Source organism: Ahaetulla prasina, chromosome 4 (genome assembly GCF_028640845.1).
Source record: "Ahaetulla prasina isolate Xishuangbanna chromosome 4, ASM2864084v1, whole genome shotgun sequence".
NCBI lineage: Eukaryota > Metazoa > Chordata > Lepidosauria > Squamata > Colubridae > Ahaetulla > Ahaetulla prasina.
The window spans coordinates 116,550,707-116,839,064 of record NC_080542.1 but is presented as its reverse complement, the minus strand read 5'-3'; the positions used below and the strand labels follow the sequence as shown (position 1 = coordinate 116,839,064).

Below are 288,358 nucleotides of genomic sequence, written 5' to 3'. Positions count from 1 at the left end.
AACCCTTGATTTAATGTCCCTTGGGACAACTTGTGAGTCTCTGGAAACAGCCTTAGGTTTGGCAATGTGTGTGTGTGTGTATGACAACAAATCCCTGACAATACATCAGTGACTACAATATGATGGGATGCATTCACTGGTTCCTCTATAGAAAGCGGTAAGGACAGGGGAAGGAAGATGTGCTCTTCTCATATGACTCAGAAAATACAGGCGCTGTTGTGCCCACTTCACCAGTGTCTCATGGTTGAGTGATCAGACTAACCTGCTTGTTAGGTGCACACCCAAACATTTAATACTACTAACGACCTCTGTAGTTGAATCATTAATACAATGGTCTATGGCTGTGCCTGTCTTTTCTGAAACCAACAATGATCTATATTTTTCCTACATTTAAAACCAGGCTGTTTTTATTATACCAGTTCACCAAACCCTCTATCTCCTCACAGCAGGAGCTCTCATTATCATCCCGTTGTATCATGGCCATACTTCACAAATATGGTTGGTAGGAAACTTGTACAACAGTCATGGGTGAACAACAGCGGACTTCGAACACTGTCCTGAGGAGAACCTGTGTTCAAGAAAATGGTGTTAGAAATATTAGTCCCAATTCACATATCAGTGAGAAAATCAAGTATCCAGTTGCATAAAGGAATATTGAAGCCTAAAAAGTCCAGTTTGTCCACTAAGGAATGCTCAAAAAGCATTCACACATTTCTTTCCCCTAAGTGTGCCAAGCTTAAAGGAAATGGCATACTTTGTGGAGCAATCTGGATGGTAAGCAAACTGAAGTGAGTCAAATGCTGGAGGGAAACTGAATACAATAAAGTCCTTTAACAGACTTTCAAACATTTCATAATGATGGACATAAGTGCAACTGGACGATAATCATTAGGACCTGTGATTGAAGACTTGACAAAATAATGGAAGTCTTAAAACTGCCTACTACAATGAAAGATTGAAAATATCTGTAAGAACACAAGCCAACTCATCTGCACACTAAGAACACACATGGATATATTATGTGGGCCTGCTACTTTCTGAATGTCAACTTTCCACAATGCAAGTGGAAGGGCTGTTCTGCAAGTTTGGGGGTTTTGCAGATCTGTCAACAGGACTGGAGGGAGGGGGAGTCACAGCAGGAGTAGAAGCCGCCAGGGCCACTGGGAGAAAGGGAGACAGGCAAGAGTGTGTTGCAGGGACCAAGGATGGAGGGACGCCTTAAGGGGACGCAACAGGTGAATGGATGTGACACGTGGCTTGGGGGGCACCCAAACTCTTGTTAGGCGTTAGGCCAGAGTGGCAGTGTTGGGGTTCTCCCAAGCCACACGGCACCTCTCTTTGCCTGCCATGCCTCCCCAGCCCCCCCCCACTATAATCACAGAAGCTGTGCCAGCCTTGCCATTCACCTGCCATGCTCCCCCAGCTGCTTCCCATAATGCCAGAAGCTGCACCAGCTTTGCTTTTCCTCCCCTCTTTCGTTGGAACTGACTGAGTTGTGAGCCAAGTTGTCTTTCTGAAGTCCCCTTGAGATGCCACTCTCTCCCTTCCTGGTCCCCCCCCCAACATACTCTCGCCTGTCTTCCCCCCGTGGACCCAACGGCTGCTATTCCCACCACTTCCCCTCCCTCTGGTCTTGATGATAGATCTGCAAGGCCCCAAACCTGTGGAACAGCTGCAGTACTTAAAAAAATATCTTGCATTGCACACTGCCCCCCCCACAGCCTCTCCAATCACCCATCGCCAATCACACACTGCTCCCACAGACCATTGGTTCTGCCTGCCATCCAATTGTCCAGGGCTGTCTTAACGCATGGTCCTGATGGGTACTTGCCCATGGGCCCCACATGTATATGGGCCCCATACTAAACTGTGTATGTTAACCCTTCAATACACCTTGTATCATATAAATACAGCAACTGTATGGCTTACTGAGTATTATGTTTTTCAAGCCTCATGTATTGTTCAAATGTTTATTATGTTGATTAGTTGTTGCTGCACAGCATGTTTTTAACATTTCAACACCGATTTTGTTGGAAGCACCAATAAAATAAATATGTTTAATTTTATTGACTATTTACATTTTTATTCCTGTGAGTGGTTGTCAGGGCCAGAGGCCAATTGGCCATGGAGAATGGCTGGGGGAAAGCCAGCAGAGAAGGAAACCTGGCTGTAAATGGGCTGAGGCGGGTGGCTGGGGATAAAGAAGGTGTGGCCAAGGGTCTGTGCCTAAACATCCTTAAACCCTCCAGTACTGCTGTTGAAACCTGAGGAACTTTATTGTTTAATTCGTCAAAAGGCTCCTTTCTATAAAATAAAGTCTGGAGTTTCACTTTATTACATTCTCCACAGGAGAATGCTAGGGTGCTCGTTCCTAATAGGATGCTACACAAGATCCTTTAGGGCTTCAATTTTTAATTCTTGCACAGCATACTTTTGTTGCCATTCCTCTTCCCTTCCTTCAATTGAGCCAATATCTCCCTTAGTTTCACCATTTGGCTCTTTTGCAGCCGGTAATCAGCCTGCAAAACATTTTTTTGGTTATTTTTCAGTTGCTCCCAAGTCTTCTTTTAAAGAGTTCTCCAATTGCAACTGCTTGAGGAGTTGACCCCTTTGGGTCAGCTCGACTCCCAATGCTATTGCAGGTACATTTTTCTATTTTATTCCTCTTCTTAATTTGTACAGCTTCTCAAATTCTATCTTAACATTTCTCCCTGAATACACTGACTTCATTTTCTCCTGCAAATCCCCAATAGGCAATCCCAATTTCTTTCTCTGTCACTTCATAATATATCAAACCCATTTCCTCCTCAAGTTCTCCAGTGGAGCTGTTGCCTGGAAGGCAGGCAATGCAAAGCACCCTTTTGCTGCACATCCCCAAATCTCCAGAAAGGCATTACTGATCACTCAGATGCATTCAAAGGTCTAATTAATCATTGGAACAACTTGCCTCCAGAAGTTGTTAATGCTCCAACACTGGAAGTTTTTTAAAGGAGAGATTGAACAGCCATTTGTCTGAAATGATATAGAGTTTCTTGCCTGAGTAGGAGGTACCTTGGAGGTACTAGAAGACCTCCAAGGTCCCTTTCAACTCTGTATTCTGTTCTGTTCTGTTCTGCTCTATTATTCTATTCTATTCTATTCTATTCTGTTCTGTTCTGTTCTGTTCTGTTCTGTTCTATTCTATTTATTCTATTTCAGACACCATTAAAAATGTGGTCTCAGGTTTGGCTTATGTTCACTCACAGCCCTGGAAAAGAGCCACATTGAAATAACTTTCAACTGAACTCTGAGGTACAAATGGTTCTTTAGAATACATGGAGACCAGGTGAATTTAAAATAACAGTAAACTTTACTGATTACAATGTATAAATTTGTTCTTTCACACATGCACACATGCATTCATACACTCCTACATTCTCAAATAGGCTGGCAAGAACTACTCAAAGGAAAAGAAACCTCCAAGTGTGGGTCCAAAGACGAATCAACTGGGTGGGTTTCAGGACCCTCTATCCCCTTGCTTTGTCCTGATAGCTGTTGATGAGATTTGGGAAGGAGTTTCCCATGTGTTCAAACCCAATTTCTTTTGTCCGATTCTGGTGAAATTTTTCCTTTGTTTCCTTAATGATTTAGTTCCTTCTTAACTACTTTCTCTGAGGGCCTCTTCCTGGCTTTTGTCCCCCTGCTTTGCAAGCCAACATTTTTGGGTATAGCAGCTTCAGACTAGTCTTGCACAAGAATTACCTGTACTTTTCTTTGGCCTCTGGAAGAACCAGATTGGTGTTGGCATGTTCTTGATGGTAGCTCATATTAGTGCACAATTAAGAAGCTCGTCACAAGATTTAGTGGCATTTGTTGATAAGGAACTAATCTATATAAACAAACTTGGTTTGTTTAGGTTGACTCAGCCTTCCATCCTTTATAAGGTAGGTAAAATGAGGACCCAGATTGTTGGGGGGGGCAATAAGTTGACTTTGTATATAAATATACAAATAGAATGAGACTATTGCCTTACACAATGTAAGCCGCTCTGAGTCTTCGGAGAAGGGCGGGATATAAATGTAAATTTTAAAAAAAACTGTTATACATATATTTATTAAAGTTATACAGGGCATGGGAAGTTGCTCATAAGCTCCACTGAGGTTTTTTGAGGTATCAAAATGTAGCTCTAAGATTTTTATATAGTGTGGGAGAAATGGTATGAACAGCTAGAGGAGAGAGATAAAAGGCAAGGAAAGATCAAATAAGGAAGATATAGGAGTGGAAATATAACAAGAAGTAGGAAGAGGAAGCAGAAAAAAATTATTTTGTAGAAGTGAAATTGGATACACTGTTATTTATATGTAAATTAATGTTAGACTTGTATGTATAAAGGATACATTGAAATAATGGAGAAAAAATGGACAAGTAAGAAATGATTAACTGTTGTGAAATTGTTGGAAAAAAACTACAGTCATGGCCGAAAGTGTTGGCACCCCAGAAATTTTTCCAGAAAATCAAGTATTTCTCACAGAAATGTATTGCAGTAACACATGTTTTGCTATACACATATTCATTCCCTTTGTGTTTTATTGGAACAAAACGAAAAAAGGCAGGAAAAAAAGCAAATTGGACATAATGTCACACAAAATTCCAAAAATGGGCTGGACAAAATTATTGGCACCCTTTCAAAATTATGGATAAATAAGATTGTTTCAAGCATGTGATGCTCCTTTAAACTCACCTGGGGCAAGTAACAGGTGTGGGCAATATAAAAATCACACCTGAAAGCAGATAAAAAGGAGAGAAGTTCACTTAGTCTTTGCATTGTGTCTGTGTGTGCCACACTAAGCATGGACAACAGAAAGAGAAGAGAACTGAGGACTTGAGAACCAAAATTGTGGAAAAATATCAACAATCTCAAGGTTACAAGTCCATCTCCAGAGATCTAGATTTGCCTTTGTCCACAGTGTGCAACATTATCAAGAAGTTTGCAACCCATGGCACTGTAGTTAATCTCCCTGGGTGTGGACAGAAGAGAAAAATTGATGAAAGGTTGCAACACAGGATAGTCCAGATGGTGGATAAGCAGCCCCAAACAAGTTCCAAAGAAATTCAAGCTGTCCTGCAGGCTCAGGGAGCATCAGTGTGAGCGCGAACTATCTGTCGATATTTAAATGAAATGAAATGCTATGGCAGGAGACCCAGGAGGACCCCACTGTTGACACCGAGACATAAAAAAGCAAGACTACAGTTTGCCAAAATGTACTTAAGTAAGCCAAAATCCTTCTGGGAAAACATTTTGTGGACAGATGAGACCAAGATAGAGCTTTTTGGTAAAGCACATCATTCTACTATTTACCAAAACTGGAATGAGGCCTACAAAGAAAAGAACACAGTACCTACAGTGAAATATGGTGGAGGTTCAATGATGTTTTGGGGTTGTTTCGCTGCCTCTGGCACTCGGTGCCTTGACTGTGTGCAAGGCATCATGAAATCTGAGGATTACCAAAGGCTTTTGGGTCGCATTGTAGAGCCCAGTGTCAGAAAGCTGGGTTTGCATCTGAGATCTTGGGTCTTCCAGCAGGACAACGACCCCAAACATACGTCAAAAAGCACCCAGAAATGGATGGCAACAAAGTGCTGGAGAGTTCTGAAGTGGCCAGCAATGAGTCCAGATCTAAATTCTATTGAACACCTGTGGAGAGATCTTAAAATAGCTGTTGGGAAAAGGCGCCCTTCCAATAAGAGAGACCTGGAACAGTTTGCAAAGGAAGAGTGGTCCAAAATTCCGGGTGAGAGGTGTAAGAAGCTTATTGATGGTTATTGGAAGCGACTGATTTCAGTAATTTTTTCCAAAGGATGTGCAACCAAATATTATGTTAAGGGTGCCAATAATTTTGTCCAGCCCATTTTTGGAGTTTTGTGTGACATTATGTTCAATTTGCTTTTTTTCCTGCCTTTTTTCGTTTTGTTCCAATACACACAAAGGGAATAAACGTGTATAGCAAAACATGTATTATTGCAATACTTTTCTGTGAGAAATACTTGTTTTTCTGGAAAAAATTCTGGGGTGCCAACATTTTTGGCCATGACTGTATTGTTTAAAGATTCTTTTTTGTTTTTTGAAAAATGTTTAATATATTTTTTTTAAAATGTAGCTCTTAGGATCTACAATGCCACTCCAGTTGTTATTCTATCCTTTATTTCTGAATTTGGTATAATCCTCAGGACACTCACAACAGGATTTGCATTGCATTTGCAAGGAGGCTTTGACAACCTTTATGGACAACAAGGAAGCATTTTATTTGAATGGGTCTTTACTGCAGAATGTCCAAGAGCTGGTAGCAGGTGGTTCTATTTGACTCCACCATGCCAATTATTTGGCAACAGGCCCACATTTATTATTGGTTCACTAAATAGAATTAATCTGCCATTCCCATCTTCTTAGTTACTTTTTTGACTTTCTGGTATAGCGTACAACTTTATAAATGTCTTAGTATTCTCCCATCTAACTTGGTCAGATACTGTTTAGCATTTCCAAAATTAGCTGAGGTTGATTAAATGGTCAAAAACTTCTAAAATCTGCTCCTTAACATTGTAGATATGACAAGTCAAAGTATACTTTTTACCAAAGGTGAAATTCTCTCTGAAGGTTCTCCACTGGAGATCTATTTGGAGCCAAGGACATTGTTGCAAGTATGATTAATATTATGGATTTGCAGCATACTACTTTGATTTATTAAAGACATTTTTTTAAAAGATGGAGCTAGGATATTGGTTGACACCAAAGGAGACACCAGGAAGCCCCTCCCTCCCATCATCTTCAGGAATAATGTCGTTTACTGAGATTCACAAGGATTTTTACACTTCTGAGAACATGCATTTCCACACAAAAATTGTCTCCATCATCACCATAAAAGAAAGTTTATTATTTCTTTCAAATGATTGGCTATTAGAAAGCCATAAAAACAATTGCAAATCATACAAAAAATCTATTAGTAACTCAAAGACACTTGCATTTCCTTTCAGTGCTAGGATACATCAATTGAGAATAACTTTTTGATGGAGGCTCAGGAATACAAAGAGGTTTACTACATTAGGCTTCATTGTCTTTCAGGTAGGCATCCTGGGAATATATCTGAGCACAGAAAACTAAAAGAAATCACTATAATTATTTAGTGGAAAGCCATCACAAATTTGTAGTCTGTTGTCACCTAGAGACAGCAAGAAATCTCTGCTTTTGATCCACTAAAAGGCACCACTTCTGAATCTAAACATGACTAGATAATGGCAAGGTCTTTGTTACCAGCCAATACCCACCCTCCTTCTGAAGAAACTATCCTCAACATACCTTTGTTGGTAAGTATTTTCAAGCACTCTTTAATATGAAAACAATCTGTCTTATGATATTTTTTTCCTTACAGATAATCCTCGAGGTACATCATTTACTGATCGTTCAAAGTTGCAATAGACCTCCCAAAAGCCATGGATCATCATGATTCAAAGATAAGAATTTTACAAAAGTTATCCGGTCATTCACACATATAACTTTGCAGAGATGCTGAAGTATGCTCACCTATCTCTCCCCCAACTCCATCCTTGCCCTGCTAATTCCCTGGGAGATTGGGCCTGCTTTGCCCCCTGTCCACCCCTCACAATGCCTTGTTTACCTTCTGGAGATCTGCAGAACTCAGTATTGTGGGCTGTTCTTACTGGGCCACATGGAGCAGCTGTTTGCAAACTGATCTCGGCAAAGCAGCATTTCCCCTGCTTCTTCCTTTCTTTATGGTCTCTTTAACTCAAAACAAGATAATGAGGCACAGTTTGTGCTTTGCAGTTTCTATATTTCCCTGATAAAAAAAAGTTTTAAAAAGAAAGGGGAGAAACAAGAGCAATGAAACAGAAAACAAACAATGAAGGATTAAGTGTTAAAAGGACGATGTGACCACTTCATGCATGCCATGAGAAAATATTTTGAGGACCCCCTAGTGGACCAGTATACTATCACTCAAATTAAAGTCATCAGTAAGGAAAGTGATCCATGGTGGAGTAGATTCAAAAATTCTGAAGCCTAGCTGATCGACTGGGGGACTGGCCACAGCCAATTCTCGATTACTTCCGAGAAGGACTGAGCTAAGGACTACCCCTACCTGTCCCAGGGAGCGCCTAGAAACCTTCAGGAGTGATATGTCCTGGCCAGTGAGGTTGAGATCAATCGGACCATGTTCCACAAATACACCATGCATGAAGTGAACCTCTACACCCCAGAGAAAAGGAAAACCTCAAAAGTGGGAAAGAGCGCCAAGTCCCTAACAGCATCCCAGCCCCCAATGAAGCTCCACCGAATGCTACCATTGCAACAAAGAGGTCTACTAGGCTGCTGAGTGGCTTGCTCCTTGACCAGCAGCAGCCTCTATACAAAACATCAAGAGAAAAGAGAAAGCCCCCCTCCTAAAAAAAAAGGAGGGGGGAAAGGCATGGAGGTCATAGAGGTCACCCCATCCCCAAGTGATGGCAAGGATACTCCAACCAAGAGAACTGAGACCATCCTCAAGAGCGATAGCAGGGGAGAAGATGACCCATGCTAAGTGAGACAATTATCCCAATGACCGTCAGGATGAAAATAACAGTGGCTTTTTGGGACGCAAGGGTTTCCTGCCCGCCTTGTTGGACTCTGGGTGCACCAGATGCTTGGTCAGACCTGGCGTGGTGGAGAAACTGGGGGCGAGGCTTAGGGAACTAAAGATATGCATAGCATTCTCCCAGCTAGATGGAATTTTGGTGGGGGGAAGCCCGGCCATATTAATGAAGCCCATGGAGTTAAAGATAGGGACCCATCAGCTTCATGAGACCAGTGAATACCTCACTTGACTGACGGCAAAACCATCTAAAACTATGCAAAACTCCCTCAGGAGAAAAAGCCGCAAAGGAAGTAAAGCCAAGCTGCCATATGCCACCTATTAAGAAAGTGAAAGTGTAAATTAAGATCAGCTAAACAGAACTTCTTTGAAAATCCAAATAAGCCAGGTAGATAGTTGGTGTAGAAAATGAAAAAAGAAAAGAAGAAATTAATAAACCACTTACAAGATGAAAAAGAAATGTATGTTATAGAAGTGAAGAAAAGAAGAAAATAATTCAAAATTATTATGAGAGACTATATAACCAACAGAAGATATCTGATGAGAAGATAAAACAATGTTTAGAAAAATCTGACCTACCTAAAATACCTGAACAATATAAGGAAGCGTTAGAAGAAAGAATAACGATGATAGAGTTAACAGAAGCGATTAAAAAGCAGAAAAATGGAAAAACACCAGGACCGGATGGATTACCAGAAGAATGGGCATTGGTCCTACCTGAACACCGATTCTCTGGGATGCTGTGGCATCGGCCAGACATGGGTGCTACAGTCAGATCTGCCTAGAGACTGAGTCATAGTTTTTTGGCCACACCCCCTCAGGCCCAGTTTTGAAGAAAACAGGGCAGAAAAATATTCTCCATCTGGAAGAAAAACTCCATCAACGTTAGAGACAAGTCAGCACCAGGCCTTGAGCAGAAGGCAGGGGCTGGCTGATGCCACAGCGTCCCAAAGAATCGGTGTTCAGATAGGACCAACACCCATTCTCCAGTGAGGCTGTGGCATCCTCCAGACATGGGACGTACCAAAGCTTGGCAGTCCTAAGGGCAGGATGCCAACCCTGGCTCAATGCACCTGTTGTAAAACTCTCCTTCTGAAGGATGCTTCCACTGAAGCCAAGACATCCAGTTTATAATGACGGATGAAAGGCAAAGAAGTAGACCAGGTGGCCACCTAGCAGACCTCCTCAAGGGAGGCCTGCGTGACCCAGGCCTCAGAGGTAGCCGCACTCTTAGTGGGCATCTGGGAACAGGAAGTGCCTGGACCTATTTGGTTGGGGTGATGCAAGCCCTGATCCAGCGACCAATGTCGAGACCTTAGAGCCCAGTGAATTTGGTAGGAAGGAGACAAATAAGGCCTTTGATCATCTGGATGGGGCTGTCCTTTTTATATAGATCCGGAGGCCCTCCCGACATCTAGTGTGCGCCACCTTCGTTCTAAAACATGAAATGGTCTAGGACAGAAATTAGGGAGTACTACTTCCTGGGCCCTGTGGAACCAAAAATTAATTTTTGGAATAAATGAAGGATCCAGCCTCAAGACTACTTTTTTGGGATAGAACACACAGAGGTCTTTCCTGATAGAAAGTACTGCCAGCTCGGAGATATGCCAAATGGACATTATCGTGATCAGGAAGGCCACCTTCATTGTGAGATACCTGAGGCTGGTAGTCCGAAGGGGCTCAGAGGGGGCCTCAGTGAAGGCATTGAAGACATTAGTCAGATCCCAGGTGGGATACCAATGAACAGTTGGGAGCCGTAAGTTACCTTCACCCTGTAAAAATTGTTGAATGACTTGGATGGCGTGTTACATGACAATATCATAGAGATGGCCACCACGTGCTGTCAGATGGTACTGTGAACAAAGCCGCAATTCAGGCCGTCCCGTAGAAACTCAAGCACCTGCGGAACAGAAGCTGAGAGAGGATTAACCTGGTGTGTGGTACACCACCTGAAGAAGGATAGCTAGATAGCGTTGTAAATTCGGACTGTGGACCATTGCCTGGCTGCTTGGATAGTACGGATGATCCTGTCAGAATAATTACCTCACCTCAGGAGGATTCCTTCGGGTGCCAGGTGGTCAGTTGGAGCCACTGAGGCTCCGGATGAAGCAGGACCTCCTGGCGGAGGGATATCCTTTCTGAGGGTATTCTCCATGGCTGCGAACCAGGGGCGACAGGCCAATGAAGAACCACTAAGATGATCTCTGCCTTGTCTGAGATGACATTCTGAATTACTGCTGGTATCAGGAGCAATGGGGGGAAGACATAGAGGGGGCCGGAGGGTTATATGCAAGTGTGTTGGACCCCTCCACCCTAGGAGTCGGGAACTTCGAAAAGTAGCGAGGAAGTTGGTTGTTCAGGCTCGACGTGAACAGGTCGATGGACAGAGTTCCAAACCTGTCTCATATTTCAAGGAAAATGTCTGGGTGGAGCTGCCGCAATAGCTTGAATCCTGCTGAGATAGTCCACTTGGATGTTTAAAGTCCCTGCGATGTGCTCTGCTGGAAGGAGAGATGTTCTTCTTGGCCCACCTGCCCAGATGAAAGGACTCCTTCATGAGTTGCCTGGAACAGGTCCCCCCTTGGCGATTGATATTTGCCTTTGTGACAACGTTGTCTGTCAAGACAAGCACGTGATGATTCTTCAGGGACGGCTGAAAATGATTGAGGGCCAGATGAATCTCCTTCAACTCCAATCAGTTGATCAGGTTGGCGAGGTTCTTGGATGACCAGCAACCCTGCATCACTTGGGAGTTGAGGTGGGGCCCCCAGCCGAAGAGGCTGGCGTCCATCGTAAGTGTGAGCCTCTAGGGTTCTCTGAAGAAATACCCTTTGTCCAGGGCTGCCCACCAATGCAGAGACCTCCTGACTTGGAGGGGGATCCTGACGGTAGTCAAGGTGTGAGAGATTTATGCTCGCTGAAAGGAAAGAAGGAACCACTGGAGGTGTCGAGCATGGAGACGTGCCCAGGGAATAATCTGCATGCATGAGACCATCTTGCCCAGTAATTTGGACAAGGTGGCTAAGGGAACTGTATGATTCTTATGAATCTGAGTTATCAGTTTCTGTATGTCAGTCCTCCATTCCAGTGAGAGGAACATTACTCCCTGCATGGTGTTGATGATGGCGCCCAGATGGACAATCCTGGTGACCGGAATCAGATGGCTTTTCTTGTAATTGACCAGAAACCTGTTGTTGAGCAAGGTCCGAATTGTTAGATCAAGGTCTTCCTGTGCTCTGTTGAAAGACAGTGCCTACACCAAGATGTTGTTCAGGTATGCCTGTAGCCTTACCGGTTTGTACCTCAGGTGCGCCACTATGGCGGCCAAGATATTTGTAAAGCACCATGGGGCCGAGGCCAGCCCAAAAGGCAGGTGCCTGCCCACATAGCAGAAATGAGGTATTTTCGATGGGCCGGCAGGATAGGAATATGGACGTATGTCTTCATAAGATCTATTGAGACCAGAAAATTATTGGGACGAATTCCCTATAATATGGAGGTTAGGGAACTCATTTTGAATCTGTGGTAGACAATGTGGGTATTGAGAGAATTTAAGTCTAGAATTGCTGTCCGCTCCCCCGAACGCTTTGGCACAACAAACAGAGTGGAATAGTAGCCCTGCTGCCACTGGCTTTTTGGAACTTCCTCTATGGCCCAAATCTGGAGGAGGTGCTGAATAGCCTGTTCCATAAGCGTTTGTCTGGTCTTGTTTTAAGAGACCGGGCACTGTATGAAGCAATTCGGGGGTTGGGAGAGGAACTCTAGGGTAAGTCTGAATTTGACTGCAGTAAGGGCCCAATTGTCTGATGTTGTGAGTTCCCACCTGTTTGCGAAAAGAGCCAAATGCCCCCCTATGAATGGATCAGGCAGTGAGACATTTATGGTTGCGGCTGTAGCCTGAGCTGTGAAAGGGGCACTTAAACTGGGTGATCTCTCTGGGTCTGTCCCGAAAGAGCTGACAATCAGATTGGCGGGCTGGTCCTAGAGAATAGAACTGTTGGGAAGAACCTTCCTGTGTGTAGGCACGAAAGGACTGCTTCTTGTAAAGACCTCCTATCAGCCCGCCTAGTTGATGAAGATAGAATTTTATGTTTGTCCCTGGTTTCTATGAGGAGTGGATCCAAAGACTTTCCAAAGAGTTTTCCCCTGGTATAAGGAGCTGCAGCCAGGAGCTGCAGCCAGCCATTTGGCCTTCAGGTCTGCTGGCCACTGTTGGAGCTATAGTAATCTCCAGGCAGACACTGCAGATGCCAGGGTCCTCGACGTGTATTTGGCAGCATTTAAAGTTGCATCAACAGAAAACTGGGTAGCAGCGATAATTTTGTTGAGGTCTTGATGAAGACATGCCTCGTTAGGGGCTACCCTGGTTTGCAGTTGCTGAAGCCACAGAATAGTGGTGCAGTTGAAGAAAAAGGCTGAGGAAGCTGCCTGAATAGTCCAAGCTGCGGCCAGGTGATTTTTCTGAACAAGAGATCGAATTTCTTGTCCTTAGGACAGAGACCCTCTGATGTATCCCCAGCCAGATAAGATGAAGAAGAGGATAGAGCTGCAACATGTCCACAGGGGGAACCTGCAACAACTGGGCGAACCTAGGAGCTACAGTGTAATACTTCCTATTAGACCCATTCGCTGTAGGGATGGCTGCAGGGTTTGACCATTGCTTTTGTACTACATCGAAGAATAATTATGGGGTCGGGATAAAGAGCTGCTCTGGCGCAGGCTCAGAGAAAAGCCCATGAGGTTGGTCCAACTGGGCATCCTGAGCTTCCTTAGGGATATCGTCTTCCTTTATGGATGGTTTGCGCCTTGTGTAACAAGGACCTGAACTGGTTTGGGGGAAACAGCCCCATGAAGGCTGGGGTGTCTAGAAATATCCTGTCATCATCTGAAAAATCAGAGAGATGTTCCTCTCCTAAGGCAAAATCCTCATTGCCTCTGGAAGCATCAGGTGATTGTGGGCCGGTCAAGCTTGCTGAAGGGGAGACTCAATCGTGTGAAAATGGTTCCAAAACAACTGACCCTGAGTGATGCCCCTGGAATGCAGTCACCATGCGTGAGGCAATGGCCTAGTCAATAAGGAGTTGCAGACCTTCAGGCAGGTCCCTGAAAGGGTCAGTGGAAGGTCTGAGCAAAACATTGAAGAGCTTGTGGGACCTGCCAAGACTGTTGTGCTCCCAAGGTCTGCTGGTACAGCTGGAGCTAACAGACAATCAAAAGGATTGTGAATGGGACCTTGTTCCCCACTGTTCAGCAGAGCTGGACCCATGGAAGCCTCTCCTGCCCCTTCAGGGGACCAGGCCTATGGCAAGGGAGATGAGGCATGACCCTGAGTTTGATGGGAAGGAGATGGATTGCTGCCATGGAATTGAATTTTCCTTGAAGCCAATTGTAGTGCAGCTTTGAAGCCTTGCTTTTCTAACGACCTGTGTTTCTGTCCGAGATGTTTGATCTCTGCCTTAGAAATATACTTGTGTTTGCAGGAGATCTTCCTGCCAATGGAGGTCCCAGGCACCTCCCTATCTGAAAAGCAATCCACCATTTGGGAATGTTGTACTCACTGCGTCCAAGATGGTGTCTGGAGATTAGGTAGGCCTCAAGTACCCCAAGGCAAGTAAAACGGTGTCAACTGTGCTGGTGAAAACCGGGCTAACTAGCACACTCATAAGCAGAACACCCTGCTCGAGGGGCGGCTTGTCTAGGTCAGACCTAGATCATGCCAGTTCCCAGTGCCAAGGCTGTGTGGTTGTAGCAAGACTAGACCAGCAGGCCACTTGCGGAGGCTCCAGGTGACATGCACTTCGTGTACCAAGCCGCTACTACGATTGTTGTGGTGGGTGGGTGGGCGGGCGGGCGGGCTTTACAACCCTCTCGTTGGTGGCAGAGTGGTGAAAAAGCATTTCAAAGCACTTCAAAGGGCCATCCTACAGCTGATGCATGGTAAAATTGCTGTGGGTGATGGCGGCCGCCGGGAGGCGCAACTCTGGAGCTGCTGCTGGAATCTAGCTGCCCAAATCAGTTGGTGGTACAGGTTTGGGAGCTGCCGCTGCCTCATTGGTGGCACAGAGGGCCCAGAGGTGCCTGCCAGAGGTGAGACGGCCACGGCGAAGCCGTTTGAAAATGGTAGCCATGGTAAGAGCAATGTCGCTGGTATACTGGTGTGCTCTGAAGAGCTGGAATTGTTGTTTAAGCAAAACCCTGGTAGACCAGTGGGCCTTGAAAACTCTTTTAGGAAAAATAGCCGAAAAACTAATGGTGACTCTTAAGATGAGATCAGACAAAAATGGGCTGAAAGCCAGATCTGCTAGAGATGTTTCTCTTAGGCTAACTGAGTGAAACTGGGCCTGAGAGGAAGGAACAGGGAGTATGACTGAAAAACTATGACTCAGTCTCTAGGCAGATCCGACTGTAACAACACATGTCTGGACGATGCCACAGCCTCACTGGAGAATTATACAAGACATTATAAGATGTGTTAAGCAATGTTATGCTGGAATTATTTAATGAACTTTTAGTGAAAGCAAAGATTCCAAATTCATGGATGGAAGTGTATATTACACTTATACCTAAGGAAGATACAGACTTGCAACAAGTTAAAAAACTATAGACTGATTTTGTTATTGAATGTAGATTATAAGGTTTTTGCTTCAATAATGACGAATAGATTAAAGAGATTACTGAATGAAATGATTCATATGGATCAAAATGGCTTTTTACCCAAAAGACAAATTAGAGACAATATGAGAATACTTTTGAATACCTTGGAATATTATTCCAAGTACACTAAAAAAAACAACAACAAATGGCGATGATATTTCAAGATGCACAGAAAGCATTTGACAATGTGAATTGGCAGTTTTTGATAAAACAACTATAGAGAATGGACTTTGGGGAGAGATTTACAAATATGATAAAAACAATTTATGATAAACAATCAGCTAAAATAATGATGAATGGAGAGATGACAGAAAAAGTTAAAATAATGAAAGGAACAAGACAAGGATGTCCGTTACTTCCATTGTTATTTGAGTTGACCTTAGAAGTATTAAATAGAAATATAAGACAAAATGAAGAAATAAAGGGAATAAAAATCAAAAAAGAATATAAGCTACAAGGCTTTGCAGATGATTTGGTGTTTATTTTGGAGGAACCTCAAATAACATGTCCCAAATTATTAGAAGAAATAGAAGAATATAGAGAGATGGCAGGTTTAAAAATAAAGAAAGAAAAAAATATTGGTGAAAAACGTTACAGAAAAACAAAAAAGAGACTTAAAGGAGAAATTAGATATACAAATTGTGAAGAAAGTAAAATATTTGGGAATACAATTAATGTCAAGATGTGTAAGGATAAAAGAAGACAATTATTATAATTTTAAAAGACACATTGAGAAAGATCTGGAGAAATGGAAAAAATTGCAGTTATTATTAATGGGAAAGATAGCAACAATCAATATGAATATATTATCAAGGCTATTGTTTCGATTTCAGAAAATACAAATAAAAGTGGAAAAGACTTATTTTGAACACCTTAATAGAATAATAAGGAAATTTATATGGCAAGGAATGAAAGCGAGAATCAACATAAAAATGCTACGGGATGCGAGATTGTGTGGAGGATTTGGACTGTTGAATTAGGAATTATATTGACGGATGAGAGAATGGATTGAACTAAGAAATACAAGGATATTAACTTCGGAAGGACACAATTTACAATTGGGATGGCATGCATTCTTATCGTATGGCAGTAGCAAGATGCATACGTACTTTCAGAGACACTATATAAGAAATGCATTGTTATGGTGTGGGAGAAGGTTAGAGATAAATATTATTTGAAAATACCAATATGGTTATCAACAATGGAAGTGCTGATACACCCAAATATTATTAATTTTAGAAATAATCTTAGATATAAGGATATATTAACAGATAAGGAGGAATTGAAAAGGAAACAAGAAATAGAAGAACAAAGGATTGAGATGGATTGGTATATATATATGCAAATACAAACAAGATATGAAAGAGATGTCAAATTATATGGTTTTTATTTACAAATAGATCTGACAGATCTGGATAGGCTACTCAAAGGAACAGATGATAAAGTAATTTAAAAATATATAATTACTTACTTAGTATTGAATTGGAAGAACAACAGGTAAAATAAACAATGATAGCTTGGGCAAAAAAATTTGGATACTCAATTGAGCTATGAGAAAGGTATTACAAATTAACAATGTCCACAGCATATAAAAAGAACCAATGTAAAATGTTTTATAGGTGGCATAAACCACCTGAAAAAGTGGCCAAGATGTTTAAAGATAAATCAGGTAAATGTTGGAAATGCCATCAGATACCAGGATCATATTATCATATGTGGTGGACTTGTCCAGAAGCGAGAAATTATTGGACTAGAATTAAAACATGGTTAGAAGAAATGCTACAACAATACACAGAATTAAAATAGAGCTGTTCCTTTTGGGTATCCTATCAGAGAAAATTAGTAAAGAAAATATATATTTGATTATACATATAATAACTGCAACAAGAATAATATTTGCGCAAAGATGGAAAGCAGAAATCCCTTCAGAAGGGGAAGTAATTAAAAAAAATTAGATTGTGCAGAAATCTAATTTGAAAATTTGATAATTAAAGAAGGAAGAATCAGAATATTTTAAGATATGGGGACAATTTTATATATAGGGTAGTTAAATGTATTAATAATAAACAAGAAATATGGGGAGAATATTATAATAAATGAATAATGTGGAAGAATGTTATAGCAAATGAATGGAAAATATTAAGAAATGATGAAGATTGGAGGAGTAAGAAGAAAGATGTACCTAGATGATACCCTGAATGATTATGTATTGTATGTTTGTTTGTTTATAAAATAAAAAAGTGAACTTTTTGAAAGTGAACACTTAAAAAAAAAAGAAAGTGAAAGAAGATGACATGGCAACAACTGAAGAGCAGGAGAGGCTGGTTTCACTGATTCAAAAAGAATACTGGGGGGTGGAAGAAGTGTTTATTGAGGAGTCTGATGTCTTCTCCTCTCATTGCCCTCCAGTCTGTGCCATTGAAATAATACTGTTTCCCCAAAAATACAACGTACCCCGAAAATAAACCCTTGTCTGATTTTTCATGCCACTCACAATATAAGCCCTACCCCCCTAAAAAAAATAAACCCTAGTTAAGGACATCATCAGCTGGGGGAGCATGGCCTGCTGATGTTACCCACATTGGGGGCGCCTGTGGGAAAAGGAAGATATCTTCACCCCCTTTTACCTTCTTTTCTCCCTTAGCAATTGCCACTTGGCTCTTTCAGTGAACGCAGAAGGGGCTGAAAGGGAAGAAGCCATCCATCCTTCCGCAGATCTGAAGCTGTTGCCAGCCCCAAGGCCCGTCCCGTCTGCTGGGCCTGCTGCACCTGCTGCTGCCGGGGGCTGGGGTCACCCTGGTCGGGCTGCTCTTCACCCAGGCTAACAGGCAGAGGCAGGAACAACTCCACACTGTCCATGCTGCTGCTGCGCAACTTGCCACTGGCCTTCCCCACATAGGAAAACAGCTGCAAAGCTTCCTGGGGTTCACATTTTTTTACAGGCAGTTCAAATTGCTCTACCCATCAAATCTCTTAAAAACAAAAGGGGAAGCCAAACCCCAGCCGAAGCCAGCCATTGAAATGGAGAATGGAATACTAGGCAACCTTTGCCAAATCCATGCTCAAGCACCCTGACCAGCCATCTGTCCTCCAGGTAGACACCAGCGATGAAAATAACAACAGGGAGCATTACAGCCCTGTGTCTACATCTCCCAAAAACTCTCCGATGCAGAGCACCATTGGGTGGTATGGGAGAAGGAGGTGTACACTGTGCAATGGACATCCCTTACTTGGAGGCAATATTTAGAGGGCAGCAAGAGTAAGAGGTTTGAGGTTTGGATTGATTACAAAAATTTGGATGCACTTAAGATTCTCCCAGAAATTACCCCCAAACAAGTGAGGTGGGCACAATATTTTAACCAATTTCAATTCCTCTACTATTTCCCTGGGGAAAAGAATTTCCTAGCCAATGCTTTATCCAGAATGCCCTAATACAGGGGTGTCCAAACTTGGTCCCTTTAAGACTTTTGGACTTCAACTCCCAGAGTTCCTCAGCCAGCTTTGCTGGCTGAGGGACTCTGGGAGTTGAAGTCCAAAAGTCTTAAAGGGACCAAGTTTGGACACCCCTGCCCTAATACAATAGCACCAGAGAAGAAGTAATAAATTCCACCATCCCATCTGACTAGATAGTAGCTCCTACCCTCACAAGAGTGCAGAAAAGACTCCAGGGTGAAATGTCTGATGAATTAACCCAAACACTAAAGAGAGCTCTAGCAAGTGACAAATGTTTCAACCTCCACAAAGAAAAGCTCTCATTGAAAGATAACTTGGCATAGATGGGGACCAGATTTTATATGCCCTCTAGTCAACGGACCTTGGTCCTACAACAGAACTATGATTCAAAAACAGCTGAGCATTTTGGGTTCATAAAGACCCTTCACCTTGTGAGAGCTATCAGCCATTCCGAAGTCACATTATGGAATGCAGAACCATCCAGCCCACAAAGACAGGGGCTGTTACCCAAACAATTTGTTAGCACCAAATTGGACAGTCAAAGATAACCAGGGAGAAAAGTGGAAACAAGGGAAAAGTTAACCATATGCTTTCAGCACAAAAATCCCACATCCAGCTTTGCTGCTTCTTTCTTTTTCCAAATCCAGCTTTGGCTTTAGTTTAGGCTTTAGCTAACAAATTTGAAAGTCTTCTTTTTCTAACTGTCTAAGTTGGGATGGTTGACAGTAGTCAACACATAATGCAACCGGTTGGCATGGCCTTTATAAAAAAGCTTTTCCCCCATGGAGCCAATGATCTGATATTTGACAAAGGAAACACAAAACAAAACACAAACTGAGGAAAATTCATTTACATGTACTAGATTTCTTTACAGTAGATTATTGAAATAATAGTTTGTTCCAAAGCATTCAGAATAGATTAATTATGAGGAAAATTCCAAGAACCTAAAACAGATTCTTGAAGAGAGATTCAAACAAATATGTTTGAAACTAAATAACAAAGATAGTTTTTTGAAAAAACAGCCAGCCTCTGGACAGATGATTGGTAGAGTTGCTCAAGGACATATAAGAGAAGAAGTGAAAAGAAGGAATGGAAGGTTTTGAAAACCATGATAAGGAATTACCATTAAATATTTGATAAGGATTTCAAAATGGAGGAATCTTTGTGGAAGATGTTTTTCTAGAATGCATGTGATTCATTTCTGGCTATTCATTTGATAATTAAAAAAACCTACAAGCTAAATATTGAATGTAAAATACCAATTATTTTCTATATCAGATTTAAATTCTTTTAATCTAATACCTTGAAGTTCAAACCTTTATCTTAAATGAACACTTCATTCACACCTGTTTCTGTCCAATTTATGATTCAAAAAGATCACACATGTAACATGCTCATATTTGCAAAACTGTGGCTCAGTGACACTGAGCTTGTCAATCAGAAGTTCAGTTCAGCGGTTCAAATCCCTAGCACCGTGTAAAGAAGTGAGCTCCCGTTACTTGTCCCAGCTTCTGCCAACCTAGCAGTTTGAAAGCACATAAAAAATGCAAGTAGAAAACTAGGGACCACTTGGTGGGAAGGTAACAGCGTTCCGTGCGCCTTTGGCATTTAGTCATGCCGGCCACATGACCAGGAGACATCTTCAGACAGCACCGGCACTTCGGCTTTGAAACGGAGATGAGCATCGTCCCAGGGCCAGAAATGACTAGCACGCATGTGCGGGGAGACCTTTAACTTTACATTACCACCAATCCTCCTGTATAAATATTGTTTTTCCTTGATGTCTAAAGCTACCTGAAGCTACTGCATATAGAGACAGCAACACAGATTTAGCATAATAATGGCAAGATACATTGGAGATCAGGTTGCTTTGCATACATTCTAGTGCAAACTCAAGATTTCCTATAACAGCAAATGCCGTATTTATGTATGGATTATCACATTTTGACAAATTTTGTAACTCTTGTATACGAAACAAATTTAAATTCAACATTTCTAAAGGGAACACTGTGGCTTTTAATTTTAATTTTAAATTTTGTTTTTATTTTAATCCAGTATCCTTTCCTAACCAGCCTGATGGTATCTGCACAATTCAAAAGGATGTTCACTATTCTGAACATATTACTTGAGTCATTGTAGAAACTGTCCTGAGCAAACTATAACACTGCATTTCAAAACATTTTGGTGCCGCTGTGTGGACAACAACTTTATCATCATCAAAAGAAATGCACTGAAAGGCTTCCATATGCTACTGAACTCCATCTTATACAATTCACAATGGAGGAAGAAATGGCCAAATAATTACCATTTTTAGATGTGCTTGACAACAGGCAGAAAAATGGAAGCACAGAAATATAGTTTATCATAAAGCCACCAACACTCCACGCATTCTCAGTTTCAACTATAACCATCCACTGTCATATAAAAAGAGCTGCATCAGAACCCTGTATGGCAGAATGAGAACCCACTGTAGTATCGAGCAAGCTAAACCACTGGAGAGAAGGTACTTACATGAACAACAACATAATGGGTACCCACATTTATTACAAAATTGCAAAGGAAAGAAGAGAAAACAGAAAAGAAGGTAAAAGACCAACTATACCCTGCCCTACATTTTGGAAGCAGCTTCCAAGATCTGTCAGTGGGCGTCACACACTGCCCAGAATACAAGGAAAATTATACATTGTGAAGATCACTTGGAGTAATCTATTGGATTCCCTGCATGGACTGCAACTACGGGACAAGTGGGGGGAAAGCTAACCACCAGATTGTAAAAACAGACACGAGCCGTCAGATGAGGAAACCCAAGGTCATTGGTATCCTCACACTGCAATGAACAAGTACACACATTTAATTTTGCAGCTATTAAGATCATTGGCCATACAAGTATAAAGATAGCCAGGGAAATTATTAAAACCTGGGAAATTGTCCCCTTGTCAGTTGACAGGAGTGCTGCTTTACCACCAGCTTAACAAGAATTTAGGTGCTGAGGGCTTGGCAACACAAGAAAACAACAGTCAATAGTCAACCATCAACACACCCATCAGCCAATAGAAAGGCACCACATAAACACAACTCACAGAATTGCCCAAAGCATATATTTCAGTAAAGAGAGGCTCCCTGAAGAGGAGCTCCAGCATGAGTCTGAAAGCTAGGAAGAGTAAATCTTTGATCCCGGTGATCAACTCAGATTCAACCTTGCATCATTATCCTGGGCTACATATATTTGCCTTCATTTGTAAAGGTATTACCCTTTAAAAAATGCATTATCCTATTCCAGTGATGGCGAACCTTTTTGGTACCGTGCCCAAACTGGAATGTGCATGCATGTGCACGTGTGTGCGCCAGAGCTCCGGAAATTCGAAGACTAGCTGGCCGGTGTGCATGCGTTGCCAGCTACCTTGTCTTCTGGTTTCTGGCACATACATGTGCACCAGCCAGCTGATCTTCATGCATGCTAGCGCTCCAGAAAGCCAAAGACAAGTGGTCTTCGGGTTTCTGGGGCTTCGGCACAAGCAAAGACCAAGTGGCCAGTGCGCATGCATCTGCCAGAAACAAGAGCAGCTGGCCCACAGAGAGGGCCCTGTGTGCCACCTCTGGCACGCGTGCCATAGGTTCACCATCATGTCCCTATTCTTTCAAGACTTTGTATGCACTACTTGGCTCATTTTGCTTGGATGCTGAAAAATTCATCACAATCTAGTTTTTCCTTCCTTCTTAGGCATGCATAGATATTGGAAGAAGTACCTTTCATCAACCTTGTACACTCTTGATATAATATCTGTTGCTATAATTTGAATAAGTGTTGACACAAGCTTTTCAAGCAATAACAATAAAAATCATTCCACCAATCTATGATTTTCCCCATCCTTTTCTCCTTAAACATTTACTTAGAAAGAGGCTGAAAAAGCAAATATTACCCAGTAATTTTAATGCCTCTTTACATAAAATGGTAAATGTGTATATTCACTGTGAATGTCACAGTTTCTTTATGGTCTCACATGTAGAGGTATTTATTAAGTACACACTTTATTGCTAAAGAAGCTAAAATAATACACATATAATCCAGACCAAAGGAACTTTTAAAACATTGTCTTTACAAAATGTCTGGCAGTTTGTGTATATCAAGACATAATTGTAAAATAAATCTACCACTGAACTTATATAGACTAAAAACAGTTTCAATATGAAGCTGTCTGATAACACCGTCCAGCTTTTTACATGCTAAATATTTTAAGCAGCTGTACATTAATATAAGGATGATGTGATGTTGCATGTGAAACATAGTCAATAATTTAAAATTATTATTTCTGATAGTTAATTAAAAATACTGATTATAATTATATTCCTTAATTAGTTGAAACAATGGTACAAAATCATGCAGAATAATTCTAAGTATGTTAAGAACAAGAGTTTAAAAAAATAACAAAAAACTATACTTAAAATCAATGTCACTAGATAATGGTAATGCATACTATCTCAGGCCCAGTATTGTTTTAATTCAGTGGTAATAAAATCCTTACAAAGAGTAATCAGCTGTGCCATATTAGATTAGATTCCAATAGCATATATAAAAGCGGAAAAAAACTTAACATGGGAATATTAAGATTTTTTTTCCTTTGTTACCCATGTATAAATTACAATATCTTATATCTGAAGTTAAAATAAGGCTAACTGAATCGTCAGTCTCCATTTTTACTTGTTCCTATACTATAGACACTTTTCTCTGTTCCTAATACCAACATTAGAAGTGAACATGCCCAAAGGAAAAAGAATGTCCACTTTTCATTTTTAAAATATCAGCCCAGAATATATTTCATCATTAGAATTACATCATCCTGGATGAAAGATGAAAGTTTATTACACATAAAGTAAACAATAGCAGCCTATCATAATCAGCTCAGTTATAACTATTGGACTAGATAGTCTTCCACATTTGTATTAACTTTAATGGGGCATGCTCAGAAAATTTATAGTGGATTTTCCCTTAAATTCTTAAAGAAAAGACAGTTTATATCATGGAGAGTACTGAAAGTTAGCAAAACTGTATTCATTTGTCAAATAAAACTATGGGCTCTAATTAGCAACTTCAACCCAAAAGCACAAGAATAAAATTATATTACACATATCTAAAAAAGGAACATTTGTATATATTAATGCTACGTTCCTATTTAAAAATTCCTATTCCTTTGTTCCTATTTTTTATCAGTAAAAATGAAATGTCATAGGAGTTGCTAAATGACATTCAATTCTGTAGAGGAATTTTGCAAATGTCTTTGTAATAGAAAATTAAGTTTCATTACTAGTCTGTTAAAATAAAACACCCAAATTCAACTTTGGTTTATAGATACAGGCCTCCTGATGCATCTTTGTCCACAGGGAGTTGCCTCATTCATTACAACAATGAAGCTGATTGACATTTGCATATCAGATCGCATGCACATATCCCTGAATAAAGTAGGCAAAACCTTTTGGCATCCATCCAGTTTTACTCTACTGTTCAATCATGTAAACCATGGGAAGGTTTCCAAAATGTCCTATTAGTTACTGGAGTCTTAGAGAGGGGTACTATATGTATATTAAGCATCAGGCAACAACAATGGCTATTTCCAGCCCAATGGTACTGGGCAAGCTGAATGTCTAGATTTGTTAACACATAGGAGAGCTCATGCAGTTGGCAGATTTTATCATAATTTTCACAATTTGCAATTCTCTATAGTCTCTATAGTCTCATTGCACTTTTGATGAAAGAAAAACTTGACTTAAGTATTTTGGATGAGAGCTTGAGCTTGCTGTTTTCTTTTTCTTCTTTTTGCTGTGTTTCTTGTGTTTCTTTCGTTTTTTTGTTTTATTCTTTAAAAAGGGAAATACGAAAAGACAATTGTTATATACTGAAACTACCTGTAATTCCATTACACATTTTTTCCTTCTAAACGCATTTTCAAGGAAAGAATTAATTAAAGCCACTGAATATCATAATAAATCCAACTAAATTAACAAATACCACTCTAGTAGAAATTTTCCACAAGGCCTTATCCACAGATTTATCTCTAGAGTTGTTTTTCTTCACATATAAAATTCTGACTTTAATTCCTCATACCACATTTCATTAATCAGAAAAAAAAATCCAAGAAACCTAATTCATATTTTGTTTCCAAATGTATTAGCAAGACTATATTAAATAATCTAATTTGTTAATTCCTTCTATCTCTTATTACTTGCTTAGGACTACTGTATTCTAGAAAAAAATACCTTTTTTTAATCTATAGAATCAATCATTTAAATTTAATACTGTAGTGTTCATTATTTATTTATTAGATTTCTATGCCACATTTCCGTCAAGCATTCCAGGCTTGTAGTACCTGCAGTACTCCTATTTTCTGATTAGCATATTTACTCTAAGGAGGATTAAGTATCTATATATTGTGCACATTATGTAATAGTTGAAAATCAGTCAATTATTGCTACCAACCTGCCTGCCATTGAGGATCTGTATACTACACAAATCAAAAAGAGGGCTGTGAAAATATTTACAGACCCCTCACATCCTGGACATAAACTGTTTCAACTCCTACCCTCAAAACAACGCTATAGAGCACTGCACACCAGAACAACTAGACACAAAAACAGTTTCTTCCCGAACGCCATCACTCTGCTAAACAATTTCCTCAACACTGCCAAACTATTTACTAAATGTGCACTACTATTAATCTTCTCATCGTTCCCATCACCCATCTCCTTCCACTTATGACTGTATGACTGTAACTTTGTTGCTTGTATCCTTATGATTTATATTGATATTGTTTCCTGATTGCTTAATTGTAGCCTATGACTATCATTAAATGCTGTAAGTGTTGTACCTTGATAAAGGTATCTTTTCTTTTATGTACACTGAGAGCATATACACCAAGACAAATTCCTTGTGTGTCCAATCACACTTGGCCAATAAAAATTCTATTCTATTCTATTCTATTCTATTCTATTCTATTCTATTCTATTCTATTTTCTATTCTATTCTATATAGTAAAGTCACGAGAAACTAAAGCAATTGAAATAGGGAGGTCTGCCCCAGCATATATACCGTACAAGCTGATATAACAATAGGAGTTTAAAGTTCTTAGACAGATAAAATAAGCTTACATTTTTCTCTTTTTCTTCATTGTTTTTCTTCTTTTTTGCTTGTACCTAAGTGTGAAGAAGCAGAATGACAGAATACACATTTTACAAAAAAGCTGAAAAACTGAAATAGCAACCATGATAGAAATGTTGCTTAATAATAATTTAGAAAATAGGATGACTTCTCCAATAGTTATTTTGTACTATCTGGCAATTTCCTGTTTTCTAATTCTGCTGCCAGGGCTAAAATTTTCAGGAACATCACAGCCGACATTTTGAAGTTCTACAGTGTAGAAAGAACTATGTAAGAAAGAACTTTGATGAGTTTCTTAATTTATAGTCATCTGAAGCAGCACATGGGAAAAATGGACAAATATTTTTGCATATGCATATGAATGGAGACCTTGGTGAACATTTTTAAATTGTGTAAGTGCTTTGCTTTATATTTAGACACACCTCCTCTGTTTCAGTCGATTCCAACGAAGAGTCTGATGGCAATAATTCTTCCGTATGATCTGCTTTTATTCTTTTCCTAACAAAACTTTTGGAATCCTAGGTAAGATAAAATATGTTGTTATGATCACCTTTGAAATCTCACATTTCCTCTGATAAAGAATAGGACTAGCCCCTCTTTCTTCAACTTTCTTGTTCTTCGCCATTGCAGGTCTTGTTAACTGCTCTTTTTTTTAATGTACTGACTATATAATACTTTGAAGACTTTGAAGACTAGAAGACTAGAAAAGAGACACAGCAAGTATTACAACCCCCATCTCAACCCCCATCTCAGACACACCATCCATCCAACCCCCATCTCAGACACACCAACAACAGCCAAGCCTCCTACAACTGACCCCATTTCATTGGGTTCACAACCCCTAGTGATCACAGAAAAGGAAGTGCAGGACCTATTTCACAGACAAAAGCCAGGAAAAGCTCCAGGCCCAGACAAGATAACTCCTTCTTGCTTAAAAGTCTGTGCTGACCAATTGGCCCCCATCTTCACCCATATTTTCAATAAATCATTAGAGATGTGTTATGTTCCTTCTTGCTTCAAACACTCTACCATCATCCCAGTGCCGAAGAAGCCCACCATCAAGGAACTGAATGACTACAGACCAGTTGCTTTAACATCTGTAGTCATGAAAACCTTTGAAAGGCTAGTGCTTTCCTACCTGAAAACCATCACGGATCCGCTGTTAGGCCCCTTGCAATTTGCATACCGAGCAAATAGATCAACAGATGATGCTGTTAATATGGCTCTGCACTACATCCTACAACATCTTGAGTCTCCAAAGACCTATGCAAGGGTCCTTTTTGTAGACTTTAGTTCAGCATTCAATACCATCATTCCAGACATTCTCCTAACTAAGCTAAACCAGCTACAGATACCGGAACAGGCTTGTAAGTGGATCACAAGCTTCCTAACAAACAGGAAGCAGCAGGTGAAGCTAAGCAAGATCACATCAAATACCTGTACAATTAGCACAGGGGCCCCCCAAGGCTGTGTGCTCTCCCCACTTCTCTTCTCTCTGTATACCAATGACTGCATCTCCAATGATCCATCTGTTAAGCTACTGAAGTTCGCAGATGACACAACAGTGATTGGTCTCATTCGAGACAATGACGAATCCGCATATAGACGAGAGGTCGAACGATTAGCCTTGTGGTGCAACCAAAACAATCTGGAACTGAACACACTCAAAACCGTAGAAATGGTGGTAGACTTTAGGAAAAACCCTTCCATACTTCCACCTCTCACAATACTTGACAACACAGTATCAACAGTAGAAACCTTCAAATTTCTGGGTTCTATCATATCGCAAGATCTCAAATGGACAGCTAACATCAAAAGCATCATTAAAAAGGACAACAAAGAATGTTCTTTCTGCGCCAACTCAGTAAGCTCAAACTGCCCAAGGAGCTGCTGATCCAATTCTACAGAGGAATTATTGAGTCTGTCATTTGCACCTCTATAACTGTCTGGTTCGGTTCTGCAACCCAACAAGAAAAACACAGACTTCAGAGGATAATTAGAACTGCAGAAAAAATAATTGCTACCAACTTGCCTTCCATTGAGGACCTGTATACTGCACGAATCAAGAAGAGGGCCGTGAAAATATTTGCAGATCCCTCGCATCCTGGACATAAACTGTTTCAACTCCTACCCTCAAAACGACGCTATAGAGCACTGCACACCAGAACAACTAGACACAAGAACAGTTTTTTCCCGAAGGCCATCACTCTGCTAAACAAATAATTCCCTCAACACTGTCAGACTATTTACTGAATCTGCACTACTATTAATCGTTTCATAGTTCCCATCACCAATCTCTTTCCACTTATGACTGTATGACTATAACTTGTTGCTGGCAATCCTTATGATTTATATTGATATATTGATCATCAATTGTGTTGTAAATGTTGTACCTTGATGAACGTATCTTTTCTTTTATGTACACTTAGAGCATATGCACCAAGACAAATTCCTTGTGTGTCCAATCACACTTGGCCAATAAAAATTCTATTCTATTCTATTCTATTACATGGCCAGTACACACACACACGTGCACATACACATACAGAGAGAGAGAGAGAGAGAGTGAGAGTGTGTGTGTGTGTGTGTGTGTGTGTGTGTGAGAGAGAGAGAGAGAGAGAGAGAGCGAGAGAGAGAGAGGGAGAGAGAAACACAGAAAGCAGGCAAAGTAAATAACAACAAACCCTGGTAATAGCTAAGAGCAGGAAAATTGAAGAGATGGAATGATTCTGGATAGTAACAGACAGCAAAATGCTACCTCTGCAAAGAAGCTGAAAAAACAATAACCACCTAGTTTGGAATAGCTTACAGCAGTGGTGAAATCCTCCATTGACTGCCACTGGTTTGCTGCCTGCGCATGCACAGTGCGCGCCAAAGACATGCTATGTGCACGCACATGCACAGTGTACACCAAAAGCACGCTGAACTCACATGTGCAATGCGCCCCAAACGCACGCTTCGTGCAGAAAAAGGAGGCTTAACAAAGTAAGTAGAACAGCGAAAGGGGGGGGGGGGGAAACAGCTGTGCTGCACGATTTAGATTTGCTAGAAAGCAGGATTTCCTGCTTTTTAGTGAATATAAATCATGCGGCACAGCTGATTATTGGAAATACCGATTCAGATGAACTGCTAGCTTTTTTTAAACTACCGGTTTGCCCGAACGGGATTACATCCTGCAACAATACCCTTAATACTGTCAAATAACCACAACTACCTATCCCAGATCTGTGGGAAAGACTTGGTAAGTTGATAAAAATGCCAAATGCAATCTAAACATCTGGCTGACTATGCAATTAACATAATAATAATGATTTCAAAATATAAACAAATTTTTGGCATATAACTCACCAGATTTAACTATGGTTGAAAAGAAAAAAGTATGGGTAATTGATGTGACAATACCAGGGGACAGTAAAACAGAAGACAAAGAATTGGAGGAGATTACAAAGTATCAAGATTCAAAAAATCAAAACTGGAAGATTATGAAATAACAAGCAATGGTGGTCCCAGTAGTTACAGGGATATTGGGTGCCATACCAAAAAGCCTTGGATGACACTTAGAAAATCTGCACATTGACAAAATTTTCATCTGCTAATTATATAAGACCACATTGCTTGGATCTGGATGTACATTATGACAACCTAGGTTCTTGGAAGAACTTGATTCAAATGAAGGCCAACACCAACTAAAGAACTGACAGCTATGATTTCATCTTGTTATTTATTTAAGAACAAAATCAAGTCTAATTGCTGATTGTGTCATCAACTAGAATAATAAAAATATACTTTACATTAAATTAATAAATACTTAGAGGTCAATATATAATGGATATGAAGATCAGATTTTGGAATTAATTTTCCAAACAACTATCAATTTTAATACTAAAATTGATAGTTGTTTGGAAAATTAATTCCAAAATCTGATTAGTTTTAGAGATTTTTTACAATTAGGCAATTGGGAACTTTCATTCAGTTATTCTATAATTAGACATTTATTCTCAAGGAATTTTAAAAGTACTATGAAACTGTTTTACCTTAGCTCTTTCATAATCTTTATTTTATTTTATTTTTTTATTTTATTTTATTTATTTTGTCACAACATCATACAAAAAGATTATATAATATATACACATATAAACATATATAGGAAGGAGAAAAGAAAAACAATAGGACAGGAACGGTAGGCACGTTTGTGCGCTTATGCACGCCCCTTATGGTCCTCTTAGGAATGGGGTGAGGTCAATAGTAGAAAGTTTTTGGTTAAAGCTTTTAGGATTATGGGACGAGTATTAGGATTATGGGACTTCCTTCATCCGTTTAATTCTTAAACTATCCTAAATAATAAGAAATTAGTTATGATTAAAAAACAGTATTAATGACAGTGTACACTTAAATTTGCTTCTGTTTAAGCAAATAGATCAGAAGTAATGGTAACTGGTATTCTGGAAATGGAATAATCCAAACAGCTTCAGTGAAAAATAAAACATATATGTATCATTGTTGCAATATAGTAGAGCAAACATTGTACCAGTTTAGCACAGAGAGAGGTCCAAATTTTATTCATATTCCACATAAGCATTTCTGCCACTTATGCATTCTAATTAGTATAAAAGTTTCATTCATAAATTAGATAAGGATACTATTTTTTTTACTTTACCTTGCTATCTGAATCAGAGTCTGAACTAGAGCTTTCAGATGACTTCTGTAAGGAGTGATATTTTTTTTTCTTTCTCTTTTTTCCTTGTTTCTTATCCTAATCATGAATATAAGAAAATTATTAGATTTTATTCAGATTGAATCATTTCAGATATAAAGCATAAACATATTTTCTTAAGCCACAGGAATAACTGGATTTTATGTTGTCTTTCCCATTTCTATATATTCAGGATAATGATAACATTTCTGTTTAATGTCTTTGTTTAATAATTCTTCACCAAATATCATTTTAATATTCTGATTTCATTGACTGAATTCAAAGATCAAAAAGCTATGAATTATTTTTCAGAGAAAAACAAATAAATCTCAAAAATATTCCTAAAACAAAAAAATTAAAAATGAAATGGATGCAGGGTTTAAAGTTAATAATAATTCAGTGTTTATTCAAAAGCTCAGTATAAATTATGCTTATAACTCAGTATAAATTATGATGAACTAAGCAGGCTATATATTCCAATTGTAAAAAGAGCAAAATTCAATTTAGATTATTTTAATCAATTATTGTATTACTTCAATGAAAAATAAAAGGAAAATATTCTGAATATAATTTTTCATACTTTGAAACCATGATTTCAATCAGCACCAGAAAAACAACTAAATTTGAAAAAAAATCAAAAGTCCTGATTCATGAACAAATCTTGCCTAGTTAATAGTTAATAGTTATCAGCCTCAGAGAAGTCATGCTGATTTGATGATTTTGACCAATTTGAACTAGAGCACCTAAGTTTTTTACTCCTCATATACAGCCTTTATGTCAAATAGTTATATGATAGTTATTTTAGTAAAGATCAAACAGGAATTTTCTTTATACTTCACAATTCTATGTTGTGAAATGTCAGAAGGGATTGGAACTAACATGATTACCTTCTGCTTTATAATCTCAATTGTTACTTCTTCTCTGCCAGGGAATATCAGAAGGAAGGCAGAGAATTGATAAGGAAAAAGGATGCTTATCTTTCTGACTAACCAAATGTTTCCATCAAGATTCCTCCAAAAAATTTTCTTCCAAGGGATCTATACTGGGTCCTACCACAAATGCATGCTAGAATCATGACTAGGAAACCAATACAATCTACAGTTCTTCTCTAAAAATAATCCCTTCTGCTATTAATTCATAATGGTTTGTAATATAATAAATAATTCTAGTCTAAGAGTTTATTGGCTCAGGGCATCTTGTCATTCTGCTAAAAAGTCTCATAAGGATGCTTAAACATTTATTTAATAGGAGGGTCCTCAACAATGATGCATGGTGTTTTAGAAATTCAGTTGCCTGTTTAATACATGTATTAAAAAAGGTAAAGGTTTCCCTCGCACATATGTGCTAGTCGTTGCCGACTCTAGGGGGGCGGTGCTCATCTCCGTTTCAAAGCCGAAGAGCCAGCGCTGTCCAAAGACGTCTCCGTGGTCATGTGGCCAGCATGACTCAACACCAAAGGCGCACGGAACGCTGTTCCGTGAATACATGTATTAGGAGAGCTTCACTTCAACACTTTCCTTTTTTTCTACAAAATTGTTCATTTTTGCTGGTATTCGCTTAAATTGTTTTAATCTCTACTGAGAAATAGTACAAGTTGTTTCTGGTCTAAAAAATGTGTAAAAAATTTCTACAAAACTCATTTCAGCAGTTCCAAGATATATAAACACAATACTTTTCCCTTTCATTTCCACTGATGTGTGGATGTGTGTAACTTCCTATGTTATCCATTTACAGAAGATACAGGAAAGCTTGGATTTTAGCACAGTCAACAAAATCTCTCTTTCTCTCTCCCTCTCTCTCATACTCTTTCTTAAACTTCAGGGATTGTTCCTTGCTTTTTCACAAGCAATTATGGGAGGTTAAAACACGATGAAGGGGGGAAACAAGGTACGGTTTCATCTTCCTCTAATTCTCCTCTAATTCTCTGGAGCAGATTTTTCAGAGAATAGTGGTGACAGCCAGTAGAAGAATACAATGACTCTGGTACTAGCCAACAAACTTAGGGATGCCCTGTCCTTCAGATGGCTTTAAAAACCAGTTCCTTAAAAGATTTCTGACATTTCAATAAAATTACACTGCTTCTCCTCCATTTAGACACCCATTTTGAATACAAAATTACAGAAAGTTACAATTCAGTCCTACCTCATCTTCAACATCAGATGAACTGCTGGAAGAATCAGAGCTTGATGAGGAAGAGGAAGATGGAGACAACTTGACCAAAGACAACAAAACGTAAATTTGTGAGATGCAGAATTTGTCAACAGAATAAATTAACCCCACCCCTCAAATGTATAGATATTTTCCAAAGCTACATCACCTGCATTTAAAAACCAACATTTAACATTCAAAATAAAAATCCAAAGATCACCCTTTAAACAAGCTATATACAACTATCTTAGGTCTTAGGTGGTGAAAAATAAATGAAATCTTTGCTCACCCTACTGGATTTCTTCTTCTCTTTTTTCTTCTTCTAAAAAAAGGATTTTTTTCATTAATATGTTTGAATGAAGTTAACATTTTGGAAGTGTATTCTATTATATTATACATGGAGAAGACGCCTAGAGAGTGCTTGGAGATCCAGCCGTTCGGAGGCTGACCGGACACTAGTTAGGTCCTATAGTAGGACCTACCTAGTGGCATTGAGGGATGCGAAGCGTTCTTACGTTTCCTCCCTCATTGCGTCGGTGGATAACCGTCCGGCCGCCGTTTCGGGTGACCCGCTCTCTCCTTCAACAGGAGGGACGGGAGGACCCATAACAAGAGCGTGCTGAGGAGTTTAACTGTTATCTATACGATAAAATCGTTCAGTTTCGGGATGGTTTGGATCAAAATTGGGTAGATCCAGACGAGGGGTTCAAGACACGTCTTGTTGAGATGATTTGGGATGGTTTGACCCTGTGACTCCCGAGGACATGGAGAGGTTGCTGGGGAGGGTGAATGCCACCACATGTTTGCTGGACCCGTGCCCCTCCTGGTTGGTGCTGGCCATGCAGGAGGTGACACGAGGCTGGCTCCGGGGGATTACAAATGCTTCCTTGCGGGAGGGTGTCTTTCCTGCTGCCTTGAAAGAGGCGGTGGTGAGACCCCTCCTCAAGAAGCCTTCCCTGGACCCAGCTGTTTTAGGAAATTATCGTCCAGTCTCCAACCTTCGCTTTACGGCGAAGGTTGTAGAGAGTGTGGTGGCATGTCAACTACCCCAGTACCTGGATGAAACTGTCTATCTAGACCCGTTCCAGTCCGGCTTCCGGCCCGGTTACAGTACGGAGACGGCTTTGGTCGCGTTGGTGGATGATCTCTGGAGGGCCAGGGACAAGGGTTATTCATCTGCCCTGGTCCTATTAGACCTCTTAGCGGCTTTTGATACCATCGACCATGGTATCCTGCTGCGCCGACTGGGGAGTTTGGGAGTTGGAGGCACCGTTTATCGGTAGTTCTCCTCCTATCTCTCTGACCGGACGCAGACGGTGTTGGCAGGGGGGCAGAGATCGACCCCGAGGCGCCTCGTGTGTGGGGTGCCGCAGGGGTCGATTCTCTCGCCCCTCCTGTTCAACATCTATATGAAGCCGCTGGGTGAGATCATCAGTGGCTTTGGGGTGAGGTACCAACTGTACGCTGATGATACGCAGCTATACTTTTCCACCCCAGGCCACCCCAACGAAGCCGTCAAAGTGCTGTCCCGGTGTCTTGAAGCCGTACTGGTCTGGATGGGGAGGAACAGGCTCAAGCTTAATCCCTCCAAGACGGAGTGGCTGTGGATGCTGGCACCCCGGTACAGTCAGCTGCAGCCGCGGCTGACTGTTGGGGACGAGTCATTGGCCCCAATAGAAAGGGTGCGCAACTTGGGCGTTCTCCTGGATGGGCGGCTGTCTTTCGAAGATCATTTGACGGCCATCTCCAGGAGAGCTTTTTATCAGGTTCGTCTGATTTGCCAGTTGCGCCCCTTTCTGGACCGGGATGCCTTATGCACGGTCACTCATGCTCTTGTTATCTCTCGCTTGGACTACTGCAATGCTCTCTACATGGGGCTCCCCTTGAAGAGCACCCGGAGGCTCCAGTTGGTCCAGAATGCAGCTACGCAGGTGATAGAGGGAGCGGTGTGGAGCTCCCATGTAACACCCATCCTGCGCAGACTGCACTGGCTGCCTGTTTTCTTCCGGGTGCACTTCAAGGTATTGGTGACCACCTTTAAAGCGCTCCATGGCTTAGCACCCGGTTACTTACAGGACCGCCTGCTGCCATCTTCTATCTCCCAGCGACCTGTGCGTTCTCACAGAGAGGGACTCCTTAGGGTGCTGTCAGCCAAGCAATGTCGGCTGGCGGCTCCCAGGGGAAGGGCCTTCTCTGTGGGGGCCCCCACCCTGTGGAACGAACTTCCCCCTGGACTTCAAAAACTACCTGACCTTCGGATCTTTCGCCGCGAACTTAAGACTTATTTATTCCGTCTTACTGGACTGGCTTGATTTTTAAAATCTTTAGATGATTTTATGGGTTTGTAATTTTTATTAATTTTAAAGGGTTGATTGCATTTTAATATTCGGCCAAATTGAATAAGTTTTTTAATGTTTGTTTTTAATATTGTATGTGTTGTTGTTATATTTTATTCCGGCTGTAAACCACCCTGAGTCCTTCGGGAGAAGGGCGGTATACAAATTAAATTATTATTATTATTATTATTATTATTATTATTATTATTATTATTATTATTATTATTATTATTATTATTATTATTATTATTATTATTATTATTATTATTATTATTACAGCCACAATAATGCACTTAAAGCAAAGACTATTGTAACAAGAAAATTTCAAATCCCTAGTTCTGCATGGAGTGCATATACAATGGCATTTACCTCTTTCTTTCTTGAAGTGCTCTCATTTCCACTTAACAATTTCTCTCTATGTTTTTCTAGTTCTTTTTTCCAGTTCTGAAAAACAATTGAAACAATTATGAGTATTTCTCAAGTACCCTTTGGATTACCTTTATGGTCACTAACGCATAAGAGCCATATCTAAGATGGGAAATTTGTTTGAAATAATTAGATTGGAATTATATATCCATTCTCCTGGAAAATCCCATTGAATTCATTCATTCATTCAATCAATTATACGATTTATATTCTGTCAGATTCCTGTTCCCTTTTTAATTGGATTAAACTAGACTTCATTATACAGGTAGTGGGTACTGCAACCTAGTCCCTTATAATTTGCTGGGTGCCACAGAAAGAATTAGGAGAAAATGTGCATTATTGTTTCTATATCTTACATAGAGCAGCAATGTGGCTTTTCTCATTGTGCTAAAACTATCTTTCTTAATCTGATGGATTAATACCATATGCTTTATAGCCAACATTAAGTACTTGAGGTGCCTAATGTTCAATCACTATTAACAGATGAATATCCAATCACATGTTTATTGATCATTAAATATTAATAAACAATATTAATTAATATTAACATTAACATTATTAATCTAGGGTGTGCTGGATTCAATTTGCAATTATTGAAAGCTAACATGGTAGAATATTGGTTTTTATTGCTAATCACGTTTGCGTTTGATCAGTATCTTTTGATGCATCTACATGATAAGCAATTAACACTAAACTGTATCTATTAGCATAAAACTGAAATTTCATTAGCATTATGTTAATACTACTACAAATAATACAGGTATAAAATCTAGGCTTGTTTCTACATTAATCAAATAACAAACCTCATTCATTCTTTCTTCAAATTCTGCTAAGGCCTTCGAACCTTTTTTCTTCTTTTCTAGTTGTTCTTTTACTTCTTCCCTTTAATGAAAAAATAGATAAACTGTAACTGATACCGGTACATAAGTTTAGATCTGAAAATATTAACTTAGAAGTTCTTGATGCTCTCTGAACTTGGTGGAGTTCTTCTAGAACTTTCATTACCAAACCATGTAACATCATCAGTGCAGATATTGATTTAAAGAAACTGAAATAAAACTTGCTCTCTTTCTCTGTTTGTGCACCTCAAGTGAAATTGTGGTTTCATTCATGAAGAATGCAACTTCTATCAAATGGAAATCTGCAAAAAGCTTTGTGAAACACATTTAGATCTACAGTCCAAAATTGGGCAGGAACAGTCATTTTAAGGGGTGGAATCATAAATTTAAGTGATGAAATTTTATTTATTGAATTTATATGGCTAACCATCTCACGTACACAACTCTGAGCAACTAATTATAAATTATGCAGTTGAATTTCCCACATTTGGAGAAACTGCAGGGGATAGTTCATCTGGAATGAAATTGGTGAGCCTCACCCTTTAAAACTTCACCATCGAGGATTTTGTCCTGCTGGTAAGAGCCTTAATGCATTTGTAAGTCTTAAAAGAGTTTTATTTTGCCCCAAAAGACAAAACATAAAACATGACCCAAATTTGGGGCTTATCCACATTTAGATGAGTCCCAGAAACAGGAAATGGGGCGGTAACAGGGGTGAAATGCTACAGGTTTATACCAGTTTGGCCGAAATAGTAGTAATAAAAGCTACCGGTTCAGACGATCTGGTAGTTAAAAAAACTACTGGTTCAGGCAAACCAGTCATTTAAAAAGCTACAGATTCGTCCGAACCAATATTTCTGACTATCAGCTGTGCCGCATGATTTATATTCGCTAGAAAACAGGAAATCCTGCTTTCTAGCGATCTAAATCATGCGGCACAGCTGTTCCCCCCCTTCGCTGTTCTACTTACCTTTAGGTTCCTTTTTCCGCGTGCAGCATGCACTGTGCACGTGGTGTGCATTTGGCGCACACTGTGCATGCGTGTGCACAGCGTGCATTTGGAGTGCATTGTGCATGCATGTGCAGTGTGCATTTGGCACGCAGCATGCATGCGCGCACCATGCAGTGTGCATTTGGCATGCACTGTGCATGTGCGGGCAGTAAACCAGTGGCAAATCACAGAGGATTTCACCACTTGGTGGTAGCCCACATATGGTAGCCCACATCAAACTCCATTTTCCATTTCCTGATTTAATATCATATGTCAACCAGTCCATTTATTTGGGGCACAGATTATTAAGGCAAATTTTACAACTTCTCTTTCTTGACAAAGTAATCTTAAAAAAGGAACAAGTGATCATTTGTAGCATACCATGTTGGTCTTGGTCTGTTCAAGTAATCTTGTATCGTAGGTCCTGAAGATGGAGCAGGACCTCGTGATCTAGCCATTGCTATGGGATTCATATATGCCTTAAATATGACAAAGAAAGAGTGAAAAAATCTTAAATTATTCCAATCTGAAACCCTAAAATAGCTTTTTTCTTTTAATTTTCAAAAATGATATATTGTCATTTAGCCCATCAACATAAATTACCAACTTGATAGAATTTTTAATGTGTTGGAAAGTGATATTATTGAGACAATATATTTTGATAGCTTCACTTTTTGGTGATATATCCTCCTTCTTTTCCAACTGTTATAAAAAGTATTTAAATATATATATTTACTGTTAAATTTTTATATATAAATAAAATGTAATATATTTATATAAGTAAAAAAAACTCTCAATGATTAATGAAATACACTATGTCTCGTATGGTTACAGCACTTGGGGTTGGGGAGGCAGTATGCTGGGATATTTCTTACTCTTAATGTGACTCAGCAAAAGTTGTGTACAATTGGACTCTGGGAAATCATTCTGCTAAAAAAATTGCATGGAACTAACACAGAGGATCATCTAATGCTGTAATATTTAACGTCTTATGAGAGAAATTGCAACAAAATAAATAAATAAATAACAACAACAACAACAACAACAACAGAATTGAAAGGGACCTTGGAGGTCTTCTAGTCCAACTCCCTGCCCAGGCTGGAAACCCTACACCATTTCAGACAAATGATTATCCAACATTTTCTTAAAAATTTCCAGTGTTGGAGCATTCACAACTTCTGCAGGCACGTTGTTCCACTGATTAATAGTTCTAATTGTCAGGAAATTTCTCCTTAGTTCTAAGTTGCTTCTCTCCTTGATTAGTTTCCACCCATTGCTTCTTGTTCTACCCTCAGTGCTTTGGAGAATAGCTTGACTCCGTCTTCTTTAGTGAAAGGAAACATTAGGACAGGAATGGTAGGCACTTTTGTGCTCTTATGCACGCCCCTTATAGTCCTTTTAGGAATGGGATGAGGTCAATGGTAGACAGTTTTTGGTTAAAGCTTTTTTGTGGCAACCCTGAGATATTGGAACACTGCTATCATGTCTCCCCTAGTCCTTCTTTTCATTAAACTAAACATACCGAGTTCCTGCAACCATTCTTCATATGTTTTAGCCTCCAGTCCCCTAATCATCTTTGTTGCTCTTTTCTGCACTCTTTCTAGAGTCTCAACATCTTTTTTACATCGTGGCGACCAAAACTGAATGCAATATTCCAAGTGTGGCCTTACCAAGGCATTATAAAGTGGTATTAACACTTCACATGTTCTTGATTATATCCCTGTGTTTATGCAGCCCAGAACTGTGTTGACTTTTTTGGCAGCTGCAGCACACTGCTGGCTCATATCTAAATGGTTGTCCACTAGGACTCCAAGATCCCTCTCACAGTTACTTCTATTGAGCAAGGTACCACATATATGGTACCTGTACATTTTGGTTTTTTGTTTTTTTTTGCCTAAATGCAGTACTTTTTCACTGTTGAATTTCATTTTGTTAAATAGCGCCCAATGTTCAAGTCTGAATCTTGAGCCTATCGTTATGGTACCATTAAGACTAATAAATTGATCACTAAGCTTGTTAAGAGAATGAGAGAATGAATGTTGTGCCTAAATTTCCTTTCACTATATTACTACATCAATTTCTGATGACCTTTTAAAAACTACTGCAGTTACACACTTAAAACCTAATAAATATAGTATCTTATATATGAAATGAAAGCTGGGGTGGAGATGACTAATTTCTTATAGCATAAAATGAGAGGGGTGTAGACAACCACTCCTGTATCATTACTTCCTTTTCAAATCTCTGACATATTTCCTACCTTCCTATGCAATCCCAAACATGTATTTTCATTGTTCGAAACCTTCAGCAAAGAACAGTTTGTAGTAAAATAAAATAACAGAAAATATAAAATACTTCCATTTCTTAATCTATTTTTTTAATTAAAAAGACAATATAAGAACTATTAGCATATTATTTTTTAATGAAGCTAAGGAAAAGGTAAAGGTTCCCCTCGCACATACGTGCTAGTCATTCCCGACTCTAGGGGGCAGGGCTCATCTCCGTTTCAAAGCCAAAGAGCCAGCGCTGTCCGAAGACGTCTCTGTGGTTATGTGGCCGGCATGACTCAACACCAAAGGTGCATGGAACACTGTTACCTTCCCACAAAAGGTGGTCCCTATTTTTTTCTACTTGCATTTTTTATGTGCTTTCGAACTGCTAGGTTGGCAGAAGCTGGGACAAGTAACGGGAGCTCACCCCATTACAGCACTAGGGATTCGAACCGCTGAACTGCTGACCTTTAGATCGACAAGCTCAGCATCTTAGCCCCTGAGCCACCGCATCCCTATTAATGAAGCTATTGTATGCTAATACAATATTGGAAACATACGTTTATATTCAGGCATGCATATCCAGGGCATACTATTAGCTACAGATTTAAAAGCAGGTTATCATGACACCTATGAGAAATTACCTTTTTTTCTATCAATGCTACCACTTTACCTATAAGGCATTCATTATTTAATATAGACATTATTGTTTCCTATGTATTCAACATTCAGCATGTTTGACCTAATAGTCATTTAACATGAGTAGTTTTTGGATTATACATAACTGGATTGTGTTATGGGCCTTGGTAAGCAATCAAGGAATTGAAACATCAAGCTCAGACACAACTCTCTTTGGGAAGTTTCTTTGCTTTCTATTTTTTTAATTTTTTTCATCTTTTTTCTGGCTTAAATAAGACAGCCTCAAAGTGACCCTTGAAAGCTAATGTATAAACAAACAATTGAAGTTTTATTTTAGGCAGAATTATATTTATACAAAATGAGTCATCAGGCTGCCTATAAAACATCTCATTTATAATATTAGCATACAAATCTTTGTTTTAAAGTGGCCTGTATTTATAATGGATTTATTACTGCCTGTATTTATTCAAAAAACAAAGGTTATTCACAGAGAGAAATAAGAAACCTCCCCCAGTTTTAACATTTCACTGACAGTGTACTAAGTTTGACAAGTGTCTTTCTGGTCCTAAGAACCAGAAAATTATCATCCAATGCGATGCAGTTTTTACTTAGGCAAATATAATTAGTCATTTCTACGTCTTAAGTGTATTCTTAGGAATTTAACAAAAGCAGGTAGCATAGTCTCTTCAAACTGGCAAATTTTTTTTCCTAAAAAGCACAGCTCAATAGACAGATGCCTTTCACAGTTTTAGCATTGCACTACCCTTACTGCTCTCTATATAAGTGTGTCTCTCAAGTCTACCTAAATAATCTATACATTTCGATGTGGTTATTAATTCATCTTAAAGCACAGAACAAAACAAAAGCCAATAAGACTAAAAACACGAAAAACAAGTTTTGAAATAAAAAAAACTGGGACTCAGATTAATTTATAATTAAGGACCTAATGCTGAGAAACATACACGCACACTCCATATAAGATCAGACAATGTCCTTGTTAAAAAATAACACCAGGTTACTTTTCAATCTCAACACATAACTGAGATGGAAAAACTCACCACATGTACAGAGGGGCCCAACTTACTACTTTGCTTTCATGACAAAGTAATGTTTTGACGGGACATGACGGGAGAAATGTTTCGTGTGTGCATGTAAAAGCCCACCAAAAAAGCCTCCCACAGCCACCCCACTACCAAGCCCATGACAATCGGAACTATTTTTAGTGGTTCACCCCTTTTGTCAATGCAACGGGGAAAGGTCTGCAGGATGTCTGTGACAGACACTGGCTGTTCCCCACCTATACTCCGCCTTCACCCCACCCACCCTCCAACTTCAAAGGCATAACGACCGCCTCCCTCTTGAGTCCTTCACCCCCACCCAGGCCAGTAGAAAGGCACCCCTTCTTCGAAACCTTTGCCGTTTCCAACGCGCTTCTAAGGAGAGAGACTTAGCTTACGCACCACCCGGTTATCCCTCTTCCCCATGTCGGGCAGGAATCCTGGAACCCCAGCGACGAAAACCAAACCGGCCTAGCTGGAGCCCCTTTCTCTGCTACCCGTCAAGTTTTTAACATCAGATACTACGGAGCATGCTCAGTGACACCGAGCATGCTCAGTGGCAGCCATTGAAGCCACTTGCCCTTCCTTGTGTACCCTCACGAGGAGAACGGAAGGGATGTTAAGAAAGAAACCTGGCGTTTAATTGTGTGCTGCTGTAGTATAATTTTTCTCCCCCCCCCTCTTTAAATACTTACTTCGAAGCTAATCTTTATATAGTTAAAATATTGTATGGGGGTAAACATAGGAGAGTGAACGCGACCGCAATAAGGCGAAAGAGCCCCTCGGTTGCCGAAATTGTAGGGGTAGCAGGCAATGTTCATTTGTTCTCGTTTTCTTTTCTTTTGTTTTTATTCGCGGGAGATTCAAAAGAGAGCTCAGGTCTGTAAAGAGAGCATCTACACTTCCTATGACGCTGGATGTAAAATAATAAAAATGTTTACGTAAAAAGCACGGGCCGTATCACATCATGCATCTTTTGTAACGAGGACATAGGTAAAAATAATTCAGTGAGAATAAGGATCTGGGAATAAGTAAACAACTTGAGTTGTGAGCAAAACTTATAGCAGTGCTTCTCAATTTAAAACCTTTTAAGAGGTGGAGAGTTCGTTTCCCAGAATTGCCCAGTCAGTTTATTCACTGGAGAATTCTTGGAGTTGAAGTTCACACATCTTAAAAGATCTGAAATTGACAAACACTCGCTTAAAAGGATGCTTTCTAACACCCACCGAAGCAAGATGGACAGGCTTCAGCTTCTTTCTGCAGTTTTTTTTATTTCTTTTTGTTACAACAGTATACACAAACAATTGTCATAGATAAAACAACATATTTTGAAGAAAATATATACATATATGTAAAAAAATATATGCATCAACTATATCAATTTGATATGATGAAGGAAACAATAGGACAGGAACGGTAGGCACTTTTGTGCTCTTATGCACGCATAGGCAGTAGGATTAAAAACAAGATATTTTCCACATTTCAATATATTTTTGATTTATAGACTTTAACTTGCCTGTTAGCTACCAAATGCAAATATTTATAAGGAAAAATTGAGGGCAGTGGGTAAGATTAGCCTGGAGAAAACTGCAAGGAAACATGATAGCACTTTTCAAAGATCTGATTCCGAAGTGCTATAATTTAGAAGCTAAGTGAAGAATTGTTCTAGTTGTTTCATAAGAAAATAAATACTGTAACACATTTGAAGTACAAGGAAGTTGATTTCCATTAGAAATTGATATATTTTTAAAATAAAATTTTTTGAAACCGATTGCTTTGGCAGGGGATGGATTATCCATTCTTGAAAGGTGTTTAAACAGAAACTGGTATAATAATGGATTGGTGTACTAGTGGGTGTCGGGTTTGGACTAGATCATTGCAAAAGTGTGGTTCTATGTTCTATGATTTTTATAAATTCTGACGGAGATGTTAAAGGCATTTAATGGTTTGATTTCTGAAGCTCTTGGCAATTCCTTTTCAGAGGCTTCTGAATAAAAATGGCAGTCACAAACTATATGGAAACATTCAGTCATAAATCAACAATTATAGAATGTAAACAGTACTGTAGCTAGTGCAAAACAATTCTCTCAACAAAGGGATGTAGTTGGGTTTGTAGTCCAAGTTTTGTTTTGTTCTTTAATGTTAATAAGTATTGATCAGTGAAATGGCTGGAACAACTGATGAGGAAAAATTAAAAGTGATTTAAACAAAGAATCAGGGAATACCATATTGGTAAACAATGAGAAACAGTTTGCTGTAGGCAAGTTGGGAGTTATATTGCTAGAATAAAAAAAATCTTACTTTTAAAATGTTTTGTTAGATAATTACTACTAATCAGCAACGATTGACCAGGAAAGTGATAGGTGTTTTGTATGTTGAACCACTATTCAAGTAAAAGAGGAACTCCATAGTGGATTTTATTGTTTTATTTACCATTTCTGTTTTACTTTGCTTTTATGATTGGTCTTGGACAATACATACATACCTTTTAAAACTTATACATCATCTAATTGAGTGAACAGTTGATTAACAACTCAGTCAGTTACATCAGTGTAATTGTGACCTCCTCTTCCAGGAGCAAGAAAATCAAATTCATCAAAGAAAAGTATGCATGGTTTGACTGCCTGAGCTCTGCAATATAAATATACTTCAGACTAGAGAAACAAAATATCATTTACCAAAAGTGAAAACGTGAAATTAGCAAATCCTGATACAGGTAATCCTTGATTTATGACCGCGATAGAGCCCAAAATTTCCAATGCTAAATGAGATAATTGTTCAGTGAGTTTTGCCCCTTTGACAACCTTTCTTGCCACAGTTGTTAAATGAATCACTAACTTAAAATTAGTAACACGGTTGTAAAGTGAATCTGGCTTCTCAATTGATTTTGCTTGTCAGAAGGTCTCAAAAGGTGATTACATGATCCTGGGACACTGCAACCATCATTCAAAATCCCAAAATCTTCAACCAAAAACTGTCTACTATTGGCCTCACCCCATTCCTAAGAGAACTATAAGGGGCGTGCATAAGAGCACAAAAGTGCCTACCGTTCCTGTCCTATTGTTCCCTTCATTATATCAAATTAACATAGCTGTTGCATACTTTTACATATATATATATATATATATATATATATATATATATATATATATATATATATATATATATATATATATATATATCTTTCATAATGTGTTGTTTTTATTTATGACGATGTTTGTGTATACTGTTGTGACAAAATAAAGATTAAAAAAAATGAGCCAATTGCCAAGCATCTGAATTTTGATCATGACCATGGGATGCTGAAATTGTTAAGTGTGAAAAAGAATCATAAGTCATTTTTTTCCAGAGATATAACTTAGAGAATCACTCAACAAATGGTTGTAAGTTGAGACTAAGAGATCTTGCCCTGTCTTTCTCACATCACCCCTTAGCAAATTCAATTCTTGCAATAATCATAAAAGCAGACTCAGGAATCATGGTTCTGGACCCAATCTGTTAAATATATTGCAAACTGCCTGTTCACTTGCTCCAATGTATTTGCTGAGCAATTCTGGCTCCTGCAAAAAACAAAATGGTAAATGTCCAAAAAACCAAGTTATATAGGCTCCAGCTCAACCCGACCAAGACAGAGTGGCTGTGGGTTCCGGCGTCCCGGTACAGCCAGCTTTCGCCATCGCTGACTGTTGGGGGTGAAGTATTGGCCCCCAGGGGAAGGGTGCGCAACTTGGGCATTCTCCTGGACAATCGGCTGTCTTTAGAAGAACATTTGACGGCCGTCACCAGGGGAGCATTTTATCAGGTTCGCCTGATTCGCCAGTTGCGCCCCTTCTTTGACCGGGACTCCTTACGCTCAGTCACTCACACCCTCATTACCTCTCGCCTGGACTATTGCAATGCTCTCTATATGGGGCTCCCCTTGAAGAGCACCAGGAGGCTCCAGTTAGTCCAGAATGCGGCTGCGCAGGTAATAGAGGGAGCACCATGTTGCTCCCATATAACCTATCCTGCGTGGCTTGCACTGGCTGCCGGTAGCCTTCCAGGTGCAATTCACGGTGTTAGTGACCACCTTCAAAGCGCTCCATGGCTTAGGACCGGGGTATCTAGGAGACCGCCTTCTGCCACCGATAGCCTCCCAACAACCTGTGCGCTCCCACAGAGTGGGCCTGCTCAGGGTGCCGTCGACCAAACAATGTCGGTTGGCGGCCCACAGAGGGAGAGCCTTCTCTGTGGCAGCACCGGCTCTTTGGAACGAGTTACCTCCGGGGTTACGCCAACTCCCCAACCTCCGAACCTTCAAGCGGGAATTAAAAACTCTATTATTTAATCATGCGGGACTAGCCTAAATGTATTTTAAATGTATTTTAATTATAGCTTTTAAATTTTAAGGGGTTTTATGTCGGCTTTGACCGTTTTAGCAATCTGGCCAATTAATATATTTGTTTTAAATGTTTTTTAAATTTGTTATTTATATTATGTGTATTTTTGTATTTTTAATATGGCTGTAAACCGCCCTGAGTCCTTCGGGAGAAGGGTGGTATAGAAATTGGATAAATAAATAAATAAATAAATAAATAAATAAATAAATAAATAAATAAATAAGTAAGTAAGTAAGTAAGTAAGTAAGTAAGTAAGTAAGTAAGTCAAAAGCATTTGCCCTAGCAAGTGATTTTAAATATATTGTGATTTTAAATATTTCTATCATACTTTTAAATGTATATTGTTTTAAAATATTTCTATCTTACTTTTCTACTACAACATTTAAACCGTCAAGGATCCATACTTCTCAAAAAGGATGCAAGAGGAATACACAAGAATAAGGATTCTTTTGAATCATAGATATAACAATAATACAATACATTTACATTTTGAACTACTGGGATAAAAATTACTGAGAAAACAAACACAGAAAAGGTAAAATATATAGAAAAAATTTATACAAGACAATAACTCTATATTAAATTTGATACTACTCTCTCAATAGTCTGCTGAGTTTCCTAGCATGATTACAGAAAATTGCCTGTACAATTTCCTTGCACTTATTGACTGATTATTATATGACATTGTGTCACTGTCAACTCTTAGCAACCACATAGATAGATAGTGTACATGACAATATGTCTCTAATCTGTTTTTTCAGATATTTAAATGATGTACCAATTGGCACATAATTGGGTCCATCCACTTTGCTCCTGGTCATCCTCTTCTCTTCCCTTTTGCAGCACTAGAGCCTCTTTCAGAAAGTTAGGTCTTCCCATATTTTTTTAAGGGAAGATAATATGAATCTAGTTATTTGTGCCTTTGGTGAGAACTCTGGATTCCTTGACTCATTGGTTTGTTTTCTTGGCTGTCCACTGTTTTCTTTGAAATCTTCTCATAGAACTTCTACCTTCATAGAAGTTTTATTTATAATTATGTGGACTGTGTACATAGGATTATTTCTATTCTGTCATGTCATCATGTGCTAAAAAAATAATGAGTTGCTTTAGCAACTGCTAGTCTACAACTAGTTTTTTGATGCTTTGTCCTTTATTGTTGATAGTTGGTTCTAAAAGATAGTAGCTATCCACCATGTCTTCTGATTGGTTGGTTTTACCTGTTGTCCTTAGTTTGATCTTCTTTATACTTAATTTTAGTTTCATTTTTTTCACTGTACATCTTCATATTACAGATCATTGTATAATTAGTCCTCAACAGTTGGGACTGTTGGGACTGCAGTTGGGACTGGAATTTTCATGAAGCATGAATTCATTTCTTAGTGACAGTCTCAGCTGCTGTTGTGAACTGAATTCCTCAACCGTTAGGTAAAGCAACTTATTGCCAGCTTCCTACTAGTCAGTGGGAAGCCAGAAGTTGCAAAAGCATGGCATGAGCACAGAAGCTGGACGAGTGTGCCCAGGGAAGGGAGACTTATCCCAGTAATTTGTGATCTTCTCTGCCTTTCCCTTCCCGTTGACTTTTTGAGGAAATGGCAATTTTTTTTATTTTTTATTTTGTTTGCATTTATATCCCGCCCTGCTCCGAAGACTCAGGGCGGCTTATACTATGTCAAGCAATAGTCTTCATCCATTTGTATATTATATACAAAGTCAACTTATTGCCCACAACAATCTGGGTCCTCATTAATTAAGAGACCAGTTGCTTGGCAACCTGTCATAAGTGCAAACAGGATACCAAGCACCCACATTGCAATAATGTAACCACGAGATTGCTAGAACAATCACAACTCTGAAGACCAGTTATAACCATCTGAAGTTGTAACCAAGAGGTAGCAACTGCCTCTTTCTCTTTTGGCAGGAGCAGGCTTTCTTCGGAGATCCCATCTTCTGCCATATTATCCTGAGTTCCTCTCCACCCACCCCAAGTATGAGAGAGCAGGTGAGGAGTCCGGGATTCAGGAATCCCGGTCATTTTTAATTAGTTTTGGTTCATAAAGTATGAGTAATTAAGGAGAATGTATATAGTTTTGTCGCATTCCTTTGTCAACCTGAAACCAGTCTATTTCACCATGGTCTATCTTATCTGTATTGGGGCTTCCTGTCCTGTATAAGAAGTCTCTCACAAGGAGAATAGAAGTTTTGAGATGCCCGTTTTTCTTTGCTATTCCACATTTTAATTCCAAATTAAAACTAAATTAAATTAAAATAATGCATCCTGCGACAATATCTGCAACACCATCAAACATCCACATTTGCTTATCTCAGGTCCTTCTTGAAAGTGCTGAGGTGTATTGAATGGTTTCCAAATAAAATACAGATACTATTTGTCAGGAAACTAAAGCCTTTTAAAAATTTGTGTGATGCAATTCTGAACGTATTTTGCAACCATTTGTGTATATAACTAAGTACATTAATACAGTGATTATAGAAAGGCTTTTGATTGCAATCATATCAAGCCAGAAACATAGAAAACGGATGCCAGTGGTCCATTATATCCCCCCTTTTAGAGTTTATTTTTTGCTTTTGTTTTCTTTTTAATTTATTATTTTAATTAATTATGTTCTGTTGCACAGTCAGCCAGACTAGATTTGGCGTTTTTGTCTAACAATCTTCCCATTCAATACACTTCAGCATTTTCAAGAATTACATTAAAATTCCATTTACTACCTTGATACTGATAAAATTCATTCCACTATCTTGGACAAATACACTTGCTAATAAAGGTTTTCCTGTTCTTGGAGCCCCATATAGCAATAGACTTTTATACCGCTTCACAGTGCTTTTCAGCCTCTCTAAGCTGAATGAGCATATTGCCCCAACTGTCTTGGTACGACATACAGTAATTTTCCTTTTTTTTTGCCATATGGGCAGATTGGCAAATAATTCTCGATTCTGGAAGTAGAACATATTAAAAATATTGACTGCTTTTTAAAAAATAAAACTCTGCCTAACATTCATTTTAAGGGGACACGTGGCTTAGTCGGTAAGACGCTGAGCTTGTCAATCAAAAGGTCGGCAGTTCAGCAGTTCAAATCTCTAGTCCTGCGTAACAGGGTGAGCTTCCGTTACTTGTCCCAGCTTCTGCCAACCTAGCAGTTTGAAAGCACGTAAAAAATGCAAATAGAAAAATAGGGATCACCTTTGGTGGGAAGGCAACAGCGTTCTGTGTGCCTTTGGTGCTGAATCATGCTGGCCACAGGACCACGGAGACATCTTTGGACAGCGCTGGCTCTTCGGCTTTGAAACAGAGATGAGCACCGCTCCCTAGAGTCGGGAACGACTAGCACGTATATGTGAGGGGAACCTTTACCTTTCATTTGATTTTTGTTGCCATGTTTCTGTGTGTTGCTAAAGTATGTCCTAATTATCAGTAGAATTAGCATAACAATCTTCACAATAACAATTCTGGAAAAAATGAAACAACTAGGACTCATGTTAAAATTATATTTCTTTTAAATATAACCAAAACATGTTTTTGTTTTGGTTTCCTGTGATAATTGTTTTTTTGCATTTATTTTAATGTGACCCAAAGTTGCTTTTTCAGGAGGCAACTGGACTTGTTTTTTCTTTGAAGACATTTCACTTCTCATCCAAGCAGCTTCTTCAGCTCTGGCAGGATAGTATGGAATGGAAGGATTTATATTCCTTGCAGACAGCTAGTCATTTGCATCCTTTTAGAGGGTCCTTGAAGTACTTGGAGGTTGTAGTGCTCACCTGAGTAGTATTCCTGGTTCCTATAGACTGCAGTTTTTCTCTGGAAATCCATTCCTACTCCCAAATTGTACATAGCAAGTTGTATAGCTAAAAGTCTATAGAGATTCTCAGTCATTTGGGTTAGTTTCCATCTAACTTAACAATACAGGTTAATTCTCCTAAGAAGCTTTCACAACTTGATTCTATGAATTTCAGAGAAAACAAATTTATATTAAACAAACAGGATATTTCATGTAAGTGAACAAATATGTACATATAGATCAGGTCCAAGCAGAGTGGGATTTTTGTAAATTTAGGATGTTCAGGTCTGATAAATTCATTATTTCCAGATATAGAGAAAGCCGTTTAGGTATCGATCTGAGGGCTCCAATCAAATTGGTTTAACATCAAATTTCTTTTTCCATAAGTGTTTAAATTTGACCTGTCTCCGAGTTCGTAATTTTTCCAATTGTTCTTCCTCAATCCCACATCATCTAGTATAATAACATCAATAAACCAGACTTTTTTCTTTCAGTAACTGTTATATCAGGCATCTATTAAGATAACTAATTTGGATCTTAAAGTTCCATAAGATCTTAACCACTTATTATTAGTAGTATTTTATCCCAGCTTTTTAGCATATAACTCAAATGTATCTAACACTCCTTCCTCCTCCTATTTTCCTTGCAACAGCAAGTGTGACTGACCTGGAGCCATCATGCAATCAATTGAGCCCTCTATTTATAAAATAGGATTTAAATTTTACATTTTTTCCTGCTTTTATGGGCTCATGATGCTCATTTTTCAGCCTTGGATAAAGAGGATACCTGCACATTTTTCAATCTTGGAAGTAGAAATAGCTACATTTATTTTTTATTTATTTATTTATTATTTAAATTTGTATACCGCCCTTCTCCCGAAGGACTCAGGGCGGTTCACAGCCAAGTAAAAATACAATACAATAAATACAAATTAAAATACAGTTAAAAAACTTATTAAAATTGGCCACAATTAAAATTTAGAACTAAAACCCATTAAAACCCATTAAAACACTAACCCAGTCCAGCGCAGATGAATAAGTAGGTTTTAAGCTCGCGGCGAAAGGTTCGGAGGTCCGGAAGTTGACGAAGTCCTGGGGGGAGTTCGTTCCAGAGGGCGGGAGCCCCCACAGAGAAGGCCCTTCCCCTGGGTGTCGCCAGACGACACTGTCGCGCCGATGGCACCCTGAGGAGCCCCTCTCTGTGAGAGCGCACGGGTCGGTGAGAGGTATTCGGTAGCAGCAGGCGGTCCCGTAAGTAACCCGGCCCTATGCCATGGAGCGCTTTAAAGACATTCACCAACACCTTGAAGCGCACCCGGAAGGCCACAGGTAGCCAGTGCAGCCTGCGCAGGATAGGTGTCACTCGGGAGCCACGAGGGCTCCTCAATCACCTGCAGCTGCATTCTGACTAACTGTAGCCTCGGATGCCCCCCAGGGGGAGCGCCATGTAGAGAGCATTGCAGTAGTCCAGACGAGACGTCACAAGGGCGTGAGTGACTGTGCACAAGGCATCCCGGTCTAGAAAGGGGCGCAACTGGCGCACCAGGTGGACCTGGTGGAAAGCTCTCCTGGAGACGGCCGTCAAATGGTCTTCAAAAGACAGCCGTTCATCCAGGAGAACGCCCAAGTTGCGCACCCTCTCCATCGGGCCAATGACTCGCTCCCGACAGTCAGCCGCGACTCAGCTGACTGTACCGGGATGCCGGCATCCACAGCCACTCCGTCTTGGAGGATTGAGCTTGAGCCTGTTCCTCCCCATCCAGACCCGACGGCTTCCAAACACCGGGACAGCACTTCGATAGCTTCATTGGGGTGGCCCGTGTGAAAAGTACAGCTGGGTGTCATCAGCGACAGCTGGTACCTCACACGAAGCCACTGATGATCTCACCCAGCGGCTTCATATAGATGTTGAACAGAAGGCGAGAGAATCGACCCTGCGGCACCCCACAAGTGAGGCGCCGCGGGTCGACCTCTGCCCCCGTCAACACCGTCTGCGACCGGTCGGAGAGATAGGAGGAGAACCACCGATAAACGGTGCCTCCCACTCCCAATCCCCCAACCGGCGCAGCAGGATACCATGGTCGATGGTATCAAAGCCGCTGAGAGGTCTAATAGGACCAGGGCAGAGGAATAACCCCTATCCCTGGCCCTCCAGAGATCATCCACCAACGCGACCAAAGCCATCTCAGTGCTGTAACCGGCCGGAAGCCGGACTGAACGGGTCCAGATAGACAGTTTCCTCCAGGTGCAGGGGAACTGATATGCCACCATATTTCTACAACCTTCGCCGCGGGCGGGTTGGAGACCGGACGATAATTACCTAAAACAGCCGGGTCCAGGAAGGCTTCTTGAGGAGGGGTTTCACCACCGCCTCTTTCAAGGCGGCCGGAAAGACTCCTCCAACAAGGAAGCACTCGTAATCCCCTGAGCCAGCCTCGTGTCACCTCCTGAGTGGCCAGCACCAGCCAGGAGGGGCACGGGTCCAGTAAACACGTGGTGGCATTCAATCTACCCAGCAACCTGTCCATGTCCTCGGAGTCACAGGGTCAAACTCATCCCAAACAACATCACCAAGACCGCCTCAGGCGTCCCGTCCGAATCGCCACAATTTTGGTCCAGACCATCCTTCAGCTGAGCGATTTTATCGTATAGATAACCGTTAAACTCCTCAGCACGCCCCTGCAGCGGGTCATCCCGCTCCCCTGGTGAAGGAGGGCGGGTCACCAAACAGGGCAGCTGGGCGGTTATCTGCCGGCGCAATGAGGGAGGAGGCGAGCAACGCCGCTTCCCTCAGTGCCACTAGGTAGGTCTAGTATAGGATCTAACTAGTGTCCGATCAACCTCTGAGCGGCTGGACCTCCAGGAACTCTCTAGGCGTCTTCTCCGGCGTTTCATCCCCTCAGCTCCTCGGAGAACCAAGGGCGGTTGGGACCTACGCCGGGTCAGAGGCCGCAAAGGCACGACACGGTCTAAAGCCCCAGCCGCAGCCCGTTCCCAGGCTGCAGCTAGTTCCTCTGCCGTGCCGTGAGCCAGACCCTCAGGAAATGGCCCAAGCTCCGTCCGGAACCTCTCTGGGTCCATCAGGCGCCTGGGACGGTACCAACGTAATGGTTCCGTCTCCCTGCGGTGTTGGGTAGCGGTCAGAAAGTCCAGGCGAAGGAGAGAGTGATCTGACCATGACAAAGGTTCAATGACTATTTCCTTTAAGTCCAGATCTCTCAGCCACTGACCAGAGACAAAAATCAGGTCCAGTGTGCCACCCCCGATGTGAGTGGGGCCATCCACTACTTGAGTCAGGTCCAAGGCCGTCATGGAAGCCAAGAACTCCCGAGCTACCGTCGATGACGAGCCGGCAGATGGCAGGTTAAAGTCCCCCATGACTAAGAGTCTGGGGGTCTCCACCGCCACCCCGGCAAGCACCATATAGTAATAGTTCTGTCTGGCTTCAGGTTTAATTTTGCCAGCTTCAGTCTTTACAAGACCAGCTCCAGTCCTTTCAGTGATCTGAAAAGCAGCAGCCTTTTGGAAGTTCCACACTGAACTAATGCAGTGGGAACGAGGATCAGTAGTTTGATGGTCTTGAGTTTGTTAATTTCAGCTTTAGCTCTTTGTTTTAAGAAAATTTGTAAAGTTAATGCAGAACACAGCCTAACCATGATAATTATTACACTGCACTGAGATGCCATCTCATGGACATTACAAGGTATTTTTCCAAAAGATATAAAAGTTGCTACAATAAGAAAAAAAATCAGTAGGCATTATGGGGGTGGGGAGATAAAAAATATGCTACATCAGATTTAAAACTGTTTCTTTAATAGCTGTAGAAAGTTGAAATTAATTTCAGATTATTCTCAGTACTGCAATGCTTGAAAAATATAACAATGAAATACCACCTTACCCTTCATGACCTTTGATGTCATATGCAAGTAATCCCCAGTGGGCATTTAGCAGCAGCTACTATTGGCAGATTTTGAAAACAAAATGCTCAGAAAGATCAGGTGAGTCATTAGATGGGAGTGCACCAAGACATCCTATGTCAGATGATATTGAAGATCCTCAGAAAAAGGCAAAAACATATCATTTCTGCCATATGTCAAGAAACCTCCATAAGCACAGCTGCAAATCTCCTTTTGGGCTCCAGCGATTAAACTGCTTTTATTTAGCGTAGCTAATGAAGAGGTTAAGGGTCATCCTGCTTGAGTAATGGGTTGGAAGAGAAAGACTTCCAAGGTCCTTTCCAGCTCTGTTATTCTGATAAATTCGGTTTTTTATACTATCTGGAGCTAGGCAAGAGTCCCGTTCCGTGGCTCTAAGGTGCTAACAGTCCAATATTTGAACATAGAGAGACGCTACCAAGAACAGCATGCTATCAATGCGAATAGACACTTGAACCTCAGTAATCATGAAACGTAGATCGAACACTGGGCGCCATGAAAAAGACCACGATCCCGGAATGGAGATCGGTATCCACCTTCCTGAATTCCTCTACCTGCTGCAGTCGAAAGTAGGAAACCAGCCCGCGTGGCAAATGTAGAAAGCAGTTCTGGACTCTCCTGAAAGAGACGCTCGCCGCGGATATTTGAATTTTCCCGCCCTCCCCCACCAACACAATCGTCGAATCATCCACGGCCATGTACCAGAATCAGCCACCTTAAGAAACAAAAAGTCGCGACTTTTGACTGTCATCAGACTGGCGGAACAGACTTCCGCCTCCCTACCGGGCCCTTTTTTTTTTGGGAGGGGGAACCTAATATCATTGGACGCCCTGGCGTTTTCCCCTGCTGTGATTGGACAAAGTGCCACGGCTTTGCTTCGTTCCTTTGCCGGGTTCTTCATCGATTTGCCCCCGCCTTTCCTTTGAGTGGCCATCGGTGCTTGCGGGGGGGGGGGGAGGGACTTGGATGACGGTTTGAAGAGGCGACAGAAGCTATGGAAGTGAAGATGGCGACGGTTGATGGTAGTGAAGGCGATCGCGGGGACGAGGTTGGCGGCGTCTGTCGGCATCACGCACAGCAACAATACGTGCATCGCGCGCTAAGTATCATGAAGGCCACGAGCCGTGAAGGTAAAGGAAAAAGAGATATTTAGAATAGGGTAATTTTATTGTCACTTTGAATGTACACTAATCGGCATACATTAAAATGATATTTCGTTGCACACAGCTCTCAAAGGGTCACCACCTCCCATATACACTTTTTTTTATTTCTTTTTGTCACAACAGTATACATAAACAATTGTCATAAACATGACACAATGCATAATTTGGCATACACCCACGTATATTCTATGACACAGAGAAACAACACAGTCTAGTCCGGATGTGTACATGTACATGGCGAGAGGAACGAATCTTGTAAGTTTACCAGTTGAATGGCATAGGGAACAAAGGTGTCTGGTAGTCCTGCTAGAAATACTTAGAAATCTTCTCCCAGAAGGGAGCAACAGAAACAGATCATAAAGTGGGTGTGTGGAGTCTGTAACAATGCTTTGAGCTCCAAGCACATAGTATTTATAATTAGCACCCTGAATGATAGGAAGCGAGCTTCCTATAATCTCCTCAGCTGTCCTTATCACTTTTAGAATAGAATAGAATAGAATTTTTTTTATTGGCCAAGTGTGATTGGACACACAAGGAATTTGTTTTGGTGCATATGCTCTCAGTGTACATAAAAGAAAAAAAATACCTTCATCAAAGGTACAACATTTACAACACCTTGTGACATGATTTTTTTGCCCACAACACAAATGATGGTCATAGGTTGCAATTTAACCCTTAATGATAGCAACAAAAAGTTAGTCATACAGTCATAAGTGGCAAGAGATTGGTGATGGAAACGATGAGAAGATTAATAGTAGTGAGGATTTAGTGAATAGTTTGACAGTGTTGAGGGAATTATTTGTTTAGCAGAGTGATGGCCTTCAGGAAAAAAACTGTTCTTGTGTCTAGTTGTTCTGGTGTTCAATGTTCTATAGCGTCGTTTTGATGGTAGGAGTTGAAACAGTTTATGTCCAGGATGTGAGGAGTCTGTAAATATTTTCACCGCCCTCTTCTTGATTCGTGCAGTATACAGGTCCTCAATGGAAGGCAGGTTGGTAGCAATTATTTTTTCTGCAGTTCTAATTATCCTCTGAAGTCTGTGTCTTTCTTGTTGGGTTGCAGAACCGAACCAGACAGTTATAGAGGTACAAATGACAGACTCAATAATTCCTCTGTAGAACTGGATCAGTAGCTCCTTGGGCAGTTTGAGCTTTCTGAGTTGGCGCAGAAAGAACATTCTTTGCTGTCCTTTTTTGATGATGTTTTTGATGTTAACTGTCCATTTTAGATCTCGTGATGTGATAGAACCTACAAATTTGAAGGTTTCTACTGTTGATACTGTGTTGTCAAGTATTGTGAAAGGTGGAAGTATGGAAGGGTTTCTCCTAAAGTCTACCACCATTTCTACAGTTTTAAGTGTATTCAGTTCAGATTGTTATGGTCACACCACATATGTATGTATGGACTTTCTATCTGAGGCACTGCTGTCATCAAACCAAACAGTGATGCTGTTTGTTGAAACGCTCTCAATTGTGCCTCTGTAAAAAGTACCCAGAATAGAAGGAGAAAGATGTGCTCTCCTCATCCGATGCAGGAAATGCAGACGCTGGTTTGCACACTTCACTAATGAGGACATATGGAGAGACCAATTCAGATTGTTAGTTATCTGCACCCCCAGATACTTAGTAGTGTTCACTACCTCTATTGTTGCATCCTTGATACTAAGTGGAGCATGCCTATGCTGGCTCTTTCTAAAATCTACAATGATCTCCTTTGTTTTATTAACATTTAGAACCAGGTTACTTTTATTGCACCAGTCACCAGAGCCTTCACCTCTTCCCTATAAGCATCTTCATGATTGTTCCGGATAAGACCCACCACTGCTGTGTCATCCGCAGACTTCACAATATGATTCATAGCATGTTGTCTGTAGATATTTCCTCAACTTTCCAAATCCAATCTCAGATTCGCTTTATGATGAAAATACTTTGTTGGGATCTCCATAGGAAGCCTTACAAGCTAAAAACAAATCTGTGCTTCCCTCCCTCCCCTTTTTCTTTATACACTTGCAGCACCTATACAGGAGTTAGAATAGAATGAATAGAAAAGAATAGTAGAGTTAGAAGGGACCTTGGAGGACTTCTAGTTCAACCTTCTGCTCAAGGAAGAGACCCTGTACAATTTTACACAATCTGAAATGGCCAAAACCAAACAAATCATACATGTGGTCCTCAACTAATTTGTGTAGCAACCATTCAAACTTACAAAATTCTGAAAAATGTTCCTTATTGGTCTCACAATTATGACCTTCGCAGCATTCCCACACACAGGATCAAAATTTGGATGTTTGATAACTGGAATGTATTTATGATGTTTGCAGCATTCCAGGGTCATATGATTGCCATTTGGGATCACAGCTAGCTTCTGTCAAGAAAGTCAGCAGGGGAAGCCAGATTTGTATTAATGACCACGTGATTCATTTAACAACTTCAGTGTTAACAACTATAGCAAAAAAGGTAATAAATTCAGGTGCAATTAACTTAGAAACTGCCTTACTGAGGAATGGAAATTCTGTTCCCAATTGTGTTTATAGGTAAAAGACTATCTTGGATGAACTTGATTATTAATGCTAAAATACCAAACTTCTGACACATTCCTTTAAAATTGTTATATTGTTTTACTGTAAACAATTTCAGAATGGCTTCTCTACATATATTAAAGTGTTATGAAAGTGATTTTGTTTTTTAGCTTTATACTGACAGTTTAGACTCTTAATATTTGATAATCCAAGGTGTTCTTGCATTGGGAGTTATGAAGGAACTAATTGAACTTTTTGCATTAAATGGTACCTTCAAGGAATATAATCAACTAGATAGCTATCCATTAGAAGAATTTATTGAAGTATACCTCATCAAGTTTTTAAAAATAGAGTGCAAAGTAGTAAATATTGTTTTTATTGTGCATACAATCCCTATTTATTTAATATTGAAACTTCTTTCATAAGTCAATTTTATGTAGACCACAACAATTATTTTTAAAATGTCAAAACTGAACTTACTAGATTTAAAGAGAATTTAACTTCAACAAGATTAAGTTGTCTTTAACATTGAGTATCACATCTTCTCTCTTTTAAGGCAGCCAAAAGAAAACTAGATGAGCAGAATTTCATTGGCAGTTTGCTACATTGATGATATGCTTCAGAATTTGAAAGTGTACAAGAGACCCGAGACAAACTAAGAGACAGGCAAAATACATAGCAAAAGCAACCAATTGCAAAGGTTTGTGGCTTTTATTATTTTTAATCAATAAATGGCAAGAGCAAACAACTTTTGTAATTTCCCCAAAAAACCAATATTAATTTGCCAAGAGTGTTATCAGAAGCAAAACTCAGCTCAATTAAAACTTTACATTAACTGTTTGAAAAGTTATATTATTTGCTTTTATACTCTCATTAAGAATCCCTTTTGCTTATTATACAATCTGGAATAAATGGTATGAATAGCTTGAGTTTAGAAATAAAGGAGAAAAATAAAGGGGAGAAATTAGAAGGTACAGAATGTTTTAGGAATGTATTCTATGTAAATAATAAATATGTAAGAATCTAGAAAAGTAAAGCTATTAATATTAGATAATTTATTGTAAATAAAGAAAAGGGGATAAGAAAGAAAACAAAATAACAAATGTGATATGGAGGGAAAGGTATAAAGCCGAGAGAAGACCACTAAGAAACACTGTTTAAAAATAGAAAATATTTATATGTTATAAGTTGTGTGTCTGTCAGATTGTGCAAAATAATAAATAAATAAATAAATAAATAAAAAGAATCCCTTTTGCATTACGCTCTAAATAGCTTGGCATAGAGAAAAAGGTTGGGAGCAAACAAAAAACATTGAGTGTCTGTGGCAGGGTGTCAAACTTGATTATATTGAGGGCCGCATAAGTGTTGTGTTTGACCTCGGGGGGCTAGGGTGGGTATGGCTGCACGTGCGGTCTTGCTGAGCTCGGTTTTTGCTGGCAGAAGCACCGCAGGCAGGTCCTTCACTATTTCCTGTGGTTCAGATCTAAGCACCCCATGGGCTGGATTCGACCCCCAGGCCTTGAGTTTGACACCCCTGGTCTACAGGATTTAGTTTGAGTTAGATACAATTAATTTTCCTTTTTTTCTTAGTTTATGCATTTAATTTCTTTTGCTTATTATTCCATTGTACAATTTTTGCACAACTCCAAACAAACAAAACAAACCCAGAATGGTGAACAGTTATGTACAGTAGCAGCCAAAATTATGGAAACCATTTGGGAAAAGTGTATTTTTGAGGTTTGATGGCTAATAACACCACTTTTTTGTTGAATTTTAACATAATCTTACTCCACTGCTCGAATGGCCAGGGAATAGCTCAGACCTTAACACAATTGAAAATCTATGGAGCCAATTAAAGAAACTTGTGACCCAGCAATAAAACCCAATTAATAGAAACAATCATTCAATCTTTGTTTCACATTAAAATAGCTGCTGAACTAAAAGACTTGGTTCACTCCATGGGAATATGTTGTAAGGCCGTAATTTGTGCTAACGGTTACTCAACTAAGTATTAACTGACGTAATAATTTTTGTATATCTTGTTTTTTCTATGGTGATAATTTTTGGATATCTCATTTTTTCAATGTGTTCCACTTTTCTTCTTTATACTGTAACTGCTATTCTAATAGCAAATCCTTCATAAAAGTTACTGCATTACATTCTTGATTAAATTATCTTTCCATTGATACATAATTTTATGGTATTACTCCAAAAAAAGGTGGTGTTATTAGCTAGTTTTAGAAAATACACTTTTCCAAAAAGGTTTCCACAATTTTAGCCACTACTGTAATTTGTTAGAATAATTAAATTCTTTGAAATTTTTTATAGAATTATTATACTTATAGCAAACTAGAACAAAGATGGTTTGGAAGTAATTTTTCTGTAACTATCATTGAAACAAGTTTTCTTGCTGCTCATCAAATAAATCCTGCTTTCTGTTTTCTACCAGGAAAAATTATGAACAAAATTAAAGTTCACTTCAATAATGCCTTTGTTTACTATGCACAACCATAATTCATTGTTTTTTTTGTATTTTAAGAGCATTGGAGACAAAACAGGATTGTGGTATATGTTCTTCAAAGATCGTGCAGTTGGATCGTGGACCTAAGACAGCCATTAGCAAATGGAATCCAGCAATATATACTCAGGACCCCATCTATTTTCCTATTGCATATTATTACTGAAACACATTACATCTCCTTCAGAACAGCATTGCCAGAGTCTCTTAGTAGCACCCCACTATTTCATCATTGTGCTACAAAATCATCATGCTTTAGCCAAAAGATAAGAATGGATAAGAAACAACAGCAGAAGGTACTTAACACATTGGCTTGCTGGAACCTCGAAAGAAAGATTCTGTGTGATGAAGATCTTGGAAGATTCATGCCCCGAATTGCTCAACTTCAGGAACAAAAGAGGAGAAGAGATGAAGATAATAAACTTGCCCTTTGGAAAAAGAGCCTAACGCTCAAAAAAATATTTTTGGCTCAAGGCTACAAGAAATACCTAAACTAGATATGGATGATAATTCACTGAACACCACAGCAATCTTAATTCATAATAGACTAAAGAAGGTGGGCTAATATTTTTTCATTCAGTGAAGTATGTAGTTCTAACATCACATAGATTTGCATATATTAATTATTTATATGCTAACTGTCTGAACTTGACAACACAATAAAAGTAATGAAACAGTAATCCCAAAATAGTGTGATCCCCAAAATTGTAACATCACATTATAATATTTCATAAATGTATCTCAACCATCAAGCAGCTGAAATCAATCCTAAAATCAGACATCCCCTAAGTAGCTTCTCCAATGCCTCTACAAAAGAGGAGTATCTTTATAGTCTTTTGTATTTGAATCAAAGTTTTTTATATAATGTGGAGATCCACTATTCAAATCTTACTGAATCTCAAGTTCCTGGAAAATTTAAAAAAGCAATTCTCATTTCAACCAAAATATAAAAATTTCATAACTTGTAAACATAGTATATAGAATGACATACACTAATAAAAATCTTAATAGTTGTGCTATGTTCTCCCTCCTTTTTTAAAGTAAAACAGGGTTGAACATGGTTAGCACTTAATTGGAAGGTCAGTAGAAAAAAGCAGGGCTATGGGTTAGACTGAGAAGTTGAAAAATATCGCAGAAATCAATAGCAAATCATTTCCATATTCACATATGGAAGTCACATGGAATAAAACTATATTTTATATATTACACAATATGTTACAGTGCCCAGTTACAATGTATATAAATAGATTAGTGTCCATATATGTTTATGTATCTATTAGCTGAAGCATTTCCAGATATTTATTAAAATTACAATGTGCACTTCTAGCTATGAGTCAATATAAATAGGATTGTATTACATATATTTACTAGAACTCTGGCTATTTGTTACATATTGCTATTATGTGGTGACATTTAAAAGGCCAAATGATACAGTAACCCAAATATTACAATGATCAAATAATAGTATCAACAGAACGCAAGAGAACAAATCTTATTCAAGACTTACCACTTCTGAACAGTGAACCATGCTAAATAAAACGAACAATTTGGCTTTCCATGTAATTTTCAAATTTTATGAATTACACAATATATTGTTTTTAATGTGTTTAAAACTGTCTTCTGAAATACCTTTTCCTGAATATTTTAAGATACAATAATTTATGAGCATTTATTTAATCTCACTTGTATTCATAAGCATGTCATCTGTCATTCCAAATGTCACATGTAAAATATTGTGAAATGAGTTGCAATCTCAGCAAGTTTTTGAAAAGTTTTATGAGACATTCCATTTCAAATTTATTAACTACAAAAGGAAACTGAAATAAAATCAACAATGAAGATTTATTTTACCATCAAATGTAAATTTGAATATACATCTCCCATGTACTCTAATTTTGCCATTCTCCACTTGATTACAAGGAATTCTGGGAGTTGTAGTTTTAGCATCTGGGTGGAAAACTCAATCTTATTCAGTCAAGGTAACAATATAAAAACAATTATCATGAATTCACTGATCGATTAATGAACCCAGGAGCAGCTGGGTTTAAAGAAGTACAGAGGAAAGAATAGACTCATTTTTACTCACAGTGTTTAGCAGATTTGCACAGTGACTTGGTAAGCTTCTGCAGCTTCTTTCTGTTCATTCTGAGCTTTTTGGTTTCTGTTGCGCCTAGTTGTCGCAAGCCAAGTTGTATCCATGGCAACAATAGAGCGAATGTTGCAGTCCGGCCCAGATGTAAAGGCAAAGGCAGTTGTAGGCCAGACCAGGAGGTTCCGGCACTTTTTTATTTATGCTTGCAGGAGGGTAAAACCCGGCTTTGGGGTTCTGAATTGGCTCATTCTTCTGGTTTTCCAAGTCAGACAAGAGAGGCAGAAAATAGGAAGCTCTAATGCCCCTTGCTCAATTTTTGATCCTTCCGACAAGTAAATTCAATGGGAAAAAAAGATTTACTTAACAACCATATTATTAACAACTGCAGAGATTCACATAGCAAATGAGGCAAGAAAGGTCATAAAATAGGGCAAATTTCACTTAACTCTCAATTAGCAATAGATGTTTTGGTTTCAATTGTGGTCATAGATTGATGACTAATTAGGAAAGAGCAATATATTTTACATTTTCAATACAAACTTTGTGCAGAGTTGATTTTTAAAAGACCAAGAAATCTCCTAAGGCCATGATGGCGAACCTATGGCACGCGTGCGGTAGGTGGCACACAGAGCCTTCTCTCTGGGCACGTGAGCCATTGCCCAAGCTCAGCTCCACCACACATGCCTCCTGCCGGCCAGCTGGTTTTCGGGTCTTTGCCACACATAGCAAAGCATTTGCAGCGGGGGGTAGAGCACATGGGAGAGGCATGCACATGTGTATGGGGGCAAGGCGCATGGGCAGGGTCGTGCATGCATGGGGGCGGGGCGCGTGAGTCACACGTGCATGCATGGGTTGGGCACACCTGGGGGTTCGCATATGCATTGCATTATGGGTGTGCGTACATGTTTTCGGCACTTGATGCCAAAAAGGTTAGCCATCATTGTCCTAAGGTGTGATGCAGGCAAGAAAACTTTTAGTCACCTCTGCCATTGGGGAGATGATTCAGTCCTCATATGCTTTTCCATCTTGTTAGATATTTGGGTTCCAGTAATTTGGGTGGGAGGCTACTTCTGATTCTTAACTTGCCCTTAGATAGCATTTTGGGATGTTGGGAATATTAATTCAGAAGCGGAGAGGCCTGTTACAAACTGGGAGCTTATTTCAGAATCTGCTAATGTGCAGCCCTCTTGGGTCCGAGACAAATATTTCTCACCTACTCAGTTTTTCTTCAAAACATTTACAGCCTTCCAGGATTTCCCTGTAGTTGGAGATTGATGTAAATCAGCTCCTTGTTCTTATCTTGGAGTTCTCTGTCTGACGATAGAGCAGAAATCAGCATAGTCATTCCATAAAATATCAAGACAGAGACAAATTATCCCCCTTCGGGTTTTTTTTATTACTTGAAACATCCCAGCATAAAAATATTCTGATGTTGTTCCTGTGATCTGTTGGAGCCACTCTTTCAGTCACTGCCTTGAGTGCACCCCACCATTGCTGGGAGTACTTTGACTTTACTTTCCATAACCTGTCCAGTTCTTCCTGCAGGGCCTGATACTTTTCCAATTTTTTCTACTCCTTCTTCCTGATGTTGCTGTCACTTGGCACTGCTTTATCTCTTACCACAACTGTCTTCTGATCTTTTCTGCTACCATAATCTCTGATTGGCCAGCGCCTGCCTGTCTGTCTGAATCTGGAGATCTTGTAGGATATTAGCCCTTTTATTTTCCACAAACTTTAGTGGGATCTCACATTTAAATTTAGGAGGGTCTAGCCCAGTGATGACTAATCTTTTCCGGACTGAATTCCCAACCCATCCCGCATATGCCCCACCCCGTGCATGTGCACGAGCCCCTGCACACACCCCGCCCATCCTCACACGTGCGCATGCGTGCATGACACTGTGTGCCCTGCCCCCCTGCGCATGCACACCACCCATGCATGTATGCCCCCACTCATGCCCCCCGCGTGTGCCATACAAACATGTCCATGCATGCACGCCCCACACGTGCCCCCTGCAAGTGCATGGCAGAGACCTGAAGACCAGCGGGCTGGTGGGAGGCATGTGTGTATTTGCAGCAAAGCTGAACTAGGGTGAAAGCATGCCCACAGAGGGGGCGCTGCATGCCACCTCTGGCACGCATGCCATAGGTTCACCATCATGGGTCTAGCCAATATTCTATGCAGATGTTCCTGTACACAATGCCAGCTACTTGATTGTGTCATTAGGGCTGTTCCTGCCCGCATCTCAGGTTCATCCCAGATATTGACCCCCTCAACCCACTGGTGATGGCCAATACTGTCTGAAGGCCCTCTGGCAATTGGAGGGAATAAAGACATCTGGAGATAGACCAATAGAGACTGAGGGTCCAGGATCCAGGGCTTCCATTCAAAGAAGAAAGCTGTCTCTTTCCAGGCTGAGAGACTGGAAAGCAAAGGGGCATAGGTAGAGTATTGTGCACTGGGTGCAGCAGGTGGAGACATTGAGGGAGGAGTGCACATGAATTTAGCATATGAACTTAGCATGTTGCATGAGGTCAGCAGTTTGCTTTTTCTTTCTGAGCATGTTTTATGAACACAGCCAATTTATGACACCAATCGTTCTGTCTTGCATCATTCCTTAAAGATCTTGTATGCTCACAAAATTTGCAAGTTGCAGCATCTATCCTGTGCTTGTGCTAAGGTAGAATTGCTTATGAAAGTAAGGATTTCAGGTAAATCACCTGCAATGTAGGTCCTAAGATGACACCAAAAATTTTGGTCAGGAATTTTTTATTGGAATGAAAGAAATACATTTCATTTCCTGCAAGCAGAAAGAGGGCCCCCTTTTCTCTCACTGCTTTCTTTCTACAGGTTGTTTATGGGGAGGGAAGAGAAACTTTCCATCCTAGAACCATGAAGACTGCAGGAGTTTGTTGCAGGCAGTAGAAATGATCCTTGAAGATCTCTCAAAGGTTAAAGGGATCAAGTGGATCACTGAAATTTGTTTTCTTCGCTCTCTCTTTCTCTCCCTGCCCCAAGGCATTTAGCACTTTGAGGACAATTTGTGTACCATATTTCCCTGAAAATAAGACCTGTCTTATATTTTTTTAATCCCGAAATAAGCACTTGGCCTTATTTCCGGGGAGGTCTTATTATTTTGGGGCATGTGGAGCAAGATGGGGCACCTCTTGCCATCTTACCTGATTTCTAGCTCTGCATTTAAATATTTTCGAGGAGGGCTTATTTTCAGGGGGGAGGGTTATTGTAGCGCATGCGCTCAAAAGCCCGATTGCGCTTATTACCAGGGGGTGCCTTATTTTTGGGGAAACAGGGTATTCAGTTCTCATTAGAGTATTTGAGGAACGTCTCTTTGTCTTTCCCCTCCCAGTCTCCCTTTTTTTTTTGTAAAACAGATGTTGCCTTGAGACATCTGAGACTCTTTTAGTTTGAAACCCTTTTTAGTCCAAGGTACATCTTTGCTGTAGAGTATATGAGGGTGGGCCCCAGGCATCCATGCACAGCTAGGTAAGAGATTATGACATAATACAAAACATTTCCTGTGATGACATTTATCTGTGCTATATAATGCTGCTCACCAGAGACTATGTCTGAGTGAATGTCTAGGTTTTCGGGTCAGGCATCACTTTATGAGCTCTGTCCTTTGTTTGGGCACCGAGAATCCTGGTAAGGAAACACCTCTGAGAGGATGACCCAGCAGGTTATCTAGGGGACATTTAAAAATAACTAAAAGTTTAATTAAAGTAAAATTTAATTTATCTCATTAAAGAGATAGGAAACCTGCTAAGTTTTTCTTCTCTTTCCTTTCCTTGGTTTCCCTCTCTCTTCCCTATGATGGACATTTTCATTGAAATAAAGGTGAGAGAGGCTGGGAGGCATTGCAGCTCAACAAGATTTCAATAGGATTTTTTACTTTCAGTATTTATTTTTCACATCCAAATCAGGGGTGTCAGACTCTTGGGAAGATATCTATAGAACTCTGGTCCCCAATCCCCATCTTCAATGCAGATAAATTCTACAATCGGAATGTAGAATGCTAAGAAGACCCAGGCTGTTCATTGATCCTAGTTCTGGTAAAGCTTAGAAAAAAAAACTAGGGAATAGCAATAGTTGAGTTTGTTTTTTATATGATTCAGTTATGATCTCATCGTAACTGAAAGCTTTATACAATTCTGATCTCATATGACTAAAACAAACACGGTACTACCTAAACTGTGGGAAAACAACTTGTCGGCCTACCTTTACAGATTAGCATTAGGTAAAGTAAAAACCTTTCCCACACACTACATCAAAAACTTTACTTCTAAAATGGTTTCAATGATGGTATATAAGAGGAAAAAAGGCTTTAGGTTCTAAAGACTCATCACAGAGAATATTCATGGCCAGTTGTCTGTTGAGATTCTCAATCATCTAGGTCATGGTTGTCCCAAAGGTGTTTTTTTTTTCCAAAAAGCAACTGGGTTTCTTGGGGTTTTTTTTCCTTTGAAAACATTTCGTTTCTTATCCTGAAAAACCTTCTTGGCGGGGAAGCAAACTGTTTTCAAAGGAAAAAAAGACTAGCAAGTCCAGTTGCCTTTTGAAAAAAGCACCTTTGGGACATTCATGGGCAAATATGTAGATCATTATAGATAATTCAGGAGATCCCCAGTTGCATCATCTATGTAGTGAAGAAAATCAATCAGTGTTTTCAATTGAGAAGAGCTATTACTTTTTCTCCCCTCAGTTTTAGGCCAAATAATTGAACCTTCCTGGCATTTGAATCCAGTGGAATTCAGAATGATTTAGATACGCTTTTATTACAATGGGGGATGTAGGTTATGGCTTCTACAGACAATTTAACTGATGGAATTAACAGGGGAAACAAGAATATCTCCCATGAGGTGAATTTGGCTTGCCCATCAAAAATTATCCATGTCAATTATAGGATATTGAGAAGTAGCTTAGTCTCCTGGCATCCTATCAACTGGAAAACAAATATCAAATAATTAGGGTGGTGTTGTTTTTTAAGGAAAGTAAGAACTCCTTGATAGAATGAGCAACCTGGTGCTGTCCAGAAATCGCACTATGTCTCCCTTGCTTATTAAGTGAGACATATGGGAATTTCTTGTTATAAACAGTTTAGAGCCTGGCTACATAGGTGAATGTGTTTCTGCAGATATTGAAACCTGCAGGAGGAACCAGGTGTGTCGCTTTTTGAGACAGAACTATTAGGTAAATGGAAAATTTCCTCCATCACTCCCAGACTTCATCTACCACTTTCCATCTTTGGAAAATTCATGAAATAGTAGAGTAAAATTAGAATATATTTAGAAGAGATAATCAGACAGCATATAGAGATGAAGCCAGAAATATTTTTTTAGGAATACTTCCAGGGACATATGGCAAAAAAATTACATATTACAACAGTAATATGTACAAAAATTATACATATTACAACAGTACCAAGAATAATATACACACAAAACTGGGAAAATAATAATACAGCAACAGAAGAAAATTGGATCAGAAAAGTTTTGGTGCGCAGAGATGGACAAACTCACAAAAGAAATACAAGATATGAAGAAAATAGAATACTAAATGGTATGGGAGAAATGGTATGAATGGTTATAGGAGAGGTATAAAGGGCAAGGAAAAATTAAATGAGGAAGATATAGAAGTTGAAATGTAGCAACAAACAAGTGGAAATGGAACTGACACAGAATATATGATTGAAATTGGATTCATTGTTATTTTTATGTATATAAATCAATATTAGAATCATATTTATAAACAGTAAATTGAAGTAAGGGAGAAAAATGGATATGTAAGAAATGATTACTGATGTGAAAATGTTGCAAAGAAGAAAATTGTAAAAATTAAAAAATACATGAAAGCATTTATTTCATATATATTTTTCATTATTGTGGCTATTCCTCTAGTTCCTTTAGGAAAGGAACATTATTTGGCAGTTCAGTGGTTATTCTAAATGATCATTCAGATTAGAGGAATTAAAGAGCAAATACATTTTAAACACTATACTATATGCTATTCCAGATTGTCTCTCACTCTTGTATTCTGATTTATTTTTCTTTTTTTTTAATTGTTAATCCTATTCTGCATTCTCACCTATTAATTTTTCTTCTAGTTGCCAATTGTCACAACTGTGTGATGGAGGGCGAGTTTAAGAGGAGAATGAGAAATTTCACAAAGCGTCTCCAAGATGAGGTATGACAAATCATCTCGTTCCTGGGCCACACTAAATGCTGTTGTCAGACAAGTATGATGGCTGGCATAGAAAATTGATATAGATGGATGTATGGATAAATAGCTGGATGCATAAATGAATGGGCAGGCAGGCAGACAGATTGATAGTAGATGACTGATAAAACCTTGGCAAGAAAACTTCCAAATCAAACAGAACTGAAGTGAGGGGAAGAAGAATAAGAGCTATCCAGAATCTTTATGGGAAGTTGGGCAGCTATATGAACTGAATCAATGGAACAATGCATTTGTACCCCTTATGTTATTGTAAACATTGATTTAATAGGCCATTAAACACATTTAATAGGCCAGAATGGCAAGTGGAAAGTTTACATGACTACAGAATGAATGCTATTCATCTTTTCTGCACTGTCCACTTAAAATGAAAAGGCAAAATAATCCCTTATTTTTGGGGGCACTCCAAGATAATCTAATACTGATTAAAGTATCATAAATTGAGAAGGGAAAGAAAAATGGTTAACCCCACCTCACTCCCATTGTTTGAAAATGTAGTGTATTTAATTGCTGACAGTAAGTTTGTCTTTTAAAAACAGCATTTTTGTCAATATTGCAGGGAGATGTATCTAAAAGTTCATCAACAACAACGTTAATAGAAGCAAGGAGACGAATTGAGGTATATCGTATTATTTATTTATTATTTTATTTGTCAATCGTATATAAGATAACAGGTAAAAGTGTAAACATAATTTGGATACATGAAAAGAGTAAGTAAAAAGGAATATCAGGACAGGGACAGTAGGCACGCTGGTGCACTTATGCACCAGCATAATCGTTTGATTAGATTATTTAAAATGCAAAGCATGCTTTTTAAAAATGTGTGGTCCCCTTTCCTCCTTATTTTTCTCATTGGTCACTTGGGGCATGTACCTCTTGGGCATCCTCTTTTGTATGGGCATCTTTCTCTGCTTCTCTGGAGAAGATGAATTATTAAACCAGCGTGAGACTTATTCAAGTATATGGAGTTTTTCAGGTTTACTGACAGTTATGACACAAATCCTGCCATATTTCTGTATCTTTTACCAATTTGCCTGAAGCTGACACTTTCTGTTATTGTAAGGGGCAATGCCAATACTCACTGTCTGTGAATATGCAGATGTTTTCCCCTCTTTATCTATTTTGTATTGCAGTAACTGTCAGGCAACCATTAGTTTTGCCCTTGTGCATTAGAGTAATTTTAAGCTTGTGATAGAAACAGCTATCCAAGAGATCTATTGTATCCGTTCCTCCCACCATGATGTCCCATTAATAAACCAAACTTCCTGATCTGGGGATAAAAAAATTAAAGCAGGCACAAGGTTTTGTGTGGTCTAAAACTACTGCATGTTTCATTCAAGAATGGAGGCATAAAACAGATCAGGCTTGGATACATGCTGTAAAATCTCCTGTTTTCAAAGTGGTTAGGAGGCTACTAAAGAGGTTTACTTGTTTATTTGGAATACTTTCCTTTTCTAAGTTGCTAAAAAGATCTATGATCCCCGTTTCAAAAGTTCATGGAAATGGATATTATTTCTCAGGGGTTACAGAGGACCTGATGGTCTTTGCCTGTGTGCTAACATGTATGTCCTTTCCCTCTGAAACTGAAGCCTCCCAGTCAGAGGCCTGTTTGCTTTCTGCCTAAAATTAAATAACAGAAATTTCAATTCCAGCGTCTAACAAAAGCAGCTTAGGATCTTTGTTGTCCTCACATCTTTAGGAACTTTCAAAAATTTTCCTCCTCTTCTTTCCCACTTTCTTTGATTACTCATCTGCCCCTCATACACACTTTCTTTATTTTATTCCCCAAACTTCCAACAGCTTTCCTTGGTTCCATAATGGGGAAGGCTAATGGATGATTTGCATCCAATTCTGGATCACTCAGGGTACTGTAACCCACCCAGCACTCTTTCTAAAGACTGATCACTTTAATGGCACTGCATGATGTCACCCAATGTTCTCCTCTTTTAAAATATAGGTCACAGCAATACAGTTCATCACAGAGTCTTCTTTTTCCACCCCAGAGTGAATAAACTTTTTTGTCCCTAATGTCCATTTAGAGCAGTCAATTAGGAGTTGCCCATGGCTGCACCTATATTACATGCATAGATGTAAATGATGCACACATATGCTTTTCTACACCTTAGAGTACAGAATACAGACTAACATCTTCTTCTATGCTGATATCACATAGAAGTTTATAGAAAACAAAATTATGTAATTGTTCTCATAACTATGAAATATTTCTCCTTGAAGAAATACTTAAGGAAAAATGTCAAGCAAACATAACCTCACAATTCATGTTATCTTCTCATTGGTTTTATAGTTGTCACTCATTGGTTTGAAATGCATGGCTATGCAAACTGAATCAATCACTCACTCAATCAATTTTACAAAGTATCTACACTATTATTTTAGCTTAAACAAATTTAACAGAATAACAGAGTTGGAAGGAACATTGGAGGTCTTCTAGTCCAATTCCCTGCTTAGGCAGGAAACGCTACACCACTTCAGACAAATGGTTATCCAACATCTTCTTAAAAACTTCCAGTGTTGGAGCATTTACAACATCTGGAGGCAAGTTGTTCCATTGATTAATAGTTCTAACTGTCAAGAAATTTCTTCTTATTCTAGGTTCCTTCTCTCCTTGATTAGTTTCTACCCATTACTTCTTGTCCTGCTCTCAAGTGCTTTGGAGAGTAGTTTGACTCCCTCTTCTTTGTGGCAGCCTCTGGGATGTTGTAACACTGCTGTCATGTCACCCCTAATCCTTCTTTTCTTTAAACTAGATATACTCAATTCCTGTAGCTGTTCTTTATATGTTTTAGCCTCCATCCCCTAATCATATTTGTTGCTCTTCTATGCACTCTTTCTAGAATCTCCACTTTTTTTTTACAGCATGGTGACCAAAACTGCAGTATTCCAAGTGAGGCCTTACCAAGGCATTATAAAGTGGTATTAACACTTCATGTGTTCTTGAACATGAATTTACCTAAGACGTCTGTTTTTTTTTTTTTTTTAAATAATTTTTATTCAGCATTTATATCTTTAACATCTTTGTTATGTTTTTATAGCTTTCTGATACTGGCATCTTTGGTAATATCTATTTTATCTTTTAACCAACTATTTACACATACATTTTATATACTACTAGCTAATACCTATATTCATTACACTTTATACCTATCTATTACACATTAACTATTTCATTTAACAATGGAATTTAAAGGCCGAGAGGAAACGATATATGACAAAACATGGAATAGATGGTATAACTGGTTGGAGAAAGAATCTAAAATTAATGTATAAATGTATTAACGTAAGAGAAGATATTATAGAGGAATGAAATACCTAAGACGTTTAATTTACAGACTCCATTGAGTTTATCTCAACTCAATTCTGGTTGGTTATTCTTGATGCCACCTTACTGCCCACCCACCAGGAAAGCGACAGACTAAATATATCTGTTATGATAAATCTGATATGTCTTTGTGTATGTGTGTATGATAAAAATGACATCAACAATGATAATGAAGTGGTTTAGAGATGCAGAATCTACTTACAAAAAGTGAACTTTTCAGTATGTTTAATAGTATGTTTTATTAATCTTTATTACTGTAATTGTTTTTAAGCTACATACTTTGAGATCACACAACTATCAGTTTTCTAGACATCAGGAAGATATTACAACACATGTGATCCAGCAGGAAATGGCATGCCATGATTCCTGCTCAACCAAATATCTCCACCAGGTAAGCCATCTATCACGTTAGGAATCTTTTGAGTATACATAACTGAGAAATGCAGAGATATTTCATATAGGACTGATTAGTTTTAAGAAAGAAAATACATTTCACTTTTGGAGGACATGTTCTCTTAGCACTGTTTCCTGAAAAAAGTGGCCTCTGCAAAGAGCAGATGGCCTCACACAGACACACATTGAAATTTTTAGCTCTTCTTTCCAAAAAGTCTTTTGGGAGACAGAAGGAAGCTTTGAATGATTACAAATCCCAACATTGAAAATCAGTGAGGCAGCACTCGGCTTTCTAATTTTATTCCATTTTTCACAGAACTGTAATGGATCAGGCCTCAATTCAGGAACACAGTGATTGTAACTAATCCACATATTTAGTTGACCTTGAATCTGTTTAGGATTTCCTATTTTTGTTTCTAGGATTTCCTATTTCTTGTTTCTAGGATGAAGCTTGTTACAAAAAAGTAAGATGAAATTGCTGGTTTAGCCATATATGCAGGGGTGAAATGCTACCGGATCGGACCGGATCGGCCGAGTAGGTAGCGGAGATTGGGGCTGGTTTGGAGAGCCAGTAGCAATCTCTAGCTGGCCACGCCCTCCAACCAATCTGCGGCCCGCAGCCATGAGTGAAGGCAGGCAAGTGGAAGGCCACGTGGAAGGCAAAAACCGAAGAAAACATGGCTGCAGGGAGATCTATAAAGTAAGCCAATGCTGGCAGTGGGGGGGGGGAGGCAGACCCACTGTGCTTAGCCTCAGGGGGACCTGCAAGGCTCGCTTGCCTTTTGGACGTGGCGTGCTCGACTTTTGTGCTTGGCTTTTGCGGAACCTTTGGCTAACTGCTGCCCACTTGCCTTCCCCCCCCACCCGCATCCAGCCCATGATGGAGAACATGCCACTTCTGGGCCAGGCCACCCACCTTCGGGTCCCTGAAGGGAAGGGTGTGCTCTGCTGCCACTGTTGGCACTGTGGCTGCACAGGAAAACTCCACGGTGCAGTGCAGTTCTGGGATTGAGGGGGGGAACCCAGGCAAGCTCTGCCACTGCTGCTGCTGCCGGGAGCATCTGCATAGGAAAACTCCCTGGCGCAGCGCAGTTCTGGGATTGAGGGGAGGAGCCCAGGCAAGCTCTGCTGCTGCCGCGCTGCCACTGTTGCTGCTGCCAGGAACGTCCCGGCAGGAAAACTTCCCGGGAAGGGCTCTGTTTAGACCAGGTTTTGTGTGTGTGTGTGTGTGTGTGTGTGTGTGTGTGTGTTTGCAAGTGTGAGAGAGAGTGAGTGACAGACAGAAAGAGAAGAAAAGAGGAAGGGAGAGAGAGAAAGAGAAAGAAAGAGGAAGGGAGAGAGAGAGAGACAAGAAAGAGATAGAGAGAGAGAGAGAGAGAAAGAAAGAAAGAAAGAAAGAAAGAAAGAGGAAGAAGGAAGGAAGGAAGGAAGGAAGGAAGGAAGGAAGGAAGGAAGGAAGGAAGGAAGGAAGCTTATGACCACAATTGTGCCACAAATTTTGGTTGCTAAGCAAGTTTCACCACATTTTACAAGTTGACCACACCTACCCTGTCACATGACCACCAAGCCACACCCACCAGGCCACGCCCACAGGACTGGTAGCAAAAGAAATTAGATTTCACCTCTGCATATATGGTTAATAATTCTTTTTGGTGTTTGAGTAATATATATGGATTCACAACTCAGTTTAATCATTGATTTATTGTATGGCCTTAAAAAAGCTATTTTCACTGTTAATAACAATTTCATGTTGTTAATATAATGCAAATAGTGCAACCTTGGATCATGATAATGTGAGAAGGCAAAGTCCCCACGATACCCTTGCTACCCAAGCCACTTGGAAGGGGTTTCCCCTGCCGCCTTGAAAGAGGCAGTGGTGAGACCACTCCTCAAGAAGCCTTCCCTGGACCCAGCTGTTTTGGGAAATTACCGTCCGGTCTCCAACCTTCGCTTTGTTGCGAAGGTTGTAGAGAGTGTGGTGGCAAGTCAGCTACCCCAATACCTGGATGAAGCTGTCTATCTAGACCTGTTCCAGTCTAGCTTCCGGCCCGGTTACAGTACGGAGACGGCTTTGGTCGCCTTGGTGGATGATCTCTGGAGGGCCAGGGACAGGGGTTGTTCCTCTGCCCTGGTCAGCTGTACTTTTCCACCCCAGGCCACCCCAACGAAGCTATCGAAGTGCTGTCCCGGTGCCTGGAAGCCGTACGGGTCTGGATGGGGAGAAACAGGCTCAAGCTCAACCCCTCCAAGACGGAGTGGCTGTGGATGCCGGCACCCCGGTACAGTCAGCTGCAGCCGCAGCTGACTGTTGGGGGTGAATCATTGGCCCCAATGGAAAGGGTGCGCAACTTGGGTGTTCTCCTGGATGGACGGCTGTCGTTTGAAGATCATGTGACGGCCGTCTCCAGGAGAGCTTTTTACCAGGTTCGCCTGGTTCGCCAGTTGCGCCCCTTCCTTGACCTGGATGCCCTGTGCCCGGTCACTCACGCTCTTGTCACCTCTCGCTTGGATTATTGCAATGCTCTCTACATGGGGCTCCCCTTGAAGTGCACCCGGAGGCTCCAGATAGTTCAGAATGCAGCTGCGCGGGTGATAGAGGGAGCCGCACGCGGCTCCCATGTAACACCACTCCTGCGCACGCTGCACTGGCTGCCTGTGGTCTTTCGGGTGCACTTTAAGGTTTTGGTTATTACCTTTAAAGCACTCCATGGCTTAGGGCCAGGGTACTTACGGGACCGGCTCCTGCCACCACACGCCTCCCACCGACCAGTACGCTCACACAGAGAGGGACTTCTCAGGGTGCCGTCCGCCAAGCAATGTTGGCTGGCGGCCCCCAGGGGAAGGTCCTTCTCTGTGGGGGCCCCTACCCTCTGGAACGAGCTTCCCCCTAGCTTGCAACAACTACCTGACCTTCGGACTTTTCGCCATGAGCTGAAGACGTATTTGTTTACTTGCGCGGGACTGGCTTAGGAATTTTATATTTTGATATTTTAAGGGTTTGAATTTTAATTTTTGATATAAATTTTAAGGGTTTTAACTGTAAATTGCTTTAGAATTGGCCAACTATATAATAAGTTTTTAAAATTTCTTTTTACCTGTATATTTATTGTGGCTGTGAACTGCCCTGAGTCCTTCGGGAGAAGGGCGGTATAAAAATCTAATAAAACTAAACTAACTAAACTAAACTCACCTTCGCTAACCTGTCTGAATCCTAAGGAATAAAACAAAAGATCCCTAAAACATTGTTGCCTATGTTGACCTTTGGACTGAAACTGACTAAATAGTTGCTTGCTAGGAAATTGGCAGATATCAGCAATTGAATCAAAACTGATTTGAAAAATCTCAAGATGTGGAAATTTTCAAACTAGGACCCACCATCCAAGATCAAGATCAAAAGCTAGGCACACAAAGAGGTGAAGACAACCCCACTGGGCCAGAAAACTATATTTCCTCCCCACCAGATTTAGCTCAAGCCCCCCCCACCTCACGATAGATGATGATAGACAAACGGATATAGTAGATACATAGATGAAAACATAATTAGCTAATAAATGAATGTCTTCTTAGTTGACTTATTAATAATGTAGATTGCAATTCTGCATCCAGTTATTAATGCAAAATTTCCTTTGAAATCAGTTGAATTCCATTCCTGGTATATTTTTAAACTCAGGGTATTGCAGACTTACTCATTTTCAGAAAGTGACTCTAACGAAAAGGAACAATGTGATCTAATATTGGTTTGCTGATGAGCTTTGGAGGAAGATTTACAATGCAACTCGATAAATTTTAAGATTGCAAATGAACTTACCAAGAATAAAGTTTTCTCCCCTTTTGCTTCTGTGATTGTGAGAGAAAAGGGGTGTATTGGTGTTGCAACGGCCTGAAGGCTGAAGATGATTAATCAGACTTTGTCCAGAATCAACAGCAGAATCAACAGCAACTTTATTGAACTTTACACAAAGTTTATATAGCTTTTCAGTTTCTCAGTTCTCACCTAACATATGTTTTACTTCATTATTGGCTAATGAATCTCCAAGCCACAATAATTGGTTAGTAATTACATCATTGGCTTTCGTGTGAATATGTGTGTATGCACATGTGTGCAAAAGAGGTAAAGCAACAAAATGTTTCAGGGTTACAATTTGTTTCATCTTGTATCCTTGTATATACTGGGAACACTGCTTAACTGAGGTTTGCCATCCAAGATAAGAGTGCTACCCACATTCCAAAATGTACACGATGAAAAACAAAATATTAGCCCTTCATTAACCCTTCATTTGGTAAGAAATAATTAGTTAAAGAATATACAACTTTATTGTATATTGTATTATTGTATATTGTGACTTTTTCTTCTGCGCATGCGCGTTATGGCGGCGTTTTGAAACTCATGGAGGCGGCGGTCGGGAAGTCCTTGGGCCGCGATGCCGTTCAGCCGCTTGCCTAGCTGCCTGCGCTCTGGTCCCGCATTTACGATCATCTCGGCCGCCGAGAGTGAGGGCCTGGGGCCTCACTGAACTCTCGGCTGCCGAGTACGGAACCGGAGAGGTTTTGGAGCAGCGAATGGCGGCGGCCATGTTGGGGGGGGTTTGAAGAGACGCCCGGCATGATTCAGCTGATTTTCCGGCCGTTCGGGCCGTGGAAGGATATCAACGAAGGAGCATTCCGAACATCGACGGAGGGCATGGAAGGTGGTATGCTGGATACCGGGTGTTTCGGATTGCTGCTAATTGTGCTTGCTGGGACGGAATTTGGAGGGGTAAGAACTTGGAGGGGCAGGAACATCGCCCCCCCCTCCCTCCCTCCCTCCCTGCTTGGACTGGAACACCGCATCTCCCCCATTGCTGACTTTTGCCTTGGCTGTCAAAATGGGGGGTAGGAACATCGCCCCCTCCCTGCATAGACTGGAACATCGCGTTTCCCCCACGGAGGTTTGATCTGTCGGCCTAGTGGGGGAGGCAGGGACGGCATGAGGGCACCGGCGGAGTCGTTTTCAATTAAGGACGCGTAACCGGGAATGCGAGGGAGACCTTTTCAGCTTGTGGTCCCACGGACTCCTACGGACTAGGACCCACATGGTTATCTATCTAAGGGTGGGTCCCGGCGATTTTTTTTTGGATGCGACGATAACATCTCCGACGGCTAAGGATGGACACTTTTCCGCAATTGTATGGACAACTTCTCCATGAGATATTCATTTGCCGAACTATTACGACTGCGAGGTTCCCCCGCCTCGCAGGAATGGCCCTCCAAGCTATCGAGGGCTTATTTTAACGAAGGGTCTTGGGACCCAGAGAGGTGGCATGCGCCAAGAAGAATTTGTGGGGTTTTTAAATAGTTTTTTAAATAAGGGTTTTTTAAGGGGGGGGAGGGATTTGACGGGTGGGGGGGAGGACCCGTCGGGGAGGGATCCAGCCCCTGTGCTAGTTCGCGACTTTACGCCATCTTGTCTGAAGGCAGGGGGGGAGGACGTTCCAGGTTTAGAGGGTTGTTCGATCTGTACGGTAAGTGGGAGAGGCAGATATGGCGGGGGGGAGGGGCCGTATCGAGTTATGGGGGCACGTGGTCGATGTCTGAGAGCGATCACGTGCTCCGCCTCAGTCCCCACCTGCCTCGGGTGGCCATGATCCCCAGAGCTTGGATCTTCGGCTGATGTTATCTAATGCCCGGTCCGTGGTTAATAAGGCTCCCCTGATTTGTGATCTTATTCAGGGGGGGTCCGCGGACCTCCTGGGCATTACGGAGACCTGGTTGGGCCCTGAGGGGGTCCCCTGGTGAGATGTGCCTCCAGGCTTCCGAGCATTTCATCAGCCGAGGTCCAAGGTAGGGGTGGGGGTGGCGGTTGTTATTAAGGAAGATCTAGAGCCGAGGAGACCACTGTTCCTCAGATTGCCGGCTGCGAATCCTCTGTGTGCGTTGGGGCTATAGGAATCAGTTGGGCTTGGTGATCGCGTACCTGGCTCCTTGCTGCGTGACCACAGCCCTGCCCGAGCTGTTGGAGGTACTGGCTGCTGTGGCGGTTGAGACCCCCAAACTTATAGTCATGGGGGATTTCAACTTGCCATCAGTTGGCTTGTCATCGACGGCAGCTCGGGAGTTCCAGGCTTCCATGACGGCCTTGGACCTGATTCGAGTAAATGATGGCCCTACGCACACAGGGGGAGGCATGCTGGACCTGATCTATATCTCTGGACAGTGGTTAAATGATCTGGTATTAGATGATTTAGTAACAGAACCAATGTCATGGTCGGATCATTTTCTCCTTCGCCTAGACTTCCGAACCGCCATTCACCACCGCAGGGAGACGGAACCTATACGGTGGTTCCGTCCCAGGCGCCTGATGGACCCTGAGAGGTTCCAGACGGAGCTTGGGCCATTCCCTGAGGATCTGGCCCACGGCACGACTGAGGAACTGGTTGTGGCCTGGGAGCAGGCCGCGGCCGCGGCCCTGGACCGTGTCGCGCCTTTGCGGCCTCTGACCCGGCGCAGATCTCGTCCGGCCCCTTGGTTCTCCGAGGGGCTGAGGGAGATGAAACGCCGGAGAAGACGCCTAGAGAGCACCTGGAGGTCCAGTCGCTCCGAAGCTGATCGGACACTAGTTAGGACCTATTCTAGGACCTACCTAGTGGCAATGAGGGAAGCGAGGCGCCCACGCCCACCCTCATTGCGTCGGCAGATAACCGCCCGGCCGCCCTGTTTCGGGTGACCCGCTCTCTCCTACATCAGGAGGTGCGGGATGACCCTTTGCAGGGACGAGCCGAGGAGTTTAGTGGTTATCTATACGATAAAATCGCTCAGCTGAGGGACGGTCTGGACCGAATTTGGGATGATCCAAGCGAGGGAGAGGAGGCACGTCTTGTTGAACACGTTTGGGATGAGTTTGACCCTGTGGCTCCCGAGGACGTGGACAGGTTGTTGGGGAGGCTTCACGGCACGACATGTTTACTGGACCCGTGCCCTTCCTGGCTGGTACTGGCCACTCAGGCGGTGACACGAGGCTGGCTCCAGAGGATTATCAACGCTTTGTTGGAAGGGGTTTTCCCTGCCGCCTTGAAAGAGGCGGTGGTGAGACCCCTCCTTAAGAAGCCCTCATTGGACCCAGCTATTTTGGGTAATTATCGTCAGTCTCCAACCTTCGCTTTGTTGCGAAGGTTGTAGAGAGTGCCGTGGCGCGACAGCTGCCCCAACACCTGGATGAAGACGTCTATCTAGACCCGTTCCAGTCCGGTTTCCGACCCGGATACAGCACGGAGACAGCTTTGGTCGCATTGGTGGATGATCTCTGGAGGGCCAGGGACAGGGGATATTCCTCTGCCCTGGTCCTATTAGACCTCTCAGCGGCGTTCGATACCATCGATCATGGTATCCTGCTGCGCCGGTTGGAGGGATTGGGAGTGGAGGCACCGATATCGGTGGTTCTCCTCCTATCTCTCCGACCGTCGCAGACGGTGTTGACAGGGGGCAGAGGTCGACCGCGAGGGGCCTCACTTGTGGGGTCCCACAGGGGTCGATTCTCTCGCCTGCTGTTCAACATCTACATGAAGCCGCTGGGTGAGATCATCAGTGGTTTCGGGTGAGATACCAGCAGTACGCTGACGATACTCAGCTGTACTTTTCCACCCCGGACCACCCCAATGAAGTTGTTGAAGTGCTGTCCCGTGTTTGGAAGCTGTACGGGTCTGGATGGGGAGAAACAGGCTCAAGCTTAATCCTCCAAGACGGAGTGGCTGTGGATGCCGGCACCCGATTCAGTCAGCTGCAGCTGCGGCTGGCTGTTGGAGGCAGTTACTGGCCCCAAAGGATAGGGTGCGCAACTTGGGTGTCCTCCTGGATGACCGGCTGTCGTTTGAAGACCATTTGTCGGCCGTCTCCAGGTGGGCCTTCCACCAGGTTTGCCTGGTTCGGCAGGTGCGCCCCTTCCTTGATCGGGATGCCTTATGCACAGTCACTCATGCGCTCGTTACCTCTCGCTTGGATTACTGTAATGCTCTCTACATGGGGCTCCCTTGAAGTGCGCTCGGAGGCTTCAGTTAGTCAGAATGCAGCTGCTGGTTATAGAGGAGCTACGCGTAGCTCCCATGTAACACCGCTCCTCGCAGACTGCACTGGCTGCCTGTGGCCTTCCGGGTGCACTTTAAGGTGTTGGTTATGACCTTTAAAGCGCTCCATGGCTTAGGACCTGGGTACTTACGGGACCGCCTGCTGTTACCACACGCCTCCCACCGACCCGTACGCTCCCATAGAGAGGGACTTCTCAGGGTGCCGTCCGCCAAACAATGTCGGCTGGCGGGCCCCCGGGGAAGGGCCTTCCCTGTGGGGCCCCCACTCTGGAACGAGCTTCCCCGGGTTTCGCCAAATACCTGACCTTCGGACATTTCGTCGCGAACTCAAGACTCATCTTTTTATTCGCGCGGGGCTGGCTTAAATTGGGTTTTTAAATGTTGAATTTATTAATTTTAAACGGGGTTTTTTAGTATGGTAAATTTTAATTGCTGGGCTAATTTAATAAGTTTTTTAAATCGTATTTTAAACCTGTATATTGTATTGTCGGTTTTATTATGCCTGTACACCGCCCTGAGTCCTTCGGGAGAAGGGCGGTATAAAAATCAAATAAAATAAATAAATAATAAATAAATAAATTGAAATGACTAAAATGCCTCAAAATAGTGAGCAGGCTGTTCATTACTCCATCCCAGCAGGCTATAAAAAGTAGGAGATGGAAAGGAAAATTATGCCAGTACCATTACAGCTATACAGTTTGTATTAAATGTCAATTGTCAATACAGACAGAGAAATATCAAAGTAAATCTTATAGTCAGTGGTGTCTACTTTTAGGACTGTGCAGAATTTAGATAGCCAAGATATTGGTTGGCACCTAAGATCTGAGGGTGGAGAAACATTGGTTAACTTCCCCTCAACGAGGAAACTGTTGTTTGAAAAATTAGTGTCCTTAATTGCTGACAGTTAAGTTTGTCTTAACCATGTTTTTTGTTAATATTGAAGGAAGATCGTCTTACAACTGAAAGAAGTTTGATGGAAATAAAACCAGAAGAACACCTGAAGTATGCTCAGCTGCAGGACTTTAGGTAACTTTTGGTATAGTTGAAAATGCTTTATATGGTGCCCTTTCATTTTGGAAAAACATACTTTTGGTTGCCCAGAGTTTTTGGATTTTGTGTTGTGTTGCTTTACATCCATCAAACACCAAAGTTTACCTTATGGTGGTCACTTATAGTGTGATAACGAGATTAAATCCATGTGAAACAAAATTATTTAATGTTCCAGGAGTTTTGAAGGAAGATATTTAATTTCCCAAATAAGAAATTTTACTCGTTTTTAAAACTCTGTTCATCGTTATTTGTATATCTGAATAGAGGACACTCTAAATTATGTAACTTATTCCAATTGAGATAATAAATTATAAAATAATATGTAATAATGGCCAATAATTGTGTATTAAAACATAGGACATAAATATTCTAAATGTAATCATATTATACACTCCCCTCAAACTTTTATATATCCTCTGCAGAATGATTTCTGAAAAGTAGTTTATTATCTTGACTGATGAGCTACCATCAAGTCAGTGTTGACTGTTAGTGATCCCTAGTTTATTTTGTGAATATGTTATCATGTAATCAAAACTTCATCAAGAAAGTTGTTACTATGAGATAATCAAAACTTCAACATGGAAGCACTCCTTTAAATCTTTGTATAATCCTATTAAGTAAGTAGAATTTGAACTCAATATGCATATTTTGTACGTTGACAATGGAATTGGTCATTGTATTAAAAAAAATAAACATCAGCAATAAAACTTCAGAGAGTTTGGCATTTTAATGCAATTTGGTAGTTGAGTATGACAAATATCTTCACATTCAGTGGAATTGTAACTCCAGAGCTGAAGTGTTGAAATTTTTTAGCAGAGATAAGGAGGAATTTATCTCTGCTAAAGATAAGAAGGTAATTATTAATTTCTCACAACACAACTAAAAATAATTGCGGGGTTTTGTGCTAGTTGCAGATTAATGTGAGTAGTTAATCAAGCCAATTCTGGAATAATGAAATGGACTTGGCTATAGTCCTTCGAATTTGGAAGGCCAGAAGCGTAAATTTGACAAAGTCTTTCTGCAAATCAAAATAGAAATAATTAAATTTTTTGAAAAAAATTAAAAATGAGTTTCAGGGTTGAAAAACTAGATGGAGAGAAGGAGGAAATCTGAAGAGAAACAAACACCTTAAAGAATAATTTAACAGGTGAGAAACTTTGAGAGAGCAATCCTGACTTTCTCTTCCAAAATTTTATATTAAATTCAATTTAGCACATCCTCCTAAATATACATTATGCAATGCTCTGGGTTTAACTACGTTGCTTGGACCAATATTGTTGAAAATAAGAAGTGACTCATTTCAATTTGTTGAAAAAATTCTGGCTTTCCAAGCATCTGAAGATCCCTTTATCTCCAGAAACAACTCAGTTCTGCTTATTCCCTAAAAAGCTTTCCAGAGACTTTGTGCTTGATTAAAGCAGTAGTAAAAAAAAGGAGAGCTGGTTTCAGATAGGTATCAGTCATCATGAATCTCTTCACAGGGCATCTTCAGGGCCAAATCATTTATAATTCAAGAGATCTGTGATTATATTTCCTAATTTCTATTCTGCAGTTCATTGAGCACAGCAATCAACTTTCCCCATTTCAGCTCTTAGAAATTCAGTCTCATCCATCTTCCTGTTGTCATCAGAAGAGTGGTGGTGAAAACTATACAGTTCTGTTAAGCTTTGAAAGGAAAATCTGGGAATAGCAATGGTTGATTTTTTTAAAAAAATGCAGCCTCTCACATGATTTGAAATTTGATTCATGGCTTTATACTATTTCCAAACAAGATAGTCCCTTAACTGATGAGAAAACAAGGTGTTGGGATAAATTGACAGCTTGGCATTTGGGAGATATATTCTTCATCTATGGCTTCTCTTTGCTTTTGGAACTTGTTTTGAATTGGTTTGCACCTTTTGTAGAATGTAAGTGAGAAAATGAGTTTTCATCTAAAAACTTCTTAGTGGTATTAATAGATGAAGTAATGCTGAAGTAATACTGAAGTAAAGCTCATTAGCTTGTACTAATGAGTTTTAGTACATAACCAGAAGGTTGGGATATGTTTGAAAAGGTTAATAAAGGATATGAGTTTCTCCAAAGGTGAAATACAGCAGGTTCTGGAGAACCTGTAGCGGAAATTTTGAGTAGTTCAGAGAACTGGCAAATACCACCTCTGGCTGTCCCCAGAGTGGGGTGGGAATGGAGATTTTGCAATATCCTTCCCCCAGGAGTGGGGTGGAAATGGAGATTTTGCAGTATCCTTCCCCTGCCACTCTCACAAAGCCACACCACGCCCACCAAGCCACAACCACAGAACCGGCAGTAAAAAAAAATGGATTTCACCACTGAATTTCTCTGCACAAAATCTCTAAAATAGTTGATGGTCCAGATCCTGAGAATATACTGTATTTTTCGGAGTATAAGACGCACCGGAGTATAAGACGCACCTTAGTTTTTGGGGAGGAAAATAAGAAAAAAGCTGATTGGCAGGTGGATTGGCCTCCCGGAATACCCCCAATCAGCTGTTCCAAGAGGTGAATTTTAGCAACAGGTTCCTTGGTTGTGAGCTCTGTGCCTTGCTTTTTTTGGCTTTTTTTTCCTGCCTCTGAAACTCTGTTTCAGAAAAAACTATTTTCTGCCTCCGAAAGCCTCCAAAACAGAACTTCAGAAAAAAAGCCTCTGAAGCTCCTTTTCTGAAGCTCTATTTGGAAGCTTTTTTTCTGAAGCTCCATTTGGAGGCTTCTTTTCTAAAGCTCTGTTTAGGGGCTTCTTTTCTTGAAGCTCCATTTCTGATACTTTTTTCAGCCCCTGAAACATCTGTTTGAGAAGCTGAGTGGGGCTACATTTGGAGTAGGAGTGAAATCTAAAAACTTTCCCTATTGGTTCTGTGGGCGTGGCTTAATTGGTGGGTATGGCTTGGTGGTCAGATGACTGGGTAGGCGTACCCAATAACAATAAATAAAAATAATAAACAAAGTATACAAAACAATAAGAGGTACCAAAAACCAACTTTCACACTTTACACACACACAACACAACACAGCTGACTCACACACAATGTAAAAGCAGCTGCACCTCACTCAAAATGGCTTCTGCAACAAGCAGGAACCTCACATAGCCATAAAAAGCTCAAAAACCAACTTTCACATTTTATACACACACACACACCATACAACACAACTGACTCTCACACACACACAAATGCCACATACAGCTTTGTGAGATTTTGTGTAGTAAGAGTGAAACACTACAGAAACACAGAAATCTCAGAAAGCTGCACAAACATTTTATTATTTTATTTTATTTATATTTATAGATAAAAGCAGTTAAATTTAAAACTTCCTTTTAAATTCAGACGTGGCAATTTAAAGTTAATTGCTATGTCTAAAAAAAAATAAAACTCTTTTAAAAAAACCAATTAATTATTTTTTTAAGTTCACCCCCCACAGTTACTTACCCTATTCAAGGGACAATGCAGGCAGATTGAGTTGCTCATCAATGAGATGGATTGCAGCCAGGCAGATTCAGTTGCTAGCTGATGCAATTGATTCCAGCAGCCGAAGCAAAGCAAGGCAGGAGCGAGCCCAAAAGAAGCAGCAAGTAGGCAAGTGGGGACCTGGCGATGGGTGGCCTGAGTCTGCCTGAGAGAAACATCTCTAGCAAATCTGGCTTCCAGCCCATTTCTGTTCGATTCTTTCAGAGTCACTGTGAGTTTTTTGACTAAAAAATTTCTTTTTTCTAATCAGGAAACATACCGGTCTAACAGGCTTGCTTTAGTCTAGCAGAGCCATACCGGTCTACTTGCCTTTTTTGGGAGCGCACCGGTCTACCTTCTTTAAAAATAAAGGCACCGGTCTACTAGCCGCCTCAGCGCTGATCAGTTGTAGTGCGGCCCTTTGAAGCGGCATGGCAGTCATTTAAGGCCATTTGCAGCTATATCACCACCGAGACCTTCAGGGACAGAGAAGAGGAACAGCAAGGCATCGGCGGTGGAGGGGGGGAGAGATTTTTGCTACCGGTTCTCGGAACTATCCACTCCCATCGCTACTGGATCGTGCAATCCGGTCCGAACCGGGAGCATTTCACCCCTGATTTGGAGTAAAAGACGCACCCAGATTTTCACCCTCTTTTTTGGGGGAAAAAGGTGCATCTTATACTCTGAAAAATACGGTAATTCTGATTTTGAAAATTCAGAATATCCTTTTATAACACACACATAGAAGGTAATTAGATCTAGTAACCAATGTATTAGACAGTAAAAATTTAGCAAATTTATATTCCCACAGTTATTAAAGAATTTCAATGCTAGAATACTACAATCCTTAGGAATTATTAACAACCATATATAAGTAAGATTGCTGGAGTTTCAACATGTTTGGTAGATTCTCGTAGTTAATAAATAAAGCTTAATATATAGTTCCAAATGAATATATCAAACTAAAAATAGTGAAAAATATGCCCATGCAGTTATATTAAAATATTTTAGTCTCAGAATATTATATTAAATGTATTTTCTCTCCAAAAAAGAGAAGGAACTTGTTAGAAAATGTGAAGCTTGTTTATATCAAAAAAAATTTTTTTTTTAATTTACATTTATATCCCGCCCTTCTCCGAAGACTCAGGGCAGCTTACAGTGTGTAAGGCAATAGTCTCATTCTATCTGTATATTTACAAAGTCAACTTATTGCCCCCCCAACAATCTGGGTCCTCATTTTACCTACCTTATAAAGGATGGAAGGCTGAGTCAACCTTGGGCCTGGTGGGATTCGAGCCTGCAGTAATTGCAGGCTGCTGTGTTTTAATAACAGGCTATCTTACAGCCTGAGCCACCACGGCCCTTATAATTATAATTGATTATAATACACCTTATAATTGATTATAATACACCGCCCTGAGTCTCCAGAGAAGGGCAGTATAAAAATGTGAATAAATAAATAAAACCTGATAAAACATTTTATATGATAAAATACTTGATAAAATAGAAAATGTGGATTAGATATTATCACCGCCAGATGGATTCATAACTGGCTGACCAACCACACTCAATGTGTAGTCCTCAATGGAACCGCATTTACATGGAGGGAAGTATGCAGTGGGGTACCCCAAGAATTTGTTTTAGGCCCAGTACTCTTCAACATCTTCATCAATGATTTGGACAAGGGGATAAATGGGGAACTCATCAAATTTGCAGATGACATCAAGCTAGAAGGAATAGCCAACACTCCAGAAGACAGGCTTAAGATAAAGAAGGATCTTTATTTATTTTATTTATTTATTTATTTTGTCACAACAGTATATATAAGCATAAGCATGAAAGTAACTATATAATATATAAGCATATATATATATAAGCATAAGCATACAAAGAAAACAATAGGACAGGAACGGTAGGCACGTTTGTGCTCTTATGCACGCCCCTTACGGACCTCTTAGGAATGGGATGAGGTCAATAGTAGACAGTTTTTGGTTAAAGCTTTGGGGATTTTGAGAAGAGACCACAGAGTCAGGTAGTGTGTTCCAAGCATTAACAACTCTGTTACAGAAGTCATATTTTCTGCAATCAAGATTGAAGCGGTTAACATTAAGTTTAAATCTATTGTTTGCTCTTGTATTGTTGTGATTGAAGCTGAAGTAGTCTTTAACAGGAAGGACATTGACAGACTTGAACTTTTGACGCGATCTAACAAAATGAAATTCAATGGTGAAAAATGTAAGGTTCTACATTTAGGCAAGAAAAACAAAATGCACAGGTACCATATATGTGGTACCTTGCTCAATAGTAGTAACTGTGAGAGGGATCTTGGAGTCCTAGTGGACAATCATTTAAATATGAGTCAGCAGTGTGCAGCAGCTGCCAAAAAAGCCAACACAGTTCTAGGCTGCATAAACGGAGGAATACACTCAAGATCATGTAAAGTGTTAATACCACTTAATAAGGCCTTGGTAAGGCCACATTTGGAATACTGCATCCAGTTTTAGTCGCCTCAGTGTAAACAAGATGTGGAGACTCTAGAAAGAGTGCAGAGAAGAGCAATGATGATTAGGGGACTGGAGGCTAAAACATATAAAGAATGGTTGCTGGAACTGGGTATGTCTGGTCTGATTGAAAAAGGGACTGGGGTGATATAATAGCAGTGTTCTGATATCAGGGGTTGTCACAAAGAAGGGGGAGTCAAGCTATTCTCCAAAATACCTGAGAGCAGGACAAGAAGCAATGGGTGGAAACTAATCAAGGAGAGAAGCAACTTAAAACTAAGGAGAAATTTCCTGACAGTTACAATAATTAATCAGTGGAACAACTTTGCCTCCAGAAGTGCTTCAACACTGGAAGTTTTTAAGAAGAGATTGGATAACCACTTTCTGAAGCAGTGTAGGGTTTCCTGCCTAAGCAGAGGGTTGGACCAGAAGACCTCCAAGGTCCCTTCCAACTCTGTTATTCTGTGTTCTTTGCCTACTTAAATAATCCAACTCTTATAAAGATGCTAACCTTAATTCTGAAGTAGCTAATCAAATTCTTTAAGAATATAACAGAGTTTTAGCTTCAGTGCGGAATGATTTACTCATTTGTCATTTTACTGAGCAATTCTAAAACATTCAATAAATCATTAAAGCATAATTAACATTAAGAAACAATTACTAATGTAATAGAAATAGCACCCGAATTAATTAAAATGTGAGGATATCTATAGCAAAACACAATATCAGGTATTTTTAATTTTAAACACATTTGATTGTGCAAGTAATTTCATTCTGGCCTTGATATTTTACAGAAGGAATATATCAGATGAAGCAGTGCAGGCAAACAAGCTGAAAAGAGAGAATTTGTCTCTCAGATGCAAAGTTGAAAAACTAGGCGGAGAAAAGGAGGAAATCTTGAAAGACAATAAATATCTTAAAGAAGAACTTAACAGGTGAGAAATTTCTAGAGAGCAATCCTGACTTACTCTTCCAGAATGTCACACTAAATTCTTTTTAGATCTTTTCCCTGGACATATATTATTCAATATTCTGTGTTTGACTACAACACCCAGAAGAACATTGGGGGGAAATCAGAGGTGATTCCTTTCAACTTGTTGAAAAAGTCTGGCTTTTCAAGTATGTTGACCTGCCTTTATCTGATCTCAGAGCGGCTTTCTGATCTCCTAAAAGGTTTTCTGTCAGAAAGCAACTTGTTGGGATATCTTGATACTTTGGCATTTGGGAATCAAGAGAGGACTTTTCCCACACCTTGCATTCATAACTTTTTATTGCTTCTGGAAAGCATTTTGAATTGGTTTGCACCTTTTGTGAAATGTAAAAGAAAAAAAGAATATAAATAATTGTTGCCTGTATTAATCGATTAAGTAATGCTAAATATTGAAGTAAAGATCATTAAATAATCCAACTCTTATAAATATAATGATGAATGCTGAGGTAGCTAATCCAACCCCTTAAAAGAATATAATGGAGATACAGCTACGATCTGGGATATTTACTGATTTGTCACTTTTACTGAACATTTCTGATGTACCCAATAAATCAATAAAGCATAGGATAGACCGCTATCTGTTATAATAGAAATAGCAAAACTGAATTAATTAAAATGTATAAATACATATAACAATAAACAGATATAATGGTATGTTCAATGTTTTTTAATTTAAAAATAAGCTTATCAGTTCAAGTAAAAATGAATTGGATTATTTTCACTATCAACATTTTACAGAAAGGAAGCAATAATTTCTCATCTGTTGGCGGACATAGAAGAGCTCCACTGTGAGAAAAAGGAGCTTACTGATATTATTCGCTGCCTACGTTGGAAGAAACAGCAGTTGTGTGAAAAGTTTGAGGAAAAACTGAACAGGTGAGCCATTTTTAAATAGCAACAATGACTTTCTCTTCCAGAATTTCCTATTAAATTCTCCTTAGCTCCATAATACATAATAAAACATTATACATGGAGACTTTCAGATACAGTAAGAAAAAAGAATGGAGAAGAACATATATCACATCTGGTTTCCTTTTGCTAGCTTAGACTGTTATTGGGTTTTTAAGACTATTACTGTATCATTTTAAAAGGGCTTTTAAGAAGTTTAAAATTTCTTTTACATTGGAGAAAATTAGGATATAATTGAAGATATAAGCAAATACATACAACTAAAATTGAGATCCAGAGTATAATAAACAGTTGTCTAATAGACAAATTCAATGTTTGTTGGACGAGATTCATATGTAAACTTCTGATTTTTCTAGAGAGAGAATGCTAAGAAAGGACTGTTGTAGGTCATTGATGTATAGAGACAAGTTACTATCACTTGTGAGCAAAGAATACAAAAAATGCTTGGTGACTATCTGGCAAACAAGTGCAAATGTTGAAAAACCAGAAGAAAGTCTTGAAAAGATGAAACATCAAATGCTGGAAAATGAACTAAAAAAGGAATGGCTTCAAGCTTCCATAGACAATCTCAAAACCAAACATTCCAAAGAATCTAGGCAAAATGTACAGGAATGGCTTCAGGAATCTCTAAAAAACCTGAAAGAGGATTCCAATAAGGTATCAAGTCACACCCTGCCAGAATGGCTTAAAGCTTCAGTGATAAATCTTGAAAAGGAATATCCAGAAGCACTCAGGGAAGATGTAAAGGAATGGTTGGATACATCCATAAGTTTTCTTCAAAAAAAGGGGCCAGAAACATCCCCAATTAATGTGGAGGGATGGCTCAAAGAATCTATTAAAAGTATTCAAGATCTTCAGAAATCTGAGGCAGAATCTCGAGGTAGTTTAAGAAAGGGATGGCTACAAAAATCAATAGAAAACCTGGACAAGCAAGGTTCTGAAGTATCTGTGGAAAATACATTACAGTGGCTTGAAAAATCCTTAGAAAGCCTCTCATCTTCTAAAGCACCTGAACCAGTTCTGGAAAAATGGCTTCGAGACTCCTTGAAAAACCTAGAAGAGGAAAGTCCTGAAACATCTAATCAAGATGCCAAAGAATGGCTTGAAATGTCTGTAAATAACCTCGAGGAGGAAGGACCTGAAGCACCCCGTTTAAATGCTCAGAAATGGCTTAAAGAATCTATTAAAAGCATTCAGGATTTACAGAAGTCTAAGATACCTCTTCAAAATAGCCTACGAAAAGGATGGTTCGAAAAATCAATACAGAACCTGAAGAAGCAATATTCTGAAGGACCAGCGGAGAGTATATTACAGTGGCTTGAAGGATCCCTAGAAAGCTTCTCAGCTTCTGAAGAACAGGAATCAGTTTTGAATAAATGGCTTGAAGAATCCTTGAAAAATCTGGAAGAGGAAACTCCTGAAGCATTTAAACAAGATGCGAAAACATGGCTTGAGCTATCTATAAAGAACCTGGAAGAGGAAGGACCTGAAGAACTGGATTTAGGAACTCAGGAATGGCTTGAAACATCTATTAAAAGCATTCAGGATCTAAAGAAGTCGAAGGTAAAATTTGAAGACAGCATAAAACATGGATGGCTTGGAAAAACAACAGAGGACCTCCAGAAACAATGTTGTGAAAGACCTTTGGAAAATATATTACAGTGGCTTCAAAGTTCTCAAGAAAGCTTGTCATCTTCTAAAGCACCCCAGCTAGATCTGGAAAATTGGCTTCAAGAATCCTTAAAAAACCTGGAACAGGAAAGTCCTGAGGAAGCTAAACATATCAAAAAATGGCTTGAAATATCTATAAATAACCTTGAACCAGAAGGACCTGAAGTACCACATTTAGACCCCCAGGAATGGCTTGAAGCATCGATTAAAGGTATTCAGGAATTCAAAAAGCAATCCTCTAAAGCATCAAAATTCAGCCTGGGATACAGCAGGGAGAGAGTAATTCGGGTAGAGTCTGCTTTACCTGAAAGAGGTTTGAGGAATGGATGGCTGCAAGCATGTTTAGCAAGTTCCAGAGAGCATGGTACTACTGCATCCAGAACAGCGGTTCAAGCATGGCTGCAAACATCTTTGAAAATACTTAAGCAAGAGTTTTCAGAAGGAGACAGAAACAACCTGGAGGAATGGCTCCAAGAATCCATTCAAAATATTCAGATGGAATGTCCTGAAGAATCCATGCCCTATGTGAAAGAATGGCTTGATACAGCCCTAAATCACTTTCAAGAGGGAGGGCCTGAAACATCCCATCTAAATGTGGAAGAGTGGCTTAAAACATCTATTCAAGGTCTGCAGGAGGAAATATTAAAAGAGATGTCAGGAGGGAAAGATCCTAAAATATGGAGGACAAAAATTTCCAAAGGAATTCCTTCTCAAGAAAAACAGGTATGTGAACAGAAAACGTAAGTAGCTATATTAAGGGTGGACTAATTATTCCTGGGTTTCTCTCTCTCTCTTTTCTTTATATATTGAACCAAAAGGGAAATTATTTTATTTCTGAATAGCAAGCTCTCTTCAAGGGGAACTTGGAAAGAAAGAAGTCATAGCAAATATTTGCATAAAATGAATTTCAAAGAAAAAAATTGATTTAATCCAGAATTGGGATTTAATTATATTAAAACTGAAAACATAGAAGAAATAATTGAAATCCTAAATGAAGAAGGAGAATTTAAATGAGAAAGGAAGATTCTGAGGATAAAAAGCACTTGATAAAGTGAGCTGCAGCTCATGAAAGCTGATGCCTTTTAATATAAAATGTTACAAAGTTGCTACCAGACTCCTCCTGATTTGTTACCAAGAGTTCATTAGTAATTTGGAATATAAATGGTTCAAACCCTCCCATCATTTGGAAACAATATCTTTGTGAAACCTTGCACAATTATTCCTAATAGATGCAGGTAAGGAATATGGGGGCCCATCATTTGCTCACTAATGATGGCCTAAGCATCCTTCAGCTTGGCTGCCTGTGCTTATTAGGAGTTGAACTAAAAACATAAGGATGGTTTCATGTACTCCATCCTTGGTGTAGAGCAGAGCTGTCAAACTCCCGGCCCACAGGCTGGATGCGTCATGCACTGGCCATGCCCCTGCCCAGTTTAGAGAAGGGGAGGAAAGTCCTGATACATCATGTGACGCCATGACGCCGTGAGTTTGACATGGTGTAGAGAATTCTCAAACTGAGGAACAAGAAACTTCCTGATATATTCCTCACTAGAGATATAATATAACACTGCATCTTTAGCTTTTGAATCCTAAATTCGAAAGCCCAAGTAGGATTGGAACTCCTACACATATGGAGAGTGATTACTCTTTTTCCTAATCTGTATACCACCTTCAGACAGCATTATTTGGCTACCAAGAGTGCTTTATAGATCAGTAAATGGATCCCTGTGGAGGACATGGTGAATCCCCTTTCTGTTCTGTGGATTCACAAACATAGCCACACAGCTAATAATTTTGGTCAGAATGAGAAATGCTGATTTATAGAGAGAGAACAATGGAGAAAAATTCAACTACTAATAGTTGGTCATAAGATAAAAAACATTTGAATGTAGAAATTTGAGGAATACAAAAGCAATTTCTGAGAAATCAGAAGTAAAAATTTGTGAAGATTGTCACAGGGCCATGCAAATAGATGAAATCTAGGATTTCTTGTTTTAAAACTTACATTTCAGAAAATAGTGTTATAATCTGCATATGACGAATTGGGAAGATTCAGAAGAGTTGGAAAAAAGTATGCAACATTAAAGGAGAGCCATGTTAGAAGTCTGGAAGATACCACATTTAATAAAATTTCCCTTTTAATAACATTTTTATTGTTAAAGGGACTACCAGATTGCTTCTAAAAAAATAATTGATTTGGAAGAGATGAAGTTGGATAGCAGCTACTTATATGACTCAAAGTGTGTTTGGTAATCAGAATCTGAACCATCAAATTATTTGCTAAAATCACATAATTTAGGCAATGACTGTATGATCAATATAATTATTAATGCAATACAGGTGCCTGAAAATGTATTCACTTGTTTTCTTCATGGCTTCCAGATTTTAAGGAATAAACTAGGCAAGCTGTGCTTGTGTTGGAGGTATGTCTTTTTCTAACTAATCATAATTCTAACTGTAATCAAAGATATTTAATTCATCTGGTTTGAATATCCTGTTTCCTCTAAGTATTTGAAAAGTCCCCATCCTTTAAAATGTCTGGATTGGAAATGAAAGGTTCGCTCTTAATCAGTGGTGGGATTCAAGTAATTTAACAACCGGTTCTCTGCCATAATGATTTCTTTTAAAAACCAGTTTGCTAAACTGCTCAGAAAGTTAACAACCGGTTCTCCCGAAGTGGTGCGAACTGGCTGAATCCCACCACTGCTCTTAATTCACTCTTTCCTGTGAGTGATGCCTTTCCGTGCTTAATGCCATTTGAGCTAACTGCTTTTTCACAAGGTGATTTGATTATTGCTTTTTGAGACCACTCCTTTCAGTCTGGTCCTTAACTTCCTATCACAGCAAACCCCAAAATATATCAGGAATGCGCCCTTTCCCTCTGGTGCCCTGTTGAGAAGCACTTGACCAGACTATGTTTGATGCCCTCAAGATACGTTGGGCTGTCAGCAGCTAGACTATTGGTAGTGCAATATTGGAAGAAGGAATATCTGCCTACCATGGAAGAGTGGGTATTAAAAGGAGCGAATTTAGCGGAGATGGCAAAAATCTCAGCGTATCTGAAAGACTATTCACAAGAAAGTTATATACTGGAATGGAGAAGATGGATTGATTATATTCAAAACAAATATCAGACGAAGAAGTACCAAATAGCTTATGAATGAATAAAGTAAAAATTGTATTTGTATATTTTTCTTTATGTAAAAGGTGAGTTAAGGCTCTAGGGGAGGGATGGGAGTTTATGGATAGTTAGCGTATTCTAGCTTATGATTGTTAGATGTTATACCCAGTATTTTGCTCTGGGAAGTCCAGGGGAGGGTGGGGGGATTGGGGGGAGGTGGGAGGGTGGATGGGGGGGGTGGGGGGAGGGAGGGAGAGGGGAGGTATTTGTGGAAATTTTCCGTAAAACATTTTCCTGACATGGTTCAGTTGAGTATAGATGATATGGTTTGGAAAATATCCAGCCAATGAAAGGCTAGCGCACAGAGTGAATTAGCAAAGGTTTCCTAATGAGCTGTTGTCTTTTCTGTTCTTTTCAGAAAAAAGCAGGGACAAATATTGAAGACTTGTGGATTCATCCTCCTGGCAGTGTTCTTTTTTTTTTCTATTTATGTGCATGTTAGACTGTACTGCATAGTGAGTAAGGAGGGCCTCAGACCTTATTAACTTTGCAGTACCAGGTTGAAAAAGCTTTAGTTGGCAGTATAGCGACGTTGTAAAGAATATATGATGTATAATAGTCAAAATCTTTGTTCTTGTTTTCATTTTTAATATGAGAGTGAGTTGTGCCAGTTCAAATTTGTTTTCCTTGTCTTCTCACTGCTACTTAGTGTTCATGATTCTTCTTGTTGCTGTTGTTGATGATGATGATGGATGCTAAAGTTATGCCCATCTTTTCTAGATAGTGGCTTTTACAGTCCTTTTGATTGTATGTTTCTGTAGATGACTTTTTTCTTCTTGGGCCATTGAGTCTCTTGGTTTACAGGTAGACTCTAACATATAATAACAGGGGTACCAGAAATCTCAATTTCTATTTGTTGAATAAAACTGTCATTGAGACAGCAACCTAAATCCTGAGGGGTGTAAAGCAGACTATGCAGTCTGTTTTATGCCCCTCAAGATTGAGTTTGTTGAACAAATTGTCTTGGAGTGGGGGAGGGGAGGCCTTGGGACAGGTAGCCCTGGACTTGTGCTAGGCCTCCCAGGACCTCCCCCACAGCACTCTATGCTCTTCTTAACAAACTGTATGTCCATTTAACAACTACATCAGGGAGAGCAGGGATTGGGATCATTAAACAAGGCAATTGATCCCCTCACTTAATGATTGTCACAACATGTAATGCAAACTCCATTATGGTCATAGGTCGAGGACTTCTATGTGTGTGTATGCATGCAACATCTGCCATGGCAGAAAGTGCCTTGCTGGCCATAAGATAACCTTTCTGAGGCTGTCATTATAATGGACTCATTAAATGAATAGTTGTAAGTCGAGGACTTGCATGCTCATAACCAGCGAACTAATGTGCTGAAGGTGACCAGGCTAAGGACACTAGCCAGATGAATAGGCAGGCAGAGGCAGAATTTTTCCCCCCTATTTTTTCCCCCCAAAACTAAGGTGTGTCTTATACTCGGAAAAATACAGTACTTTTCAGAACTCCTGCTGGTTGGGCAAAAATGATAAACTGCTCTCCTAGTGGAATATGATATTGAAACATGTGCTTTATAACCAATGAACACTTGCCATCAACAATGGTGATTATCTACATGCAGGCTTAGATTTGTAAGAAAAGGGGGGGAGGGAGAAAATAAGGAAGGAATTGTAGCTACACAAAAAGGTTACAAGACAAGGGATTTTCAACTTAGAAAAGAGCCAAAAAAAGGATAAATGTTATGCCTTAAGAAAATAAATACATAAGCAAAAGCTGAGCTTTTCATGAAAAATAAACTATGAATCTCATTTCCACAAACAACAAAATAATTCTGTTGGGGTTGATGATAAAGGTTAACTATGTTTTGAAAAAAAGGCAATAATTAGTTCTATCTGTATGATTGCTGTACGATTTGGGAAATGTGCGGCAAAATATATTCAGTTGGAAATTCAATGGTCTAGACTTTGGATGTTACATGTTCAGCAAACAAGAAGTCCATGACCTCTCATACTTTATGTATTTGTACACATAAAGAACTGCCTTTACCTTACCTACTATATAAATCTCCTTAAACAAACTAAAAAGAAAATATGTATTATAACATGAGTTAGAATATGTTTCTAGTTGTGTTGGTGTGATACTGACTACAATTCAAAGAATAGTCATAAAATGAGACAAGAAAACTTTCTGTTTTTAATTTAATATACTTTACTTGAAAATTTTGCATTTATTTTTACATTTCAATGTTAAAAAGTTTATAAAAGTAAAGCCGAGATCGGTGCCTAAAATATATGAAGACCTATTTTCTTTCAAAATGCTTTTCAGCTAATTAAAATAAAAAAAATAATATTCCTGACTTTGAAATGTTTTGATAGTAGATTTTCATACTGATACTTATCTTCAACTATATTATGTACATTGTTTTTGACCTTGCAAACAGAAAAATATCCAGTTCCATATCTCAAAAAGCAAATCTAAATTTTCATTTTTTATCAACAATTCATCTACATTACAGTACTTAAATATAAAATCTATTTAACAAGCAACACTAACTTTCTTATTTGCCTGCTTCCTTTACATACATCTGGTGTTAAACTCAACTAAGGAAGGTTTGTTATCAACAATCATTTAAAGGATTGTACTCTAAATATCTGCATTTCTGTGAGCATGAAAAATAAACTATGAATCTCATTTCCACAAACAACAAAATAATTCTGTTGGGGTTGATGATAAAGGTTAACTATGTTTTGAAAAAAAGGCAATAATTAGTTCTATCTGTATGATTGCTGTACGATTTGGGAAATGTGCGGCAAAATATATTCAGTTGGAAATTCAATGGTCTAGACTTTGGATGTTACATGTTCAGCAAACAAGAAGTCCATGACCTCTCATACTTTATGTATTTGTACACATAAAGAACTGCCTTTACCTTACCTACTATATAAATCTCCTTAAACAAACTAAAAAGAAAATATGTATTATAACATGAGTTAGAATATGTTTCTAGTTGTGTTGGTGTGATACTGACTACAATTCAAAGAATAGTCATAAAATGAGACAAGAAAACTTTCTGTTTTTAATTTAATATACTTTACTTGAAAATTTTGCATTTATTTTTACATTTCAATGTTAAAAAGTTTATAAAAGTAAAGCCGAGATCGGTGCCTAAAATATATGAAGACCTATTTTCTTTCAAAATGCTTTTCAGCTAATTAAAATAAAAAAAATAATATTCCTGACTTTGAAATGTTTTGATAGTAGATTTTCATACTGATACTTATCTTCAACTATATTATGTACATTGTTTTTGACCTTGCAAACAGAAAAATATCCAGTTCCATATCTCAAAAAGCAAATCTAAATTTTCATTTTTTATCAACAATTCATCTACATTACAGTACTTAAATATAAAATCTATTTAACAAGCAACACTAACTTTCTTATTTGCCTGCTTCCTTTACATACATCTGGTGTTAAACTCAACTAAGGAAGGTTTGTTATCAACAATCATTTAAAGGATTGTACTCTAAATATCTGCATTTCTGTGAGCATGAAAATAAACTGCAATGTTGAAATACCTACGTATCTGACAGAAACCATATCAAATGTATAATATCAATTCATCATCATGAATTACATAATTTGAATACCGTATATACTCGAATATAAGCCGATCCGAGTATAAGCCGAGGTCCCCAATTTTACCCCAAAAACTGGGGTAAACTGGGGACTCGAGTATAAGCCGAGGGTGGGAAATGAGGCACCTACCGGTTGGGGAAAGCCTCCCTCCCTCAGCTGAGAAGGCTGGCGGCTCCCCCGCCCCGCCCTCTCACTGCACCGGCAGGGCTTCCGTCCGGTAAAATGTGAAAAAAAGAAAAAAAAAAAACTTGAGTATAAGCCGTATATACTCGAGTATAAGCCGAGGGGCTTAAAAAAAAAACAAAACTCGAGTATAAGCCGTATATACTCGAGTATAAGCCGAGGGGACGTTTTTCAGCACAAAAAACGTGCTGAAAAACTCGGCTTATACTCGAGTATATACGGTAATTTGTTTGCTGTCAAGATATGTGTGATATCACTTTCCTCTTGCTGATAATGATAATGTCCATTTGTTACATCAAGGAATCCTGCTTTAAAATTGACAGGAAGTTTTGAACACATTTGCATGTCTTCTTCAGCCTTTTGCTTGTCAATAGACTATTTCCATGACACAAAGAAGTCATGACAAGCCACACAGGACTGTATTATCACATTTCTGCACATCTTTTCTTAAACATTCAAATCTTTAATCAAACTTTCCTAAAACCTCTATAATTAGCAGATTTGATAAAGTCTACTAATAAAAGACACCTAAGTAATGTAATACATATAATTAGTCCAAGAAGCCCACCAATATTTTTTGAATATACAATATTTCAAAAGTAGTAATATAAAACAAGTTTATATCTAGGCATAAATGTTATTGTTTCATACAGTACATTTCTATACTTCTTTAACAAAACTACTTGTAATAAATGTTCACAGAATTTCAGCTTTGTCGTGATTGCAGAATGTAGCTATAATATAGCATGGATACTCTAAAATAACCTCTTGATGTAACAAAAATTGGAAGAGTAGAATATATGTAGTTTGATCTATGATGTTTGGTTGCAAACTGATCAAACATCACTTGGTTGAATGAGAAACAGCAGTAAGTATGTTCCATTGATTTATGCAGCTTTGAAAAGAAACAGTAGTTGAAGCAGTTTTAGATTGATGATGCTCTTATCCAAAAAGCAGGACATGACTGAAGAACAAAGTACAATCTTTTATCTCATGTAGCACTCCACTGAAAGTGCCATTTTCAGTTTAAGGGAACTTTTATTGCAATTAGCCAAAAATCATAAATGGATTTTGATATAAAAGTTACTTAATTTAAAGTAACTTACTAAAGACAGAACCATTCTGATGTTATTCATTTATTTAATATGCTGCCATCTTATATTAAGAGTTCTAATGGCTTAATTCTAAGAGTTGCATTTAACAGAACAGAGAGAACAATTCTAGGTTAAACAGCATAATATATAAGGCCTATTAAGCACAGACACCAAGCTCTAAAAGTGTTATATACTATGATTCTTCCTTACATCGCACTGGAGAGTTCAGATCCATTCTTAGTTTTGGAAGATTCTGCTTAGAAAGGTATGCATGACTTTCTCCCATTCACAGCACACTCAGTAGTAGCAATATTTGGGGTGGAACATCTTTTATCAATCGAAGGCAACTGAATCTTTGGCTGGCTCTGTGATATATAATCACTCTCTTGTGGATTGTTTAATTTCATAGGCAAAGTTTCACTTGTTAATTTTTATAGCAGTGGTAATCCATGTTATCTTCAGGCCAAATTCTAACAACTTTTTTTTTTCCAATTGTGAGAATTATTTTCTGACTCATCAGACTTGTGGAAGGCTACAATTATTATACTGATTTCAATGTGGACTGATGTCATGGAAGCAGAGATAAGAAAGCGAATACCAAAATACAATAATTTTAAAAACTGGTCAATGCTAATATTTTTAATATTATAATACTGTACACAAGGAGCTTTATAAACATCCATGTATCTCAGGTTTAATCAGTATGTCCTCTTAGAAAGAATCTCTGAACATGTTGAGTCCTTGCTCAACTAGAGTTAGGTGCAGAGACATCCAATTCACATTTTTAAAAATCATCAATGGCCCCAGTTTCTAATAATTAACATGTAATAGGCTTCATCAATATTCCACTTTCACTTCTCCCTCTTCTTTTAATTTATAAGAGAACAAAAAGAAGCTAAGACTTGACAAGCACAATTCTTACTTTAATCCACAATTTTTCTCTAAAACTTTATACACAAACAGTGGTCTAGCAGTTATTGTAGTATAATTTGTTATTGAAATTAAAGCATGGATCATTCATGGATGCTTTTGAACGTCAGCTCAGTATATGGAATGTGCTGTTTAATTTGTAGTTCAACAATTAGGCTATTCTTTTATACCGCCTCTTCTGTTGTGCTAACAACATTGGTATAACAGATAGCGACTATCCTCAATCAAATGTCTTTTGCTGAATAGATTGTATCTAAAAGCACAGTAGAATGTTTTTTTCCTTGGCACCCCATTCAACAAATGTAGAACAATTTAAACATTGTCACAATTTTATTTTTATATACAGAGTTATCAAAGCTAAAATTTATCAGTTATCATGGACTAATTTCTAAGAACTACAAAAAAGAAAGAGAAAAAACAATAAAGCTAATTAAATCTAACTAATTTCCCACATCTTTTATATTGTATTGTTCTATAAATTTTACTCTATTTAAACTTTTCAAGTTCACCTATATTCTTTTCAAAAACAAGATCTAAAAGATACTACATCCAACAAGCTTTGTCTCTTTAGTGGCAAAATACAAATATTATATTATGCAGCTCGTTCAGGTGATTGGTTTAAAATCCTGTCTACCTTTTAATCTAATAAAATTAGCAGCTCACAATCTATAATGAACATTTTAAAAAATGAAAACAATAATGCAGGAGTCCTGATCTCCTACACCTACACTTTTAAGACTACATACTACATTTTATCTTAGCTCCAAGTAGCGGAGATTCATTTCACTAACTTGTAACATATATCATTTAAAATAGTAATCTTTTACATTGCAGATATACAATAAGGTGGAAATAAATGTTGACCCTATCAATTGGATTTGAGTGCAGTTACTAACCATGTGTCTTCATTAAATTAGCCAGTTACTAAGCAAGAACCTGAGACTGCAATTTTTTTGTAACTTTAAATACATTTACTCCCCAGTAAATCTCACTGGTTTAGATAGAAGAGAAATTCTGCTTAGGAACACAATCCTCAAACTGTAACCATCTAATAAATTGCATTGTAATCCTGTAGAAAAGTCAGCTGATAGAAAATCCTCAGGTTTAATTCAAGGCCTTGGAAACTCAAAGCAGCTGAGCTAGAGCAGGGGTGTAAAATGTGACTTTCCCCTCTTTCATTAAACCAAGGGCAGGCATCTGGGCCGTGGGCCATGAGTTTGAAACCCCTGAGCTAGAGAAATAGCATTATTAGGATAATTCTATCAACATTTACACCGTTAAGTAACTCAGCCAGCTCTATTAGACATTTGCACATTCTATCATTTTGGAATCACCCTGTTCTCAGCGGAGTGCAGAAAACGTGGTATACATACATTCTTTATTCATAATTGCAACTCCAATTCACTAGAATGTGATTTCTCAAGAATAATGCTGCAATCACTTACTCAAGTGAATGAGGAAATAGAATCTATGTATATAACTACTGAAGCACACATGGCCTGGAATTATGTGCAGAATTTTCTCATTCTCTTGCCTGAGGGGGGCAGCAGATTCCTCACTGTGTGAACATTAATGCCTTGCTTAGAAAAGAGAAATAAGCCTATGAATGTAGAGTTCCACACAGGCTCAGAAACTTAATGATCAAGCCGCTTTATAAAATTCCGATTGATATATTCTAAAACTAACAACTTTCTTTAGGAATGTAGCTCAAATAAAAGTAAATATAATTTAACTTCAGACAGAAAACTGCTGATCATGTATATTTGCATTTCCAAAATATTAAGAACATAAAAATATGATTGTATAACAAAATAAAATTAAATGATGCATGTACTGACAAAAACATATGTTCATATGACAGAATATATAGGCATTTTTGTCACCTTCAAAAAATGAATTTCAAGTTAAAATGTTGAACCTATAGAATTTTACTGAGTAAAGTATTTAATCAATTAATGGTCATATTCTTAGGAGAGCAAACTCAGCCTCAGAAACCAACTTCTTTGCTCATATAGTGAGCATATACAGCAGATGCACACAATTTGAATTGCTTTAGCAGAAGAGGGCAAATAGTCTCTCTGGGCTGTAGGCACCTAAAAAGAAATAATTTCAGAGGTGCATTTCAACGTGCAAAAAATACTACACAGCAAATAGTAAAATTGTAAAAATATAATTCAATGTTTTAGGTGTCCTACTCCATTGATATCTTACATCAGAGTGATCATTAAAACAATTTCACAAATAGGGTTCACATATTTCTTGAATTAGCTTGTACAAGTATGATTTACAAAAAACAAAAATAAAAATGGCTGAGCTCATATAATATACTATATCAAAACCCAACAAACCATTTTATGGATTAGCATAACATGAGGATCTAGTCACTGGCACTTTAAGCAGTTTGAAAAGTAATAGTACATGTTTTGTAAAAAGGGCATGCTGATTTCTTATATTCACAAATCAGGCATAGGCACCATAAGAAGCCATAATGAGATCAATATTGTAAATGCACTGTTATGGAAATGTCATAATGTGTACTTTCATCATAACTCACACAAATATTCACATTCTTTGATGACATAATACAATTGTCATTTTCCGCTCACCGATCTCTCCACAGATACACCTGCAACTGGAAGACATTACCAATGGATAGGAGAAACAATAGATCCTAATAAATCAAAGTTTGTGATGCACAATGCATACCCTTCAAAAATGGAAGTCACTGACTGGAAATTATCAAGTTAAATCAGCTAATATTGGGGTTATGGAAAATATATTGTTCAAAGCATCAGCAGCCAGGGGATTTGTAATCAGGATGAGAGAAAAGGTTTTATTTAGTCTAGGGAAGTCAACTTTAAATGACATGAGTTAATTTAGACTGAAAAGTAGAAGATGGCATAATCATCTCTGCCACTGTTCAAACACCATAGCCACTGGTTTTTCAATTATTGCTAACTGCTTCTACTCAGGCTTTCTCTGAAATGAAACTAAATGTTGATTTTATTTCCATAGCTTTGTATCATTTTCTGTTTCTCCTATTTTCTAATGGTAAATCAGTTCTTCCAGATTGCCAGTTAGCTTCATCTGCCTATATTTCTCCAAGATTTTTAGGTTTGAGTCCTGGTATTTCATCAAACCTATTTGTTCTGTGTTACCCATCTCTAGTACTGTTCCCCCCATCCCGATTCAGATCTTTCTATCTTGAGTCTCCAAGCACTTCACCACAATTTTAGTCTAATTGTGACGTGAGTTGTACTTTCATTTTTCTATATGCTTTTAACTGAAAACATGCTCCTTACATATAAAAGGAAAAGAAACTGCACAAATAAGTAGATAATCCATTGCAAGTTCTTGAATTTTCTGCACAGTGCATAATGAAAAATATATAAATGTGAATAATATGTGAGTATGTACATTATTAAACATTCCAACCTTGAACTTAGTACTTGAAAGGGTCATTGATTTCAGTAGATGAAATGTCCATTTGGCAAGTGGAGACCACAATATTTATATGAATGCAACAGCATAAATAGTGAGTGACCAGTTCTAAACAAAAGTCCAAATTATGTTGACTGAAGGCAAAATACCTGTTTATTAACTGATATTTGCAACTATTGGAATGATTTAGACATGTTCATCAAAATGGAATTAGGCAGCATAACTGTGAGCATGCTCCTAAAAATTTGCAATTCTAATTTTTATATACTAAAATTCCACTAGAGTTTGTAATTAGATAAATATGAAAAGAAGTGAACAGACTGCATACTTGAAAAAACAATAAAATAATATTTTCCCTGCAATCCTTTAGAATGTATATTGAAACTATTCAAAAACTTTTATTTGCTAAATATACAACTGTCTGACTATATTAATTTTTGACAATATAATTAACAATATTATGAACACAATGTGCTGAGTATCCAGAGAAGGAAGCAAATCGTTGGATGAAAGTCAATATTTATGTATCAAAAAACTCTTCAAAGTAAGGTTTTAGAGATTAGTAACCTGCAAAAAAGAAGTTTGTTGGTGAGCTAACAGAGAAGATTTAAGCTTCGAGTGCCTTCCAGCAGGTACTGCTATTCTAGAGATTTCTAATAGCCTGCTTGGTTTCTATGCTGGGAAAAGAGAACTTGCAGTTCTCTCACCTGCATTCTATTTCCTATTCTTTATAATCAGATGGATGCTTAAATGTAAGGGTATGCTAAGGTCTCCATAAGTATATCTGAAATCTCTCCACCCTAACATCCACTGTTTTCTGAAATCCTGACTCTTAATTATTCCATGTTTGTCACTTCCATCCAACAAAAATTATATCTATGCGTATTAATTAAGTGAAATATGCTGGTGAAATGAATACAAAATAGTTTATGATGATTTAATAAAATGTGTGGTTAATTTATCCTGACATCATGTAGGGTAGAAAATTTCTAAACCACTAGCTAAAAGCTTTCAAAAAAACACTGTAAATATGCTTAACCTTTTTAAACTCAACATGGTGTGTACTGGATTATTGGATGAATTTATATGCAATACAATAAAATCTATAAGCCATAAAGAAGATACTGTTAACTGCAAAGATACCTGAAATTGTATCTTTCTGGATTATCCTACATTTTAAAGTAATTGTAATTTCTAGCAGCCAAGAAATCTGTACAATGTAACCTGTGAATAATGTATGCATATTTTATATAAACAAGTAACGAAATACATACATGAGCAGATAACTTTTAGTAAGAGGAATAGTCGTGAAAATGGCTGATAGCAAGCAGAACCAGCTTGCAATGTATTGCTGTCCAATAGGTTAAAATAAAAGATACTAAAGACATCTTTTATTAAAAAATCTTTATACTAAAGATAAATTTCAATGTAATACCTTGCAATAGAATAAAAAACACTAGAACTCAGTACATGTTATCTTAGACTGCAAACTCTGAATTGCTATGTTAGCATATATTCAGGTCAAGAAAGAAGAATCCTGTTAAAAATGAGACTATCTAACTGAAACAATTCTCATAAACAAAACAAACCTGGTGCAGGTTACAATACACACTGAACAGACGAAAGACTCCTATCATGCTGCAAGAAAATTTTTCCAGAATACTTTTTCTCAGCATCCGTTCTATTGCTCTTTAGCCCCAAAAGGCTGTATTGTAAATGGTGGGCTCCAAATGTGCAGCAAGGTTTTGAGTCACTTCCACCTCAAAACTCCTTGGAGGGTCTTCTGTCACATCCTAAAGAATTATGGTCAGAAATGAGAAAGTGAAAATTCTGCTGGAAACTGCAAGCCCCTGTTGAGTTTTAGGGCATGTCCTTTGGGTTAGAACCAAGGAACTGAACTGATGGCGGGAGAAATTCTTCTGCAGGTATTCCCTGAGCTAAGTCTATGCCAAACCTAAATGAACAGATATACATAAAGTGAATAACTTCTACTGCACATAGTTGGTAGCATGAATAGCAGAACAAACCTTATATTTCTAAAGATAGTATCTTGAAACTAAGAGAAGCAATTAGATGTTCAGCGTAGAACTATATGATATAGATGTAATAACTAGGATTCATCGGGGAGGGTAGAAACCTAAAGAACACAGGATACTACAATTAACTATTAATTTATCTAGTCCATACTATTTGTATTAAACCAACTATTCAGGGTTCAAGGTAGGTTTGTCCTTTCTAACTAAATATCAGGAATACAATATTAGATTTTCAACATTTGGAGCTCTGCCTTTTAACAAGATGTTCCTCAGTATTTCTTTGGGTCAGCTTCACTGCATCTCCACAATGTAAAAATTGGAAATAAAATAGGCTACTTGCTCATATTTGTGAAGTATGACATACCTACTGTTGATTAGTCAGAAATAATTTCATTGATATTCCCATAAAACACTAAATTCTATTAAATTCATTCTGGATTACAATAGTACTAACTAAAAGTCAATAATTGTCATGGTGTTACTCTACAGACATTGAAGATAAATGCAAAATGTCAGCATAACAAGAGTTTCGGTTTCTGGAAAATGTTTTGAAATAGATACACAAACTGTGAGAAACTTCTATAGCAGGGCATTTTGTTTAGTAATTTGGATAACTGTAGTCTTGACAGAGGACATTATATAACAAAGGAATATAACAAAGGGATATTCACACGAGCCTACCTATGTTCCACTGAGAACAAATTATTGAGATACACCACCTAGGAAAACAAACCAAATGCAATGCTGAATTTTTGGATTCATGCACCTTTTCACACCTTATATGGCTACAAATAAAATGAATGAGTATTATACAGGAAAATATTGGGGACTTATTCCAGGAATTAATATCCAAAGTATGAAGAAATAGTTGATACAACTTAGTAAACAGAAAAAGATTATTAGATAGCAGAGCAACAATTATAATAGATAAGAGTATAATCCATCAATTAGTTCCAATAGCACCTGTATCTTCTGATTTGTTGCAACCATTAATATATTGGCGCTGGAGCTATATTAAAGGCAACCAAGTGAGACATAGATTAAGAATATTTCATCAAATCATGCTACAAAAATAACATTTCTTTTTAAAATTCTATTTTTTTTACAAAAACTCTAAAACATACAGACATATAATGCAAGATTTAAGATATTTGTGCTAACATATCCATGTGACTTATTCATTAACATTGGTTTTCAAATAAAGCAAATGTGAAATTCAACGCAGAGTAGAGCACTATGGTTTTCTAATATTTTCATATAGAAAAATAAAATCTATTGAATTATATTAAATGTCAGATTGGAAGCAAACTTGAAACAAATGTGAAGGCTATGTGGTCTGATGCCTGAGTTAATTGCAAGCATGACATACAGGCTTCAATGTCAGCTATGACCACCTGGTTTCTCATTGCATAATCCAATGCATGTTTATTCAGAAGTAAGTCTCAGTAAACTAGATCCATGTTTACACCACCATACAGTACTTCAGTATAGTACTTCCATTATAATCCCTGTGGATTGTACTGTACTCTATTGCCCTAGAGATTTCAAAGGACCAGCTTTAAATATATGTGCAGTTGAATAAAAGCACATTTTGTTCAAAATAATTTACCTTCAAGAGAAAAACACACAGGACTGCAATTTTTTTTTGTATGTGCTATGCAGAAATTCACATGGGATTTAATGGGAGTTCAGTCTCAAATAAGTGGTAATAGAATCAATTCTCTACACAGTTGTGTCTCACTAAATTTAACAGGACTTATTTTAGAGATACTTTCAGGTTGCCATTTTAGTTTATGTACACATATGTGCATGTGTGGGTGAGCAAAATTAGGTGTTTGTATATACACACAAGTATATATGAACACTTATTTTTGTTCTTATTTCATCCTTGAATCTGAAAATGATAAATCTGAAATTCATAATTTCCAAAGACATAGAAGTGTACTATCAGAAAAGATAAAGGTGAAATGTTGTGCAGTGATTGACATCAATTTAGTAAATGATAGGAACAATTGCTACAAATTAATTTCTTTAAAACCATCTGTTCCCTTTGCCATATGTATATTAATATTTGAAGATTAAGTCACAGGCACAATAAAAGTTATCATCTCCCATCTCTTAATAGGAAAGGAATCTGTGGATTATAATAGTCAGATGTATTTTTTATGTTTTCCCCTTAACTTTAGGGTAAAGAGATTCAATAGCTCCATGTCAACTCTTTTAAATATTACTTCAACAATATTTCTGAATTCATGATCAAGCAAATAAACAGCAAAACAGACTACCACCATAACTCCCAGAGGAGGGGCACGTCAAACTTCAGCACCCAGAAACAGAAATCAAGTCATATTTTGGCAGAGACTCTGAATTCTTCTAATCCATTGTGGCATCGTTCAACGCTAGAAGAAAAAGGCAGCAAAACTGATCAACAGCTTCTTTATCTTGTAGATATCCAGATAGACTAACAAACACCAAACTATAGTGGAATCTCTTGAAAGTTTTTGTATCTTGCATTGTATTGACATGCCTAACTACGTTTTTTCCCTTGGAGAGGCAGAGCATCATTTTGAAGAACTACCTAATTATGCGAAGTCTTCAAGAAAGTTTTCAGACATACAGTGATGCTTTTTACCTTTAACAGTGATCTTATCGAGCTAGTTTGTTCCTCCTTAGGTTAGCCTGATAAAGCCTTACAGTGAATTCATCTCTGTGGAGTTTTGACTGGAGGACACATCAGAATCTGTATTCTCTTTGCATTTCTCCAAATCATGAAAATAAGGATGGGTTAAGGCATCATAAGCTGATATTCTCTTCATAGGATTGAATGTCAGACATTTCTGTATAAGACAGAGAAAACAATTAGTGGCGGGCAACAGTGATGGATCCAGCAACTCACTTTTTCTACTGCTGACCCAATGACTTAACAAGAAAAGACACAGATTTATTAGATAATGATCTTTTTAAAGATATAGTCCAAGCTTTTGTCTATATTGCCATCAGAGTCACTTTAAAAGGAGCAGCATGTAATTAGCCTTGATTTATTGAAAAAAAAAAGATATGCAGAATCAAATCCAGGTAATACTTGAAAGAGAGACCAACAGAAAATCACAGAATCTTAAGGTTAGATTGGAAAAATAAATAAATAGGGAGAAAAAAGAGTAGTAAACTGTTTGAATACAGTAGTTCTCAATTTACAATCATGTATTTAACAACTGTTTGAAGTTACAATGGTGCTGAGAACAGTGACGATCAGTCTTCACATTTACAACCATCACATGACCAAAATCCAGGCACCTGGCATACATACTGGCATGCATTTACAACAGTGGAATAGTCTTGGGTTCACATGATTGTGATTTATGATCTTCCCTGGGGGCTTCTGACAAAGTCAGTAGGGAAAGCCAGATTCACTTAACAACCATGAGATTCCCTTAATGACTGGAGCAATAAAATCACAAAATTGGGCACAACTCATTTAACAATCATCACTTAGCGATGAAAGTTTCAATCCCAATTGTGATGGCAAGTCAAAGACTGCCTATATTATTATCAGGAAAAGTAGAGATTCACTAGGAATGAAATTCAGCTTGAAGATGACTACACTTCATCATTAACACTATTAATAAATGTATTAAGTAAAATCATCAACAAGGTCAGTTCACATCAGCTCTGAAGTATTAAGTGTTATTATACTACCAAGAAAAAGATATATATTCTGCAATTCTATGGGATATATTTCATTTGCTCACCAGTTTCTTAGATGATTAATATATATGTATTGTATGAGTAATATTTAGTTTCATGCACTATTGTAATGCACTACAGTTATTACACAGGTTATTAAATTACAATACATTTTGAATGTACAATTAGATAGTTTATGTTGATTGATATGATCTCATTTCTCATTATAAGTACTGCAACTATTCTATCTCAAGATATGTATTTTTGGTTAATGTGTATAATTTGACCTGTGAAAAAGAAAACTATTTTGCTGCAAGACTTCTTGAACGAATTAGAGGTACAATCATGGTGACACTAATAAAGTATCTAAATCCTGTTAAATTATTTCAAATGGAGCATGTCCTCTTTTAAAATATTTCTTATGAAAAAGCAGACATCATCAAAGTATTCCTTCATTTATATTAACAGAAACCAATGATAATAGCAGCCCAAGATATGGCTTTAATATGGTACACTGGGGGTCTGTTTATAATCATTCATGATGCAAATTATTTAAGAACGCAAAGGGAGTACATTCAGTTATTGATATAATTTTTTTTATATAACTAAGCCTTTTAATTCAAGAAAGACTCAAAGGACACCATAATCTGATCTTTTTAACACCATCTTTTATTCTGTCTCACATTCTCCAAACCCTAATATTATGGGCTGTTATTGAGGGGAAGAAAAATTTCAGAGGAGGTTCTAGCAGGTGAATGTAGTTATTTTATATCCTTGACTAAAGATCCACTCCTTTGAGATAACACAGCCTAAAGTTGCCTTTGGCAAGACAAGGGGCAGAAAGTTTAATAATAAAAACAAAAAAATAAGTAATGTTTTCAGCGTCTCCCTTTTTCTCTGAAAAGCATTTTGTGATTGCTGGGTGTTCTTGGTTTATTCTGTGTAGTGAAGATGAAGTTGTGGCTTTAGATCTGAGATTCTTATCTCCTCCCAAAATTTATATTTGAGGATATTTCTTGATATTTCCCAAGCACTTTTGGTTTTTATTTGATGCTGGAGAAGACTCTTCCATATTTTTTCTCAGCTCAGCAACAAGATAATTATATATATTGCTGGCTTTTTTCGTTCTGTGATAGGCTGCTTATTTCTAAAATTTGATTATGACAGATACTTACAAGTAGCAAGTCTTTGCCCAGTTCATCAATATCTGTTACAAGAAGTTCAATGGGCTGTGGAGATTGAGAAGCAAAAGCATTCCTTGGGAGGGCAACATCAATAGGCCAATCTTCTTCTTCAGGAAGACCAATTACTCTGTACAGAAGATAAGAACAAGCACTTATTCCAAGCAAAACATTAGTTCTTACCATGTTCATTTCAGTATATGATGATGGTTCTCAATTTTGAATTTTCATTCATTTATTTAAGAGCTTTCATTCATTTATTTAAGAACCACCTTATGCTAAATGTTTTCTTTTAAAATGACAACTGAAATAATAAAATCTCAATTAAAAAGCAAACAGAATAGATGGTTTTAGAGCACAGGTCTCCAATCCCAGTCTGCAGACTTCTATTATTCTGCAGCCCGTTGGCAACCAAGTCACATAAACCCAGGTGAATGAGAGAAGCTCCATTTGCACAAGTGACTTCCACAGACATGCGAAACCATCCCCTCTCCCCTCCTTGCAGCCACTGCCAGTCGATGGAACCAGAAAGTTTGGGGACCATTGTTTTAGAGTATTTTTAAAATTATCACAAATGTGGTCAGCATTGCACATTTCGGAAATAGGTTCTGTAGGACTGGAATTACCAATAAGAAAGTCTTGTCTTAAATGCCTCCCAAATTCTGATATTAATGCTGACATTCTCAAAAGATGATCTCATAGCATAGATGGTTCAGAGTTGAGCTGATGCCTTTTAAATAGTTTAGGAAGAAATATTTGTCTCATGTCCAAATTACCTATATGCTTTCCTGGAATGTTCAATTATTCTTTATTAGAAAATCAGTTTGAAGGTTTGGAATAGAAACATATATAGTTTCTCATAACTGCATAGAAACATTAATGTGGTTAACATTCTCAATATTAAACAAAATTCAGTGTATGCTGCACCTTAAACAGAGAAATGCTGATTTGCAAATAACATACAGTCTAACTGGGAATGTTAAAGTAATACTTTACCATTAATAAGATTCAATAAGAAATTAATTAATTAATTAATTATTGTAATTAATAATATAATAATTATAATATATTTATAATTATATTATATAATTATTATTATAATATAATTATTATATAATATAACAATAATTATAATATAATAATAATAATTTATTTATTTATTATTAATTTATTAGAAATTAATTAATTAATTAATAATGTATTATTAAATAAGATTTAATAATAAGATTTAATAAAAGGTGGCAAAATTACACAGAAGAACTATACAAGAATGAGCTTAACATCCCTGATAACCACGATGGGATGGTCACTGACCTTGCGCCAGATATCCTAGAATGTGAAGTCAAATGGGCCTTAGGAAATCTGAGCAACAGCAAAGCTAGTGGAGGAGACAGTATTCCAGCTGAGCTATTCAAAATCTTAAAAGACGACACAGTAAAAGTGCTACATCCAATTTGCCAGCAAATTTGGAAAACTCAACAATGGCCACAGGATTGGAAAAGGTCAGTTTACATTCCAATTCCAAAGAAAGGCAATGCCAAAGACTGTTCAAACTATCGCACCATTGCACTCATTTCACATGCTAGTAAGGTTATGCTTAAAATCCTACAAGCTAGGCTCCAGCAGTATATGGATCGAGAACTACCAGAAGTACAGGCGGGATTTCATAGAGGCAGAGGAACTAGAGTTCAAATTGCCAACATACACTGGATTATGGAGAAAGCTAGGGAGTTCCAGAAAAACATCTACTTCTGCTTCATTGACTATGCAAAAGCCTTTGATTGTGTGGATCACAACAACATGGCTTAGGACCGGGTTATTTACGAGACTGTCTTCTGCCACTGGTAGCCTCCCAATGACCTGTGCGCTCCCACAGGGTGGGCCTTCTCAGGGTGCCGTCGACCAAACAATGTCGGTTGGCGGCCTCCAGGGGGAGAGCCTTCTCTGTGGCGGCACCGGCCCTTTGGAATGAGCTGCCTCCAGGGTTACGCCAACTCCCCGACCTCCGGACCTTCAAACGTGAACTGAAGACTTTATTATTTCATCGTGCGGGACTGGCCTAAGCATAATTTTAAATTGTAATTTTAAATGGGTTTTATGTTGGTCTATGACCGTTTTAGTTTTGATTCGGCCTATTTAAATATTTGTTTTAAATTATGTTTTAAACTTGCTGTTCATATTTGTGTTTTAATATGGCTGTAAACCGCCCTGAGTCCTTTGGGAGAAGGGCGGTATAGAAATTAAATTATAAATAAAAAAAATAAATAAAATAAAAAAAATAAAAAAATTGTGGCAAGTTCTTAAAAAGATGGGAGTACCAGACTATCTTATTTGTCTCTTGAGAAATCTGTATGCGGGTCAAGAAGCAACAGTGGTAACTGGACACGGAACCACTGATTGATTCAAAATTGGAAAAGGAGTCCGGCAAGGCTGTATACTATCACCCTGCCTATTTAACTTATATGCGTTAAACTCATTTAAACTAATGAGAAAGGCGGAGCTAGATGAATCAAAAATTGTAATTAAGATTGCCGGAAGAAATATCAACAACCTCAGATATGCAGATGATACCATTCTAATGGCAGAAAGCGAAGAAGAACTAAAGAGCCTCTTGATGGGGTGAAGGAGGAGAGTGCAAAAGTTGGCTTGAAACTCAACATTAAGAAAACTAAAATCATGGCATCCGGCCCTCTCAATTCCTGGCAGATAGATGGAGAAGAAATGGAGGTAGTGACAGATTTTATTTTCCTGGGCTCCAAGATCACCGCAGATGGGGACTGCAACCAAGAAATTAAAAGACGCCTGGGGAGGAAAGCTATGGCAAATCTAGACAGCGTACTAAAAAACAGAGACATCACCCTGCCAACAAAAGTGTGTATAGTCAAGGCTATGGTTTTCCCAGATGCAATGTATGGCTGTGAAGGTTGGACCATAAGAAAGGCTGAGTGCCAAAGAATTGAGGCTTTTGAACTCTAGTGCTGGAGAAGACTCCTGCGAGTCCCTTGGACTGCAAGGCGAACAAACAAGTCAGTCCTAGAGGAGATCAACCCTGACTGCTCTTTAGAAGGCCAGATCCTGAAGATGAAACTGAAATACTTTGGCCATCTAATGAGAAGGAAGGACTCACTGGAGAAGAGCCTAATACTGGGAAAGATTGAGGGCAAAAGAAGAAAGGGACGACAGAGAACAAGGTGGCTGGATGGAGTCACTGAAGCAGTAGGCATGAGTTTAAATGGACTCCAGAGGATGGTAGAGGACAGGAAGGCCTGGAGGAAAGTTGTCCATGGGGTTGCGATGGGTCGGACATGACTTCGCAACTAACAACAACAAAGTAATACTGGGGGGAAAAGGAAGTGAAATATATGTGGTCATTCATACAATTAAAACTTGAGATTGAAATTAAAAATTTAAAGAACTCATAAGCTTTATAAAAGGCTCTGAAAAAATGAAAAAGAAACATGGCATCTAACAGATGGAGAGTTAGCTATTTAGTTCTGATTTCACTTCTTCTTAAATGTAACACATAGACTTTATAATGGCAGTTAGTATAGTACAAGACACAAATTAAATTAGATGACTTGGAATTAAAAACCTATGCCACCAGGGTGCAGCATCCCTCAGGTTTTAAGGATTTTTTTTTTGGGGGGGGATGAAATATGTACTAATGACAACAGTGAAGATTCGTCTTTTGGCAGACTATATGCCAATCTTGACTATCAAAGAGCCACAGGAAGTTTCACTGATCCTTGCCAGTGCTGAAGGCAGATTGCAGGATAAGCAGGAGATCTGTGGAACTGCTGTACAAGTATTGTAAAACTAAAATTTCTTTGTACCACATAATACTTTTTCTAGAAAGCTCTCTGGAAATAAATTAGCATTGCCATCTACTTTCATTTTTATAGTTAGCTTTATTGTAAGAAATTTATGTCAATGAAATAAATCTAAGATTGAATACTTTACAAAATTTCACTAATAAAATTTTAGATATTAAGCACAAATGACTACAGTGTACAGCATGGCAGAGATACTGCTGTTAGATTTTTACACAATATGTTTATAATTTATATACACTGAATATCCTTAGATCCAAGAACATTCATCATTATTCCTTTGATTAGCATATTCCAATATGTAGAAATTGTGATGAAGTCCATCTTAAAATATATGTAGCATTTTTATTCAAAAAATTAGTATAGGGGACTGTGGAAACATTTGAACAGTAAGAAAAATCACTACAAGCTTTAGAAAGCTAGAAACATTGGAGTTTTTTCTGGCAAGAAATCATATAATAAGAAATACTCAAATTGGCATTTGCTTTTCCTGATTAATGAATAAATTATTTTCTATGCAGGTAGTTAACATCGAGTAGAAACCCACAAAACGGTATATTCCTCCTACTATTCTTGCCCTTGACATTTACTGACCAGAAATACCATAATGTGTGTTTTTTTTTTAATTTACATTTATATCCCGCCCTTCTCCGAAGACTCAGGGCGGCTTACAGTGTATAAGGCAATAGTCTCATTCTATTTGTATATTTTTTACAAAGTCAACTTATTGCCCCCCCAACAATCTGGGTCCTCATTTTACCTACCTTATAAAGGATGGAAGGCTGAGTCAACCTTAATGTGTCATCTTATTAACAAAAAATAAAACGAATCCGCAATATTGCCATGTTTCTTGCATTATAAGAATAGAGTAAATGCAATAAAGCTAGAAATAAATGAACTACAGGATAACTGCCAGATTCTGAAAAAGGAAACCACTTGAACCTGAGTTTTTAAAAATTGCACAGGAAAAACTATTCAGTGTATGACAAATTAACCATATTGATGATTCACATACTATGGTGTAAAGTACAGGAAATGGAAGACAAAGCCAACAATTGAAAATATTTAATTCAAAATAAAAATATATAGGAAATAGGTAGGGGTGTGTGTGTGTGTGTGTGTGTGTGTGTACACATACACCACAAACACACACACACACGTATACATACATACACACCACCTTTATTATTTGTACAAATAGCTCAAGGCAGCTTGAGTAATTTGTACAAACATATCCAAGCAAATATATCCAAGACACTTTCCTCTTCCTGTTTTCCCCATAGCAACCTGGTGAAGTGGTTTGGGCTGTGAGAAAGTGACTGGCCCAAAATCTCCCAGCTGGCTCTCATGGCTAAGGAGGACTCAAAGGTCTCATGCTTTCTAGCTTAGTGCCTTTCTAGCCACTAGCCCAAAGAAAATACTGTTTCCTTTTTGCTGCTTTTTTTAAAATTAGAAAGTTTTCCAAATGAATCAATTTAGTCTTGACTCAGAACGAATGATGTTTATAAAGAGATAGACAGACATGTTTTATCCAATATGTTACTCAATTTAATTATAAATATGCCAAATAAAACTAAAATAATTATACTTTTTGTCTAGAAAACGTTGAGAATTTAATATATTCAAATGTGGAACAGCAAAAAACAAAGCAAAGTTAGGAAGACTATAAAGGTGGAATTTTTCTTTCTTTCACTCCTTTTTTCTTTTTGCCATCTTCCCAGATGCCACCTTGCTCTAATCCTATTAGAGAATCCGTACATAAAAGCGAACCTCTGCATACAGATTGTTTACTTGACCAGAAACCAAAATACTTAATTGAATATACCATTACATTCACATCTTTGTTTCGTATATATTGATATACAGATAAACACCTGAATGCAGTATAGAATTGATTTGCATTTGAGTTTCTTGATACAACAAATGATATAAATGAACCAATCTGCAATGAGATACTTAGTTTTATCAGACCAGGTATTTTGTTTTATTTATTAAATTTATATGCCACTTATTTCACTATCCAGTGAGTTTGCTAAAATGGGTGTTGGCTTACCTGAAACGCCCCTTCTTGGAGAGGTGGGAATGGCACTCAGGCATGGGTTAACACTCATGTCTGACTGCCAGGACTGAGTCTGCTGATTGTTTTTTGCCCCGCCTCCTTGCTCTTCAGCTTTTCAGCGAGGACTGTTCAGCAGACTGACGTGTCTATCTGAAACGAGAAAAAATTAGTAGCCACCCACCCCGAACCCTTTAACCGTGAAGGAACAGCAGGGTGGGGCTGACTGCCATTCCCACCTCTCCAAGAAGGGGCGTCTCAGATAAGCCAATGCCCATTCTCTGTCAGTGGGAATGGCAGCCAGGCATGGGACATACCAAAGCTGATGTCGTCCCTGGGAGGGAATGTCCCGGCTCCCTGAAGGCTGGTTGGCGATGACTTGCTGTAGAACTCGCCTGCCGAAGGCAGCATCAGCCGACGCAAACGAATCCAGCCGATAGTGTCTTATGAAAGGGGTCGGTGTGGACCATGTGGCTGCATTGCAAATCTTTAGAAGTGATGCCTGAGTGCTCCATGCAGCAGAGGCCGCTGCGCTCCTAGTAGAGTGAGCTGAAATATGTCTTGGAACTGGAAGTGCCTGTTGTTGGTACGCCGTGGCAATAGATGCTCTGATCCATCGCCTCAAGGCTCGAGATGAGACTCTGGTACCCAGAGATGTTGGTTGAAAGGAAATAAATAAGGCCTCAAATTTCCTGAATGAGGCGGTACAGGAAATGTAAATCTTCAGAGCTCTGCGCACGTCGAACATGTGACAAAAGTGTTCTAGACGATGCCTCAGAGTTGGGCAAAAGTCCGGAAGAATAATTTCTTGAGAACAGTGAAAGATTGAATTGACTTTTGGCAGGAAGAAAGGGTCCAATCTGAGTACTACGCAATTGTTGTGAAAAATACAAAGGTTCTTCCTTATAGAAACAGCCACAGTTCGGAAACTCAGCGGGCAGACGTAATTGCGATGAGAAAGGAAACTTTAAGAGATAGGAATCTCAAGGAGACCTCTCTGAGAGGTTCAAAGGGTGATTTCGTTAGGGCAGTGAGAACGACGTTTAGGCACCACGTAAGCAACCTGTGAATGGTTGGAGGGAGCAAGTTGGAGTCTCTTCTAAGGAAATGATAGATTAGAGGATCCTTAGCTGCTGATGTGAAAGCTCCACCTGCTAGAACTGAAGAGAAGGCAGCTAGGCACCATTATTACGGGCATCTGCTTGCCTTTGGCAAAGCCATAGAAGGCGTCTAGATGTGATAGACGCTCCTATGGCCTTGGCAGCAAATCTGGCGGCGTTAAGCGTGGCATCGGCCGAGTATTCGACAGAAGCTCTAATCTTATTAAGGTCCTGGTGTGACCTAATATCAGAGGGGGAGATCCTGTCTTGGAGCTGTTTAATCCACATTAAAGAGGCGCAATTGAAAAAGGATGAACAAGTGGATGCTTTGACAGCCCAGGCAGCCGCCTGGTGAGCTTTGATCAGAATTCTTTCTGCCCTTTTGTCTTCTGGCCGTAGAGACTCATCTGGAGAACCCATAAGGGGAGAGGCTGAAGCTAACGCCACTATGGGAGCATCTACTGTAGGAACCTGCAGAATGCCATCTAAATTTTGGGCTACATTACATAAACGTTTGTCCAATCTGTTAGGAACAGGGCCTGAGCCAGGGACAGACCATTGATGCTGAACAACATCCTCAAAAAGTTTAGGAGCTGGAACTGTCTCAGCTTCGACAGCTGGTTCCATAAATAAAGGATTAGTGGGATCTGCCTTAGATTGTGATGTTGGAGGGCGGTTGAGCCCCAATCTGGTAGTGTTTGGGGCTTTGAATAACAGAGAGCGAAACATCTGGGGTTTAAACAGACCAATGAATGAAGGCTGATCTGGCTCCAGTCCCTCATCATCTGACAGAGATAACTCCTTGTTGATTTCCTCATCTGACAATGAACCTTGGTCCTCCATGATATTCTCTGTACTCTTCCATTCTGGAAGAAACTGGTCTGATCTATGAGAGGTTTCGCCTCTAACTGGTGAATTTTCCTGATGGAGACATTGGGCCAAGCCTTGCCTAATGGCCTCTGGATCATGTGTCCAAAGGCATCAGGTATTTGAAAACCTGGCGCAGGGGCTGAGCTTGGACCCGGTAAGGAGGGAGTCAAATGGGAGGCTTGTGAGGCCTGGAGTTGAGGCTGTTGACCTAGTAAAGGTTGAATGGGAGGCCCTGGAAGGGGCTGAAAAAGTGGGCCCAGGCTCGCTGGGGAGTGGTGGGTAGAGCTGGCCAAACGGTCTGGAGACCAGGCTGAAGAGTCTCCCAGAATTGAAGAAGTCCTTACTGAGCTGAGATCCCTGGAGGGAGAGGTTGAAATAACAGTTTGAAGATGAGGGGTGGGAGCCCTAGTAGAAGCCTGAGCTTGTGCTCAGTTTATGGCCTTCTCTAGCGCTTTGTACCTGCGCTCCTTGGATTTTGAAGGCTTAGTAGTTTTATCCTTAGACGTTTTAACCCTAGTCTCCCTTCGCTGAACCCCTGAAGACCCTTCTCCAGAATCAGAGGGATGCCTGCAGCAATCCCTGTACGAAGCCTCGTGATCCGCCCCTTGCGTCCGCCATTTTGGATAAGGGGCCTTCAATAAACAAAATGGCCAACTCACCCGCCAAAAAGATAGGAGGAAGGCCTCCACTACTCACACTTCGCTGAACTGCTGTGTTCGATGCTGGAAAGCTGTAGAAATGCTCTCCTTCTGATTGCTCGCCCTCCGGCTGCTAACATGATCGAAAAACAGCGCGGAAATAATCTTGTGCCTGAAGTTGCGGAGCCAAAGCTCTCGATACAACGGTTGTGCCCTCCCTAAATAGGGAATAGCGGGCATGGAGACAGCTAAGAGGCACACTCCACTCCTCCGCAGGGACTGCCGGCCGGCAGCCCTGCGTCGCTCCGTGTGCCCTTGGCGGTATCGGGCAAGTGCCTTTCTCGCCAGAACAAACGTTTTTCCCCTTCACTCTCAGAAATAGGTTGGATTTTTTTTTTTTTAAGGTGCTGGAGAGACTCAGCAGAGCTAAGGATAGACACGTACGATCCTTAGTAAACCGAGTCAAAAAGCTGGGGAGCAAGGAGGAGGCAGGGCCAAAAACAATCAGCAAACTCGGTCCTGGCAGTCAGACATGAGTGTTAACCCATGCCTGACTGCTGTTCCCACTGACTGAGAGAACATCAATTGTCCTTATGATGATGGTGTAAGGCAAGCAGTCAGATTTTCTCTTAATACTGCTAGCTCAAAAATAGTGGTTTTCTTTCTACTGGAAATGCTCAGACTGTAGAGCTCAGTTTTCATAAGATCTTTGATAAGAAAAATATGTTACCTTAGCCTTCTCCCTCTACACTTCCCAAAAACCTTAAGAAAGATGGAGCTAATAGAAAACTGGGAGAAGGAGAAATACTTTCCTATTTGGCCCAGATGGAACAAATAAATGTCATTGACTATCCAGGCAGTACAGCATAGAAACACAATTAGATGATTGATTAATTTAGAACTGAAAAAGTAGAAGCAATAAGAGTATCATTAAACGTTTTTGAAATTATGAAGGATCTCCCAGGAAGGATCTTCCTGGGTACCTCAATATACCTCTTATTAATTGGATAACTAACGAATGTACAACTGAACCCATCCATACTACCCTATACAATGCTGTTACAAATCTAGGTCTTGAACAACTAGTAACTAACAATACAAGACTCAACAACTGCCTTGACCTCATCTTCTGCAACAACTCAAACTCAATTTATGGACTACAAATAAAAGAACCCTGTTATGTCCCCTCCCGACCACAACCCAAAAAGACACGCGAGCTGACTTTCCTTGCCAACAATTTACTCCAACAACAGATAACAGTCCTGGCACCGAACCTGCGATTGCCTGCCAAGTTCTTCTCAGACCAGCGTAATTTGCAGTTCAGGAATAAACAGAAGTCAAAGTCTAAATCAAAAAATAACACAGCCGAAGCTCCCAGAAGTCAGTCTTTGTCCGTCACGAAGCCCAAAGGCAGCTCCGCCCACTTTTATACTCTGTGGGTGTGGGTCCATGACTCAGCACCCCCTGGGCCGGCCCCTTTTGCTGTGCATGCTTCACTCGGCGTCGCTGCCTTGCGTCTAACCACAATTGATTCTCCGCAACAGGCTTTTGGAGCTCTGCCAGGGAGGAGGAGGAGGGATCGGGGGATAGAGGCCGTGTCAGCTCCTCTTCCTCCACCTGGCTTGCTTCTGGAATCTGGAGCGGAGCCAGAGAGGAAGATTCTGCAGAGAGAAGCCCTGTCGGCTCTTCCCCATCACACTCTCTGAATCACTCTCAGCCACGCGGCCCGGCTCAGGGCGTGCAGTAGACACAATAAACCCTTTTCCAACAGTGACCACAGCATGATAGACTTTTGTCTCAATATACCCCCTTACAAAAATCATCATAATAATAGTATTCCAAACTACAATTTCAAAAAAGCCAACTATGACCTTATAAACACCTACCTCTCATTTCTTGACTGGCAAAATCTATTCTCAACCTGTATCATTGCTGAAGACCACTACAGAGTTTTCCTATTCGAAGTCAATAGAGTCATTAAACTCTACATACCACAAACTACTACCAAAATCAGAAAAAACAAATTACCCATATCAATAAAAAAGCTTCAATTCCTTTGGAGAAAAAACAAAAAGGGACAATTAGCTAATTTCAAAAACCGGTACAGAGATATATACAACCAAATAAAAATTGAATGCACCAATTACCACACCAAGCAAGAAGAAGACCTTCTGCGCACAAATTCCAATCGTGCTTTTTATAATTTTGTGAACAACAACCTTAATGACTCGAGATCCATCCCACCACTAAAAGAATCTAACGGCAAAGAAAATAATGATGAAACAGTTAAAGCAAACCTCTTTAACACATTCTTCGGCTCAGTCTTTGTTAACAGTAATGGCTCATACCCGACATTCCCAAACCGAACCACCAACAACCTAACACATATAGGTTTCACTGAGAAAATGTTGAAAAAGCTCTTCGCAAACTGAAACCATCCCTATCTATAGGACCTGATGGACTATGTGCATACTTCTTAAAAAAGCTTTCCTCTAATATAGCAGAACCGCTAAGCATAATCTTTGGAAAAGCCTTCACGACCAGTTCCTTCCCAAACTTTGGTCACTAGCCACAGTAATCCCTGTCTTCAAAAAAGGAGACCCCAGCTTAGTTGAAAATTACAGACCTATCTCTCTATGCTGTGTCAACTGTAAAGTTATGGAATCAATCATCATCCAATCCATTACCCTCCACCTAGAAACAAACAATCGACTCTCTAATAAACAATTTGGTTTCAGAAAAAAACTATCATGTAACTTACAACTTCTTCACTGCAAAAACATATGGCCTACAAATCTTGATCAAGGCAAAACAATAGATGCAATTTACATAGACTTCTGTAAAGCTTTTGACTCAGTGGTACATGACAAACGTCTCCTAAAACTAAAATCCTATGGCATCTCGGGACTCCTCCACAATTGGATAACAGCATTCCTATAAAACAAACAACAAGTAGTCAAAATAGGCAGTGCCCTATCAAATCCTGTTCCTGTCAATAGCAGTGTTCCCCAAAGCAGTGTTCTTGGACCAACTCTCTTTATATTATACATTAATGATCTCTGTGACCATATTAAAAGTAATTGTGTTCTCTTCGCTGACAATGTCAATATATTTAACACTACCAACAATACAGCTACCCTTCAAAAAGACCTTGACTTTATGTCAGAATGTTCAAAAACTTGGCAACTCCAAATCTCAACCAGCAAATGCTCTGTCTTACACATTGGGAAAAAAAATCTAAACACTAAATACAAACTCGATGGACATTACCTTACAGATGACCCCCACTCTGTTAAAGACCTTGGAGTTTTCATATCCAATGATCTAAGTGCCAAAGCCCACTGCAACTACATTGCAAAAAAGGCTTTAAGAGTTATAAACCTAATCTTACGTAGCTTCTTCTCCAGTAACACTACACTACTAACCAGAGCTTACAAAACATTTGCTAGACCAATTCTTGAATATAGTTTGCCTGTCTGGAACCCATACCACATTTCAGATATCAATAAATTGAACGTGTCCAGAAATATTTTACAAGAAGAGTTCTTCACTCCTCTAAATACAACAAAATACCTTATGCCACCAGACTTGAAATCCTGAATTTAGAAAACTTAGAACTCCGCCGCCTTCAACAAGACATGTGTTTAATTCATAGAATCATCTATTGCAATGTCCTTCCTGTTGAAGACTACTTCAGCTTCAATCATAACAATAAGAGCAAACAATAGATTTAAACTCAATGTTAACCGTTTCAATCTTGATTGCAGAAAATATGACTTCTGTAACAGACTTATTAGTGCTTGGAACACACTACCTGACTCTGTGGTCTCTTCTCAAAATCCCCAAAGCTTTAATCAAAAACTCTCTACTATTGACCTCACCCCATTCCTAAGAGGTCTATAAGGGGCGTGCATAAGAGCACAAACGTGCCTACCGTTCCTGTCCTATTGTTTCCTTTCATTATATCCAATTAATATAGTTATTACATACTTATGTTCATATATATGCTTATATAGTTATTTCTATGCTTATGCTTATATATACTGTTGTGACAAATAAAAATAAATAAATAAATAAAAATAAAATCTCTAAGAATAAGCATAACTTTTAATATTTGTAGGATTCCTACTTCAGCAATGCTGGCATAGAATGTACTTTAAAAATTAAAACTTATTAAAAAGTTAAACAAAACAGTAAAGTTTGGTGGCCTCCATATACTCAAACTTTAATACAAAGTCTTGCTGAAGAAAGATTGAGAAAGGACGATCTAATTTTCTTCACTGAAGGATGCACTTGGTGGGATCCAAGGTAAGTTAATTGTATGCAATTCCTATTGAAAACAATGGAAGTTTTTCCTGCCTGATCATATGTCACTGCTATCAGTGGGACTTACATGGATCTTATTCCAGATGCAATCATCTTGGAATACCTACAGTGTAATAAGTTTAAAAGCAATAACCTGGATTCCTGTGTAACAAAATGAGTGAATACTGTACACTTATTAAACAATCAAAAATTAATTGACAAATGACCTTGACAGAAAATGCAATACTTACTCAAAGATTTTTCCTAGCTGATCAACATCTGAATTACCACGGAAAAGCGGCCTAAAAAAAAGAAAAAGAAAGCACACACATTTTCAGCACAGTAATTAAAATATACTTTAAGATCACCCATCTAGCTTTCTCCTATGTTTTTCCAATACTAGTTACTTTAGTTTCTTCAATTTCTCACTGCCCCAAAGAATACATTTTGAACCTCATCCAATGCACCCTGTTCCCAAGTTCAGCACTGAACTTTTAGACAGCTGCTTTTCAGTCAACTTCTACCACCTGGTGTCAGAAAAAACCAGTATGTTCACCGAGGCAAAAAAAAAGTCCTTGTTTATTATAACCCCTCTAAAGAAAATGTTTTGAAGGATGGTTTTTGTTAAAATCATTTGCTTTATAAATTTCTCTGTGACAACACAGATACTTTGGGTTAATACGCGATGCTGTTTGTAGACATTGACAATTTGATATTAGTAGCTATAAATCATTTTATTTTTCTTTAATTAATGGATGTCAGTTACTGAATGTCAGTTACTGAATGTCAATTACTGAAACCATAGATACAAAAACTTGGGGTTAATCTGAGGAAACTCCCTAAATTCTGCAGTTAAAAAAGCCCTTGTATTAAATTGGCAATTTTGCAAGACTCATACCAGTTCTTGAAGAATTATTAATCCTGAGCCAGGCATGAATAACAAAGCATTTTCAACAGATTAACTCATTGGAAACCACCTCACAGCATGACAAAATCTAGCAAATATGTTACATAGGAAAGGGAAATTCATGTTTAGCAAAGAAACATTTCTAATCCAAACAACTGTACAGAGCCACAAGAGCAACTCTAGAACTGCCAATACAGCAGCCTCAAATTCTGGTCTGAAAGGAAGATATGGAAACCAAAAGAAATTAACCTCCAAAGTAAAATGTCGGGTAGCTATGTGTCATTCCAAAATTCTGTATGAGAGGACGTTTGGGAAAAATAAATCATCACCAGCTTACTTAGATACCTTGATTAAACATATGCTTGTGATATATAGCTTTGGAACTTTGTTTTTATTTCTTTCAAAGAATGCCAGAACCTATATTATTACAGTTTGATATATATAGAACAACTCAGAATCCAAAGGCTAAGAAAACACTTCTCTATAAAAATTTGTAATTTAAAAGTTTATAAAAGTCATCTTTTTATTGAGAAATAACAGTTCTCATTTGCCATAGTATGGAAGAAGCAAGCTGCTAAGCAACAAGGTCAAATAAGCAGATTTATCCCACCACTATCCCATCCCATTTAGAAAAAAGGTGGGGGTGGGGGAGAAGGAAGGAAGTGACTATGTTAAGAAAAGACATAATATCATTCATGAGTTGATGAAAGTCAGAAGAAATGTAGAAGCCATGCTGAGATTATAGAGAGACATAGAAGAATAGAATAGAATAGAATAGAATAGAATATGGAAGGGACTTTGGAAAACTTCTAGTCCACCCCTACATATTAACACACACACACACACACACACACCATATACACATATACAGGTACAAACACATACACATCAGATATACCATAACTCTGCAAAGTCTTAGAAGGAAACAATGGATGGAAACTAATCAAGGAAAGAAGCAACCTGGAATTAAGGAGAAATACCCTAACAGTGAGAAAATTAACCAGTGGAACAGCTTGCCTTCAGAAATTGTGGGTGCTTCATCACTAGAGGTTTTCAACAAGAGACTAGACAGCCACTTGTCTGAAATGATATAGGGTTTCCTGCTTGAACAGGGGGTTGGACTAGAACAGAGGTCACCAACCTTTCAGACTTTAGGAACCACTGAATTCATAATTTTAAATCCCGTGGACCACTAATATGATCCACCTAATGACGAGCTAGATAGGTTTGGCTAGGTGGTCATATGAGTGGGTGGGCATAGTCAATTTAATGTCACTCAAGTCAAGGGATACCTTACCAACCTCTCCTTGCCCCTCCCTTCCCAGCCACTCATCGCCTTCCCACTCGGGCTCCTTAGGGCCTCAACAGGAAGCTGTTGCTGGAGCTAAGCAGCCATCATGAGAAAGGGTTGGCAAAACAGCTCAGTTCAAATTAGATCAGACCGAGAAGGAGGTTCAGCAGAAGCACCTCACTGAGGACTAGGAGCATAGGCTTTCCAAGCAGTGGGAAGATGTTAGAAGTGCAAGGCCAGGTACCGGTGCTTGGAGGCTCAGCGGGCTGAGATGGTCAGTCAGTTTCAGGCCATGATGCAGTCCCACTGGAACAAGGACCTCCAGCCTTCGCCCAAAGCCCTGCACCAGGAGGCTGAAGCAGATCTCAAGTCAGAATTCCTGCCCCCCTCCGACCCACACAAAAAGAACCCAAATGGGGGAGACTCTTTGCAGCATCACAAACGTATCCAGCCCAAGGGCCGTAGTTTGAGTGCAATATAAAAAATGCAAATAGTTTTCCTGTGGACCACCACCAAAATTTTCTCACCGACCACCAGTTGGTGACCGCTGGACTAGAAGACCCCCAAAGTCCCTTCCAGCTTCTAATCTATCTATTCTGTTCTGTTCATTTCCTATTCTTTTCTTATTCTATTCTTCCCTTCCCTTCCCTTCCATTCTATAAACAGGGTATAACATAAAGGAGTGAAGCTAAAACTTTCTGTAAACAAAACATGTCATCTCTACTGAACTGCCAAACTGAACTCCAGACAAAATTTAAAAAGATCTTTAAAAGATCTTTAGCCTTTAAGCATAAAGATCAACATAAAAACAAGAGAGGGGAAAAAACCAAACTAAAAATAACTTGAGTTGAAATATGGTCAAAATCTAATCCCTCTTTTTTTTAAAAAAAAGGGGGAAATAATAGAATGATTCAAGCAGCTGTCTTTTGTCATTTTCTACCTTTGTAATTAAGGATTAATATTGACCAACAGGATCATTTTGACCAATTTTTATTATTAATGCCAAGCAGTAACAATGTGCCACTTAAACTGATAAAAAATACAGGTCCCAGTAATTAATTTCAATGTGAATGGTAAGAAAATAGGATTTTTTTACAAATGATCAGGAATAGATAAGAGAGGAAATCTTGTTTTAATTCCAAATTACAGAACTACTAAATGAGTATGTGTGTAGCTATGTCATTTTGTGGCAATATATTTAATACACACATGCACCTACAAATAGATACTTTCTTGTTATCAATGTAAACATAAAGAGATAAAAAACCAAACAAGATTAAGAAAATATTGTATATTTATATATCCTAAAAGTAAGACAAAGTTTTTTTGTGTAAATAAATGGTAGCTGAAAATATTATGCAATTCTTTTAAAGATTTTATGGTTATAGTCATACAGTAAAAAGCAAATAAAATCATTCACAGGTTTTTAACAAACAAGTCTATAAGAATGGGACGCATACAAGTAGACTTCATTTACCAAACAATTGGGCCAACCAATTGGGCTAGAATTTTCATTGCTTAGCAATGCAGTTGTAAAACACTGCAAATAGTCCTCATTTTATGACCACAATTGAGCCCAAAAATAATGTTGCTAAGTGAGACATTTGTTAAGTGAGTTTTGCCCCATTTTACGAACTTTCTTGCCATAGAGTTGTTAAGTGAATCACTGCAGTTATTAAATTAATAACATGGTTGTAAAGTGAATCTGGCTTCCCCATTGACTTTGCTTGTCAAAAGATCACAAAAAGTAATCACATAACCCTAGGACATTGTGACTGTCAGTTGACAAGTGTCTGAATTTTGATCACATAATCATGGAGATGCAGCAATGGTCATAAGTTTGAAAAACTACTGTGTTTTCCTGAAAATAAGACCCTGTCTTATATTTTTTGAACCCTGAAATAAGCGCTCAAAAGCCTGATTGGGCTTATTATCAGGGGATGTCTTATTTTGGGAAAACAGGGTATTATAAGTCATTTGTTTCAGTGCTGCTGTAACTTCAAATGGTCACTAAATGAATTGTTATAAATCAAGGACTACCTGTATGTTGTGTGCCTATATCACCTAGCAATAGCAATCCCAACAGTCCCTCATTAAGCCAGAATCACAAGTCATTAAGCAAGGATCTCCTGGCACTACTTGCTGGCTTCCAAGAAGCAAAGTCAACGAGAAAGCTGACGGGAAGTTGCAATTCCTGGGCAGTTTGCAAGCAGGCCAGTGGTGGGTAAGTGCTGTGGAGTGAAGCCAATTCAAGGTGTGGCTGTTGCAGTATGGTGTAAGTGCTGCCAAGTGCTGATAACTGTTGCAGGGGTGGGAGGGCATGCCACTATGTGGTTCTTCCTTTTTAACTACTGGTGGGGGTTTGAACTGATTGGGTGGGAGCTTCACCCAAGTGCCAATCAAAGAAGTCTTGACAGCTATCCAAAACAAATATAACCCCCCAAGCACATCCTAGATCTGACCAACCACTGCCTATCCAACACATACTTCATCTATAAAGGACAAAAATACAAACAAATAGAAGGAGCACCCATGGGATCACCCCTCTCACCTGTCATTGCCAACCTCTACATGGAACACTTTGAAACCCAAGCACTAGAAAAATCTGATCACAAACCCAAACTCTGGCTCAGATATGTAGACGACACCTTCATAATCTGGCCACACGGGAAAGAAAAACTTGACAAAACTTGACAACTTCCTCACACACCTCAATAGCCTACACCCCAAAATACAGTTCACCATGGAAACAGAAGTTAACAACCAACTTCCCTTCCTAGATGTCTTAGTCTACAAGAAACCCAATGGCTCCCTAGGACACACCATCTACCAGAAGAAAACACACACAAACCGCACGCACTCTCACACCACCACCCAGCACAGATCAATGAGTGTAGCCAAGACACTCATCTCTAGAACAAAACGCTTAGCTGACGAACAACACCTAAAAACCGAACAACACACTCTCACAAACGTACTAACATCCGATGGATTCCAGAGAAATAAGATTACCAAACTAATCCAAAAAGAACCCCCCACTAAAATCCAAGACAGAGAACAAGAGAACGGCACAGCCCTGCTCCCATATATAAAAGGCACCACAGACAGAATCAGCAATATCCTCCACAAACATAACATCAAGACAGCATTCTGCACAAACCAAAAAATATCCACCATCCTAAGAAACCCCAAAGACAAAATTGAGTTAGAAAATCAAGGAGTATATGAAATCCCATGCACCACATACATCGGACAAACCAACAGAAGAATAAGTGCACGCATTGAAGAACACAAGAACTCAGTCAAAAAAGAGGAACCAACTTCTTTCCTGGTCCAACACCTTAAAGCCACAGGACACGATATTGACTTTAAAAAGTGAACACTTTAACAACAGAATAATCAGAGAAGCCATCGAGATAGAAAAATGCCCACACAGCATGAACAAACGAGATGATACCTCCCACCTACCAGCCATTTGGAAACCCACCCTTATTGACAAACGAGTCCCTAACACGAGGAATGACACCAGACCCACACTCACGAGGTCCACACAGGATGTCACCACCACACATCCACCCAGAAAGCAGACCCAAACCCACACTGATCAGAAAGCACGACCAAGGACCAGAAGCCAGACCGCAGCTGCAACATTAGCCATTTCAAACCCCTCCAATCCATGCAGACAGACACCCACTATGAAGAGGTAGCACGACCACAAACATGAAGCCAAACAACAGCAATGCAGCTCACCAGCTCAAATCCCCCTGCAATTCAGACTAATTTGAGCACAACCAAGCCCCCACCAACACAGGACACACCCCCAGCCAATCAGAGCACAAAAAACCCCCCATCCAATCAGAGCACAGCCAAGCTCCCACCCAATCAGTTCAAACCCCCACCAGCAGTTAAAAAGGAAGAAACAGCTGCAATCACACATTGCTCCCAGAAGCACGAAGCTGAAGCCTGAAGATGACGAATGAGACTTCGTCGAAACGTCGCCAAGACACTTCCAATTTTACGCGGGAGAAAACCCGAATAACCGAAGACCTACATACAAACACCCGCGAAAACCTCAGAAAACACACACACACACACACACACACACACACTCACACACACATATATATAGCATATATATATAGAGTGAGCAGCGAAAAGAAGCTACTCTGAAAAGCTAAAGAATCAGTTTTCAGCAAATGAACCAGCAAACATGTGGAAAACTGTTAAAAATATCACCGGCTATGGCAAACCTCCTTCCCAGGCTGAAGGTAATCAACATCTGGCAGATGACCTGAATGAGTTTTACTGCAGGTTTGAAAGGAAACTACAGCCACCTATCTCCACAACCGCCATTTCAGACACACCATGTCGTGTCCCACTCCTCCGCTGACGGCCGGGTCAGGGAAATCCGAATCAGGCTTGCCTCTGCAGCTCTGCCCAAAGTCCTAGCAAAGTCCTCAGAGCAGGCAGGAGACCAGTAAGTGACTTCAGCAAGATAAGTTCGACTTTTGCCTGACTCAGAGACTGCCAGAAAGCGATTCCGCACCGTGATGGCGTTCAGCCGGCGGTAGTCACAACACAGGCGCAAATCCCCCATCTTCTTTTTTACGAAGAGGACCGGGGCCGACAGAGGGGACTTGGAAGGCCGGATGAACCCTCGGGCCAGATTTTTGTCCAGAAAGTCCCTGAGGGCGGCCAACTCGGGCTCGGACATGGAATACAGGCGTCCCGTTGGCAGTGGGGGGCCGGGTTGCAGGTCCACGGGGCAGTCGTAGGGCCGGTGCGGGGGTAAGCGGTCCGCCTCCTTTTCGCTGAAGACGTCAGCGAAGTCCTGCAGCTCAGGGGGCACGGCGACGGCCAGGGTGAAGACGTCCTGGCCGGCGCAGGTGTGGCGGATGTGGTTGACACACTGCAGGCTGGGGAACGAGATGGCGTTCCGCGACCAGGCCACCTGAGGGTCGTGTGTCCGCGAATCGCCTCCTCGTGGTCCCCGATGGCGAGGCGCAAGGGCTGTGTGGCGAAGTTAATGGGTCCGGCCACCAGCTCCCTCCCGTCGATGGTCTCAACGCTCATCGGAGGGTCTACCGGAACCAAGGGGACACCAAAATGGTCCATGAAGGCCCGGTCCATAAAGTTTGTGGTGGCCCCCGAATCCACCAGCGCGTGCGCCGGGATCCCTTCCGGCCGGTCACCCACCCACACCCGGGTGTCCAAAATCAGGTGCCGAGGGGGCCCAGGGTCCACGTCGGCCATGTCTGGCGGGGGTTTGGTCCGTGCCCGGCCTAGGGTTTCCCCTGGGCCGGGCCTGCCCCGTTTCCCGACTGGCCAGGCCGGGATTCTGGGACGGGCATACGTGCTCCGCCGTGCTTCCTGGGGCATGCGGCGGCGAAATGGCCGGGCTCCCCACAGTACAAGCACAGCCCCCCTTGGCGCCTCTGGCTCTGCTCCTGGGCCGTCAGGCGAGGCCTGGCCGCTCCTAACTCCATGGGCTCCTCGGCGGCGGCCACGAAGCATGGGATGGCCCGGGACGGGGTCGGCACGGGTCGAGGGAGGGCGACGGTCTTTGACGGTTGCTGGCGGCGACAGGACGGGCGTTGCTGGAGACGGGTGTCGAGGCGCAGGCAGAGGGGCACCAGGTCAACGAGGGTCCGCGGCACCTCCACCCGAGCCAGCTCGTCCTGGAGCTCTTCCGAAAGGCCCCTCTTGAACGCGTCCGCTAGTGCCGTGTCGTTCCAGTCCGAATCATGGCACAGCAACCGGAATTCCGCGATGTACTCCCGGAGGGGGCGGGGCCCTTGTTGGATCTCTCCGAGGCGCCAGGCAGCCGTCTGGGCCCGCACAGGGTCTTCATACATCAGGCGGAGGTGCCCCAGAACCCTGGTAGTCCGCCAGCAAGGGGCTGTCCCTGAGCACCAAGGGCGTGGCCCACCGCGCAGCCTGGCCAGACAACAGGTTCATCACGGCCACCCTGGCCCGGTCACCTGCAAAGTCCCCCGGCCGCATTGCCATATAGGTCTGGCACTGGGCCATGAAGGCCGGGAACATCTCCATCCGTCCTGAGAACTTCTCCGGCACCGGTACCGGGCTGTGGCGCTGAGGAGGAGGAGGAGGAGGAGGTTGGACTGCTGGGGCATTCCCAGCAGCCAGTTGAGCAGTCAGCTGGGCGACTTGCTGTTGCAGTTGCTGGTTATCTGCTTGTAGCTGCTGCACAATCAGCGCCAGCTGTTGCTGATCCATCTTGTAGATGTGTGGGAGTCAGGCAAGATGTCGTGTCCCACTCCTCCGCTGACGGCCGGGTCAGGGAAATCCGAATCAGGCTTGCCTCTGCAGCTCTGCCCAAAGTCCTAGCAAAGTCCTCAGAGCAGGCAGGAGACCAGTAAGTGACTTCAGCAAGATAAGTTCGACTTTTGCCTGACTCAGAGACTGCCAGAAAGCAGATCCTTTATATAGGCCATGGGGTGTGGCTCCATGACTCAGCACTCATTAAGGCCTGCCCCTCCCTTCCTTCTGTTGCCTCCGCCTATCCAATCTTCTGATGCGAGGGTCACTCCAATCAGCTGTTGGTAATAAACCCTCCACAGGCTCACATGCTGTGGAGGAGGGGGAGGGGTCTAGCTGCTCCGTTTGCCTGGGCATGGAGTCAGGGCTGGGGCCGGGAGGTGCTCCTTCTTCTGCAGTTTGTCTGGGCATGGAGCCAGGACTGGGGCCGGGAGGCATACATTCCTCCGTGTTCGGGAGCAGATAAGAAGGCCCCGGCTGCTCTGAGGGCGGGCAAGACACAACACACCAACAACAGCCAAGCCTCCTACAACTGACCCCATTTCATTGGGTTCACAACCCCTAGTGATCACAGAAAAAGAAGTGCAGGACCTATTTCACAGACAAAATCCCGGAAAAGCTCCAGGCCCAGACAAAATAACTCCTTCTTGCTTAAAAGTCTGTGCTGACCAATTGGCCCCCATCTTCACCCATATTTTCAATAAATCACTAGAGATGTGTTATGTTCCTTCTTGATTCAAATGCTCTACCATCATCCCAGTGCCGAAGAAGCCCACCATCAAGGAACTGAATGACTGCAGACCAGTTGCTCTAACATCTGTAGTCATGAAAACCTTTGAAAGGCTATTGCTTTCCTATTTGAAAACCATCACGGATCCGCTGTTAGACCCCTTGCAATTTGCATATCGAGCAAGCAAATAGATCAACAGATGATGCTGTTAATATGGCTCTGCACTACATCCTACAGCATCTTGAGTCTCCAAAGACCTATGCAAGGGTCCTTTTTGTAGACTTTAGTTCAGCATTCAATACCATCATTCCAGACATTCTTCTAACTAAGCTAAACCAGCTACAGGTACCGGAACAGACTTGTAAGTGGATCACAAGCTTCCTAACAAACAGGAAGCAGCAGGTGAAGCTAAGCAAGATCATATCAAATACCTGTACAATTAGCACAGGGGCCCCCCAAGGCTGTGTGCTCTCCCCACTTCTCTTCTCTCTGTATACCAATGACTGCATCTCCAATGATCCATCTGTTAAGCTACTGAAGTTCGCAGATGACACAACAGTGATTGGTCTCATTCGAGACAATGATGAATCCGCATATAGACGAGAGGTCGAACGACTAGCCTTGTGGTGCAACCAAAACAATCTGGAACTGAACACACTCAAAACCGTAGAAATGGTGGTAGACTTTAGGAGAAACCCTTCCATACTTCCACCTCTCACAATACTTGACAACACAGTATCAACAGTAGAAACCTTCAAATTTCTAGGTTCTATCGTATCGCAAGATCTAAAATGGACAGCTAACATCAAAAACATCATCAAAAAAGGACAACAAAGAATGTTCTTTCTGCGCCAACTCAGTAAGCTCAAACTGCCCAAGGAGCTGCTGATTCAGTTCTAAGAGGAATTATTGAGTGTCATTTGCACCTCTATAACTGTCTGGTTCGGTTCTGCAACCCAACAAGAAAAACACAGACTTCAGAGGATAACTAGAACTGCAGAAAAAATAATTGCTACCAACCTGCCTTCCATTGAAGATCTGTATACTGCACGAATCAAGAAGAGGGCCGTGAAAATATTTACAGACCCCTCGCATCCTGGACATAAACTGTTTCAACCACTACCCTCAAAACGACGCTATAGAGCACTGCACACCAGAACAACTAGACACAAGAACAGTTTTTTCCTGAAGGCCACCACTCTGCTAAACAAATAATTCCATCAACACTGTCAAACTGTTTACTGAATCTGCACTACTATTAATCTTCTCATAGTTTCCATCACCAATCTCTTTCCACTTATGATTGTATGACTATAACTTGTTGCTGGCAATCCTTATGATTTATATTGATATATTGACCATCAATTGTGTTGTAAATGTTGTACCTTGATGAACGTATCTTTTATTTTATGTACACTGAGAGCATATGCACCAAGACAAATTCCTTGTGTGTCCAATCACACTTGGCCAATAAAAATTCTATTCTATTCTATTCTATAGCCAGCTAGGTAGAAGTACTGGGGTGGTGATCAGGGGGGGTGGGGAATACCTGCATATGGGCACTACACAATATGAAATCCCTAGAACTCCATTAAATACTCACTGCTGAATTGTGGATATAACTGTTGATACCTCTTGCCACTCCTTTGTATAGGACAGGGATGTCAAACTGGCAGCCTGAGGGCTAAATGCATCATGCACAGGCCATGCCTACCTCAGCAAAAAAAAAATATTGTGAAATGTCACGTGACGGCAATGTGACAGTGTGAGTTTAATACTTGTGGGTTAGAAGAACATTGTGAGAAGTAATACTGACATAGTTAATTCTGATTTCTAGTTTTCCAGAAGGAAGAAAAAATATTTAGAAAGATCACAAATCTAGAGAATAATTGAAAAAGTGATACTTAAGCCAAAATTAGAATGAGCCCATGCAGATTCAAGATTCCAGAGGGATCATTTCAGATTCTAAATGGAGATGGTTAACCTTTTTGGTACAGGATGCCCAAAGCACATGCGCGCATACAGGCGCGTGTGCCTGGACCCCCAAAATGCAATGCAAGCGCCCCCGCGCGCATGCATTCTGCCCCTGCACATGCACCCCGGGGGGGCCTGCATGTACCCCTCTTGCGCCCTATTTTGGCTTCCAGGTTGGTGCAGGAGGCCTTCCAGGCCCAAAACAGGGGGTGGTTTGCACGCATGCAAATCCCCCAAGATACAGTGTGCCCCCCCATGCATGCAGACCCCCTGCATGCAAGTGCACATCCCCGTATGCACCCCACCCCATGCATGTGCAGCAGAGACCCGAAGACCAGCTGGTTGGTGGGAGGCATGCGCGCATGTGCGATGGAGCAGGTCTGGCATGACAGCTGGCGTGCCAAGCGACATGGCTTTGTTGTGCCACTTTGGGCACTCATGCCAGAGGTTCGCCATCATGGGAGTGTACACTAGATAGTCATTAAACAGCATTCTTAGAAATCTAGACTGGCAAATATATTTGCCAATTTTAATTATTATACACATATAGAGAGCCATGTATAATATCTTGAATATTTAGTTTTTTAAGGCAGCAGATATGTTTACTTTCTTATAAGCTTAGGATGGCTTTTAATGTTGATCCTGTCAGAAATGGGTTTAATTTTAACTATTTTAGAATAATTTATTGCAAAGCCCTATACCTGTTACAGCAGTGCAGTAAGATGCACAGACTTCCTAAAAGGCCAACCTGAGTTGAAGAAAGGATAGCTGTATCATCACCTTAAAAAGTACAGCCAGCTGTGTATTGTAGAGTGGGGGAAAGGCATGTGGAATGTGATGGCATTTTGCTTTGGTTAAAGTGGTAGCAACTGAATTCATATAAATATTGAGGATTCAGAATATAAAAAGGCTTCATTGGTTAGGGGGAAAAAAACAAGTTCAAGTAAATAAATTTGTTGATATCTTTTTCGGTTTGTCTGCTTTTCTGATTTTGTTCATCCAATTCTGCTTCCAGATTTTTATTTAAAAAATAAATAAAAGTGGCAAAATGGCTGCACAGTTTTGCATTTCTTTCCTGATTTATCCATATTTATAAACTATTTTGCCTAATCTATGTACAGTATTTTTTTCTCCCAAATAATGGTTCGATAGCTTTTTTTCCCCTTCAGATGGTAAAACTACTACCTATGGCAGTTCTTAAACTTAGCCACTAGTGGGCAGTGAGCAGAAACTGAAAAAAGTCTCCAAAATAGTTTATAGATGAATTAGAGCCAATACAAACATTTTCATTACACAAAAACAGTAATGAAAACTAAGTACCAGAAGAGATCAAAGACACTCCTAAATGGGCTATGCTTGGCCTACTGCCTAAAATGAACCATGAAGAAACAAGGTGACTTTCCCCTCTTCTGGAGTTTTCAAAATTCTACCCTTTTGGCATCTTAGCAGAAAAATCTCCAGAACTATCAAGCACCTCAGAAACTCTTCATTTGAAAAAGGAATAGGAGACCTCTGAAGTCTCCTTGAGCATACATCAACATCTGACACATTAATGTTCTGCTGCTTTTCTCGGGACAATTTACAAAGTTTAGTGGTAAAGATATTTAAAGGTAAAGATAACCTCTAAAGAAGTTACTTATTGCTCTATTAATAGAGTACCTCTTAAATGTCCCTTCTCATAATGAAAGAAAAATAACCTCAGGCTCCATATACCTCTTCTTGTGATCATACCACATTACTGCTCTGTTCCCTGCAAGTCTTCGCTACTAAAAGGTTCCCTCTTATAGAATAAGTAATTTTATATCATAATAAGTATTGTATATGTAGATACTCAGATGTTAACCTCATAATTCTGTACATATTCATTAATTCATCCTTTCTCAACAAGTCCTGCAGAATCCTACATTTGCTTTAAGATATTGTAATTGAAATTAATAATTTGCAGACTGGCAATGCTGGTGTCTACAATGGTGAGAATTACAATAGTTCACTTAAGTGAATTAGAATCGATGTTCACACTTACGAGCATTGCAGCATCCCCATGGTCACGTGATCAAAATTTGGATGCTTACCAGCTGCTTCATATTTATGACAGTTGCAGTGTCCCAGGGTCATGTGATCACAAGCAAAATCAATGGGAAAGCCAGATTCATTTAACAACCAGATTACTAATTTATCAACTGTAGTGATTCACTTAACAACTGTGGTAAGAAAGATTGTAAATTGGGGCAAAATTCACTTAACTGTCCCACTTAGGAGCAAAACATTTGGAATCACCTGTGATCGTAAATTGAGGACAACTATATTACAAGCTGCAATTCACTGCAAGCCCGTGGCTTTGTTGTTGTGTAAAGATTGTACAGGTTACAAGTGAATTATATTGTGAAGAGTTTGATTTTGTTACTATTTTAATGCAGAGATTCCCTGAGACTTGAATATTGTTTCAAGGATTCCTCCAGCGTAAACAGGTTGAACAAGACTGGCTTAACCGTTAACCACTCTGGCCATATTGCATTAAAGGAAAAACCAACCATATAGTCTTCCCCCGTAATCCTTCCAATTCTTTGGCTTTTGACAGGATTCTTCAACCTATGGAACACTGTTGTGGCCTCCAAAAAAGAAATACATTTGTTACAATGAATGTTCAAACTCCAAAACTATCTATGATCACATGTGCCTCTGGAGAATATTTGAAATTATGGATACCTCATGTCATAATACAGATCTGTATTTGGACACACAACAGATATATGAGCAGTTACTAGCCTTTTCTTGTGGTTGACCTAGTATCCCTATTTTGGACATCCACTCTAATATATTACCATGATAATTCAAAACATTTTTGATTTATGTTTGATTTTTTTCCCCTTTCCTATTTATAAATACCCATGTGAAAGAATTTATGACTAGAAGAGCTGCTGTTGGCTAATACTTGCGATATCGAGAAGAAAGAACACTAACAAAGAGATATGGATTCAAATGATGGCTTTATAATGTGCCATTGCCTATTTATTTAATTTCTATATATGGTGGTGTACATCCACTATTCACGTATGTATTTATACAGAATGTAAGAGCAAATATTTTTTTCATATGATGTCATGTATTTATTTACATGATTTAGAAACTATCTTTCAGCAAAGAGAGGGGAAAAACACTTTAAAAGTGGGGAATAATTAGTTCAAAGTTCACGTACTGTGAAGGTATCCAATTTAATCCTTCAACATTGTATTTTTCTAAGAGTTTTGATATTATGATGGGTAAGTGAGCATTCATCAACTAAGCAGTAGAAACATGATAGAAATGCCAGGATATAAATTGCTGCAGGTCAACAAAAAATTCAAGTGTTGGTGAAAATGGAAACAGGAAATAAAGAGTAAGTTTTTATAACATAAATCGTCAAGCCTGTTTGGGCACTCTAAAGAACAATGTTGTACAGAAAGAACTAACTTGAATATATATGCAATTTGACTCTTGTACAACAGGTTCTGGAAGTGATCATGGGAAGCTTGAATGGAGGCTTAACTGTTATTAGGGATCTTGGAGCCACAATAATTATATAAAAATAGATTTAATTAAAGATGATGAATGGTTGCACTTGGCTTGAGATCTTAGATAGCATTTCCTGAATACTCTAAATTCTTATCTTGACCACTACAACCATAGGCCTCAAACTAGCAACTTATGTAGGATGTTGCTTCCTACCAGGCACTAAAATGCTTGGCACTTGAAACCAAGCCACATAAAAAATCATGCATTTGGACTGAATGACGCTTTACCAGAGAATTTTTTTAGTCAAAGAAGCCAACAAAGTAGTTTAAAAAAAGAAATTACTAGAAGACTAGAAAGACTACTGTTCATGAGGAATGATGGGGGGATCAAAGGAAGCCTGATTCAGTCTTAGAATTAAGCCGGTACCCATAAAGAGTATGTACAACTAACAGAGTTGTTCTCAAGGTGTAGTTAAACCTAGGGATTATCAATGTTGCCTCATACTATGAAGATAAACTGTACGTTCCTGACTATTTGCCTAAGCTATGCATGACAAAAGCTGTATTAGATAAATTATCTATTTATTGGTATAAACAGTACAGCAAATACCGCAAGGAGTGCCCCTCTGGTATTCCCACCAGGTAATACAGTAGACCTTTTAGGTTTAGAATTTATCTATTTTATCTTTCAAGGGCTCAGATGTTTTAGTCAGGAAAGCATTTTCATTATCAGCAATTGTCTGGGAAAAGTTCTTTTATCTAATCAATAAAATAAATGTAACTCGATAAATTAATTGAAGAAGAAACCACATGAATAATATTATTTGTCTCTCCCATGATTGTTAAGGGTCTTACTCCTTCCTAATAGTCTTCTAAACCCCCAGTTTGACTTCTTTTTGAAAAAAAATCCTGAGTTCAAATGTCATAGAAATGTAAGCAAATACAAGGATCAAATACACATGTGAACTTCTCTGCAATAAATGGAACATGCAAGTATAACAGAGATTGTCTCACATTTGTTTGACTATCTCAAGAATATCATGTAGATTGTGTCAGAAAAATCTAAGAATGAAGACTGGATGTGTTCTCACAAAGCAGACTCTGTATCTTTATGTCAACCCTTCTGATTGGTAATGTACCTTGAAACAAGATAAGGAATCCATGAAGATTAGAGACAGATTTGCTAGGGTTCTGTTTTTATTCGAAGAAAATTTAAAAATATATATATAGAAAGAATGAGATTAAACACTCTGGCCTTTATCCAAAATAACTATTTACATGAATGATAAGAAATCATGTACAGTTGAAATTTGCTTTGTAGTTTTTAGGGCTGCCGCTTATTGCTATTGTTTATTGCCTATGCAATATGGGAAACTGAAAATAAAGTTCTGCTTGAATATGTGGTTCTTTACTTTGTGGAAATGATTCTTCCATATTACAACCACATCGGATATTTCATTCCTAGAGCACTGGGGCACTGCAACAAAAACAGCTTCTGTGGCATGTTTAAAGGCATGCAGCTTATAGTTACATCTCCATATATTTGTTAGATTTAGAGCCACCATATGAATCTGTTGTTTTAGCCTTAAAAAGTGTAACATTGTTAAACTCTTAATGTTTAAGTAGTATGTTTTATATTCAAAGGGCTCTGCCAAAAGAGAAAATGAGAAGTACATACAAATGTAATGCAAACATGTATGAAGGAAGGGGGCTGATAGAATTGTAGGAGCTGAAGTTCAATATATCTGGAGACCAGATAGCTTTTGAAAGACTGGATCTGAGTTATTTTTTTAAATCATTATTCCTTGCCCATATAGAGTAAAATGAAGAAATTAAACAAAATATTTTATTCCTCTGACCATAAAGGAGAAATAGGGAGCTTTCATTTGGCTTCTTCTACATTACATTCTTGCTTTTGTCTAGCTGATTGGATAAAGATCTCACTGGTGGAAATTAATTTGTTTTTCTTTTCCCTTATACTGCAATAACTAAGTGAAATTTGCTGACCAAATAATAATAAAGAAATAGAAGATGTCCCCAGTTCATATCAGGGGAACATATAACAGGGCATTAAAACAGAACTACAATTCATAGTATAATTGATTAAAATTATACTACCATTACAAGCATATTAAGATAATTTACTTAACATTGAAATGCCTTTTACTTAAAAACACCTATCATTTGTAGTTCCGATTTTGAGCAATAAGGTATATATTTGTTTTGGGCCTCTCCAACTGAAAATATTTCTATCTGACATTATGATGGGAAACTTTTGAATAGCAAATGTTTAATGCCAGTAGGTCAGTTTCTCATGGAATAAACTTTGCTTAACCAAACATACTCCTACTTGTATCAGCTTAAAGTCTTTGCATACATGAATGAAAGCATGAAGGAAGTTAACTCTTACCTACTTGAAGCTTTTATAAAAGCACTGCAAAGCAAATAAATCAATGGAAACAAAAGTATTTTACTTATTGTTCACTCAAACCATTATAGGTACTTTCCTGAGAAGAATACCAACATTTATATACTCTGTACACAAATGATATACAAATATAAACTTTATATTACCTTTATATACTCGGTATACAAAGGATCCTAAAACCCCAGATCTGCTATGAGATCTCAGGAATGGTGCTCAGAAAACATTAACTTGGATGCTTGGAGAGCTTTTTCCAGGTGAAAAAAAGGCAATAATGACTGAATGGATTGATGGTTCTGACTTTTATGCTCTGCAACAAGCCCAGAGCTGTACCATTTTCAAACTGAAAACATAAAAAGCAATGATAAAGGCAGCAGCTATTGAGGAGGTGGGACGTAACATACCCTAAACCTGGTCAAGTTTCTTTAATCTGAAAGTAAGAACAAATTATAACTTTAACAACTTAAAAAACTTAAGAAACATACAGCAAAAATGTATCTCACATCTAAGCAACCCATCAGAGCAGGGAGGCAGTGAATCTTATGGGTCCCATCCAGTAGTAGGTTCCACTTACCTTCGCTGCCAATTTGGAATCGGGAGCGTGTGTGCGCGCGCGCTAGCTTCACTTGTGCATGGCACTTCTGCACATGCACAACCTTCTGCGCATGCACAGAGCATCAGTGATAACATCTGGGTGGATGGGCGGAGCCTCCCGTCGCAATCACTACCAGTTCTCTCAAACCAGGGCAAACCGGTAGAAACCCACCACTGGTCCTATCTCCAAGGGAGATACACCTTGGTGGGACCCAGAAGAACGGCCTTCTCCGTGATGGCTCCCTCTTTCTGGAACATCATTCCCCCAGATATTAGAATGCCCTCACCCAATACTCTTTTGTAAGGTGCTGAAAACCTGGTTCTGGCAGTGGGCCTGGGGAACCCAGAGTGGGATGGAGCCCATTTATTCCTTCATTACCATCTTTTAGACATAATCTGTTAGACATAATCTGTTCATGGAAGCAGACATCATTACTGACAATGTTGATACTCAAGTATCAACACCATTTTTCCAAGATATTTTTTAATATATCCAGTGTTATATTTTTTGTGACATTTTGTGATCTGCTGTCGCTGAGCAGGGAGTGATTTTGTTGTATTGTAGTATATATTTTTATTTGATTCTTTTTGTTAGTTTTTATTGTTTTAAATATGGTTTTATATTCTGTAAGCTGCTTTGAGACGCTTTGAATGGTTTTATATTCTGTGAGTCACTTTGAGTGGTTTTATATTCTGTAAGCTGCTTTGAGCCGCTTTATATTCTGTAAGCTGCTTTGAGTCGCCAAGGGCGAATAGGTGGCAGTATAAATTCAATAAATAAATAAATAAATATACAATTTTGATCTAAGTAAGTAACCATTTGTCTGAAATGGTGTAGGGTTTCCTGCCTGGGCAGGGGGTTGGACTAGAAGACCTCCAAGGTCCCTCCCAACTCTGTTGTTGTTGTTGTTATATGTTACAAATGGATTAAGGATCCAAATAAATTTGGAATATTAACTTTTACTATAAGATTTTGGAATGAATAGAAAAAATAAACAGCTTCTCATGGGAAACAGATTTATTTTGGCCATTCTGGTTGATAAAATCATAACAAAGATAAGACAAGATAGTAAAAATGTATACTAGGATTAAAGATTTTAAGCAGAAAAAGGAAACCTTCACACGCTTGCTCCTGATGTCAGTTCATACTAGGTCTTACAAAATGTCACAAAAAATATAACACTGAATATATTAAAGAAGATCTTTGAAAAATGGTGTTGATATTTCAGTATCAACATTGTCAGTAATGATGTCTGCTTCCATGAACAGATTATGTCTAAAAGATGGTAATGAAGGAATGACAGATGTGGAACAAATTTTATTTGACAAGAAAGAAAAAGTTCTGAAACCACAACTACAAATGACAGGCCAAGAGAATGATTTGGAAAAAAAGATACTTTTTTAGATATATAAAAGAAACTACCTGAAGTCTTAAAAATCAAAAGGGGATTGTCAATGATAAACCAAGAGAATGGACTGGAAAATCTTTTCTTATTGGATCTACAAAAAAGGTTTGTTAAAGACCTTGTTAAATCTGCGTGAAGAATTTTAGAGAAATCAAATCTTATGACAATATTTTATTAAAACTAAATGTTAGAAGTAGAAGAAAGGAATATACAACTGGTTGATTTGATTAAGGTTAAAATAAGATATTTTGTTTTTTGCAACGTTCTGGTAAACCCTTTATAGACTTTTTGCTATTGATTGAAAAGTTGATGTATTAGGATTTGCTTGTAGATAAAGGATGGGATACGGGATGAACAGATATGCATTTAACTTTACAGAGGTGAGGAATTATTTAATTTGTTCATATTTATTGAGATGAAGTTTGGAAGTAACTTCTATATATAAAAGTATTAGCTGGGGAATTTTGAAAGTTAAAATCCACGCATCTGAAAGTTGCCATGATGAGAAACATTCTTCTACTGCCAGTGTTATATCAAAGAAACAGCTAATTTACAGTAACATGTTTCTTGAACTTTTAAAATTAGGTTAAAAATAGTAAATTTTATTTCAATGGAATGTCAAACAAAATGCTTAGAAAACATATATTATCTAAATAGTGATATCTGTAACAAAAGTGTTTAATAATAATAAAAAGATTTTCAAAAATAGACTGGACAATCATTTGACTGGGATAGTGTAAGACTCCTGCCTTGGACAGGGGCTGGATTAAAAGATCACCAAGGTTTTTCCAGCCCTATGATTCTAGGGGGGGGGGGGAAGGCAGCAGTGATGGCTTGGAAAATAAATCTATTTCTCCAATTGTCTAAAATTCATCAGACCCATACTGTGTTCTCCATCTTTTCCTTTGAGAAAATCTGGCACAAGATATTCGTTCAAAACAAGATGGCGAAGAACTTCAGGATTGTTTTATGACTTTTCCTTTGGTTGGACTCCAATGCTGTCAGTATCCTGCTGGCCCATCCTTTTAAAAGATTTCTATTGATTTTCTGCTTCCCAGCCTGCATATAAACCTGATTTTAAAAAACAAACAAACACCCCCTGAATGTATTTTTAAATGCTTTGATGGAAACAGACAGCACTGCCAAAACAAAATTATAAAATTGAAGGAAACAGAAGTACATAAAGATATGTTCTATATATCCAGTACAAAAAATTCCATTGACAGGAGTAAAAACCATGTACATTTTATATGAATGCAACTTAGAAAGGTTTAATGTAAAACACATTCAGAAATATTTCCAGGTTATATAAAATAGTCTTATCTCAAAATAGGATTTCTACCTGAAATGTGAAAACATGAAGGGACGTTTTGATTAATTGTTAGTGCACAGTTAAAAGAAGATTTCTTATTAATTCTAACTATGGAATATTAAAAGATAATTTGGAAATTATATACTTCTCTTTAAGCATGTAATTGTAATTTTAACTTGTATAATTTAAATTCAGATAATCTCTGCAAACAGTATAGAAATGGAAAATATACAAGCACATATCAGTTACAGGTAGTCTTCAGTTTATAGCCAAAATTTATAGCCAAAATTTCCATTACTATGTAAGGCAGTTGTTAAATGAGTTTTGCCCCATTTTATAACCTTTTCTGCCATAGTTGTTAAGCGAATCACTGCAGTTATTAAGTGAATCATATAGACATTAAGTGAACCTGGCTTTTTCCATTGACTTTGCTTTTCAAAAGCTGATGGGAAGATTATAAACAGTGATTACGTGACCTTGGGACACTTAAACTATCATAAATACATGCCAGTTGCCAAATGCCAAAATTGAGATCACATGATCATGGGCATGCTGCAATGGACATAAGTAGGAATACAGGTCATTACCCCATATGTAAATGACAGTTTTTCTTTCCATTTAACCTCAGAGAGTGCTCTTTTTCAAAACACCTGAAGAGAATCAATCAGTCTTTTAAATGTCTTCTCAAAATCAATTTTAGTTGAATGCTGTGTAAGAGGCACTTCCAGTTTATATTATTAAAATTGATTAAAATTAATTGTTTAGTTTAGTACTGATGAAACCTAAATTGGAGTAATTAAACAACATTAAACAAACAGACGTAAATATAAATGAATATAAATCGGTAGACAAGAATAATGAATACTATATGTGTGTATAGTTGCGTTGATGTAACATTATTATACTACCATCGAGAAGTAAATATATATGATAGAATAGGTAAAGGTAAAGGTTCCCCTCGCACATATGTGCTAGTCGCTGCCGACTCTAGGGGGTGGTGCTAATCTCTGTTTCAAAGCTGAAGAGCCAGCGCTGTCCGAAGACGTCTCCGTAGTCATGTGGCTGGCATGACTCAACGCCAAAGGCGCACGGAACACTGTTACCTTCCCACCAAAGGTGGTCCCTATTTTTTCTACTTGCATTTTTTTAAATGTGCTTTCGAAACTGCTAGGTTGGCAGAAGCTGGGACAAGTAATGGGAGCTCACCCTGTTACACGGCAGCACTAGGAATTCGAACTGCTGAGCTGCTGACCTTTCGATCGACAAGCTCAACATCCTAGCCCCTGAGCCACCACTTCCCTCCTATGATAGAATAGAGAACCACAAAAGCAAAATACATATGCCAATACAGAAAGCTGTAATATGACCTTAGGTGGTATGTATTGTTTGCTGTGTTTTGTCTTGTTTGTCTTTTTTTATGTTGTTTTTAAAAATTGTTTAATAAAACAATATAACTGTTTAATAAAAATTGTTTTTTAAAAATTGATCATCTTAATCCTCTGCCTCAAGATTGACTTCTGAATACCCTAAACTTGCATAGCATCCATTTTATTATACATCAAAATATCATGGGCATCATCAGCCAAGGTGCTCTCCTGCCCACTCCTTGCCATCAATAGAGTATCTCATTTCTGTCACTTCTTCATGTATATACTCCTTCATTCATCCTAATGAAGATTACACAAGGCATCTTCTCCTCCAAATACAGCCATCAAAATAAAATATTCATTTGCCAGAACAAAGTTCTTAGCTTAGCACCTTGTTATAGCTGATGCATCTAACACTCAGCCTGGCTTAACAGCCCTATTACATTATGTGAGTGATCAAGGGATAGCTGCCTGCTAAGCTGGCATTCCCCTTCCTCTCTTTGTTAGGCACTAAATAACAGTTTTTGGTTTATGGTTGACCAACGGTTTCCTTTGCCCATCATATCTACAATTGTGACAATGTCTGGCATGATTGGAAGCTTGAAGGAAAACCACAACAGAATGGCATGCCATTCACTTCCACACCCCTCTCCAACCACAGACAGATACAGTTACTGGGTTTGACTAACGGTTATCAATCAGCTGAACTGTAAGCCCTTGGGAAGATAACCAGTCAGAAAAACAGAAGGAAGAAGCAAGTTAATATGAACCATTAAAGAATGTATATAATGAAATGAGCTTGTTAGCCTCCTAGAGCTTTTTAAGTGTTTTTCTATTTAATTATTTTCAGCTTTGTTTGTCACCCAGGGAAGCTCCATTCATTTTTATTCTTTATGATACAGTAATATTTCCCCAACCAGGTGTGAAATAAGTAACACATAATGTGAACATGTGTCTTTAATAGTCTACATTCATTTTTAGAAATCTATCTGAAGTATTAAACTAACAAATAACAAAGGTGTTGCGAGGAAACATAGATAATATTGCCTGCAGAAAAATTGTAATATATTTTACAATAACCAAATTCTTGTTAATGTTACTTTTTATGTCAATGTTACTTGAACATATTTTTAAATTGGGGTTTTAAATTGGGGTTTTAAATGAGGTTTTTAATCGTGTTTAAAATTTTTAGGCCATTTATCGAATTAGTTTTTTACACTGTTTTTAATCTGTATTATATGTATTTTGATGGCTGTATTTGGAGGAGAAGATGCCTTGTGATTAAAAAAGGGAGAAGGGCGCTATACAAATATAATAAATAAATAAATAAATGAAATAAGAATGCAATATTAAAATGATAAAGGAAAAAAGGAAAAGGAAAGAAAAACAGTAAAATTTGCAATTATAACAGTCTCTTAAAAATGGTTATATAGGGAAATAGAGGTGGCTTCAAACAAATAGATGAGTAAAGTCTCTGTGAGATTATTTATTTTAAGAGGGTTGATTCTAGCCATATGACAAGATTATTGTTTACTATCTACTGGTTCCATATTTCCTAACATAGTGAGTTACAATCCAACATGTGGTATGTAAAAATACCTGCATTAAAAAGACAAAAATGTGCCATCTCCATCCCATTATGGAATGATGAAATCATCATGTAAGACTTTTCCTGAAGCTAGGTTCTTTTTTGTCCTAGTAGGTTTTTTGCTTTAGACTCCAAATCAAATCAGCTCAGGCTTAACATATAAATTCTATGTAATAAAGCATTAAAGATAAGGATTTCTAATATTCTAATATAAGAATATATGGTCCTAGTTCGTCTGTATTTTTTAATGAAAACTTACATATAATAAAAGTAGATATAATTGGGTAATAGAAATAATTGGGTATCCACTCTTTTTTATATTAATTTAAAATCAATTGTGGGAATTTTAATGTTTTAAATCAGTGTAAATATATACATGGCTATGTATCCCTTTTGTTACTTCCAATCCAAGCACATCTGCAGCTATGTTGAACTTTGCCCTATTAATTTCTAAATATTTTATATGAAGAGATTGTCTTCTTCTCATCCTATTAGAAAACATCTAGATAGAACTTTATCTTCCCTTTAAGCCCTTCTGTCTTATGGGTATCGAAATATATTAGAAACTGATGAGCTAATCCTAAACAAGGTTTTAATTCATCCCTAGACAGGTGGCCAGTCTATTAGATTATCTTTTTTCATTCTGATTCCAAGTTCTGAATTTCTACCATAAGTCTGAATAAATGCAGGCCTCTAATTTAACACAACAACCTCTCTATGTAATAGGATAACAATGACAGCTTGAATCATATTTGATTGCCAGACAAAAAGGCAGCAAGGCATACTAATGTGCAGAAAAGCAATATTTTTGGCAAAGTCTTAAGACTTTGCCCCAGGGTGCACAAACAGAGCAGGAAAAGAAACTTTTAGGTTCAGAAATGTAATATGAATGTGAAAGAAAATCAGCATTCAGTATATTTTGTGGGGAAAACTTTTTGCCCATATTTGAGACTGATTTTTTTTTTGTTTACATAATATGATCATCCAATTTCTGAATTAGTCAATTTTGAGGGCGAGCATCAAAGGCAAAACTTTTCAAAGGCATTTCATCTGTCAATAAATCTGAGGGCACCTTAAACCCAAATCTGGTTCTCCCCGGTTTGATGTTACCATCTCTGTATATTCAAAATGGTGAATTGTCCGTAAGAGAAGCTTAGAGGATCTTCTTTATCTCTTTCTCTTATTTGTTGTCAGCAAAAGTGCCTGAAGTCTGATGATATTATAAGTGAGTCTTGGGTGTCAGGGCTACATTCAAGCCATTCCCTTTTTCACAGAGGACAAAATCTCCTTCAAGCTCCACTCAACTACTGTAGAGATTTCCCCTCTTTATACTCTAGCAGTCACCACTGCAGTACCTGTAAAGACTTTGTGCCTCCTGCCATTCCTTTATTCTTCCCATCTGCTAATTTTCTGCACTAGAATAGAATAGAATAGATTTGTCACAAATCCAAACCCTGACAAGTAACAAAATTAGCTAGCCAAGATTTAAAGAAACAAAACCAGCCATATTGCAATTTCAGCCATCAGATCTTGAATTGTGAACGGTTGACCTATGCCTTAGAATTCTGTGTGAAAATACCCAAAAAATTGTACTGGCTCAGAACCTAGGAATTTAGAAACTAAAGAAAATATCTAGAATAGCAAATAATTGATAGGTACAGATCCTTAATGCTCATTGAGGCCTAGTTTTAAGTTTTAAGCATTGAAACATTTGAAACAGGTAGGAGAAGACATTTAGAATAGGATTCTGCCAAAAATATCAACTGATTGTTTAATGGACATAATGTCAACAGAATCAGTACTTAGTCAACACACTGAAATTATTTTCTCAACTACCAATTCGGAATCTGGTTTGACAATGTTCCACTATTCACTGATTCTGAACCTTTTCCTTCTAATCTTGATACATATTAAGATTCCCTTTGCTTAATTCCCATTTTTCCTCCTAGACTTTCCTTTTGGGAACAGACTGTTTGAGATTTATTAATATTCTCCATCTGTCAAAATGTTTGCTGAAATCCAAGTAAACTATGCATATATTATTCTGAAAATCTACTCTGCTAGCAACTTGATCAAAGGAGATATAGTATCTTACAGTAGTATCAGACAACATAAAAATGCAACATAACCCAAGTGATAAAACATCCTGTGATAATGTCACATTACATGTTCAGTTTGCTAACAACAAACTTGTGTGGGCTCCTGCTAACTGTAGCATTCCTATCCAGATATTTACAAATATGTTACTTGAATGTGTTTGAAGACCTTGTCCAACACAGAGGTCAAGCTGACTGGACTGCAGTTTCTGAAGTTCCGCATTTTCTCCCTTTTGAAGATGGTAATGACATTTGTCTTCCTCCAATATGTAAGAATTGGAATCTAGAATCTTACAAATCCTGAATTCTCAGAAATTACTCAGAGTTGTGCTGCAATAACCTCTATTAGTTCTTTCAATAGCCTGAGATATTATCTATCTAGACCTGGAGACAATTCTCTTATCCTCTTATCTCTCCTAAACTGCAAGTCCCTCTTCCTCCAGTAGCACAACCATGATTAGCTAAAAATCCAATTCTATTCTAAAGACAAAACAATATTAGAGTAAGCTGTCATGAAGATTAAACTAAACTAAAAATTCCAAATAAAAATATTTAACGCATATCATTTTGCTCTCAAAGCAATATAGCAAATAGTTATAGAATAACAATGGAGCCATGGTGGTGCAATGGTTAAGAGTGCAGTACTGCAAGCTACTTATGTTGATCACCAGCTGCCAGGAGTTTGGCAGATCAAATCTCACCAGGCTCAAGGCTGACTCAGCCTTCCATCCTTTTGAGAATAGAATAGAATAGAATAGAATAGAATTTTATTGGCCAAGTGTGATTGGACACACAAGGAATTTGTCTTGGTGCATATGCTCTCAGTGTACATAAAAGAAAAGATACGTTCATCAAGGTACAACATTTACAACACAATTGATGATCAATATATCAATATAAATCATAAGGATTGCCAGCAACAAGTTATAGTCATACAGTCATAAGTGGAAAGAGATTGGTGATGGGAACTATGAAACGATTAATAGTAGTGCAGATTCAGTAAATAGTCTGACAGTGTTGAGGGAATTATTTGTTTAGCAGAGTGATGGCCTTCGGGAAAAAACTGTTCTTGTGTCTAGTTGTTCTGGTGTGCAGTGCTCTATAGAGTCGTTTTGAGGGTAGAAGTTGAAACAGTTTATGTCCAGGATGCAAATATTTTCACGGCCCTCTTCTTGATTCGTGCAGTATACAGGTCCTCAATGGAAGGCAGGTTGGTAGCAATTATTTTTTCTGCAGTTCTAATTATCCTCTGAAGTCTGTGTTTTTCTTGTTGGGTTGCAGAACCGAACCAGACAGTTATAGAGGTGCAAATGACAGACTCAATAATTCCTCTGTAGAATTGGATCAGCAGCTCCTTGGGCAGTTTGAGCTTACTGAGTTGGCGCAGAAAGAACATTCTTTGTTGTCCTTTTTTAATGATGTTTTTGATGTTAGCTGTCCATTTGAGATCTTGCGATATGATAGAACCCAGAAATTTGAAGGTTTCTACTGTTGATACTGTGTTGTCAAGTATTGTGAGAGGTGGAAGTATGGAAGGGTTTTTCCTAAAGTCTACCACCATTTCTACGGTTTTGAGTGTGTTCAGTTCCAGATTGTTTTGGTTGCACCACAAGGCTAGTCGTTCGACCTCTCGTCTATATGCGGATTCGTCATTGTCTCGAATGAGACCAATCACTGTTGTGTCATCTGCGAACTTCAGTAGCTTAACAAATGGATCATTGGAGATGCAGTCATTGGTATAGAGAGAGAAGAGAAGTGGGGAGAGCACACAGCCTTGGGGGGCCCCTGTGCTAATTGTACAGGTATTTGATGTGATCTTGCTTAGCTTCACCTGCTGCTTCCTGTTTGTTAGGAAGCTTGTGATCCACTTACAAGTCTGTTCCGGTACCTGTAGCTGGTTTAGCTTAGTTAGAAGAATGTCTGGAATGATGGTATTGAATGCTGAACTAAAGTCTACAAAAAGGACCCTTGCATAGGTCTTTGGAGACTCAAGATGCTGTAGGATGTAGTGCAGAGCCATATTAACAGCATCATCTGTTGATCTATTTGCTTGCTCGATATGCAAATTGCAAGGGGTCTAAGAGCGGATTCGTGATGGTTTTCAGGTAGGAAAGCACTAGCCTTTCAAAGGTTTTCATGACTACAGATGTTAGAGCAACTGGTCTGTAGTCATTCAGTTCCTTGATGGTGGGCTTCTTCGGCACTGGGATGATGGTAGAGCGTTTGAAGCAAGAAGGAACATAGCACATCATTGAGGTGGGTAAAATGAGGACCAGATTGTTGGGGGCGATATGCTGACTCTGCAAATCGCTTAGAGAGGGCTATAACGCACTGTGAAGCAGTATATAAGTCTAAGTGCTATTGCTATTGTATGGAAATAGTTGGTAATCATTTATATTTGTATTATTTCAACTGCTTCCAATTAGCCTATCAAATTTAGTGTTTCATAAATTTAGGATTTGTGTATTTCAGAAAATTCATTCAATTATAACATCATAGACCAATATTTTAATTTTAATATTTGGAAATAAAATTGTTTTTAAATTAAATTAAATTGTTTATAAATTAAAATGCTTAAGTAACGATGTAATATACTAATCTTATTATGTAAAAGAAATCACCGCCCTGAGTCCTTCGGGAGAAGGGTGGTATAAAAATCGAATAAAATAAAATAATATAAAATAAATCCACCATGGATTTCAATAGGAAACAATTTGAGAATCCCATACTATGAACTCAAAAATATGTCTCTCCAAGATAATACATTTCAGAAATCATATCCAAAAGCCTTATTATGAATATTTCAATAAACTGGGTTTATAAATATCAACAGAAAAATTAATCAAGAAGGTTACAATTATTTATTAACTTTCAAATTGGAGGAAGAACAAGTAAAAGAAACTATGACATTTGGGCTAAGAATTTTGGCTATACAATAGATTTGGACAGGTGGCAGAAATTCTGAAATAGAAATCATAAACTCACAATGTCAACAGCATATAAAGAAAATCTCTAAAAAATGTTTTATAGTTGGCATTATTCACCTGCTAGATTAGCAAATAGGTATAAAAATAAATCTGTTAAATGTTGGAAATGCAACCAAATACCAGGCTCATATGTGGTGGACATATCCCAAAGAAAAAAAAATACTGGAAGAAAATACACATATGGCTGGAAACTATGACTTGAAAGCTGAGACATTTCTGTTGGGCATGCTTCCAGGAAACTATAATAAGGCTAACGCATTACATATTCTGACAGCAGCCAGGATTGTATATGCACAATACTGGAAAAATCTAGGAACCCCTACAGATGATAATATAATCAAAAAAATTTTTGGAATGTGCAAAAATGGATAGGTTAACTCTAAATATCAAAGGAAAAGGAATATTTTATAACTATTTTACAAATGGTTAATTAACAGCTATTGAGGTTACAGAATTGGATTTACATGAAATATGGACTACATGAGAAAGAAAAACTGACAAGTAAATATTTTGATAATTATATAATCGATACTATAATGGAAGATAGTATACTTTTCAATAAAGATTGATATTATTGCGTATATGTTTATATGTATATGATTATAATGATGTTTATATATTAACACCTTGGACATCTAGAAAACACACCATTCAAAATAGAAATTGAATATGTGATACAAAACAATAAAAAAGTTTTATACAAATATCAACAGAAGCACTGTTTGGAACATAAAGAAAAATTAAAACAACTTCGTGAGACTCAATTTCAGATCTGATGGATTTCTAGTGATCCTCTCAATGTTACAAAGGAATGGATGAAAACAGAGGATAGCAGAGAGCAAGAGGAAATAGGTACTGCAGGTAGCCAATATTTCTTTAGCTTATTGTTAAAGCTTCTGACAATTTCAATATTTTGGAATAATAACTGATTATTATTTTGGAACATCTTTCCTATGGACTTCCCATGGCTTCTACTTTACAATTGTTCAATGCCAAGTTCGAACATTTTTATTTTCCAAACTTCCCCAAGGTGCATACATTTCAGCCTGCCTTGATATTTTTACTTGCTGTTGCATCTAGAATCTCTGAACTATATTGTTTTAAATAATATGTTACTACTATATTATTATATCATCCTAAAATCTGATCTAATGAAGACATTCTTAAGTCAATCAATCAATCAATCAATCAATCAATCAATATATTAAGCAAAATAACAGTTCATATAATGCTAGTATTATGTTATAATATAGATTACATAGTATAGATATACTATAAATGAAGCTATTTTTTTCCTCCATATATAAAGGATTTAAATTAGTGCTTACTTGCGACGGAACATTTCTGCAAATATGCAACCTACACTCCAAAGATCAACTGGTGTTGCATAACTGGATTGAAGCAGAACTTCAGGAGCTCTATACCACAAAGTAACAACCTGCAAAATAAAAGGTAAACTATTAGGAATATTGTTTAATTAAAGATATTCCAAAGAAGCAGGAAAATATCTTTGTTTTTCTAACATATCTTCCTGTATTTCTAAATTGCAAGTTTTGAAGGAAGATCTTTGTGGAAAGTATCCATATATTAATTATATTATTGATCAATTCTTGGGGTTTTTAAATATTTCATTCTATACTACAAGTAAAAAGGAAACATTTTACTACTCAAGATGAGCAAATATCCTTCTATTGAGTTATAAATGAAAAACTTTAGTTGTTGCCAGGTAAAGGATTTAAAGGCTAATAAATAAAAATTATTGGACTGCAATTGTTCTATTTCATATTCCTTCATGTATTTTTTACATTAGGAAATAGAGGAAATAGTAAAATTTAATGTTAAAGGACTGCACAATAAACCTTTGATCTGGAAGCGCCACAGGAAATACAGTCTGCAACAGATTTTCTGTGATGCACAAATAGATAAAAGTTTGAAGAAGTTACAAATGAGAAGGAAAAAATATAATTGCAGCCTTAAAACTTATACTATTGAATTTAGATTTTTTTTTTTGAAGATGTTACTTTTAATTACAGCAATAGTATCAATGTCCTAGAAATTTTTTTTCTCAATTTAGAGTTTATCTGAAATTAGATTAAACATGCAAAACATATACAAAGTAGACATTATGAAGTAATAATTATGGGAAATGCAAGGGTATTATTTAGACAAATGGTTAGGTTGCCTTAAAAACTTTTAGCATGTTAATCTCATCATACCTGTTTTAGAAATAGTCAGTAATTTTAAGACAGAAGAAAACAGATGCTTGTAAATGTATTCATGTGAGGAACTGCAGACCGTTACTGAAACATGAACAGTATAATTTACTGTAGCTAAACATGAATAAATTTAGCTTTTGTCAGTCATGTGTTTCAAATGATGAAGAAGAGGAAATAGGAAAATGGAGTTTATTTAAAATGAATAACAAGCAGGTTTTAAGCCTCTGCTGAACAACAGTCTTCTTAAGAACACTCTTAAACAGAGAAGGCACTTCCATACAGGTTTGGAAGTGCCTTCAATTTACAACGATTTGTTTGGCAACGATCAGAAGTTACAATGGCACTCAAAAGGTATTTCTGAGGAAGGACAAAATGGCTGTCAAGCAAGGGTTTTTTCAGTGCTGCTATGCAAAAAGAGAAAAAGCTATGTTCTGATTTTAAACAAACTAACACAGAATGAGAAATAGGTTGACTTGGTTCCCCAAGCCAGCTGAAGTCATGTGATTTTGAACAGTTTCTGAACAATACAAGCTCACAACATGTCTGAGATTGCATTCCATAGAATTATTGCACAGAAAGCCCCAAAACTTCACAGTTTTCAGTCACTGTTTTCTTCATTCCCCATGTAAAGATTTAGGACCATTGCATTTACAGTTACAGTTGCTCGGAATAATCGAAATCTCAAAAGAAAGGAGTGAATGCAACAAATAAACAGGAGAGAAAATGATTTCTGAAGTGCCTAAATCTAACAACAACAACAACAACAACAACAACAACAACAACAACAACAACAACAGAGTTGGAAGGGACCTTGGAGGCCTTCTAGTCCAACCCCCTGCCCAGGCAAGAAACCCTACACCATCTCAGACAGATGGTTATCCTACATTTTCTTAAAAATTTCCAGTGTTGGAGCATTCACAACTTCTGCAGGCAAGCTGTTCCACTGATTAATTGTTCTAACTGTCAGGAAATTTCTCCTTAGTTCTAAGTTGCTTCTTTCCTTGATCAGTTTCCACCCATTGCTTCTTGTTCTACCTTCAAGTGCTTTGGAGAACAGCCCGGCTCCCTCTTCTTTGTGGCAACCCCTGAGATATTGGAACACTGCTATCATGTCTCCCCTAGTCCTTCTTTTTATTAAACTAGACATACCCAGTTCCTGCAACTGTTTTCATATGTTCTAGCCTCCAGTCCCCTAATCATCTTTGTTGCTCTTCTCTGCACTCTTTCTAGAGTCTCAACATCTTTTTTACATCGCGGCGACCAAAACTGAATGCAGTATTCCAAGTGTGGCCTTACCAAGGCATTATAAAGTGGCACTAACACGTCATGTGATCTTGATTCTATCCCTCTGTTTATGCAGCCCAGAACTGTGTTGGCTTTTTTGGCAGCTGCTGCACACTGCTGGCTCATATCTAAATGGTTGCTCACTAGGACTCCAAGATCCCTCTCACAGGTACTACTATTGAGCAAGGTACCACATATATGGTATCTGTGCATTTTGTTTTTTTTGGCCTAAATGTAGAACCTTACTTTTTTCACTGTTGAATTTCATTTTGTTAGATAGCGCCCAATGTTCAAGTCTGTCAAGATCCTTCAGTAACTTGAGCCTATCTTCTGGAGTGTTGGCTATTCCTGCCAGCTTGGTGTCATCTGCAAATTTGATGAGTTCCCCATCTATCCCCTTATCCAAATCATTGATGAAGATGTTGAAGAGCACTGGGCCTAAAACAGAGCCTTGGGATACTCCACTGCATACTTCCCTCCATGTGGATGTAGTTCCATTGAGGACTACACGTTGAGTGCGGTTGGTCAGCCAGTTACGAATCCATCTGGTGGTGGTGCTGTCTAACCCACATTTTTCTACTTTATCTAGTAGTAGGTTATGGTCTACTTTATCAAATGCTTTACTGAAGTCCAAGTAAATTATATTGACAGCATTCCTCTGGTCCACTAATTTTGTCACTTTGTCAAAAAATGCAATAAGATTTCTCTGGCATGATCTGTTTTTGACAAACCCATGTTGGCTTTTAATTATTACTTGGTTTGCTTCTAGATGTTCGGTGAGTCGTTGCTTATCTTTTCCAGAATCTTTCCCGGTATTGAGGTCTGTAATTTCCTGGATCTGTTTTTTTTCCTTTTTTTGAAGATGGGAACTACATCAGCTCTTTTCCAGTCCTCTGTCAGCTCCCCTGTGCTCCAGGATCTTTGAAGATATAGTTCAGTGGTTCTGAGATCTCGTCTGCCAGTTCCTTCAGAACCTTGGGGTGTAATCCATCCGGTCCTGGTGATTTAAACTCGTCTAGGGTAGACAGTTGTTCACTTACCATTTTCTTCCCTATTTTAATTTGTGTTCCTAATCTGTTTTTTGTGATGCTGTTTTTGATAGGTTGGATTGTTTTTTCCAAGGCCAAACACATTCTGGAAACCGCTACAGAATATTTTACTAAGTGAAATGTTGAAAATTTCTCTTCCTCTTGAAAGATGTTCAAATGGACAACTACACTTTAGTTTTTTTCCCTGGTTTAATGAAAATGGATTTCTTTTTAGAAATTTAGGAAAAGATACTTTGCAGATTCTGCTTCCTGAAGTAAAATGGGGGACGATGATGACAATAAATTAGATAGATAGATAGATAGATAGATAGATAGATAGATAGACAGACAGACAGACAGACAGACAGACAGACAGACAGACAGACAGACAGATAATTATCTAGAGCAGATGTGTCCAACCCACAGCCTGAAGATCTTGCACAGTCATGCTGCTCAAAAAATATAATAAAAAGTTATAAAAAATAAAGGAAGTTGTTATTTATATGTTAATTATATTATATATTGTATATTTTATATGTGGCCTAAGACAATTCACTCAATGCAGCCCAAGCAAGCCAAAATGTCGGGACAGCCATGTTCTAGATATACGTTTGCTACAATAAAATTCATACTAAACCATTCAATATTCTATATCCATTCACATAAAGTATTTCCTTTCATGGCTTGCTTCCTAGAATAGCTAACATCATTCACAATTTTCGTTTTTCCGAATCTCTTTAACATCACAGATGGCAACATGTATGGAACATTTCAGCAATTTACAAAGTGATATAAAATGGAAATAAATTTGTACATTTGTATCCTATGATATCATCAGGCTTATTTACATTTACATATTCTGCAGTATCCTTCACTCAATGCTTCCATAGATGTTAAATTTCAACAACCAGAATTCCCAGACAAGATCAGTGTTAAGGAGAACAATTTCTACTGCAAATGCTATATTAGCAGGGATAAAAATGAACAATTTCACAGCACAAAATGTGCATTTTAAATGCTGAGAAAATATTTCCCCCAAAATGTGTTATCCTTAAAATGTTGGGAATTGTGTTCCCAACAAAATTGATTGAAAAAAGTGTTGATTGAAGGATAGGTCTCAGCAAAATTTTATTTTATAAAGATAGATTTAAATGAAACTGCATTAATTAACCTTCTGTCTAGAGTGGCTAGGTGTTATATTCAGAGGGCACCAAACTGAGGAAAGCTGATTGTTTTTAATGAATGCAATTATCTCAGTATATATAAATACTTTACATTTGATGTTCAAGATGAGCAAAATTGCCCGCTTAAATTCAAGGAACTTGATTGCAAAGAATAACCACAGATAAATGTTCTAGCTACTAAGAATGTTCTCTTGGGGGGAAATCCCCCCCCCTCACAGTTATGCAATGAATATGCGTGATTCATTAAGAACATTTCTCTCTGTCTCATCCCCAAACCAAACAAAAATTTATGGATATTCCATTCAGTTACAGAGAAGCAGAAATGAAAATGATGTATAAGGCAGGATATGGTGAATTAAACAGTTACCATAGAACTTCCTCTTCTGAATGATTTTGATTACGTATTTTACTTAAATAAAAGTACTTTTTGCTAAAGGAAAAGCTCAATCTCTCCCCACCCCCAAATAACACAGGGTCAAACTGAGCAATGAGAGATCTGATTAAGGACAATTAATTAACTTAAATTAAGGACAAAATTTGGATTGAAAGGGGCAAGCTGGTGATGGTATTTTTTATGAAGGATTGCAAAGAGATAAATTCCTGTTGAATGCAGAATATGAGGGTGAAGGTTCATTCTCCGAGCTTGTGAGTTAGTTTCTGAACATTTCGTTATTAGGCTAGGTAACACCTCCATGGAGTTTAGAGAATGTCAATGTCAGTGTTCTTCTGTTTATAGGGGCTTCAGATGTGGGTGTGTCAAGTGAGGATCTTGTGATGGGTCAGCTGTGAGTCATCAGTGAGTCTTGTGATGAGTCTTGTGATAATGAGATTACATCAGGTCAGGTAATCTCCTTATTACAAGATCCATCAAAATATCCTAAAAGGCTTGCTCAGGCTACACATATACAACAAGAAAAAAAATTAAATTACAAATCTGGATAATATAATACAAATACTATGTAAATACTGTACATAGACACATAGATATAAGCACCTCCAAACACACAGATATACATAAATAAAGCAATAAAATTAACCAAAAGGAATTATTTACTTCTCTTACAGTAGCTTGTTAAACCTGAGAAAAATGTAGTACAATAGTTGACATAGAATATTATTCTAAAAGCAAAGGTTAATAATGAGCCTGAGTACTTTCTGGCTATCCATACTCAGGAAAATTCAATTGTTCTTAATTATTCTTTGCCTGATTTTGCATGCCACCATTCAAAACCTGGCAACCGTGTGTGTTTTTTCAGGTTAATGCCAAAGTACAAATTGTTTATACACAATCAGGTTCCTGCTTCTCACATTTCAAGAGGGAACTTCTTGCAGGGAACAACCTGAGTATTACTAGCAAGATATAACTTTTATATCAAAGATCATTTTGCTGACTCTAGGTTAATTAGAACAGATTGGAGTTAACTGCAGGGATGACAATTTATTATGAATATAACCCACTGTTCTTTCTCTATTGTTTTTATAGCATTTTGCTATGGCGATTACAGCTAGTCCTCAAGTTATGACCACAATCGTATCCAACATTTTATGTTGTTAAGTGAGACATGTGTTAAGTGAATTTTGCCTCATTTTATGACCTTTCTTGCCACAGTTAAGTGAACCACTACAGCTGCTAAATTAGTAATATGGTTATTAAATGAATCTAGCTTCCCCATTGATTTTGCTTGTGAGAAGGTCACAAAAGGCGATCACGCATTTTGCATTTATGACCACAGCAACGGTCATAAATATAAACCAGATGACTTTTGTTTACATGATCATGAAAATGCTGCAAATGTGAGAAAAACAGTCATGTCAGATTTTTCAGTGCCACTGTAACTTTGAATGTTCACTAAACGAAAGTTGTAAGTTGAGGACAACCTGCATTCAATAAAATGGTTACTCTTGTACCATCCTTGCTAAAACAATTTACTTTACTACAGTTAAGAGTTACTACATCCTAAACTTAATGCCCATACTTACTGCTTGAAAATGTATTACTACAATACATGTAGTCCTTGACCAACAGTTCACTTAGTGACCGTTCAAAGTTACAATGGCACTGAAAAAAGTGTCTTATGACCATTTTTTAAACTTATGAACTTTGCAGCATCCCCACATGATTTACATTCAGATGCCTGACAACTGACTCATATTTATCACAGTTGCATGGATTCATGTGACCAACTTTTGCGACTGCCTGACAAGCAAAATCAATTGGAAAACCAGATTCACTTAACATCCATGTTACTAATTTAACAACTGCAGTGGCTCACTTAACAAATATGGGAAGAAAAGTCGTAAAATGGGAGAAAGTTTACTTTAAAAATTTCTCATGTAGCAACATAAATTCTGTGGTCAATTGTGGTCGTACGTTGAGGACTACCTGTACAGTTTTGTGCTCAGACCCCTATCAAATTAAATAGATACATATGTAATGTATTGGGATACATTTTGATACATAAGCCACAATTTTTATTAAAAAGAAATCAATTAAAGCTAATTCTTTGTATTTAAATTTAATTTAAATACCCCCCAAAAAATTTAAAATTAATTTAAATGTATTTAAATTCCAGTATTTTCAATACGATTAAAACTAAAGTCTTTTACCCAACCCATCCCCACCTCCACCCCGTGTCCACCTGGCAGGAAAACTAGCTGTCCATAGAGACTGGAGAGTAATTTTAACATGGCTACGAAAGTCTCATTTCTTTCTTTCCCTCTTCTCCAGGCAAGCTGGTAATGTTTGCCTTCACTGTAATATGTGGGCAATCTGAAAACAGGTGCTTACTAGGAAGAAGTATTACTGACTTGCTCTGCAGGATTTCATTTATCAACCACAATTTTGTTATTTTAAACAAATTGGATTGTTACTTTCCATACTGAAAGCCATCTTATTTTATTGACTTATTTTATTATTCAAAAGTCTTAAGTATAGCTCCTGCCAAGTTATTAACTATTGTCCTGAAATAAGATAATACTATTAATATATTGTTTAAATTGGTCAAAACCTGTTTTTGAACTTATTAACTTTTAAACAATATTCTTAAATGTAAGCCATGTTTCATCTTTAAATTTAAAGTAATATGAACAATCCTGCTGTCATTCCTAAATTTGGCGATTATAGAACAAGCCAGGCAATGTCAATCAATATTCCAACTCCTGTGTTGTCTATTGGCAAGGCATTTATAGCCAACATTTACTAAACATTCTTTTCTGTGAACAATAAAGAACAAATATAGTTGGTGTATTAGCTTTACTTCAAGATCAAAGAAGACTGAGATGCTGAAAACAATTTCTTATTAATTTTTCAAGAAAACATTCAAATTCATATTGTATCAGTCTTTTAAAGAAGTCCAATACTGATTATTATCCAATATCTTTAAGGAAGAAGAAAATATATTAACTGAGGAACTTAGTAATTCCTAAAAAGTCTCTCTTATATGTGGAATTTCAGAAATAATAACAATAGTACTTAATAACTTAGTCAAAACACCTAAGGGCTTAAGTTAATAAATCGCCAGAGCGCATGGTGGCTTACATCAAATTCATTTTTAAATTAAATAACTTTTTAAATTTCATTAAAATTTAATTGATTCACATTATTATAATAAGGCACCCCATTGAACAAACAGAATCTTAATGTTTTAGACAATTTATATGTGGACAAAAACAAAAACAAAAAGACTTTTTAGATAGATCTCTAAAAGGAACTGAATTCTGAAATCCTTTCTTCTAACCAGCACCTGAAACTAAAATAATGTAATTATCCAACCAGGTGCCAAATATTCAATGCGGCATAAATATTTATCTGAACTTTGTCACCTAACTCCAAATAACTCTGGATGACTCACAACACAGAGAAAGCATTAAAAAAAGAATAGGAAACAACAAATAACTACATGAATAACTTAAGTTCATTTAGGCTTCCAAGGGGAATTCAAAGCTGTTTAAGACTAATTCAAGTTTCTCTACACATAGAATCTCCATAACATATCCATTAAGGCTGTTTGTTTACCTTCAGTCTTCCAAAAACATATGTGCCTTGAAAAAAAGATTATATAAAAGAGTTAAAACAGAAACCTATTCATTTCCTTTGATGGGTAAACCAAAACACTAATCAGAATCCTGTGTTATACTTCTAGGAAATCTAACTTTCTTAGAACGGTAGTGTAGTTCAGAGTATTTATAGGTATATCCGTTCTAGCTTTTTCTTTCCACACACACATGCATAATTGTTTTTTAATAAAGTCACATGCACTGAACATGTGTATGCAGCTATTATTTGACAGTGCAAGAGCTCTACAGTTTCTAATCAAGTCAAAAGATGAACTGGGCAATCAACAGTATAGACCGGTACATCATCCTGATGTATTAGAATACTGGAAAGCTGAAACCTGCCAGGGCCAGACTCTGGCTTCATTAATCAAGCAATGTTAGCATGTCTTCTAAATGAATAATGGAGGGCATCCTTTTAGTTGATTCAATCATACAATCAGTGGGTAGATTCATCTTTCCAATGGTAGAACCATGCTACACATCCAGGATTTGAATTTTCTGTTTTTGTTTAGTACTTTATTTAGTTTTCAGGAAATCTGGATGCTTCTTTCTAGATTATTTCAGGTAATTTGGAGCATTTCCCTCCCACCTTAAAATGGCAAAAAAATACACTAGCAGTTTTTCGAAATTGTTGTTGGAAGATGTTAATATGTTGCGATAGGCTTATATTTATACTGGTTTTAGTTAATGCAAAGGATTCACCAGCTTAGACCAGTTATCAGATCAAATACAATAAACTTAATGCCAAAAAGGAAGAGTTATTTTTACATTAAACAAATAGCTGGGCATGGTGGCGCGAGCCTGTAATCCAGCAAACTGCGGAGGCTGAGGCTGGTGGATCGCTTGAGCTCAGAAGTTCGGGCTGCAGTGGATTATGCTGATTGGATGTCCGCACTAAAGTTTGGCATCAATATGGTGATCCCCAGGGAGCCGAGGGCCACCAGGTTGCCTAAGGAGGGGTGAACTGGCCCATGTCAGCGATGGAGCAGTTAAGCAAATAAATTCAGTTACATTGGAGAAACGAGAGAGAGATTGATAAAAAGGAAAGATTAATTATTTCAAAATTTATACTCCTTGGAATTGTTTCTGAATATGCTATGTTCAGTATGTTAAGAATCATGTATGAGATTGCTCTTATAAGATCATACTTTACAAAAGAGGGCACATTTATACACATTTATGTCTCAAATTAAAGATAAGTTACAGTCCTACCTCAAACCTTGGTTTTAGCCAAATTATGATTCTCCCATATAAGGTAATTAAGACTCATACTATGACTAAACCATAATATGGTTTATTTGATTTTAACATGTTGCATGAAATCAAAATACAGCAAACTTTCTTATAACTCAAATTCAAGGAAATAGCTTTTCTGAAACACCTTCTATATAATTCTTGTTTTGCTGTCTCTAGAATTCTAAGAGTTCAGCTGCTGCTTTTGAAATAAATGACAGTTCAATAATGTCTGATTGAGACTGATTATAACTGATTTTTGAAAACTTCCTTCATTTCAAAGTTGAAAATCAAAGATGAATGCGAAGTTACTAGTAAGTACCAGAGAAAAGATCTTTTATGCTACCAATTAAGTGACAACGTTCTATGTATTTTCCAAAGTCAAGAAAGTTTTGTCTGAAAAAGGTAGCTACACTACATACGAATTTCCATGAAACAAATACAAACAAATTTGTGTTTTCAAATTCCTTCATGGGGATGTCAACTTTTCTCCCTCCACCTCTTTTACTATAACAAAAATGATCTTTGGAATCCAGAAAGTAACTTGTGGGCTTATAGCTGTTTGTGTTAAAACATGTATCCTTGTATTTTGGCAGGACAGAGAAGTTTTATAGAAGACTATGGCTGGGAGCCAATGTTTACAATCCCCTTGGTGGGAAATGCAGGGTAAAAGGCTCTTAATGGAGGCCCTGCAAGCCTTTGCTGTTGCCGCCAGCGACCTTCTACCTCAGTTTCAAAGCAATTCTCCAGTTAACCCCTTGGAAAGTATTGGCACAAGGAACTGAAGGAGGAAATACTTTCCTTTGGAAACCTGGTTGTCCCTTTCCAGGCATAACCTGTGAGATTGTGGCAGAGAGCGAACGCTGACTTAGAATACACTGTTAAATCCTCTGCAGGGTCACTGAAAAGAACCCCCTCTTGTCCCCAAAAGCTCATTTATCTAGATGTCAGCATCTCATAGATATGCTGCAAAGTACTATATATATATATATATATATTTGTTTTCTGAGGTTTTCACGGGTGTTTGTATATAGGTCTTTGGTTGTTCGGGTTTTCTCCCGTGTAAAATTGGAAGTGTCTTGGCGACGTTTCGACGAAGTCTCATTCGTCATCTTCAGGCTTCAGCTTCGTGCTTCAGCACGAAGCTGAAGCCTGAAGATGACAAATGAGACTTCGTCGAAACGTCGCCAAGACACTTCCAATTTTACACGGGAGAAAACCCGAACAACCAAAGACCTATATATATATATATATATATATATATATAATTCCCACCTGTAGCAATAGACTTTAATTTGCAAGGACAAAGTGGAAAACTGAGTCTGCAGGCGAAAAAACCCCCACTCTATATAGGGGGGAAAATGTTTGAGTTGTGATTTCTCCTCCTGGTATATTCTCATCAAAAGAATCAGACTGGCTGGCATCAAGAGGAGATGTTCATTGCCCAGAAAACTTAGCTATATCTCAAATATTTTCAGTTTCTCTTCTTTTCAGAGAACTGTTACTTATAACCTGGACATAAACGGTTTCAACTCCTACCCTCAAAATGACGCTATAGAGCACTGCACACCAGAACAACTAGACACAAGAACAGTTTTTTCCCAAAGGCCATCACTCTGCTAAACAAATAATTCCATCAACACTGTCAAACTATTTACTGAATCTGCACTACTATTAATCTTCTCATAGTTCCCATCACCAATCTCTTTCCATTTATGACTGTATAACTATAACTTGTTGCTGGCAATCCTTATGATTTATATTGATATATTGACCATCAATTGTGTTGTAAATGTTGTACCTTGATGAACGTATCTTTTCTTTTATGTACACTGAGAGCATATGCACCAAGACAAATTCCTTGTGTGTCCAATCACACTTGGCCAATAAAAATTCTATTCTATTCTATTCTATTCTATTCTATTCTATTCTATTCTATTCTATTCTATTCTATTCTATTTGTTAGTTTTCGATGTCTTTTCCAAATTTCAAGAAATGTGTATTCAAAAAATAGATCTGTCATGTTTTCCATGGCTTTTCTAAAAGGAAAATTCTTCCACATCAATTTAATCCCTACATGTTACTTTGGCCTCCATCCAGCTCCACTCATCTGCATGAAAATTCTTGTGCCTTAAAAGCTCCCTGCCACATTATCTTTTAACCAATAGTTCATTATTTAATTATGCCAGCTGAAACGACATTTATGAAATACACTGCTGTTAAAGATAAATGGACTTGTATCAGAAAATGTTGTCAACCTGCCTAGTTCATTTTTCTACCATGCTTTGTCTACAAACTTTCAACAATACCTATCATATTTCACAGCTAATCTATTTTTTTGCTAGTCGCACTGATTTTGTTTTTGATCAAGATAACACAGAAATATTATAAATAAATGAGATATACAGAGAGGCCTAAATTTCAGCATTTGCAAATCTGCATCTCCATATAAGATTTTATTTATTTATTTATTTTGTCATAGAATAGAATAGAATTTTATTGGCCAAGTGTGATTGGACACACAAGGAATTTTTCTTGGTGCATATGCTCTCAGTGTACATAAAAGAAAAGATACGTTCATCAAGGTACAACATTTACAACACAATTGATGATCAATAACAGTATATATAATAAATTAACATGAAATAACTATATAATATATAAGCATATATATGAGCATAAGTATGTAATAACTATATTAATTGGATATAATGAAGAGGAACAATAGGACAGGGAACGGTAGGCACCTTTGTGCTCTTATGCAAGCCCCTCCTAGGAATGGGGTGAGGTCAATAGTAGATAGTTTTTGGTTAAAGATTTTGGGATTTTGAGAAAAGGCCACAGAGTCAGGTAATGTGTTCCAAGCATTAATAACTCATCAAAAGAATCATATTTTCTGATATGTTACAGAAGTCATATTTTCTGCAATCAAGATTGAAGCAGTTAACATTAAGTTTAAATCTATTGTTTGCTCTTGTATTGTTGTGATTGGAAGTTTTCAACAGGAAGAACATTGCAATAGATGATTCTATGAGTTAAACACAGGTCCTGTCGAAGGTGGCAGAGTTCTAAATTTTCTAAACCCAGGATTTCAAGTCTGGTGGCATAAGGTATTTTGTTGTATTCAGAGGAGTGGAGAACTCTTCTTTTATTTATTTATTTATTTAATTAATTAATTAATTAATTAATTAATTAATTAATTTTGTCATAACAATATACACAAGCAAAACACAAAAGATTATATAATATATAATCATATATATGAGGAGAAACAAGGTAGTATAAGCCTATATATATATATAGGGGAAGAAACAATAGGACAGGAACGGTAGACACGTTTGTGCTCTTATGCACGCCCCTTAGAGTCCTCTTAGGAATGTGGTGAGGTCAACAGTGGATAGATTTTGAATAAAGCTTTTGGGGTTATGAGAAGAGACCACAGAGTCAGATAATGCATTCCAAGCATAGATAATTCTGTTACAGAAATCGTGTTTTCTGCAATCTAAACTGGAGCGGTTGACATTAAGTTTAAATCTGTTAGTAGCTCTTGTGTTATTGTAGTTGAAACTGAAGTAGTCATTGGCAGGAAGGACATTACAACAGATGATTCTATGAGATAAACCCAGGTCCTGTCGAAGGCGACGAAGTTCCAAGTTTTCTAGACCCAGGATATCAAGTCTGGTGGAATAAGAATAAGATAAGCTCTGCGCATGCGCAAGATGGCGCGGCTCTGAGGACTCGGCTCCGGCGACGAGAGGCCCCTCCGATGTTGGCGAAGCCTCGGCCGCGCGTTTAGCCGCTTACTGCCCCCGGCCCGGTAGATCCTACCTCGGGCAGCCATATGAGAGGTCTCTGGACTCTCTCGCACATGTGGCTGCCGAGAACGAGGCCGGGTAGGCAAGCGGTGGATCCTGGCGGCCATGTTTTAGGCTCGGAGGTGGGGCGATGAGTCGGCGTTTTTTTCCGGCCGTTTTCCGGCCGATTCGTCTGGCCGGCTGGCCTCTAGCCTCTGGCTCGTCTCCCGGCCCTCTTCTGACTGCGGACTCCGGACTTTTCGGGTGTAGCCTTTGGGCTCCAGCCTCTGCAACGTGGACGACCTGGATGATTGCGGAGGTATTTCATCCACCCCTATTGCCATCTGCGGAGGTATTTCATCCACCCCTATTGCCATCTGCCTCGCTGCCATGGTTCCTTGGCTTTCTCCCTGCTGCCGGACTGTGGACTTGGCAACCTTCATACCCCCAGCCTCTCGGAGAGGTTTAGCCTTTTATATGGGCTTCGCCTCTTGGAGGGAGAGGTCTGGGGAGACCCGGCTTCTGGAGTGGCTAGGATTCTTCCCCTGGCCATGTCTGGAGGTGGTTGTTGGAGGATTGCGGGGAGATGATGGAGGCACCCCGGAGTTGCCCCCTGCAACCAGTCTGTGACTGTGACTATTTTAACATCACCCATGCCCTCGGCCTTTTTGAGATTTCTATGGCCGTTTTTGGTCCTATTAGGACCCCTTGGGGGGGGACAAGGGATTTATTTGGGGACAGAGGAGGACGGAGGAAGACGTGGCCAGCGACTGGAATGCCATTTCCCCTCACCCCCGGTTCCAGGATGTTTGGACTATGCACCGGACAGAATACCACCTAGACTGTCATTCGGTGCTAATTGCTGTTCCATTCTTTGTTTGCCTTCATTCTGGACTAGTACCATCTGTCATCATCTTGCCATTCGGAGATGGAGCCTCTACTTTGCCGATTCTTAGTCTCAGCTGCTACGCGTTATACTGCTTGTGAACTCTTGCGCCTGCAAGGTGCCCCCGCCTCGCAGGAATGGCCCTCCTCATTATCGAGGGCCGGCCTCCATGACGGGTCTTGGGACCCACAGAGGTGGCATGCGAAGAAGAAGAGCTTGTGGGGTTTTTTAGAGAGGGAATTTTTAAGGGGTGGGAGGGTAAGGGCGGGTAATGGGGGTAACCCGTTGGGTAAGGGGCCAGTTCCTGCACGTGCTCGTGGCGGTTTTTTACTATCAGGTTCGGAGGTTATGGGGGAGGAGTTTGTTCCTATCTGTGAGGGTGGTCCTATCGACACGGTAAGTGGGAGGGGCAGGTATGGCGGAAGCGAGGGGTCATATCAAGTTCCGGGAGCGCGTGCTCGATGTCTCAAAGCGATCACGCGCTCCGACCCCTTGGACTTTTCCCGTTCCCCGGATGGTCAGGATCCTCAGAGCCTGGGCCTTCGGTTGATGTTGTGCAATGCTCGGTCCGTGGTGAACAAAGCCCCCCTTGTTTGTGATCTTATACAGGGGGGTTCCGCGGACCTTATGGGCATCACGGAGACCTGGTTGGGCACTGAAGGGGGCGTGCCCCTTGTTGAGATGTGCCCGCCGGGTTTCCGTGCATTCCATCAGCCGAGGGCCCAGGGTAGGGGTGGGGGGGTGGCGGTTGTGATTAGAGAGAGTCTAGAGCCGAGGGAGACCACTGTACCTCAGATTGCCAGGTGTGAATCCCTCTTTGTGAGATGGGGTCGTAGGTGTCAGATGGGCTTGCTGATCACGTACCTGGCTCCTTGCTGCGTGACAGCTGCCCTGCCCGAGCTCCTGGAGATGCTGGCTGGGGTGGCAGTTGAGACCCCCAGACTCTTAGTCATGGGGGACTAACTTGCCATCTTCCGGCTCATCATCGACGGCAGCTCGGGAGTTCACGGCTTCCATGACGGCCTTGGATCTGACCCAAGTAGTTGATGGCCCTACTCACATTGGGGGTGGCACTCTGGACCTGATTTTTCTCTCTGGTCAGTGGTTGAGAGATCTGGACTTAAAGGAAATAGTCATCGAACCTTTGTCATGGTCAGATCACTCTTCTTCGCCTAGACTTTCTGACCGCCATTCACCACCGCAGGGAGGCGGAGCCGACACGTTGGTTCCGCCCCAGGCGCCTGATGGACCCTGATGGGTTCCGGACGGAGCTTGGGCCGTTTCCTGAGGGTCTGGCTCACGGCTCGGCTGAGGAACTTGTGGCGGCCTGGGAACGGGCCGCGGCGGGGGCCTTAGACCGTGTCGTGCCTTTGCGGCCTCTGACCCGGCGCAGGCCCCAACCGGCTCCTTGGTTCTCCGAGGAGCTGAGAGGGATGAAGCGCCGGAGAAGACGCCTAGAGAGTTCCTGGAGGTCTAGCCGTTCGGAAACTGATCGGACACTAGTGAAGTCCTATACTAGGACTTACCTAGTGGCATTGAGGGAAGCGAGGCGTAGCTACGCCTCCTCCCTCATTGCATCGGCAGATAACCGCCCAGCCGCCCTGTTTCGGGTGACTCGCTCCCTCCTACATCAGGGGGAGCGGGATGACCCGTTGCAGGGACGTGCTGAGGAGTTTAACGGTTATCTATACGATAAAATCGTTCAGCTTCGGGATGGGTTGGACCAAGATTGCGGTGATGCGGGTGAGATGCTCGAGGGTGGTCTTGGCGATATTGTTTGGGATGAGTTTGACCCTGTGGCTCCTGAGGACATGGACAGGTTGCTGGGTAGGCTGAATGCCACCACATGTTTACTGGACCCGTGCCCCTCCTGGCTGGTGCTGGCCACTCGGGAGGTCACACGAGGCTGGCTCCAGGCGATTACGATCGCTTCTTTGGTGGAGGTGTCTTCCGGCCGCCTTGAAAAAGGCGGTGGTGAGGCCCTCCCAAGAAGCCTTCCTGGACCCGGCTGTTTTAGGTAACTATCGTCGGTCTCCAACCTTCGCTGGCGAAGGTTGTAGAGAGTATGGTGGCATATCAGTTTCCCTTGCACCTGGATGAAACTGTCTATCTAGACCCATTCCAGTCCGGTTTCCGGCCCGGTTACAGCACGGAGACGGCTTTGGTCGCGTTGGTGGATGATCTCTGGAGGGCCAGGGATAGGGGTTGCTCTTCTGCCCTGGTCCTATTAGACCTCTCAGCGGCTTTCGATACCATCGACCATGGTATCCTGCTGCGCCGGTTGGAGTGGTTGGGAGTGGGAGGCACCGCTTATCGGTGGTTCTCCTCCTATCTCTCCGACGGTCGCAGTCTGTGTTGACAGGGGGGCAGAGGTCGGCTCCGAGGCGCCTCACTTGTGGGGTGCCGCAGGGGTCGATCCTCTCGCCCCTTCTGTTTAACATCTACATGAAGCCGCTGGGTGAGATCATCAATGGTTTCGGTGTGAAGTACCAGCTGTATGCGGATGACACCCAGCTGTACTTTTCTACACCGGACCACCCCAACGAAGCTATCGAAGTGCTGTCCCGGTGTCTGGAGGCCGTACGGGTCTGGATGGGGAGAAACAGGCTCAAGCTCAATCCCGCCAAGACAGAGTGGCTGTGGATGCCGGCATCCCGGTACAGTCAGCTTAATCCGCGGCTGACCATCGGTGGCGAGTCATTGGCCCCGATGGAGAGGGTCCGCAACTTAGGCGTCCTCCTGGACGAACGGCTGTCTCTAGAAGACCATTTGACGGCCGTCTCCAGGAGAGCGTTCTACCAGGTTCGCCTGGTACGCCAGTTGCGCCCCTTTCTGGACCGGGATGCCCTATGCACGGTCACTCACGCACTCGTGACGTCTCGCCTGGATTACTGCAATGCTCTCTACATGGGGCTCCCCTTGAAGGGCATCCGGAGGCTGCAGTTAGTCCAGAATGCGGCTGCGCGGGTGATAGATGGAGCCCCTCGTGGCTCCCGTATAACACCCATCCTGCGCAGACTGCACTGGCTACCTGTGGCCTTCCGGGTGCGCTTCAAGGTCTTGGTGACCACTTTTAAAGCGCTCCATGGCATTGGGCCGGGTTATTTACGGGACCGCCTACTGCTACCGAATACCTCTCACCGACCCGTGCGCTCTCACAGAGAGGGTCTCCTCAGGGTGCCGTCAGCGAGGCAATGTCGTCTGGCGACGCCCAGGGGAAGGGCCTTCTCTGTGGGGGCTCCCACCCTTTGGAACGAACTACCCCCCGGACTCCGTCAGCTTCCGGACCTTCGGACCTTCCGCCGCGGGCTTAAAACATACTTATTTAATTGTGCAGGACTGAGCTAGATTTTAAATTTATGGGTTTTAATTGGGTTTTATTTGTATATTTTAATTAACGGGCTTTAAAATAAGTTTTTTAATTGTTTTTATTCTGTATTTATGTGTTTTTAAGCGCCTGTGAACCGCCCTGAGTCCTTCGGGAGATAGGGCGGTATATAAATATGATTAAATAAATAAATAAATAAATAAATAATAAATAAATAAGGTATTTTATTGGTTACGGAGGAGTGGAGAACTCTTCTCGTAAAATATCTTTGGACACGCTCAACTGTATTGATATCAGATATATGGTATGGGTTCCAGACAGGCGAGCAGTAATCAAGAATTGGCCTAGCAAATGTTTTATATGCTCTGGTCAGTAGCGTGGTGTTTTTGGAAAAGAAGCTATATAGAATTAACTTAACAACTCTTAGAGCCTTTTTTGCTATATAGTTGCAGTGGGGTTTGGCACTTAGATCCTTAGATATAAAAACTCCAAGGTCTTTGACAGGGTGGGGGTCATCTGTGAGTTATGTCCATCAAGCATGTAGTTAGTGATTGGGTTCTTTCTTCCAATATGTAAGACTGAGCATTTGCTGGTTGAGATTTGTAGTTGCCAAATTTTAGACCAAGCGGTTAGATGATCAAGGTCTTTTTGAATTGTAGATGTATTGTCAGTGGTGTTAAAAAGTTTGACATCGTCAGCAAAGAGAACATAGTTACTTGAGATATGATCACAAAGATCATTTATGTATGAGACGACTTCCGGTGTCCAGGGGCAACGGTCGTCTGGAGGCTTCTCCTGCCCCCAGTGCCCGAATCCGGCCGCCGCCGAGGCCCCCAGGGGCCAGGTGTTCCGAAAAGGACACCTGCCGCACGGACGGCTCGCCAGGGGTCTCCCAGCCGACATACAGGACTGGGGGGACCGATGCTGGCGCGTCCTAGGCTCGGCGGGGTTTGGAGGCCACGGGCCACGGCCATTACTTTGGTCGTCGCCTGGGCCGCTGTGCCCGGTGACACCGGGGCTTTGGATTTATAACTGCAGCAGCCTGGTGGTGAACAGGGAACGGAGAAGAATTGAGGAATGGAGAAGGGAAGGGGATATCGGTAAACGCGAGTGGAGTGCTCCGGAGTGCGGGGGGGTTTTTCTCCCCTGCGGCTGGAAGGAGCACGAGTCATTCTGGAGAGAGGAGAACTTAAAATAAGAAGATTACTGGTTTTGTGGAGCTCTGGAGAGAAGAGGTGATGGAGAAATTTAGGAGGGAGGGTTTGAGGCCCCCCCTCCCTCTGGGGAACAGTGGTGGCGTCCAGCTTCCGCCTTCACTATGAGAATCTTGATGACATCACTTCCCTTCGGCTTCCTGGTTGACTAACTGTACTCTGGACTCGTTGCTCCTGTGAGTGCCCCCCTGGTGGATCCGGAGGAAATTACAAGGATACTGTGCTTGCCTGAGGATTTTGAATTTTTTTTCCAAATGGCAAAAGGTCAGAGACCAACTGCTGGAGAGATGGAGAGAATTCTGGAAAAGTTATCCAATATGGACAAGAAACTGGATGATTTGCAAAGAGGCCAAACGGAAATAAGAGCAGAAATTGTGACTATCCAAAAGGATTTAAAGGATACTCAACAAGTCTCAGCAGAAAACAAGCAGAAAGTGGAAGGTCTGAGGGTGAGATGCGGCAGTGCAGAAAAGAGAGGAGACGACAGGCAATGCTGTGCTTGGACTACAGATGGATAAAATGTCTTATTTCCTTAGGTTTCAAAATTTGGAAGAAGTGGACCAAGAAGATTTGAGAGATGTTGTGACTAAATTGTTGGGAGAATTTCTTGGGAGAGGTGTTGATTTCATGAATTGGGATCTGGATCGAGTTTATAGAGTTAATTCACAATATGCACGCACGCATGCAGTTCCCAGAGAGGTTCATGTCAAATTTGTGAGAAGAGAGACGAGAGATGAAATTCTTAGAAAACATAGGAGTGGGGCACTGACTTACAGGGGCAGGGAGATAGCCATTCTGAGGCAGATTCCCAGACAGGTACGTGAAATGAGAAAGAAATATTACTTTTTGTCAAGCAAATTGTACCAGAAGGGAGTAGGCTTCAGATGGCTGATGCCAGAGGGATTGATGATTTTCCGGGAGGGCATTACGAAAAAAATTAGTACAATTGCGGAGGCTACGGCCTACGTGGAGGAACACAAAGCCCTCCTGGAATCAGATGACCCAGGAATTGAAGAAGGGGAGGTTATAGACCATGGGCGGTGGCGGCTGCCGCTGTTGCGCCCTGGAGTTGGGTCAGGCTGAACCCAGAGTTCTGAGATCCAAAACTAGGAAGTGATAAAGATATTTGGTATTGTGTTGGTTTTCCTTATTCTCTTTTGTATGATATTCTGTTTATTCTTGACCCTTCTTTATTGCGTATGTAAGATTTGTAAACTTAGCTACTTCGTGTCACCTGCTTGCCATATGGCTGTTGTATGTGTTAAAAAATTTGAGCAAAATTCTTATCTTGGATAAGAAAAATGAAAATTTACCATACCTGATATGTATTTGTATAAACCTTTTTTGACCAATAAAAACTTTTTGAACTTAAAAAAAAAAAAAAAAAAAAAAGATCATTTATGTATATTATAAAGAGAGTTGGTCCAAGAACGCTACCTTGAGGAATACCACTCTTGACAGGAACAGGATTTGATAGAGCATTACCAATTTTAACTACTTGACAGAAAAGCAGATATCCAGTTGTGTAAGGGTCCTGAAATGCCATAGGATTTTAATTTTAGGAGAAATTTATCATGTACTTGTAAAATATTTCTGGACACGTTCAATTGTGTTGATATCAGAAATGTGGTATGGGTTCCAAACAGGCGAGTTATATTCAAGAATTGGTCTAGCAAATGTTTTATATGCTCTTATTAGTAGCGTAGTGTTTTTGGAAAAGAAGCTACGTAAGATTAGTTGATGTATAATATGAAGAGCGTTGGTCCAAGAACGCTGCCTTGGGGAATGCCACTTTTGACAGGAACAGGATTTGATAGAGCATTGCCAATTTTGACCACCTGTCTGTTTGATAGGAAAGCAGATATCCAATTATGGAGGGGTCCTGAAATACCGTAGGATTTTAGTTTTAACAGAAGTTTATCATGTACTACTGAGTCAAAAGCTTTACAGAAGCCTATGTAGACTGCATCAATTGCTTTGCCTTGATCAAGATTTCTAGTCCATATGTTTTTGCAGTGAAGAAGTTGTAAGTTGCATGATAATTTTTTTCTGAAACCAAATAGTTTATTAGAGAGTAGGTTGTTTGTTTCTAGGTGGAGGGTAATGGATTGGTTGATGATAGATTCCATTACTTTGCAGATGACGCAGCATAGAGAGATTGGTCTGTAATTTTCAACTAGGCTGGGTCTCCTTTTTTGAAGACAGGGATGACTGTGGCTAATGACCAAAGTTTAGGAAGGGAACTGGTCGTGAAAGCTTTTTCAAAGATTATGCTTAGGGGTTCTGCTATATTAGTAGAAAGTTTTTTTTAAGAAGTATGCACATAGTCCATCAGGCCCAATAAATAGAGATGGTTTTAGTTTGTGAAAAGCTTTTTCAACATTATCTTCTGTGAAGTCTATATGTATTAGTTCGTTGTACTCATTGTTGTACTCATTGTTGCTACGATTGGGGAAAGTCGGGTAAGAGCCATTACTGTTAACAAAGACTAAGCCAAAGAATGTATTAAAAAGGTTAAAGATAGTGCATTGTTTTGAACCTCTGGGTTTAGGTACCTCTAATTCCACTGAATCAAGCAAATACTATTGACAAATATCAAACAAAATGTTAATTTCTACCTTTGATCACCATAAACTCTTTTATAAATGCAACATTGCTTACATTAGGGCAGTGTCACCATTATGACAGCAGTTGGTCTCTAGAAGTATAAGCAGAAAGATATTCCGAAGAGTCAATACATTTAATTAGATTTAATTTAAATCAAATTAAGTAGTTTGGCTTAAACTACTTAAATGCAGGTGTTTTACTGGTCATCTAAAACAATGTTCCTGCTTCTGTCTCATTGAAAATTACACCAGACTACAAATTTTGAAAGGGTTGCAGGAATTGCATATTACCTTAAGTTCACATGATCTTTTTTCCTATTTTGCAGGTTCTCTCTCTTATTCTAGAGAATGGGAACAACTCTCCAAAGTTGCCTTTCTGAAATGAGGTCTCACAGAATTCTAACATTCCAAGGAATTTTTGACATATTCTGACTGAAAAAGTATTGTTTTCAAATTGTGCACATTATATGATGCAAGCACTAGCAGTGATGGGATGTTTTATATACTGCAGTTGAGCTGCTGGTTTTGCTGTTACTATAAAAATTGTAAAACATGGATTGTGTAAATTAGAAATGAAGTTTGCATTGTAAAGTTTTCATAAATGTCTTTTAGCAATTTGTAAAGATGGGCTCTCTGAAAGAAATCTGAAAATTAATTCTAGGGTTCCTCCAGGGTAAAAAGGCAGAGGGAAGGAGGGATGGAGAGTGTGTGTAGTGTTTAAGGTTATGAGTTGTAGTCTCATTTTAGGCATGAAAGCCAGCTGAGTGACATTGGGCCAGTTCCTCTTCTCAGCACTACCGTGTTTCCCAAAATACATTTTTTTGAACCCTGAAATAAGTGCTTGGCCATATTTTGCACTCAAAAGCCCGATTGGACTTATTATGAGGGGATGTCTTATTTTGGGGGAAACAGGGTAAGAAGCAGGCAGTGGTAAACCATGTCCAAAATGACTTGTCAAGAAAACAGTAGGGACTTGCCCAGACAGTTGCCAGAAATCAAATACTAACTTAAAGGCGTTTAAAAAAATGAGAATGGCTGCTCTAGTGAGTCAAACACAATCTTCTCAGATCTTCTGAAAGTATTTAGGATTAAAATTGGAACATTCAAACTTTCTCCACAGCTGAGTAGCTACTGATTCACTGAGATATGATCTTTAACTCCTCTTTTTACGATCAACATTGGTTTAGAACAGTGTTTCTCAAACTTAGCAACTTTAAAATGTCTTAACTCCCACACTTGCTGGGGAATTCTGGAAGCTGAAGTCCATACATCATAAATTTATTGAGTTTCATAAACACTATCTAATGTATCCTTTTGCTCCTAGGGTCAACTTATTATTAAGAAGCCATATATTCCTGGACACTATTGAAGTTGGCAATCTTACATGTACTTCAAACAAGGGCTTGTTAAATTTGCACCATTTTAGTGGTAATCCAATCCAGATTAAACTATCAGTTTTGTTCTTCTTCATCTAAACTTGCAGTTTAATAACTATGCAGTATTTCAGATTTGTTCTGTGATGCTTTATGAGCCTGTATTTCCACATTAGGAAATGATATTAGCCTTGTTTTTTGTGTTTGCTACAGGTTGCATGATTGTATTCTTGTATGTGCATGTGTGTTAACAATCACTCAGCATACTATAAAACTTTTATTTAACAAAGCTTCATTGCTTAAGCATTAAGAATGGACAGAACAGCAGAACTGTATCAGAGCTTCTCAATTATAGTATTTCCTATTTATACCCCAAGCAACCATATCACCGTCACAGTCTCTTCATTACATCAGCAAACTCTAAATTATTTTGCTTCATTGATGAGTTTTTTTAAAAAAGCAGCATTCATTTCATCTGGGAATCCCCTAAAGGCAGCTGTTGCTGGGAAGTCTTGCATTTTTTACATTTTTCTTCCTTAATATTATGCAACTATAAAACAGCAAAAGCAACATCAAGTATCACTTTACCCAATTTTGCATGCATTGTACCATTTTATTTATTACAACAAAATCAACACACATACACACACACATATGTACACATACTGATCCTCATCCTCTCCATACTCTGCATATAGTTAACATTGTATAACTGGAGCCAAAATATACACAGCTAAAAGGAATGTTACAGGGGGCCTCTCTCTTACTGAACAAAGCAGGCTCAGTTTGGCTCTTTTTCTCTAGCACTACCACATCCGCACATCATTAGCTGGAAAATTCCAGATATATGCTGTAATTTTTGAGCTCTCCCCCCCCTCCAGATGCCATTCCCCTTCTCTTCTCCCCCTTTCCTTATCTGTCGCTGCTTCTTTGGTTCTTTGCCAGCTGTGATCAACAATTAATACAACCAAAGGAGGGGGAAGAAAATAGAGAACACTCCCTGGCAACTGGCACAGCCTCACAGGAAATACCAAATAAAAACTTTATTATGTATTGTTTAACTATTTTGTTTGCCTGTAGGCCACCCTGCTATTGGTGTAATTCAGCAAGACACGGTCGGTCTGGATGAGCTGCGCGCAGACTCATTGTTTGCAGGATCTATCATGCACAATCCTTCAGTGGAGCATGTGTGGCCCCACTAAAGAAAGAGGCGTGGTGGGTCAGGGTTCCTTTTCATTACCTAGCTAGTGACCAAATGTTAAAACAGGTGAGTAATCTTTTAATATTCATGTCATTAATTTACTTTTACCTCTTTAATGATGGAGGTCCTCATATAAAAAGCCAAAGGAAAAGCCCAAGTAGAAAAAGACACACACACCCCAAAAGCTCTCCCCCTCCTCTCTTCCCTTCCCTCTTGCTCTCCCATCTGCTTGCTCTTGGGATTGTGGAAGCTACCAAGAAGACTATTATACATGGCTGTGTGGAAGAGCTGAACAGTGGGGTGAATTCCAAGCCTTAGAACTATGTCTGTGGCATTCGCCTGAATGTATTAATTAGTCTGGTATTTTAAAGATTGTCCCTCTTGCTTCTTTTTGTTATGCCCCAAATATAATAGCAATAGGAGATTAAAATTCTTTTCATCAACATGCCATTACAACAAATATACTTGCTCATCTAAATCAACTGATGAATCAGTAACTATTTTTTCAGATTCAATAGCTATTCAACTATTCTTTCAGATTAAAAAATGCAAGAGACTTGCTATTAACTCTCTTGGAAGCAATCTCTGCCCAATATCGAAATCAGTTAGCACAACAATCTCTGCACTTGAGCAACTGAAGTCATTTTTAGGGTCTCCAATTTTGAGCAATGGAATATGGCCAACATTAAAGAACAGCACGAATTATATTTTTCATGTTAATCTGCAAGGCCACAAGGCCTCTTTCCCATACATTCTCAAACGAACATTTACTGATCTATTTGTTAGAAAATATGAGAAACACAATAATAATTTTATAGTTTTGCAACATCTATTCAATCACATGGCTTTGAAGATCTCCTACCTAAGTTTGCTACTCAATTTGTGCAATACCCAAAAAATATTAATTATTTTTCAATAAGTAAATGTTTTTCCATTTAATAATAGGAAGATGACCGCAGATGGGGACTGCAGCCAAGAAATTAAAAGACGCTTGCTCCTGGGGAGGAAAGCTATGGCAAATCTAGACAGCGTACTAAAAAGCAGAGACATCAACCTGCCAACAAAAGTGTGTATAGTCAAAGCTATGGTTTTCCCAGTTGCAATGTATGGCTGTGAAGGTTGGACCATAAGAAAGGCTGAGCGCCAAAGAATTGAGACCTTTGAACTCTGGTGCTGGAGAAGACTCCTGCGAGTCCCTTGGACTGCAAGGCGAACAAACAAGTCAGTCCTAGAGGATCAGGATCAACCCTGACTGCTCTTTAGAAGGCCAGATCCTGAAGATGAAACTGAAATACTTTGGCCATCTAATGAGAAAGAAGGACTCACTGGAGAAGAGCCTAATGCTGGGAAAGATTGAGGGCAAAAGAAGAACGGGACGACAGAGAATGAAGTGGCTGGCTGGAGTCACTGAAGCAGTAGGCATGAGTTTAAATGGACTCCAGAGGATGGTAGAGGACAGGAAGGCCTGGAAGAATGTTGTCCATGGGGCCGCGATGGGTCGGACACGACTTCGCAACTAACAACAAATTGTAATTATGGTAGTGGCTTACAAAATGTAGCAGAATTTTTTAAAAAGATTCCCCCCCACACAATTACTCTCTGCTTCAGCCATAGAGAGAGCCAAAAAGAGCCATTTTGGTTTAGTGGTTAAGGCACCAGACTACAAATAGAATAGAATAGAATAGAATTTTATTGGCCAAGTGTGATTGGACACACAAGGAATTTGTCTTGGTGCATATGCTCTCAGTGTACATAAAAGAAAAGATACGTTCATCAAGGTACAACATTTACAAATCTGGAGACTATGAGTTCTAGTCCTATTTTAGTCTAGTAAACTGGCTGGGAGGCTTTGGGCCAATCATTCTCTCTCAATCCAAATGATATCACCTTGAGTTATTTATAAAAATAATAAAGGCGGAATTTTAAAAAAAATTCTAAAAAAAATATTTCTAGAAGATGAGCTAGGGAGGGAGGGGGAGGAACAGTGTGGAAGGGAGGGAAGAAAGACCAAAGCGAGGTTTTTGATGCTCCCTGACAGCTTCCTAACAGAAAACTCAATGGGGAAGTTGGGCAGAAATTGGAAGTCTCTTCTGTCTCACTATTTTTTTCCCCACCCATCATCATTCAGTTTTTTTTAGGTAAGAAAACCTCCCCTAAATGTGACACAATGGGCCACAGGTTGTCTAGTAAACGTTAAAGCTCCACCTGAGCATGTAGCACATTGTTTTAGAATACAGGGAACAGTGAATCATAATAGAACAATTCATATTTTGAAGATAATTCTAAGTGTCAACCTATAAAAACTCAACGTCTTTTAAAAACATCAGAAACAAGAGTTGAAACAAACTCCTTTTTATTACAGTCCATATCTATTACATCTTGTTATTTTTAATAAGCTGCCCAGGGGTATTATGAGATTGGATGGATATAAGTTTCTAAATAAAGAATGAGCAAATCTGTATTATTAGAATAATTTCTATTATTAGAATAATTAATCTAAAGAAAGGCTTTCCATTCCTCCTCTTGTCATGTCTCCTTGCATACACACCGCAAAAAAAGGGTGGGATGCAACAGCAAAAGGTATGGACAAAATACACATATCATTTTTTTCTCCCCCACAAGTTCCCACTTGTTTCTAACTATTAAGAATGTTTTGTAACTGGGTTTAAAAATGTTTCACTAAAACGGAAAGTTTCCATGTTGGATACCCACCTTTTAGAACAAAGTACATTATCTGTGTCATTAATTGTTAATCTGAGCTATTATATTTCACATATTCACTGGGAAAGAATTTCAACTATGCAGAACAACAAGCATTAAGGATCTAAAAAATTGGGAACTTTATGAACAATTAGAATACTAATAATTTTTTAAAATCCCATCTCCAATATCTAAGCTAAGAGGACAGTGCCTCAACAATACTCATGGCAGTTATTACTCAATATTGTTTTAACAAGAATTTTAATTTTTCTTTTCTTTCAAGATGGTATTCTCTGTCCAGAGGTATGGACATGGTGAACTTTTAACAGACAAAAGAGAAATGAATTTTGCCCTACAAAGCGGTACTGGAATATTATGTACAAACACTGAAATGTTGTACCAACGTTCTACAAAACATTGGATTATTTCTTATCAACTCAACAGACAAGATTATAGTCATACTGGCTTGAGAAGAACAGATATTTTAGCCTAAAACTTTTACAAGACACTATAATAACTAAGTGACAACAGTCAATCATTTCTGATCTCAGAAAAACTAAGCAATGGAAGGAATGGACAAATACTAGGACAATACATGGCTGAAAACCTAATTTAGGAAAGGAAATAAAATAAAATAAAATAAACAGGAATCAAGCTTGATTCAAGTAATTTTTTTATATTGCCAGAGCTCACAGTTAGAGTATCTGAATGCACATTCTGGTTGGTAATTTAATTAATTAATTAATCTGCCATTGTTTATTTAATTATTGATTATTCTTTTATTTATTACTTATTTATTATTTATTAATCAAATTTATATGGTTGCCCATCTCACAAAAAGTAACTCTGGATGGTGTAGAGCAAATATATAAAAACAATAAACATGTCAAAAGCTGACTAATTTTTAAATTAAAAAAAATAATTTAAAAAAAGCATAAAGAGATTTATAACAAGGGAACCATCTCTGTATATGTACTTTATTGAACTTTTTTACATTAAAAGCATAGAAAAAAAGGAAAAAGAAAAGCTTATATCATTTAACAGCTATTTGTGGTGTTTTTCATCTAACAATAATCCCTGCAATAATGACAAACATTAAATTATACATATTTGTGTTCTTATTTTATCTATTGATTATACTCCGTAACTAAATATTCCTATCTCCTTTCCATCCATCCATACCACCGTTCCCATATACCATAAAATACTGATGTCTCTTTATCTTTCAGACTCAGAGTTAGTTTGTTCATTTCTGCGCAATTCATAATGTTTTGTATAATAAGTCTCTGTGGGCACACATGGCTGTTTCCAACATTGAGCGAAGGCCATCTAGCAACAGTTAATATATGTAGTATTAAATATTTTATACTCTTCACGTATTTTTTTTAAAAAATCCCCAACAAGGGAGCCATCTCAAAGATTTCATTGGTCCTTGGAGATCTCTAAGTCAGATGACTTAGCCAAGTTCTGAGGTACTTCTGGAATGTAAGTAGGGATGGAAACCACCTCATTTCCGGCCATGGAAGAGAAAGCCCAATGTAGTTCCCTGACAAATGGGACCTGTAGCATGTCTCTTGTCAGACATGATGGAATGGGCAGATGTGACTTAGAAGAGGTTATCTCTAAAAATAAATTGGTTCCATGCCATGAAGGGCTTTAAAAGTAGAAACCAGTATCTTGAACTGGACCTGGAAACAGACTGACAGCCAATGCATCTCACTGAACAGAGGTATAATATATTATAGAAGCACACATAAATGCTTGTGCTGCTGAATTTTCACCAGCTTAAGCTTCCCAATACTCTTCAAGAGTAGCCTCATGTTCAGTGCATTACAGCAATCCAAACTTGAGGTAACTAAGCCAAGACTGACTGTACAGAGTCCCTTATTCCAGGAATGAGTGCAATTCATGCACAGCACAAAGCTATGTCAAGTCCTTCTTAGTCATGATAGCCACCTGTTCTCTTAAATAGGAGTCGTGAGGCTAGGAGCACCCCCAGATTCTGCACCAGTGCTATCTTGGACCATACAACTTCATCCAGCACCAAAGATGGCATCATTAAATAATTATGTGCTAAACCATCAGTTACTTCCCTGATTAGAAAAAGAATTTTACTGTCAGATCTGCCATCACATTGGGAGGGTGGAGGGAGGAGTAAGGAGATAGAGAGGGGATACCAGGATGACAGGAACCAGAGGTGCCAGCCCAGAACAGAGCCTGGCAGATCCAAGGACACAAGCATGAAAATGGAGCAAGCCCCCACCAAAGAGGTACCAAATTTTAGGACTGTTACTAAAACACCTTGTCTGAATACCATTGGAGATTTAGGAAAGGACCAAGGGGTCGGGAGAGGAGAAGAGGAAAGCACTGGGCTTACATGGGAATCTTCAGATCTGGCTTTGCTTACACTGTAACCAGCTGGCTTTAGTAAAAGTATACCTTTTGCTACAAATGGGGTAGAGATCTTTCTTTCCTAAATGTCCAAGCTGGGACAGGCCTGACATTTACATAATAGTTAATTTAATCAAGAAAATAATATACCTGAAATGTTCTAGAGTTCAATAACAGGCATTGGAACATAGTATAAAGCTATTGCATTGTAAGCAAACTACTAATTAACTGGGAAGGAAGAGTTTGTTCCTTGGATTTAGTGTAAGCACCCTCTTCACAAACCATTGTTTTGTTTTCCACCATTCCTGACCTAATTTAGAAGAAGAAACCAAAGAAATCAAGTATAAGCATATCAATAGATTTCTTGTCTTCTATATTGTTATCAAGTTTGTATTATTATATAAACTATTCAGCACACAAAACTTGGCTTTTTATATTTTTAATTAGTTTATCAACAAGAGATTTACTGTTGTTTTGTAAAACAGCCCTCTTAATCTGGTGTTCTTCAGATAAGTGGTACTCAGAATTTCCAAGTTAGCAGCAGTTTACTAAATAAAGATAATTCACAAGACTCAAAAAAGGTTCACATGTTTATTCTGTTTATAAAATTAGGAAGGAGTTCATACATTAATAATTCTTCTTTACATTCTTATAAATCTTTATTTAAGTTTGGCTTACAGTATATAAAAATTTATTTTTATTTTTCACTTACCTGTAACCATTTTATTTCAATGCCCAGCTTTTTTGTTGGATATTAACTAATTTTTAAATTAAAAAAAATAATTTAAAAAAAGCATAAAGAGATTTATAACAAGGGAACCATCTCTGTATATGTACTTTATTGAACTTTTTTACATTAAAAGCATAGAAAAAAAGGAAAAAGAAAAGCTTATATCATTTAACAGCTATTTGTGGTGTTTTTCATCTAACAATAATCCCTGCAATAATGACAAACATTAAATTATACATATTTGTGTTCTTATTTTATCTATTGATTATACTCCGTAACTAAATATTCCTATCTCCTTTCCATCCATCCATACCACCGTTCCCATATACCATAAAATACTGATGTCTCTTTATCTTTCAGACTCAGAGTTAGTTTGTTCATTTCTGCGCAATTCATAATGTTTTGTATAATAAGTCTCTCTGTGGGCACACATGGCTGTTTCCAACATTGAGCGAAGGCCATCTAGCAACAGTTAATATATGTAGTATTAAATATTTTATACTCTTCACGTATTTTTTTTAAAAAATCCCCAACAAGGGAGCCATCTCAAAGATTTCATTGGTCCTTGGAGATCTCTAAGTCAGATGACTTAGCCAAGTTCTGAGGTACTTCTGGAATGTAAGTAGGGATGGAAACCACCTCATTTCCGGCCATGGAAGAGAAAGCCCAATGTAGTTCCCTGACAAATGGGACCTGTAGCATGTCTCTCTTGTCAGACATGATGGAATGGGCAGATGTGACTTAGAAGAGGTTATCTCTAAAAATAAATTGGTTCCATGCCATGAAGGGCTTTAAAAGTAGAAACCAGTATCTTGAACTGGACCTGGAAACAGACTGACAGCCAATGCATCTCACTGAACAGAGGTATAATATATTATAGAAGCACACATAAATGCTTGTGCTGCTGAATTTTCACCAGCTTAAGCTTCCCAATACTCTTCAAGAGTAGCCTCATGTTCAGTGCATTACAGCAATCCAAACTTGAGGTAACTAAGCCAAGACTGACTGTACAGAGTCCCTTATTCCAGGAATGAGTGCAATTCATGCACAGCACAAAGCTATGTCAAGTCCTTCTTAGTCATGATAGCCACCTGTTCTCTTAAATAGGAGTCGTGAGGCTAGGAGCACCCCCAGATTCTGCACCAGTGCTATCTTGGACCATACAACTTCATCCAGCACCAAAGATGGCATCATTAAATAATTATGTGCTAAACCATCAGTTACTTCCCTGATTAGAAAAAGAATTTTACTGTCAGATCTGCCATCACATTGGGAGGGTGGAGGGAGGAGTAAGGAGAGATAGAGAGGGGGGATACCAGGATGACAGGAACCAGAGGTGCCAGCCCAGAACAGAGCCTGGCAGATCCAAGGACACAAGCATGAAAATGGAACGCAAGCCCCCACCAAAGAGGTACCAAATTTTAGGACTGTTACTAAAACACCTTGTCTGAATACCATTGGAGATTTAGGAAAGGACCAAGGGGGTCGGGAGAGGGAGAAGAGGAAAGCACTGGGCTTACATGGGAATATTCATATCTGGCTTTGCTTACACTGTAACCAGCTGGCTTTAGTAAAAGTATACCTTTTGCTACAAATGGGGTAGAGATCTTTCTTTCCTAAATGTCCAAGCTGGGACAGGCCTGACATTTACATAATAGTTAATTTAATCAAGAAAATAATATACCTGAAATGTTCTAGAGTTCAATAACAGGCATTGGAACATAGTATAAAGCTATTGCATTGTAAGCAAACTACTAATTAACTGGGAAGGAAGAGTTTGTTCCTTGGATTTAGTGTAAGCACCCTCTTCACAAACCATTGTTTTGTTTTCCACCATTCCTGACCTAATTTAGAAGAAGAAACCAAAGAAATCAAGTATAAGCATATCAATAGATTTCTTGTCTTCTATATTGTTATCAAGTTTGTATTATTATATAAACTATTCAGCACACAAAACTTGGCTTTTTATATTTTTAATTAGTTTATCAACAAGAGATTTACTGTTGTTTTGTAAAACAGCCCTCTTAATCTGGTGTTCTTCAGATAAGTGGTACTCAGAATTTCCAAGTTAGCAGCAGTTTACTAAATAAAGATAATTCACAAGACTCAAAAAAGGTTCACATGTTTATTCTGTTTATAAAATTAGGAAGGAGTTCATACATTAATAATTCTTCTTTACATTCTTATAAATCTTTATTTAAGTTTGGCTTACAGTATATAAAAATTTATTTTTATTTTTCACTTACCTGTAACCATTTTATTTCAATGCCCAGCTTTTTTGTTGGATATTAACTAATTTTTTAATGTATGTAAAATGGATTTTACATATAATTACTTATCAAACTGCTCAACATATCTTCCTTTATTATGTTTCACATTCCAATTGCTTATGGAGTTTCCTTCCGAATAATTATTTTGTACAGCAGATTTCTGCAAGATTCTGGATAGTTTCTTATACTCAGTGGTTTTGGAATGTTTTGGTGTTCCATATAGGAATGCAATTGGGCCTTCAAAATACACATGTAAAACTTTTATTATTTGGCAAGGGTTAGTGCGACCTAAAATGTATTTTATATGTGTACTGTGATTAGTATACATGGGGAAAATTCCTTATTAGATGTATTTGTTCATTATAGGTGTCATGGCACAATGGTTAAAAATGCAGTATTGAAGGCTAACTCTGCCCCAGAGCCTGGAGCTCAATCCTGACAGGCTCAAGGTTGACCCAGCCTGCCATCCCTCCAAGATCAGTAAACTGAAGATCGAGATTGTTGGGGTCAATATGGCAACATTGTAAATCGCTTAGAGCAGGAGTCTCTGACCTTGGCAACTTTAAGCCTGGCGGACTTAAGCCTGGTGGTTGAAGTCCGCCAGGCTTAAAGTTGTCAAGGTTGGAGACCCCAGCCTCAGAGAGTGCTGTGAAGTACTATGAAGCAATATAGAAGTCTAATGCGATTGCTATTATACTGTATTTAAAATATAAATACATTTTAAATTATAAAATAATTTATAAAAATATACATTATAAAAATCATTTAAACAGTTATAATTTTTAAATAAATTATTATAAAGACAGAGGAGTCCCCTTCCAGTTGCTGCTGTTCAGAAATGTTAGGACTATACTTCCTCAAGTGCCTACTACAACATCTGCAATGCTGGCTGCAGATTGGTAAATTGTAAAGAAATCCAAACATTTCAAGATCACATCAAATTATAGAAGGCAGAAATTTGAAATACACTGGGGTACAGAAAACCATTTATGATCACTAGCAACTTCCCCTCACTCCAAACTGAGTAAGAATGGGGAGAGGGGGAAAGACAGTGACAAATTAATTAGTGTTCCAATGTCGTTCACAGGGATTACTTGCTCTATTCTTTCTCTCATCTAATTCTCCTTTGGAGTCGCCAAAGTCCCCAAACAAATTAACCAACCTGGTGTGCTTCTTGAGAATGGTTATTATCATGGGATGAGATTATTTATTTTCATTAACACTTATGTTAACAATAAGCATTAATTATTATTAGTACTGTATTGATAGAGGTATTTTAGACAAAATTTTCTTGTTCTAAATATAATATTAATATGCCACATTGTCTCAAAAAGAAAATTTAAAATTACAATGCATGCAAGGATTCTCTAAAGTTCCTGCTCCTTACTCCAAATTCAAATAGCAGTAATTGAAAACTGAGCTTTCTTTCACAGTCTAGTAAAAACTAGCTTTCTGGAACTGGGATATGTACGGACTTTGGTCCATTTAACAAGGTCAGACTGTTTATTCTTGACCAAATTCTTTCCCACTGTAAAAAGGTACTTTGAAATGCCACATTCCACAGGCAGCGCCAGTAAGTCACTGAAGCATATTTTCCCACAAGAACTGATACGATAGGGAGGCCTTTACTTATTTAAAATTTCTGCTGCTTCAGTGGCATAAGGTAGAGAAAACATGTAGTGTCACAAATAGTTGAAAGTATCCATGCCTCTGTTGCATGAAGTTTTTGAAATGGTGTATTCCTTAGTGAATGCAATGGAATGCCTACACAACAAATGGTGTATCTTCAATAAAAGAAAATACTAAAATGCAAATAAACTAATTTACACACTGCAGCATGTATGCCATTCAGCAATAAGATTGCCTACTAATGCTCTGTTTGATATATTTTAATTATACTGCCTTCTCAATGTTTAAGGTGTTTTGCATTTGAAAGTTTTAATAGAAGTGGGTAAACCAATATAAGAAAAGTGTTCACTTATTTTTTTCAATTCTTATCCAAATAAATATGCCTACATAATGATATGATAGAAGCCCATAGTAAGCCCAAAGCAAGGCTAAAAAGCCAACCGTAGGAGGAGGCAGTCTTTAAATTATCTCTGCCATAAACAATCTGAACGTATTTTATAGCAATATATTTTTTATTAAACCCATATTTTTAATAAAAAATATATTGCTATAAAATACGTTCAGATTGTTTATGGCAGAGATAATTTAAAGACTGCCTCCTCCTATGGTTGGCTTTTTAGCCTTGCTTTGGGCTTACTATGGGCTTAAACCCACTATTTTCGCCACTGCATTGCATATTAAGCTCATACCAATTAGACGCATTAACTTTTTTTGAAGTCGCATTGAAGTCTTTGTACATAATAGCAAACAATAACTCAGCTTTCAAAAATGAACTGAATAGCTATGAGCTTTGATGGCAATATGACTGCTGGGAGATTTCTGAGCTTTCTTGTGCAATGATTTGGCCAGACAGTTGGACTTTATGAAACAGTACTGTTCTCCTACTTGGTTACTTTTCTTCTCCAAAGGCAAAGTTAAATGATATAAAAATGTTACTAACCTCCTTGCCATGAACATTTCTTTACTTACTTACCTATTTCTCTCTTTCCCTACTCAAGTTAATGGATTCCTAGAAATCTGGATATCTACTGAAGGAGACTACCTACTCAAGGATGTAGTAACAAAACACATTCATGAAATTATCTATTTGGATAATGAAATGTTTGTAAGTGAACAACCAAGCTCAGATAACACCAAGAATTCACAATAGCTAAATATATTTTCTTCCATATACCCTTGAGGGTCTCCACTACTTACTCACCTCCACTGAAAATGTCGTTTATAAATGCATGCTCTTTGCTTATGATTTGGCAATCTGTATGAGGGCAGGTACAATTATCTTGTAAGTGTTAGTTTACACAAGAATCTTTGCTGAAGAACTCTGTCAAAGGCTGTTTGAAAATCCAAACATACCATGTTGAGAGGTCATTTCTACCTACATACCTGCTAGCATTCTTAAAAAAATAAAATAAAAGGTTGCTAAAACAGGATTTCCCTTTCAGAATCCATGTTTATTTTTCTTCAGAAAGGTTTTATTATGTGCTTAGCTATGTTTTCCTTGATTATCGCTTCTACCAATTTGTCCAGAACAGATTTTTCCAGAACAGGCCTATGAGTCTTTTTTTTAAAAATGGATCTCATATTGATTAGTCCTACTATTCTGGGGTATTGGGATTTAGCTGAGGATAATTTGCAAGCTAAGTGGCAATAGGGATCAAATATCTTCTTACTGAAAACATAATATCACTCATAATGAACGGTTGCAGGAACTGGGTATGTCTAGTTTAATAAAAAGAAGGACTAGGGGAGACATGATAGCAGTGTTCCAATATCTCAGGGTTGCCACAAAGAAGAGGGAGTCGGGCTGTTCTCCAAAGCACCTGAGGATAGAGCACAAAAGTGCCTACCATTCCTGTCCTAATGTTTCCTTTCATTATATCAAATTAATACAATTATTACATACTTTTGCTCATATATATGCTTATATGATATTTTGTTGATTTATGTTGATGCTTGTGTATACTGTTGTGACAAAATAAAATAAAAAACAAATAAAAACAAAACAATAAGCAATGGATGGAAACTGATCAAGGAAAGAAGCAACTTAGAACTAAGGAGACATTTCCTGACAGTTAGAACAATTAATAAGTGGAACGACTTGCCTGCAGAAGTTGTGAATGCTCCAACACTGGAAATTTTTAAGAAAATGTTGGATACCCATCTGTCTGAGATGGTGTAGGGTTTCCTGCCTGGGCAGGGGGTTGGACTAGAAGTCCTCCAAGGTCCCTTCCAACTCTGTTGTTGTTATTATTATTATTAGCAATATACAAGCAGCATTCCCATCTAATTTTCCTGGGCCTCGCATATCGCCAAAGAAATTAGCCAATCTTGTGTGCCGCTTTAAAGTGGTATTTGGGGGAAGATATATTCATTTTCATGAATACTTACATTAATGTTACAGATTGATGTTTCCCAGTTGGGTAATGAAATATTTGCAAGAAAACAATCAAGAACCCTGCAAATGTCAAGCACTCAATTGCAATCATGAGACCACAGGGGTGATGCACTGGTAATAAATGCAAGTATGGCACTTTTTTCAAAGTCATTGTAACTTGAATTATCATTAAATGAATGATGCCAAGGACTGATAGTCAAAGCCTAGTCTTTACCTAGCATCAGATTTTGTGGCATACAAGTTTAACAAAGAAACCAGCAAAGAAACAAAAAATGTCCCTGAATGAAGCACAAAACCATATGCCAGATGAAAATACTTCTTTTAAAATCCCCAGGTCTTCTGCAAGGCCTTGCTCCAAGCTATTTTTAAAATCATGTTCACAAGTATCAGGGTCAGCATTAGAAAATGTGGCAATGAGGATGTTTACAAGAATCTGATTCACGAAGCATGTAACTTTAGTATTGCATAAACTACCTCAGTTTTTGATTAAATATTAATCAGAAATAAAAAAATATTTGATTATCCATAAAACCATAAATGATTTAAGGCCAACTATTTGAAGATCAGTTTCTATTAAGGAGACCATCACAACTATTATAACTATCATCTTCTTTGTCCAGGTATAGCTAGTTAAGACAAAGTCTTCTAGGCAATGATGCCAGATATATGGAATTCACTCTTTGTTTTTCAGAGTTCATGAAAATGGATAAGACATTCCTATTTTGCTAGACAACATTTAAAATATGGATTAAACTTGTATTATGCCATTATAAATATTTTAATTGTCTGTTTAAAAGGTCTCCTTGTTCCTATTCCAGCATCTAGTCCAACCTCTACACTGTCCTGGCTCTCACTGTTCACATATGCTATCTAACTCATAATCAGCTAAACGACAAAATATGTAACTTCTAAAGGAACAAATGTATAAAGCTGGAGCAATCAAATATAATGACCCCATTGGGGCCATTTCAAATATAGGAACAGAGCAACTCAAAAAAACATGTCTAATGAATTGGGCAGGTTCATGTGAAGAGAAAAAAGTCTTCAAAATATTTTTGTCCATGGCTTTAGAAATGAGTCCCAAAAGTGCTTTTCCAAGAGGCTTCTTCAGCTCTTGAGCTAAAGAAGCTTCTTGGATGAGAAGCGAAACGTCTTCAAAGAAAAACCAGAAAGTCCAGTTGCCTCTTGAAAAAGCACCTTTGGGATAACCATGACCTGGATAACTGAGAATCTCTGATGAGAACATGACTGAGAATGTTTCTGTCTTTTTTCTTTGCTATTGAAGTGCTTTATGACTATTATTACTTCCATAAAACAACTCTATGTATTTTGAGCACTGATTCTATTGGGCAGGGGAATGCAAATGACAGCCTTGTGCCTAAGTGGTCTATGTACCTGAAGAATGTTTTATTACTGGGGAAGTAAATATTAGCGATTAAATGACCTGAAATTATTTGTTGGAAGCATCACAGTAGGGTTAGACCAGTTTTCTTACATTGGTTTATTTTAATTTTTCATTTTATTCCATTAGAGAAATGCTTTTCTTAAAACAGAATGAGGATGAATATTATCTTTGGAACTGGCTGATACTTCAGTAAATAATTCTTAGAGTTTCCTCTAACTGCATTTCTGTTTTCCACTGTAGGAATAACATGGAGTTCACATTTCATTTAGTCATAGCAAAAAGCCTCCCAAGAGTCTTTTTATACCATCATTGTGAATGCATTCTTGTACAACAATTTATCTTGAGATACTCACAATGTTTTTTTTCTTCTTCCATGTTTAAAGCAATTATTTCAAATTGAGATGAGGCTAAGTTAATTTTTGGAGGAGAACCCAAAGGTGCATTTTCCTTGAAGACATTTTGCTTCTCATCCAAGAAACTTCTTCAGAAGTCAGAACTGAAGAAGCTTCCTGGATGAGAAGTGGAACCTCCTAAAGGGAAAATGAAGAAAATCCAGTTGCCTTTTGAAAAAGCACCTTTGGGACAACCATGATCTGGATGACTGAGCATCTCCATAGACATTTTGGAGAAGAACGTCTTGATTCTTAAAGTTAGCATTAAATAACTTATTTTGGGAAGCGTTGATAATCTCTTTTCAAAATTTTCAGGAAATATTTGGAAAGGGTTAGGGAGAAACCATAACTTTAAATATTCTTATGTAGGATATGTAATTTTACTAGATAAATGTATATGATGTATTGTTAGTTCTCCAGTTCTATGGGTTACAAGGTATAGATCTGAATGTCTGAATCAGGAGACTTTACCACTGATCCAAATCTCTGCAATATTTATAAATGTTTATCAATTTAGAACCAAAATGCAAAATTAATGTACCAAAATGCTGCAGTATAATTTGGGATAATTTCAGCAAGTGATATGTTACACAGTTCCTAGATCTGATTTTGAAGAAGCCTAACTATAATTAGGAAAGCTTTCATCATTTACAACCAGTATGCAAGACCTCATCTGGAAGCTTTCATGTCTTTTAACAATCTTTATTCTGTATCATTATCTCTGAACCCTGTTACAAAAGATTTTTATTTGCTTTTAATACATAGTTTTTCATTTCTTCTAATTTTCATATTTTTTGACTTCTTCTTGTCTAAGGGAGGATTAGAAACTAGGTCCCCACTTCCTATTCCACCACTTATTCCAACCACTATTCTGCCTCAGCTCTCTAATTCTTTATATATACTATCTAACTGATGGTATACAACTCTTCAGCAATAAGCATGCCAAGAGGAGAGTTCAAGCACCAATTGGGAAAGTACACTAAATTGCATTTACACTTTTTAAAATACATTTCTTATTAGTATGCTCACCTAAAGATTACTGTGAGACCATTTCTTATCATTCTATTTTTCTTGTTCCATTTTGCTCTCTTCAGACAAACTCTGTATTTTATTTCTGTATTTTCTATGCTAATCTTTTTGTCGTTTCAGACAAACTCATGTATTTTATTTCTGTATTTTCTATGCTAATCTTTTTTTTTACTGCTACATGCCTTAAAATAGTTGCTGATCCATTTCTAAATGTTACCTCTTTCAGGGTTCAAGCCATGACTACGTCTTTAAATAATGTTTTCTGAACAAGCTACATGAGCCAGATTGATACAAATAAATCAAGTTCATAAACTATAATAACTGGGTTCCTATGTATGACTAAACCAAAACAGAAAAAATGATATGAATTCAAACAAAATTTAATATTCCGTCACTAATTACTATACACATAGCTAATTATATTAAATACTAATGGTCCATGTAGGCCATGTAGGCTTCTATTAGGGAATATGAAAAAGGATAATATGCAAAAAAAAATCCACTTTTGCACAGAGCATTGGTTTGTCAAAATGATTCTACCTGTGTTTCCTGTGAGATGAGAGAAATATAATGTTGCTGGGTTTTAGTAAGACAGCCCTATTTCTGTAAGTCCCAATAACTGGCAAATATAATTCTTCCTCTCCCAAGTAAAGAACTGCTTCGAACAAATTATGATTTTTAATATTTGGATCAAGTTTCCATCATTAGGTATCACTAGATGCAATGGACACTAATTCTCAGTTTTGCTCCATGTTATCCACGTCTAGAAATCAAGGAAGCCCAACATAGTTTAGAGAGCATTGGGATAGTGTCACTGTCTGTGAGAATATCCTTGAGAACAGAAGGAGAAGCCACAGCCAGGACAATGGTCAGATAAGTGATATTTCAGCCCACAGAAGGAATGGCAATATAGAATGCATGTGAAGAAATTTTCCTCAGTTCTGTGGAAAGTAAAGGTAGGGGAAAAGGAAATGCTTTCAGTTTTGCAAGATTCTGTTACTGTAACTTACAATAAAGGTCATATTGTTCCTCAAGGTATTGATTTCTTGTCTGGACTTCGTTGGTCTATGTTGAAAGACTGACAGATAGGAATCCTGATTTATCAGTTTTCTCAGATATTTTTTCATACCGATGAAATTACATCTATACAAAACCTAATCTTGGAATTAGATTTTAAAATAAGCAAAATATATTGAAACTTACCACAGAAGTAAGAGCCATCTGAAAACTGTAGATTCGCGCAAGGCCAAAGTCAGCTAATTTTATTTGTCCATTGCTGGTAACTAGAATGTTTTGGGGCTTTAAATCACGATGGACCACTCTGTGTGAATGTAGAAAATCAAGGCCTCGCAGCAGCTGAAACATCATATCCTAGGAGAAAAGAAGCAAAAGTAGCAAAAATGTTAGATTTTGGGATACCACATATCATAAAGTGAGCGTATTTCAAAACAATGGAATTAACTCAACAATATTATCAACACTCAACGATCCACCCATACATTAATTTTTCAAACGGCTCACATAGAAAAAGAACTATTAACCATTAACAAATCCATATACCTGTGTGAAGATAAATTAATGTTCAGGCCCAATTTCCATATTTCATTTTATTGATTTGGTGACAAATTCTTTAATAATAGTCATGTAATGCTTAATAGTTATTTCTTCTGTTGCTTTTATGAAATTATATTTACTAGTTATTTGACAAGATAAAAGGCATTTTGCATTATTTTCATTCTATGTTGAAAATAAATATGAAAATTATGCATTATAATATATTGATAATATATTCTAGTACCTTCCAATTAATGTTGCCAGATTACCCATCAATATTTTTTCCTAATTTGGTTAAAGGCCCTTACCGATTACTTATATATGTTATTTTACAAATCATTTTAGCAAATAATTTTGAGAGTAACTGGCTCCATATTTTATAAATACTACTAAAGGGCTACATTACAATTTCAGTTTAGTAGCCAACATGAACACAAAAGACATTTAAAACATGGCTTAGCATTATGTATGAAGCCATATTTATCTTCTAAATATTAGGAAAACCTGAAATGAAAATTAATGGAGAAAATGCAAAATTATATCAATAAAACATGGAATTGTATCTCATTCCTTTTCATCCTAATTCAAACAACATTCCATTGTATATTGGTAATTTATTAACATAAAATAACATTGGCTGATTTAATGTTACAGCTCAGAGGATTCATTCCTAGATGATCTCCCCAAGCTATAATGTTTACCAAATGAACTTAAGTTTATATCTGAAAATGCAATTGTCGAATTGATTTGTTAGTTATTGTTAATATTTAAGAGATGGCATGTGCTAAAAGCATTTTTCTTATTGGAAGAGAAACACATAGGGCCAAAATTCAGGTTTTGCTTCCTAACAGCTGTTTATGGACATAACATAAATGCATCCACTTGTTTAACCTCAAGGACAATGTCTAGAGACATTAAATGCAACCAGCACACTTCCTCTGTCTCCAGTGGTCATTTCCTCTCTGGTTTAAGTTGCACGACAGCATGTGACAACAGATATTAATGGAGGCAATGCTGTGCCAATATCTCTCAAATTGCTTTGATGGTGGCTGCAGGCTGCCTGCTTGGCCACCCAGCCAAGACCTCACATGAAACATGGCATGGGGCCCGCAGTTCTATTCACTAACAATACAGCTGGTCAGTGATTAGGAAGCTAAGATAATGCTCCAAAGGGGAACATGCTTTTGCGAGCAGCTTTAGGCTGAGGGACTCAATTTTGCTCAAATAGAGAATTTGCACCACCCCCTTAGATTAAGGGTGACTTGAATCCCAGAAAGGAACAACTTCTTAGCAGATTGGTTTTAGCAGATTGGTCTGTAACAAGGTGAACTAAAAGTGTCACCATTAAAAATCTTAATTTCTTAAGATAAGCCAAACAAAAAATTGACCAGAACCTTTGAATTAAGCAAATACAATTGCAAAGAAATTAAATATAACACTTTGGTCTCAAGGGTGCCTAAATAGGACAGTCTAATACTGACTGGCAGACTGGCCTCTGCCATTTGAAATTATGCCTAGCTCCTTAGCCCAAGACAAACACACCTTCACAGGGTGCAAGGAGTTACCCTTTATCCACATATACTTTGTGAGGATTATTTTTGCCCTAATATTCTTCCAATGTCTTCTAATAAATGGAGCATGGATAAGTGCCTGCCCTTCTTTTTCTCTGTTTAATACCAATAGGTAATAAATTAAGCTAAGAAACAAACACCAATCCCTTTCCTTCTCATGGATCTTTTTCTTGGAAAATATAAAAAAAGAGACATCACAGTGAAAGAAATGAAAAGAACTTTCCTTCCATTCTTCTCAAACAGTGGTGGACGCTCATTTAGTCTTGTTTATCTAGATAGCTATATCTAATTACAAGACCAGAATTCTGTTTTCCTTGTTTGCATTGATTAACAGTAGCCAGTCATGGTTATTAAAACATGAAAAACATACTAGCAAATCAAGGAATAGTTGCAATTGGTGAGAGGTTAGGATATTACCCCTCTACAAATTACTCAGTGGGAAATATGGAGGGTTAAAACAGATGCTGTAGTTTGGCGAACAGCTTTAAACAGACTGAAGTACCTCTACTACATCAGAGCCCAAGTAACCTTTCATTTACTCATGCCAATTAAGAATAAAAACAACCACTCACCAATCAGAGAGTCTACCACAAGAAAAGTATGCACTGTTGCAAAATGCCACTCAATGAATTGGAAGCAAAGGGTATATTTAGAAAAGCAAATGAAAGGGGCCAAGCATCACTATCAAAAGAGTGCTGTTCTCTTTTGTGCCTCAGATACTAAACAGATTTACTGTGTGCCCTGCAAACTCATGAGCTTCTGCTTGGTGTAACACATTTCCATGCCATGTAAACCCTTCTTATGCATAGACAGAAAAAGAGGTCTCTCTAGTATGTCTTTCCTGTGGCTAAGGAAAAGACAAGATGATGACTTTCCAGCCCATTGCACTCATATAATGTTCTCATCAATCACTCAAGGGTAGGTCTTTGTTATCTATACTAGAGAACTGTTTTTGATTTTGCAATTCACAATGCAGCATGACTTCACTAACTACATTAGGGTTATCTTCAGCACATTTGCAACAGCAAAAATGAACAACAATAACAACAAAAAAGGCTAAGACTTAAGCCAGGAGTATGAAAAGCACAGGCCACATGCAGTTTTTTTCTGCTGTCCCTAAAGCCTTTCTTGGGTGAGAATGGAGTTGGGGAATTTTAAAGGGCAAAGTAGGTATTTGAAGGGCTCAAGGTATTCCTTTCACCCATTAAAATCTTGAATCCCAAGCTAAGCCACTTCCTAGACTTCTTTGCTTTTTAAGTACAACTCTGACATCTTATATCATGTACAGCTGGAAAATTAATGGAATTATGACTCTCTGGTTGAAGACTGTTCTATAGATTGTTCTATAAGAAGTCCTATTTTCATTCTGTGTTATAGGATTCAATTTGCCAAGTAAGATTCAATCTGGTTTTGCATTCTTCTTCTTTTGAAGCAATTGTCTGTTCCTTGAGGAAGAAAGCGCCTAAGCTATCTCTACAAATGACTGATACATATAGATAAGTAGGAAACAGATATAATTTCAAGGTGTTGAGAAAAGCTATGATAACATTTTTTTAAAAAGAAAGGATGGGGGGAGTGGACATGTGCTTGGACACAATTACATTATAGAAAATACAGTCCTGAAAAAGATAAAAGATGGACAAGGATTGATCTGTCAACATTTCAAAATTCAGGCAGTTTTCAGTAGACATTTATGGAACATTATATTTAAAAATAGTATTAATTTTTAAATGAGGAAAATGTCTTTAAATAAATGTTGATCCAGCTAGCTCAATAATGTCTAATATATAAATATTTCCTCAAGGACTTTAGACATCTCTTACAAGCATAAAAATATCTGAGATGGGGTATTATGTATTATATAGGAAAAAGCAAATTAAATATATAAATTGAATATGAATCAATATGGATTAGTGTATTTTTTAGAGTATAAGACGCACCGGAGTATAAGACGCACCTTAGTTTTTGGGGAGGAAAATAAGAAAAAAGCTGATTGGCAGGTGGATTGGCTTCCCGGAATCCCCCCAATCAGCTGTTCCCAGAGGTGAATTTTAGCAACAGGTTCCTTGGTTATGAGCTCTGCGCCTTGCTTTTTTCCTGCCTCTGAAACTTTTTTCTGCCTCTGAAAGCCTCCAAAACAGAACTTCAGAAAAAAAGCGTCTGAAGTTCTGTTTGGGAGCTTCTTTTCTGAAGCTCTGTTTGGGGCTTTTTTTCTAAGCTCTGTTTCTTTTTTCAGCCTCTGAAACCTCCATTTCAGAAGCTGGGCGGGGCTACATTCGGAGTATAAGACGCACCCAGATGTTCACCCTTTTTTGGGGGGGGGAAAGGTGCGTCTTATACTCCAAAAAATACGGTAGCTGTATAACAACAACAACAACAACAACAACAACAACAGAGTTGGAAGGGACCTTGGAGGTCTTCTAGTCCAACCCCCTGCCCAGGCAGGAAACCCTACACCACTTCAGACAAATGGTTATCCTACATTTTCTTAAAAATTTCCAGTGTTGGAGCATTCACAACTTCTGCAGGCAAGTTGTTCCACTGATTAATTGTTCTAACTGTCAGGAAATTTCTCCTTAGTTCTAAGCTGCTTCTCTCCTTGATTAGTTTCCACCCATTGCTTCTTGTTCTACCCTCAGGTGCTTTGGAGAATAGTTTGACTCCCTCTTCTTTGTGGCAACCCCTGAGATATTGGAACACTGCTATCATGTCACCCCAGTCCTTCTTTTCATTAAACTAGACATATCCAGTTCCTGCAACTGTTCTTTATATGTTTTAGCCTCCAGTCCCCTAATCATCTTTGTTGCTTTTCGCTGCACTCTTTCTAGAGTCTCAACATCTTTTTTACATTGTGGTGACCAAAACTGAATACAGTATTCCAAATGTGGCCTTACCAAGGCATTATAAAGTGGTATTAACATTTTACATGATCTTGATTCTATCCCTCTATTTATGCAGCCTAGGACTGGTTGGCTTTTTTGGCAGCTGCTGCACACTGCACTATTCATATTTAAATGGTTGTCCACTAGCACTCCAAGATCCCTCTCAAAGTTACTACTATTGAGCAAGGTACCATTTATCCAGTACCTGTGCATTTTGTTTTTTTGCCCTAAATGTAGAACCTTACTTTTTTCACGGTTGAATTTCATTTTGTTAGATAGTGCCCAATGTTCTAGTCTGTCAAGATCTTTCTGTATCTTGAGCCTATCTTCTGGAGTGTTGGCTATTCCTGCCAGCTTGGTGTTGTCTGCAAATTTGATGAATTCCCCATCTATCCCCTCGTCCAAGTCATTGATGAAGATGTTGAAGAGTACTGGGCCTAAAACAGAGCCTTGGGGTACTCCACTGCATACTTCCCTCCATGTGGATGCAGTTCCGTTGAGGACTACACGTTGAGTACGGTTGGTCAGCCAGTTACGAATCCATCTGATGATGATGCTGTCTAACCCATATTTTTCTACTTTATCTAGTAGTAGGTTATGGTCTACTTTATCTAATGCTGTACTAAAGTCCAAGTAAATTATATAGACAGTATTCCTCTGGTCCACTAATTTTGTCACTTTGTCAAAAAATGCAATTAGATTAGTCTGGCATGATCTGTTTCTGTTGGCTTTTGGTTATTACTTTGTTTGCTTCTAGATGTTCGGTGATTCATTGCTTCATTATCTTTTCCAGAATCTTCCCTGGTTTTGAGGTCAGGCTGATAGGTCTGTAGTTTCCTGGGTCTGTTTTTTTTCCTTTTTTGAAGATGGGAACTACATCTGCTCTTTTCCAGTCCTCTGGCAGTTCCCCTGTGCTCCAGGATCTTTGAAAGATGTAGTTCAGTGATTCTGAGATTTTGTCTGCCAGTTCCTTCAGAACCTAGGGTGTAATCCATCCGGTCCTGGTGATTTGAACTTGTCTAGGGTAGACAGATGTTCATTTACCATTTTCTTCCCTATTTTAACTTATGTTCCTAATCTGTTTTTTGTGGTGCTGTTTTTGATAGGTTGGATTGTTTTTTCCTTTTGTGTAAAGACAGATGCAAAAAATGAATTAAGTAGATTTGCTTTCTCCCTGTTGCTTCTTGCCACTTTTTCCCAGCAATGGGCCAATTGTTTCCTTGACTTTTTTCTTGTTTTTAACATGTTGGAAGAAGCTTTTTTTGGTTATTTTTTACTTTTGTCGCTAGCTTTTGTTCATTGTGAGCCTTAGCTTTCCTCACTTCATCTTTACAGGCTCGGGCTATTTGCTGATATTCTGCCTTAGTTATTTGCCCCTCTTTTCACTTTTTATACTTGTCCTTTTTGTCTTTCAATTTGTCAGATATTTCTTTATGCATCCATGCTGGTTTCTTTTGAGATCTATTATTTTTCTTCCTCATTGGTATTATGCTAGACTGGGCTTTTATAATCTCACTTTTCAAAATTTCCCAAGCTTCTTGAGTTGTTTTCCCCTTGAGGATTCTCATCCATGGAATCCTTCTCAAGCTCTCTCTGAGTTTATTGAAATTAGCTCTCTTGAAGTCCAAGGCTCTAGTTTGACTTTGTTCTACTACTTGTGTTTGCATAATGTTGAATTCCAATATTGCGTGATCACTTGCCCCCAAGATTCCTATAGCTTCAACACCTTCTATCATTTCATTTCTGTTAGTGAGAATTAAGTCCAATATGGCTGATCCCCTTGTTCCATTCTCTAGTTTTTGGGAAACAAAAGTTGTCTGCTAGGTTTGTTAGGAACCTGTTGGATTTTCCACTTGGTGCAGAGTTTGTCGCCCAGTTGATGTCAGGGTAGTTAAAATCCCCCATTACTACTGTGATGTGCTTCCTACATATCTTAGTTATGTAACTTGATTACTTGTAACTTGATTACAGCTATGTAACTTAGCTGTAATCAAACCTTGAGATAGGAATGACATAGAGGTTTGGAGTGTCATTGGGCAAAATGTCCAGAAAATCCAAAACGCTGAATAAAATCTTCACTGGTTAATTTTATATATGGAGAACATGTACTGTGTGACAAGGGCTTTTATCGGTAGCTACACTACACAGTAGCACATGAGTAACCACTTTATTTAGTCACATATAAACTAACCCTAGGTTGGCTTGTGATTGCCTTTGGATCTTTTTTTTTAATTGACAATTCTTATATGCTACTCTGTTCAGTTTAGCACTGAATCGAAGCTATTGGGGAATTATAACTCAGTTTCTGCTTATTCCATAGCCATGTTTCCAACTCTGGCTTTATGGAAATCTTGCATCTGTAAGAAGCATGAGTTCAGGCATCAATACGAGCTCCTTTGATGGAAACAAGACTACTGGCTGCCGAACAACATTTGTATCTACTTCCATTCCTCTCGCCCAACTCTAGTCTGGAGTCACAGTGCTCTGCATCTTGATATGTGGTTTGAGGGGGAGCCTTTTTCATGGATGCTGGGAACTGGTTTCATGATGGTGGTAACTGAGAAAAGAACACCCAAAGATAATAAAACACATATTTAGGGATGGTTTGATTTCCCACAAGTCATTTCTTTCAAGATCTCCTCTGTTTCAGTCTGTGTTGTTTCTCATTGAGTGACAGACCTGTGTATGAAATACTTTGGTAATATGAAGCATCTGGCTCCTAGCACAATGTTGTTTGCCTTTTAGCTTCAAAATTAGTCTTTCCAATTTAAATGCATGAAAGACATCTGTATACTCTTTCATTAGAGTCTTTTCATATGTATAACATCCTATGCATTCTTTTAGAACTGCTTTGGTTAAACTGTAGTTGGGAGAAGTACAATCAGAATTTATCCTCCTCTCTCTCTTACATTCTTGCTCCACTTATCCAACAGAGATATTTGTTAAAGCTAACCTCAAGATAACTTATTTTATACACAAGTATAAAACCTTTGCACCTATAGCATATAGAAGCTTCTAATCTAGGAATCTGTAAGAATTATAACTGTGAGAGAACAATCATGATTAGAATGCTTGAAGTCCAGCTGTTGAAAGGTATAGATTAATTAGAAGCCCTAAAAATGAGAATAATAACAATGTTGCGGGGAAGATTAAGAATTGAATAAAAATCAGGTAGAGAGCTGTCAACGGTCAAAGAGATAAAAGAAACCAATAAAGGAGAATATTTGTGGCTCAAGGTAAGTGCTAGGTGGTCTCTGAGTTTGGTTGTTTTCTTGCAGATGTTTACCCAAACTAGATAACATCATTAGTATTAGTGCCAAGAGGACACTAGCAAAAATGATGTTATCTTGTTGGGTAATGAAACATCTGCAAGAAAAAAACTAAGCTCAGAGAGCACCAAGGACGCTTTAGATCGGGGTAGTCAATCTTTTTATACCCATTGCCCACTTTTTTATCTCTATTAGTAGTAAAATTTTCTAACCACCCACCGGTTCCACAGTAATGTGCCATGTATCGTTGTCTGCGCATGCCTCTCATGCATCATGGATTGGGTTGGGGGGGGCGCCAGCTACCAGCTCTGCTTGTCTGTTAACAACTGGGTGGTGTGGGGGGAGATGCGTGAGCTATTCTGGGACGAGGCTCTTTTGTTTGCGATCGCACTCTAGCACTATATAGTTTCACTTATGTAACATGAACTAAACTTATGCACGGGTGATAGAAATAGTATATTTTAGAAATTTATATTGTCACAGGTAATTTTATGAAAACCTAATGAAAATGTTTTTAAATAATGCTATGAACATTTTAAAAAATTCAATTAAATTAAAAAAAGGGAAAATGCTTCAGTATCAGACAAAACCCCTACCACCCACCATGAAAGATGGAATGCCCACTAGTGGGCGGTAGGGACCAGGTTGACTACCATTGCTTTAGATGCAAGAAAGAGCATAGAAAAATAAGAGAATGAACGTTGGATTTACCTGAACGTTCGTTCTATGTGCACTGTGTGAGAATCCAAGCAATGGGAGTTAACCTTGTCTTATTGGCCAGAGACTGAGTTGAATTTGTTTAACCACGGCTCTTCTTCCTAGCAGGGCTCCAGTTTCTTAATGAAGACAGGTCCTGGAGAGGTGAAATCTGTAAGGAAGAATCATCTACAATTGTGCCCTGGACCGCAAGAGAACTAGAAAGGGATTGGACTCTCATGCAGTGCACATAGAACGAACGTTCAGGTAAGTCCAACGTTCATTCTCCTATGCGCTGCTTAGAGAGTCCAAGCAATGGGATATACCGAAGCTAACTATCCCTAGGGCAGGGAACTGATGGATCCAGGGCCCTTCCAGTGGAAGAACCTGTTATAGAACCAATCTGCCAAATGCTGCCTCAGTTGAGGCAAACTTATCAAGCTTGTAATTCCTGACGAAGAGTGAGGATGAAGCCCAGGTAGCTGTCCTGAAGATTTCTAAGATAGAGGCCTGAGTGGCCCAAGCCGCCATAGTGGCAGTACTCCAGGTCAAATGTGCTGTAATGCAGCCTAGCTGTGGCCCGGCCTGATGATCATAGGCCAGAGCAATGCAGGCCTTGATCCAGCAGCAAATTGTGGAAGAAGACACTTTCAAGCTCATGGACCAAAAATTAACAACTGGTTCCATAGGGCACAAGAAATCATCCTTCCCGATTTTTGTCCAAAACCTGCTAGGGAATGAAAATGGCACACCCTCGATGTCCGCAGGGCCCTGGGCAAATACATCTCCAGAATGGCATCATTCTGTAAAATGGAATCATTCTGGAGATGTATTTTCCCAGGGCCCTGCGGACATCGAGGGTATGCCATCGTCATTCCCTCGCAGGTTTTGGACAAAAATCGGGAAGGATGATTTCTTGTGCCCTATGGAACCAGTTGTTAATTTTTGGTATAAATGTAGGATCAAATCTAAGAATGATTCTATCAGAATGGAAGATGCATAAGTCCTTACGTACAGAAATGGCTGCCAGCTCAGAGATGTGTCTAGCAGATGTAATTGCAACGAGAAAGGAAACTTTAAAGGTCAGTAGTTTGAGACTGGCAGACCCTAATGGCTCAAATGAAGGAGACATGAGCGCCTGAAGGACTAGTGATAGATCCCACGACGGGTATCTATGGATGGGCGGCTGCTGCAAGTTGGAAGCCCCTTTTAGGAAACTATAAACCCTTGGATGTTGTAAAAGGGGCAGAGTGCCATTGCCTGACAGGATTGTGGCCCAGGCAGCCAACTGTCTGTGGAGAGTGCTTGTGGCTAGTCCCCTATCCAGCCCCTCCTGGAGGAAGTCTAATACTGTGGGACGGATGCTGAGATAGTCGTTAGTCCTGCTTTGGTGCACCAAGGGCAAAATGAGGTCCAGGTGGCCTTGTATATGCGGTTTGTTGATGGACGGCGTGAGGCTTGGATGGTAGAAATAAACTTTCTAGAAAAAAGGTTTCTCCTCAGGATCTCCCTTTCAAGTGCCAGATGGTCAGTTGGAGCCACTGAGGATCTGGGTGGACAACTGCTCCCTGGCAGAGGCAGGTCCTGTCGGGAGATATCCTCCAGGGAGGTGATACTGACAAGATCTGCGAAGCAGACTCTTCTGAGCCAGTGAGACGTTACAAAGAGGACTTCCGCTCTTTCCTCCAGGATCTTTTGGATGACCCTCGGAATGAGGGGAGTTGGAAGAAAGGCATTTAAGAGGCCCTGAGGCCACTGGCAGCGGAGCGCATTGGTCCCCTCAGCCCCCATGACTTGAATCTTGAGTAGAACCTGGGGAGCTGTGAGTTTGATGGGCTGGCAAAGAGGCTGACAGATGGTTGGCTGAACATGGCTGACAGCTGGAGGAATAGGTTTGGATGTACTTGCCATTTGGCTTGATCTATGGTGGTTTTGCTCAGCCAGTCTGCTTGGGTGTTGGAAACTCTGAAGACGTGGTCTGTATGCAGAGATAACAGGTGTTTCTCCACCCACTGACCCAGTTTTGCTGCTTCATGCATTAGGCTCCTGGATTGTATGCTCCTCTGGTGATTCACGCGTGGCTTGGCTGTGACATTGTCCGTCATCAGCAATACATGGTGACCAGACAGTGGCCATTGAAAATGCTGGAGAGCTAGGTGTGTTGCTCTCAATTCCAGCCAGCTGATGTCATGCCAAAGGTTTGCTAATGTCTAGGAACCCGATCACCCACTGAGGGACCTTGACCTGTAATTTGGAGTTGGAATGACCAGCCCTTTGACTTGGGAGCAGGAACCATTGAAGAGGGTGAGAATGTAATCTCACCCAAGGAACAATTGCTAAACAGGAGATCATTTTTCCCAATAATTAGGAAAGAAGCACCAAGGAAACTCGCCTGATTGTCAGCTTATGCTGACCAAGCGCTCTAGAGATAAAGACCTGACAGGTCAGAGTGTCGATCTTTGTTCCCAAATGGATCAGACTGGTGGATGGAACCAAATGGCTTTTCTCCAGATTCATTGTGAACCCATGTTCTTGGAGTATTTGGATCATGAACTGGAGATCTCATCGTGCCTGTAGTGGAGATACTGCCTGAATCAATATATAGTCTAAATAAAATTGTATTCTGATGGGCCTGGTCCATAGGTGGGCTGCTACTATGCCCAGCAATTTGGTGAAGATTCTTGGGGCTGAGGACAGCCCGAAGGGTAGGGACCTGTATTGATAATGGGTCCCTGCGTACCAAAATCTGAGGAACCTTCAGTGAGATGGTCTGATCGGGATGTGGATAGGCCTCCTTGAGATCTATGAATGTTAAGAGATCTCCCTGTCTGATGCAACTCAGGATGGAATGCAGAGAATGCATTTTGAAGCATATGTATTGTATGTGTACATTCAGCTTCTTCAAATCCAGGATGGCCCTGTTTACTCCTGATTTTCTTTGGACCAAGAAAAGGATTGAATAGAAGCCTAACCACTGATGTTGACGAGGAACAGCGATATGGCCTGGATTGCCAGAAGATGGCCAATTTCGGCTTCCATCAGAGCTTTCTTGGTAGCTTTGCAAGACACCGTGCATTGAATGAACTGCTGTGGAGGTTTGGACAGAATTCCAGGGTAAGTCCTAGTGTTACTGTCTGCAGTGCCCAGATGTCCGTTGTCATACTCTGCCACCTGCTGGCGAACCATTCCAGATGGCCTCCGATGAGGCCTACGTTGGAGCAGTCACTTAATCCGACTGTAGAGTCGGCAGCTGGCCCCTCGAATGGGCCATTTGACTTGTGGCCTTGTGGTGTGATCACAAAAGGACTGTTTGTCCGGTAGTCAATCCGTACCCCGGCCATAGGTCCTTTGGTAGGCCGGAACCTGGAATCTAGTGTCAGAAATCCGAAAGGACTGCCTGCGATAGAGAAAAGTAGACCGCCCATCATGGGGAAGAGATTTCCACTTATCTCTGCCTTCCACTAAAATAGGGTCAAATACCTCACTGAAGAAGTTGCCTCCCTTAAAGGGGGCCAACGGTAGCCACCATTTAGTTTTCACATTGGCTTGCCAATGTCTCAGTACAAAAAGCATCTGGTATTGACATTGGTCGGTAGGGCTCTTGAAGCAAATTTTGCCGAATTGAGAGTTGTGTTGGCAGTGTATTCAGTTGCAACTATCAGTTTATTAATGTGTTGCTGCAGCGGAGTGTCCTCAGGTGAAACCCGGGACTGCATGTGGCGAAGCCATATTAATGACGTCCATGTGAAGAAGGATGTCACTGTGGCAGATCAAATTGCCCAGGCTGCCGCCTGGTGGGTCTTACTTACATGTCCTTGGTTTTCAACCCTTCTGCTGAATCTGATGGGAGGGTGGTGGAAGTGGCAAGGATAGCCAGAGGAGCGTCTACAGTTGGAATTTGTAAGAGTTCCTCAAGATTTTGCTCCACTGTGTGCAGTTTCTTATCCATCCCGCTTGGGGCAGAAATTGCTCCAGGCTGAGTCCGCTGTCTCTGGATGACATTAGTAAAGAGCTTGGGAGATGGAATAACCTCTTGCTATGAGACAGGTTCATTGAAAAAAAAGGTGTTGGGATCTGGAGGGTCCATGGATCCCTCTGAGTGCCTAATAAGTGCCCCCATGTTGGCCATTGTTTTTGTCTTAAACAATAGGGTTTTAAATAAGTCATGGTGGAACAACCCAGTGGCAGCTGGTTTATCGAGCATGAAGCCCACGTCTTCAGAGAGATTGTTGCCTGCTATGTCCTCCTCGTCCATAGCCAACAAATTGCTATGTTGTGAGGGTAAAGGAGAATGAGGCTCCTGGACATATTCTCTATCAATTGGGCTTGAAGGCTGAAGAGCCTGTTGGCTGGGCTCAGACAACTGTGATGGCCCCAAAAGACCTCTTTTATAGAGGGCTGTATCAATTCCTTTTGAAATGGTGTGTGTGGTCATATCACACATTTTCTGTGTCATGAGAGGCCGCTGGTCCTCCTCTGGACGGAGCCCTACTGAAGTAGGAGTGAAGGTGGAAATCTATGAAGGGAAGCCGATCCTGTTCCTAAGGTGATGGTACCAAATTGAAATTTACTGGATTGTGAGTGGGCATGAGGCCCCTTCTTGCCCATTGCCATGTTAGGAGATAAATCAAACTGATCTGATTGATGATCTTGGAGCAAAACCTCTCCTTGTAATGTGGAACAAGGCCCTGCACTGCTGCCTGGAGCAGGAGACTGTTGACTTCTGCCAGCTTTTGGGCCTTGGCAAAATGTTTTTCCAAGGCCTGTTGTCACCTCCTGGCATCTTTTTCTGAGGCTGATGAAATAAACCTGGGAGCAGAGGCTTTGGATCGGGTTGCAGGACCCTTGGAAGCTGATTTCCCTTGCTTGGTGGCTGGAGCCTGAGACCTCAATTGCCCATGACGCCCATGAGGATGACGCAGATTTGCTAGAATGAGAGCGTCTGTGGACTGCCATTTTGAAGGGCTGAGACTTTTATGTGGATCTGGTATAGGATTTAGAATGGAACACCACCCACTCGTGTCCTTCTGCTGCTATAATAAAGCCTCTCTGATACCAAATAGAAAAGCTCCAAATGAATCAGACGTAGTTTTCCTTGCTGTGCCAAGCCGATGAAACAGCTTGAAAGCACAATTAAAAGGCTCTTCTGACAATCCCAGCTGAATTGCCTGATCGACAGACATACCTGCACCTCCAACGCGCCATCAGGCTCTTCCAGAAGCGGGCTGTGAACTGAACTCCGGTCCGAAACCACCCTGTCCGGTAGACCATGGAGGCGGAAGATGTGCTGCAGAAAGAGGCGGGCGTTTTGCGGCTGTGGGCAGTCCGCGGCATGGGATGAAGTGTGCCATCTTGGTGAGCATGTCCACCACCACCAGCACCGTGGTGAACCCAGAGGACGGCGGCAGGTCTGTCAGGAAATCCATAGAGATCGCCCCCCAGGGTCTGTCGGGTGTCGGCAAGGGTTGGAGGAGCCCGGGAGGGGCCCCCGTGGCGGTCTTGGCTTGCCGGCACGGTACGCAGGATGTCACGTAGGCATGTATATCATGCCGCACTCGGGGCCACCAAAAGGTCCGTGTCACCAGGTGGAGGGTCTTGAAGAACCCAAAATGTCCTGCTGCAGGGTTGTCGTGGCACTGGGTCATGACGAGGGCTCGGAGTGGTCCTGTGGGCACATATAATCGCCCCCGAAACTTGAGTAAGTCCTCCTCCAAGGTCCAAGGAGACGTGGGGCCCACCTCCGCTCTCCTTTGCTGCAACCAGGCGTCCTGGCGCTGCGCCTCTCGCACCTGGGCCCGCAAGTCCACTGGTTCTCGTGCTGCGCCAGGGCTTCTGCCGCAGCACTGTCCGTGGAGGAAGGGGTCCTTGGCGCAGAGGTACTCTGGCTTGGGACAGGGCATCCGCCCGGTTGTGACCGCTGGGAATGTAGGTCACGCGAAGTTGAACCGGCAAAACAACGACCACCGGATCTGCCGCTGGTTTAACTTCCGAGCTGTGGTGAGGTGCTCGAGATTCCGATGGTCCGCTCGACCTCCACCTGATGTCGGGCCCTCCAGATGGTGTCGCCAAGCCTCGAATGCAGCCTTGATAGCCAGCAACTCTTTTTCCCAGATAGTGTAGTTGCGCCGGAAGGGTTGAGTTTCCGGAGTAGTAGCGCAGGAAAAGTGTGCCACCATTCGCCGGAGCCTGTAGCAGCACCGCCTCCCAGAGCCACATTGACGCGTCCGTTTCCACCACAAAAGGCCGGAGCGGGTCGGGATGCCTCAGGACGGGTTCCGTGTGAAGGCTTTCTTGAGGGCTGTGAATGCTTCTTGCTGCGGGGACCCCACCGAATGCAACCTTCTTCCTGAGGAGCTGGGTAAGTGGAGCTGTCAGTGTGGCGAAGCCCGGGATGAAGGTCCGGTAGTAGTTGGCGGCCAGCAGGCGCTGAACATCCTTCACCCGACGAGGGCTTCCCAGCTACACAAAGCTTCTACTTTACATGGGTCCATGGCTATGCCCTCGGGCGAGATGATATGCCCGAGGAATTCTGGAAGTCCGGAAGAAGACGATTTCTCCAGCTTCAGATTGAGTTGTTGCTCCATAGCGTTGCAGAACCAGACTGACGTGTCGAAGGTGGCTTTCCTGGACCGAGTAAATCAGGATGTCGCCGAGGTAGATAACCACGAACCGATCCAACATGTCTCGGAACACGTCGTTCATGAAGTGCTGAAAACGGCGGGAGCATTGGTCAACCCAAATGGCATGACAGTGTATTCGTAGTGTCCGTATCGGGTGCCGAATGCCGCCTTCCATTCGCCTCCTTCTCGTATCCGCACCAGGTTGTAGGCCCCGGAGATCGAGCTTGGTGAAGATCGTGGCCTCCGCAACCTTTCCAGTAGCTCCGGGATGAGCGGCAGGGGTAGCGATTCCGCACCGTAATGGCGTTTAGCCGGCGGTAATCACAGCATAGGCGCAAGTCCCTGTCTTCTTCTTCACAAAGAGGACCGGGGCCGAGAGGGACTTTGAAGGCCGGATGAACCCTCGGGCCAGGTTTTTGTCCAGGAAGTCCCTGAGGGCGGCCAACTCGGGCTCCGACATGGAATACAGGCGCCCCACAGGCAGTGGTGCGTTGGGCAGAAGGTCCACGGGCAATCGTAGGGCCGGCGCGGGTAGTCGGTCCGCCTCCTTCTCGCTGAACACGCCGGGCGAAGTCCGTCAGCTCAGGAGGCAAGGTGATGGCAGCGGTGGGACGTTCTGGCCGGCACAGGTGTGGCGGATGTGATCGACGCACTGCAGACTCGGGAAAGAGATGGCGTTCGCGACCAGGCCACCTGAGGATCGTGGGTCCGCCAGGCCACCCCAAGGACCAAGGGAAAATGAAGGTCCGCCGTGACATAAAACTGGATCGCCTCCTCATGGTCCCCAATAGCCAGGCGCAAAGGCTGGGTGGCGAATTTAATGGGGCCGGACACCAGTTCTCGCCCATCAATTGTCTCTACCGCATCGGAGGGTCCACCGGAACCACGGGACCGCAAACTGGGTCACAAAGGCCTGGTCCATAAAGTTTGTTGTGGCCCTGAGTCCACCAGCGCATGCGCCTGGAGCCCGTCCGACTGGTTCCCCAACCATATCCGTGTGTCCAGAATCAGATGCCGAGGGGCCCAGAGTCTACTTCCAACGTCCAGTGGGGGCTTAATGCGTGCCCGACCTAGGGTTATCTGATTTTTATTCAATCCTCACTCTTCTACACAAAATTGCTTTTTTTCATACTTAAAGCTTAAAGTAGCCTATGCCTTCAATTTTTGACACCTGGATTTCAAACATGCTAACTATTGTTGTTTCACAATTATATTCTTCTACATTAAAAACTTCTTCTGTATAGGAACTTCTGTAAAGGTCCTATACAGTCAAGGCATATTATTTCTGAAGTCAAGTACAAGACTGTTTCCTAGCTATCTGTAGTCACAGCAACAATCAAAAAGCCTTGAAAACAAAATGTACTTGATATGTTAGTTGAATCCAGGCATCATGATAAAAAATCCTTTAACTTTTGTTCTTTGTTTTTTCTTCTCTGATGCAGCTGTAAGCACTTTAGATGATTTTGCTTACCAACAACTTTAAACATCAAATTCTGGTTAATGTTAACCACTGTTTGTTGAAAACAAGCCAACGTAAAACTGTGGGTTATTCAGTTGGCTTGCTTAAACAAATAAGAAACAGAAGTTATTTGAAAACAGAAGGAAATATTATGAACACTTTCACATGACCAATGACAGAGAAGCAGAAAATCTGATTACATAACACTAAAATATGGTTTAACATATGACACCAAAAAAATTTCAAAGCTGATAAATATCTAAAAATAATAGTGATATTTCTCTGCTCAAATTATTGTATGTCTTTAGTTTGCATGTGCAGTTAAGTAAATCTTTGAATGCTTTACCATATTAAAAGTAATATGAGATATTTTTCCTCAGATCTTATTCTGCATACATACTGATAGGGTAAAAAGTAAAGGAAAAACCAAAAATACACCCACTCCCCAAAGAAAGGGGAGAGGACAGAATTTTCCATTCTGAAGAAATACCAGTTTAGAAGAATTTTAACTTGGTGCCTTTTTTTTTCTTAACTGCATGTTCTTTTAGGTTCTACAATATTAGGCCCACTTTACTGAAGTGAAAATATTTTAATCAGCCAAATGTCTAAAGGATTAATCACCCAAACAGTAAAGCTCTGTATTTTATTTATGTTTCCATGCATTATTTTTTGTTTGCAGTCAGCTATATTTTAACTCTAATAATGTGTGCCTTTGTCTGGGCTTCCCTTAGAAGATAAAATCATTCTCAAAATGAAGGAAGTTCTATTTGAACTGATTTGAAACTTAAAGAACCAGAAACTGGAATAGCATGGTGATTATAGAACATACCAAGAAAAAAAAGGGAAAAGTATATATTTTTCATAAATTTGGGAGGAAACAAACCTAAGAGAATTTTTTTGGATTTTCCTCCATTGATGTCATCCTCAGGAGTCAGTCATAGGGTTAACCACTAAATCTATTTGACTTTAGCAGGAAAGCTACAAACTATGTAGATGCTTAGAAAATAACTTCTTCTTTTTTTAACGTATTGTCAAAGATTTCTGGAACAACTTGCATGGATATGAATAGAAATATCTGAATATCCAAATACATACATACATATATCCTTGGAAACACTTCAAATCCCCACATTTGTGAAATCCCCACATTTCACAATTTCACATGCATGTGCAATAAGATTCTTGAACTAAAACAACATACAGCATGGAAACTAGGTTAAATAACATAAAATTATAACAAGTGTCTAACTCTAAGATAACATCTAAGCCATAGAGATGCTAAACATTCTTGCTTTTAAATACTCTTAATATACAAGGGCTTATTAGGCAGGGGTGAAATCCAGCAGGTTCTGACAGGTTCTGGAGAACCAATAGCAGAAATTTTGAGCAGTTTGGAGAACCAGTAGCAGAAATTTTGAGTAGTTCAGAGAACCGGCAAATACAACCTCTGGCTGGCCCCAGAGTGGAGTGGGAATGGAGATTTTGCAATATCCTTCCCCCAGGAGTGGGGAGGAAATGGGGATTTTGCAGTATTCTTCCCCTGGAGTGGGGTGGGAATGGAGATTTTGTAGTATCCTTCCCTTGCCATGCCCATCAAGCCACGCCCACCAAGCCACGCCCACAGATCTGTTAGTAATAACATTTGGATTTTACCACTGCTATTAGGGCTCTATAACATCTGGATTCAAAAGGGAAAAGATGATTTGGAGCACATACTAATGTGCACATCATGCCTGCAGCCAACTACTCAAAGAAGCAATGGTCTGGGGAAAAAAGACAAAGCTTTCTTTAAGAAGCTGCTGACAAACATGATGTGTACATCAATGTGTGCTTCGAATCAACATTTCTTTTTTGAATCAGGATAAGTTGGGAAACATCATGCCACCAAAAATAAAATAAAATCATAACTTTGTCTCTAACATTTATCAATACAATTCCTTGACAAGTCTAGAATATTTTGCAGACAAGTTGTGATTTTCTCATCCTTACCTAGCTTATATCTTATAGATCAAGTAAGAGATAACAAAATTGTAGATCATCATATGAAAATCATATGGCAATTACTTATACTGTCTCCACTGCTTCATCTGACTCAGCATTTTCATTTGACTATAAGTAGCAGCAAGGATTTTAAGCTATAGAAGGAAATGCCTTCAAAACCTGGAATCTTCATGCAAAACATGATCTTTACCATTGAGCTGTAGTTCCTTCCTTTTAACAGCTAATAATAAACACTCTGGCCTTTCATTTATAAAAAGAACTTTTTTTTTAGCGTAAGCACAAATGTTATGGCAATTTTCTCTTCTGGTTCCTTGTCCTTCATGGATAAAATCTATACACTACCAACTGTGCTTGGTGAAAAATCCCAACCTGCCAACAACATGAACTGTGGTTTGATTAAATTTCTTAGTCAAGTTATGAAAACTAGAGTTAGTTAGATACATTTAACTTGATACATATTTCCTCAAAAAAGTTTTTTTATTAAACGTATGCTTCAACAATTTTATACATTTAATGAAAAGCTTATATACAAATTCTTCTTCTCCCCTCCCCTTTTGATACCTTTATAGTTTCACTAGGAACACCAGGCTCTGGAACTTTATTTAAGTAAGTGGTCAAGTCTTGATCAACATGTTCAAACACCAGTGTTAATTTTGTCTCTCGTTCAGTTCGGGATACTGTGCATACATCAAATAACCTGAGAAGGATGAAAAACAAAAATGCTAAGTAAAATGGGTAGAAATCATTAGTAGAACAATATATCTTTTTTACTAAAATGAAACTTATAAAGAAAAAGAAACTGTATTGAATTCATTACAAAACAGAATATATAACAAGCGATCAGATAGGCAAGCTTCTCTATACTATAAAACTGAATTTTTATAGTATTGTGTTTTTATTGTACATTTTTCCCATAAGGAATAATGTAATGAGTCATGAGGCAGCCGACAATGAGTTGTTCTAGCTTCTGAATTGAATATTAAACAAACAATGAATACTGGGACAAAATTTTCATGTCAAAATGTGTTGAGTACTAATTTGATGAGTTTCAAAGCAGTTCAGTACAAACATACCACTGTATATTTTTAAACAAGAAGTTATGGCAAAGATAAATTATAATGACTTGTCTGAATATTAGAGTAACTGGATTATTATACTTTTAGTTAAAATACAAGATTTTGGATAGAGTACTCTGTTAAAGGATGGAGGGGAAGATTCATGGAAAAGAAAAAATAATCTATGACAGGAATGTCTAACCTTGGTAACTTGAAGGCCATGGACTTCAACTTCCAGAATTCTTCAGCCAGCCATGTTGTCTGAGGATTTCTGGGAGCTGAAGTCAGGGTGGGTTGCCCCGGTTCAGACTGGTTCTATAGAACTGGTAGTAAAACCGGCGGGAGGCTCTGCCCACTGACCCGAACATCATCAAAAGTGATCTGCGCATGCGCAGAAGAGCGCGCGCACGATGCGAACCGGTAGTAAAGGTAAGTAGAACCCACCCCTGGCTGAAGTCCACAAGTCTTAAAGTTGCCAAAGTTGGGCACCTCTGATCTATGATTTAGATGATCCAATCTGGTCATTTAAATTAGTCCTAAATCATTAGATCATCTGCTCGTATAAAGTCTGAAATACAAATTATCTGACCCTAGAAACTATGACTCCATAAAAACCGTAAAAATAGATCTGTCATCACAGATCACAGAAATAAGGCAGATTATGTTGCAATTTCATGTGTGTGTTTAATTCTCCAATGTTTTAAACATCCCTTAGAAACATACTGGTGATGACCAATATAAAGATGAAAGTTACCAAATGAAAGATTAACAATTATACCATTTGATATTATCCAAATCTATATCCAAAAATGTACAATTCGATTTCCATGGAATATTAACAGTTTTGAAACAATTTTCTCCCTCACATCTTCTGAACCATTTATGGTCTTTCATGCAGTGGAAGCCTTTTGCAGGCCAAAAGATAAGGATCCAACTTTCTGTTCATTGTAAAAATACACTGTAAAAATTCAATGTTCTTAACTTTTTGGGAGAAGGAATTTAAAAGTGTACAGGCTCTGCATAGCCTGACCACTTTACATTAAAGTCTCTAATTAAGGTTAAATATCTGACATCTTAAAGGAGTTTAATCATTTGCAATGTTTTTATGGGGGTCATTTACTTCAGTACACACAAACATAGAGAGATAGGAAGATAAGAAAACCTTATCTTATAAACATTGGAAAATATTTCCAGATGAATGTTTCTATTTAACAATGCTTATTTAATTTTTAAACACCTTTTTTTAAACCAAGTATTAATAAACTGGCAAAGGTACTCTTTTGGCTCATGCAAGATTCTTTGAAAGAATCCACCGTGAAGGACATAAATACTATCAACATTCTTCATGCTTCTTAAAGAGCAATGACAAGCTTATAACAAGCTTTTTAACCGAAAGGGTTTTACTTTTAACTCTAGATTACTTGTTCTGACATTTTCTTCAAAGTGAGGATTGTGTTCTTGAATTTCTTTCTTAAAATGTTAATACACTATTTTAATGATATGTGTTAAGTAAGGTTAGTCATGAGGATCATGACTTCTAGTAGAAATAATAATAAGGCTCAAAAACATTGACTTTTGGGAAATATGACTGGTGTTCCATAGATGGCTTCCTGGGTGCACCTGATTGGGCAGTACTTTTATAAAAATATATTGAAAAGCAGGAGCACCGAATCACTTTATAATATAAACAGCTTCAGCACAGCAATAATCCCCTTTAGAATCTTCTGGAAATGGCCATCCAGGAGAAATCACTACCATCCTATTAAATTTATCTAGAACAGGAATGTTAAACTCAACGCCTGCGGTCCAGAGATCTAGCCTGGAAATAGCAAAGAACCGGCCCGGGGTGCCTCTGCTAGCAAAAATGGGGTGTGGAAGGGGGGGCTGTGTGCAGGAGCCTCCAGAGGCTTCCCCCTGACCCATTGCTGGGCAAAATGGAGCCTCCATAGGCTTTACTGTACTTACTTTTCAAAGAGCTCCAGAAAGGGCTGATCCACATGGCAGAGAAGCCAAAGTCTTTTATTCAGAAGCCCGTGAAGCTGTAAGAATGTGAGGTGTAAGGAAAACAGCTTTCCCCATCTGAATAAAAGACTGGTTTCTCTGCCATGAGGGCCTGCAGGCTTAGTTTGGGCCCAGTCTGGCCGGCGAGAAGCAGGTTCCTGCTTCCTGGCTAATTCAAATGAGAAGCTTCAGGGATTGGAGCGTGGCAGCCAATCAACAAGGGGCTTGCAGTTCAGCCTGATGAGACAAAGGAAGCAAGCTCCTTGTTGGTTGGCTGCTGCTGCCTCAATCCCTTAAGCAGGGGGCCTTACTACCAGAGGTCCCTGGCAAAAATGTTTTCCTTAGATTTCATGTTCCCACAGCAGCAGCATCACTTTGGCTTCTCTGCCAGTAGGTCAGCCTCTTCTGGAAGTCTGGAGAGCTTCAAAAAGTAACTAATCCATGGGAAATGGGGTGGGGAGGAGTAAGTGGAATCTGGGATGCTAGCAAAGCAGGCCCAGTCTGTGGAGACCTAATGGAGCAGCATGGAGGAGAAGCAATTGTGGGGACCCCAGGGGAGCATGAAATATTCTTAGTGGATTGTCCTGTTCCAGCACTAGGCCCTGCATACTCTTCCCCACTCTGAGATACCTCATGTTGGTTAATGACTTGCACATTCGATTAACAAATGCATTGGGGAAAGCAGGGAGTGATCATGTTCATTTAACGTGATTCAATCAAACAAATCCTTGGGTTATGAATGTAATTGGCAGGCTCTATTATATTCGTAACTCAAGGATTACTTGTACAATGAGAGTGAGGGAGAGTCTCAGGAAAGTCTTGCTTTAGCGCTTAGCCACCACAGTGGCCACGCCCATCATGACAATACCCAGCACCAGCCCTCTGAGATCAAACACAACCCTGATGCGGTCCTCAATGAAATTAGTTTGATACCCCTGATCTAGAAGATACTATAACCAGTGGGACTGGAAACTGGTGAGATCCAGAAAACCTAAAGGATTTTTACTTCATTTGTCCCTCTCCAAGAGAAAGATTGTATTTCAGGTCATCTCAAAGACCAACCTAAGTAATTTATGTTCCAAAACCAGGCTTACATTTGGTTCTTTGTTTTTTTATTGTTTAAGATCACAAAGAATATAGAACTATGAATCAGGAATTAGATTAATACATATAAACTACAGGTAATCCTAGACTTATGACTGTAATTGAGCCCACAATTTCACTCACAAATCATGACAGTCATGATTTTACCATTTTTTGGTGGCAATTGTTATAAATGTGATAGTCACATAAAAACATAGCGGTCATAAAGCAAACACTGCAGTCATTAAGCAAGCCCGTTGTTCTCAATGGTATAGAAACTGATAGTAAATGCTGGTTTCCAGCAATAAATCTTAGTAACATGACTGTGAGATGCTGCAAATGGTTATAAATATTGGTTGCTAAGCTCTCAAAATGTGACCACATGGAACCACAGGAGGGGCCTGGACATCAGAAGTTCAAATCCAGGTCATAAGCCTATTTTCGGGGTCTGTCATAACTTCAAACAATCACTAAATGATCGGTTGCAAGTTAAGAACTATCTATATTCATTTTCAAGTCACCATATTCTGGCAATCATCTACAGAAAATGTATATTTCACCCACTCAAGCAACTCTAACAGCATGTAATAAACACATTAAATATCAAATAATAATAATAAAAAAATGAAGAGAAAATATGACATTTATTGCTCTAATATTACAATTTTCTTAACCAAACATTTGCTAGAAAAGAACCCTATTTACTAAGTAAGTGATATTTAAAAGTAACAGGGTGGGGGCTGACCTAACTTCAGGGGGTATGTTGTTCCAGGGAGCAGGAGTTACAGCTGAGGTTTTTTATAAACTATGAACTTTAAAAAGCACGGACCAAATTATGTATATACATATGCATGTAATATATACACAAAAAAGCATTTTCAATAGTGACTACAGTGTTAAAAGGAAGGAAAACTAAAGCAGCAAGTCTAAACTGGACCTACATGACAAATGTAATTCATAATCCTGAAGTGTTCTCTCCAGGGCTCAAGAATGCCTAACAAGAGAAACTTAACCCTAACTTTGCTTAAGAAAAACATCCAAAAGACCCTCAAATAGGCCAGATAGTTCTATAACTGTCAAAAATCAAATGCTTGTTTTTACAAGATTTAAGGTACAATTCCATGTATACTTCCTTGGAAATATATCTCACATATCAATGTAGATTGATCTGTTCATCTTACAGAATTCAAAAGAAAAAAACCAGTCACATATATATACAAAAGATTGACTGCTAGATGAAATAACCCCTCTCAGTCTCCAATTTAGTTCTTTATTAGCAGAATAAAAATATTGGGTAATATAGTAATATATTGGGTAATATAGTAATATAGTAAAGGTTCCCCTTGCACATATGTGCTAGTCGTTCCCGACTCTAGGGGATGGTGCTCATCTCCATTTCAAAGCTGAAGAGCCAGTGCTGTCTGAAGACGTCTCCGTGGTCATGTGGCCAGCAAACCAAAGGCACACGGAACACTGTTACCTTCTCACAAAAGGTGGTCCCTATTTTTCTACTTGCATTTTTTACATGCTTTCGAATTGCTAGGTTGGCAGAAGCTGGGACAAGTAACGGGAGCTCACCCTGTTACATGGCACTATGGATTCGAACTGTTGAACTGCCGACCTTTCAATTGACAAGCTCAGCATCTTAGCCACTGAGCCCCTTATATAAAATGTAATATAGCCAAGTTTAATTTGCTGTTCAACCATTGAGCTATATTTCTTTATATATGCATGTAACTGTAATTTATGATCATGGTTTTTCCCTTTATATTTTATTCTTTTGTTTTTGCTGCATTAAAGCAATTAAAATCTAGGATGCAGGATTGGGGAGTTGGTTGTTTCTGTTGAAAATACAACACAATTAATTTTACAACTTGTAAAATACATTAGCTTTTGTTGTACTCCAGAGTGGCTGTCATTAAAACACATGGACAAGGTTTTAAAATAAAAAAAAAATGACTAAAGAATTAAAATAAAAAACACACAATTTTGTAAATGTTCTAGGAAAATTTGGAAGTATTGTGCATAAGTTAGAGAACAATAAAGAAGAAATTAGAACAATATTTATATATAATATTTAGTGGATTTTTCTCTCTTTTTCATTTTTGTATTTTTAAAAACCAAATAGTGAATATTTTGGAATGTAGCTCAGATATTTTATTCTTACTTACATTGTTAAAACAATTTAATGTACTTAAATGTAACTTCATGTTTTCCATAGTTAATTTCCAATCAATGACACAATGAGTATTAGTCTTGGTAATTTTTTTGTCTGCTTAAAAATAATACATTTCTACACAATTAATTTTTTTTGCTTCTTTATTTTTTGTTTTTCTTTTTTAAAAATGATGAGACATATTAGAAAAATATGTTTATAAAAATTAGTTTGTGGCTATCTATCTCTTCATAGCTTTTAATTAACTGAATGATACATAACAAGCCTGCCTGATCATTTTTTTCTGTTCATAGCAGCATTATTCCCAAGGTTTTGAAAACATATTAAGTGAAACTGATGAACTAGTGGAGTGGTTGTGAGCAGCTACTGAGAATGGTAGCAGGGTTGTTTTTCTGTATATCTTATCAGTAAACAGAGAACAAAAAGATTTTATTTTATGAAGAAAAGTTGGAAGGAGTGACTTAAACTTAATGAGCTAACTGGAATTAGGATGTATTTTTATCAATTTGATATATGTAATTGAAAGAAAGGTTTAATGTAAAGTGGGGTTGAAAATGCATTTCTTTTTCTTTATATATAATTTTTAAATAATTCCTAAAGCTTGTAATATATTATTGAAAGGATATTTGAAATTATCTAGGTTAAGAGGAAGTTAAAAACAGATATATTAGTTTAAAAGAAAGTTTAGAGTCTTAAAATGGGCACATATAAGAAGAAATATTTTAGCTTAAGAGGATAACTTGGTGGGAATGATTTAAATTTAAGGAGTTAATTGGAGCTGGAATTTTATTGGTCTATTGCAGTGATGGCTAATCTTTTCCAGACCAAGTGCCCAAAGCGCACCCGAACCCCCAAAATGCAATGTACCTGCTGTCTGCCCACATGCACCCTCCTTCCACGCATATGCATGTGGCCCCCCCCACACCCTATCCCCCGTGCATGCACATCTGGCCTCTCGCATGCACCCCATTCCTCCACACATGCGCAGCAAAGGCCCATAGACCATCTGGCCGGCAGGAGGCATGCACACATGTGCAATGGAGTTGAACTATGGTGATGGGTCATGAGCCATCAGAGAGGATGCTGCGTGCCACCTCTGGCACACGCGACATAGGTTTCCCATTACGGGTCTATTGTATGTAATTGAAACAAAGTTTTGATGCAGCTTGTGTTTTCTTTGCGTTTATAAAATAAGTTTGAAAATGACCTTTCATATATAATTTTTGAGTAATTTTTAAAGCTTGTAAAATATTATTGAAAATGAATTTTAAAGTATTTATATTAAAAGGAAGTAAAAAGACATGTTGAAACTTATTGATTTGAGAAATGCTTTTAAAGAAAAGTTTAGTTTTAAAAAATATTAAAAATGTGTTTAAGGTTAAAGAATCTGAAAGAATATAGTGAATTTTGTTAATATAAATGATGATTGTTTATAAGCACTATTAAGTGCAAACAGATATATATATTATTTCTGCAAAGAAGAAAAAGCAGAGATGGTTAAATTGCTTTATTCAAAAAAGAATATATTTAATTATGTTTTTTATTTGGAAATCGTTTCTGGATTTTGAATCTAGTACATTTTGCCAATTATATAGATTTTTTTGTTATAGAAATGGCTAGAATATATTAATGTGTAAAAGTAAAAAGTTGAGGCTGTAATGTTTTTATCTTCCCCATGCTAAAAAAAAGTTAGAAGTCAATGCCTTTTTTTTTCTTTTTCCCCTTTTACCTTACATTTTCTTTCCTGCTTCCTTTTTTCTTCCCCTGGTTTCCCATTATTTTTATTTTCCTTTGTATTTTATATTTTGATAAACTAATAAAATTTGAAACTCATGATTAAATCAGTTTCTCACGGCCCTAGGCATGTCCTTATTTGAACTGACCAGGTAGATGGGCATAATTACCATTTCATGTTAGCCTACAGTATGTAGTTGATGAAGTCAATGGCAACAAGCCCTGTCATTTGTTCAACTCCCTTACTGTATATCAGTATAACTTAGACGACATTATAATATTTAGTGACTAAATATCAGATCTGCAAGCATTCAGAAAATCCAAAAAGCTACTTACTACCTTTTCAAAGAACTAAAAAAACCCAGAGTGTCTCAGTATCTGATTCATATATTAAATCCATTTTAAATAAGATTCGAGGACTATAGAAATGAAGCAATACAAAGTTCATCATCAATGAATATGTATCACTGCCAGATTCTTAATACATTTCTGAATACATTCCTTGCTTTCCTCCCATTTCTCTTGATCCTTTCTATTTCCTTTGAACCCAGAAAGCTCTTGCATATAGCAATGGATTACTAATGGCTTACTTCTGTAGCCACCCAACTTCCAGGCTAACCTCTGAATATAGAAGGGGTGTGGGTGTTCTTCCTCCTCCTCGTTTGGAAAACTTATCTGAAATATTCTATTTTTATCCTCTTCTAATGCCAATGTTTGATTATCACCAAAAGTCAACAAACCTTTACTTCAGCAGATAACATTATTTTCCAGTTTGGCTTCTTATGAAAATGCACTGGTTGGCCAAATATATCTTATATTACAATATAGAGAGAAGAAATGTATTTTTTTCCTTTTGAGTCGTTGATATCAGCTGTGGTTACCTTCTGGATTGCTTTTTTGATGAGGTGGAAGAAAAATATGGCTGGGAGACTTCCGCCCTTCCCTATGAGATTCAAATTTATGGCGCTCAAGGATTGGCTTGAGGAACAAAAGACTATTGACCTTGGAGGGACATGATCATGAACGAGTTGGCATGCTTTTTTATGGTATGGAAAAAACAAAATACACAGTTATTTCCAACGACACTATATTAGGAATGCATTATTATTAGTATGGGAGAAAATTAAAGAACATTATTTGAAAATACCAGCCACAATGAGGGCACTAATTTATCCAAATGTTATTGATATAGAGAACATTACCAGATATAAAGAGATTTTAAATGAAAAGGGGGAACTTAAAACTAAGCAGGAACCAAGTGACCAAGGGATTGAGATAACATGGTGGTCATATGTGCAGATGCAATCTAGAGAGGAGAAGGATGTTAACATGTATGGTTTATATAGAAAATTAACGGGGACAGATGAAAAATTAAAGAAAAAAACATATAGCTATTAGTTAAGTATTAAGATGGAAGATGAACAAGTAAAAGAGACAATGACAGTATGGGCTAAAAATTTTTGCTATCCGATTAGAGTTAGATAAATGGCAAAAGCTATGGGATATAGATTATAAATTAACAATGTCTACTACATACAAAGGAAATCTTTATGAAATAAAGTATGTTCCAAGTAGCACAGTTTTTTGCAGTTCCGCTGTTATTGCAGGAAGCTGCAATTTGTTGATGTTTATTATTGTTGTTGTTATTTATTATTGTTATTTATACTAATGTAATGAATACTGTTGTAAAAACTTTGACTATTATTTCCTAAAATGATTTGTACCCAGACAACACACTGTTCAATTGAAACTGGGATTTTTGTATGTTATAAAATAAAAACTTATTATTAAAAAAAGGATTCCACTTTCCCCTTTACAGAATATAACTACTGGCAAAATTATTCAAACGTTTCTTCAGTTTGCCTTAAATATAGATGTAAGACTTCTATGATAATCCTCTGAGTTGAAAGAAGCATTGTTATTGTGCATTTCATTCTGGACGTGGAAATGGATCTGCAATCACAGTCTGAAAGCAGAATCTAGCACATTAGGATCACTGGCTATTCACTATTGTAGTAATTCTAGTAACTGCAATGCTCACGGTTTTCTATCAGGTTCTGGTGGCATTTATCTTCAAAACCAATGAAGACTTCATAGCTGTCAGACCAAAGCCCAGCCCCAAGACAGACAGGTCTAATCAACTTCAATTTTTTATGTGTTTATTCCTAATAGACCAAATATAGCCACATAAAAGCTTTAACCTTCTATCCTAGTAGATATATCCTGAGAGGTTCTAGGGTGAAGCTACACTAAACGTCTTTCTCCCTCCTTGGATCCCTTCATGAGTCTCTTAATATGGGTCTCTTTCTGGAAATCCTCTGTGTTATAAAAAGTCTCCTTTAATCATGCAGTTGGACATTTCATTACATAGCAAAAAATTCCCCAGCAGGTTCTGTCAGCAGCTGAAGCATCTTATTTCCCTTGGCTATATATTACAATTCTACAGGGTTTCTCCTACACCAACTTTATAGTGCTTGCTGTAGCTGGTAGTCAACCTCCAGTTGTCTTCCAGAATCTAGTACATTATAGAGCAACTGATGAGGCATACAGTGGTCATCTATTCTGATGTGTCCCACCTATCTCATCTGGGCTCTCATAATCAGGGACACAATACTGGTGGGCTCTGCATGATTTAAGACCTCCAGGTTGGAGACATGGTTTTGCCAACAAATGCTGAGGATGGTACTGAGAACATGAAATTTCTCCAGTTGTTTGATATGTCTTTGGTATAGAGTCCAGGACTGAAATCCATACAGGAGAAAAGGGATAACCACAACTCTCTAGAATTTCAGCTTGTGGAGAGACTGAGATTTTGTTCATTAAGCATTCTGACATACAACTACCCTAGTACCTAGCTTGCCTTGCTGATCCTAGAGCAGTGGTGAAATCCTCTGAGGTCTGCTACCAGTTTTGTGAGTATGCTACTGAGTGTGTGCTTCATGCACATGAGGCACGCTCACACAGTGCTAAAAAAGGAAACTTTTGAAGCCTTCTGCAAAGGTGAGTAGAGGGGGGGGCGGAATCTGCTGTGCCACGTTATTTAGATTACCAAGAAAGCAGGAAATTTGACAATTCTACCTAATATAAATCACATGTCACAGCTGATCATTGCCCAGCTGATCATCGGAAATACCAGTCCGTCCAAACTGGCAGCATTTTTTACTACCGATTCAGGAGAACCGGTCCAAACAGGTAGCATTTCACTCCTGTCCTAGAGTCAATTTCTTTATCCAAAGACCTATCACTTGAGACAATGTTTCCCAAGTATTGGAAGTTGTTTATATTTGTCAACTAGGTGCCACCAATATTGATTTGTGATCCTACAGGTTTGGTATTCGGCATAGGGTTGTAAAGTATTTCAATCTTTTTCAGGTTCATAGTCGAGTAAGAGAACATGATGGAGCCTGAGAGATTGTTCAGCATCAACTGTAGATCAACTGCACCAGAAACATCAGTCATCAGCAAGGAAAGTTTCTTGAACAATTTTTGGAATTATTTGGTCCATGTGTCCACGTTGCAAAGGTCAAAGAGAAGGATGTCCAATTTGGTAGCAGATGTACATTTCTTCCTTCCTCACTATTCAGCCTTAACTGAAGAAGCTTCTAAAATGACAAGTGAAACATTTTCAAAGGAAAAAACCAAGGAAGTTCAGTTGCCTTTTGAAAAACACCTTTCGGACAATCATGACATCAATGATTGAGCATCTCCACAGACATTTCCTCCTTCAGACCCTGAACAATATGTGGCAACATACAAGTGAAGAACAGATTGAACAGGACTGTCAATACATGCCTATTTTACTCAATTGGAAATTGCAAATGCATCTGATGAATCACCACTGTAAAGAACTTGTCCTGTCATTCTGTCATGGAACAGCTGAATCAACTTCATAAATTTCCTCAGGCATCTATAATGTCTACCTGTTTCCAGTGTCAAATGTATTTGTCAGGTCAATGAAGACATAGTAAAGTGGCTTGTTCTGCTTAATACACTGTTCCTGGATTTGCTTGTACTCTGTTTTGGCCAAAAACCACACTTCATGTCTAGGAATTGCCTTTCTGAGACACTGAAAAGTTTGTTGAGGAGAATGTGGGCAAAGATCTTGTCTGCAATGAGTAGCAATAAGATACTTCTGTAATTTCCAGTCTAATTTGATTCTCTTATTTTTACAGAAAACCATAATGAGGGCATTGTGGAAGACATCAGGCATCTCCTCTGTTGATCAAATGTCTTCCAATATGTCTTGGAATACTTGCAAAGCATTTGAATCTATATTTAGAAAGACAATAAACTGACCTTATAGCACTGAAGAACTCTCTGGTGACATGCGTATCTTGCATAGCATTCTACCTGCTCATCCTTCCTCTGTCACCACTTATCCTACATTTCTCACAGTTCTGTTTGTACACAGTTCTGTTTGTATTTTGGACTGCGGGTAATTAAAGTGCTTTGAGACAGATGACGGGGTCATTCTGCCAGTCTCCATAGTCTTGTTGCAGGGTTGTTGAAATGGTTTCATGGTTTTCATCAAACCAGTTTCAACACAAACTTGGATTTTCAGTCCAAAGATAGTTGTTGCAGTCTGCATGAAGACATCTTTAAGCTACAACCATGTTTCAGAACAGGTTCCTACAAGAAGTAAATTGCCAGATGCTTTTCATTAAGTACTTCTTGGAAGCATTGGACTTGGACTGGATCTTATAGCCTGCCAATACAAGAATACCGTTCTGATAGATCATGGTTGCTTACAATATAACTATGTGTAGGTTGAGGCCTGTGATTTGTCCAGCGATCAGCACCTCAAATTACACAGTTAATGGTGACATCTTTAAGATTGTGCTGATGTTCTATGACATATCCAAATAGGTACCAATATTTAAAATTTCCTGGGGTAGATCCAGCAAATTTTGTACTTGTTTGCAAATCTGAACATTGTGTTAGTGTTGCACAGGTTGTTCTCAGCACATGTGTTCAGAAATAGCAGACTGTTGCTATTTATTTAGTTATTCCATCCCATTACTTCCAAGGACTCCATCCCATTTGTTCCTTCTATTCCCCCCCCCAACCAGTGATGAAGTCACTCAGATTGACAAGTTTGACCCTGGCAAGGGTTTTTTTAAATGATCTGGTCCAGGGCCGTATAAAAACCTTCTTTGTCTTTGTTTGGACTCAGAGTTGATGTTTAGATGCTGACAATGATGATATACCGATAATGATGATATTCTGGGACATGCTGAGAAAAAGAGGAACTTCATAATGTGTTCATTTATTCTAGTGAGTAGAATAGAGATGTTCTTCAGCTAAGATTGCAAAACCTATTCTGTGAATCCTATTGTCAGATTATGGTTCCCCTTTCCAAAAGAGAGTATATGAACTCACTGCTTCTTCTAATGAATTCTCATTGAATTCATTAGAACTGGCTACCTGTGGTCTTCCGGGTGCGCTTCAAGGTTTTGGTTACCACCTTCAAAGCGCTCCATGGCTTAGGGCCCGGGTACTTACGGGACCGCCTGCTGTTTCCACATGCCTCCCACCGACCCGTACGCTCTCACAGAGAGGGTCTTCTCAGGGTGCCGTCCGCCAAGCAGTGTCGGCTGGCGGCCCCCAGGCGAAGGTCCTTCTGTGGGAGCACCTACTCTGGAACGAACTTCCCCCCGGTTTACGCCAATTGCCTGACCTTCGGACCTTCCGCCGGGAACTGAAAACTTATTTATTTATACAAGCAGGACTGGCCTGACTTTTTAAATTCTAAATTTAAATTTTAAACTTTTAATGGTAATTTTATTGGGTATTTTTATGGTCAATCGACGGTTTTAATCTGGCCTTTCATTGAATAAGCTTTTTAATGGTTATTTTAATATGTATATTTATTGTTTTAAATGAAGGCTGTACACCGCCCTGAGTCCTTCGGGAGAAGGGCGGTATAGAAGTTTGATAAATAAAATAAATAAAATAAAATTTGCAAACCTGGTCTCCCAGTTGTGAGTGCACAAAATCAAGTCTATAAATGGCAAAGTTCAGCTGCTATGTGTGCTGTTTGTCTTTCAGGCTTGGCCACCTGCTTTCTACCCAGCAAGGTGTGGACATTCCAGGCTGTGAAAAATGAATATTCTTTGTTTTTCTTGATGCTCTGTTGCTAAGGAAATGATTTGCTAACATAGTTAGCCAGTTAAATGTTATGGGACAGGCAAGGTTTAGTGTACTATTTTTTAACTTCCTTCAGCCTAGAAAGGACTACCAGTTTCCCTGGATGCTGCTGGACATCTCTTGGTGTCCTAGGTGCTAAAATAAATGACCACTGATTCAAAGGCCATCTACATGGAGGCTTGTGATGACATTACAATTTGTTGTTTCGGGCCATTACTGCTAAACAAATTAGGTTTAGATTAAAATTTGCAGATATGTTATAAATTCAAATTCAAACTTTTATTGTCAGTGCACGACATGTGTAGATAAAAATGAACTGTACAATAGAAACCTATGTGTGACAGAGTTCTAAGTGGAACAATTATTGCACGAAAGTAGTCCCATTCTCTAGGCAGAAGAGACCTTAATCCAACTGTTATAGCTGAAACCTCTCCTTGTGTAGTGGATGACCAAGATGTCTTCAGTGTCTTGTCGAGGCCCTGTGCTCCACAATGCCTTGGACTGTTGATCAATTGGTTTCCTCCACTCAATGTGTCAAGTCAGACTTCATAAATGGGGATAAATAAACCCCTTATCTTACCAAGATTAGAAGATTGCACATGCTACAATTACTTGCGAGTCACAGGTAAGAATTGAACATGGGGGGTGGGAGGGGAAACCAAATATGACTGAGCAGACCTAAAGGACACAGCAGGGCCCTCACCAGAAGTTCTATCCCTCTTTTCATAATGCATATTTATTGTAAATTATAATTTAAAATTATTTTTTTTATTGTTTAATTGATTGATTTCTATAGCCACCTATCTCTGCAAACAATTCTGGGCAGCTCACAATTAAATTTTTTTAATGAAAATGTAATTCAAGAATATAATGAAATTATAATTTTATTGTCTATTTCATAACTTAGACATAAGTTGTACTCCAAATTTAATGAAACTTACTTCCAAATGTATGCATAAAAGATTTTACAGCATGATAAGACTTTAAAGGACCAAGTCATCACTGGCTGCTTGCATTGCAAGAAACCTACAAGGCATTCCTCTGATAAAAGGAATTCTCTAGTGTAAATTAGGTATGAACAGAGAAAGATATCAGGAATTAATTAGGAGACGACTGGGCCCTGGCATTCCAAGTAAGTAAAGTAAAGATGAGGGAAGGGTAATAATATATTACTATGTTGTTGTTGTTATTATTATTATTATTATTATTATTATTATTATTATTATTATTATTATTATTATATATTATTAATATTAGTAATGTAATAATATAAAGTAATATTATCAATATTAGACAAGAGGAATAGAACAAAGGCAATATATGAAAAGGATCTGAACGCTCCTGTTGCACTAACTTTGCTGAAGCTAAACTAGTACTAGTTAACAGTTTTAGATAACAAGTTATCTAAGACTAAATAACTAATTTCACGCATTGCACTAAATCAGATTTGTGTTATACTTTACAAAACTTCAAATCCAAATTTATCAAATAAGCCTCTAAATGTGATATACAAACTGAGCCAATATTATCCCCATAAAATTAAGCCAGACTAAATTTTAGCTGGCTTAAAAGAGTTCATCCAGATTGGGATGCTTTAGCAACAGTTTGTAATGTGTCCAATCTATACTATGTCATCCTAAAGGACAAATAGTCAAATACACCTACAGGCTAGATAAAAGATGAGGTAAAACTCTTCTACCTTAGATATCTTGAAAAATAGTAAAACCCTGGGCCCTTTAAAAAAAAAATCACAAGAACAAATTACCTATTCAAAATGATGATGATGATGATACCATAGGCATTGACAAATTTGCCATCAATTAATTGCCAAAGGTGGTTTTGCTTGGAACAGCTTCCATCCTGTGACGATATTCTGTAACACTGTCAAACATCCAGATTTGCCTATCCCTTAGTAGGACTCAATAGGTAGACAAAAATGCCAAAATCAGTCTGAACATCTAGCTGACTGTGCGATGAATTATCATCATCATCATCATCATCATCCTGGTCTTTTTTGTAAGTGGTCTGCTTGAAGATCTTAACCACAATAACTGTTTTTTTAACACTGGTTAAGAAGAGAGAGAGATATTTTATTAGAGTGGATGATAAACACTGGCTCACTGAAATCCTTTCTCTAGAAAGCAGCCAATGGGTTGTTTGTTATTGTTAATTTGCAGAAAACTGAAGTGTTCTCGTCTAAATGGATTGGAGTCCTTAAGTTACCATAGGATAGACAAATACTCTGGGTAAAAGTACTTTTGAAATGAAGCAAAAAAATGACAGGTCAGATCTAGAATGAAGCTTGCTGTTCGAATGCCTGTTAGGATGACTCAGCTATGTCACAGGTGGCTCTGTAAAGTATTGAAATCAATGAATATTATATCCCATGTAGGTTTCAAGTGGCCATTGTTATTGTAAAAAAGAAAATAGTGCAAGAACAAAATTACATTTTGGTTGTTGAAACTGTAACTGCTGATTAAATTTTGGTTGCAAAGGAAACTGATTGAACTATTTAAAAGCAGCATTACTTCACTAGAAAAACAAGTTCTATGAAAAAAATTCATTATTTTATTAAAATACAACCTTCAGGAACATTATTCCAATCACTAGCAATATTTTGGATAATGCAATAGGAATGAAGAGTGCTTCCATTTTATTTCATTTTTTAAATGAGAATGCTGACTATAGAATGGAAAATGCCATTTAATCTGTGTCACTATATCACATGCTGGGATGCAAGAAGGATACGTTGGTTTATAAGGCAGTCTTTAGAGATCCTAAACAGCACAAAATAGCACGAATGAGCCAAAACTGGGCTTTACTGTACCTGTAGCATTCTGGTCAAAATATGCCAAAACTGATGGGTATTGTATCTACTTATCAAGGAAAGCTGCATGTGGCATGTGGGCAATTTACTTAAAGCCTTCTCAGTGCAAAAGACAAAGAATATATTCTCACCCTGAATTTGTTATATGGCAACAAGACCATGCTGAAACAGTCTTCAAAGATTGGCAGCAACTTTATCAGGTCACTTAACAAAAATAATTATGCTCAACAAGTTGAGGGAAGCAGAAAGAGAATAAAATAAAATAACATCAGTAGATGGGATTAAAAAGATACCTGCAGAAGATTGGAAAAGCTATAAACTACTGCTTAAGGAAAGTCAAAATAGCCTGATTTGCAATACTAAGCAATAGAAGCTAAAATGGCTTCTTTTTCATTTCTGCACTTCTTTTTATTTTGTTAATCTTTTAACCAACTGAAACAGATACAGCATAACTTTAAAGTTTTAATAGAAAACAGAATTTCTTGCTGGTAACTTTGACTTAATTGATTACAGACATGGACGTGATACACAGACATGGTCATCTAATCAAAAATAATTTACAAATGGATAATTTTGTATCTTTCTCCATTTCTTTCACTGTGTAATCTGGAATAAAGTATCCCGAAGTATCTGCAAAAAAAAGTGTTCCAGAATTTATCAGAAATTTTCAACTATCTCAATTGTGAGGTTTACCACAGAGATTACATCTACTAATATAAACTAGTTCCATTAATTTTGACATGTTGTTAAAATATTCCCGCTCAAACTCTAGGTTATGGTTTTTTAAAATCATTCAGTAAATGATGCTCCTTTTTTGTTTCTCTCAGTATCGTTATCAGCCAGTACCTTCCTAACTCCCACTGCCAAGCAAAAATGAAAGCCTTCTTAGTTAAGAAATGATTGAGGTGGCTTGCTCTACTCAAATTGGAGCAAATGTTCCTTTCAAAGGTAACTGCTATTCAGCAGCTGTATGCAAACTACCAGATCAAATGTGATGTGTGTGTGTGTGTGCGCACGCGCATGCTTGTGGGGGTGAAGAATTCAGAATCCTTCCCCATGTTCCCCCACACCCAGCCCAAACATTACTGGTTTGGCTTGAAAGATGGAAAGAAACAAAAGCAACTAGATTCATAATATGGTTGAGAAGTGTGCTGAGTGGATAAACAGTAATCAGACACCGCCAGGATATGACATGATAATTTTGAAAAGGGAAATTCCTAAGAAACCTTAAACAGCAACAGATACTTCACATTTTTACCTGAGTTTCAGTTATAGAGTTTCATCTACATATGTGAGAAATCAGGGCTGCCCCTATACTTTGTGGTAAGAAAAACAAAATCCCCTCATATAACTTCTCTCTTCCAAACACCTCACTTAGCAGTACTTTTGCAACAAGGTTTAATTAAAGTTAGATTTCTTTAGTAACACGTATCCAAACATAGGACATTTGTTAAAAACATCACCATATGTTCCAACTGCATTTTTTGTTTTTTCAGCTCATTTCAATGACTGCCAGGATATGTCAAATTGCATTTTGAAGATGAAAAATGGCCTTTTGACACGTGACTTTGAGATTACATTTTCATGCATAATTTGCATAACAGTCAAGCTTCTTCCCAAATTGACAGATTCTATGTGAACTCAATACACATGTGCTCGACTCAAACCATAAAATTTATGTTATTAAGCTAGACACTTGTTAAATGAGTTTTGCCCCATTTTAGGATCTTTCTTGACACCGTTGTTAAATTAGTAACCTGTTCTCCCCAAAATAAGACATCCCCTGAAAATAAGTCCAATCAGTCTTTTGAGCGCATGGCAATAAGGCCAAGCGCTTATATCAGGGTTCAAAAAAAATATAAGACAGGGTCTTATTTTCGGGAAAACATGGTAATATGGTTGTTAAGTGAATCTGGCTTCCCCACTGAGTCACTAAATGAATGATTGTAAGTCAAAGACTACCTATACACTATAGCAATTTTATTAGAATAATAGCAACTACTGGAGAACATATGCAGAAGAACACAAGTGATCAAATTAGCTGAGACAATCCTAATGCCTAGGAAATTATATCCCCACAAACACCATTTTTAGATATTGGTTATAACCTGAAAACTGCTTAATAGTGAATATGCATGATTAATTTGCTATGTTTTCGGAGCCAGACTCTATACTGACTTATAGATGACCTATCTTTCATATATTGTTATTTCAAAAATACAAAGATATTAATGTGGCTATCATATGTCCATATGCTTATAAGAAATCCACTGCAGCTTTCTTCCTGGAAGAGTTACTTAGTGAGATAGGTGGACATATAAATTGAATGAAGGATTAAATTAGAGACAATTTGAGAAGTCGTTTCATTACAAGCCAGTACATTTGATGGCATCTCCCAATGGTTTCTGGCAATTTCCCCCCCCCCCCATTATCTACCACCTGATCCTTTTAAACAGAATTGAATTGATTGGGAATTCTGGCGTGTTTTATTGCTAATTTGAGCCATTTCCAACTAAGTCTTTTCCACTAGAGAGCAAAGTCTGGTTTCCAACCTATGGCAATGAGTTAATGCATATCCAAATCTAGAATTCAGTTTACAAATAACTCCAGATGTTTCCAAATATGATATAGAGAGGCGTAATGAAAGCATGATACATAGATAATTTGCAGTCAAATTAATAGATTAATGCTGGAAAATATACTGGTTACAACTCCTTTTCAGCCATGAAACCTACTTGTTTCAAGGTAAGCTATCATGCAGTTACCATAGAATTGCTTGGGAGAAGAATCCTAAGCATGCTGCCTTATTTCTCAATACATAGCTACAAAGTTAACTATCTACTAACCCTTTACTCCTGCCAAAGACAGAAGATAATAATGTGAAAGAAAGCAAGTCCAACACTAAGAAAAATGGGCCATGCTTTTAAATAGAGTATATGTAAGTACATTAACAAATTCATTTATCTCTTTACCAAATTGTTTACTAGGACCAATTAACAGGGAGTTAGAAAGAGCATGATAAAGAACTTTTTCCTCAAATGTTCCACACTCAGCATCTTTATGAATTTAGAAACCATTGCTGCCATCAACCATGGTTGATATTAGCAATACATTTTCTACAATAATAGAAATAATTAAATTTACCAGGGTTTTGGGCAGCTGCTCAAGAGGCAGACTTAAAGCTGAATATCTATTAAATGAAAAGCAAGATTTGTTTTTGTTTTAACATTTGGTACACATACACACTCATGAACGCACCAGTATCCATTTGATATGGGATACTTTTGCTTGAAATGCTCCACTTCTGATTCATATTCTATTAATGCAGATTCCAATACATTCAAGCTGTTAGGTGGTGCTGGATGCAACAAATATAATCAGAATCAGTAGAATATTTACAGATGCATTACAGCAGGAAATATTCCTAATTTTACACACAGGAATTTCCTGGATTCAATATGTCATTTGTTCCTGGCAAACTCTATCCTTTGTCTGCATATACTTCATGTTTTCTGCAAGCAGTGAATGTTATCTTACATAACCGGGAGATATATTTGTGCCAAATTTATATATTCCGGACAATACTGACTAATTAAACATTTAATCTTCCAACCTGAACTCGGGTACGCTGAATTTATCTTACCAAACACAACTGGAATGCCAGTATGCTTATGCACTTGGTATGCTTAGATATTTATATATAAACCTTGGCTTTTTTTTTTTAGTAGGGGAAAGGTGAAAGAGAAATATTTCCAAAGAGTTTCAAACATTTTAAAATGTTAAATTCTCTTACAAAGAAGTAAGGATTAGCTTCTGAACCCCCTTAACATGGATTATAAAATAGAATACAAAAGGTAACATTTCAGGATCCTTTCTTTAGTTTCAATTGTAGGTGATATAAAAAAGTTCTGATGATGTTTCTTGAAACCAATGGTTGCAAGGCATTTCTCATCAAACCATAATGTGATTAGAAGATAGCTTAGCATGTTCGCTGAACCAGGCAAACTGTTTTATAACACTATCACCTATTTTTATTTATTTATTTATTTATTATTCAAATTTCTATACTGCCCTATCTCCTGAAGGACTCAGGACGGTTTACAGCCTTATAAAACATAAAAATATAAGAATAAATACATGTTAAAAACAACATTTAAAAAACTTATTCCATTAGGCCAAATTTAAAACTATGGTTAAAAAATACAAAACCCCATTTAAAATTAATTTTAAAATTAAACTCTAGGCCAGCCCTGCACAAATAAATAGATGTGTCTTAACCTTGCGGCGGAAGGTTCGAAGGTCAGGAAGTTGACGCAGTCCTGGGGGGAGCTCGTTCCAGAGGGTGGGGGCTCCCACAGAGAAGGCCCTTCCCCTGGGTGTCGCCAGTCGGCACTGCCTGGTGGACGGCACCCTAAGGAGTCCCTTCCTGTGAGAGCGTACGGGTCGGTGGGAGGTAGTCGGTGGCAGCAGGCGGTCCCGTAAATAACCCGGCCATAGCCCGTAAATAACCTATACCATAGTGTGATGGATAAACCCAATTAATTAAAGCTTAGAATACAAATCATGTTAAAACAAATCATGCTTAGCTGAATGTGCAAACCTCAACTCTTAGTTCTTTTACTCAATCTCAGTTCTAGACTGAAACTCCCAGCTGCTGTTACATAGTAGTAGTTCCAAGTAAGAAGTTAAACTATTATCAATCAGTCAACGATGACTTTTGACTAAAATAATTTTGTATCAGTTTGTTCCATCAGATTATACTAAATCTACACAGAATTATTATTGAATCAACTAGCCGTGACCAAGGGAAATAAGTATGGACAACTATTAATATTTGGCTATTTGGAAGATTAGTGCAGTCCCCTGAAGCTAAATTACAGAAGGATTGCTGAGGGGATTAATATTATAATAAAATTAAGCTTTTTTACATAAATATTTTTCACTGAATTTTGAAAGATTTCATTTCAACGAAAAAGGAAGTAATTTGAATGTTTATTATTTTTTTAACTGTTCTTTTCTACAGTAGATTACCCAAATATTTAATAGTGGAGGATAGATCTTCTTGCCTTCTCAAGCATAGTGATTTTAGAGGTTAGGATAAAATTAAAACACATTTTAAAGAACATCTCAGGCAACTTTTGCACTAATTACCTTACAGAAAGCCAGCATGGGCATCTTTCATATTATGAATAATTTATTCTGATATGCAAATTTGAAAAGTGAGAGATCTGGATTCAGTATTGTTGATCAAACCGGGTCTATATGCATGTAAGCCAAATCAAGTAAAGATTACTGTAGATCATTCTATGTGAAATCTAGATCTATAGTTTTAAACTGCAACATTGCATGGAAAGCAGCTGCATGCAAAGACTTGATTCCACACCCAATTAATTCCTTTTGAATCAAATCTCTATCCTTTATGATGGCAGTTCCTCATTCCAAAATGAAATGATCCATAGAGAATAAGGCTGTTAAATTATGATGCCTATATATAATGTCCAGTATTGGAAGGAGGGCATTTTACTTAACATTAGTTTTTGAACACCTCAAGTAAGTTGTGCTATAATATTCAGATCTTGGTGGAAAAATATTCTAGACTAAATAGGTTTGAATTGGGCGTTGGCTTACCTGAACGCCCCTTCTAGGAGAGGGGGAAACGGCGGTCAGATTGGGAAAATCCTCTGGCTTGCCGTAGGACCGAGTCTGCAAAAACTTTTAGTAGCTCCGCCTCCTGTAGCCTTCCAGCTTTTCGGCGAGGAGTTGACTGCAGACTGGAGTGTCGTGCTGAAATGAGAAAGAATTAGTGGTCCCCCACCCCGACGGTCCCAATCCTCAGTCGGCCGACTGCATAAGGGAGGGACTGACCGCCGTTTCCCCCTCTCCTAGAAGGGGCGTTCAGGTAAGCCAACGCCCATTCTCATTGTCGGGGGAAACGGCGGTCAGATTGGGGACATACCCAAGCTTGAAGTCCACACGGGTGGGAGGAGGCCGAATGAGTCATGCCGAAACGTCGTGAATTGCCTGAAGCACTCGTCGCCCAAAGGCCGCATCAGAAGCTGCGTATGCATCAAGTCGGTAATGTCGGATGAAGGCAGTTGGGCTGGACCAGGCCGCCGCCCGACAGATCTCATCGATTGAGGCTTGAGTGGCCCAAGCCGCAGAGGTAGCAGCGCTCCTGGTTGAGTGAGCTGATATGCCACGAGGCATCTGAGCCGGATGTCCTTCATAAGCCTTGATAATTGTTGCCCTTATCCATCTGGATAAAACGGATTTGGTGACCTTCAACCCCATGGAAGATGGTTGGAATGACACGAAAAGTGATTCAGTTCTCCGAATTAATTCCGTACGGCTGATGTAAATCTTCAAGGCGCGTCGTACGTCTAGGGTATGCCAGATGAATTCTTGAGGCCGTTGAGGACTCGGGCAGAAGTTAGGTAGGACCAGTTCTTGAGATCGATGGAAAACCGTATTAACCTTGGTGAGGAACGTTGGATCCAAACGTAACACTACTCTGTCTTTGTGAAAAACACATAGATCCTTTCTAATCGAGAGTGCTGAGAGTTCGGATACCCTGCGGGCTGAAGTAATGGCCACCAGGAACGCAACTTTGAAAGATAAGAAGCGAAGGGATGCTTGTCGTAATGGCTCAAAAGGACTCTTGGTCAAAATGGAAAGAACCTTGTGTAAATTCCACGAAGGGAACCTGTGAACCACCGGAGGTCTCAAATTAGTGGCTCCCGAAGGAAATCCCTGATGAGGGGTTCCCTGGATAAAGTGTGTTGATCCATAGTAAGAACCGAAGATATAGCCGCTAGTTGCCGCCTCAAAGTATTTGGTGATAGTCCAGCATCGAAACCCTCGTGGAGAAATTCTAGTACTTGGATAACAGATGCTGAAATAGCCGATATGGACCGTGTTTCACACCATGAAGCAAACGCCCGCCAAGTGGCCTGATAAATACGTGATGTGGAGTCCCGCCGGGCAGCTTGAATGACTGGAATAATCTGGGAAGGTACCCGAGCCTCTGTTAGCAGGCTCCGCTCAACCTCCAGACGGTTAGGCAAAGCCACTGAGGATCCGGGTGAAAAACGGGGCCTTGACGAAGAGCCACTTTGTGTTCTGGAATCCTCCATGGGGCTTGCACCGAAAGTGTCCGGAGATCGGCGAACCAGGGCCTCCTGGGCCAAAACGGGGCGACAAGAACCAACTCGGCCTTCTGTTCCAGAAGCTTGCGGATTACCCTGGGAATTAGAGGAAGGGGAGGGAAGGCATACAGGAGACCTTGAGGCCAAGGGCTGCGTAGGGCATCCACTGCCTCCGCTCCCCGTGACGGGAACCTTGTAAAGAAACGTGGGAGTTGATGGTTGGAGACTGAAGAGAACAGGTCCACCAGTGGGAGGCCGAAACGATATGAAAGGTCGTTGAACAACGAAGTTGTGAGGGCCCATTCCGATTGGTCTATAATATTCCGACTCAGGGAGTCGGCCGTAATGTTGGTTACTCCCGAAATGTGCTCGGCCTTCAGAGAGCATAGGTGAGCCTCTGCCCAAAGACCTATTTGGAAGACTCCTGCAGGAGAGAGAGAGAATGTGTTCCGCCCATGCGGTTTATATGGGCCTTTGCCGTAGTATTGTCCGTTAAGATCAGGACGTGATGGCGGTGATGAGAGTCGAGAATGCTTGGAGCGCCAAGAAAATAGCTCGAAGTTCCAGGAAGTTGATGCTGTGACGGGCCTCGGATGCCGACCATTGACCTTGCGCCAGATGCGAATCGAGGTGGGCTCCCCAGCCAAAGAGACTGGCATCCGTGGTGATGGTTATTCGTGACGGTTCCCTGAAATAGGACCCCCGGCGAATGGCCGGAGAAGTCCACCATTCCAAAGACTCTCGAACTTCCCTGGAAAGAGCTACCGTCCTGAAGGACGAACTGATGTGGCGGCGCTGATGTGGAAGGAGCATCCATTGAAGGGGCCTGCTATGGAGACGAGACCATGGTATGATGTCGTAGGTAGAGACCATTTTTCCTAGCAATTGGGACAATTGGATAAGGGGAATAGGGCCTACCCACTGGCAATGAGAAGCCAGGTTGGACAAGCTGTTACGCCTGTCCTCCGAGAGAAAAACCATGGACGCCTCCGTGTCAATAATTGCCCCCAAATGAACAATGCGGGTGGATGGAGAAAGGTGACTTTTCTTCCAATTGATGGAAAAACCATGATCCTGTAAGATCTGGATAGTAGAAGATACATCAACCCCCGCAGATGATAAAGAAGATGACATGATTAAGATGTCATCAAGATAGGCTTGAAGCCTAATGGGTGTGGAACGAATGTGGGCTAAGAGGGCTGATAAGATCTTTGTAAATGCCCGAGGGGCTGATGATAACCCAAAGGGTAAAGCCCTGTATTGATAGTGATGTCCCTATAACAAAACCGGAGGAATTTCCGGTGGGAAGGAAGGATAGGGATGTGTAGGTAGGCCTCAGTTAAGTCAATGGAAGATAACAGGTCACCGGACGGATACATTCCAATATGGTCCAAGTGAATGCATCTTGAATTTGTGGTAAACTATGTGACGGTTGAGGGACTTCAAGTCAAGAATTGCCCTCCATCCCCAAGACTTACTGACCACAAATAGGCGAGAATAAAACCTTGACCCCTTTGCTCAGATGGTACAGGTTGGATGGCTCGTGTAAATCAAGTGATTGATGGCCTCAGACACTAGAGACCTGGTAACCGGATTACGAGACACGGGCAACGTAAAAGGTGTTTGGGGAGGGACAGAAATTCTAAGGGCAGACCATCTCTTATAGAGTTTCTGACCCACTTGTCAGAAGTCGAGGCCTCTCATTGAGCCGAGAAATATTTAAGCCTGGCTCCAATGGGGAAGTCCGAATGAATCTCATTTTGAACGTCTGAATCCCCTCCCCCTCCCACCTCGAAAGGGCTTCTTATTGGCATATCTAGACCCCTGTCTAACCTGCCCGTCTCGAGGTTGGGGTCCTCTGGGTGGAGGGAAACGTTGAGACCGGGGGAGAAAACTTCCTGAGTCGGATGGACGAAATGACTGGGAACGAAAATACGGCTGCTGACGGATCTCTCCTCTTCTCGATAATGAAGGCAGTATCTTCCGTTTATCCTTAGTTTCTATTACTATAGGATCCAGGGAGGACCCAAAGAGGTTGGTCCCTGAGAAGGGAGAAGACGCAAGTCGCCATTTGCTCTTAGTGTCAGCCTGCCAGTGTCTGAGCCAAAGAAGTCGTCGAGAAGAGATAGCAGAACCCATGGCTTTGGCTGAAAATTTAACAGCGTTTAGTGAGGCATCTGCTGAAAACTCTAAGGCGGCTACTATTTTGTTTATATCCTGGTGTGATCTGAGATCTGATGAAGGGATTCTGCTCTGAAGCTGCTTGATCCATAGGAGAGCAGATCTGCTAAAGAAGGAGGCTGATGTGGAAGCTCTGATAGCCCAGGCAGAAGATTGATGACAATTCACAAATGCAGGCAGCGCTTCTCTTCTGGGCGAAGGGACTCGTCCGCCTGTCCTGCTAAGTGAGCAGTGGTTGTGAGAGCCACCACGGGAGCGTCTACTGAGGGAACTTGTAATAGCTTATCCAGCTCCGGAGCTACATTGTAGAACCTCTTGTCCGTGGAACTCGGATTGGAACCGGAACCAGGAGACTGTAATTGGTGCTCGACTACATCCAGAAAAAGCTTTGGGGATGGGATGACTTCCGACACCACTGCTGGTTGAGCAAACAAATGGCCCGAAGGGTCCTGGGAAGATTGGGCTGGTGGTGAGATTCCTAAGCCCGTGGAAGTTTGTGCTTTGTACAGCAAGGATCGAAACAGATGTGGTTTAAATAATCCCACGAAAGATGGCTGGTCTGGGGCCAAGCCCTCATCGTCAGAGGGCCAGTTCACCTTCCTCTTCATCCGAAAAGGAACCCTGGCTGACGGAACTGGGAGTGTTCTTGCGCCTGATCTCGATTAGTCGATTGTCCAGGCAGATCTGATATGGGTGATGCGTTTCGTGGCTGACTTTCTGGCTGAATAAATCCAGAACTCTGATGAAGGCATTGAGCCATACCCTGTTTAATAGCTTCTGATATATACATGCCGAAAGAATCTGGCAATTGAATAATGGGTTGTTGTGGTAATTGAGTATTATTGGGCAGTGCAGGTTGTGGCAGAATTGGTAAAACGTTAGTGGGAGCAGAAAAACCAGCACATGGCAGAGATGAAGATGGTAGCATCTGAAATAGGGTTGCTGGTCCTGCTTGTTCTGCAAGATTTTGAGGCATGGGGGCAGCAGGAGTCAGCTGCCTGAGTGGCTGTTGATCAGAGGTGGGGGGCACAGGAAATAAAGAGGACACCTCCAACTGATTATGAAATAGGGTGCCCACTTCAGATGGAGGGGTAAAAGCCGTGGACCCAGAGCGGTCAGGTGACCAGGCTCCTGCTGGAAGGGCTGCGGGTGGAGAGATTGTATTGGAATTATCCGAAGAAATAATTGCCTCAGAACTAGGCCTCTTAGTTTTGTCAGCCTTCTTCAAAGATTTGGAAATAACTTTTTCCAAGGCCTTGTGTCGGCGATCTTCTGCCCGGGAATTAGATTTGGGAGGTTTAGAATTCTTACTGGATGATAAAATTGTGGGAGAAGCCTCTGATGAACCCTCTCCTGGGTCGCTAAGATGGCGGCTGCGATCCTTGTCATTATGGCCCCTAAGAGAAATTTCTTCCGCCATTTTGGTGCTTTCCCGCCAAAATTAACCCTTTTATGGTTGAGATAAAAAAAGGTTTTAAAATAGTTTACTCACGACCTCCAATTGCCTCTGCAATCCCAGCTGATTCTGCTTCGTTGAGCCGACAACCGCAATAAAAATGTGCCTCAGTCAGATCGCTCGCCTCAGCGGCTGCAAAAACACGATCTAGTTTGGCGCGCAAATTCGGCAGGCGCGATGACGCTTCTGAAGAGCGTTCCGATACTCCCTTTGAAGTGCTGAAAGCGCCAGGTACAATGCTCTCTTAATCGCCGCTCAAGGCTGCTAACGCGATAATGAGCTGCCTGGGCAAGAACAGCTGCCTGGGCAAGAACGGCTGCCTGCTCGCTCCGATTGAGAGAGGCGAGCCCTCTGGGAGCGCGGGTAAGCCTGCCTCGCTAGCCCAGGATAGCCGGCTTGCCTCTGAAAAGACTTACAAGCCGGTCCTCAGCGGAGCTTGTTAAACCGCTCGACACGCTGGGAAAATAAGCAGGCACAATTAAGCTTTTTTACATAAATATTTTTCACTGAATTTTGAAAGATTTCATTTCAACGAAAAAGGAAGTAATTTGAATGTTTTTTTTTTTTTTAACTGTTCTTTTCTACAGTAGATTACCCAAATATTTAATAGTGGAGGATAGATCTTCTTGCCTTCTCAAGCATAGTGATTTTAGAGGTTAGGATAAAATTAAAACACATTTTAAAGAACATCTCAGGCAACTTTTGCACTAATTACCTTACAGAAAGCCAGCATGGGCATCTTTCATATTATGAATAATTTATTCTGATATGCAAATTTGAAAAGTGAGAGATCTGGATTCAGTATTGTTGATCAAACCGGGTCTATATGCATGTAAGCCAAATCAAGTAAAGATTACTGTAGATCATTCTATGTGAAATCTAGATCTATAGTTTTAAACTGCAACATTGCATGGAAAGCAGCTGCATGCAAAGACTTGATTCCACACCCAATTAATTCCTTTTGAATCAAATCTCTATCCTTTATGATGGCAGTTCCTCATTCCAAAATGAAATGATCCATAGAGAATAAGGCTGTTAAATTATGATGCCTATATATAATGTCCAGTATTGGAAGGAGGGCATTTTACTTAACATTAGTTTTTGAACACCTCAAGTAAGTTGTGCTATAATATTCAGATCTTGGTGGAAAAATATTCTAGACTAAATAGGTTTGAATTTATAGGATTCTTCTTAAGGTAATTATCGACTAACAAATTGCATATTTTAAAGTATTGTAAAGGCTCAACACCCAACAATCAAGCTTTAAATTTAGAAAAATTAGCGATAGGTGGAAGGAGACAGCAACGACACTAGTGGTCCTGGCAAGGACCGAGTCGAAAAGCTGGGAGGCTACAGGAGGCGGAGCTACTAAAAGTTTTTGCAGACTCGGTCCTACGGCAAGCCAGAGGATTTTCCCAATCTGACCGCCGTTTCCCCCGACAATGAGAATTATAGGATTCTTCTTAAGGTAATTATCGACTAACAAATTGCATACTTTAAAGTATTGTAAAGGCTCAACACCCAACAATCAAGCTTTAAATATTACATCTAGTACAATAAATTCTACTAGTAGCTAAGACACTGAGCTTGCCGATCAGAAAGGTCAGCGGTTCAAATCCCTAGTATAGGTTTCCTGCATGAGCAGGGGGTTGGCCTAGCTGACTTCCAAGGTCACTTCCAACTCTGTTACTGTTACTGATTATGGTATCTGTTCTATCATCAACTATTTCTAATGTAAGAAAATACTATAACCTCATCATCTTTTGTCCTTATTCCTTTAACTGAAAAAGCCAGAATACTATATTATTCCATTCTATATTTGAGAAAAAGATATTCACGTATTACTGCATACCACAATCAACAAATAGTTATTTTGCCATGAAATAAAATATTATAAGAGATATAAATATTATATTAAAAACAGATTCCAAAATAGATTATAGGTTTCTTAAAAATTATCAGAAAATGACTCAAACTGTAGCACTACATACAGGTAGTCCTCAACTTACAATAGTTTATTTAGTGATAGTTTGAAGTTACAATGGCACTAAAAAAAGTGGCTTATCATTATTTTTCACACTTAAGATCATTGTGGCATCCCCATAGTCATGTAATTAAAATTCAGACACTTGGCAGCTGACTCTTTATGACACTTGTAGTGTTCTGGGGTCATGTGACCACCTTTTGCCACCTTCTGACAAGCAAGTCAATGGGGAAGCCAGATTCACTTAACAACCGTGTTACTAACCTAACAATTGAAGTAATTCACTTAACAACAGTGGCAAGAAAGGTAGTAATATGGGGCAAACTTCACTTAACAAATGCCTCACTTAGCAACAGAAATTTTGGTCATAACTGTGGTGGGAAGTTGAGGACTACCTGTACTCCTTTCTTTGTACTATAATTTTCCAAGATTTTTACTATAGACTCCAGTTGCTTTCTCATAGTCCTATTGCAATCAGTTTATTTTTAGATGACTTCATCGTTCATTCAGTTTTTCCCTTCAGTAATTGAATTTCAGAAAAATAAAATGTTTAAGGCAATAACAATCAATGCACCCCAAAGCAATCACTATGCAAGGAATTTAAAGGTATGAATGTTAATTTCCAGATGAGAAACTATTACAAATACCATGGATTTTAGAACAAAACAGTTACCTATATAAATAACCAGCATAAGGAGATTGTAGTTGGCTTAAACTATATGTTTTTTCTACAAAAGTCTAATAGATATATATAACTACAGTATAAGTAGATCACTTTTCTCCACCCTGGTACCCTCCAAATGGGAAAGCACGATTCTCATCATCTGTATCAGCACAGCCATTGGTCACATTGTCTGGGGATAATGGAAGTCGCAGTACAATACCCCTCAAGGTCACCAGTTTGGGGAAGGTTGACAAAGCTTACAAATTCTTTCAGAAAGTGCACTCAATGGGTAAAAATTAACAGATCCTAACTAGTGTTGAATGCTATTGAAAGAGACTTCAATCAGCAGCCCCATCTAATAGACTAAGTCAATTATCTTTCGGATATACTATAAATATTCAATACACAATTTTATAAAACCTACTGTTTACACATAAGATAGATTCATTGTTACATCTAGAAAAGCAAAACATGAGGCTCTTTCTAAACTTATTATGTTGATAGGTATAGAAATACTATATTAATGTGTAAACAAAATATCTAAAGTAGGTTGATATAGCATTGCAAAAAGATTATTTTAGTAGGTTGCAAATATTAAGATTTATTACTTGTTTATAAACTTGCAAAAATTCTTTGGAAAATTTCACTAAAAGTTCTAATCTAGCTTTTTTCAAATTCCATCATAATACCTGTTATGCATAAGCATTTTTTAATAATTAGTCACCATGTACATTTGAACCTCATATTATTACGTAGCAGACATATTACTCATCTAAAGAAACAGTATGATTAGAATTAGTGGGACTCCACCCATGAAAATTGCAAATGAATCTTCCCCTACAACTATCATATCAGCAAGAACATAGCATAAATCATAGACATGAACAGAAAGGAGTATTCTATTACTGATGAATGGCCTTGTATTATTTTTGGACCATTTATAAAATCTAAAACTTACAAAAAGTAAAACATCATAGATGGGAATTCCTCTATTTTTTAAATTATATTCCAAATCGTATTTTCAAACCAATAAAAAATTAGGTCAGGAATTGCTGTCAAAAATCAAGCATCTATAGGTCACATGAGACACAATATATATAAATATAACCAAGGCTTCAATGGAACCAGCTTCAATGGAAATTATGTTTTGTTGAATTCAGTATGGTTTACTTCTAACCAAGCAGGCAAAGTGTTTAATCCTTGGAGTAGATAAGCTTCTGCCTTAGTGTAGTCTTGTTATCCGATGTTGTGCCATGCATAAAACACCCAGACACAAACTGAACAGTGTGACATATGCAATACAGGTAGTCTTCGACTTATGATCATAATTGACCCCAAAATTTATATTGCTGAGATGTTTATTAAGTTAATTTTACACCATTTTACAACCTTGCTTGCCACCACTGTTAAATGAATCACTGCAATTGTTAAGTTAGCAACATGATTGTTAAATGAATCTGGCTTCCCCATTGGCTTTGCTTGTCAGAAAAGTCACAAAAGATGATTGCATGACCCCAGAAGACTGCATCCATAATAAATGTGAGCTAGCTGTTAAGCATCTGAATTTTGATCACATGACCATGGGGTTGCTGCAATAATCATGTGTGAAAAATTGCCATGTTACTTTTTTCAGTGCTGTTGTTACTTCTAATGATCACTAAATGAACTGTTGTTGAGGACTGCCTGTACAATGTAATGAGACAAGTGCAGATCTGTACATTGGAGAAACAAAACAACCACTTGTTTTGCAACGAGCAACAAAGATGATTAGGGGACTGGAGGCTAAAACATATGAAGAACGGTTGCAAGAACTCAGTATGTCTAGTTTAATGAAAAGAAGGACTAGGGGAGACCTGATAGCGGTCTTCCAATATCTCAGAGCTTGCCACAAAGAAGAGGGAGTCAAACTATTCTCCAAAGCACCTGAGGGTAGAACAAGAAGCAATGGGTGGAAACTAATCAAGGAGAGAAGCAACTTAGAACTAAGGAGAAATTTCCTGACAGAACAATTAATCAGTGGAACAACTGGAAATTTTTAAGAAAATGTTGGATAACCATTTGTCTGAAATGATGTAGGGTTTCCTGCCTGGGCAGGGGGTTGGACTAGAAGACCTCCAAAGTCCCTTCCAACTCTGTTGTTGTTGTTGTTGTTGTTGTTATTATTATTATTATTATTTCACATACACATGGCACAACATGGAAGAACAAACCCATCAGGACAAGATTCAGGAGTCTATCTGCATTTGAAAGACAAAGGTCATTCTTTTAAAGACAGCAAAATCCACATTCTTGGTAGAGAGGACCATTGGTTTGAAAGGGGTAAAAAGGACATCTATGTTAGAACTGAACAGCCCTTCCTCAACAGAAGGGGAGGAATATGACACCACCATTCTCTTGTCTACAAGACAGTCGTTTCAGCAGTTCCAAGAAGATTCCACACACTGTATTCTGATTCAGGTGACACTGAGGGCACATAAATTCCCAAGTGGCCTCAACAAATCTCAGAGAGAACGGGCGTTGGTCCAGCTGACATACCCCTTTTCTGGAGGGGAGGAGAGATTCCAGACATGGGATTCACTCTGTCTTCTAGCTCTACAGACTGGGTTGTAATTGGAAGAGACAGTCCCTCTGGTGCTCCTCCCAGTTTCAACTCAATCTCGAGCAATTCAGACAGGGTTTGAAGGTTCTCCATCTTATATTGGATTTAGTCACAAATTAAATTTAAACAAGAAGAGTTTTAGTATTTAGAAGGCCGCAGCGTTCATTCATGCTAGAGATTGGCATGGAGCGTTGAGAAGGTTGGGAGGCCCCTTGGCAGCTGCTAACGAGAACCCGCTATTTTTATGGTTGTGGGCCCCTTGAACATCGGAGCCAGCAGAGCCCCTGGAGAATGGCGGATTGTGCCACCACACCCCCAGCGACCATGGACAGCTAAGTAGCAGTGGCAAGTGGTGGAGCCGTGGGTCAGCTGCCACAAGCATTGGAGCAGAACGAAAAGCCCAGATTTACTGCAGCTTCGGTGCAGAGTATCTATTGACTAGATGACTGTAAAGGAATATTATCCTTCCACCCCACTGCCAACCATCCTGTCATAACTAATCTTTCCATCCCTCCCATCATTCAGTCAGAATCGATCTTGGATGAGAAGCAAAACATCTTCTTCCTCAAAAAAAACACTCTAGTTGCTTTTGGAAATAGCACATTTGAGACAACCATGACCTAGGTGACTGAAACTCTCCATAGACATTTATCCATTTCAAATTTCTATTTTACATACAATTTTAATATATTCTGTATACACTTGAATTGTTTAAAGGGACTACATATTCTAAACTAAGTTCTAATTTCAAAATTAACTTGGATAACACATAGGATGAGTATTACCTTAATGGCGATATTTAGTAATGCTAAAATATATATATAAGTTGACTTAGGCACAACTAATTCCCAGTACAAAATACACTCTTTTTGTTTTTCCTTTTTGTGTTCCAGAAATCAATGCATACATGTGGCACCATGCCCATCCACTCAAATACTTAAGTCACACACCTATGCCTCTGGAGATGGATGTTTGAATGCGTAGGAGGCAAATCTCAAGCACAGATGGGTTAGGCTGGCAATATAGTCTCTTAAACAAACTTCCATATATCTGCTCTAATGCGCAGATTATCCAAATGCCTTTGCTTAAAATTCTCATTCAATCTACACAACTAATCTCAAACATAGTTGATTACATTCTGTGTCCCACTTCCTCACCTGACCACGTTGGGATGCTCAAATGTTTCCAGATGCTTCAAGACCGCAACCTCACGTATAGTGGAAAGCGGCATCCCTTCCTCGCTGGTCTGCACCCGCACCCTCTTCAGTGCTACAAAGCGCCCTCCGTTTTTCAAGTCTCGGGCCTTGAACACTTTCCCATAGGCTCCTTCACCAATTTCCGCCACACATTCATACTGCTGGTCAGCTAGGCTCATGTTGTCCTTATCCATGACTTCACGGATTTCCTTCTTCACAAATTGTTGACTGATGTTTCAACTGTTGAATCTGTTGACCTGGATTCCAGTTGCCAAAATGCGCTTTCTGCTACTTCAACAAGTATCCAGAATAATTACAGATGTGCCAGTCAACAGGATGTAACATTCAAGGACTGCAGTAATAAACCGTGGTTGCCCTATTGCTTAGCTGGTCAATGGTCTTTGGAATAAATCTCTGGGTAAACCCAATTCAATCTATAAAACCAAAGTGTGTGTGTGAGAGAGAGAAACAGAGAGAGAAAGAAAAAAAGAGAGAGAGAGAATATATTATTTCTCCATCACAGAATATCTTTTCATTTATTCTTCAACTGTTCATTTACTTAATAATATAATAGCATTAATTTCACTACTTAGTATGCATTACCAGACTACATCCCCATTATTAGCGTTAATATCCCATTCCCTATATTACTAATTTTGTTTCCCTTTCAAAAAGTGCTCGTTTTATTTTTTCAACAAAACTGTCAAGTTGGTCTAAGAGACAATGGTTGGAATTACCTACTACACTAAACCAAGGATAGTTTTGACCAGTTATGTTTACATTATCAAGTTGTAACTGGATACACAATTAAGCCAAACAAATTCCAATACAACACAACTCATTATATGAGCTTCCTTCACTGAACAGGTCACAATCTATACATTCTGAACTCTGTAGGTCAAGACTATCATTATCGAGTTGAGTTTCAAAAATATACTAGTAATCAATCTTTTAAAATTGAAGGTTTCTATTTCTATTAGCTAAAATTTCCAAGCCATCTTCAAGGCCAGAGCATAATCCATTGAGATGCCCTTCAGATTTATAGACTTCAACTTCTAAAATTTCTCACCAAAGAACTACTTTTCTGAGAATTTTGCTGTTGCTGAGAATTCTGGGAATCAAGTCCACATATCTAGAGGGAATCCAAACTGGGAGAATATCAATAACATAAATGGAGAATTGTATGGAATTGACAGCAACAGCCAGATAAGCAAAGCTGCAGCCAGGCAAAATAGGAAAAAAATGGGCTTGGATAAAGGCTGAAGACTTTTCAGTTTCCATCTGCACAGTTAGCAATATGCAAGACGAAGCCAAGATGTAGATGAAATGCATTTTTCATTATTTCTAAAATTGATCATATCTGGATTTTAAAATGTCCTGATTCTTTTATATGTCCAAAGAGACATCTGTTACTTTAGAAAAACAGAGAGATACAGATATGGATTCATCCAAAGAGTGATAGGAGATTCCCAAATGTACATCTTAGGGCAAGGTTAATCTCACTAAGCACAATAATGTTGAATGCTTTCTATGTGTAAGATGTGTCCCACTGACATTACCAAGCTTAAAAGTGCTTTCTTCACATCTAGTCAGTACCAGTAAAATAGGTGAATAATAAGAGTTAATTTTTAATCAAACCACAAATGTTATAATTTATCAAATCCAAACTCCATAATATTTATAAGTCTAATCATTTCCTAGAGTGTAAAAGATCCAGTATGTGAAGAATTCACAAGACAATGTGGGAATGATTCAACAATGAAAAATCAATGCATGGTTGAGAGAAGTAAGCTTTATATCCATAGTTGTCATCTACAATCAGTGATATATTATGACTGGCTACAGCAAATTCAACCTTCAAGTAATAAGGAGTGACAAGGGCTACAAAACCTGTCTATATACAGATCACCAACTTCTCTGTATTATCCCTAATGAGCAACCAAAGCATCACCAAGAATCAAAACTATTTTAATTTTGTTGTAAGTAAATGCCAAAAATCAGTAATTGTGAAAAAAAAACCCGCATTCTTTTAACATAACTTCAAGATTATTAAGGTAATTGCTAGTATTTTATAAATAAAAAAATGGAAACAAATTTAATAAACTATAAAAAAGACAATGGGTACGTTCAGATAACAGTAAACCAGAATTTTTAAACTACACATTTCTTGAAGAAAAACTATGCCTGCCTCAAACAAAGTATTAAATCAAACATATGCTTGAGCATGAACCAGGTCTATGTTTCATATGAGTGTTGTGTAGCTGAGTTTATTAACAACAGAATAATTGATTTTGTACTCCAAACTTTAGAATTCTGCTTAGCTATCCCAAAGATATTTTCTATTATTGCACCTCCTTTTCTCATCCTCCTACTTAATTCTCTACTTCTGCCATTGTGGCTGTGTAAACCAAAAACTTATTTGCAATGTGAGACTAAGTACATCTTATTAAAGCATTCATGTTCTTTACAAAGTTTGTGCAGATGGTTAAAAATCCTCCCCATCTGAAAATACATTTCCTGGGATTAATGGTGAAGAAAAGAAACTGAGCACACATATATATTCAAGGAGAAGACTGATCTCAAAGTAACTACACAAGGTTTTTAAAGGGTGTGGATGCTATAATGCCTTAAGAAAGATGCTTTATTTGGGCTAACTTACATTTTTTTTCATAAAGCTCTATTGTCTGTACCTGTGAATTAATCTCAGAATTTCTAATCAATGAAGATGACTGGCTGGGAAGACATCTTATTAGTTCAATACACTAGAATATGCTAAGTTGGACAAGGCTGGCCTTTTGGTGATTGCTATACTTTGATTATTTTTCTTAAAAGGACTTTTCCCACTATATTGTCTTTCTTATTTCCCTAATTATCCCAACTTATTATTTCTGCTATAGCGTAGTTTTCCTGTCGCTTTCCATAATTTTCACAGCTTTCTACTTCTTCCATTGAATTTTCCCTCCCGCCCATGCTTTTTCCTAAGCTCTCCTTCCCTTTTCAACATTAAAGACCTTTGCTAATATTTTACTCAATAATTATGAAGGTTTCTCTTCTTTTTCAGGCTTTATGTATGGTTTCCTATACTGCAATATGAGTTTTTATTCTGCATACTTAGACACATCTGTTTGTCAGAACTCTACTAGTGAAAATTTATTGAGCAGTTGAAGAGTATTAATAATACTATTCTCTAAATGACCATTCAAATTTACTAAATTAAAGAATGGAGATTATTTTCCGATAAGTATAGAAATATAGTAGAAAAATCCATGACATCACTACTTATGATTTCTACAATATATGGTAAAACAATATATTGCATTAAAGCTAATAAATTTAGTATGACATATGCCAACCTTAATCAACATATGCTAGCTTTTCACAACCAATGTCCTATAAGCATTTCTGAAGGCAGGCATATTTCTATTATTTATTTTGGTACTTTAAAAAAAGATCCCTGACAGCTAAGACATTTGTCTTAAGGAAACTCTTTAATTATCTTTAATTTTTAAATAAATACCTTACAGATAATTCTTGAAAAGGAAAAAGAGCTTACCTTCTTTTTATATCAACCTACATCATTTTTATCTTATAGCAGAATGACTGATTCATATAATTATCACTCGGCTAAGTATTAAGGGCCCTTATTAAAGTCTACAATTACCTCTCTCCAACTATGATTTAAACTATTAATATGTTTGGAAATATTAGTGTTAAATAAGCTAAGAATTGTACTAATACGGTTTTGAAATTGTGACTTCCAGGTCTGTTGGGCTACAATTCTCTTGATTCATGACAATTTGCTTACTCTTTTTAAAAAAACATATTACAAAACATAATGAAAGAAGGTTTTATATTTTCAGAAGATCATTTTAACATGGAGGTGGTCTTTGGAAAAGAAAAATAATTTCAAAACAACATAAACTTGTAAAAATATATTACAAATAAACAAACATGAAGTAAATTTAAGGTAGGAAAATTTCCTCAGAAATAGACAGCATTCTTATAGCTAGTACCAGCAGACTATAGTTCACTGAAGAAAGATGCTATCCAAGAACAATAGCGGGCAGGTAATGTCACACAAAATGAGCAAAACTCTATCTTGCAGGATTCCCACATTTGCAGAATTTTCTAAGTTTTGTGTTTCTTGCTTATAAAATGGCAAGAAATCTTACCACTTTCAGCAGTACTATCAGAAAAACTGGTTTCCCTTCTGCATTTACTGGCAAAAAAGAAATAGGCTTAAGGTAAAGGTTTTCCCCATCTAGTCTAAGGGGCAGTGGTTTGTTTCTTATCTGAGGGAGCCAGTGTTGCCTGAAGACATTTCTGTGGTCATGTGTCCAGCATGACTGTATGCCAAGGTGCACAGAACACTGTTACCATCCCACCAAAGTGGTACCTATTTATCTACTTGTATTTACATGCTTTCAAACTGGTAGGTGGGCAGGAGCTGGGCCAGGAATGGGAGTTCACCTGGTCAGATGGTACTCAGCTGAAAAGATCAGCTTCTTTAACTTCTGAGCCATCGCACCCCTTCTCTTCAACAGGTAACACGGTGACACTTATTTTTGAGTATATACCTATAGTAGTGTGTATCAATGAACTTGAAAGGAGTCATATGTGTAGAACAGTATTCTATGTATATATATTCTGTTTCCCCAAAAGTATGACATCCCCTGATAATAAGCCCAATCGAGCTTTTGAGCGCATGTGCTAAAATAAGCCCCCCCCCCCGGAAAATAAACCCTCCCCGAAAACATTTAAACGCACAGCTGGAAATCGGGTAAGACAGCAAGAGGAGCCCCATCTTGCTCCATATGCCCCAAAATAATAAGGCCAAGCGCTTATTTTGGGGTTCAAAAAAAATAAAAGACAGGGTCTTATTTTCGGGGAAACAAAATTGGATCAGTAAAAGCCCTGCATCTTCTTTTAATAAATCTGCAGTAACTTTTTGTTAATCTTTTATGGTATGTAGCAGTCTTTCATAATCCAAAAGTTATTGATTCATAATAGTATTACAAAAAGTTTCAAAATAAGGAACTGGGAAATATCTTAAGAACTGGAAAAAGAATACAAATGCACTCAAAAAAATAACAGATACATAAACCAAATTGGTTGCCCATTTGCAATTCACACATTTTCATCTTGCAATCCTTTTGATTTGTAATAAGGATAACTACTATCTCCAGAAAAAAAGCTACATCATGTCTTTGCACTATTTTATAATATGATAATGCCAGTAGTCTCAACTTCTGATAGTGTTAATGCCCAATGTTGCAACAATTCATCGGCAAGAAAGATAATTGCTTGGGTAATACCTGGAATACCACAGATAAAGGGCAACTATCAAGTTTTTTCTGCTCATACACTAAAATAAAATATGAATAAAAAAACTATCAGCAAGAAACCTGGTTACAACTAAAATATCTGCAAATGGTTCAGAAGATATTTACTGTAATATTGGCCATAGTGTTTCATAAATTAACCCCTTTCATATAAGTTGATATAATGTGCTTTATCTAGGACTGCCCTAACAGTCAGCTGCATAAACCATAACTGGTGTCAATTTGTTTCTGGACACAATTCAAGATGCTGTTCTGTACCTACACATTCCTAAATGGATTGGGGCCATAGCTGAAAGATCATGTCCCCCAAAGTGAACCTGCTTAAAGATCAGTTTCAAGAAGTTCTATATTTCCTATCACTAGAAAGTTCACATTGCTAGAAACACAATATAAGAATTTTCTGCAGCAGCAATTGTAAACTGACACATTTTCTTTCCTAGGTTTTAGATAATCTGTTCTTCATTTACTTTTGGGAAGGTATTTCAAAAATATTTTGCTTCACCGGTCTTTCAAATGGTTTTAAATGTTTTGGGGTTTCTCCCCTTAAATTTGCTATCTGTGATGCTTTAGAATGGACAAACTATTGGGTAAGGGAAAGATCCCAAATAAGGAACTCGGATATAATTTTATAAAGACTTTCCTTGCTATTGCCAGCAAAGTGTCTGGGTGTTAGTGCCTGAATATTTTGTGTTTCAATTAAGATGCTTTCTCTCAACAAAGTTGTTCAGGAAAAGTAATACTCTTACTTTCTCGTATTATACATAATTCTTAATTATGTATAATATCCATAAATATACTAAATCAAAGGATGTATGAAATTTGAATCCCACTAACAATAGTGGAATTGGGAAGAAATAAAGTCCTTAACTGTCCAAAATAGCCATTTTTTCTGTGCCAGATATAAACATTCAGAATTTTCACAAAGTTCTAACCCTAGCTTGTTAACAAATAAGCATTTCTTTTAAACCAATTCTCAATTTACATACAGTAAAACAAATCTAGAGTTGCACTGCATTCTGGTTTCTATTTCTGCCTGTTACACAGAAGAACATTGAAGATGGCACCTAAAAGTGCTTTTCCACAAGGTAACAGGGCAAGAAAGTCCAGTTGCCTTTTGGAAAAGCACTTTTGGGACAACCATGACCTGGATGATTAAGAATCTCCATAGACATGACAGACAGCAGCATTTGAACCCCTCATTTTATATAAAATGGATCCAACTTGTGCATGATATAAAATCACATCTTCAGTCCAGCCACTTCATATTTTCCAAATAATACTGGATTACAGGATCCATCATTTCCAGCCAACACACAAAAAGGTACAGATACTTTATCATCTTATGTGAACAGTATTTCACTTCTTAGAGTCAACCAGACAACAATTATAGGTTGGATTTGTTTTGGTTTTTTTAAAAAAATATTAACATAAGGAGGGCAAGAAGGCAAATAAGTGTAATTTTTCCTTCTTCAGTTTCAATTTCAACAAAAAACAGATCACCCACAACTGATAATTTTCTTCAAAAATCCAGAAATGATAGCTAACTATGCAATAAATGTGATATTTACTTTACCTATTTAATATGATGATTTATTTTAACTATTTAAAGCATAAATTTGAGTTCCATTTCTAATTTTCACAATTTCTCTTAATCAGTTAGTAATTCTGTCCTGGTACCAAATAGGAGAAAGCTAATCTACAAAGAGCAGCAGTGATTCTCTGTGGCTTTTGGCAGGCATTGTTGCCAGTCCTAACTAGACAAACCAGAAATTAAAGATGGGAACTTTTAGCATGCCTGAAGGAATTTGGAGTACAAATTCTGCAGATTGTGCTGCTAAAACAGAGGGCCCCAAAGTGGGAAAAGCTTCTGAAGCTCAAGGATAGTTTTCGGAATGATGGACAGGCATTGTTACATGCTAAAAAGCTGTTATCCTTTTGGATGTAACATTATAATTACTTTTATAGAATATATTTTGATCCCACCTTTCTCCCACCATAACATTCAAAGTTGCTTTTGTAGGTGTTTCAGAAAATGTCCCCAAACCCAATTGACTAGCCCAATATAATTTCTATAAGGCTACTCTATTTTTAAAATCTGCTTGAAAAGAAACCTGACAATTCTACAACATGGACCCTCTCCTCTGTTAGAAATGAAAGACAACCACCCAAAGTTAACTACAAGTTGCAACTGCAGGAAAAGAACATTCCAAGCACCCGCCACCAAATAGACCCTTCCCTAAGGTAAAGGTTCAGTAGCCAATAGAAAATAAGAATGACCAACGAGACGGCGGAGGCGCCGAGTGCCTCTGGGATGGAAGTCGCCCCCCACTGTCCAGGCGGCCTCTGATGTGCGAGGTTGGAAGATGGGAATCTGGGGCGGCTCCATGTGGGAGGTCGTCAAGGGGCGGGGGCTCAGGCAACACCGTTTTCGACTGTCGGAGGCGGCCACGCATGCAGCCCGGGGATGATTGTATGATGCGGGAGCTCCATGCGGAGCGCTCGTGGCTGCTGGCAACGGGCAATTATCATTTCAATAAAAATACACATCCTAGGGGGTTAAAAGGGGGGTTATCAAGGGTTAGGGTTAAAATTCCCACTCCAAGAAATTACATTCAACTGTTTGCCATGCAGAAGTTACGTGAAGAAATCGTGCATCAACTTGATGCATTACATGTGCTACGAGACTGTCGGCAACAGCAAGTCTAGGACGGATAAACCCCTTCCCTTTTCTCTTAATATCCTTCTGCAGCCTCCTAAAATAGAAAATAAATGAAGTAAATGTTTAGCGCAGCAACACTTCCCCACCGTTTCTTACTTTGGCCACGGTTAAGACGGCTCAAGCTTGTCCATGAAAATCCCACGCGGACACGGAACGTGGTTCTCTGTAGAAGCTGCGCCGATCGCACAAGGACCACCCCAAAGCGCTCCCCTATGCAGCATGCAAGTAATGTGGAGAGAAGGGGTGGGTGGGAAACTAGAACAATACTTTTCAGCCCCCCCCCTTTTTGTTATTTCGAAAGCCCCATTCCAGCCACCCACCTCTGGAAATTAATGAAGCATTAAGCTACTGATCTGTTAAGAGCACATGGGCACTTTCAGAAGTACCTGGAATTGCTCAGGCTCAGCTTCGGCTCTTCTGAGGAAGTTACCACTTAAGTGGTCTCCAGCAAGACAGGAGTTAAAAGTATTTTTAAAAAAAAGAGAGAGAGAAAAAAAAGATGAAAAGCAAAGACCTGGTGAGGCAGGAAAAACAATGGAGAGCGTCTTTTCTAATATATGTATTTAAAAATTCCGCTTCCCATGAAAATGAGGAGACACTCAGCAGAATCGATCCGGATTCAAAGCGTTCACATGGTGACAGGGGAGGGTGAGCTTCCACGAGCGGAGCCCAGCAGCCGCGACTGGGGCCACACAGGTAGTGGCAGCAGCAACTCCGAAGCTCTACCGCTGCCCCGCATTCGCATCTTCCTGCCAGCCGGGAGGGCAGACTACACCTTAAAGCGCTGAGGATCCCCTCCCCCTCTTTGGGGAAAAAGTGAAAGAGGCGCTGCTAAATTTTCTGGGGCTGATCAAAGCCTTGCAACGAACAGTCTCCCGAATGCAAGGCTCCGCGTTAGCTCTGCACGCCGCCGCCGCCTCTCCGCGCAGTCCCAGTTTCTCTCTCTCTCCTCGGTTCCTGAGCTCGGTTTGAGACCAGCAGCAGGAGCAAAAGAGTTTCCCCCCACCTCGCCTCTACTTTTTTCTCCCCTTGGTTTCCCACGCTGGCTGAATGAGATTTGACCCCGTTTCAAAAAAGTTTGACATAGTGCTTCAACATTTCCGCATTCCAGCCAGACTACAAAGGCAGCGGCCGCCTTCTTCTCTTTTCTGTCTCTGCTCTCTGTCTTCACACTCAATGAAATCCTTCATGAGCTCTCTGCCAAAAGCAGCCGCATACCGCAAGGGTCGCATCGGCGAGCACAGCGCAAGGAACAGGCGCCCGGAGGCCGGAGGAGCAACGCAGGGTGCTCGGCGAGGCGCGGGAAGGACAACCCAACGCGGGGAGGAGCGCCGGCTGCATCACAGCGCTCTCCTGGGAGGCTTCCGTGCTCGGCGCTGTATAAATCTCAAGCAAAAAAACCCTGTAATGATGGGAACGAACGTCTTGGTCATGACGCCTATGAATAAGAATAATATAGCCGCGGAATAGCTTTAATCCGACTTTCTTGTGCAAATCTCATCCCGCGTTGGGTAGCATTACGCAAGAGTATTTTTAGTCCTTTCATCTGCATTAAAATTAGGAATGGTATTTAATTCGTTTTAACAAAACATATAATCTACCCCACAAATGAGCCTACCAGGGCTCTTGCATATTGCAGTTGAGACCGGCTAAATAAAATACCCATGAGGCTGATTAAAGAAAAACATCCATAAATAGCCTCTATCAGCAAAGTTGCTAGGATGCAGAATGGAGGATAGAAACAACGTAGTAGGAAAACATTCAAAAAATAATACGTCTTAAAAAAATTGATATCTAGATAAAATCTCTCCTAGACTATATCCTATAAATCCAATTGAAAATAATTCTACAATTGAAAACTTTAACTCTCATACTATTATTGAGATTAAAACCAAATTATATTTCCATTCTTAGAATAAACCACATTGGACCCAAGAACTCTCCATAGAAAGTATTTTTACAGTATTATTTTTGCTCTGTTTCTATTCTGCTTTGCAATACTGTATTTATTGATAGGTTGATTGATTTTCTGTTTAATCTGTTCTAGAAACATTAATACAAGTAGGGATATGGTACTATTAGTACCATATTGGAGTGTAGCATAGAGCTTGGTTTTCCAATAATTTATTTTTTGTGAAATTATAGTTGATAGTATTTACCCTTTGACCTGGTATTTCACCAGGTAGCAGGTGTCTTGCATTGTTTAGCTTTCTCTTTTTTCTGACATCTTATATATCATTATTTGATTTTTTTCTACAATAGGCGATTTTCAAACTGAATGCTGTTCTAACCCAGCTACAATCTGTTTTTTTTAGTTGTGTACTTTTAAAGCAAATGAAAGTGTGTTTATGCAAGTGCACTCGCTCAACTTAAACCTTATTTAATAATCCTACTTAATAATACTAAATAAAATTCTGCTTAATAATAAATAGTAGCTAGAGATCTTTGGACCAAACTACCAACAAAAAAAATCATTGGAATGTGTGTTTTCCACATACAGATCTTTCCAACTTGCATTCCAATGAGTATATTGTCATCTACTATGTGGCAAGATACATCTATTTCCCATTAACTTCAGTCCGCTTTCCTATGCAGAAGATTAAAAAAGGTATTAAGGTCTTAAGGGATATATTTTCTGTTTAGTAAATGTAATGCTGATTGAGCAAAACTAAGTGGATGGTAAAAAAAAGTTGAGCATGTAGGAACTGCTAGGAAAAACATTCCAGAAAAGCTGAACAGTGATGGTCCACTGTGCTCTCTGAGCTTGATTGATTTCTTGAAGATGTTTCATTCCCAAACTAGGTAACATCATCAGTGCTTGAAGGGCGTGGGGTTTGCTCACAAGTGGCTTGTCCTGTCAATGTTGGGGAAATTGGCTTTGCTGGTTCCTTGATTGAGCTGCTATGTACTATTAGCTTGTTTGTCTGAGTTGGTATACCTTGATTGGGGTACTTTTTTTGGTTGTTGATTGTTGTTTGCTTCTTGACTGCTTCCTAATGTTTATTATCTGGAGCACACCAGGATAGTTTATGGGGTAACTTAGTAGCAATATAAGAACTATCATTAATAGATCCCAATGCTTTAAGATGATCATCACTGATGAGCTAATATCATCCTGTAAGCATGAAGACAGTTCCTTTGCCGAATATATTGACAATCTTTTTAAAAATTAGATTATTAAATAATAAATCAAGAGTTCTTATTTTCATCATATTAATGCATTCAAATATAATGCTGTAAAAGACTGTAAGAAGCAGACAAATATCTGAAGATGATACCATTTGCAGCTACATTCAGAAATGGTGGCTCAACAGAATTTCTCAGCTGATTCTGAAAGCATCCATACTGAATGCATTTGCTAGTTCTTTAACTCTTAAAATTGAGGGTATCACTTGCTTTGCCTTGAGGTCTAATTGTTACATATAGACTGCACTCCTGCGTAATTAGTAACGTAACAATTATTTGTTGTACAAGCCATTATAGCTGTGTTACCAAGGGACTTAGCTGTAACAGTTTGATTCATATATCATCTTAAGCCAAACATATTGTAGCTTTTTTGTGTGTGTGAACCCCACTCTTTGGGTCTCCAAGTAACTACCATTGTTTCCTCTCTTACAACTATAGTCCATCAAGCAGAGCTGACTGCAGATTGAGATGAAATACAATATCAAGAGGCGTGTTATAAGGGGGTTATTATTTAACTAATTCATTATTTTACTATTCTTTTTATTTCTCTTATGTGATTTTTATATCTGTGTAAGCTGCCATATGCGAGTAGGCAGCAATATAAATTTTCTAAAACAAATAAAAATAAAATCCAGAAACATTTTTTCCTCATAGAACTAACTAACTAAATAAATAAATTTCCTCATAGAAATTTATTGGTACTTTCACCAATAAATGATGCTTCAAGACTTAACAGAAAGTATTGGGGCATTTTCAAGATTAAAACAAATACTATTTTAACTATCTCTAATAGAATATGGGCAAGGAAAAAAGTGTTACGTCTTTTCCCTTTCAAAAGAATGATGTTACTCTACCCCCAATTCAGAGGGACTGTTGCTTCTCTGTTCCCAAACATAAGCAAATCAGTAATGGGATTAGAATCTCTATGAAAGCAATTCCTTTGATTGGGAGTTGTATTCCACAACGTCCAGAGAGTGCCCATTGATGTAACTCTAGCATTGGGGTGAGGAGCTTGAACTAGTTATAGAAAATGATTTTGCATCATTTACCATGCAGAGTACTGGTTGTGGGGAAAAGATTCCCATAAAAAAGCTGCTTATTCCCGCCCTCCATTTACAAAAATTAAATTTTCAACACACTATCATTTCTCTTCCAGATCAATTTTATGTGTCTTCACAACAGACACTCTACCTCAGTTTAACTTCAGGTCTAACACAAGACATCCCTTTTGATACCCATCTCACACACCACTGTTATAAAATGATTTCTTTTTATCTAGTTGTTGTGACAGACAAGCACCATAATCATAAAATCAGATATTTGCCTCAGCCTAATTCTAATCCTTTCCTTCTCCGACTATATGAATGACCATGAAAAGATCCACTGAAATGGGGAAGAAAGATATAAAATAGTTAAAACAAAAGATCCTTTAGTGCAGATCTTTTGTTCAGACAGCTGAACAAAATATTTATTGGTTTTAGCTTTTCTCTTGCCTCTTATTGCTATCCTCTGTGGCATAACGTTGCATTATTACTATGATGACTATAGCCAAAAAAGAAATCAAACTCAGCTCAGTTTCTTTCCACAGGATTTAAATATATAGGTGAGGGTAGAACTTGGAACAGTGCCCTCTCCAATAAACATTTTAATCTGTGGTAATCCAGTCTTTGAATGCTCTTAGCATAAAGTACTACTTTAACACCTGCCCCTTAGAACATGATAGTATTGTAGTTAACTGCTAAGTGGCAGGTGTTCGAATATCTCTTGAGAAACTGTTGTATTTTCCTTTTGCAGTTAAAGAGAAACATGTTTAGAATGCCACTTTGTGAATGAAAATGGGGCTTTATTATCGTGTTCCCTTTATTATCTCAAATTGCTTTAAAAATATGTTTGATAGAACCTTAAATTGGGAGGATTTCACAAGAGAAAGTTGTTCAGAGAGAAAACAGAGCAACAGATGTTCATTATGGTTGTTTCTTACAAAACAGAGCTACAGAAAAATGTTGGATATGTTTAAAATATGTCTGTTTCACATTTGTTTACTTTATTTCATCACTGTTATTTTACTTCTTACTACTACTGACAGACATAGATATAGATACAAAATATAATACCATTCTGCCAAAGGAATAATTCTGCAATTATTAGAATATAGCAATAATTACTAGTAATAATAAATATTTATATATTTATAATCTAAGAATTCTGGCTCTATGCTGGAAGAACATCAGGGCAGTAATTTCAATTCTTTTCTTCAACAGATGTATTTTTGAAAAAGAGTAAATGTAACATGGGAATGAGGAAGACATTACCTGAACATCTGTCTGTCTACCTGGCATAGTAGGGAGACCTTACATTTCCTAGATCTAAGGATGAGGGAGAAAGATTGCATGATCAGAATATGATTGGGAAGCATGATATCATTTAATGTATTTTGTTTAAATTCCCATTGAAAGAATATTGCTCACCAAATAAAAGAACTGAGGAAATCAAATGCATATATTAATTAAAATGTAAATGCAATTGCTGATATTTATTTATTTATTTATTTATTTATTTATTTATTTATTTATTTATTCAAATTTATATACCGCCCTATCTCCCGAAGGACTCAGGGCGGTGTACAGGCATTTAAAAGACATATAAATACAATATAAAACAATTAAAAAACTGATTCTAACAAGCCCGTAAATTTAGAATTAAAAAAAACATATCAAAAAACATATCACAGTAAACTTTTCTTTTTGTCCCTTTGAGTCAGTCTTCCTTTCTCATGGCTGCATGGACAAGTCTCTGTGGTTTTCTTGACTAGATTTTGGAAATGGTTTGCCTTTGCCTGCTTGCTAGGGCTAAGAGGGACTGGCCCAAGATCACCAGTTAGCTTCATGCCTAAGGTAGAAGAAGAACGCCGGCTCTCCTGGTTCCTAACCTGATGCCTTAATTGTTATACAAACTGGTTCTCTAGCAAATAGCAGTAACACTTAGACTTATATACTGTTTCACAGTGCTTTGCAGTCCTCTCTAAGCGGTTTACAGAGTCAGCATACTGCCCCCAACAACCTAGGTCCTCATTTTACTGATCTTGGAAGGCTGAATCAACCTTGAGCTGGTCAGGATCGAACTGCCAAACTGCTGGCAGCTGGCAGTCAGTAGAAGTAGCCTTCAGTATCACCACAGCATATCCTGATAGTCAAAGAACTGGCTATAGAGATGTAATTTGAATGGAATCGAATATGTGGAATAAAGAATGGCTCATTGTCTGAAACATTTCACGTTATGGTGTTTACTTTTGATATTGATTTATTATTGCTATTCTCTGTAAGTTCTGGTCCAGTGTTCTTCCAATTTAGAAATAGACCCGATATGTGCCAGTCTGCAAAAGCAGATTCTACTATTGAAGTAGATGGAATCAACTGCCCAAAGAAGTGATGGTCTCTGTTTTACCTCATGTAAGTTTTATAGCCATCAATCAAAGATGCTTAGATTTGTTTACACATAGCACAGAGGTCGGCAACCTTAAACACTCAAAGAGCCACAAAGGTTCTAACCGGAAGCCTCCCATTCAATTCTGGAGCCAGCTGGAAGTCTGCTTCCTCCCCCATAGCGTGTCCTAGTGTGACATCCTTTTTCCTCTACCTGTCCTAACCGAAAGTCCTATCAATTGTGGAGCCGACCAGCGACAGGGAGCCGCAGCAGAGGGATGAAAGAGCCACATGCGGCTCCAGAGTTGCGAGTTGCTGACCCCTGACTTAGCAGGTGGTTGGGATTGATGGTCACTTGTCCACTTCCAATTCTATGTGGTTCAATTAATTCAGATTTTAGATATTCTTCCAATGTAATCACCCTGTGAACTTGTTTATGCACAGTCTGGGCTGTCTATCTAGTCTCAATCCGTTATTCCAATGTGTCAGAGAGAATGCTTTTGGAAGAGGCCTTGATAATAGCTCTTAGCATCATGCAGACAAAGTTCAAATCTCTATTTGGTCACACAAAGTGATCTGGATAGTATGTACATGGCCTTAAGTTATTTATAGGAAAAATATGAGAACACTGTAATATGTATAGATAAACCCTATAATTAATACATTCAGAAATGCCAGCTTCACATTAATAGATGTCAGTGCAGTTGTAAAGCTCGCCCTTGACCCTACAGTAGTTCAAGCCTTTTCTGGAGATTCAATTCTGCCCAGTTATATTCACAAGGCAAAGCAATCCTAATAATAAGTTCTGTTTTAGCCACATGATAATCCAATCTATCTTTCCAACCTACAAGACAACTTTTGTCTACATCTGAATTGTCAAATGACAACAAAGATCTCCGGAGTTGGTTTCCAGACTGCTTGTATCCTGCTGTGAGAAACTGAAATACATGCTGTCAATCTAGTGGGGGGATTCCAAATACAATGATTGCTTGAAGAGACATTGATTTACAAAAATAAGGCAGCTACCTCTTACTTGAGAAAACCATGAAATAGACACTGAAAGGCAGTTTTTTTTCTCATCAGTAACTCCTTTCTCTTGACCCCATTGCCTAAATAAGAAGAACTAAAAAAGAGAGAGAAGTGTTTATAATTTAAATAGATGACTTGCTTTTCCCTGGCATTAAATGGTTGTCAATACCTACAATTCTGTTTTTTGTAATACGTTCAGTCTGGGTTTAGTCTGAATATTCCTGTACACTTGGTGGGAGAAAGTTCAGGAAAAGTAAGATCAAACTACAGCTGATAAAACATGCATGGTAAGTTTCTCCCAGTTCAGGTTCTGTTCTTGAGGGGAGTTAGAATAACATTACCATCTGTCTTAATTAATCATTGCTTTACTATCTGAATAATTGGGAGCTGTAGGAATGACATCCTACAAAGCTAATGATTTATTTTTTGCACCACAATCAATCTTCCAATTGTAGCCAAATAACAGATATTCAACTCTGACCCACAAAAGTAGATTTAGAATTCTTGTGTGCTGAGTTATGTTTGCCCAAATCAGTTCACCTTCAGCAATTACTTTGCCAGGCCAGCAACAAAGGAGATGCTGATTCCCATCATGGACCTATAGTTTAATGAGCCAGTTTTGCAAAGGCTGATAATATTTCTCAGCAAAAGAACCATTTAAAATTCTATCATAGTGGACATTAGTTTGGTATTTCCCAACTTTTATTATTAAATATTATTTAATGAAATATTATTTATTAGATGACACAACCTTTGCTAATTATGTTACATTTAGATGTGGGAAAACTTGGAACGTTTTTTACCCATTAATACTTTTAGACTATTTAACTGTAAGAGGAAATAGAAATCAGCACAATACACTCAACTTCAATTTGCTAAAGTAAATATAATAAACGTAACTCCTAAACCTAACAGGTGCACTATTTCAGAACTCATTTCAACTTACTGTTAGAAAAATATGCTTTCTTCTTTTTTCTTTCTTTCTTTTAATTAATTACTGTTTAGAACACAACATCTTTTGTTCATTTTCTTGGCTTAGTTTTCCTTAATCATTTGTTCAAAGAACACTTAAATCCATGTATGTGTTACATCTGCCAGAGTTGTATTTGTTGTCCTCTTATCTTTACAGTTTCATTATATTTTCAGCTACTTTTCTGTAACTACATCAGGGCTGTGTAGTAATAGAATCTCTAAAACTTAAGTGTTTTCCCTACAGCAAAGGATCCATTTTCAGCAGCTGCTGGTTTAATAATACGTTATATTATTGTTACGTTGAGAGCATTTTCCCATTCATTATATTAATCACTCTTCTTTTGAGGCTCAGATGACTTTTTAAAAAAGGCAATGAGATTTTCTGAACCATTGAAAGTACTCTATACAAAAATGATTAAGCCAGGTGTGGCCAACACCCTAATGATGTTCTGAAAATCCTTGAGAACCTGGCCATTCTCTCAGATCTTGGGGTAAGTGTTTACTAAGTGTTGTAGATTGATTTTTGTTGTGTCTCCATTCTCTTATGGAGGCCTCTGATGTATCATGAATTATTCTTGCTTTTAATGTGATGGTTGCTCAGAGTTCCTTGAATTAGGTAGTCTTTACATTAAATAAATAAAGCATATGGTCAAATGATTACTGAGGTAAATTTTACTATTTTGAAAGCATGTAAACATTCAATGTACAGAGTACAAAATTTTTAGCACTTACACACATCCTTAATCTAGTTAGCCTTTAACTCAGTTAACTCTTTATTAGTGATTGTGACAACATTAAATTCAGCCATGCTAACTGGGTCAAAAGTTACTATTCTGGAAATACAGCATTGTCACAAATTTTTTCAGATGGCGTCTCTTATCCTATCAGCCTTTGGTCTGAGACAGCACTGACTAGATCCATGACATTGCTATCCCTATCCCAGCAGGATTTTGCCATTATAGTCAATTGGTGTTTTGAAAGTCTTTTCTGTTCTGCCAAGGCTGAGCAGCAAGTTCTTACATTTATTTATTTATTTGATTTTTATTTTGCTTTTATTATTTTTATAAGTATGTAAAATAGGTTGTTATAGATTGTTCCAGCCATAATAATAATAGAATCTGATGTACCTGTTATGTATTTGAATTCTTGGAGGGAAATTTGGGCAGAAAACGCATGTTGCTAATTGGCTGGTGTCTCAGCCTGAATAGTATATAAGGACTGTTTCACTGTTTCCTTTGTTGGATTCACACAATAATGTAAAGAGCTGTTTATTTATTTATTTATTATTTAAATTTGTATACCGCCCTTCTCCCGGAGGACTCAGGGCGGTTCACAGCCAAGTAAAAATACAATACTATAAATACAAATTAAAATACAATTAAAAAACTTATTAAAATTGGCCAGAATTAAAATTTAGAGCTAAAACCCATTAAAACCCATTAAAACACTAACCCAGTCCAGCGCAGATGAATAAGTAAGTTTTAAGCTCGCGGCGAAAGGTTCGGAGGTCCGGAAGTTGACGAAGTCCTGGGGAGTTCGTTCCAGAGGCGGAGCCCCACAGAAGGCCCTTCCTGGGTGTCGCCAGGCGACACTGTCGCGCCGATGGCACCCTGAGAGCCCCTCTCTGTGAGAGCGCACGGGTCGGTGAGAGGTATTCGGTAGCAGCAGGCGGTCCCGTAAGTATCCCGGCCCTATGCCATGGGCGCTTTAAAGACATTCACCAACACCTTGAAGCGCACCGGAAGGCCACAGGTAGCCAGTGCAGCCGGCGCAGGATAGGTGTCACTCGGGAGCCACGAGGGCTCCCTCAATCACCAGCGCAGCTGCATTCTGGACTAACTGTAGCCTCGGATGCCCCTCAAGGGAGCCCCATGTAGAGAGCATTGCAGTAGTCAGGCGAGGCGTCACAAGGCGTGGTGACTGTGCACAAGGCATCCCGGTCTAGAAAGGCGCAATTGGCGCACCAGGCGGACCTGGTGGAAAGCTCTCCTGGAGGCGGCCGTCAAATGGTCTTCAAAGACAGCCGTTCATCCAGGAGAACGCCCAAATTGCGCACCCTCTCCATCGGGGCCAATGACTCGCTCCCGACAGTCAGCCGCGGACTCAGCTGACTGTACCGGGATGCCGGCATCCACAGCCACTCCCTCTTGGAGGATTGAGCTTGAGCCTGTTCCTCCCCATCCAGACCCGTCGGCTTCCAAACACCGGGACAGCACTTGATGGCTTCATTGGGGTGGCCGGTGTGGAAAAATACAGCTGGGTGTCATCAGCGTACAGCTGGTACCTCACACGAAGCCACTGATGATCTCACCCAGCGGCTTCATATAGATGTTGAACAGAAGGCGAGAGAATCGGCCCTGCGGCACCCACAAGTGAGGCGCGGGGTCGACCTCTGCCCCCGTCAACACCGTCTGCGACGGTCGGAGAGATGGGAGGAGAACCACCGATAGCGGTGCCTCACTCCCAATCCTCCCAACCGGCGCAGCAGGATACCATGGTCGATGGTATCGAAAGCCGCTGAGAGGTCTAATAGGACCAGGGCAGAGGAATAACCCCTATCCCTGGCCCTCCAGAGATCATCCACCAACGCGACCAAAGCCGTCTCAGTGCTGTAACCGGGCCGGAAGCCGGACTGGAACGGGTCCAGATAGACAGTTTCCTCCAGGTGCAGGGGGAACTGATATGCCACCATACTCTCTACAACCTTCGCCGCGAAGCGAAGGTTGGAGACTGGACGATAATTACCTAAAACAGCCGGGTCCAGGGAAGGCTTCTTGATAGACGTGGCTAGCGGTCTGCCCAAGTCCCTAGACCAGTCCAAGCTAGTCCAATCCAGTCCAATCCACTCCATCCCGCAGATGGACATGCATGACCGCCCAGTTTAGATGACCCATGGTCCGGGATGGGGGGGGGGAAATAAAATGGAGCAAGCCAGGCCATAAGGCCACAAAGGAAAATACGATGGAGCAAGCCAGGCCACCAGGGGCCATTCGATGACACGCGATGGAAAGATGCGACTAAACAGGCCACAAGAGGGGACAAACCTCAGCCACGGTTCCGGCCTGTTGTCACCAATGATTTGTCTCCTGCCTCCTCATTTCGTAAATTCAACATTGGCGATGAGGATGGGATTGAGGCTGGCAGAGAGACCTGAAAAAGAGCTAATTAATAATTAGCTTGCGAACCCAGCCAGTTCTAGGGTGGCTAAAATAGGACAGAGCCAAAAATGTCTAACTATATGCTGCCAATGCCATTTGACCCAGCCAGAGAGAAATGGGGGTCATACATGGCTCGATTAGAGTGTTTTCTCGAGGCCAACGATTTCCAGGGCCCCTCAGATAATCGGAAATGGGCATATTTCCTAAGCCACTGTGGGCCGGAGGTTTTTGACACTGCTGAGTTGCTATCGGAGCCGATACCAGTCCAGTCGGTGCCCTGACAAGTTCTGCAAGCAACCCTTTGAGCACACTATGCCCCAGTGCCATCGAAGTTTGTACAGCGATATGAGTTTCGCCAGAGAATACAACGTGAAGGCGAGCTGATCAGTGTGTACATGGCTGCCCTGCAAAAATCAGTCATGCACTGCGAGTACCGAGACCTTGATGATGCGCTCCTAGAACAACTAATTTGTGGACTGAGAGACATTAATTTACAGAGGCGACTACTCGGCAAGGCAAATCTAACACTCCACGCTGCTCTGGACGAAGCCCCGGCTCACGAGCTCTCCTCCAAAGCTGCCGAGACACTACAGAGACCAACTTCCACCAACAATCTGTCGAAAACAACATCAGTACACAGCGAGGAAATCCAGCCCGAGAGTGACGGTGAGGTTGAGGAAGAAGTATTCCGAACTGAAAAGTCAGAACGAAATGACAGAGATGGCTGTGCCAGCTGTGCCCATCAGAGACAATTTTGCCGTTTTAAAGATGCCATCTGTAGACGGTGTGATAAGAAGGGGCATCTAGCACACGTATGCCGAGCCATTCAGCTGTGCTGCCAAAAGTTCAGAGCAGACTTCAAACAGCCCAATCAGCAGCCATTTCTCAACCGGGGAGCTCCCATTGGTCAAGCCCAAAAAAGAGCGAAGTCAAACCATACCACTGTAAGAATCGGTCAAGCCACTGCCAGCCCAAAAAGATCTTCACAATTGCCTACATCGAAGGTATTCCGTGTAAAATGGAAGTTGACACCAGATTATCAATCACAATCATGTCCTGGGACAAGATAACCATAGCCACTCCATACATTGCAAAGAGTCAGCTTCAGCCACAGAAACTACGAGTCCAAGACTACCAGGGGAACAGAATCCCAGTGAAAGGAATTGCAACGGTCCGGGTCACCTATGGCCAACATAAGAAGACCCTTCCAATCACCATCGTGAAGGGGCACCTTCCTAGCCTCCTGGATCTTGATTGGTTCTGGGCCCTGGGAATGGGAGTCCACATCATCGGGTGCGATTTGAAAGAGGAGCTGCTCCAGGAGTTCTAAGACGTGTTCAAAGACAGCCTGGGCAAGTATGTGCGGACCCCTATTTCATTTAATTTAGACCCTGCCATCACCCCAATATGACTAAAGGCCAGGAGGGTTCCATTTGCACTAAAACCTAAGATTGACAAGGAGCTAGACAAACTAGTGCAACAAGGCATCCTAATCCCAGTCATGCACTGCGAGTACCGAGACCTTGATGATGCGCTCCTAGAACAACTAATTTGTGGACTGAGAGACATTAATTTACAGAGGCGACTACTCGGCAAGGCAAATCTAACACTCCACGCTGCTCTGGACGAAGCCCCGGCTCACGAGCTCTCCTCCAAAGCTGCCGAGACACTACAGAGACCAACTTCCACCAACAATCTGTCGAAAACAACATCAGTACACAGCGAGGAAATCCAGCCCGAGAGTGACGGTGAGGTTGAGGAAGAAGTATTCCGAACTGAAAAGTCAGAACGAAATGACAGAGATGGCTGTGCCAGCTGTGCCCATCAGAGACAATTTTGCCGTTTTAAAGATGCCATCTGTAGACGGTGTGATAAGAAGGGGCATCTAGCACACGTATGCCGAGCCATTCAGCTGTGCTGCCAAAAGTTCAGAGCAGACTTCAAACAGCCCAATCAGCAGCCATTTCTCAACCGGGGAGCTCCCATTGGTCAAGCCCAAAAAAGAGCGAAGTCAAACCATACCACTATAAGAATCGGTCAAGCCACTGCCAGCCCAAAAAGATCTTCACAATTGCCTACATCGAAGGTATTCCGTGTAAAATGGAAGTTGACACCAGATTATCAATCACAATCATGTCCTGGGACAAGATAACCATAGCCACTCCATACATTGCAAAGAGTCAGCTTCAGCCACAGAAACTACGAGTCCAAGACTACCAGGGGAACAGAATCCCAGTGAAAGGAATTGCAACGGTCCGGGTCACCTATGGCCAACATAAGAAGACCCTTCCAATCACCATCGTGAAGGGGCACCTTCCTAGCCTCCTGGATCTTGATTGGTTCTGGGCCCTGGGAATGGGAGTCCACATCATCGGGTGCGATTTGAAAGAGGAGCTGCTCCAGGAGTTCTAAGACGTGTTCAAAGACAGCCTGGGCAAGTATGTGCGGACCCCTATTTCATTTAATTTAGACCCTGCCATCACCCCAATATGACTAAAGGCCAGGAGGGTTCCATTTGCACTAAACCTAAGATTGACAAGGAGCTAGACAAACTAGTGCAACAAGGCATCCTAATCCCAGTCAACCACGCAAAGTGGGAGACACCCATAATGACTCCAGTCAAGACAGACGGATCTGTCTGCATCTGTGCTGACTGCAAGGCAACATTGAATAAAGCCTTACAAAAGAGTGCTTACCCTGTCCCAATAGTTCAGCACCTTCTGCATTTGTTGGGACCAGGGCAATTTTTTGCAAAATTGGACTTGGCACAAGCATATCAGCAACTGCCTGTAGACAATGCCACAGCTGAAGCGCAAACGATAGTCATACACAGAGGTGCCTTTAAATACACCAGGCTCCAATTCAGAGTCAGCGTTGCCCCAGGGCTGTTCCAAAATCTCATGGAATGACTGCTGCAGGGTCTGCCAGGGATAGTACCCTATTTTGATGAAGTTTTGATATCAGCAAATGACATACACAAACTGAGAGAGAAACTGTGAAAGGTGCTGACTATTTTCTGGGCCGCTGGGCTCAGAGTTAAACTCAACAAGTGCCCACAGTCGAATTTTTAGGATATTGAATCAATGCAGCAGGGATACATCCCACGGAAAGCAAGTTTCAAGCATTCCAGAAAGCTTCCCCTCCCCAAAATAAGACAGAACTCCAAGCCTTTTTAGGGCTTTTGAACTTTTATTCAGTATTCTTAAAGGACAAGGCAACAGTGGCCGAAACTTTGCACAAGCTGCTGGCCAAAAAGACCCCTTGGACATGGGGCAAAGCCAAGGCCACTGCATTCCGAGCTGTGAAACAGTTGTTGTCTGGGGACAGTCTCCTTATCCAGTATAATGGGACCTTGCCTTTAGCTCTTGTGTGCGATGCCTCCCCTTTTGGAGTGGGGGCTGTACTGAGCCATAAACTGCCTAATGAAGCTGAGGCTCCCATTGCTTGTTTTTCCCACACACTTTCAGGAACCAAACGGAACTATAGCCTGTTAAATAGAGAAGCCCTTGCCATTGTCTCTGGTGTTAAGAAATTTCATGAATATTTATTTGGGAGACATTTTGATATTGTTACTGACCCTCATCCCCTCTTGGGACTGTTGGTGAGGGACTGTCCCACACCTGTTGCCCTATCCCCCAGATTGACTCGATGGGCCATTTTTCTGGCCGCTTACTCATACCGTTTGACCCACCAGCTGGGCATGCACTTAGGACATGCGGATGCTTTGAGCAGGTGCCCGTTGCCAGAAATCGTCAAAGACCTAACTCCGGGCACCCCTGTACTCCTTACTGACTCTTTGGACACTGGTCCAATCACCTCGGCTGAAGTTGCCAGAGCTTCAGCTAAAGACATTATTATCAGGACTGTAATTGGCTGGGTGCAGAGGGGGTGGCCCAGTTCAATGGGCGAAGAGTTCAAACAATTCGCCACTAAACATTTTGAATTGTCCATGCAAGTGGGGTGTTTGTTGTGGGGAGATAGGGTGGTTGTTCCTTTAAGTCTTCAGGAAAATGTATTGAATTTATTGCATGTGGGGCATCCTGGTATTGTGCGTATGAAGGGTTTGGCATGAAGTTATGTTTGGTGGCCCCAGTTGGACAAGGACATTAGTGATTGGGTGGGGTGCTGCCAACCGTGCCAGGACTTCAGACCTCTATCCCCAACAGCCCCCATGAGAGAGTGGGAAAAGCTCCAGGGACCATGGTCCAGGCTTCAAATAGATTTCGCAGGTCCATTTCATGGACAAACATTTTTAATTATAGTGGATGCATTTTCCAAATGGTTGGAAATAATTCTAATGCAATCCACGACTGCAGAGGCAGTGATCAGGGTACTCAGACAGCTGTTCGTTACACATGGATTGCCAGACAGCATTGTTTTGGACAATGGTCCACAATTTACAGCCACCCAATTCGAGAGGTACCTCGCCAAGCTGGGCATCCACCATGCCTTTTCAGCACTGTTCCATCCAGACAGTAATGGCTTTGCTGAACGTTTTGTGAGGAGTGCCAAGGAGGCACTGTCCAGATAAGCCCAGGGGACTGGCAAGCCAAGATTGACACATTCTTGGCAGTCCAACATGGGACCCCTTGCACAGCCACCAGCCACAGCCCTGCAGAATTGTTGATGGGAAGGAGGCTATGATGTCCACTAGACTGGCTAAATCCCAATTACTCCCCCGATGGTTATCAGGCAAGGGGAAATAGTATGAGAGAATTCTCGATAGGTGCCCCAATATTTGCCAGGAATTATGGGGAGGGCCCCCTGTGGTTGGCAGGGACAATCCTAGAAATTATAGGCCCAAAATCATACTTAACTGACGTGGGCAACGGGAGGGTTTCCAGAAGACATGTCGACCAAATTTGAAACCAATTAGCAGTTAAAACAGAGTTCCAACAACCAAAACAACCAGGCCCTGACTACCCACTGTTTACATCAACAGCTAACTCAAGCCGAGATTGGTTGGAGGATTTATCTGGGAGTTGTGAGGTCCAGCGATGCCCTCCAGTCTAACCAGAAGTCAGTGGCGAAAAATCCGCCCATAATCCAGGCCAGGAAGGCCAATCAGAGGAGTTGGGAAGAACTGAGAGTCCCTCTGACCAGCTCGACTCCCCACCTAGAACTGCGTTGCTCAGGTCAGCCAGGCACAGGGAACGCCCTGGTTACCTACATGATTACATATGTAAATAATTGTAGATTTTAGCCAAATGTGTTCTGGGAAGGAAGGGGTGTTATGTATTTGAATTCTAGGAGGGAAATTTGGGCAGGAAAACATACGTTGCTAATTGGCTGGTGCCTCAGCCTGAATAGTACATAAGGAGGACTGTTTCACTGTTTCCTTGCTGGGTTCACACCATAATGTAAAGAGCTGTTGTCACCAATGATTTGTTTCCTGCCTCCTCATTTCGCAAACTCAACAGTACCCAATATAGAATGTATTAATTAATTAAACAATATATTAAAATATTGCTCAAAATACTTGAGGCAACAATTCATCTATAGACATTCTCCTTCAACATACCAGGTTTGATGGCAACAGATGGGTGTCTATAGTTTTTGAAAACTTAGATGAGCTTGGGCAGGCAATTGAATCTCTAAGACAGGGGTGTCAAACTCGTTTTGTCACGGCAGCGTCATGTGATGTATCGGGACTTTTCCCCCCTTCGCTAAACTGGGGATGGACATGGCTAGCATGTGATGCATCTGGCCCACAGGGCGCAAATTTGACAGCCCTGCTCTAAGAGAATGCTCTTCCTGAGACTATTAGGGCAGCAATTGGGAAGGCCATTCTCTTAAAGATGACACTGTCAAAGAGAAAGGACCAGAAAGAAGACTTTCTGATTTTGAGAAACAAACCACTGGGAATAGATAATCCCAAAGTTACCCAGGTCCTATGCCACAAAGATAATAACTAGTATATTTAAACATACTTAGAAGCAAACTGATAAATCAATCAGCTCAGTGATGCTGCATGGGTGAAATATCCAGAAATATTTCACAAGAAGAGTACTCCACTCCTCTGCTCGCAACAAAATACCTTATGCCACCATAAGGAATTTTGAAATTCTGGGCCTAGAAAACTTAGAACTACACCGTCTGTAAGGGCCGTGCAAAAGAGAACCAGCATGCCTACCATTCCTGTCCTAATGTTTCCTCTGTTTGTATCTATTTGATGTATTCAATTCATGCTTATACTTATATAAATACCTAATAAATTCTTGACAAATAAATAAAATAAAATAAATAAATAAATACCTTTCCTAAATGCCTGAACATCTGCCTACTAGATCAATTGAAGTTTCAGTGTAGCCGTCAAGGTCAGTTCTGTGTCAAACACGTTGCAACTATCTAAACAAAACAAACAAGAGGGGCAGGCAGCACCAGTCTCCCATTTAGAAAGAATTCATTACTGCTCAAATCTCCAAGGATTAAAAATCCATGTTTAACAACCAAAAGACCCACTTCCTGCACATAGCATTTACATGTGAGTCTTTCAAACATTTTATTATTTTGAAGGCATCCTGAACAGCTTATTTTGTTTGAGCATACTTAGACAAACAGATCTGCTGATTTTAAGAGTTCCCACAACATTATTGCCTGGCTAGAATTAATTTAATCCAGTGCATGGTTCTTGAAATTAAATATAATTCCGTGGGAGTCCTTGGGAACTGACTTTTAGTGTTCCTCAACATACTAATCTTTGGGATATCCTAGGGTTAACCTATTATGAAAATAATTTAATGTTTGGACCATTCTACTTAAGATCCCTAATAGAGGATCACATGATTGATGGAAAGAAAAAAGATGCTTGAATTGGCTAATTTGAAATTTGATGTCCTAGAAGGTTTTGTTTTACCTGCAAATTTATCCAGTTTTGCCAAAAAGAGTTGTTTTCCCAATAGGGGAAAGGCTTGTTTTAACTTTCCACCTAGTCTTGAGTTTCAGGGCCTGTAAAGGAAGGGATAGCTGGAGAGGTCAGCACTAGTTTCTTTCATTCCTGAGTACAAAAGAACAGGGGTAAAGTAAAGAAAATTATATCAGTTTCCATCTTCATCACTGGTGGAGCTCTGAAGGGAGATTTTTATTCCTTATTTTCACCATTTCAGGCTGGCAGAAGTGAAGACAAGCATGGATCATCTTCAAACTGCTCCAGAGAATTAGAAATCTGCTTTATTAGTTGTCGTATGAAAACCAGTTATATCTCTAGCAAATGGGAAGGCATCACATTTATCACTGTGCTGGGAGTCACCTGCTAATTTCTGCAAATCAGATTTCAGCCAAAGGTACAAAATAAATCAAGTTATTCTGAGGATTCTCCAAAACATAAAGCATTTCATAATTTTGATAAGGCTTACTCCTGGCAAATCTATTAATGGCTCAATAAATGCTTTCACTTTTTTTAAAAGTCTGAGGTTGGAAACACTGATGCAGTTAGCAGTGTGACCCAATTTGTTATGTCAACATCCAAAATCCAGAACAAATATAATAGTTGGCTTATGTTTTAAACAGATCCAAAATTAATTAATGGTTCTATTATTAATATACTTTTTATTGTTGAGAAATAGTAGAAAACATATTTTTAGGAGCAGTGTATATTTCTTAACATTATTTAGAATTTGTGTAGATTGCAATGAAAGTGAGAATTGGGACTATGAGTATAATAAATTCCTTTATTTGTCAAATTTATATTGTATAGCTAACCTTCTCATAAAATAAGTGACTAAGTAATGTACAACAAAGCTGAAAAACAGTGGATTAATAAATACCCCAAACCATTATTATTAAAAACATTAAAAACTATTTTTTTAAAAAAGGTTAAAAAGTAGAAAGGGCAAAGGGACATTAATTATAGCCAAGAAACTTCATGGTCTTAAAGGCAACTTGTGGAAACTGATCTGTAAGATGTTAAAATGGACTTGTGTTTCAAAGGTTGAGTTTAAATATGGAGGCAATTATATCTGACTGCTCAGGGTGACTTTGTAAAAATAAAAAGGCTTTTAAAAAGGCTTAAAAGAATACAGATAGATGTTCTATGCATGATGCGGATCTGAAAGGCTTTTTAAATCTTTTCCAGATAAGACTTTGGAGGCCAGCATTACAATCCATAGTCTAGTTCTAAATAAACTTTTTCTTCAATTATTTTATTTTTGTCAGCAACAATTAAATATATTATTACTAAAACATAACTAGTGATTAAGAAATTAGGCACTCGCACAATACAATAAATATTATGAATAATTACTTTATTACCTGAAAGTAAGCAATAGTTTAATAAAGAACAAATCGTTATTCCTATCATTTGCAATTGATTCATTCCTAAAAGGCGTAATGTAGTAAATGTTGGCATTAATTTAGCATTAGTTCTGACACAGTTGTTCAAAAACTGGTTGATCACTAATCTATGTCTTTTTCACATAACTGTACTGTGATTTTTCTCACAACATGCAATAGCCAGATTCAATATACAGCAAGGTGAATGTGTTTCTCAGCCTCAGCATGTTAAGATGTGTGGGCTTCAGTTTCCAGAATTCCTCAGCCGGAGGCTTGTTGAACACAAGATACAGAAATTTCTAGGCAAGGTATGTGGGATTCAATAGGAACGGGAGGGAGCAGATGCTGAGACCTGGAAGTGAGAAAAAGGAGAGAGGTGATTCATTCAAGGTTAAAGTGCCTGAAGACTACTTCAATTTAATTAATTAATTATTAATTATAATTCATTAATTAATAATGAATTATATTTATTTATTTATTATAATTAATAATAAATAATTGGTTAAATAATTAAATTAATTAATTAAATTAATTTAATTTTAATTAAAGACTACTTTAATTCAAGGTTAAATTGCCTGAAGACTACTTCAATTTAATTAATTAATTATTAATTATAATTCATTAATTAATAATGAATTATAATTATTTATTTATTATAATTAATAATAAATAATTGGTTAAATAATTAAATTAATTAATTAAATTAATTTAATTTTAATTAAAGACTACTTTAATTCAAGGTTAAATTGTCTGAAGACTACTTCAATTTAATTAATTAATTATTAATTATAATTCATTAATTAATAATGAATTATAATTATTTATTTATTTATTATAATTAATAATAAATAATTGATTAAATAATTAAATTAATTAATTAAATTAAATTAATTTTAATTAAAGATTACTTTAATTCAAGGTTAAATTGCCTGAAAACTACTTCAGCTTCAATTGCAACAATACACGAGCCCACAATAGATTTAAGCTTAATGTTAACCTCTCCAATCTTGATTGCAGAAAATATGGCTTCAGTAACAGAGTTGTTAATGCTTGGAATACACTACCTGACTCTGTGATCTCTTCCCAAAATCCCCAAAGTTTCAACCAAAAATTGTCTACTATTGACCTCACCCCATTCCTAAGAGGTCTGTAAGGGCCGTGCATAAGAGCACAAGAGTGCCTACCGTTCCTGTCCTGTTGTTTCCTTTTGTTATAGCCAATTAATATAGTTATTACATACCCATATTTATATATATGCTTATATATTGTATAGTTATTTCATGCTTACGCTTATATATACTGTGTGATAAAATAAATAAAATCAAAATAAAATTTTGTTTCCTGAAGGTGTACTTTCTGCAATTGAGTCAAATCGCTTTATCATGTCCCTATTTAACAATGTACGAAAGAAAATTTAACTGCATCAATTAGACTATGGGGATCCACTCTAAAAGGAACCAAACCTCCATCTGGAGATTTTGTGACATACAAGTTAGGATCACTGAACTGTGATTATAAATATAGCCTGCAAAAAATTTAGAGGGCAGAAGGGTTCAGAGTTTTCTCTTTTTGCTAGTCATCCAGAAGTGCATTCTTCTAATCTAAGTATAGCAGGATGTAGTTCAGACAGCACTTTTTCCTTGAGGTAGGAATTCTCAAATTGTGTGGTTCAACTTCCATGGCCTCCTAAAATAATGGCTAGGGAATTCTAGGAGGTGAAGTCCATATATCTTAAAGTTGGCAAGTTTGAGAAACACTCATTTACATTAATAAGTAATACAGATAGTAAAGTTGGGTGGGAGTAGTGTCACAGAGATGAATGAGGTTCAGAAAGGGGACCATGAGCAAAAAAAACAACAACAGTGTGACAATCCTTGATTTATGCAACAAGCCCTTGATCTATAACATTCCCCTGAAATGGGCTGGGTTGATGCTAACAGTCACAGCTAACATGTTTATGCACAGGCAACAACAACAAGTTTATTAGACTGTTGCTCCAGGTGCTAGGAACTAGCAGCTATCCTAAGAGTCAAAAAAAAAATAGTCAAGATGTGTATCCTCCAATCTAGCATTAAAATTATACTATTGTAAGGCAGGAAGGGGTTCCTGTCCTTTAGGTAGCAGCCCACCAAGACTGAGTAAACAATGTGAGGGAGCTGGCCAGTTACTTTTTTTCTCAGAGAAAGCAGGGTTTCCACCTGAGGATGTTTGGGAGTCCTGCCCCGTATGTCCCTTCTCCTTTGGAAAGACCAGATTTCCATTTCCAGGAAAATGGGACTTCTTGAAATTCAATTTGACCCTGCTTCATTGATATGGACAGCCATGCAGCCTCATGGAAAAGTTTTGATGGAAGGAAGCTGGCTGCTAATCAGAAGATCCCATTATTTTCTTGAGTGTAATAGCAGAGACCTTATTCTCAGTGATGCAGGATGGCCCATGGCAGGAGGTGATCTCCTCCTCCTCTTGCTGTTTTCCTGGAGGGATTCAGACTCTTGGCTCTTGACTCAGAACCGTCTTCTTGGAACCCACACTGTATTTCAGACATTAATACGATTGAGCGGGTTCAGAGGTATTTTACAAGATGAGTACTCCACTCCTCTACTCACAATAGAATTCCCAATGCCACCAGGCTTAAAATTTTGGGCTTGGACAATCTGGCATTGCACCGGCTGCATTCCGATTTAAGCATAGTACACAAAATTGTCTGCTACAACGTCTTGCCTGTCAACAACTTGTTCAGTTTTAACCACAATAGTACACAGGCAAAATATTGATACAAACTCAAGGTAAACCACTTCAAACTCGATTGCAGGAAATATGATTTCAGCAACAGAGTGGTCAATGCCTGGAATGCTGTACTCAACTCCATTGTTACAGCCTCAAAACCTCACAGGTTCAATTTCAAACTGTTTACTGTGGACCTCACTCTCTTAAGAGGTCCGTAAAGGGGGTGTGCATAAACGCATCAGCATGCCTACCATCCCTGTCTTACTGTCCCCATTTCTTTGTATTGAATTCCTTTGTTTATGTTTATGTTCTTATGTCCTATAGTTATATTGTACGTGTTTGACAAACAAACAAAAAAAACCCCAACCAACCAACCAAACAAACAAACAAACCATGGCTCTGAACACAGTGGCTATTGAAAAAAAGCCTTGATTCCTGGATCTCATGAGTGGCTTGATGAAGGACTCTTATCTTGACAAAGGCTGCCCTTGTTCAGGAAGACTGTGAACAATTGCAACTCCCTTAAATATCTCTGAGAGGTTTGGGGATTAAGACTCAATATTTGAGAACCTCTTCTCTACAGCTTAGAAAGTTGGAAGCAAGCTTCATAAGGTTTACACTACAGGTAGTCCTCAATTTATGACCACAGTTGAGCCCAAAATTTCTGTTGCAAAGAGAGACAGTTATTAAATGAGTTTTGCCCCATTTTACAACTTTTGTTGCCATAGTAGTTAAGTGAATCACTACAGTTATTAAGTTAGTAACATGCAACATGTGATCTGGTTTCCCATTGACTTTGCTTGTCAGAAGGTCACAAAAGGTGATTACATGTCCACGGGATACTGCAGCCATCATAAATATGAGTCAGTTGGCAAACATCTGAATTTTGATCATGCGATCATGGGGATGCTTCAACAGACATTAAGTGTGAAAAATAATAATAAATCATGTTTTCCAGAGCCACAGAATATGGCCATATTCCGTGGCTCTGGAAAACCCATGTCATTTTCAAACATGAATAAATGAATTGTTGTAAATAGAGGACTAAATGTATATCCTATATTATCTCTTGTCATGAGCAAATCTGGGCTTACTCCCAGATAAGTGAATACAGAATCGTAATCTTATAAAATTGCTATTTCTTTAGATCTATTTAAAGATATCTATATGGTTGCCTATACCAAATTTGCATTTAATTGTAGAACTGTTTTTTTTTTTAATCGTAGAACTGTTAATGTATTGAGCTACTTGAGAGTTTGTACAACAAACCAATTCATGATTACTGAGAAACAATCCCACTGTGTGGAAAGAAAACAACACAGCCGAAACCTTGAATTAAATATTAGTGATAAAAAAAGATTTAAACTATTGTAATAATGCATAAACCAACTTTATGACATTTACTTATTAGCATAATAAAAGAATCTTTAAGCATACACAATTAACTGCTAGTTATTTCCAAACCCACAAACTACAAAAGAATTGTCCTTCTTAAGCATTTTCATTTTTTCCTATGCTTCCCAAAATGCAGAGAGAAAACAGAGCCCTGGGAATCAAGATGGGCTTGAACACAAATAATTTGCTTCCTGCCTTGTAAAGTCAGAAGTTGGAATAGCTTTTTAAAATTATTATTTATGATTTACTTTCTGAATTCCACTTGGCACATAAAAGACATTGTAACATAATGACATTCCATCTCGATTCTCATCCCCAGATATAAGTTGGTTATTTCAAAGAGAATTTGGGAGCTGGAGCATATTTAGTTGATTAGGCCTGGGATGATGGGGAACCCTGCGTCTTATTGGTTATGCTCTGATTATTGGATTCTAATTGTTTGACAATTGTTTTTACTTTTGTACAAGTATTGCATCTGTTTTATGATTACTACATGCTATTTGTTTTTTTACAATTTATATAGCTCTGTGTGTTTCCTAGTATGATTTGATTGCCTAGTATGATTTGATTTTTTATTTTTTTCTCCTTTTATGTACACTGAGAGCATATGCACCAAAGATAAATTCCTCGTGTGTCCCATCACACTTGGCCAATAAAGAATCCTATTCTATTCTATTCTATGGCATTATTATATGGTATCTTGGCTCTGAGTTGCTTAGAATCAGAATGATAGAAGTTGCAGAAAAAAACTGCAATAAATAAACAAAAGTCCTGAAAGTTGATAAATTACAACTCCTAAGAGATTTCAGTGCATTCTAAAGCCACTCTAATGTAATCTTTGATAAAGCTCTTGGAATTCAAGAAGTAACACTGATATATATTATGCGATTTGTCTCATCAAATTCCTTTATTTTTTTTCCAGGAAAAGCAAGAGTCTGAGAAAGTGGTCAGATGCATGACAGTTATCTTAATTTTATTAGCCACCTTGAATTAAACATCTCCTGGGACATTTTATGATGTGGTTGCCTTCATACTTATCTTTAACTCTGATTCAGTCCAGAGTGCAGCCTGCATGGGCCCTACAGATGCACTGTTACTAAGAGGGTTAAGTCAATAGGCACAGCATCTTTGTTAAATACCCCTAAAGTCTATTCTTACGATTATTTTCAGTTTTGGAATAAAATTAGGCATAATCCAGCTCCCATCAAATCCCAATTGTAGAATTAAGCAGGGATCCTATGCACCGCATACTGTGGATCAAGTAATCTGAAGAATAGACTGTCTCCCATTGCTGTCCATCATAAATTCTTATTTAGTACTGCCCCGTTCCTATCCATTTATAAATCACATTTAGATCTATTTTTTGGGATATGGCTCCAGACATTGAAGTCAAAAGCCAAATGCAATTGAAAGCTATTCAGAAACTCCTTGACTTATGACTGTTCATTTAATTAAGTCTTTAAAAAAGCGACTTGCAACCTATTCTTATGACCATGGCACCACTCCTGTGGTTACATGATCAAAATCTGGACACTTTGCAACTGGTTCATGTTTGTGACAATTGAAGCATCTTGCAGTCACATGATTGTGGTATGCAACAGTCAATTCAGGAACCTAGATTTGCTGAACAATTGTGGTAAAAATGGTTATGGTCACATGATGACGACTGCATCAACTTACTATGGAAATTCTGGCCTCCGTTGTGGTAGCCAGTCAAGGACTACCTGTATACTTCTGCTCTAATAAGGTATCAAAGTTTTGCTGTAGTAACCTGCAGCATATTATTTCAGATGGCAAATAGGGAAGTCTAATTTTAAATGTTTTTCTAAGTCTGTGTCCTTGTCTGGGAATGTATAAAACTGGTAAATGTGGTAAACCGTCATTTTGCAGAGAAAGTTACCAGAGCCCTTTCAAGGACATTCACAGGGGAAATTTAAAAGCCAGGATGGTAATTGTGATCATGTGATCAAAGCTCTGTCCTTTTTTTTAATGTTTCTTTACTATGTTCAGTTTAAAAAAAAAGATGAGGCTTCAAAAAGTCATGACTAGCCAACTTGACTTTTTTGACTGCCTGCAGAGCACCTAACCCTTTTTAAAGGCTTATTTTGTACAGTGTCAGCTTTTTGAAGTAATCTAGACAGGAAAGCAAACCCATGGTATAATAAAAACTATTTTTATTATAAGGTTACAGGAACAGGATGTTGCAACTTCTGAAAGACTTCTCTCCTCCCTGGCCTTCACCTTCCTTAGAAGTAGGGAGTATTTCCTTTGAGATACCTTCTCCACTCCCATCTCCCTTTTGGAATCAGATGTCTCTTATTAAAGAGGCATCTGATTCCAAAGGGGAGATGGGAATGGAATGGAGAAGGTATCTCAAAGGAAATACTCCCTACTTCTGAGGAAGGTGAAGGCCAGGGAGGAGAGAAGTCTTTCAGAAGTTGCAATATCCTGTTCCTGTTGTCTATGCTCTGGCTTTTTCTCCTTTCTCCTATGAAGGTTTTCTTATAACCTATTACATCTACAGTAGTGGCCAAAATTGTGGAAACCTTTTGAGAAAAGTGTATTTTCTAAAACTAGCTAATAACATCACTTTTTTTTGTAGTAGTACCATAAAATTATATATCAGTAGAAAGATAATCAAGAATGTAATGCAATAACTTTTATAAAGGATTTGATAATAGAATAGCAGTTACAGTATAAAGAAGAAAAGTGAAACACGTAGAAAAAACGAGACATACAAAAATTATCACCATGTCAGTTAATAGCTGGGTAACCTTTAGCATGAATTACGGCCTTACATCTTCTCCTGGAGTGAACCAAGTCTTTTATTTCTGCAGCTGTTATAATGTGAAACCAAGATTGAATGATTACTTTTATTAACTGGGTTTTATTGCTGGGTCACTTCTGACTAACAAGTTTCTTTAGTTGGCTCCATAGATTTTCAACTGGGTTAAGGTCTGGGTTATTCCCAGGCCATTCCAGCAATGGAATATGATTATCCTGAAACTCAAAAAAAATAATAAATGGTGTTATTGGCCTTCAAACCTCAAAAATACATGTTTCCCAAAAGGTGTCCACAATTTTGGCCACTCCTGTAGATTGAAATGGTACAGGCTAGAATGCTACCATCCTATTCCACTGAGTGTAACCAAATATTTTCTCTGGCTTGTTTTGGTTCAGAAAACCAAGAGATGGCCAATTGTTTATAGCTGATGACTTATCATTTTGGGACCAGAGTAGACCATGTTTAAATCCTCTTTAATGTATTGCTCAGTCCAATTTATCATAGAGAATTGTAGTGAGGATAAGTTGAGCACTGACCTCTAGGTGCACTGTCTTAAATTCCCTTGGGTATATTAATGTAACTTATAAATAAGAAAATAAGCTGGCAGTTAATGTCTGTAGATCAGACGTCCCCAACACCTGATCTGTGGACTGGTACTGGTCCATAGCCTGTTGGGAACTGGACCGCACAAGCAGCAGGTGAGCATCTGAAACTTCATTTGTGCATGCGCAGGATCTGGGTTGTGTGTGTGAAGCCATGGACCCAGAAAGGTGGTTGGGGACCACTGCTGTTGAGGACATAGGCAATGGCTTTGAAAGACAAGAGGAAGAACTGCTACCAATAATCAGATAATCAGAACTTTACCCTGTTACAAGAAACTAATTGGAACACATGTAGTGACCAAAATTGTGGAAACCTTATGGGAAAGGTTTGTGTTTTTGAGGTTTGATAGCTAATAACACCACTTTTTTTTTTGGAGTTTCAAGATAATCATATTCCACTGCTAGAATGGCCTGGGAATAGCCCTAACCCATTTGGAAATCTATGGAGTTGACCAGTGATAAAATGCACTTACCTTCGCTACCAGTTCAGGAATGTGAGTGCGCCTCTTCTGCAGATGTGCAGAACCTTCTGTGCATGGGCAGAGGGTAAAAAATGGGACATAATGATGGGTGGGCAGAGCCTCCAAATGCTGGCGCTACCAGTTTGCGCAAGCCTGATAGATCTGGCTGGATTTCACCGCTGGAGCCAACTAAAGAAACTTGTTAGTCAGAAGCGACCCAGCAATAAAACCCAGTTAATAAAAGCAATCATTCAATCTTGATTTCACATTATAACAGCTGCAGAAATAAAAGACTTGGTTAACTCTATGGGAAGATATTGTAAGGCTGTAATTCATGGTAAAGGTTATCCAACTATTAACTGACATGGTGATAATTTTTTATATCTCATTTTTTCTATGGTGATAATTTTTGTATATCTTGTTTTTTTCTACATGTTTCATTTTTCTTATTTATACTGTAACTGCTATTCTAATAGCAAATTCTTTATAAGTTATTGCATTACATTCTCGATTAAATTATCTTTCCATTGATATATAATATTATGGTACTACTGCAAAAAAAAAAAAGTGGTGTTATTAGCTAGTTTTAGAAAATACACTTTTCCCAAAAGGTTTCCACAATTTTGGCCACTACTGTATCAGAGAATTTACCTGTAGTTCACACAAGGATAAAAGGAAGAAGTGTGTCCTCACTTGCAGGGTTTTGTTAGCTTTAAAATCAAAATAGTATTCATCTGCAAGGCAGTGGTTTCCTAACTAGATCTCCTTGAAGGTAGACCATGTCTTTGGGTCTTCCTGAGAACTGTAGATGCCAATATTGTTTTTTCTCTAGTGAATGCAAAACCAAATCACTTCATTTAAGTTTTTCTTAACAACTGGAAACTTGCTGCAGGAGAAATTACTGGGCTACACATTTGCTGAAATCATTTATATGTTTTCCCAAGAGGGGGTTATAGCCAAAACAATTGTGATGATGTGTCTAGTATAATATGTGATTATTCCCACATGTTTCTGTGAATAATGTGACCTCTTAACTGTTTGTTTGGGATAGAAATTCCCCAATTCATTATCACAATATAGTCTAATAATATTAACTGCAAGTAGCATGACTGGTTAGAAAATTGCCTTGTATGCTTGCTGCTTCACGCAACATGCTAAACAAAAACATATATATTATTGTTGAGCATAGACAATTAAACTACACAATTTGTCCACTTAACTCTGAATTAATAACACAGAAGTCTTTCCACCACCATTGAGTTAGATACACCTACCCATTCTTGTGTTATAAAACAATGCTGGTATAAAATTGATTTTCCCCCATTGTCAATCCTTATCCTACTTCTGTTTGTGGAATCTTGCCGAAGGGCATCCTGATTTATGAATGTGTTATCTGAGGCAGGATGATTGGTTCTTTTTCTGCATGCCATAAGCCAGTGGGAAAAACTATCAATCTGGCAATGAACATTTAATTTCTCTAAGCTAGTTGTCTGTGCATCTTCCCACACCCCATTATGGCTATCTTCCGAGTCAAAATAATGGTAAATAAAGAAATCCATTAGAAGTCACCAAGATCATAAAAATAGCTCATAGAAGAGAAAAGCAAGGCCTGTCATGATTGTGCAACTAACCATGACTTGTATAATTAGAAAACTGAAACTGACTAGCTGTTGGGCAGACACGTTCTAAATTCAGAAGAAGAAAGGAAAGGGATTGCAATGGGCAACAGACATATACAGAAGATGGCATATATCCTATAAAACCAATGCAATCTTCCTCATTTTCTGAATTTGCAGTGCAAAAGAGAGGGACTGTTACATCTTAGGGGTAAAAATAAGATTCAGTATACTGTTAATATACCCCATGTTGTTCCTTAAATGAACCCTGGAAAGAATTTGGTATCAAAAATGCAAATGTAGCAGAGAATGTTGTTTGCTCTGCTTATGAATAGGGCTATCTAAATACTTGTCTTCCTCTTTCAATAAGTTTTTTATCTCTTAAGTATTGGCACAGGAACAAGCATGGAAGAAACCTAGGAAACACTGCCTAGGATAAACTGAGAAGAAAAAGTTGAAGTAGAGGCTGACTAGCAATCATAAAAGAGGGAGCATTTGATGACTGCCCACACTCTTGAAAAACACCACCAATCGATCCCAATTCCTAGTCCCCTACCTTTGCCTCTGAGGTATCAGGTGACAAAACAGAACACATTTTTTGTATTTTGAAGGTGCCCTTTGATGGTGTTGGAGTTTGTTGGAAAATACTATTTTTGTATCATTAGTAATAATGATGACTTCAATTTGTTTCAGTTTTGGATAAGACACAATATAAGGACAAAGTTATAGAACAAAGGGGGAAATAGGACTTGTCAAAGCATGACTGTGCCACAGGGACAAAGGATATGCAATTTCCCTCATCATACTATGCTAAACTTTCAGATTCAGATTAACATAGTTGGAAGGGAACTTATAGGTCATCTAGTCCAACCCCCCTGCCCAAGCACGAGACTCTACACCATTTCTGACAAATGGCAGTCCAATCTCTTCTTGAGAGTCTCAAGTGATGAACCTCCCACAACTTCCGAAGGCAACATCTGTTCCACTGGTTGATTGTTCTCACTGTCAGGAAGTTTCTCCTTATTTCCAAGTTGAAACTCTCTTTGTTCAGTTTCCATCCATTATTCTTGTCTGGCCTTCAGGTGCTTTGGAAACTAGTTTTTTTTGTTGTTGTTGTTTACATTTATACCCCGCCCTTCTCCGAAGACTCAGGGCGGCTTACAGTGTATAAGGCAATAGTCTCATTCTATTTGTATATTTTTACAAAGTCAACTTATTGCCCCCCCAACAATCTGGGTCCTCATTTTACCTACCTTATAAAGGATGGAAGGCTGAGTCAACCTTGGGCCGGGCTTGAACCTGCAGTAATTGCAGGCTTTGTGTTCTTAATAACAGGCCTTACCAGCCTGAGCTATCCGGCCCAAGATTGACCTCTTCCCCTCTGCAGCCCCTCAGATATTGGAACACTGCTATCATGTCTTCCCTGATCCTTCTCTTCACTAGACTAGCCATGCCCAGTTACTGCAACTGTTCTTCATATGTTTTAGTCTATAGTCCAGAGGTGGGTTACAGCAGGTTCTGACCAGTTCTGGAGAACCAGTAGCAGAAATTTTGAGTAGTTCAGAGAACCAATAAATACCAACACTGACTGGCCCCGCCCCCATCTATTCTCTGCCTCCCAAGTCCCAGCTGATTGGGAGGAACTGGGGTTTTGCAGTAACTTTCCTCTGGATTGGGGAAGGAATGGAGATTTTACAGTATCCTTCCCCTGCCATGCCCACCAAACCACACCCACCAAGCCACACCCACAGAACCAGTGGTAAAACTTTTTGAACCCCACCACTGCTATATTCCCTCAATCATCCTGGTTGTTCTTCTCTGCACTTTTTCTAGAGTCTCAACATCTTTTTTATAGTGCGGTGACCAAAACTGGATGCAGTACTCTAGGTGTGGTCTTACTAAGGCTTTATAGAATGGTATTAGTACCTCACTTGGTCTTGATTATTAATGCAATTTAGGATTGCATTGGCTTTTTTGGCTGCCACTGCACATTGCTGGCTCATATTTAGCTGGCTGTCCACTAAAACTCCAAGATCCTGCTCACAGTTGCTGCTATTAAGCCTATTAAGTTTCACCCAGTCTGTATCTATATCTATATTTAAACTATAATTATGTTTAGTTTTGTGGCTTAAGACCATGAATGAATTTAATCATTGTGATTTGTATAAATCATGGTTTATGGCTTAGTGTAAGGCTAATTCAGCACAGAGATTCTAGGAGCTGTGCTTAGGATACTCTACATGCACTATATCACTAGAAATTGCCTCCTCCTTTTTCTACACATTCTAGAGCAACACTGAGGATAGCAACTCAGTTGATTTAATGATATCTTCTCCGGTCTGTGTCTCTTTTGGGTGAATGAAGATGAGTTCCTCAGTCATTGCTGAGAATTCTGACAACTGAAAGCTGCACATTTGGAAGGCATGCAGATTATGAGAAGTCCTGTATCATCCATGAAAACTCCACTATCTGTTATAGATCAAGTCTATAACACCCACCTTCTTCATCATATGGTTGCTGTTGTGAAGAAAAATAGGAGGAAAAAGTAAAATATTTGGAACCTGAGGAAAAGATGGGATATAGACAAATAAAATAAAAGAAAGTTTATTTAGTGGGTTAATTTACACAGTAGCATTATTCTACTCATCCATTTGCTATTATTTCTCTCACTAGTTAAATGTGACAAAATAAACACATGTACAGTAAAACTTTGATTTAATAGGTTGTTCAGAGGAAGAAAGTGTTTCAGAGACACTTAGATGAGTTAGGCAATGTAGAAATTTAATGACTAAAAATAAAATATAATTTGTATCATATTATATAATTAATATAAGTGACACCATTTGCATTAAAATGTCAATGTTATTGACAATGGGAATTAAGTCCAATTTTTAAAAAGTAACTATTCTATCTCAATTTATTAAACTGACAGTTTATTGTATTTCTCTTGGCTATGTATTTTTGGCAATGTAACATCTAATTTTGCAGAGTTCCAAGTATGTTGTATTGAGTTTTATTTCATTACACACACATAAACACACATTTAGCAGACAAACATATTGAAACAAAGAGATGATTATAGGACAAACATTTGGAGAAAATGGTCACTGTCAGACTTAAGAACATTTTGACATTTCTAAAGTAACATAATTTATGGTTTATAAAATAATGGACTATTATTTATGGACTATTTTGTGAGTATAGCTAACTGCGGATTATTCAACAAATTATTGGTAAATAAAAATGGGTTGGCATAAGAGACTATGTATGCCCGCAGGATCACAATATGATAGGCATGATACAAAATAAATTTCATTTTTGCCATGAAAATAATCAAGGCCACACCAGGTAGAGCTTTTAGGATGCAAATTCTTCAAATAAACGGGGTGGAGGGGAAGAATGAGAAGGAAAGCAACTATTGGGCAATCTCTCTGTTACCAGCCAATCAACATGGCCAAACTGATCACCTAATTACAATATTCATTATGGATGAGCAGGAAAAACATGTCAATCACATTTCTAACTCTTAGTTAGTTTGATTTTCTTAGTTTTATCACCTAATGTTGATGTTTTGGAAAGCCTTCCTCATGATTACTTCCCTCATGCAAAATTGTCCTGGGTTTGGGGGCACCAAATGAGGACTTATTATATTTGAAAAAATGGCCAGACACACTAAATATTGCTGAATCATTATTCTTAGCATGCCTCACTATTGAACAAAATTGACTTGAACTGCTAGCTGTATACATTTGGAAGACTGAATAAAAAAACTGAAACTTACATTAAGTAAAATATAAAAAGCATGCATAATTTTAACAAGCCCTACTTTAGCTGAATCAGCCTATCTCCATTTTAGATAGTATGACTATGCAACAGATGGAAAAAGCCAAAATTTTCAATTCATTTCAATTTCATCTCACTAGCAGAATTAATTGCCAGTTTCCCATTATGCATCTCAATTGTCTCCAAAGGTGGCTTTCTCACAATTAATTACAACATCAAAGGAATTGTTATTTAAAAGAATTGAACAAAACACTTCTAAGTTAACTATGAAGAATTTCTATGGCTAAAAATTGTAATATTTGAATAAAAAGAAACATGGTCTTAATTCACACATCAACAAGTAAAGCAGGTTTTCCCCCCCTGGATTTACTGCATGCATTTACTATTCTTAAAGTAACTGATATTCTGTCACATGACTGTAGTGTTACAGCTGTAGGATGTAGTATAACAGTGGGTGATAACTAATTGCCTTTTTTTATTCCCTCTCTTGTTTTCAGATATTTTTTATGACAGTGTGTTAAAGTGATATTTTAAGACCAGGTCAAAAATACAAGCTGTTACCTTGGCTCCAGCAAAATAAAATACAGTAAACAAAAGTATAAATAATACAGCAGTGCTGAAGTAATGGGAGTTCCAGATAGGTATCAGTGAGGAAATAATGACTCATACTTAAGTCTCTGGTCTTCCAACTGGCTTGCTTACATGAGATCCATCACTGCACTCTTAGGAATCATGAAAAAGAGCCATAGCCAGTTTAATAATCATAATCCCCTAATATATATTATCTAGTTACAACAAACCTAATTCCCTAGTTCCATTCAACAAGGAGGTCTAGATCATGGCCTGGATAGTTTAATTGGGCCTATTGTCCAGGTTGCCAAAAGGTGAGCCAGAGAGACAGATCAGAAACACACATAAGAAATTAGAAGTTTAATTTCCACTGAATCACACCATTGATCCATGCAGTCAGGAGTGTTTACACTAAATGGCAACATCTGTGAAGAATTTCAATCACTAGGAATTGAACCTGGCTCCTTCTGCCTGCAGACTGTGTGTACTCTAGCACAGTTGCCAGTGTCTGGGAATAGATTTGAGCAAACAAGGTAGTCCTTCAGTAAGAATCCAAGTTGTTTACAATTTATTTTAAACAAATTGGAGATACCATGAATAAGGACAGCAACTGCTCTTGATAAATCTTTTCCAAGTGGTCCTTGTCAAAGTTGGATTCTTGCTGAAGGATTAATTTGGCAATTTTTCTGGATTTGGCATTGATCTAATAATTATAAATATGCTAATTTAGAATAATTAAATAAATAATTTTGTAACCTAGTTTAGAATAGCATAGAAATGCTATTGGAAAACATTCAGA

At 39.0% G+C, this 288,358-nt stretch overlaps 3 protein-coding genes, 1 long non-coding RNA gene and 1 pseudogene across 12 annotated transcripts; 3 read left to right on the top strand and 2 right to left on the bottom strand.

Annotated features, from left to right (window-relative positions):
• Window positions 1-23,563: 23,563 nt before the first annotated feature.
• Window positions 23,564-41,793, bottom strand: FAM133B (family with sequence similarity 133 member B). Of its 2 annotated transcripts, none has more exons than XM_058183208.1 (10): window positions 41,678-41,793; window positions 37,690-37,787; window positions 36,282-36,360; window positions 35,422-35,496; window positions 33,006-33,038; window positions 32,711-32,779; window positions 30,533-30,628; window positions 26,298-26,393; window positions 25,866-25,910; window positions 23,564-24,578 (listed from the first exon to the last, which is right to left on the bottom strand). In XM_058183208.1, exons 1-10 carry the CDS (start codon window positions 41,699-41,701, stop codon window positions 24,456-24,458), a joined length of 738 nt encoding a protein of 245 aa, XP_058039191.1. In that variant the 5' UTR covers window positions 41,702-41,793; the 3' UTR covers window positions 23,564-24,455. The 2 variants fall into 2 exon arrangements, with proteins under 2 accessions (XP_058039191.1, XP_058039192.1); XM_058183209.1 differs by lacking the exon at window positions 41,678-41,793 and adding an exon at window positions 41,276-41,442.
• Window positions 41,794-54,377: 12,584 nt separating this feature from the next.
• Window positions 54,378-61,431, top strand: LOC131198689 (uncharacterized; annotated as a pseudogene).
• Window positions 61,432-67,841: 6,410 nt separating this feature from the next.
• LOC131198257 (centromere protein F-like) lies at window positions 67,842-95,869 on the top strand. The gene is made up of 9 exons (XM_058182747.1): window positions 67,842-67,874; window positions 68,485-68,544; window positions 71,537-71,656; window positions 80,659-80,741; window positions 87,518-87,658; window positions 88,453-88,590; window positions 88,980-91,017; window positions 92,677-92,717; window positions 93,834-95,869. Exons 1-9 carry the CDS (start codon window positions 67,842-67,844, stop codon window positions 93,958-93,960), a joined length of 2,781 nt encoding a protein of 926 aa, XP_058038730.1. The 3' UTR covers window positions 93,961-95,869.
• A 359-nt stretch (window positions 95,870-96,228) lies between these two features.
• CDK6 (cyclin dependent kinase 6) lies at window positions 96,229-254,872 on the bottom strand. Of its 8 annotated transcripts, none has more exons than XR_009155072.1 (9): window positions 253,969-254,868; window positions 245,483-245,955; window positions 211,835-211,970; window positions 192,425-192,592; window positions 152,206-152,315; window positions 122,682-122,732; window positions 109,626-109,761; window positions 107,399-107,603; window positions 96,229-107,165 (listed from the first exon to the last, which is right to left on the bottom strand). XR_009155072.1 is itself a non-coding variant. In XM_058183026.1 (9 exons), exons 2-9 carry the CDS (start codon window positions 245,713-245,715, stop codon window positions 104,591-104,593), a joined length of 1,071 nt encoding a protein of 356 aa, XP_058039009.1. In that variant the 5' UTR covers window positions 245,716-245,955; window positions 253,969-254,872; the 3' UTR covers window positions 96,229-104,590. The 8 variants fall into 8 exon arrangements, 6 of the variants coding, with proteins under 6 accessions (XP_058039009.1, XP_058039004.1, XP_058039003.1 ...); XR_009155073.1 differs by having other exon boundaries at window positions 96,229-104,684; XM_058183026.1 differs by having other exon boundaries at window positions 96,229-104,684; window positions 107,461-107,603; window positions 253,969-254,872.
• Window positions 176,245-179,536, top strand: LOC131198413 (uncharacterized). Its single transcript, XR_009155075.1, has 3 exons — window positions 176,245-176,346; window positions 177,226-177,809; window positions 179,264-179,536. It is a non-coding gene; the product is annotated as an uncharacterized LOC131198413 (long non-coding RNA).
• Window positions 254,873-288,358: the final 33,486 nt, after the last annotated feature.

Coding starts and splice junctions, on each gene's coding strand:
- FAM133B (XM_058183208.1), bottom strand. CDS start 41,701: ATGGGGAAGAGGGATAACCGGGTG. Junction 35,497..36,281: donor TTGAAGAAAGAATGAATGAG/GTTTGTTATTTG, acceptor ATTGTTTTTCAG/AACTGGAAAAAAGAACTAGA. Junction 33,039..35,421: donor GCACTTCAAGAAAGAAAGAG/GTAAATGCCATT, acceptor TCCTTTTTTTAG/AAGAAGAAAAAAGAGAAGAA.
- LOC131198257 (XM_058182747.1), top strand. CDS start 67,842: ATGAGAAATTTCACAAAGCGTCTCCAAGATGAG. Junction 71,657..80,658: donor CAACCAAATATCTCCACCAG/GTAAGCCATCTA, acceptor TTAATATTGAAG/GAAGATCGTCTTACAACTGA. Junction 91,018..92,676: donor TTCCTTCTCAAGAAAAACAG/GTATGTGAACAG, acceptor CATGGCTTCCAG/ATTTTAAGGAATAAACTAGG.
- CDK6 (XM_058183026.1), bottom strand. CDS start 245,715: ATGGATAAGGACAACATGAGCCTAGCTGACCAGCAGTATGAATGTGTG. Junction 192,593..211,834: donor TTCCTAGTGAAACTATAAAG/GTATCAAAAGGG, acceptor CTTTTCTCCTAG/GATATGATGTTTCAGCTGCT. Junction 122,733..152,205: donor GCAGAAATGTTCCGTCGCAA/GTAAGCACTAAT, acceptor TCTTTTTTTTAG/GCCGCTTTTCCGTGGTAATT.